This window comes from Ursus americanus, chromosome 23, assembly GCF_024610735.1.
Source record: "Ursus americanus isolate L20-20 chromosome 23, mUrsAme1.1.p, whole genome shotgun sequence".
In the NCBI taxonomy this organism is placed as follows: domain Eukaryota; kingdom Metazoa; phylum Chordata; class Mammalia; order Carnivora; family Ursidae; genus Ursus; species Ursus americanus.
In genome coordinates this window covers 43,596,433-43,860,137 of record NC_142149.1, presented here as the reverse complement: position 1 = coordinate 43,860,137, position 263,705 = coordinate 43,596,433, and the positions used below count along the sequence as shown (strand labels likewise).

The following is a 263,705-nucleotide window of genomic DNA, read 5'->3' as shown; positions in this document are numbered from 1 at the left end:
AAGTATCGTGTTGCGTGGGAATGTCCAAGTAGCTTGCCAAACTGGATTCCTGGGTCCAGCAACTGGCTCAATAGGTCAGGAATTGGATGCAGGAATCTAAGTTTTAACATGATTCTGATGCAAATGGTCCATAGAATCTGTGTGGGGTGGGAGCAATGACCCCTAAGATTCTCTGTTGTTCCTGGAGGATGTGATGGGAGAGGACATCTCACTTGTTGGGAACCAGCGAACCACATGATCGCTTTCCTTCTAGCTTGGACATTTTCTGATTCTTGAAGCAGGAGGCTGGGGAGAGAGCAGAATTCTCACCCAGATCATTGAGCACTTCTGCTCCACCTAATACTGTTCTGCTCGACCCCTTATCCTTCTAACTTTAAGCCCTGGCTTAAAATCGGTAATTTTATCTTGTTCTTTCTGCTTTAATCCTCACAGTAATTCCAAGTAGCAAGGGCTGTGGTAGCAATTGTCATCATTTTCACCTCTTGGGACCTTGCTTAAGAGGACAGCCTCTGATGGCCATGAGGGTGTGTGAGCTCCGAACTCTGGAAGGCAGACCCACTGCATTCCATTATGAACTGCTCATTTCCAGAGAAGCCAGGAATCTTTCTGCATGTGAAATTCCTAAGATTTTAAGTCGTGTAAATCCAATATTTTCCAAAGTCCTATGGGCCAAATTCAACAGGTCTGTAGGAGTAATTCAGCCCATTTCTGAGTCCCCTCCTTTTGCAAAAGAAGGGATCCCTTTAAAACACCACGTGCAAGCAGAAGCAAACTATAGCAAGGGGGAACTATCCTCCCATCCCCACTTTCTGCTGTAAAGGTCCTAAAAGGTCTGTTGGGGGGAGGGTGTATAACTCCAGTTTTTTGTTTCATTTTTTTTTTTTTCCTTAGACAACTACTATCTGTAGTGAAGAATTCAGGATTTGGGGTAATTTAAGGGATATTAGTCTGATTGCCTCAGGATGGGCTGGAGTATCTGTGCTATATCCCCTAACCCAATTCCTACTCAATTCCTAAACTCCCTTGGGGCAACCTTGCTTGAGGGCTAGATCAGGACCTCCTGTGGTTTCCAGAAAAGGACCAAGGTGGCGATCCTGCAGAGGCACGGCTGAAATCAAGAGAGCAGGATGGGCCACAGGTGGGGGCACCAGAAGTAGGGCAAATAGCTAAAGTGGGCAGTCTTTAGAGTGCCTAGGAACAAATGCACTCTAAAACTGGAGGGGCTACTTAGGCCTTGGCTGGATCACTACAGAGTAGCATTAACCCCAGAAACTCTGTAGGTCAGGGCAGGTTTGTGAAAGGGTTTCTTCCGTGTGGTCTTGGGCCTCTACCCAAGGTCTAGCACCATTCCACCCTTCAAGTTTGTGGTTCAGAGGGGCCAAAGCAGTTCTGGAGGAGAAAGCAGAGAACCCAAGAAGCCAGAGTTCGACAGAAGCCCGCACACAACCCTCAGGGATCAGGACGGAGGAAGCCTAACTCAGTGGAGCCCAGGCAGCACCTTGCCAGGTGATCTCTTCCCAGAACTTCTTAGCTGTAAATCCTTCCAACTCCACCACCAAGGCCTCCTTTCCTTCTGCTTGGGACTTGAGACTTCTACAAAACATGTGCACACATGAGCTTGTCCTGGGAGCTCATAACTGGAAACACTTCCCTCTCTGGAGCTGCTGTGGAGGCTGTGTGGATGGCCAGGTATCCAGACTTCTGTTACAAAATGGGTTTTTCTGGGGCGCCTGGGTGGCACAGCGGTTAATCGTCTGCCTTCGGCTCAGGGCGTGATCCCGGCGTTACGGGATCGAGTCCCACATCAGGCTCTTCCGCTATGAGCCTGCTTCTTCCTCTCCCACTCCCCCTGCTTGTGTTCCCTCTCTCGCTGGCTGTCTCTCTCTGTCGAATAAATAAATAAAATCTTAAAAAAAAACAAAAAAAACAAAATGGGTTTTTCTGTGTGTATGAGGAAAAAGATGCTCAAATTCACAATCACCATTTTATTATGTGGCAGTCACAGCAGCGTCAGCCCTTGTTTTCCCATGTCACCCTCCACTCATCCAGGGGTCCACTGGCCTCTTTCATGTTTGAGTATCAGATGCCAAGGTCCATTAAGGTCTCCTGATCCCTTTTTTCTAAAGTGTAGAGCTGGGCTTATAATAATTTGAGTCTTAAGAATTGATATTCGTCTCTTAATTGGTGATGGTGAAGAACACTAACAGCAGTTGAGCTCCCAGAAGAGGGCGAAGAGTGGGAGGACAGATTACAGAGGCTGCCCCGAGGTCATATGGGTGTGGGGGATGTAGGGGCAGAGCCATTTGTTCATTTTTCACCCTGCAAACTGGTCCAAAAACTTGAGGTAGGCCTGGCGCTGGGCCGCAGCCGCTGGAATGAAGTGGCCACCACAGTGGGTGAGGGTGATGGCTCCAATGAATCGGCTAGCCAGTTGCATACTTTCCTGAAAGGGGATGACGCAGTCAGTGTTCCCGAAAACATGAAGTGAAGGCAGTGACAAGGGGCTCTGCAGGATGGGTTCCTTGAGTCCAAGGCCCCGGGGACAGAAACCAGATATCAGGATGATAAACCTTGGCAAGGGGAAGCGGGGATCGCCAGCTTGTCCAAGGGCACACACAAGGGCTGCTAGCGCGGCCCCCTGGCTGAAACCAAGGAGCCCATCAAAAGGCCCCAGTTTCTTCAGTGCCTGTGCCACGGATTCCAAGGCTTCCTCCAGACCTCTGCAAGCTGTGGGCTGGCTCAGGGCGTCGAAAACGTCTGCCTCCTCTTCTGAAAACCACCAGCCTCGGGGCTGCTCCTCAGGAAGGCAGGGCTCTACAGCGATATAGGGGAAAGGATCGGGTTAGGGACAGCCTATCTAGCGGATGCGAAATGAAAAAGGGAAGGACGGAGGGTTTGGAAATGACAAAGAGCAAAGAGGCCGTCGAAGGAAGAGAAGAAAATCTAGGGGAAATGAGGTGGAGAGCACAGTGTCCTGACAAGACGGGGAAGACTGATCAAGGCGGAAGCCTGGGAGGCTGGGACGGAAGCAATGAGGAGTTTGGGCAGGGGGAAGGAACGAGGCGAGGATACAGCGTTGAGGGTATGCTGAAGGGTGTTACGGAAACGAGGCCAGATAAAAGACTCGGAATGCATTTCCCAGGCAGGGCCCGTCTCACCGGAGTCCGGCCCGGCGTCCTCGGGGCCCGCGGCATCCGCGACCAGGTGCGGGCCGCTAAGGCACACGAGCTCGGCGCGGCCCCGCAGCGCCTTCCTCAGCGCTCCGCTCTTCTCACGGAAGCCCCGCTCGCTCTGCCGGAAGCCGGCCAGGGCTAACACCCGCAGAGGATGCTGCGCCGCCATCTTGCCGGGCAACGCGGCAGGGAACGGAAGCAGCCTTTCCCCGAGCGGAAATCGAATATCCGAGGGGCGGAACCAAATGCCGGCACCACCCCGAAGGCGGGCCTCAGAGCCAGTGGATGTTCCCATAACAACGGGGAGGGGTAAGGCGCGGCCGGAGCAGGGGCGGATACCTGAGACCAAGGAGGGTCTCACCGAGCGAGCGGCGCTCCCTTTTCGTCTCTGCAGCTGCAACCGCCGCACGGCACGGCTGGAGAGGGGCGCGTGGACTCCTCCTGCATCAGAGGTGGCCGACTTTGCTCAGGGTCGTTCTAAGACGTCCTCCACCCTGCTCCCCTGCATTTTCCGTAGCGGCCGCACGGCGGCGGCCTCGGCTCGCGTCGCTAGGGCGGCCAGGGCCAGGCCGCGGCTGTGGTCTCTCCCTGCTTGCAGTCCCAGCCTACCTTCTCCAGCGGGGGCCGGCTCCGTCCGTGGTTCACAGTCCACGGCCCCAAGGAGCTGCCGGCGTAGAAGTCCATAGGGTAGGGCTGCTGCCAGGAAATGTCCCTCAGGGCCACCACTGCCTAGGGAAGGACAACTGGATGACATTTGCCAACTTTTTCTGAGCAGGATTAATTCATTCAATTTACACGATGGCCTATGGAGGTCCTATTATCCCCATACCACAGAAAGGAAATGTGAGGCTCAGACAGGTTAAGGGACTTGGCCAAGGCCACACATAGCTAGGAAATGAGTCAGCTGTAACTAAGTGCTGCCCACCCCTCTGTAGATCCCTCCCCTGACAGACCAGGTGCAAAGCCCACTCTCTCTCAGGTATTTTCCAAACTTGGTGTTACCTCATAGGGTGTCAGCAGCGGCTTGGGGAAGGCTGTGCCCCAGTCAATGGAAAGGCGCGGACATGCTACCTGCACCCACCTGAGAAGGGAAGTCAGGTCAGACCCAAGGGTGGGGGGGAGGGTCCTCCCCTTCTGGGCAGCATGCTGAAAAACATGACTGTGTCCCCAACACCCCCAATGAATGTTTACTATTAATTCTAAAGTAAAGACAATCACCTACTCCTGTTTAGAATAACACCATAGCACTGTTTGTTTTCTCTTGTTTCCTCCATGAGGGCTCTCTGTGAGCTCTCTGAGGGCAGGGCTTAGGCAGCTCATCTGTGATCATATCCCCAGAATCAAATTTAGTTTAGTTCTGGTACACCGCAGGTGCCAACCACCCCTTAAACTCATCTCACACAGAATGACTATGATGTTGCAGGCACCTGTGAGCCCCCAAAACGAAATGGGTGTGACCCATAGCCAAGGGTAGCCCCTGCTGAATGAGTGCTCTGTAAACATTAAAATTTCATGGAAGTTGGGGCGCCTGGGTGGCTCAGTTGTTAAGCGTCTGCCTTCCACTCAGGGCGTGATCCCGGCGTTCTGGGATCAAGCCCCGCATCGGGCTCCTCCGCTGGGAGCCTGCTTCTTCCTCTCCCACTCCCCTTGCTTGTGTTCCCTCTCTCGCTGGCTGTCTCTCTGTCAAATAAATAAAATCTTTAAAAAATAAAAAAATAAAAAAAATTTCATGGAAGCAATTCCCATCGACTCCAGCCTTCAATATGTGCTGGGCAGGACTCAGATATAAACTTCCTTAGCCAGAGTCATCGCTAGAGAGGTACAGTGAGAAAACTTACACATCCACTTCAGGAAGCAGGCTAAGCTTGCTGGGGAAGATTTCAGATAGCAGCAGCCTCAAGAAGGGAAGTCCCAAGGCTTGGAGTCGAGATTCCAGGTGCTGTTGGAAGAGGGAGGCCAAGCTCAGGTCACCATGATCAAGCAGCCAAGTCTAAGTCCCTTGGTCTACTGATTTTCCCAGTTGGGTTTCTAGTCAGTCCCCTCCTCCAGAGGCCATCCCAAGCCCTCTGACCTCCAGAATCTTGGGGCTGCCCTGGCGGCCCAAAGTGCCCAGGATAAGGCCCCAGGATCTAGCTGAACGGGCTGTGGCTATGGCTTCTTGGCGGTTGGCCTGCATGCGCTGGTGATCATAGCACTCTCTGGACAGGACTTTGCTGTATGGGTCATATCTGGAAAAGAAGCTATCAGGGTTACGGCGACAGCCATGCACAGTACCTGTCGTACACACGGCTCCCTGACCCAGCCCCTTGGGCTCCTAAATCTTTAGGCTCCATGCAGGTAATCGGGAACAGAGGCGAGAGCCGAGATCGTTGTTGGGAAGCTCAGTTCCACAGATGGAGCAGGCAAAGTAGGAGGGGGTTTAGAGCTCAGTGTGAATCCCAGGGTCAGGTGGGTACTGTGCAGCAGCCCTGGGTCTGACACCCGGATTCAGGACACAAGTACCTCAGATCCTTAGAGCTGTTGGCTGTCAAGGGGCCAGGGAATGAGGAAGTTTCAGCCAACTGAGGACTTCAGTGGCAGGAAACTCCACCCCCCCCCCCGACCCAAGCTGGTCAGCCCAGCTCAGCCCATACCGGTAAGCGGGGACACCAGGGTTGGCGATCATGACAGCCTCCAAATGGAAACGGCCATCTCCCAGATATCTGCAGTGGGCAGAGGGGGGATGGTAAGTATGGGGTGGCGTGAGGCAGCAGAAAAGGCAGGCACTGGCTTGGAGGTCCGGACTGAATTCCTGGCTGCCTGTGCTGGGGTGTGTGTGTGTGCGTGTGTGTGTGTGCACGCGTGCGTACTGGCCTAAGTCACCATTCTACCTCCCAAGGCCCTGGTTTCCTCACATGCAAAATAAGGAGTGTGAACTGGATGCGCGTAGGGCCTCTCTAGTTATGTAATGCGGCATCTGAGAACTGCTCCTCACCCCAGCCTTCAGAGGGAAGGGTAAAAAGGGCAGCCAGGGCCATGGGAAGGCCGCTCAGGGCTCTAAAGACCCTAAGCTGGAGGTGGGGGACAGGTTCTCCCTCACCTAGCTCAACACAGACATGGCAAGTAGGGTTTAAGGTGTCCTCAAAGTTGTAAATGAAGTTTCGGGGTATCACCGGCTCACTCTCCCAAACTGGCTCTCAGGTCCTGTTACTGAGTTAACAACTGCTGTTTACCAGGTTTGCGTCTTCTGTGCACCAAGGCCTGGACTAAGCACGTGTCATGTGGGATTTCACTCAGTCCTATCACACAGCCCTCCAAGGTACCTAGAGTATCCCCATTTTACAATAGATACAACTGCTATTCAGGGATGTTAAGAAACTTGCCCCAAGTCACACAGCTATTAAGCAGTGTATCTGGGACTTGACTCTAGGCTAGTCAAGCCTGTCCCTAAAAGTAGCTTCCAGGCCATGGAGAAGGCAGAGCACAGAGGACAGTCTGCCATGGCAGCTCCTTCTTTCTTGGAGACCACACTGAATTGTGATGAATGGCCAACACTCAGGGTGTCTCTCCCTCCAACACACACCTTGAAATTCCCAACGGTAGACACCGATGGGTTCAGAATTATGCGGCCACAGGCACAGGGAGAATGCCCTTTGGGGAGCAGGGCTGCCAGGTCTGGGCTGGGGAAGGCCCTGATCTGGGCCTGTCTTGGAGCAGGGGTGTCCTACGTGGGAGCAGCAAGCCCTGTGGGACCAGCATCTACAGCCCCAGAGGTGGGGCTGAGTCAGGGGAGTGCCCCTCCCTCTTTCCCTGCCATTAGCTAGGAATGGGGCTCCCCTCCCTAGTCCCAGCCGGGGGAGCTGTCGGCTCTGAGGCTGGCTGCATTCACACAACATTAAGCATTTCCATTACCTAAAATAATTAGGCGGCAGGAGACATGCTGCTCCTGCTTGTTAGCTGTCCGGATGCTAAATTAATGGGGCTGCAGCCTGGGCGTGCTCGTCCATCTTCTCCAATTATATTCCCACCATTCCTAGCCCACCCTCATCTCCACCCCCCTCTGCCCACCCATGAGGCCCTCTTATTCCTGCCCCACCCTGGGCATAGCCTCCTACATGGTGGACAGAGCACCTGAGAGGGAGACAGGAAACCTGAAACCTTATTTTGTCCCCATTTTACAGGGTGACCTTGAGCAAACAGTTAAAGAGCTTGAGACTCAGCTTCCTTTCCTATACAAGGAAACTCCAGCTCCCTTCTAGGGTAACTTCTTATGTCTCTACAACTGGCCCCCCATTTTTCACTTACACAACAGCCTCCACCTCTTTGGGCAGATGGGGAGCCGTGCAGCCCAGAATCTCCCCAGGAGACAAAGGCTTGCACTGGGGGACACTCACACAGTACTCAGCTTTCAGCTCCTGGGCAGCTGCCTGTAGGGATGAGGGAAGGGAAGCAAGTGACTAAGGAGGGAAGAGCCAGGGCCAGAGGACCAGCCTGGAGCACCTAACAGGGGCCCCAGGAACAGCCTGGAGGCTGGCTGCTATCTCTCCACTTACCTGCAAGGTTGACACAAACTGAATGGTGCTGACCAGGGCAAGGGAAGTGGCTGGGGAAAAGGTGAGGCGGATAGAATCCAGGAGGTGGGTAGTATCTATCCGGATGTCCACAAAGACGTACAGTACCCGGAAGTCTTGGGCCGAGGTGTCCATGGGAACTGGGAGGAGGCAAGAGTTCAGGAGACTGTTTTGGAAGGCCAGAGGGGCAGGGGGTCTGCCTGGGCCAAGGTGTCTGAGCAGCCAGGACCAGTGGCTTCAGCCTAGCGATACAAGGAGTGGGTAGGAGGCGGGGGGCAGTCATAGGTCCCTCAGAAGCTCCTTTTCCGTCACTCGGCCGGGGGCCCAGCCTGTTCTACCACCAACAGCCTTTCAAACACCCACATCTGGGATAGCAACATTGTTTCCAAGGCAACCAAATCCAAAGGAAAGATCCACCTGAGAGCAGGAAGGCCAAGGCCATCCCAGAAACTGGGAGGGACCCCCTGCCCGCAAGAAGGACAAAAAGGCACCGTGATAGGGGGTTAGCAGGCAGCCCCGCCTCTCTGCCTCCAGGATCCTGGCCCGCCATACCCAGGCAGCTGTGGCCATAGTGCACCAGGAAGTCAGCTCCCAGGGCCCTTGCAGTAAAATCATCCACACAGCAAGCCCCATACGTCACATCGCCCATCACCATCACTTCGGCCTCCGTGAACCTGTGGGGGTGGGAGGAGACAATGAGACAGTGGCACAAGGGTGAGGTAGGAGAAAGACCTACCCCTGGGGGGGTATCTCAGGGCCCAGCTCCTCTCTCCCTACCCCCCACAATCACTTGGGCTGGCAGCTGCCACTTCTGCCCACAAAGAGTAGGAGGGGCCCAGCTGCCGCATCCCCCAGCCCTGGCACAGCTCCTGGAGATGGAGCTGTAGGGGATGGTCTCTGCAACACCCTACTTCCTCTATCCAAGCTCAGACCGCAAGAAGGACCCCCAGCCCTCAGCCTGGCATACAGAGGGTCAAATACAGACCTCTGATGCCCTGACTCCTCCCACCCAGAGCAATGAGCACATACACACATGCGGAGGCACCCACTCCCAGGCCCTGACACCGTGGTGTGCGTGGGTATGCACGTATGGATACACACGGCCTCCCAGTCACCCAGACCCCCTGCTACCTCCCCACCCTTAGTTAGGGCCCTCTGTGCCCAGGGTGGGGGGACCCATGAACAGCTCCCCCACAGCACATGGCACCACCCACATACCTCATGCGTCAGAAAGAGTGGGCTCTGGCCAACACATTGCCATAGGGTCTGCTGCCAGGCCTGAATCACTGGGGGACGGGGGTGGGTGGGGAAGACCCCGCGCTCCCCAAATTCATGTCGGGAATGGAGTTAGAGGACCAGCTCTTCCTTGAGAGACTCGCCCCTGGGGCATGGGGCCTGGCTTGGTGCCTGGGGTCTCCCCATTTCTCTCCCGGGGGTACTACGGTGAGGAAAGCTGAGCTGCTGTCAGTCAGCAACCCCCTCCTCCCCCTTCCCCAAATCAGCCTGTGCACAGAAGCAGATTATTCAACTCCTTAAAATGCAGCCCAGGCGTCTGAGTCAGCCAGAGCACTTAATTTTTTATAGATTAAAATGTATGCAAATTGGCCTGAGCCCCAGAGAGCATCCCCAAGGGGCAAGAGGGTGGGAGCTGGGAAGTGAGTCTGTGGCAGTGGATGAGAAGCAGAGTGGGGGAGGGCACCAGCAGGGAAGTGGGAGGTTCCCATCACGAGATGACCTCCCCTTTCCCCATTCCCCCTCCCTGTTCCTGTGCTGGCTCCAGATGGCTGAGCACTCCCCACCCCCATCCCCCAGGATGGCTCATTGTGAAGAAGAAACTTAGAGAGGGGAGAGGACTGAATACCATCTCCTAGACAGTTCTCCCCCACCAAGCCCCTCCTTGCCCTACTCCCCCAAATGTGTCAGAGAAAAAGGTTTCCCTTGGCTAGACCTGATGCTGACAATTCAGCTCATTCTAGGTCAGCCCTGGGGATTAAGTTCCTCCTCAGGCCCCCCCACCTGCACCTGCTCTAGGCCCAGCTTTGAAGATCCTAGAACTGATTCATTCCATCCCCCTCACCCCCCACCCCCCGTCCCCCGTTAATATTTTAGGGAAAGAGATTTATACAGACAATCCAAGCCGCATAGGCTGGGATCTCAGCAGGCTGGGAGTTTAGTTTTGGCTTTTTCCCTTTGTGTGTGTACGGTTGTGGGAAGGGACAGAGTAAGACCAAGGTCCAGAAGGAGAAAATTCAACAGGCAGAGCTATAATGGGCATGGGGAAGGTCTTGGCTTAGCTCCTTCTCCAGTGCTCCTCACCTTTCCAAGATATCCACAATAGTGCAGGCAAAGAGGAGAAGGCCCTCAGGCATTTGCAAGGCCACTGAAAAACAGAGCAGAGACATGAAAGCAGAGGGCTGGGAAAATGCTGGAATGGGGATACTGTCCCTGACTGAGCCAGGCAACCTCTCCGCCCCTACCCCATCTCAAAGCTTGGGGGCTCACCCTTCTTGGCCCCGGCCTGTTGAATCCTCCAGACGGTCTTGGGAATCTCAAAGTTATAGTTGGAAGGCAGGACTTGAATGGCTGCCTGCAGCTGGGGGTTGTTCAGGATCTCAGGGGGGATCTGATTGGCCAAGCGGCCCCTAGGGGCTCGACCTAGGACAATGCAAGGCTTGAGTTGGCACCTGGCCTAAAACAGAACAAGACCCAGTTAAGCCATTAACACCACCCAAGTTTCAGGCCCAGATCCCAGATGCCAAGGGGGTTGGCCCAGCCTTCTTCCTCACTGATTTCATTCTGAAGCTGGAAAGACAACCCTGAGCCAGGAAGAAATCTGCATAATTAGTTTCCATATTGGAGATTACTGGGAATCAAAGACTTGCGCCCATGAGTGGGATATAGTTAACCCTTTACCTTTGGGAGAACAGAGGTGATACCAGGAGACTGAACTGAGGGGCAAACAGAAAAAAGTCCAAATGGCTCCTTGAAAAAGAACAACTCTGAGGAAAACCCAAAACCTAGCAGTCTGGGAAGATGTCCTCCCCCCATCCCCGCCCCCAGGCCTTGAGAATATCTTGAAGTTCTGAGGTCCTAGATACAGGATCTATTAGCAAACTGTTGTTAAGTACTAATTTAAAAGCCTGCTCTCTTTACTCAAGTCCCACTGACTCTGTCTACACTGGTGAATCTCTACACTCTTCCCTCTCCTCATTTAAAAGGGAAATAAACATCAAATATTTAACTGACTTAAAAGGTTCCTTAGTCCCACTGTTCCACTCCAGGGAAAATGAAAGAACACACTCTAGTTAGGACTGTGGGCAAACAGGTAAGGATAGAGAAGTGACCTCTCCCTTTAGGAGCTAGTAGTCTAGCAGGGGCAAATGTAGGTATACAAATTACAACCTGATTAAAGGAGAAAACACTGTAGCCCATTAGCAAAGCTGCAGCCCTTAATTTGCATCCTATTTCCCACAATTCAGCTTAGCTCAACCCCTATTATCTCTTTAGGAACCAGAGTTCGGGAATATGATACGGAAACAAGAAATTAATTTATTGAACAAATATTTATTGAATGTACTTTGTGCCAGAACTTCTGCTAGGGCCCTTTACTACTATGGGGGGGATCCTCCCAGACATGACCTTTCACCCTCTGCCTGTGGGTGGGCTGACGGTAGTGACGATGGTACAGTCGAGAATTCGCATTGGCAGGCTGGGATCCTGAGACGATATTTGAATGTTACCACTGCCATCGTTTTTGTTCAGTTGTTTCAGAGGCCTTTGAACAACCAGCCCATAACCCTGGACCCCTCAGAGAAGCTCCTTAGATAGGGCAAGTCCCTTGTGGTCGTTGGGGTCCCCAGGACTAGTAGGCGCCTCCTCCTTTATCACGTGTTTGTGATCTGTTTACACCAGTATTCTCAGGTAGACGGAGATCCCTGAGGACAAGACTGTCGTGTAGTCCCTGCATCCAGCAGAGGCCTGGCAGTCGGTGAGCGCTCAGTAAGTGCGCCTGGTGAATGCAACCATGTGCCTCTTTCCTGAAGGCATTCCCCGAGGGCCCACTTGTGGAACGGCCGCTGCAACGCGCCTGGCTCATTTCTTCCTCAAGGGGTCCGCCTCATCCGTGAGTCCTCCTGTGCCAGCCAAGGCGGGGGCGGGGCAGCGTTTCCGGGTTGAGGACTGCAAGCTCCCAGGAAGGGCTGCTCCCGATCGCGCCCTAAGACTGCAAAAGGAAGACCGGTCCCTCGGGCTCCAGCGAAAGCCGCCGGAGCGAGTGACGGAGAGGCCTTCCGGTTCTGGCGGAGAAAGACTGCCGCCATTAGAGCGGGGCGGTTCTGCCCTGGCCTTGGGAACCTAACTCACGATGCGAGGTCCGGAGGCCTCAGCGTAGTAGCACCCACCTCTACCAGTGCCGTTTCGGCTGCCCGGCTCCGCCGCCACGGACTCCGCAAGCGCCGCCATCACTGGCCTGTCCACGTGGAGACCAAAAAGGCAGCGCTAGAAGAACACGGAGAACTCAGACATTGCGATCGATCGCCGGTCGCTAGCTAGGGGCGGGGATTTGCTGGGCGGAGACCAGGAAGGAGACGATAGGGGCGGGGCTATCGCGGGTCCCCCTCAGCCCCGAAGGACCGGGCTCCCCCCGCCCCTAGCAGTCCAGTACCATCGCAGTTGCTCTCCCCCGACGACCCAGTCTTCATCTCCGCTCCCGGTTTGCCAGACCTGGCACTCCCGGACCAGTGCTCCCCTGTTTGCTGACTCCCTGCCCGAAATCTGTGGGCCAAGTCTTGTGAATGGGACCCGCCCAGGTATCCCTTTTGCTCCGCTCCCAGTCTCCCCTCCTAGTAAGCAGGGGAGGGCGTGTAAGTAGGGCCACATTCCGTACCTCAAAGGTCCCCACTGCGCAAACAAGACAGAACTCAGCTCCCATCAGCCCAGCTCCAAGAGTCCTGGGGTTGATTTCCAGAGCACCAGAGTGCCCTTACCTTTAGAACCAACAGTGCGACCGCAGAAGGTTCCCATGTGAAAAACTGCTACCAAGGGAAGGCCCCAAGGCTGAGGGTGCTTTCCGGGGCGGGGTGGGGGGGGGAGTGGGGGACGCAGTCCAGGGAATCCAATCGCCTAAACCAATCCACAGTTTCCCCTGCCTTGGCTGCCCCTCAGGCCAAGTTAGCCTTTCTCTTGATCAGGCCTGGGCTCCTGGGATCCAGAGAGAAGGCAGAGCAGCCAGTGAGACGGCCTTGACCTTTGGTAGAGCTGAGTACTTGCAGGACTGGCCCTTAGCAAGGTCTGCCCCATACAGCAATAGTCCCCCAGGGCTGTTTGCCCATCCAGCCCTCTGGCACCATCTTTCTCTCTCTGAGGTGGTGATGTGAGCACAGCTGGCCCTTTAAGGTAGCTCTGTGGCCTGGGGCTCCCCTGGAGGCCCTCCTTGCTTGGAAACTCCTAATTAAGGTACATGGAGAAGTGAAAAACAAGCAGCCAGGGACAGGCCTGCCTGGGCGGCTGCCCAGAGAGGAAAGATGTATGGGCTGGCTGAGAGTGAGCAGCCAAGGGGAAGACTAGAAGGGGTCAGTGCTCTGGCTCTCAGGCCACCGACCGATACTCTTAGGATGGTCATAGCTTTGGGTGGGACTGTGGCCATCATGGGTCCCTGGAACACCCTTCTTGCCTTGATAAGAGCCCAGCCTGGACTTCCCATCTCTCCCAGGTTCTTTGGACTCTCAGGGTGCAAGATCTCAATTCCAGGGATACCCTGAGTGCAGCCCCTCCCCCTTCAGGACACTAAGGCCCAGCTGTGGACAGCTTTCACTCTGGTTGCAGCTGTGAGTTCCCAGGGGGGGAAGACTGACTCCAGAGTAGTGGCTTTTCCCTAGCAGGCGCCCCATCCTTTAAGGGCCTTTCCCTAGGCAGAAGTGGGGCCTGCTGATGATTGAAGGCCCTCATCTCTTACAATATTGCCCCACAGCCTTTTGTGCTGAATGAGCTGATCTAGCACCCATTAGGAAACCAGGTGATGTCTAGGGGAACTAGACATCCAGGACAGATGTGAGCATGTCCCCTAAGATACTTTAGTGAAGGACATTGGGGCTGTCCTTCAACTTGGGCCGAGAACACCTCCATCTGTTTGTGGGGGGTCTCCCTGCCTGAGTTACTCAGCAGGCTGAGTAATTACTGCCTGACAAGAAGGCGGGCAGAGTGCACCCCCACATTATACCACAACACCCGCCTATAGTCACCCCCACCCCCTGGCTGGACTCCAAAGCAGCACCCAGCCCTCCTGAGGTCCAAAATAACTCTGCTTCTCACACTCACGCCCAGCCCCAGCCAACATCGTCTGAGATGCTGGAGTTTGTGGGGCAGGGGGGTCATGGGGAGGCAGCTCAGGGAGTTGGAAGGGGGATTAGCATACCCCGATTCAGGCCTTCACTTTGTCACTGATCTGTTTTGTGACATGGAGCAAGTTGTTCAGCCTCCCTGGGCCTCAGTTCACTCATGGAGAGCTTCTGCAGCGCCCAGTGCCTTCCAGACCAGCTTTAATGTCTGGCAGGGTGTGGGCCCAAGTCCAGCCCTGCAGCTGGTCAAGGCTAAGAGAAAGAATACCTCAACTTCAGTTCCAACCCAAGATGGACCAATCTTCTTTTTTTTTTTTTTTTTTAAAGATTTTATTTATTTATTCGACAGAGAGAGAGAGACAGCCAGCGAGAGAGGGAACACAAGCAGGGGGAGTGGGAGAGGAAGAAGCAGGCTCACAGCAGAAGAGCCTGATGTGGGGCTCGATCCCATAACGCCGGGATCACGCCCTGAGCCGAAGGCAGACGCTTAACCGCTGTGCCACCCAGGCGCCCCTGGACCAATCTTCTTAATCTTCAGAACAGGGTTACTTTTTCACCTTCAAGCATTTGCACCTTGTCTCCTGCCTGGAATGCCCTTTTTCCTTCTCAAACTGATGAACTCAGCCCTCAAGGCCCAACCTAAATGGCATCTCTTTGATGAAGCCTTCCTTGATCATCCTTCACCCCCTCACAGAGCTAGCAGAGCCCCCTCCAACACTTTGTGTCTCCTCCTGTCACATTCTAAGATGGCTTGTGGGTCTTTCTTCCCCAACTACGCCCTAAGCTTTTGTAGTTACATGGCTATGTAGTTAGCTGAAACCCAGAGCCTCAGTGCCATCGAATGCTCGTGTGAGTGAATGAATGATACTGGCCTTCTTTTGAAACTTCCTATCACACCAAGTGTTTCTCCAAGGGATTGCAACTCATTGTCTCACTTCAGTTAGCTCTCTTAGATGTCACCTGCTCAAAGCAGTGCTCCCTGACCCCTCATACCAGCCCTGTACTATACCCTGTTTGCTCTTCTTCCACGCATTGTCTCATCTGGACTTTTCTCATTTGGTGCCTATTAACTGTAAACTCCACAAAGGCAGGGACCTTGTCTTTTTCGTTGGCTGAATCCCTAGGAATAGTAATGCCCCACACGATTGACCGTCAATAAATGCGTGTTGAATGAGTGACTTAGCCCACTCTTTTTCCTTTCCCGGACCCCTCTTAACCCAGGCCAGTAGGGGGTGCCGCCTCCACCCAGGATCTCGCCTGACCTGAACCTTCTCTGCTAAGCCCAACTGGCCCCCTGCGGGACCTGCTTTCTAGGCGGCGCCTCCTCCATTTTCCAGGAAGCCCCGGGCGGGGTCTGTGCAGACTGAAGGAGATCAGGGACCCCCCGCTAGGCGGGGATAGCCCACCCGAGCCCCACATCGGTCCTTCCCTTTCTCTAAGATTTGCAACTGGGCCTCCCTGAATGCTTGCTGCATGGACTAGACCAGCCTGGGGGCGCGCCACACCTACCCCGCAAAAGAATAGTATCCTGGGACGCGGGATGTGAGGCGGCTGGGTTTCCCGGAGCTGTCCTGGGCAGGGCGGAGCCGTCGAGTCTCCGAGAAGGAAGCGGAGCCGGCTAGAGAGGATATGGGTAGGGGTGCAGACTTGTGATCCGGGTTTCTGGGCGGGAGTCCTCCCGTCCCAGCCGGTGGGCAGAGCGCACGCTTCCAGCCGCCTCTCTCAGTGACCTCCAGCCGCGAAGGGCGAGCGGGCGGGGGTTGGGCTGCGGGTGCGAGCTCCGGGAAGCCTGCGGGGCCCGGGAGGGGCTTTCGAGTGGCCCGACGGCCGCCGAAGGGCTGGGGCAAGTACTTGGACCGACGCGGGCCGAGGATCGTCCCGGGGGGCGGGCGCAGCGAAAACACCTTGGGAGGCGGCGCCGCGCGGCTGAGCGCCGCTGCCCTGGGAATAGGACGGCGCTCAGCACCGCGAGCTGAGAGCACTTTCATAAATTTTGTATGGGAGGCGCTCTGTGAGCGGGGGCGGGGAGCTGAGCTAGAGGGAGGGATCTAGCGAGTGAGGGAGGGAGGGAGGAGAAAAGGTGGGGGAAACCGGGGGGTGGGGGGAGGAAGGGAGGCGCCCCGCTCCGCCGATCGCTGGGTCCTGCAAACGCGCGCCGGGCGCTTTCCCTGGAGCTCGGCGGTGCGTGCGAGCGCCCTTTTGCAGCAGCCGCGGCGGCTGCCGCCCGAGGGGGCGGAGAGGAGGGGGCCGCGGCCCGGCGGCCGGGCGGCCGGGGGGCGGTGTCCCCACTCAAAACCTCCTGCAAAGAGCTTGGGGCTGCAGAAGCAGGCCGCCAGCTCCGCGGAGCAAGCTGCTTGTCCTGGGGCTGAGCGAGCGCGCCGGGCTGTTCAGGCAGCGCCGCGGTTGCTAGTGGGCGCCGGTGCCCTCGGCGCGGGGCTCGGGCTCACCATGCCCCTGAGGGGCCGGGCTGCCGGGCACAAACGGATCCCCGGCTTGCCCCCGCCTGGACGCGCTCGGATTAGCTGCAGCAGGCGCCCAAGGGTTTGAATCCGGACTCCGGGAGGAAGCGCGCCTAGGCCGACCTCGGAGTGGCGGCCCCGCGGCCAACATGCTTCGCAAAGGTGAGTTGGAGCCGAAGGGGCAAGTTGGAGTTGAGTGCGCACGCGGCAGAGCCTCGAGCCCGGGCGCCACCCGAGAGCTCCCCGGCGCCGGAGCTCTTGGCTCGGGAGGCAGCAGCTGGCGGTCTAGAGGGCTGGTGGGGTTTGCGGGGACGCACCTGCGGAGGGTTTGCTGCTGGAGCTCAGCGCCTGTCGGTGGCCGGTTGCGAGACAGGGGATTTGCACCATGGATCAAGCGGCCAGGCCTAGGGATCTGGCTCGGCGAGGTCATTTCGAGACAACTGTGAGCTACCCATGATGGAAGGGGAGCCGGCCTTCTGGGACCTTTGCTTTGCCATTATAAAGTTTTGCAATTGCAGGCTCCATCCCCCGCGTGGGCACATGCTGCCAGTTCTGCCGCCTTGGCGGGGCCGGGTGCAGCCCGCGCTCCAGGGCGGCCAGCGGTCAGTCACCGCGCGGCCCTGGCGCTCACTGCGAGCCCTCGCTTCTCAGGCGGGGCCGGGACGCGGGCACCTTCCCTGCAGTCCTGCTTTGGTCCTCAGGGACGGGCTCTGGGCACCCAGCAGCCCAGGGGAGGTGGCTAACGCCTGATGTCCGGTTCTTCAAACTTTCCTTACGCCTGGAGGAGAGATATGGGAAGGTGGGGGCCGTACCGGCTGCGTGCGCGGCAGGTGCCAGGCTCAACTTGAGGAGAGCTGGCTCCGCGACCACCTAATCACAACTCCCCTCCCCCCTGCAGCGCGGCTCATTGCAGAGCGTTGCAAAGTTGGCGCGGGTGCTGGGGAAGTCCCGCCGCGCCCCCACGTGGCTGCCGCGCGGGGAGCTGTCCCCGGGGCCCAGGGAGGGCAGGTGACCACGCCGAGAGCCCGCAAGCCTGGTCTCCCGCTGCCCCGGCCTCTGCGTCTGCCTCCCTCCCCTCCCAGGTCGGGGCGAGCTGCGACGCTCCGTCGGGACCCTATCGTTCTGGGCTGGGCCGGGTGGCCGGCGAGCCTCGGCGGCTGCGTTTGGCTGCCCGGGCCCTGCGGGAGCCTGCTGAGGCGGGAGCTCAGGTAGCTGAGGGGCCTGATCCCTGCGCTCTGCGCTCCTGCCTTAATCCGCCCCTGTTTCCATGGCAACAGACCGAGGTGTCGTAAGCACAGGATTCTGACCTCACAGTAGGATGGGGAAGGAGAAAACGGGCAGGGGGAGGTGGCGGAGGAATGGGAAGCGAAGCCCCAAGATGGGCGGAGAGAAGCAGATGTGGGGGTCATGGAAGAGACCCCACAAGCAGGTGGGACATGTGGGTGAAGAAACCACGCTTTCACTGGAAGCAGTAAAGGCTGGGTGGTGGTCCTGGCTTGCTCAGGCCTACCGGGAGCCTCGGTTGCCCCATCGTGTCAATAGTCACAAACTTGTGTGTGACTTGTGTCTTCCACGTGGATTGGGGCAGTGTGGGGGAAACGCTGACTGCCTTTTACTATAGTGTGGGAAAAGTCTCTGCGGCTGGTTGGAGAAGCCTCTTCACTGATACACCCAGGTTCCTTTTCCCTGCACAAAGGGACTAAAAGTCTTTTCAGCAGCTAGTGGTGCTGGTCAGAGTGTCTACACACAGAGGGTGACTTTGACAGAACTGAGCAGAAGCCCAGGTCTGAGAAGCGTGGGCCTGGGGTGTGCACACTTGCCCTGGTGGGTAAGTCTTCCCTGGCAGTTTTAGGAGGCTACCATGTCTGGGTTGCTGGGTCTGTGTTGGAGATAATTGAGGGGAACCGACATCTCATTTTCCTTTTGGTCTTTTGTCTTTTGGCAGTTTATAGTTAAAAATGAGCCACAAAGCAGCCCGTGTACATTATTTACATGGCTTAGGTGCCCAGGGAGGCTTGAGCAGCCCTCAGGAGCCTTTCTCTCCCGTCCTTGCTAGCAAGAGACCCAACCCGGGATGAGCCCCGTGCATTCTGGGGGCTTCTCCCCATAGAGGAGGCTGACTTACCCTGTTCAAGAGGTGGGCACTGGAGGCTTGGAAGTCATACGGGTTCACCACTTGGGCTATTTCTCCCTTCCTGCGTGGCTTGGTTGGTGAGAGAGGTTCTACCAACAAAGAGGTTTCCACCTGGATTGGCCAGAGGAAAACAGAGCAGAAAAGCCCTTTGCTGGGCTAGGCTCAGCTCCACTGGCCTGCAGCCTGCTGCTGGGACATTGTGTGGGCAAAGGACTTTCATTTTGGTCCTTTGCTGGACAATCTTCTCTCTCAGCCCCTGGTCCTGATCCGTAGGACTTGTTTCTTTTACACACATATACAGAACACTTAGATACTCTGTGTGGCTTCTGGGTGTGTGCTCAAAGCCAAAGGTATGCCTGAGGCTAATGCCAAGGGAGGTGGCCATAGCAAAAATGTTATAGGTTGGCTTCAGACAGGGGTGCCTGGGTGGCTCAGTTGTTTGGGTATCTGCCTTCGGCTCAGGTCATGATCTCAGGGTCCTGGGATTGATACCCGCATCAGGCTCCTTGCTCAGCGGGGAGCCTGCTTCTCCCCCTCCCTCTGCTCCTCCCCCTGCTTGTGCTCTCTCTCTCTCTCTGTCAAATAAATATATAAAATCTTTCAAAAAGGGGGGGATGGGTTCAGACAGTTGTTGCAGTGTCCCTGCCTGTCAGCTGCAGAGCCCTGCATGGAGTCCTGGACCTGAGGGGGTTTCATAGTCTCGATTTGGAAAAGGATTTGAAAAAAGAGAGAGCAGCCATCCCTAGATCCTGGGGGTAGTGTGGAAGAGAAAAACCCTCTTACACTCCTGTACAGGGTTGGGCTCATGGTCTTGACGATGGAGTGCTTTGTGGAGTTAGGAGGCTCAGTGGTCTGAAGAAGGCAGTGTAGGCATTGGATCGTGAGGGTCATTGCTCTGATTTCCGGTTGTCCTATTACAGCAAGCTGGGTGCTGTCCCCTGGCAGGACATTTTAGGATTTGGGAGGGTGCTGCCTTGTGTCTCTTAATGAAAGGGCTCTACTGGCCATAGCCGCACCTCTGTGAACCAGAACAGCCTGGGTTGTCAGTGGATCCTGCCGCTGACGGTGCTGGTAGCTGAAGGCTTCAGCAGCTGCCTGCCCTCTTTTCCGTCTCCTGGCCTACCCTGGCAGAACCAGGGATATAAAAAGCAAGCCTCTGGTCAGAGATGAGAGGCAGGCAGGGCAAGCCAGGCCCGGAGCCACCCAGCACCATCCAGGAAGAAAGGGCAGCCTGTTGGGGGTTTTGCTTTGCCAGAAGTGGCCTGCTTAAGGTCAGGATCTATGGTTTTCATTTTTAGAGCTATAAAAACAGAATGCAAATCAACAGCCTCTGGGCTAATACTGAACCTATCCGTAAAGTTTTTGTCTTGTTAAGCAAGGAGATAGAGTGCCAAATAGGCTTTGTTAAGTGGCAGCCTAATTAATAATTTAAAATCTTGTAGCTGTCTTTCATTAGAATTTATCTGTACATCAACCACAAAATCAGTCAAACACACCCATTTATAAGTTAATGCCATCCTTGAATAATTCAGCAAGAGCTAGATTAAGGCCTGCAATCCAGTAAGAAGCGTTTTGTTCTTTTGGTTTCCATAGCCAGATGGGCTGGCCTGGTGGCTGGATTGGGTCTCCTTTGTGTAAAGAAGGGGAGGCCATGGGAGGAAGGGACCGTGGGGTCATCAGTGCTTGGTGGGTTTGGATCCAGAGGTTCCCCAGGGGACCTGAGAGTCTTGAGGTGGCCAGGTGTCAGCAGGCTTCACCTCTTGGAGCTGTCCGTATCATGGTCCTCTTTAGCTCCAGTAGAGAAGAGAAGGGAGGAGTATTTCATGGACAGCCAAGACATTCTTCTTTCTGCTGCAGAAGAAGTGTATAGAGGGGAAATACAAGAGCCCTGTTCAGGAGGGTTGAGATGTGAGGCTTTTTTATCCCCAGATCCTGGTGCAGACGAAATTTCAGTCTTCCCCGCCTAATTGTGTCCCACCCAGGGAATGCAGCCTGGTGGGACCAGTGTCACCAAAACAGCTTCTTTAATTGGGAGCCTCTGGGCTACTTCTTTCCTCAACGCTTCTGGTCCTTATGCAGAAAAGAGAAGCCAAGAGGAGGAATTTTAGGGCAGCACCAGGACACACCAATAGAAGGAGAGAAGCAGAGGGAGTTGTTCAGTGAAGTCCCTGCACGCGTTTTCTTACCAGCCAGAAGAAAAGCACGGCGAACAGCACTCATTGTTTCCCTTGTGAGCTCAGACCATGTAGCAAAGTGTTTTGGTTCAATTCCTGTCATGCCAATATGTGGCCAAGTCCTCGCTGCACTGCTCAGGCCCATTTTCTACAGAGAAACCGTTCAGGGCCCAGTGTGGGCACTGCCTGCCGCACGGCAGGAAGGTAGCCTGGAGTTTCTGGTCTCTGTCTCAGGCCACTGGTCCCAAGCCCTCTGGAGGCTTCAAGGGCACTATTTGTGAACACCAGGTAGATAACTGGAGTAGATGGTGGACCTGATGCTAGGAGAAGGTTCTTGGCCAAGTTTGAAAAGGGGAAGTGTCATTAGGAAGAGGAAAAGGCAGGGGAGAGGGTGGGTGTCTGTCCCTTGACCTGTGGCTGAGTTGATAGCAGATGGGACCGAGGAGGGAGGCTTGTGGGGTGAATCCAGCTCCAAGTTTTGGAGTCATAGCCTGAAAAAGGACAGAGCAGAAGTTCATTTGCTGGAGAGGAGAAGGAGGGGGTAGGCATCATGAAGGATGTCAAGAACGGATCTGTTTGGTACCATCTGCAGCAAAGTAGTGGTTAAGGTTAAAGCAGAGAGGAGATGACAGGGAGGGAACAGATGGCCAAGGAAGCAAAATAGCTGGCGAAACGGGAACAGAGCCTCCAGGGACAGCAGAAGGCAGGACCTCCGTGCAGAATGCCGGAAGCAGCCCTTTCTCGGGGTGCGCTGGCCAGGCCACCCTGACTAGAAGTGAGTCAGAAAGAGGAGTGGGGCAGGGACCTCAGGGTGAGAGCTTCCTTAAGGCCTGGGACAACACCTAGGGAGACATCAGCCCCAAGGTTAGGGGGCCCAGAACAGGGACTTCCTTGGATGCCTTTGAACTGGGGAGAGGAGGCACCCTGACTTGGTGTCCATCACTAGGGCAAAGCCAAGCCACGTCAGGTCTTAGAGCATGCCTGGTTGAGCCCTCTGTGAGGGGGTATGGATGCTAGCTGGAGACAGGGGCAGCAAGGGCCCACTCGTGCCCGTTCCTATCCGTGCACTGCCAATACCTGCTTATAGTTGATTACTGATGGGCCAAGCTAAGTGTACTCCATACCTTATGTCATGTCATCTCCACAGTCACCCTTTGAGGTCAGTCTGTACTTGTCCCTGCTCTACAGATATGGAAACTGAGGCACAGACACATGAAGTCCCTTGCCCTGGGTCACTTGGCTGGCACATTGTTGAGTCAGAACGCAATCCCAGATCCGTCTGCCACCACGCTCTTTCGCTTGCTTGCTCTCTTAACCCCTAAGCTCCACTGTCTCGCATACCCAGCTGCCTTGAATTTATGTGACATTTGTTTTGCGGGGTGCTGACTCATTTGTATCTTGTTACAGAGCTCCCTGGTAGTTCCCATGCGCTCCCCTTCTGCTGTACCTCCAGGGGCATCTCTGGCTGGGACCTGGGGCTCTAGGACCCCGAGCCGGGCTCTCACCTGCCCTCTTCTTCCCACCCTTCTCTGTGTCTGGGCAGACATACCCTCACCTGCTGCGTCCTGTGTCCCGCTGTGGGTTCTTCATTACGGAGAAGGGCGGGTGGGCCAGCACCATCCTGCCTGCTTTCATGCCCTTGAGAAAGGCTGGGACAGGGTTTATTTGGGGCCTGGGCTTTCCCCATGTGTTGCTTTTCCTGGCTAGCCCGGTGGACTTGTTCACACAGCCACACCCAGACTGGTGGGTGCTTGTGTGGGGAGCAGCGGCCCCAGGATCTGGCCCAGGCGGGTGGTAGCTGGCAGGCTGGATGAAGTGGGTCCCCCCACCTGTACCTGCCCCCCACCTCTGGAGTTCTCCCTCACTCCTGGGGTGGTGCTCCCATGGCTCAGCCCTAGTCTGTTAGCTGGACTGTAACCGCAGAGTTCAGCCCTGTCCTCCAGAAGGGACTTCTGCCCTCTTCCGGCCATGGTTGAATTCCAGAGGCCAGTTTTCCCTGTGGTTTGGAAAAGAAAGATGAGTTAAGGTCGAGAGTCTAGGTGGTCTTGAGAGGTAGAAGGGCAGACTCCCACCTCTCACCACGGTGAGGCAGGGGGTCTGATCTCACAGATAAGCTGCTCTTCTGAGCCTGTGATCATTGTCTAGTCAATCAGCGAAGTTGGGATCCAAAACAGCAAACGGCCTCTGCTATCTGATTCAGAAGAGTTGCTCTGGAGGCCTCCATGCTGGCATGGCAAGAGTGTCGGCACAATATGGGGTGCGTGCGCGCACGCGTGTGCACGCGTTTGCAGAAACACAGCTGGCGAGCATGCAGCAGGGTGCCGGGAGTGTGCGTGTCCGAAATGTGCTGCTGCAGAGTGGAGCACCCCTCGTGCATGTGCCCCGCCGACTGGTCCTGGAGCCTGTGTCGGCACCTGTACCTTGGGGCTGGTAGCACGGCGTTGGCGCCCCTAGCAGGCTGGCGAGCTCGTCGGTGGGGGGCCTCCAGGAGTGAGTGGGCCAACTCTCTGCACACCACGTGTCAGGAGCCAAGCCTGGGGAGCTGGTGTGTGGCTCCCCGGCAGGGGTGGGTTCTAGGGGACAGACCACAGGAGACCCTGGAGATGGGCCTCTTGGCAGTTTCCTGGGCTGATTCCAGAGGACTGTGGCAGCGGCGTCAGGGTGGGTCTACAGGAAATTGAGCAGAAGTCTTCCCCAAGTCAGGAGAAAAGCTGGGCTCCCAACTCACAGCCCACAGAGATGGTGTGAAAGTTTGCTTCTGTCTCTAAAATTGCCCTAGCAGACTTGCCATCTCTCTCTGGGCACCTGTGCCGACACAGTGAAGGAGGCCTTTACATATGGTTATATAGAGAGATTCATGAGGCCCTGGGGGGAACTTGGCATTCTTCTTCAATGATTTATTTATAGGGTTATAGGATGATGGGGATATGGAGGCTAAGGTACCTCCATTAGTGAGAAGCACACGAGGCAGAAAGCCTTGCTCTGTATTTGACATTTAGTGGGGCGACTCATACCAGGGAGCTGCTTTTTCTTTTAGAAGGTTTTGCCTTTCATGTTCTATTCATGGGCTTGCCTGAGCAGGCAGCGAGAAGGAGGGGGCATGCAGTGCGGTGGGCTAGCTGGCTGAGGCCGGGCAGCCTAGGGGGCAGGCAGGGCCCGGTGGGTCACTGTGTGGCTGGCGGGGGCACCAGGCAGCCCGAGGCTGGGGGACAGCGGCCGCGTCCCTGCGCTGCGGCCGCCGCCTTGCCGTGAGCTGCACGCAGCGTGCCCTTGCACGTCTCCTCTCCTGTCGGTCTCTGTTTTCACTGGCCGCCAGGCTCTGCCTGTAACCGTGGCTCTGTGTGACCCTAGCTTCGGCGTGGCCGTGGCCTCTCGTTCCTAGGGACGTGGGCTTGTAGGAAGAGTACCGCAGTCGTCCCAGGGCTGCCTTAGCTTCCGCCTCCGTGGCTGCGTCTCTGGGACCTGAGGGGCATTGCCTCCTCTCTGGGCCTCAATTTCTCCATCGATAACAAGACTAGACTGATGGCTTTTCAGATGTTTTTTTGGAAGTAGAACAGGTTTTTTTCCAATGATATCTACTGTCAGAGACCAAAATATAAAACAGAGAAGCCTAAGTGGGCCTGGTCAGAACTGGGGAGAGGGGCATCCAACTCTGGCCTCATGGACACCCTGACAGCCCCCCCAATTTGGAGACTGGCGAGTCTCCTGTGTCCCCTTTTGGCAAGACAGTGCCCACAGGAAGGCCACTGGGTGTGCCGTGTGTGGTGTGTTAACAAAGGACACAGCCCTGCCCACAGGGCTTGAGGTGCGAGCTCGCTGTCTGGCGGTGGGAGTGCGTTATTTCCTCCTCTCCTTTTGGACCCCTGGTGACCACTTAGCTCTCTGAGAGGAGCCGTCTACGCTTGGAGTCTCCTTGCCTTCCCCTCCCCTCTCACTCCTCAACCTAGACGTAAGGCTGTGTCCTCTGTCACTCGACTGTCACCGCTCTGGCCTGATACTGACCCTACCAAACGTTTTCTTCTCGTCTCACCTGACCTTCTGGTGGCATCTGAGTGTTGGCCGTGGTTTCCCTGTGGCTCTCCTGATGGCAGCTCCCCTGGTCTTTCTCCTACTTCGCTCGCCCACAGAGCCGGCTGCTCCTTCTCAGTCTTCTTTGCCAACTCCAGCACTTCTCGCCATCCTCAAACATGGCACCTCCCCAGGCATCGCCCTGGGCGCTGTCTCAGCCCTCGCTCTCCTCTGGGGGGCTTCAGCACGCCCCCAGCTCCCACACACCCTTCTCCATGGAGGTGTTGCCTCTGACGTCCAGGGCCGTTGGTCCCGCTGCCCCCCTCCCCGCCCCCACTGCCTCTGCTGGCGGCCCCACAGCTCCCTTCAACTCAGCGTGTTCGAAACTGTGCTCCTTCTACCTGAGCTCGCAGCAGACCCGCTCCTTCACCATTTCCCCCCATCTTGGTGTCTGGCACCATCAACTTCCCAGGCCCCCTCAGCTCAAGCCCTGGATCCACGATGAGCCCCTCCCCCATCCCTCCCCATTAGTCCATCTCCAAGTGCCATCCTTTCCCCTCAGTAGCCTTCACACCTCCTTCGCCGCTGCCTGACCCAGCCCAGGCTGCCTTCTTCTCCCTGACCTTATGGGCGGCTAGCTCCCTGCCACCTCTCTTGCCTTCACCCAGTCCAGGTTTTACACTGTGGCTACGTTCTACAATGCCACCTCCCTTGCTTAAAACACCTGCAGGGATTTCTTTTTCTTCAGGGGATGGTCCAGACTTCCCAGCTGGACGGCCCATAATATTCTGTGCTTCCTGGTCATTGTATCCAACCTATTTCATTGCAATTACCTTTTTATTATCTGCCCTCCTCACTGGAAGGTAGGTTTCATGAGGAGACCGGTTAGTCTCCCCACTCCCCCACCCCTCCAGATCTGCTCTCTGTCCCAGGAGGTTGGCCTGTCCAACGTCAACAATGAGCTCCCACACCCTCTTGCTTTCAGTTGGCTTCAACCAATGGTGAGTCACCATGAGTTCTCCTGCCCCTCCGTCATCCCCCAAAGATTCTTCCAGAAGTGCAGCCTGAGATAAGGATTCAAGTGTAAGTTGTATATTTGGGATGCATCCTAGAAAATGCCAGTAGGTGAGCCGGGAAGTGAGACAGAGAAGGGAAGAAGCCAATAAGGGGCCCATGGTTGAGCAAATGAACACAGTGGGCAACCAGAACTTAATCCCACCAGGGAACTTGGGGATATAGTTCAGAACATGCACCTCCAAGTTATCTCACTGAAGGGAGGGAGCAGGGGTATTTATACACAGCTCCTATCCATCATTGGCTGAGTGTTGTTCCTGGTGTAGAGATTAATCCCCCCTCACTTTTGGCCTGCTCTGTGGGTGAGCAACTGCCAGCTCCACTGCTAGAAAAAGCCCTCAGGCAAAGAAATGCAGGTTCTGCCAGTTGGAAGTCAGGCTGGCGTGTGCTAAAATGGTGAGAGCAAGGGATAGGCAGGCCTCCACAGCGTCTGCTACACAGCTCCTGCCAGGGAGCTCCAGGTTCGAAGGAGCTCCCTCCCCTCAGCCCCACGGTGGGGTGGAGGTGGGGGCAAATGGCATTCTCTCTTCCCATTTCCCTACCCAGATTCTCTGAGTACTATGTACTTATCAAATTAACTACCAGGACCCGATTAAAACAGCATCCCGCACAAAAGAAATATAGCAGAGTGATGGGGTAGCGTTGAATCAGTAACTAATGTCATGCCTTCGTGAATTGATTAGAAATGTTGATTCAGTGATTATACACAATCACAATCACTGGTTTTGGAACCCCAAAAACGTAGTGCCAAAACCTCATTTTGAAATTGTTCTGTGGGGCTCCTGGGTGGCTTAGTCGGTTAAAGTTTGACTCTTGATTTCAACTCAGGTCATGATCTCTGGGTCCTGGGATCAAGCCCCAAGTCAGGCTCTGCGCTCAGCACGGAGTCCGCTTAGGATTCTCTCCCTCTCCCCCAGCCCGTCTCCCTCATTTTTTTAAATTAAATTGTTTTGTAACTATAAGAAAAATCAAACCATGATAACCTAGGGCTTAAAAAAAAAAAGGAAAGGGGCGCCTGGGTGGCTCAGTCGTTAAGCGTCTGCCTTTGGCTCAGGGTGTGATCCCAGTGGTCTGGGATCGAGTCCCACATCAGGCTCCTCCGCTGGGAGCCTGCTTCTTCCTCTCCCACTCCCCCTGCTCGTGTTCCCTCTCTCGCTGGCTGTCTCTCTCTCTGTCAAATAAATAAATAAAATCTTTAAAAAGGAAAAAAAGAAGAACAGAGGCTAAGTAAAATATAAGAGGGCTCTCTGTAGCTATCCAGCTGCTTCTACTTGGGAAGAGCTCTCCAAGCCCAGGGAACAGCAAGTGCAAAGGCCCTGAGGCAGGGGTATTCTTGGTACAATACCTGGTTACCTCTGGGGCCAGGGCTTCAGTACCAGGAACCAAGAGAACACACTTTTTTTTTTTTTTAGATCTTACAGCTTTCCTGTGCAGTGCTTCATTAAAAGCAGAAAAGGCAGGTCTTATTGGCCCCAAGTTACAGATGAGGACACTGAGGCTCAGAGAGGCTACATGGCTCATCCAGGGCCCGGGGCTGCTGCCACCTCACCCCAGCCCAGCTCTGCTCCTCTGCAGACCCAGGAAGCTAGGAGGCATAGAACGACGGGCCAGCTGGACCACAGAGGCCGTCTAGCGGGACGGGAGCTGTGTTGGGAGAAGAAACAGCACTCTTACTATGAAAAGTTTAAGGTGTACTTGGCAGATTTTTATGGAACAAAATTTGCACTATTGATTCCGTGGCAAATAGAAATCTCTTGTGGACGCTCTGGGCTTCCAAGATCTGAAATGTTTGACTGAGACTGGCCCGAACATGAGATCAGCCAAGCTCGGGTGGTGCCTGGGGTGAAGAGACTGCCTGTTTTGTCTTCTCTGTGAAACATGGCTTGTTACTTTGAACTGCTTCCTCTCCTCCCAAGGAGGGAGGGCTCCTGGGTTGTTGCCCAGGCCCCAAGCCTGCAGCTGAAACAAAGTCTCTGAGCAGAGGGAGAGAGGCCAGGGTGGTTCACAGGACCACACTCAGGAGAATGCACCAGCCGAGGGGGACATTGTGCCACCAAACCGTGTGATGGCAGTTGGCGCTGGGGCTGCCTGGAGGCAGACGTGGCTCTCATCTTCCTGTAATTGACCCACCACCCCTGGTGGGCTGCTATTTCTGCCTTCAGTGGGCAAATCTGATTGCAGGGATTCAAGGTAGCTCATTGGAAATGGGGGATTACTGAGAGGAGGTGAGTGACTGGGGCTCCAGAAGCCTCCAGGAAAGAGAGTAGCTCTAGGAAGTAGCAGCCTTCCTGTGATGCCTCTCCTTCCATGCAACCCAGCTGCCCCTGCTTCTGCCCCACCGTCAGTACCCATGACTTGTCACCTTGTACCAGGCCCAGGATGGTCACCCAGGGCTACTTGCTCTTCAGGATGGCCTTTCACCTCCTCCACTGCTAATTGCCTCACATTCTTTGTATCCCAGCCTTAGTTCCCAGAAGGAAGACCTCAGTTGAGGCAGCCATGTTTTCTATGTTATAGATCACAGGCACCTATGAGTTGTCTATCCGTGGGTAAGGTGGCTGCTTTTTATTCTGTCAGCCAAGAGGAGTATGGGAGGTGTGTCTCCATGTGACAAACATTTAACAACTCTTGAGTGCCTGCCTACTGCTGCTTGGGCCTAAGGATGAAGCAATGAGTAAAAACTAAGTCCCCTGTTCTTATGCAGCTTGCATTCTAGTGGGGGGAGATAGACCATGAATGACGCACTATATTCTGTCAGGTAGGAATAGGTGCTTAGAAGAAAAGCCTGTTAGAGGGTGAATGAAGGAACGGTGGGTGACCAGAGAGGTGTTATTTTATTTTACTTTTTATTTATTATTATTATTTTTTTCAAAGATTTTATTTATTTGAGAGAGAGAGAGAGAGAGCACAAGCAGGGAGAGTGGGAGAGGGAGAAGCAGGCTTCCCGCCGAGCAGGGAGCCCGATGCAGAGCTTGATCCCACCTGGCATCATGACCTGAGCCGAAGGCAGACGCTTAACCAACTGAGGCACCCAGGTGCCCCTAGAGAGGTGTTATTTTAGAAAAACTGGGAAGACTTTCTGGTAAGGTGACATTTAAATAGAGGCCTAAGGGAGGGAGGGCTCTCTGCAGCTATCTGAGCTGCTCCTGCTTGGAAAGAGCTCTCCAGGCAGAGGGAATAGCAAGTGCAAAGGCCCTGAGGTGGGAGTGTTCTTGACATAGTACCTGGCTGCCAAAGGCTGCAGGCAGGGCTGGCATTCTGAGGTATAGCCCATGAATTAGTATCAGGTTCCATTGGAGAGGACTAGAGCTTGGTGTCAGTTCCAAGTTCATCAGCCACTTGGCTAGGGGGAGGAGCCAAATTACAAACCAAAGCAACATCATGGCGGGAGGAGGAGTGGTGGGTCTAGGGATCCACCTTCCCATTGGGGTCAGATGCTTCTCCTCGGTTAATGTGGCTCAGTCTGCAGCCTGAATACAAGGTCGCAGATCACTGCCCATAAGCCTTTCCCTTTAACTTTGAGCGTGAAACACAGAACTTAGTTCAGTGGATGGTCTTGTCTTTTTCATTTATACATCAGCCTTTTGTCCCCAATTAGACCATCATCTCTGACCAGGCCTGAGCCCCTGTGTTCCCTTGTTGTTACTTGCTAAATAACCAAACTCTCACTCTGGACCAGGTACCATGGGGAGTGAGCGATAGGCGGAACATCCGTCCCATTCGGGACACTTACCACCTGGTGGGAGAGAGAAGCCACAAGCCCAGGGTAGGGTGGTAAGGAAGGTGTTTTCAAGCCAGTGGGGCAGGTGGCAGGAGGGGAGGTTCCTGCTCAAAGGCTTTGTGGGTGGAGGAGAGCCTGGAAGGAACGGGCAGGGTGGAAAAGTTGGAGAGCAAGGGGACGACTATACATAGGCCATGATGGCTGTATGGGGTAGTGGCGGATCGGCTGTAGGGCAGATTGAGGGGAGCCCAGTTGTTTCAGAGCCCTAAGGACCAAGGAGGAGGAGGGTTGGTTGACTCATCAGCCACTGAGTAAAATTTTTGAACTTCCCAAATAATGCATACACATGACAGAAAACATTGGATTGGCAAAAGGAAGAAAATCACAAAACCCAAAGAGTGAAGTGCGGGGAAGCTAATCCCTCCGAGGGCATTTGGTATATCCCTCTGCGCGGCCTCCTGCATTCATGCGAACGTACCCTCTCTTGTTGGGTCTCAGACGCTAGGTTGAGTAGTTTCTAGGTGGGTAATTCTTCTTCTTTTTTTTTTTTTTTAAGTTTTATTTATTTAAATAATCTCTACACCCAACGTGGGGCTCGAACTCCCAACCCGAAAATCAAGAGTCACATGCTCTCCTGACTGAACCAGCCAGGTGCCTCTCTAGGTTGGTAATTCTAAACCTACCTTAATGGCTGCGGAATGTTCCATCGCATGACTACCTGTTCCCTCAGGTTGCGCATAGAGGCTGTTTCCAGCTCTTTGGTCTTAGACGTGTTAGCCAACACCTGTGCCACACGCCCATGTGCTGTCTGCACTTCTGAGCAGGAGAAGGAAAAAAGTGTGAGATGTCAAGGTCTTCACAGGGAGCCAGGTGTGTGGAGGCCATCGTGGGATGTCAGTGACACCCCTTAGGTGGGTGGGCTGGAAGCTGCCTCAAGTAGCAGCCAGCCAGACCTGAAGCCTTCTGGGGATTTAGAGAGGAGGCAGGGCCGAGCGCGCGCATGCGTTGTGGCCGCGAACATGGTCTAAGTCTCCAGTGAAGCAGGCTGTGGACGAACCAAAGAGAAAGATGTCCAGAGGCAGTAGTTTTCCTTGGGTTTGGGTGGTACCAAAAACTCCTGAGGATGGAGCATGAGGAAGAGCATGCCCCTTGCTGTGTAGTTTGGACCAGGGGATTTGTGTGATTTTGACAGTTTTGTGGCTCTTTTAAAAAAATTTTTATTTTTAAAGATTTTATTTATTTATTTGAGAGAGAGAGAGAGTGAGTGAGTGAGAGCACAGAGAGAGATGGAGAAGCAGAGTCCCCACTGAGCAGGGAGCCCGATGCGGGACTCAATCCCAGGACCCTGAGATCACGACCTGAGCCGAAGGCAGACGCTTAACCCACTGAACCACCCGGGCACCCCAGCTCTTTCATATTTGGTGCTAGAAGGGACCTTGTAGCTCAGCTGAGAAAACCAAAGCACAGACAACTGCTGTGGCTTGCCCAACATCACAGAGCATTAAGAGTCCTCTAGAACGTCCAAGGCATGCTGCATGCTGGCTGGTAACATTGGTAACTGCCCTTATCTGTCCAGGACCCCATCCCCAGACTCTTCTTGTGCCTCTAACCCAGCAGAGCACACAGTGTTAGTGGCTGTCCGTGCTCAGTGGAGGCTGGTAGGGAGGGCTCATTCCAGGGGTCAGTGGACAAGCCCTTCATCTCCAAGTGGGTTGCTTAAACACACAGGATCTGGCCAGACCCAGGTTCAACTCCTGGGAATGACCTGATTTCCCTGAACTTAAGTTTTTCCATCTGTAAAATGGGGCTACTGATGAGAATACCTGACTTGTAAGATTGTGAAGATTAAACAAGACAATCCTGGGGCGCCTGTGTAGCACAGCGGTTAATCGTCTGCCTTCGGCTCAGGGCGTGATCCCGGCGTTACGGGATCAAGTCCCACATCAGGCTCTTCCGTTATGAGCCTGCTTCTTCCTCTCCCACTCCCCCTGCTTGTGTTCCCTCTCTCGCTGGCTGTCTCTATCTCTGTCAAATAAATAAATAAAATCTTTAAAAAAAAAAAAAAAGACAATCCTGATAAAGTTCTTGGTGCTTGACTGTGCCAGGAGCTCTGAGAATGCTGCCCTCAATGTTAGCAGTAACAGTGAGAACGTCCTTGCATCTTCCTTCCCGCAGGCCGGGCCTGACTATCCTGAGAAGTTTTGCCTCTTTGTGACCAGGGCTGAGTCTGAGTGAGTGGCCAGGCTGACACGGGCCAGCCCTAGCCAGGAAAAGGAGTCTTAGGACTAGTAAGGATGGGTCAGATCACCTTGGGCAGAGGGGGCCACCCTGTCTGGGGAAGACTGACCCTGTCCTGAGCTCCCTGCGCCCTCTGCCCAGGGTCAGGGAGATGTCCCCTAAGACGATGCAGGAGGAGCAATGGGGAAGCATTCTCAAGTGGTTTTCACTGGCTTAGAAAGGTGAGATGAGGTTGGAGGCTTCCCCAGAAAGCCGGTCCGTCATCAGCAACTTCCTGCTTAGGCCCTGACCTCTACTCAGCTACCTCGGCCCTCTCTTCAAAACAAGGTCTTGATCTCTTGATCTGTGAAATAGTCACTTGTTTTTGCCTGGTTCCTCTCAAACTTATTTCTGGTCTTCTCAGGTTTTCTCTCTGTATCTGCAGTGGAGCGGGTGAGAGTAAGGGCGGTGGAGTAGGACAGGCAGGAACCAGGGCTCCGCTCCACCACTTACCAGCTGCTTGACCTTGGGCAAACACTTTTAATTCTCTGGGCCTCAGTTTCGTCTTCTGAATTATGGGGCTAATGCCACCTGCCTCTTGGGGTTCTGAGACTTCTTTTTTTTTAAGGGATTCTGAGAATTCTTGACCAAATGGATATAAAGTGACTTCCTGGCATGTAGCAAGGCCTCAGTGAGTCACTGCTGCTGCTCTGTCTTCATCACACAAGCCCGTTACTCAAGGGCCATGTGTCAAGGCCTACTGTGTGCCAGGCTCTGTGGGGACTCTGAGAATCAAAATGAAGCCATAATCCTCTCCTCAGTGGCCTTGCCTCCCCTGCCTTTTTCCACATGGTAGATCCCTCTTGTCTTTGTTCTAGGCCCCACCTTGCCCTCTTGTAGGAGAGACTGGGGGTGTTAACCTCTTACGTCAGGCCTCAGGGGGCCTCGGTGTCTTTGCACTAAGCTGACCACCTGCCCCCTTTTCAACAGGCTGACCCATCATAGGAGGAGAAGGGTGAGTCTGGGGAGCTGGCCCTGGGTGCAGTGCTCAGAAGCTCTGGGGCGAGCTGTGTCACCTCCCCTAGGGAGGAATCCAGAATGGATTTCTCTCTCTGGCCACTTCCTTGAAAAGTAGGAGCCCTGAGAGAGCAGCAGAGGGAGAGAGAGCTGAGGATGTCTGCCTGCTGGGGGTACAGACTGTGTAGTCCCAAATGGGACCCAGACCCCTCCCCCCCACCCCCTGGGCTCTTCCCTCTACCTGCCACAGGCCGCCCTGCTCACCTGTCCAGTACCCCAGCCTTCCTCCACCTGCTGGAAACTGGCCAGGGCGGTTTTCCTAACAGGCTAGCCACAATACAATCTCAAGAGAATTAACCAAAAAAAAAAAGAGAGAGAGAGAAAGGAAAAGAAAACAGTCCTTGCGCAAAAGCTGCTGCATGTCTGCCAGGACCTAAGATCTGGTACTATCTATTTTTTAATAATTGAGGGTAATAAATATGTATTTCTTTCTCCTCACCACCCCCCATCCTCCGCAGCTTGTCAGCTCCCTGCGTCTCTCCTCTGATCAGACCAAGTCTTCCCCCAGCAAAAAAAAAAAAATCCTTTAAGCAAAAAGGATTAAAGCCTTGAAAGTAGGTCTGCCTGAGCTCTCCCCCCCTACCTTCCCCTTCCCTGGGGTTGGTGGAGAAGGGCCCCTGGGGGAGCTAGAGATGGGGGAGGGGGAGCTGTGGGCGGTGGCCGCGAGTCTTGAGTCCTGATGGGGGGCTCTGGGATCGAGGGCCACACCACGCTCCCTCTCTGCAGCCCATCCAGTTCCAGTCCCAGGCTAGCCTGGGGGAAGCAGCCCAACCCAGCCCTCCTCTGGCTCCTGAGGATGGGTTTGCCTGAGGACCAGGGTCCCCCAGGCCGCCAGAGTACAGGACATAGGAAAGAGGGTTTTGGTTTCAGACAGCCCCAGCTGAGCTTCGCAGGCTGGCTTTGTGCTTCAGCGGCCTGTGTGACCTTGGAGCAGGCAACTGAACCTCAGTGGCTCAATCTATAAAATGGAAATATAAACTATCTCACAGAGAATCAAGTAAGGCAGCCCAGTGCCTAGTGAGTGGTAAATACAAAATAAACTAAATAAATTATTATAGTTATCTTGATCCAAGCCTTCTCAGACCCAGAGAGCAGTCTGTAAGCTCCCCCACCGCATGGTGCTCCACAGTTCCCTAGGGCCTGCCAGGCATACCTGTTTTTCATGCAGCCTTGCCAACACCATGTGGGGCGGGGGTGGAACCCAAGGCTGGGTGGTGTGGTTAGGAGCCTTGCTCAAGGCTCAGTAGGTGACAGCACTGGAACTTCAAGTGGGACTTGTACCCCCTCCTCCAATTCCTGCCCTGATCCCTGTTCTCCTCTACCCTCTGAGGCTTCCTGACCTGGCACCCAGTATCCCCAACCCAGGGAAGGCCTGGCCTGGCTGGGAAGACAGCGCCCAGGGCAGGCGTGGCTGATGCTTGGCAGGCCCACCTTCCTTTCCCTGCGGCTCCGAGCCTTTGCTGCCCTGCTGAGGCAGCAGGCCTGGCCCAAGTGGGCCTCCCTCCCTCTGAGCTAGGCACATGCTCACAGGGCTGGCTGCAGATGGGGGCCCCAGAGTCCCTGGCCTGCTTTGGTGGTCGGTGCCTGGCCACGTGGCCTCTGGGGCTCCCTTGCCAGACCTGGGGGACAGCCTTGCCCTGGCTGCTGTGGGCCTGAGCTGAGAGAGGAGAGGCCGGGCTTTGAGGCCGGAGGGCAAGAAAAGCTGGGAGGGAGGTGGCTATTTATAGTCGGCTTTGCTTTTGTTCCTTTTCCAGCAATGCTTCTCTTTAAATAGGAGCAGGGCTGAAGGCTGCAGCTCTTCCCCAGCCGCTTGTAGTCAGCGCGCATGCGTGTGTGCCTGTGTGTGTGTGTGTGTGTGTGTGTGTGTCTAGGGGTGTCACACGAGTATAGGGATGGAGTGGGGGTGGACACTTTGGCACATTTGTGTGTGAGTGTGTGCAGGGATGGGCTGAGGGGATAGTCCGCGCTCTGTGCATGTGTATGCAAACATGTACGAAGGTAAAGATGGGTGTTCCTTGTGTGTAAATGTGTGTGTGCCAGCTTATACACACCCATGTATAGGGATGGGACAGCTCTTTGTATGTATGTGTGTGTGCATGTTTATGTTAGCGGGCACACAGGTGACCGGGCGGTGTGCATGTATGTGGGCGTATGTACAAACACATATGTATAGATGGGGCAGTGTGGACACGCGTGTGTCTCCGTGTGTAGAGTGTGATGTGAGAAGCTCTTTAGGGTGAGTGTACATGCATGTGATAGGACTGTTGGAGAGTGGTCATGCCTGCGTGTGTGCATGTGAGCATGTGTCATAGCGCACACGGGAGCAGAGGGACTGGAAGGGGGTGGCCGCTCTCACTGTGTGTCCACCCACCTGCTCTCGGTGGGGCAGAGGCTCTGTTCTCCACCCCCCGTGGGGCCTCTTCCGTGTGTGGAATAGTAAATGCCTGACTAGGAGGTGTGCGTGTGCCCATGTACAGGGACTCCGGGGTCCTAGCTAGCTGCCCCCAGCACCCAGTTTCAGAGCACTCCCAGAACCGCCCATCCGGTCCCTGCGAGGCGAGACCGCTGGCTGTCTCTCTCTCTGCTCCCAAGCCCACCAGGCCGGTGGGCAGAGGGCGGAGTGAGCCAGGCGAGGAAGCCACCAGGCTTTGGGGCTCCTCACCCATCCTTCTCTGCCTCGATTTCACATCTGTAAAATGGGAGCGTGGAGCCCGCGCAGGGCTGCTGGTGGACCAGAAGACACGGCACCAGTGGTGCGGTTTAGCATAGCCTGGGCGCTGGGTCGCGTGCGGCCGAGTCCGGGTTCCGGGGTCTGCGGGCAGGACCGTGGGCGGGAGGCGGCGGGGTTAGCAGAGCGCGGGGCGTCGTTCGCAGCCCCCCGCCCGGCCTTGGCGCCCGAGAGGTGGGAATTGTTTCCAGCGCTGGCGGCGGCTCCCCGCGCGGTAACCCAGATCTGTCAGCGCGGCGGGTCGGCTCGGCAGGGAGAGATCCTCGCCCCGGGGAGGGGTCGGGCCCGGGGGCGCGCTCGGCCCGGGCCACCGCGGGGAGGCTCGGGGGGGCCCGGGGCCTGGGCGCCGCCCTCGCCGCCTGCCCGGCCGGGACTCGCCGGCAGCTCGGGATCGATGCGACCGCCCTCCCCGCCCCTCCCGCAAAGGCCAAACAAAACATAGTAAATATTTAATCCGGGCCAGGGAGCCAAGGAGGCCTCCCCACCCCCTCCGCAGCCGTCTGGCTCCTCCGCCAGCCCCGGCAGCTCTCCTCGGTAATGAGGCCGGGAGTGGCAGGGATCGATCCGATCGCGTCCCGGGCGGTGGGGGTGGGGAGGCCTGTGCCCTCGGGTGGCGTCGCTGTCCACCCCGGGCCGGGCTCCAGACCCGGGAGGCCGAAGCAGACCACAGTGCCCGCGCTTTTCCAAGAAGGCCTTAGGACGGCGTAGGGATCCAGCTTCCCCACCGCCTCGCCCCTGCCCACCCGATCTTAGAGTACTTGTTTGAGCTCCTCGTCTTGGGGCCCTGGGGGACAGCCCGAGGGAAGGGAGCAGTCAAAGTGCGTTGACATCCTAGTTCCTAAGCCAAACCTGGCCTCCAAGGCCTGGAAGCCCAAAGCCTGCAGGGGCCTTGGGTAAGGCCGCAGTGGGGCAGCCAGGGAGGCCAAATAGAGAGGCTGGCGAGATACTTCGATGGTGGTGTGCCCCAGGTCTCCTGGGTGTTGCCCTGGAGGATACCTAGAGAGGTCACCACATCTTTGCTGTTCATCGGGCAGCAGGTAATTATGGAGCACCTACTATATGCCAGTCATCAGCTTCACCCAAGGAGACGTACAAGTCTGGGTGTGCAGAGAGTTTTACATTCTGAAGGAGAAACAGTAAGTGAACACATAAGGTGATTTCAGCTAGTGGCTGAACTTAGAGTAGACAGTCAACTGTAATGTGAGAATGCGTTTGGCTAGGGAATGGAGCCGCACTAGCCAGGGCGGTCAGGGAGCTGAACCCTGGCAATGCGCTGAGGCAAAAGCATCCCAGGGCATTCTCGGGGAGTACAAAGGCCCAGGGCAGAAAAGAGACCGGTGTTCTGGGACTGGGCAGAAGGCTGGGGAGGCTGGAGCCTCGTGAGTGGGGTAGTAGGCAGTGGCATATCCCGGAGGATTTTGTAGGCCAGGGGAGGAGTTCGGATTTTCTTCTAAGTGCAGTGAGAAGGCATTAGAGGTTTTAAGCAAAGGAATGGCATGATCTGATTTACATTTTTAAAAGCTTCCGCTGGCTGGGTATGGAGAATAGAAGGTAGGGAGTTAAGGGTAGATAGAGGCAGAGGGGCCAGGTTTGGGGTGGGGGGGAGCAGTGGTGTATGAGAAGGGAGAGTGGTGCCCTGCCCGGCCGGCCGTGGCAGTGACTATTAAGTGGCCCTATAGGCTTCTACAGATGAGAGGGCCCCCCAGCAGCGACAGCAGCCAGCTGCTGAGATCCTGGGCTCCTGCCTTGGAAAGTCCCACAGGACCTGAGCAGAGGCCGAGACCCAGCTTGCCCCCATCCTATCTCCCTGACCCAGACTCCACAGTGGGCAGCCCACGAAGTTTTTTTTAGGAGCATTAGAAAATGTTGACATGTTTTTTGAAACAATTTCAGATCTGATATCTCCGCCAGATTGAGTTTGTAACCAGCTTTATTGTTTAAGCCTGCTGGGATTTCATCAAAGGCGGCTGCTGTTTACCCAGAACCATTTCATTGGAGAAAACAGCAAACAGACCTGCATTTCTATCTGATTTCACTTTTTCCCTTTTCTCATGAATTTAAGTGCTTGTGAAAAGCAAGGCTGATGAGGCAAAGCGGTGTGAATCAAACCCCAAGGAGGGGCTCAGAGGAGCTCAGCTGAGGTTTATTAATAGAGCAGAAAGTTAGGGGTGGCTGGTTGCCCCTTGGGGGGCTGAGAGGCACTCCTGGCCAGCAGCTGGCCCTCCACAGGGCAGCACTGAGGAGTGAGGGCAGGCGGGAGGGCCACAGTCCACCCCCCCCCCCCCCCCGGCCAAAGCTTCTAGGCCATCTCCTGGTGGCTTTTGTCTTTACCAGTTTCCAGACCATTTCAGACACTGGCAACACAGAAAGCTGAGCAGCAGCTCCCACCTGGAAAGCAGCAATGACCCAGCCTCAGAGATGGCTTCAGTGAGACAGAGCGGAGCTTTGGGGGGGGGGGGGAAGGGAGGACGAAGGAGGAAACAGATTAAAAGCCACATTATGAGAGTGCCAGGAATGCTGCCTCCCTGCGCCTCCTGTGCCAGCACTTGGGATGCGGTCCCTTTCCCTGCCAGGAGGCCTGAAGCGGGGCCGGGCCAGGTCTAGGGACTCCTGTCACAGGCTGGGGGCTCCCTCTGCCTCCCCGAGGCATCTACACTAGTATTACCACCCGCCTAATAGGATTTGATGCCTTTACGCAGGCCTGTTGGCCCAGCAAATGTTTTAGCCCGATAGGGGAAACGCCGTTGCTGCGGCCTATCAGGAGGTGTTCTGAGAAATTTGGGTTAATGTGCCTTGTGTAGTTGCTTGAGTGACAGCTAGTTAAGTGCACGGGTTGTTCGGCGTACAGGCCATCTTTTACCAGTTGTACATTAGACCCACTTATAAGGTCAATCGATTTGAACCAATTAGCAGGAGGGTAAGGACTTGTTTATCTTTAACCAACTATAGATCTTGCAGCGATGCATCTAAGAGGGAGGATACGGGTCCAGAGGTGTGTTTTCAGTGCTGAGTTCCAGGCAAAAGGAAAAACCATGCCAGGCAGCTTCCACCCACGGCCAGAGTCGGCCCCCTCATCTCTGGGATGAGCCTACGAGGAGGTGAGCTGGGGGAAGGCCAGAGGTCTTGTCCTCAAGAGCCAGTTCTACGCCCTCCTTCTTGTGGAGGCTCCCCTCCCCGGCCTCCTTTCCCAGAGCCGGGTGGGCCACTGGGGCCTCAGTGGCTCGTTTTGTCCCTGTCAGCTCAGGACAGGATCCCAGGCTTCCTGTGAGAGCAGAGAAGTCACACTTTCCAGGCACAGGGACCGAGCCCCACCCCATCTGTGCAGGGCCTGCATGGCCTCATTTAATCTTTATAGGCCCCCTTCCTGACTACCACCCCACAGCCCACGTATGTATTATTCCTTTTCCTAGACAAGAAAACTGACGCTTGGAGGTGGAGGCAGCAGGGGCTCTTTGTGCCATCTGAGCGGTTTGCATGTGGACCTGGCTGCTCTGGAGTCAGGTGTCTTTTCACTTGGCTAGACGGTCTGCAGCCTTCTTATAGGTCCACTAGGAGCAGGGGCTTTTTCCACCTTGTGGATTGGGGAGGAGCAAGTCCACAACGAGCTGGCAATGAGAGGATGCAGGGGGCCCTTTGGCATTTTCTGGCCTGAGACCCTCTGGGGACAAGGCTGAGGAAATTCAGAACACGGGCAATGTTTGCCCTGCTTTTGCCCCAGGAGGGGCCAAGTGGGTCTCCGGCTGGGAGAGTTGATGGGTGCATTGTAACAAAGTGGGTGTGGGCACAAGGGAGATGCTGTTCTCTGTTCCCTGAAGCACCCTATCTCTGATGCAGTCCCTGGCTCCTTTGTCAGTATCCCCTCAAACTCTTGCCATCACTCTCCTCTCAATGCCTTTATCCTGACACCCAGTGTCTCACGCTGCCACCTGAGCACACACTTCACAGAGGCAGCAACCTCTGCTTTTACCCCAGAGACAGGGGCATGTGAACCACACAGTGGGACCAGGGAGCAGTGAGCTGCATTTTCCTGCAAAGAGGTTTTGGTTGTAAGTGTCCCAAGGAATGGGCCCGTTCAAAGTAGTCGGGGGGTGGGGGGCTGGGAGGAGGGGAGTGCTGGGGTGGTGGCTTTGCTCTTATCCCAGGTCTGCTGCACCAGCTCAAAACAGTAGATGAGTCCTTCCTGGGAAATTGCTTCAGATCTCACAGCATTTTCCTCTTAATAGCCTCGGAGGCGGCGAATCCTTGACCTTTGAGGGTCGGTTTGATTTTTTGGAAAAGGCCAAAAGTAATTTGAAGCTGTGTGTTGTGAATAAAGGGAGTGAGCAATTTGCAGAATGTGGTTTGTTTTGTTGTTGGGATTTTTTTTTTTTTTTAAGGTTAAAACCAAGATGGGACTCAAGAATTTAGCCAGTTTTCTTACAAGGAAGTTCCAGGAGTGTTTCAAGCAATGGCAGCACCCTGAAATAGGGGGGCCTGGATCCAAAGGTGACCACTTGGCTAGAAGCTTAGGGGAAGGGACTGATGCCTTTTTGAGCTTCTGCTATGTGCCAGACACTTTACATACATTATCTCAACTGCCTGAAATCATTTTTGGAATAAGGCCAGTCTATAAAAAAATTCATAAATAATCCATTACCTTGCTTACTCTTCAGAGTAATCTATTAGAACAAGCCCTGGGCCCATTTCACAGGAAAGGAAATTAAGGCTCAAGGAAGTTAAACAGCTTCCCAAGGTCACAGAGCTCATAAGTGCCAGAGCTGGAATTTGAACCAGATCTGATTGGCCACAAACAAGGCTGATTCTTTTTTGGGTGTGTAGGTGCTGGCGTATTGACCCCACTCATGCTTGCCCTCGATAACACGCAAATTTAGTTTCATGATGTCACGGCATCATTCGGGCTGCATCCGCCACTTAAAAAAGAAAGCAGGTCATAAAGGAGCCAAGTGCCAAGGCGAAATGCTGACTGTGTGCGGCCGCAGACGTCAGCAGGCGTCAGGGGATGCGTGGGTGACAATGGCAAGGCATGAAGTGTGGTGTTTATTAGGTACTGGCAAAGGCCCGGGAATTCCAGATGCCACGCAGTGATGAGTGGGAACGGCCTGTCTCAGCTCCCACCCAGCCCAGATCCTGAGCAGGTCCCAGTTTGGGGCCTTCGAATCAACTGGACTGTTGAAAGGACTGACTCTGGGAGCTTTCCGGGCCATGACCAGAGAGGGATCCCTCGATGATGATGTTGATGATGATGATGATGATAATTGTACCAGTGAGAGCTCATGCTGATGGAGCTTTGTGTTAAATGCCTTAGCGTGAAGCTTTGATCCATTGATACACTTTTAGCCCCTGACTGGAGGGGATCTGTACTCTCTTAGCTCCCACGGGATCCCCAGCCACATAGTTGGTTCTCTCTGAACCCAGAGAGGGGCTCTTTCCCTGCACGCCATGGCCACATGTCAGTGAGGGAACTGGGGGCTTGTGCGGGCTAGAAGGATGGTGGTTTGAGACACTACATGCTGTCTCCTCTCCTGGAGACATAGCTCCAACAGGACTTCTCAGCCACAGTCCCAGTCCCAGTTGTCTACACTTAGCAAGTCCACTTCAGGAATTAATTTTACTGCTATCCTTGCGTCTGTGGGCAGAAACGTACATACAGAAGCGTGCGTGTTGTCTTTGCTTGTAATAACAGAAAGTGGCAACAACCTAAATGCCCATCAGTGGGGGAGCGATTGGGTAGATTACAACACTCCCATACGATGGGATTCTGTGCTCTGAGGAATGGATGCCTTGTACGCACTGATATGGGATGGATGCCAACTTGTATTGCTAAGTGAAAAAGCAGTGGTAATATACTGCACTACAATTTGGTTTTAAAAGAAAGATATACTCGTACGTGATAGAAATTTTCTGGAAAGACACAAAAGAAACTGTTAACAGTGGGATGCCTCTGAAGAAAGATACTGGGGACTGGAGGTCTGGGAGAGGAAAGGAGACTTATTTTTCATTGTATACCCTTTTGTGTTCGTTGAAAAAAAATTTTTTTACTATGTGCATGCATTATCTTTTCGATTAAAAAGGTAGTGGGGGGAGGTTTAGAAAAAACAAATCCCCAGGCTTTATCCGCTTCCCTGTCTGCAGCCAGGTCCTGCCACCCTGACTTAGTGGCCATTTCTCAGCTCTTTTCCCTTGGCCCCAGCCCATGCCCCCGCTCCCCAAGGCATCCATTACCACCTCTTATAGGTACTTAAAACCTACCCTTTTGCCTTGAAATACAAATAACTCTAATCTGGAGAGAAGGCTGAGCTTCATTGCACTTACAGAACAGACAGAAATCAGTTGGCGCTGAGATGTTCGATAAATGTTTGCCGAGTTGAATTGAATCTGTGACTCGGTTGGTTACACCGAGTAAGGTGCTAATTGGCCAAGGTCAGATGTCCAAATCCCACATAGCTTGGCTCTTTTTGAATCCTTGCTCCCACAGGCACAGTCATGGGGCAGCAGGGGCCCCCATGTACAAGGATGGAGGGTGAGTGCTGGGCAGGGTGGGGACACCCTCTCATCTCCTGGAGACACAACTCAGAGCCACCTTAGGAGGCAGGACAAATATGGTGTGATAGGCAGGAAGGCCCCACTGTGGAAAGATGCTGACTCAGGAGAGCATCTGTAGTGGGGTCCAAAAGCTCCATGATGACTTGTTTTCCTTCATATCAGCCAGTTTGATAATTAGCCAGTTTATTTGAAGAACTTTCTCATAGAGGTATAAAAGACGGCCGTCTCTAAGCACGGTAGTGAATTGTCTGCAGCTGTGTGCGCTCCACCACGGCTGGGAGACAGCCAGCTAGCAGGCATGTTGTAGGAATGAGAGCATGAGGGAGTTGGTTATTTCAATGAATTATAAGGTACCTTTTTTATTATTTACTGTGTTATATATAACACAAAATTTACCATTTAAGCCATTTTTAAGTGTTCAGTTCTGTGGCATTAAGTACAGTCACATTGCTGTGCAACCCGCGATGATGGTTTATAACAGCACCACTAGCACAGTTGTTAAAAGGTGGGGAAAGCCTGAGAAACGCCTCTCCGTGGCCTTTGATTTCTGCCTAAGGAGGGTACCCTTGCTCAGACTGGGCCCAAGTTCCACTTACATCTTCCATACCCTGGCTTCTGCAGCCTCCACCTCGATGGACTCCTTCTCTGGTCTCGGAAGTCATGCCCGGCATTGGCAATCCAGTAGAACGTGGGTAGTGGTCACGGAAGCCTCTAGAAGCAGAGATCCAGCTAGTACAGTGTGGTGACATTTTTCCTCCAATTGCTTTTTTCTTGTCTCAAAAATGCACGAGCTTGGAGGAAGGAGAGTGTATCTCTTGCCCAGGAATGAAAACATTCCCAAAATGAAATTCTCTCAGCAGTTCTCCAGCCTGAGCCATTGTGTGATGCCCTGGCATAGGTCTCCAGGCTGTGATCCAGCAGCCGGCCTCGGGCCCCGGGACTCATCCAGCCCGCTCGCAGTAGAGACTTCCTGTCCCTGTAAGGGTGATTATGATGAGAAAGCGTTTGTCCGCAGGCAGCGAGTCAGAAAGTTTGATGTGCCTTCCAAAAACAACAACAACAACAACAAAAATCCCCAAAAAGCATCTATAATCTTTGGCCATATTAATAGAAGTGTCCAAATCTAGGATGGCGACAGACCTGCTTCGCTTTGTGAGCACTCACTGAGTCATCCTCTCTCGTCATCTTCCCCGGATCCAGTCCATCAGCAGCATGCTGCTTAAATTCATCCCCGTCTCTCCATCTCCCCTGCCGCTACGGCCTTAAACCAGGCTGCACGTCTCTTGCTTAGACCATCGCAGTAGCCTCCTGATGGTGCGCGAGCTTCTTGTCTTCGGGCTCCGTGCTGCAGACGGGTGATGTTAGGGAGCACAATCTGATCATATCCCTCTGATCGCTTAAAATCCTTCAGGCTTCTCACAGCTCTGGGAATAGAGGCCCCTTTTTTCTCTTTTTTCCTTTTCTTTTTTTTAAAGTAATCTCTATACCCAACGTGGGGCTTGAACTCACAACCCTGAGATCAAGCGTCACGTGGTCTTCTGACTGAGCCAGCCAGGCGCCCCTAGAGGCCTGATTTTTAACAGGACTTTCTTTCAAGGCCTCACGTAAGCTGGCCCCTGCCTCGCCCTTTGCCATCCCCTCACACAGCTTGTTCTCATGGAGTTCACAGTCCTGCAGCGGGTCGGGGTGTGGGGAGGGGGGCTCGTGGATAAGAAGGCCATGGCAGGACTGATGAGGACTGGGGAGGTAAGGGCACAGAAAGCGAGGGGCGGGAGTCTGGGATAAGGTGCTCAAGGAAGCCTTGTGAGATGACAGGGAGCAGGGGCCTGGAGAGGCGAAGGAAGGAGCCCGTGGGTGCTGGGCCAAGAGAGGGGCCGGGCTCAGGAAGTAACCAGTACAAAGCCCCTGCGAGTGAGGGGCTGTGTGCTCGGGGCATTCCAGCAGCAGGGGTGGGGCTCCGGGCCAGGGCTGGGGGCGGTGGCAGGTGGGCAGTGTGTCAGTGTATGCTCAGTGTGACGGGGAACCATAGGAAGGGCTGGTGTACATGGTCAAGGGCTTCCTATTTTTGGTAATCCACCCTGACTGCCAAGTGGGAAAGAGACTCGGGGGAAGGAGAAGGGAAGAGACCAGAGAAGTTAGGAGACACCGCAGTGCCCCTGAGGACAGTGGTCACTTGGACTAGCTGCCACTTGGTGGTACAGAAGGGCTGAATGGTTGTCAATCACTGAGCGCCCTACTGAGTCACGCGCACCTCTGGACTGGGAGCTCTGTGAGGACGGGCTTGTGTTGCTCATTTGCTCCATATCCCTAGCTCTCACCTGTGCCTGGCACGTATCAAGTGCTCAGTAAATACCCGTTGAATGAAATAGTGAAGATACTAAAAACTGGGTTATGTTAGGAACTCCCGAAGGGGCCACGTGAGGGCTTGTCCTGAAGAAGAGATACGGGGGGCCTCTGTCTTCAGAGGAATAAAGGAGCTAGACTCAGGGGCACCTGGCTGGCTCAGTCAGTAGATCATGTGACTCTTGATCTCACGGTTGTGAGTTCAAGCCCCATGTTGGGTGTAGAGCTTACTTAAAAAACAAAACAGGGGCGCCTGGGTGGCACAGCGGTGAAGCATCTGCCTTTGGCTCAGGGCGTGATCCCGGCGTGATGGGATCGAGCCCCACATCAGGCTCTTCTGCTGTGAGCCTGCTTCTTCCTCTCCCACTCCCCCTGATTGTGTTCCCTCTCTCGCTGGCTGTCTCTATCTCAGTCGAATAATTAAATAAAATCTTTAAAACACACACACACACACAAAACAAAGCAAAAAAACAAAACACAAAAAACTTCAATAAACTTAAATACAAAAAAAAGGGAGCTAGACTCAGAGGCTCCAGGGTGTTACCTGGAAGAGTCCAGGAAGGATTTGGGGAGGCTTGGTCTGGACCCCAGTAGACCCGTGGCCTCCTAAGGGAGCTACCGAGCAGTGCAGGCTTCACGAGCTCCCGTCAGAGATGTTGGGAGGATCCCGTGTGGAAAGGCCCCTTGCGCATGTGTGCCTGTGAGCTCACACACGTATGCATTGCCCACCACGCGCTGTGGGTTTTCTGGCCCCGAAATCACACTGCTTCACAGGCAGAAAGACCCTTGGAAGTGGGCATGACTGGTAGCCTGAGGTTTGGTGGTCTCTGGTTACAAATGACAGAAACCCAAACTCTTGGGACAAAAACAGGGATCTTACAAGCTCATGAAACTGACAAGATTCGTCTTCAGGTACAGCCTGGTCACAGTGTCACGACGACTTGGTTTCTTCTTCTCAGCTTCTTGGCACGGCTTCCCCTGACTTGGCGTCACACACAGAAGGTTCCAGCAGCTCTAGGCTCACATTTCTCCTCCCGTCAGAAAGACAGAGCTTCTCTTCCCGAACACTTTGGACAGATTGTGGGCCTGTTGTCATCGGCCCGGATTCCAGCTCACACCAGTCACTGAGGCCGGGCAGCAGGTGCTGACTGGGTACGTGCCCGCCCTGAAGGTGGCGGCTGGGGTCAGCTCATGGCTAGAGAGTCAAGGAGGACCAGTTTTCCCAAAGTAAAATCGGGGTGCTGTGTCCGGAAGGAGGGGAACATATTGCGGGTGAATAGATACCCACAGAAATTGTAGGCTACAGGTGGTTTGCTAAGTGTTTCTTCCTTTTTGTACCCGTCTTCCTCGGAACTCCATTTGCCCTGTTGCTGTGGCAGCCCCTGAGGCGCCCCGCTTATGTCATCCAGGCCGTCATTCTGTGGATGAGTAGACTGAGGTCCCACAGCTCCATCGCAGTGGCTCCTAGGCCGGCACCCAGACCTGGGGGCCTGGCAGCGTCGCTTGCTGGGCCGAGCCCGAGTCTGCCTCAGCCTGCCAGATCTGAATCGGGCTTTGCCATTTCTTAGCTGTGGGACTGTGTTCATTTCCTACGGCTGCCATAACAAACTGCTACAAATTTAGGGGCTTACAACAGCAGAAATTTATATCCTCACAGTTCCGGAGGCCAGAAATCCGAAGTCCAGGTGCTGGCGAGCTCCCTTCGAAGGCTCTGCTCCTTGCTGTTCCCAGCTTCTGTGGTGGTTGGCACTTCCTGTGGCCACATCACTCACCTCTCTGCCTCTGTCTTCTCTTTCTCTCAAAAGGACATTTGTCATTAAAGTTAGGGCTCATCTCCATAATCCAGGATGATCTCATCTCAAGATCCTTAGCTTAATTGCATTTGCAAAGACCCTTTTCCCAAATAAGCTAGCATTCACGGGTTCCAGGAGCCATGTTTTAGGAGGCCACCATTCAATACATTCCAGGGACCTTAGGCAGGTCACTTAGCCTCTTTGAAACTCAGTTTGTCACCTGTAACGGGATGATAACAGTGCCTATTTCATAAGGTTGTCATGTGAGATAATCCTTGCCGAGCCGTTCACTGAGGGCCGGGCACTAAGGAAGTGCTCAGGAAATGTTAGCTAGTGTTAGCGTCCAGACACCACAGCCAGCCTGCTCTTCCTTCTCTGAGGTGGCTTTCATCAAAGGTAGGCTGAGCTCCCCTCAGCTAGCAGTGGTGGAGACGAAGACGGGGAGTTGACATCTTGGTGAAGACAGAGCTGTCAAGGTTAGGCCGGTGTCCTCCCAAATGCTCCTCAGTTGGGGCCTACGGTCTGGGCAGGCCCTGATGGGGCCGGGAGGCGGGGCAGCCTGAGGAGGCCTCCTGCCAATCACCCTCTCACCCTGGCTCTGGGAAGCCAGCGGTGGGGCGGGGGTGGGGGATACCCCTAGGATTTAGAGTGATGAAATGTAAATTGCAGAGATCCCATGCTTCTGTGGCTTCTGTGGGGCTGAGATCGCATGAGCATCTCACTGCCCGTACCTGGGGTTCCTCCAGGTCTCATTTGGCAGACTGTGTCGGCAGAACACCTCCTTGGCCACCACAACGGCTCACTACGTACATCTATCACACCTGCACTGTGACAATGTAATTTTTATCTCTGGTTGTTTATTTCTTAGATGGAACTACTTGTAAATTCCAAGAAGAAAATATATCCCTGTGTGTGACAGAACCAGCCCGGGGCGATTAATCTGGGCTTTTAAGCTGCGGCTGCAGACCTGGTTGACGCTGCTCCGTGCCCAAGCGTCCAGTACTCAGCCACAGCCGGTGATTGTGCCCCAGCGAAGCAGTGGCCCTGGAGGGGTCAGGCTCAGTAGAATCTGATCCAGCTGGATGGGAACGGGGTCCTCATTTCCCATCTGTCAGGGAGCTAGCAGGCCCTGGGGACAGAGAGCGGGAGGCAGGTGGCTCGAGGCCAAGAAGTGCAAGAGGTGGAGGGAAAGCCCCATATTCCAAGGCAGAGTTGAGAGTGGTGTGAGAGGCAAGGGGCCAAGGGTGTTGGCTGTGGCCGTGGGTAAAGGCACAGGCTTGTGCCATGCCACGGACACAGGTGCACAACCGAGCCCCACCACGCACTACGCACCTCCGGGGAGTTCCTTTACCCCTCTTCCTGACAGAGGGATTTCTTGATCTGCAAAATGGAGCAAAGAATATTTGTTCCACAGGGTAACAGAGGATTAAATGAGCAATGCGTGAAAAATGCTTGTTGCATGTATCACAGAAATCGGAATTCTAGAATTGGAAGGAATTTAGGGAACACTTAATGCAAAGCCCTGAGGAGGGCTGGGGAAGTGAAGAGACTTAGAAACCGGAATGGAACCCAGTTCCCCAGCTGTCACCCGTGGTTCATTGTTTCATCGTGCTGCCTCCATAGCAGCTGCCTGGCCTGGGCTGCTCCAAGTCCGACGGGGCCGACCAAGGGGCCTCGGGCATCCATAACCCCCTAAAATGCTAAGTACTGCTCCTTGTGTGGGCACAGTTTACAGCATCCAGGCCTTTCATTCTCAGGAAGGCTCCCCCACTCAAAATGATTAAGACCCTTTTGGACTCTGTGATAATGTGACTAAATGGAGGTAAAGGAGGGGTCCCACCTACCCCTCTCACCTGTATTTGGTGTACACAAGGCCTCAATTATGATCAAGATCGGATTGTCACTGGGGTACCCCTGGCCTCAGGGCCCCCACCGACGCTTGTCAGTGCGGCCTGGTTCCCACCTTTCTTCCCCGGGAAGACCGAGTGCCAGCCCGTTGCAGGGTGTGGGCCCGTTACAGGCAGAGGGAGTTTCCAGGTTTGGGCATTCTGAGCCAGATCCAGATTTCATGGAGCCTGGAGCTTATACAAGTTGGGGACCCCTTCTGTGAAAAAGCATAACAAGTCATGAATGCAGAATTAGGTGCAGGGCCTTGGGAGGGGCTGGGGATGTTTCGTTAGCATCGCTGTGAATCGGCCCTCACTGATGCCCTTTCATTTCCTGGACAAGTGTCCTCAGGAGAATGTGAGGTGTCAGCGTAGCTCACCCACCAATGGCCCCCTGTAACCCCCGAGAGACATTTGCCCAGTTTTTTGGTGGCTGCCCTATTGTTACTTGGGATGGAATTGTGAGCCGACCAGCCCTGCCCTCCAGAAGTTCCTAGTAAAGGCCGATGCAGTTCAGCAGTAAACAATGACTTGTCTGCCATCGTCCCTCCCCTGCTTTCACTTTGCTGCCTGCTGAGCCTCCGTCTTCCTTATTCCCCCAGCTCAGCAAGTTGCCTGGCCCCCCTCACGCTCCTCTCAGCAGCCTGGCGATTTAGGGGAGCCCTGGCAATCTACCTCTGCTCAGGAAGAGGTGAGGGCCCCCTGCGGGACATCCAAGGAAGGGTCTCAGTGTTTGCGATGAGCCCCTTCCCTTTGTTTCTGTTGGGATGTGCAGAGCACGCCTCTTTGTCCAAGCCCCGGCTTTGGGCAGGTCCACAGGAAGACGGAAGGTTGGGGTCTGGAAGGGGGCTACCTCCATCCCTGCCTTATTCAGTCTACTAGCATCTGTTGGGTCCCTGCTGTGTGCCAGGCACTGCACTGAGGATTGATGGTGAGAAAGATGCTGCCATGAGCAAGAGGGTGACCACAGGGGAGCTGGCTCTGGCTCTGGCTCTGCCACTTTCTACGCGTGGGTATTATGGCAGCCTCTGAGTCTCCCTGAGCTTCGAGTTTGTCATCTAGAAAACAAATAATCACACCCACCTTGCTGAGGTGTTGAAGAAGAAAAGGATTTCACACATGTAGGGCTGAGTCCAGTGCCTGTCCTACAGTAACTATTCAGGAAGAGCCAATCCTGCCCCGTGGAGTTGACACCCTTTTCTCTCTAGCATCCTGGTAAGTCTCCTTTCCTGTTGGGTCCGGAGCTTCCTGGGAGGAGAGTGGGCCAGGCTGAAAGCTCCTGGGGCAGGGCCTCGGGCAGCATTAGCCCCATCAGGCTGGAGGCAGGCTGAGCTGGTAGGGAGCAGAGACATATATGGGGTGGCTCAGGACAGGCAGGTGAGGCAGCTTCAGGGGGGAGAAAGGGTTACCCCCAGCTGCAGCCCATCTCACTAACGTCCCTGGAGGGACAGAGCCGGGCAAAAGGAAATAGCAGGCTGGAGTCAGCTTCATTTCTAGGCCTCTTAAGAGGGCAGTTTGTGGCTGGTGCCCTGGGCAGGTGACTCCCAGGAGACTGTTGGCCTCTTGCTGCCCACTGTGACCACAGCCATTCCCTGTTAGGGTCAGACGGGGTCATCTGGAGCACTCTGTCCCGTCAGGGCTTCCCCACCCTTCCTGCCCCGTGTGGTTCCGGGACGCATCCCAGAGCCAGGAACAGGGACCTGTTCTGGCCCCCTGGAAAAACCTGCTACATTTCTGATAAGGATTTAAACAGGTTGCTCAGCAGGCCCAGTAATAAATCTTTTGTTTTTGTTTATTTATTTTTACTAGAAAAGTAAAACATGCCATCTGGGGAAATTTTGAGAAGTACAGAAAACTATAAAGAGGCAGGGAGGAAAATCCCACACACCAAAGCAGAGTCAAGCACAACTGTTAACATGTTAATATGTTGGCTTTCCACTGAAAAGCAGAAGCTTTTAAAAACCCCATGTAAACGGCAATGTCAAAGGCTGCCTGGGATTCCATGGATTGATTTTTTTAAGAAAACACCATCTGGGGGCACCTGGGTGGCGCAGTTGTTAAGCGTCTGCCTTCGGCTCAGGGCATGATCCCAGTGTTCTGGGATCAAGCCCCACATCAGGCTCCTCTGCTAGGAGCCTGCTTCTTCCTCTCCCACTCCCCCTGCTTGTGTTCCCTCTCTCACTGGCTGTCTCTCTCTGTCAAATAAATAAATAAAATCTTAAAAAAAAAAACAAAACACCATCTGAGGGGCACGTGGGTGGCTTAGTCGGTTAAATGAATGCCTTCTGTTCAGGTCATGATCCCAGGGTCCTAGGATCAAGCCCCATCTCTTAGGGCTCCCTGCTCAGGGGGCAGTCTGCTTTTTCCTCTGCCCCTTACCCCACTCATGCTGTCTCTCAAATAAATAATCTTAAAAAAAAAAAAAAAGAAAGAAAGAAAACACATCTGAGCCAAGCGGATTTGGAGTGCAGGGATTTGGAAGCACCCCTAGGCAGGGCAGTGTGGGACAAAGCCTGGGGCTTCAGCCCCAAGGGGTCCAGCAAGACTTCCCAGGAGCCTCCTAGAAGGTTGGATGAGGCTGGCCTCAGTCACTGCTTGCTTTCTCCACACACTTCCTGGCTTTCACGTGGCCTGCCTGCTTCCATGCCTGTCAGCAAGTGGAAGGCTGGAAAGGGTAGAAGCCGGAAGAACAAAGTGCGGGAGGTGCTCTCCAAAGAGAGAATCGCCCCACCTGGCAAAGGATGGTTGCGGGCCAGCTTGTGTCCCTTTTTCTTTCCTGAAGGGGTGTGTATGTGTGTGTGTATGTGTTGGGGGGAAGTGGCCAGTGCTGAATTGCATGTGAGCAGCCTCTGCGGTGGGAAGGGAAATCATTAGTGCAGGCCGATGAGGACCCCATGGAGAATGCCACTGTAGAGGGAGAGAGACAAAGCAGGGCCAGGAGAGGGTGGAGTGAGTCCAGCAGAAATCTTGCGGGCCCACACCAGCTGCCCCTTCATTTAGCATTTCTTTAGGGTGATTATAAATATTGCCAGGAGGCAGCAAATGCAGGGGCCCTGCCTTCTGCGGCCTGGGCTCAGCCCCCACATGGGGAGCAGAGTAACCCACTCTCCTTCACTGGGCCCCACCTCTGAGGAGCCACCTGCACAGGTTACCGGAAGTGGGGGCTGGAACGCCCTGTCCTCTGGGTGGAAGTCTGCCCAGCAACTCCATGACTTGTTCCTGATGGCGGTGGCTTCCAGGCCCTAATGGAACAATTGGTCTTTCTGCAACTGAGGACTAAGAGTTTGCCCAGTACCGTGCGAAATGTTCTGTGTGTATTACTTAATCTGCACAGCAGCCCAATACAGTGGGTCTGTTTTTTCCCTCATTTGACAGGTGAGCAAACTGAGAGGTTACATGACTTGCTTAAGGTTCCACAGCCAGTCGGTGCCCAGGTGGAATCCAAATGCAGGCCTTGAAATCAAGCCAGCCCTGTTGGCCACTATTTCTAGCTGTTGGTGCTGGGAAGCCGGCTGCAGAACCACCTGGATGCTTCTAGTAGGATGACTGTTGTGGGAGTCCACCAGATCCCTCCACTGAAGGTTTCTGCTCCATTGGCACTTTCTCTGGGGATGGAAGGAAGTGTATCTACGTGCCAACGGAGAGCCCAGATCCCAGAGAGGAAGGTGTTGCCCGTCCCCATTCTTGGGTTTCTCTGAAATGCGTGGTTTGGGCTGGAGCTTGTGCGGGGGGCGGGGGGTTGGGGTAATGGGGGGGTGGGTAGGAGCCCGACCAGGTCAGGGCTCTCTTGGCTTTTGATTCCAGTGACCCAACACCGGCTACAGGCAGCAGCGGAGGCAAGAGCACGGGTGCGTGCGCCTGGCAGACGCCCAAAGCTCGACCCCCAGAGGCGATGGCGGTTCTTCCCCTAGGAGGGGGCAGGAGGCGGGGGGGGGGGGGGCAGCAGCAGGGTGGCGGGAGTCTGAGGCTGCGGCTGCGGCTGCGGGCCCCGCCCCCCCGCAGCCCCCACCTGGGCGGGCGCGGCCGGCGCTGGTTGGCTCCCGGGGACCGCCGCTCGCCCTATCACACACCTGCGCGGTTGCCAGGCAACTGGGACTGAGTTGTAACACCTCGGTGGCGAGAGCCAGGATGGTGTTTTATTTCCTAGCTGCTCCTCTCCTTAGAAGTTGTAGAACGATGGCATTTGGTTCCCCTCCTCAGAGGGACCACACCCCACTCACTCCCCTTGTCCCCAGTCCCCAGCCCAGCGGCCTCTGCTCCGTGATTAACTCCCGGGGCTCGGGGCCCTCCGCGAGGCAGGCAGGCAAGGGGCCTCTGCCAGCTCTTCACGGTGCCCTCATTTTGGGAAAGTCATCCTCAGGGAAGCTGGGGACTTCGCCAGGGAAGATGGTGGACCCAAGGGAAGACCTTGAAGGTGAGGCAGGACGGGCTTCAGGGTCCCTGGCCTCTGGACAACCGGGCACGGGGCCCGGCTTGGGCCCGGCTTCTGGCTTTACACGTAGGTTCTTGGTGTTTCCCAGACTTCGGTCTCTGCCTCACACCTTCCCAGTGGCTCACCCATCTGTGCACCATCCGCACTGTTTGTTCATTCTCTTCCTTCTGTATATTGACCCAGATTAGCTTAAATAAATGCATTTAAAAAGGAAACGATAACACTTCTCTAAATGGAAACTCTATCACTTGCCATAAATAGAAAGTAACTACAGAAATAAATACTGAGAAACAATGTTATTAAATTTTAGCACATGGAGTCTGATCTGGGAGGGCCATAATGATAACAAAAGAGCTGCTTATTAAGCGTTAATGCTGTGCCAGGCACTAGCTAAGCACTTTCCATGGATTAGCTCATTTGATCTGGTATTATGTGTTAACATTCCCATTTCAGAGATGGGGAAACAGTGTCAGAGAAGCTAAGGGCTTTGGCCAAGGGGCACATAGACACTAAATGATGAGCTGAGATTCAAAGCTGAGTCCCATCCAAAAGCTGGGCTTTCAGCCACAGCCTGTGCTATTATTTCTCTGCATATTGGCACCTTTGGCTCTCTGTCCTGGTAACTGGGTGGTGGTCCTTTCCAGGACTGGGACAACGATTTGAGCCCCAGCTGCACTGGTGTTTTCCTGTCCTCAGGGAATATAGCCCATTAGGTGCTCTTACAGATAAATCACACTTTCTCCCAACAGCCCTGTCAAGTATCTCATTCTGTGGCTTCGGTGACCAAGGCTCAGCCCCAAATCACTGTTGCTGAGTGGCAAGTCTGGGATGTATGTCCTGTCTCCTTCTGCAGCACTGACTGTGTTTTGTACCTCTTTCTAGCTAATTCAGCCTCCTGTGGAAAGAGGAGTCTTTTATTCTGAGCAAATCTTATAGCAGAACGAGACTTCTCCTCACAGGGGATCAGATCTCCACCTGGGGAAGGAAGGTGGACATTCGTTGGACCCAGCTTTGGCTGGGTAATAGACACCTCCTCGTGAGCCAGGTCTGCCCTCTGGCGCTGTGGCCTTCTACGGGTAGGTGAAGATCCCTGGAGCCAGCCCCCAGGCCCTGGGTCTCCCGCACCCAGCAAGACTCCTGCACCAGTGGGCAGGGATGCTTGTTTGGCTTTCTTATCTGCCTTCTTGGGAACATAGTCCATCATCCCCTATCAAAACAAGCGACTGCAGTTCTCACTCCAGAGCTGGCTCGTTCTTACCTGGAAGAGAAAGAACAAGGGAGCCTTTGGAGAGGGAAGAAAATCATATGTTATTTTTAAAAGGCATTTTGAGTGAGTGCTGAATAGAGTTCAAGAAAATTGCCTTAAAGACCTGCTCTCCACAGGGATGGTGTTTCTCTTGGCTCCCAAGTATTTGGAAACTTAATTGCACATTTGCACGGGCTACTGTTTTTATTTCTTTCTGGTCTCAGAGGTGGGCTTTGAAGACTGTGCTCTCTCTCTGTAATGGTTTTCTTTATCTCAAATCAATGTTGCACACCTGCAAGGCGGAAGTGCTTGAAAGAAACTGTCAGAATCGGCTCTCGATTTAATAAATCTGCAAATGGAGTGGGGTTCGGTGAGATGATGTGACGTTAGCTCACCCTGAGCTCCCTGTCGCAGGGTATGCAGCCTAACCCTGCCCCCAGAGGGGCTGGGCTACGTGCTGATTCTCTGAACTGCAGGGCGTCAGCCCACACCTTTGCCGAAACCCTTTCTCTACCCCAAGCTGGAAGCCGGTCGGCATGGGGGAGACCCATTGCTGTGTGGGTGTTTGGGCCCTTTTAGGCCAAGATGCTAATAAAAGGCTTTTAGGTTAATGGTAGAAGCTCAGCTCCCCTCTGCGGGGGACTTCCTCAAACCTCCCACACCATATCTTTTCAAAGAACTACAAAGTCCATTTTGGGGTCAGAACTGCATAGTAAGCAAGATAGGGGTTAGGCCATAATGCTTGGGGTTGACAGGGGTGCCAAAACCCAGGGCAGTGAGGCACCTCAGACTTGTCTTCACCCCCCTTGGGCCTCTCCGGCTTTCACCCCAGGGAAATACAGTAGTGGAAGGGCAGGCAAGTCTGAGTGGCCACCCCGGCCATTCTCCAGGGGGTGAAGGTGCTAGAGGGTTCCACTTGCCCCTTCCCTGTGGCCAGAGGCTGCCCTGTATATGAACACCTGTGGGCTCTTGCCCTCCGACTCCAGGTTCGGGGGGCGCCGGCGGGTGAGCAGAGGGAGGAAGGAGAGGAGTTGCTAGCTCTTTATCCCCCTTCCTGCAGGCTGGTCTCCGTCTTGTCAAAGGGTGTGCTCTCCACACGGCTTCTCTCTTCTGGATTCTGATCTCCAGTCCCTTCCCTCCCCACTCCAGGCCAAGAGGCGGTGACACTGGTGGTTCCTTGCCTGTTACGTGCTATCGCTGTGGATTCCCTAGGCCCTACCTACACCTTTGTCAATTGTCTCTATTAAACTGTCCTCAAAAGACCTAATGACACCTAAAACAGCAGTCCTGGGCAAGTCCTGGAGATTTGTCTCCCTCACCTATAAAATGAATTTTACTGTTAAACAGTTTGCTGTTGTGGTTGCAGTGAGTCCAAAGAGGAGGACAGTAACCTTACCCCTCAGGCTGGTCACGAAGGGCAGGGCCAGCCGGCAAGGACAGAAGAGGTGTGTATAGGTGCAGAAATAGTGTGTGGGGGAGTGACAGTTGCCTCTGGCCTTGGGCCTGTGGTAGTCTTCCATCCTGCTGTCTGCTTTCCACCTGTGAGCCAGGCACTGCTGACCGTCCGGTGGAGAGCACTACAAGGACAGAATCTCACGGGATTCAGGAAATTGGTATTTCTTTTGTCTTGTGATCTCCCATAGAAGCCGTCTATCGAACCAATATATGTACACATTCTTTCCCGTCTTCATTCATTGTTATCGGGAAACAAAGCAGCTACAGATTTCATGCAACACGGTGTCCCCTGAGAATACAAAAGAAAGAAACAGGTGCCACCAGATATCCCTGCTGGAGTGACCGAGTGGGGTGGGACCCTGGCTTGGCTCTGAATCTGCATTTCAGCTGTTGCTTCCCTGCCTAAGGAGACACGTCCAGTTCCAGCCAGCCCCCCTCTGGCCTGGTCCACTCTGGAGTCTCATGCAGTTTATGGGTTGGAGGGTCCAGAAACCAAAAAGAGCAGAGGGAATAGGCCTGGGAGGAGTCTGTGAACAGTTTGTGTTTACAGGAGTGTCTGTCTAGGAAGGCGAGGAAGACTGGAGGATGGGTCTCTGATCTCAAGGGGATCGCAGCTAAGTTGGGAAGTCAGCACTTACTCAGGAAATGATGAGAGCCCCAAGCAGATGGGGGAATAAGTCTGGGGCAGACAATCAGGGAAAGCTCCAGAAGAAGAGAGCCTTGACTTTTGGGTGAAGACCAAGTGTAGAGAGAGCATTTCAAGGGAGAGACCATGTCAGGACAACGGTCAGGGGGCCAGGTGAAGGCAGCAATAGGTATGGTCTCAGACTAACGGGATCTCCAGTGGGGAGCACAGGGTGGGTTTGGCTAACTTAGGCCTTGAAGCCGGTGAGGGTACTTAAATCGGGAAGTGAGACTTTGGGAGCCCTTTGAGAGGAATTCTTAATTCTTCTTCAGAGCCAGACTTCAGAGCACCCTGGAGCCTCCCTCAGCAGTGTGGTGCGGTGGCTGGGAGTGCATGGGCGTCGCGGTCAGAGCTGCCTGCTCTGAGTCCCACTGCCAGTTGCTAGTTATTGCTTAATCTTTAATCTTTTTGAGCCTCAGCTCTCTCATCTCTAAAGTGGAACTAAAGGGTGGTCTGTAGCTTGCAAAGGTGCTTGGGCGGTAAGCACCGCTGGCTGGCCGTGCTGTGCTGCACAGCGTCCCGGGCATGCGGGAGAGAGCTCGGGAACGGGCGGCCGTCATTAGTGTGCCACAGAACCGTGAGCGATTATACAGAGGCGCTCTTCTCTAGGGAGAGGGTCTCCTGCAGCTTTCATGAGATTCCCTAAGGGGTCCTGATGCAAAAAATGTTAAGCACCACTCACTGCTTGAGAGGTTTAAAAATAGAGGAGTGTTAAGCAGCAGAGAGCAGTGTTTATGAGAACGGAACATGGTGGTGTGGGCATGAGGGCAGGGAAGCCAGTGTGGAGCCTTTCTGTCCATCTGTTGGGCCCACCGTCCTTCCATCCACTCACTGGATCATTAAGCCTTGCTGAGCACGGACTCAGCCTGGCCCCCTGCTGGATGCTGAGGGCCCAGAGACCAAGTGTCAGTGGGAAGGAAGATGTGCCGCAGCCAGTCCCCAGAGATGGCCCCCGACAAGCTCCTGCGATCGTGTCCTTGTGAGGGTCCCTCGCCACAAGGAACTGGGCTGGCCTGCTATTTGACTCAGCCAGTGGGGTGTAGGGAAAGTGTCCAGTCCCAAGCCTGAAGCAAGCCAGCAACCTCATTTTTGTGGTTTTGGGAGATTGAGCCGCCCTGTAGGAAGTGGGGCTACTCTGCTAGAGAGGTCATGTGGAGCACAGTGAGAGAAACCTCGGGACCACACGGAGAGAGGGAGAGGTGTTCCAGCATCTTACTTCACGCAACCATATGAGAAACCCCAAGTGAGAACCTTAGAAGAACCAACCCTTGGAATCCACTTGGCCCACAGAGCCATGAGGTCATGAAGTGGTTGTGTTTTAAGCCCTCAAATCTAGAACGGTTTGTTACACATATAGAAATAAATGGACACCAACCAAATGAGAACAGGTAGCAGCTGTTTACTGAGAGCGTGCTATTCCGAAGGGGTCAGCCGCTGTCACACACACTTTGGCAGAGGCCCAAGTCAGGCAGAGGAGTGGAAGAGTTTTGGTCAAGAAAAGAAAAGTCTGCAGGTGTGCCCTGGTTGGAGACTGCCGTGATGGGGAAACTGGGCCCAGGCTTGCAAGGAGTGGGGCATCCTCTGGGACTGGAGAGGGGAGCACGTTTGGTTTTCTCTGCTTGGTCCTAAGTTGGAAGTGGGAACAAGAATTAGGGAAGCTCCTCAAGTCCTGTCCATTTGGGGTTGGTTGTCACAGGAGTGACTGTGGTCCAGTTAGAGATGCGGTCCGATGTCCTCCAAGTCTGACTTCCTACAAGAAGCAGGCTGGCTTCTTGGGCTGGTTATAACAGATAACAGTATGGTTTCTGGGGCTTGTTACTGTAGACTGGGGGTCAGAGTTCTGCTTATATATGTGGTCTGGCACTGCCGTTTTTATATTCAGTCTTTCACACAACAGTATACCTACATGCACACTGACAATTATGAGGCCCTGGTGAATGAACACAGTGATCTAGGGAAGCACAAAGTGGGGATAATCCCCCCTGGCCTGTGCCAAGTTTGAAGAACAGGTGAGAATTAGCAGGCCAGAGAAGGAAGGAGGGACATCCCAGGCAGAGGGACCCAAGCATGACCCAAGGCCTACAGATGGAAGAGGACATTGCGTGTGCAAGGCACTGCAGCAGGGGCGCCTGGGTGGCTCAGTCGGTTCAGCGTCCGACTCTGATTTTGGCTCAGGTCATGATCTCAGGATCATGAGATCGAGCCCCCCGTCAGGCTCCCCTTAAGATTCTCTGTCTTTCTCTGCCCCTCCCTGCCATCTCTCTCCCTCTCTAAAAAAAAAGAGAGAGAGAGAGAGACTGCAGCAGGCTGACATGGCTGGGCTCATGATGGAGGGGCACGTGGGCTTAGGACCCAGGGCATGAGGCGATGAGTTAGTTAGACATCTTCCTGAAAGAAGGGTCACAAACATTCAGAGTGTAGAGTCAGAGCCAAGTTTAAGAAAAACTCTTCAGATGGAGAAGACAGAGCAGGGCAAGGGTGAAGACAGATTAGCCAGAGGCAGCGGTACCATCAGGAGAGAGTGGCGGAGGCAGACGGAGGCCATAAGACCTGGTGAATGGGACCCAAGGGAGAAGGAGCATGCAGAGTCCGGGTGATCTGCAAACTGAGAAGGTAGTGATCCCCAAGAAGGTGACCCAGGAGGAGGGGAGGAGGCTTGGAGGGTGATGTTTGTTTCATGAATGCTAAGTTGGAAGAGTCTGGGAGATCTGGGGAACGTGTCCAGGGAAGCGTGGGAGATTCAGAGTTGGAGCCCAGAGAGAGCCAAGCGCAGATTTAAGTTGCCGGGGTCATAGTGGCCCCTGGGACAGTGGGTCAAATGAGAAAGGGATGAGGTGCCCATGACAGGGGCTGAGAAGGAATGTCCACAGTAGACCCAAGCTGGGGTGCACCCAGGAGAGAGCTGTGCCGAGGAAATCCGGTGGGAGGAGATTTGAAGGGCTGCTCTGTGCCCAGGGTCAGTAGAGGCAAGCCGGGGATGGAAACTGTTGGATTTGGGCACACAGTGGGAGCTGGACTGTGAGAAGGGGTGGAATCCCAGGTGTGGGGGCTTGAAGAGAGAGACAAGAGAGGAAGGGGGCCCACTGCACTGAGGCAGACCTTTCAAGGCTCTTGCCTGGGATGAAGGAGGCGGTAGCTGCAGGAGATTGTGGTTGGGCAAGTGTTTGTTGTTTCAGTGGGAGAGAGCTGAGCGGTGTGTAGGCAGAGAGGGAGCAGTAGGGGTGGGGACTGAAGATTCCGGGATTGGGGGCACACCACCCAGGGAGGCAGCTGTCAGAAAGCCTGTCTGAGATCAGGCTGCAGGAATTGTGTTGGCCCACACAGTGTTTTCTCTTTGTTTGTTTTGTTTTGTTTTGTTTGCTGCCAATCAGTGCATGCAAAAATCCTGATTCCCAGCCTCTGGCAAAATCAGAAGTCCTGATAACCCAGGGCCTCCCTTCTCCGGGGGCAACAGTGGCTAGAGCCTGGGGCCCTCTGGGTGGGCCTGGCTTCTAGGTTGCCACCTGCCCATCTCTGCCCTTTTCTGTTTCCTGCTTGGCCCCTGTGGGCATTTGAATTGAAACCTTGGCATGGAGAAAGGTAAGAGGGCCGGGCCAGAGCCAGGCTCAGGCAGAAGGCCCGAGGCCTTTAGCTCTGAGGCTGGATGTGTGAGGGTGCTGTGAAGGTGAGGCGTCAGGCCCAGAGGCCAAGGGTAGGGATTCAAGGAGCGAGGGGAAGGTTTGGAATGGCCATGTTGGGGATCAGGACAGGAAGCTGTGAAGGCCACGTGCATGATGCTGAGGTGGCCACAGAGCTGAGACCAGCTAAGATTGTGAGCCGGGGACCTGCAGAGGCTCCGACTCACATCCTGAGTGGTGGAACAGGGGCTGGGAGCCTGCTCGGTCCTTCAGGAGCTTCCATACCCAATTCAGTGTCCCATGCCTCTGGGAGTGGGTGTGGACAGTCCCTGAAGCTCAGGGCCACACATGACCCCAGAAGACAGCCTGTCCTCCCCCATCTTGGGGACTCTCCCAGGCTGGGAACATGCTGAGAGGCTCTACTTGGCATGGGGAAGGAATCAATCCAAGGGAGCCTTGCATTAAGTTGGAATGCTCCTGAGATTCCTTATCAGAACCACATTCCATCCCTTTTGCAGGCTCTCAGGAAACACACATCCTTCCCCCAAGCTGTCCTCCCTTTGAAGTCTCTCCTCCCTGGCCCTCTGTGGCCTCAGGGCTAGCTCTATCAGTCACCCAGTCCTGGGCATGCTCTTGACCCAGAGGAGGGTGTCATTCTGGGGCCTTCCCCGGTAAGGGCTCTCAGTGCACACTTCAGGATTAAAACATCCCCGTTCACACCCTCCGCCGGAACACTCCTCTCCCAGTCTTATTGGGAATTGTGTGTGTGCCTGGGACACATGTCACTGTATCACGTAGAGCTGGAATGTAATTAGGCAATGTTGGGGAAAATTCTGCCTGTCTCCTGGGAATACTGGAATAATGAGCCATCACAGAGGGCCAGGGAGGCTGGTGGGGGACTGCTGACCTGAGCCGAAGGCTCAGATCATTCATTAGCTCTGGAGGTGCTCCTGATTTGTTCCTCCTCCTGGCTGTGGAAACCGAGCCTGCTCTGTTCTGGAGCAGGAAGCGGGAGCTTTAGTGGAGAGCCTAAAAGGGTACTGTGGGCTTTGAAGCCGGAAAGCAAGCAAGTCATCCCTTTCTGGGGTCGGGGGAAGAGAGAAGCCACCGTCCTCCACAGTGGCACGTGTGAATGAGGCCCGGGCTAGGGGCACAGAGAGGCCAGGGGTCTTCGCCAGGAGAGGCCCCAGGCCAGCCCTGCCCTGAGTCCCTGGGAGGGTCAGCTAGAACTCCTCTGAAGTGCTCCCAACCTGCCTCCCTCCTCCATGGTGAACACAGCGGTAGCCCGTCAGAGGGCCCCTGGAGGGCATGGAGGAGAGACCACCCTGAGACCAGTTTCTCCAGCCCAGCCTGCCCAGCAGTCCCATCACAGCCCCTCCTTCTCCATCAAGCCCCCGGCTTGTCCCCACGTGGTGCCACCCACAGCTCCCAGTTTTAGCGAGAACGTGTTACCCTGGGCGGCCTCCTACCCCCCCCCCCCTTCCCCGTTCCCATGCAGAAACCTCCAGTCAGCTTCTTCGGCCCTGTTCTGGGCATCCTTTCACCACCACTCACACCTTCCCGCGCAGCCTCATCGGTTCTTGGCACTGGAGCCTCACCCTCCAGGGGCACCAGGCTGTCTCTCTCGGTTCTCCTTTATTCCCTCTTCCTTTATTTTTTCTTCCTCTTCTCTCTTTCTCCCTCCTCTTTCCCTTCTCAGGCCTGTGGCATTCCAGCTTGGAGATCGGCAGTGCCAAACTTCCCAGAGAGTTCTGTTTGCTCTCTGCTCAGAGCCACCTCCTGGGGCACCCCTGCTGCTGCCTCTCCTCCTGGGGGGCACAGGGACCTGCTGTGGGCCTGCTGCCCCGGGACAGCGTGAGCCACCCCAAGGTAGCCTCTGGGTCTGTCCTGTCCACAGCTGCGTTGAGCAGTGGCCCCAGCTAGGTGCTCAAGCTGTGCTGTGATAGAGGGACGGTGAATGCCCGCAAAGGCCGCCCCTGCTTTCTGCCCCAGGCCACGCCCCTTCCTGGGGCTTCCCTCCGGGACCTCTCCAGCCAGCCTTCGCTGGGGCACCAGCTGTGCTCGCTTAGGGGAGCCCTTTGAGTGGGTATCAGGACTGGTTTCCTCCAAGCAGCACCACCCTTTGGAGGATCCTGCTCTGGCCCTGTTCCTGTTTCTCCCCTCCCCTAAGGGCAAGGAGTTTGGGGAGCCAAGGAGATGTGCCCACCCAGAGCCCGTGCCCACCACTTGAGAGCAGTTCTGTCCAGTAGAAATGGGAGTGACAGGTACTTTAAATTTTCTAGTAGCTACATGAAAAAAGTAAAAAGCAACAAGTGAAATTCATTTAAAATATTTTTATTTATTTAAGCCAATATAGTCAAAGTATTATCATTTCAACATGTAATCAATATAGCAAGCACCCTTTCTTGTACTAGGCCTTTGAGATAGCCACATTTCAAGCGTTCGGAAGCCACACGTGGGTAGCAGCCAGTGCGCGGGACAGCACAGCTCTCTATCACAGACTAGGCATAGGGATTCGAGACCTCAACGTGCTCTGCTCAGATGGCCCCGCCTGCTTCCAGGGCCTCTTCCCCATTTAGGACTTTTCAGGGCAGATTGCACCCGGAAGTTCGAGGGATTGGAAGGGCCCAGAGCCTGGCTTGCCTCTGAGGAGGGCGAATTCCGCATGGACTCGCTTTCCTTCTCAGCTCAAAATCCACTCTGACCCTAGAGGCGGGAGCGATGAGAACTCTGGGGCACTGAAGGACAGAGGAGGCTGGAACAGCCCAGGGGCAGCAGGGGGCCCTTGGGATGGTGGGAGGCTGGAATCTGGCAGAGGGGGAGGGGGTGGGGCACCGAAGTCCACAGACAGGTTAATGGCTCCTGCCTTGCACACGATTGAATTTGCCTTCCTGAGCCTCCTGGCTTTGGGGAGGGACCTCTCCTGGGAGCTCAGCTGGACTCCCAGAGCCACGGGGCCTGGGTCAGCCAGGCCTGATTCGATCAGGAGAAATAAAAGACACAGGGCTTACAGACAGCCCAGGAGCCAGAGGGGCCGGTGGCTTGGTCCCGGAAGGTGAGGCCAGTGAAGAGGGCCCGGGTGGGGGCTGCAGGTCCATCCGAGCTCCTCCTCCCTCCTGGGAGGCCCCCTGCCCTCAAAGCACAGCTGACAGTTGTCTGTACTCTATCTACCTCATTATGCTGTCCCGCCTTCCCATCTCTCGCTCTCTCTTTTAAAAAGAATATTTATTTTTAAGGAATCTCTACACTCAGAGCGTGGCTCAGACTCACAACCCCAAGATTAAGCGTCACATGCTCTCCTGACTGAGCCAGCCGGGGGCCCCTTTGCATCTCTTAATGATGACCCCAAAATCAGAAAACTTGGAACGAGCCTGTTTCTCTTTGTGTCCGTAGGGGTGTGCAACACATGCTGGAACCAGGGTGGGAGAAACCAATGAAAAAGACTCTGTCCTTTCTCTCCTGCCAGTCCCTTGCATTGTGTATGAGAACCGGTGCCCAGCCCCACGCTCTGTCCTCTCTGTGGGAGGCTGGGGAACAATCGGGACACATCGCAAACTAGAGGAGACACCACACTGGACACGCTCTCCTGTGCCTCCAGGCCTTTGACCGTGCAGTTCCTCCCACCAGAATGTCTGCCCCTTCCCCCTTGAATGCCCTTGGAGGCTGCGTCCCGCCGGGACTCCACTCCAGGCAGCGCGCCTTGCTTTCTTCCTCCTCCGTGTTTCCATAGTATCGTGGACACGCCATCCCAGCGCTGGGAGCACGCGTGTTCACTCAGTCCACCAGTCATCGCCCGGCGAGCCAGTGCCTCCTGGGTGCCGGGCACCGTCCTGGAGGCTGTGGACATCCTAGGGAATAAGCAGACAAGGGGGAAGAAAATAAACATGTAAACAAATAATTAAACAAGATACTGTTAGTGCTAAGTGCTAAGAGGGAACTAGAGCAGGGTACTTATGTAATCAAGAGCGACTAGGGCTGGTTGGGGCAGCTGCTTTAGACAGAGAGGCGATGCTTGAGCTGAGGCCTGAATGCTAAGAAGGAGGTGGTCCTGCAAGGGCTGGGGGCAGAGTGTTCAGTCAGTGCGAAAACTCCCAGACAGACACATTGTATCACTCCGTCCCTATGGACTATCCAGCATGGGTAAATCCACAGGGACAGGGCCGGGGGGAGGAAGAATGGGGAATGACTGCTAATGGGTATGGGATTTCTCTTTGGGATGATGCAAATGTTCTAGAACTCAAAAGTGGTGATGTTTGCACAACATTGTGAATGTACTAAATGCCACAGAATTGTACCCTTTAAAATGGTGAAGACGGTACATTTTAGGGTGCGTGTATTTTACCATAAAACAACAGAACAAAAGACTGAGCTTGCCGGGGTCTAGGAACAGGAAGGCTAGTGCAGCCAGGGATGGGGGGAATTGTGCGGGGTGGGGTTGGAGAAGTGGCGGGGGCCGGTCAGGAGGAACACTGTGGGTTGGTAGGGAGTTTGCATTCTGTTTGGTGCAATGGAAAGCCACTGGGAGATTTCAAGCAGGAAAGTAACCTGATAGCTCTTTCTGTTTTAGAAGATCCTCGTGGCTGTGGTGTGGGCCGTGGGTGGTGACAGAGCTGAAGCAAAAGCAGGGAGACCAGTTAGCGAAACCACTGCAGCGGTCCCGGGGGGGGCGGGGAGCACGGCGGCTTGGGACGGGGTGCCTGCAGTGGGGGCAGAGTGATGTGGACAGATCTGGGATCTATTTAAAGGGTAGAGCCCACAGGACTTGATGGATTAAAGGGAAAGAGAACAGGGGAAAAGGAGGAATATGGAATGCTGTCTACATCTTCCCCTTGAGCAACGGAAAGGATGGAGTTGTCAGTTACTAAGATGGGGAAGCCTTTGCTTGAGAAACGCCTTTAGGGCACGTCGAGTGGGGCTGCTGGTCAGATAGCCACGTGGCAGTGTCGGGTGGGCTGGTCTGGAGTTCAGGAATGAGACACATATCTGGTCCTCTGCCCCATGGAGATTGTACTGAAAACCTGAGCATCCCTGATAGATGCTAGGGACAGGTGTGGCTGTGGAAGATGGATGGTCCAAGTGCTGAGCCCTGGGGCATCGGGATATGCAGAGATCAGGCAGAGGAGGAACGGCCAGCAGAGCCACCCAAGGAGAGCAGCCAGGCAGGTAGAAGAAAAGGCAGAGTGCTGTCTCTGAAGAGAAGGAAGTGTTTCCTGAAGGGAGGGCCAACTGTGTCCAGTGCTGCTAAGAGGGTGAATGCATGAGGGAGTGACAACGAAGTCGCCGTTGGATTCAGCGATATGAATGCAGAACGGCCGCCCCGGTACACCTGTACTCCCAGCACATAGCTGGCGCTCCTTAAAGGTTGGAGGACTTGAGACGATGATGTTGTGCATTGGGCAGCATAGACCGCCCAGAGCCGAGGACTTTGAGCAAGAAACAAGGTTCCACAGGGAAGTGGCTGAGCGGCTGGGACCACCCAGCACCCATTACTGAGGGAAGGCTGGGGGAGCCCGAAGCAGCACCGGATTGCAGTCCCCCCTCCCCCCCGGCACATTTTCAAAGGGCCTTCCCTCTGCTGCTTTTCCCTTTTTCCTCTCAGGAGAGGTGATTCATATTTCAATACATTCCAGCTGAAAAAGGATCAGATTTTGAGCAGGTGGTAAGTCAGTACATGGAAATCTGATATATTTTGACTAATGCGGTTTGAAATTTGGAAACTGCAGACAGTTTTATTCAAGATCCATTTTTATACCAACTCATTATTGGGGGGAAAAGGCAAGATTTCAGGTTTCCGGGGGAGGACGTGTGAACCCAAGCCTGTCACCACCAAGCCCTGTTAAGCAGGCTTGACCTGGCCGGCTGGCCAGCATGCTGCCCGCCGCTCGCATTCCTGCCGGAAAGGCTTTCTTTAGCAACCTCTTTCAAGTATCCCCCTGGGGTTACTAGTCCAATTTAATCTGACCTTCAGCCCCACCTCTGTCGCACCAACTCCAGCAAATCCCTGGGGCTGGCACTTAAGACAAGTTTTGTGATACAGACGATGGTATTACACAGAATTTCCACTTCCTTCCCCAGCTGCCTTGTCCATTTCCCCAGCCTCATGGGTGTGAGGCACCAGGAGAGAAAATAAATAAGGAAGACAGAGGCAGGAATGAAGTTATTGGCAAGGGAGCAAGGACACAGTTCGTGGGAGGTAGGGGAGATGCCTGTTGGGGGGCCTGTGGAGGAAAGGCTTGGGGAGGGCCTGTGAGAGAGCTGTGGCCTCAAAAGAGAGGTCTAGGGGCGTCTGGGTGGCTCAGTCGGTTAAGCGCCTGACTCTTGATTTTGGCTCAGGTCATGATCTCAGGTGGGATACAGCCTCACACTGGGCTCCGTGCTCAGTAGGGAGTCTGCTTCTCCCTCTCCCTCTGTCCCTCCCCCTGCTCATGCCCCCCCCCAAATAAATAAATAAATAGATAAATAAATCAATCTTTTTTAAAAAAGAGAGAGAGAGGTCTTGGTTTGAATCCTGGCTCCCCCATCTTGGGTGAATCTCCACCTTTTATTGAGCCTTATTTTTCTCAACCGTAAAATGGGGATAGTAATACTTTCGTAATACTTTTTTTTTGGAACATTCAATGAGTGTTATATGATACCCCCGGTTATGGATGGGTCTGACACATGGGAGGGATTCAACACACATTCATCGCCTTTGCTTCCCCGCTGCAGAGATCTCTCCATATGACACACACAGCTCTTGGCTCTTTTGAGTAGCTCAGTCTAGTTGGGAAGGCAGACGGGGAAGAGTGGGGTCTCTGGAAGGTCCCTATGGCTGGTGATCTTCTGGGTATTGAACTTAAGGCTCTGTGAGCTAAACTTTCTGGAAGATGTTCATTCCAACATTGTTTGGTTTAGCCGACTCTTTTTTTTTTTTTTTGGAAAATTTTATTTATTTATTTATTTATTTGAGAGAGAGAGACACAGATAACTCTGCTCCTGCTGAGCAGGGAGCCCGACATGGGGCTCGATTCCAGGACCCTGGGATCATGACCTGAGCCCAAGACAGACGCTTAACTGACTGAGCCACTCAGGTGCCCCGCTGACTCTTGAAAGAATCAATAAGAACATTTACGTGGCAATAAACCACACGTATGATGTCAGGTATGCAGTGACGTTCCCCTCTCCCTAGTCCCTGAGCTTCTCATAGTCCTCCTGGGGGGCAACTAATATTACCCATTTTGCCGTGATAATCTATAACAGTGAAAAATGAGAAACAATCAAAATATTCCAGAGATAAATAAATTATGGTCTGTCCGTACAGAAGGACACTCTGCAATCTCTACACAATCTCTGTTACTTCACTGCATGTTTCCTCTGGCCCAGGCCCTCAGCACATGCTGTTCTCTCTGCCTGGAACCCCACCCCCCACCCTCCCAGTGGAGTTCTTCTCAGTCTTCAAACTCTGCCAGCCTTCCCACTCCCACTGCCAAGGGGAGCCCGCGCATTCCTCATAGCTACTCGGGTCTCTTTCTACGGGCTCCTCTTTTCAGGGTGTGATTATATCTGGATGTGACCATTTGATGAGTATGTGTTTCAGACTGCACTCTCCAGGGGGCGGGGTCACTGCCTGCCCAGCCGCCTTACTATAGGGCCTCACAGAGAAGGCACCTGGAGGGCTGCTGAATGGACAGATGGTCTAAGTTAAGCAGAAGACGCAGGATACCGAGCTCAGATACAGCACGATCCTAATTTTATTGCTTTAAATAAAATTTTTATTTAAATTTTATATATCCCTACATAAATGAAGGAAGTACAGAGAGAAAGCGCAGCAAGACACTGTCGGTGGTTGTCAAGGGTAATGGGATTGTGATGATTTTTCTTCCTTTTCCCTTCTCTACTTTCCATGTTTTCCACAATTGGCAATTATTATTTCAGAATTAAAATAAATGACGAAGAGTGACTTTAAAGAAAAACCTTACGGGGGAACATAGGGTTTGGGGACCACACGGGGAAAGCCCATGCCGCTCGTGCCAGGGTGAAAGCCCTCAGGCCTGGGGTCAGAGCTGGCATGTGTTGCTGGCTGGCCCCTGGGGAAAGTGCAGGGCTCAGGGCAGCAGGGAGCAGGAGGCAAGTCAAGGCCTGGGACCTGAGGTTCTTAGCTAGACTCTGCAAGGTGTCTTTTTCCCTCCATGACTCATTTCCCTTATGAAATATTAAATGCATGCATCAAAATATAGTATGTTTAAGGTATCAAGAATAATAAAACTAACATCCCCGAGTCCACTGCTCAGATTAAGACACAGAACACCACAAATACATTTGTTTTGTTTTTGTTTTTTTAGAAGTATTCTTTTTTTTTTTTTTAAGATTGTATTTATTTATTCGACACAGAGAGAGACAGCCAGCGAGAGAGGGAACACAAGCAGGGGGAGTGGGAGAGGAAGAAACAGGCTCATAGCGGAGGAGCCTGATGTGGGGCTCGATCCCAGAACGCTGGGATCACGCCCTGAGCCGAAGGCAGACGCCTAACCGCTGTGCCACCCAGGCGCCCCACCGCAAATACATTTGAAGCATTCCCTGTAGGGTCTTAAGTGGCCAGACTCTGCCGAGGGGCCAAAAGAGAAAGACCTGCGAGGCAAGGCCTAAAATACCTCGTAAACTCTTTATCCTCGTAGGCATGAGGTACCTGGCAGCCTTTGGCTGCTGAAACCTATTATATCTCCACATCTACCCACAACGAGGCCGACTCAGCTAAGGAAAGCACCTGGTTTCTTTGCTTTGGGCTCAAGTCACATCAGCGAAATCATCCGTTCACTGCTTCACTTTCCGGACAGGTATAGATGAGCTCTGCGCGCCAGCTGGGCGCCCCAGCAGTGCCCCAACTCTGGTGTTGGAGGCAGGTGACTTTAGGAGAGCCGTGAGTGCTTGGAGAGGAGGCAGGACTGAGGAGGGCGAGGGGGTCTAACCCAGAGGGAAGGGGTCTGGGGAGGCTTCCTGGGACAGGTCCTGTCTGAGGCAAGTCCTGCACGTACATAAATTAGACTTCTTTGGTTGTAAGCAAGAGAAATCTATTCTGACTGACTAAGCAAAAGAGGAACCCATTGGAAGGTGTGTTTGGGGCTGTAATTGAAAACCCGCTTCAGGGACGCCTGGGTGGCTCAGTTGCTTAAGCATCTGCCTCGGGCTCAGGTCATGATCCCAGAGTCCTGGGATCGAGTCCTATATCCGGCTCCCTGCTCATTGGGGAGCCTGCAGCTCCTCCTGTGTGTGTGTGCCCTCTCTCTCTCTCTCTCTCTTTCTGACAATAAATAAAAAAATATTTTAAAAAAACAAAACTTAAAATAAGCCCAAATAAAAAATGGCTATAACAAGAATTATTATGTCCTATAAGTAGTTTGGAGATCCCAGGATTGGTTGACCCCTTGGCTTAATAAGGCCATTATGATCCAGGTTCTCTCCATCTTTTCAGTCTTTGATAAAGTGGCTTTGGCCTTTAGGCCTTTAGGTCCCCTCAACACCAAATGGTAGTGTGTCGGCACCAGGCAGTTCATCCTCCCCCAGCCACACTCTAAGGCAGGAAAAGAGAACATCCTTTCTTTGTGTCCCTTTTCAAAAGAAGGAAGAAGAGCATTGCTCCACCCCCAAGTCCTTCAGGTGACTTTATTTGTGTCTCATTGGTCAGAATGGAGTCACATGCTCCTATCTAAACCGATCAGTGGCAATGGAGGAGGTTATTAATCTACTGGAGAGGCGCCTAGCTCTTCTAGGGCATATGGCTACCTGGTAGCTGAAAGAAATCTGGATCTTGATAGCCAAGAAGTGGGGTGTTAGGTGGGCCACTGCAGAAAGCAGATGAAACCCAAAGAAGAAGCTGAACAACCCAGGTGTGGGAAGAGCAAGAACCAGGGTGGCTCTGGGGGTGTGGGTGGAAAGAATTATTAGGCAGTGTCCTCAGGATGGCCCCACCATCGGCTCAAGCCGAGTCACTCGGCGTCAGGTTCAGGGTGAAATTCCTAGGAGACGGTCTAACTGGTTGCGCCTGGCCACTTGATTGATAGCCCTGCCTCCGGAATCACCTGCAATGGGGAAGGGGTGATCCTCCCCGGGGAACTTGGAGAACTGCTTCCCCAAGAAGACAGAGAGAGGGGAGCAGGAAGCCCCTGAGCTGAGATGAGGGGAAGAGCAGAAATGAGGGGCACAGAGCCAGACCACCGATGGGCTTGCAAGCTGTGCCCCGCTGGAGGGACCTCACGTCAGTGAGCTTTCTTATTTGCAAGCAACAGACACACCAGCCTTGACTGATTTAAATCAAAAGCAGATCTGCTTAAAGGTAACCCACATAATCTCCCAAAGGGTTGGGGGCTCCACAGACAGGAACGATGCCCCAAACGAAGACAAAGGCACTTCCAGCTTGCACCTCCAATGTTCCCGTCACAGCTTAATTGCCCCATTAAGTCCTAGTTCAAAGTCTGGGTTACCTGCCTTGCCTGGTCTTCAAGGAAGGATGGGAAAGTGAGGGCTTGACCTTTTCAGCTTCCACAGGGAGGGAAGGACTCATTTACATAAATTGGGAGATCTCTCAAATACAGGAAGAGGGTTTAGCAGCTAGGTGGCCAAGAGGAGTGACACATGTCCACAGCATACTATCCCGAAGGCATCTGGGGAAGACTGAGCTCGTGGAAGCCAGGAACTGGGTCTTTTGTCCCCAGAGCCCTCCTGGCACGGTGCCCGGCCCAGAGGAAGGGGTGGAGCGAATGTTTGCTGAGCTAATGCACGCTCTGTCAGCAGGGGAGTGATGCGAGCAGACTTCATCATAGGGGCCGGAGAGCCCCACAGTCCAGCGGGCAGTGAGGAGGACTTGGGCAGGGCCCGGGCAGTGGGCACTGGAAACCTGTGTTTGCAAACACCTACCTCCTTGTCCCCCACAAACCTCTCATGTGACTGGGGTAGTTTGATTTCCCACCAAATGGAATGCCAGCTTCATTCTGTCTTCTTTCTCTTCAAACTCCCGCCCTCCTCCCTACGTCTGCTCTCAGCTACTGACCCCCTTTTACTTCAGGGAGACAAGAAGACCCGGGAGGCTAAGTCCATCATCTTGTCATTAGCACAGACCTGAGTCCCTCCTGTTCCTTCAGAGCTCTGGGGTCCCTGTTCCTTTGGCCCTCCCACTCCTACTGCTTCAGTTTCTTTCCCTCTCCCTCCTCCCAAATCATGCCTACAAGCGTGCAAACAAGCTCTAGTTTCTTCCATCTTTAAAAAGCAAATAACCTCCCAGGACTCCACGCCCCTCCAGGGGCTGCCCTGTTTCTCTGCCTCCTTCACAGCAAAGTTCTGAATGAGCGGCCTCCGGGTGCTCACAGACACTGCTCCCTGATACCAGCACCCCACCCCGGATTCTTCCCTGTCTGGTCGAGGACAGGCTGGGCCATGGGACTGACTCTGACCAATGAAACACAAGGAGTGCTGTGTGCTGCTTGAAACAAAAGCCGGTATTGGCCATGGCCTCGGCCGTGAGACAGGTAGGGTTCTGGGTGGAGGATGTGTTCTCCGCCCAGATCCCTGAGCAAGAAACCAGCTCTGTCGTGAGCCACTGAGACCCTGGGGCCACTTGTTACGTTAGCATGCCCTAACGTGTCCTGACTGACCCAGTGCTGTCTCCCCATTCACTCTTCCTCCCCTTCTGGTATGCATTCTGCCACCACCTTTCTCCCAGAAATGAGCTTTCTGGCATCACCAGTTACCTCCATGCTGCCAAACAACAGCACTTCTCCATCCTCATGTGAACTCTCTCAGCCCTCATCATGCCCGAGTCCACCTTCCTTTTTGAAACACTCTTGGCTTTGGTCACACCACACCCATGGTTTTCCTTTGACATCACTGACCATTCCTTCTCCTTTACATTCCAGAACTTTGTTGCTGGAGGCCTCGATCCTGTATCCCTTCTCTTCACAGGTAACCTCACCGATTCCCACAGTTTTAAATACCATCTCTATGCCCACGACCCCCAAGTGTGCTTTTCATATCCAGCTTGGTACATCCAGCTGCCACTAGTCAAACATCTCTGTAAGGCTCCGCAGACTTCGTGTGTCCTAGATGGCGCTCCTGTCGGCCGCCATGCCTGCTTTCCCATGCTCCTCCAGTCTCACTGTACCTTCCTCTTCTGGAACCACCCCATGTCCCTCCCACCCCCATCCCTCACACTGGTCCACCTCTATATCCTGCCAATTCTACATGCTAAACAGTTCTCATTCTGTCCACTGCTATCTGACTCCATAGCCCTGCCCCTCCTTTAGCTTTCCCCCAATCTGTGCTCTAGTAGCAGCCCCCCAAATCCCTTCATATTGCTCCCACTTCAGGCTTTTCCATGGCTGCTCACCATACCCAGAATTAGATCCAAACTCTTCAACTGAGGCTTTCAAGTCCCTATAAAGCCTGCCTCCTGCCTTCCTGACTGCATCTCCTGCCCTTCCCTTCTTCCCTCATCTATACTAAGTTTGGTCCTGTCCCAGGGCCTTTGCACCTGCTATTCCTTCTGTTCTTTGGCTCCTTCCTTTCCTTTAGGTTTCAACTCAGGTGTCGCTGCTCAGGGAGGCCCTTCACGAGCACACAGACTAATGTCAGTCCCCTCCCCCCATTTGTCTCAGTCTTTTTTTTTTTTTTTAAGATTTTATTTATTTATTTGCTAGGGAGAGATAGCAAGAAAGAGCGTGAGTGGGGAGGAAAGAGAGAAGCAGGCTTCCTGTGAGCAGGGAGCCCAACATGGGGCCCGACTGAGCCCCCCAGGCGCTCCCATTTGTCCCAGTCTTAGCTCCCTCGTTGTATCCCCAGTGTCAACCACCCTTTGTCTGTTTGGTCTTGTCTGGTCCCTTTGCTTAATCATCTCCCTGCTGGAATGTGCAGGCTCCATGAGGGGCGGAGCTGGATCTTAGTGTGGCAGCAGCAAGCACAGAGCGAACTCTGGTGAATGAGGGAGGTGGGGGACAGATTCAGAACGGGGTGATCGACGCCCCGGGTGTGAGTTCTGGACGCCTTTCACTGACAAAAAGGAAAGGGCGGCTGTACCAGAACTAGGAACAAGGGCTCCTGGAAGAGAGTTGTGCACCTGTTTCTCACAGGCTGGGTCCCCTCTCCTGTTTTGTGTCCTCCAATGCCAGGGCCTTCGGGATTTGGTAGACCCCCACCCCTACTCTCTCTCCCTCACGTCCCCTCAGTGACCCCAGGCAGGCAATAGACACTTGCCCCTGGGGGCTGTCCCATGCCCACAGAGGTTCACCTGCCCCACCAAACGCACCCGAGATACCCCTCCAGCCTCAGCGACCCTGTCTGTGTACAGCTGGACCCACGGTTTGCTGTGGCTCTGAGGGAGGGGCCGTAGGCTCCAAGGTTTGGAGGGAGGAGGCAGGATGCAGAGCCTTCTCAAAACCTCCTGGGAAGGACCGGCTCCCAGAGGCCCTCGGCCCTCAGCCTGGGGCTGCCACAGCCCAGATTCTGGGGCCGCAAACCGGGGAGCAAATTTGAGTAACACGGGACACATTTTCTGAGCCCCAGAGAGGCTTCCCAAGGTGAAGGTAGAGCCCAAGTACCTGGGGCATTCTGCAGAGAGCTGGCAGCTCCGGAGGGAGGTGGATGGGCTGGGAGGAAGGGCGAAGCAGAGAGGTCAAGACCCCATCCCCACCTGCTGTGTCCTGGGGGCAGCCAAGGCCTGGTAGGGAAAGAACTTGAACCTGGGTCTGAGCCCCGCCTCAGTGTCTGACCTGTCAGGTCCCTGTGCCAGGCCTCTGGGGTCTGGGGGCACCAGAGTGGGTGGGGTGAAAGCCAGGGTACGGGGGTGGGTAGAGCCCCGGGGGGGGGGCGAGCAGCAGCTCCTTTGATAGCAGGACCAGTAACACCATCATCACCCTTGGGAATGCCTCTTCTTCAGCTTGCCCTGGGCTAGAGTTCGGGGGCACAGCCTCACCGAGTGCTTCCAACACCCAGTAAAGCAGGTGCTCTGCCTCCCAGTTCCTGGACTAAAAAACTGAGACCGTGGAGGTTTAGTGAGCTGCCCGGATTGCCCAGCTGAAATGTGCTCCCAATGGGGCTGGTCCCAAAGCTGGGCAGTCCAGGGGTACAGAGCTGCTCGCACCAGCCTCCAGCATCCCACCCCCCCAGAGGGCACCCCACAGTGAGGAGGTGGCAGACTCAGCTGGCAAAGCTGGGGAGCCTGCGGTTGCTCCAGTGAGGCCCCCCCTCCGAGAGCTCGGCAGCTCAGTCAGCACGGCATCAAGGCCAGGCCTGTGCAGGGGGCTCGCCACGGCAGATAAAAGCCAAGGGCTGTTCCGGTAAGAGGCCACCTGCTTCCCAGCTGAGAGTGACCCTGGAGTAGGTAGATAATTGAGCGTGTCGGGAGGAGAGCGGGAGCTAAAGGCAAAGCCAGAGTGAGTGCCCAGATAAGATGGGGATATCACAGACCCAGGCCCCCTCTCTGGGCTGGAGTTCAGGGATGCTGCAGGATGAAAGGGCCCAGGCTGCCAGCCCCCTTGGTGGCCTCCAGAGACAAACACAAGCTTGCATACATGGGCGTGCACTCAGAGACTGCATACACATGCCTGCGTGGCCACGTATACACACACGGCTAAACACACACACAGTAGCACGCGTGCACAGACATGTACGCAGATCCATGCACACGCACACGCACAGGCTCCGTGTAGGCCGGGCCTGCCTCCCGGGCTGCAGGCCGTAGACCCGCGGCATGGGTGTCTGGAGAACCCTCATGCTTCGTGCCTGCCTGTGTGTCCCCTCCCCTTCCTGGGCCCAGAGATTTTGGTTTTTGGAAGGGAGGCACAGTTTGGGTCTCAGACAGGGTGACTGACTGGTCCTGGTTTGTTTGGGACTTACCGGTTTAAGCTCTGAAAGTCCCAAGTCCTGGGAAAGCCCCAAGTCCCAGGCAAAGGTATGTTGGTCACCTGCCCCTTGGACAGGGCTCTGGTATATATCTTCCCTTGCAGAGCTCTCCCCACCATCTGTCACCTCTGGGATGTCCCAGGGGCCTCGGAGAGCCAAAGCCCAGCCTGATCTCCCAGAGGCCTCAGTACTAACAAGAGCCACTAGGTTTATTGAGCACCTACTATGTTCCAGGCACCATTCTAGGCCCCAGGGGCACAGCAGGAAACGCACCAGACAGAATCCCTGTCCTTGTGGAGCTGACACTCAGTGCGAGGGGACAGAAAAGAAACAAGATAAATAAATAAATGAAATAATTTATTTAGAAGAGGATGAGTGTTAAGGGGGAAAGTAAAAGAGGGAAGGAGCCCATTTAAAATAGGCTGCTGGAGAAGGCCTGACTGAGAAGGTGGCCCTGGGAGAGACCCGAATGCTGGGGCGAGGGCAGGGGCATGTATCCCCGGCAGTGCTCCCGGAGGAGGGGGCCTGCCAAAGGCTGGAGGCAGGACACACCCAGCATGTGAAGAAGAGGCGGAAGAGGCAGGGGGAGGGAGGGCAGGGAAGGGGGGAGGGTTTTACTGAGCACAATGGGGCCGAGGAGGGTTTGACCAGAGGCGTCACGTGCTCTGACTCAGACTTGCGCGGCTGTGTTAGTAGACATGTAGAGGCAAGGGGGGGCCTGGGGACCCCTCAGGAGACTATGGCAATTGCCAGGTGAGAGATGCTGGGGGCCCAGGCTGGGGTGGTGGCCGGGAGACATGGGGGGATTCTGGGGGCATTCTGAAGTTGAGCCCACAGGACTCCCAGCAGATTGGGTATGAGGTGAGAGAGAGGGGCTGGCGTGACTCTGAGGGTCTCACCTGAGCGTCCAGAATGAAGGTGCCGCCTTCACCTGAGACGGAAGATGCGAAGATGCGTGGGGAGGAGGCTTGGGGAATGGGGGAGCAGCAGCTCACCCTCGGACAGTCTGTGTGACAGGTGGACACCCAGAGGAGGCAGGTGGATCCCAGGCATCTGCAGTGGGGGCCGCAGAGGGAAGCCCAGCCTCTCCGGGCTGGGCCAGGCTGGGGTGGGGGGATGCTACAGGAAACGGCCTGCGCTTGGGTGTGGCATGGAGGGACGGTGCCAAGTGGCCTGGGGCGCCAGTAGCTCTGTGAGCGCAGCCGGCCTGGCCCAAGGCTGTTATCTGACCGGCAGAGCCATTTGGTTAGCATTGATTGGCTCAGAGAAGAGCCGCTGGCGAGGCTGGGGCAGGAGGGTGGGGGAGCCCGGCCCTGTGCAGAGGGAGGGTGGGCTGCAGAGCCAGAAGGACTGGCCACATGGCTGACGAGTCTCTGAGGCTCACAGAGCCCCACGGACCTGCCTGGGGGCCTTCAGGGGATTCCAGTCCCTGGGGCTGTCCCTGCGCAGGCGTGGGGAGAGGTGGTCAGGGGGAGGTCTGAGATCTTGGGGCCAGGGAGGGCTGAGCAGCCCTCCCTCCCATGAGGATGCCCTGCCTGCCCCAGGCAACTTGGAGCTCCTGGATTTGAAGTCAGGGGGTGAGGCCTGTTCCGTCAACCTCTTCACCAGTCGTGTGGCCTCACCAGCCTCTTCCCCGCCGTGTGCCTCAGTTCAGCTCTGCGATGGCTCGGTGGTGTGAGGATTCCATGTAAAGAACTCGGAGTGTTCTTTAGGACTGAGTCCTCCTCGGTTAGCTCCCTCCTGATTCCAAGGTGGGGAAGCTGCAGGACCCCTGCCGCTCTGTCTGGCCTGGGACTGGAGCAGAGGTCCTGTCAGTGCTGGTCCCACTGGTGGCCTCTCTGGCCTTCCCAGGCCTGGGTCTCCCCAGCCTCGCAGAGCTGGTGTTACAGCTTCTTTGGGAGCTCTAGCTACTCAGAGGCTGAGAGAAGAGGGGTCTGGGGTAAGGTGAGGGCACACTGCCTGTTTCCCCATCTCGGTGCCTTGCATATGTTGTCCCTTCTGCCTGTTATGCCCTTCCCACCCATCCGGCCAGGTCCAGCCCCACACAGCCATTCATAAGCACATCGGGGGGTGCTGAGTAGACGGGGTGAGGCACTGCCCATGCTCCAGCCACTCACCCCCTCTGCCACAGGTCCCTGCCCTGCAGGTGAAGGGTTTTGGGATTTGCAGAAAGGAGGACATGTAAACAACACAATCTCTGCCGTGTATTCTCTGTGCTAGCAGGGGAGCAGAAGGCTTCGTGGAGGAGGTGGCCCAGGGGCGGCAGGGACCTTCCCTGAGCTTCCCCTTACACACACACCCTTGGGTGCCTACTCTGGGCCCCAGCAGCTGACCAGACTGCCTGGGATTGGGGGCCCCCCTATCTGCTAATGTACCCGTGAGGGCTTGCCCAGTTCATCCCCGGGCTCCTCCCTACCTAGCACATTGGACACTGCAAGACTCAGGGCAAGAGCTGAATGGAGGGAGGAAGGAATGAATGAGGCTGGGGAGCCTCAGGTGAGCTCAGATGTGTGGGAAGCCAGGAGGTTTGGGAGTAGCCAAGCATCAGTCAGGTGCATGCCCCTGGAGGAGAGGAGGAGAGCCTGAGGACGGGGGGAGGAGGCCCAGCCTTGCTGTCTTCAGCCCCCTCAAGCAGAGCAAGCCCTGTCCCACCCAGAGAGGGCTGAGGAGGCAGATGGAGGGGGTGCAAGGCTCCTCCATGGAGCAGGGCTGCTAACTGGCGATCGTAAAGTGCACGGCAAAGACACCCGCTTCACCGTTAGTACGTTAATCAGGCAATCAGCGGGGTCGGGGTTCCCACTGGCACACAGAGGGGGCACAGGAGGAGCTGCAGCAACGAAGTGCCAGCCTCCCTGGGAAGAAACCCCGGCAGGGTGACGCACAGGACCAGAGCTCCCACTGGCTCGGGCAGGGGTGCCAGAGGCAGGTGAGTTTGGGTGGGAGGGCTGGTCCAGGGCCTTGGAGATGGGGCCAGCTTCCAGGGTGGAGAAGCAGATGCAGCCGAGACCCACTCCAGTGCCCAGTGGAAGGAGGCAGGGTTGGTGTAAGGGCAGCTTCCCTGGCCTGGATCCCCGGCATCTGGGCAGCACTGATGGATGGAGAGCAGCTCCAAGTGGTTGGCTGGGGTCCCTGCCTCCTTCTGGGCCCCTCTCATAGGAAGGACATGGGGGGCTCCTGCCCTAGGTCCTGCCTTTACCCCACACACCTGCCGAAGTGTGTTCACATGCTGGCTGCTCGGCCCCTGCTTAGATTGTTGGGCATTTGTTTTTTTCACCCAAGCTGGGGTCTCTGCCTGGTTTCCCTATGCCCCGACATTCCCTGGGGCACCTGTCTGAGGAAGATCAGGGCTCTCCTTGGGGCCCCCAGCTTCTCTGGGGACACTTTAGAGAAGCGCAGCCCGGGGCCTTAGGGAGACACAGCACAATAGCAGGTGGAAGGGTTGTGTGCCCCGATCCAGGTCAGGGGGCAGGAGAACCCCCTTCCACCACACAGTAATGCTGAGGATCAGAGGAGCGCAAGCGGAAGCGCTTTGTAAACTTCGTAAGCTGCACAAATGTCGAGTGGTATTAGTGCTGAGCCTGCCACAGCTTACCCCTGCCCCCACGGTCAGTGTCTCTCCGCTGCCAGACATTAAGGACAGGGAAAGCCTTGTTCTTTGCAGCACCCACCCCCCAGGGTCTGGTGTGGCACCGTGGGTCCCACAAGCACCAGTTCATGGCCATGGCCTGGTCCGCTTCAGCACGGTGAGCGCTGTGCATGCCCTTGAGCTGGGAGGGGCACCCTGGGCTCCCCCGAGATGGCAAGGGGAGGGCTGCTGCCCTGAGGCGAGCTTCCTGGGAGACGGCAGCCTGGGCAGGGGTGAGGAGTGCCAGCCGAGAGAGTTTCGGGAAAGGGGTATCAGTCTCTGTGGAAGCTACAGCCAGTGTGGGTTGGGCCCTCCTCCCACCCCTGGCTTTTGGAGGCTCAAGCCACCTGGCAGGCTCCCTGAGAGTCAGCTGGGGCTTGGGGGTCCAGGCTCCTAGCCCCTCACACTCTTGCTTCCCCCTGTACAGCTGGGACCCCCTGCCAGACTGAGGTGGGCAGTGGGGGCCTGGAGGTCAGACCCGAGCCTCCCCGTGGGGCACGCTGGCAAAGCGATCATCTCCTACCCACGTTATAGAAAGGGAAACGGAGGCTGAGGGGGCATCAGCCTTGGGCTTAGCCTGAGGGCTGTCCAGTGGTCGAGATGGCTCAAGACGCTGCAGGAACCACATGGAGCGTGGCCCGGCCCGGAAAGGGTCCTCACAGCTGCACCGTCACCACCACCGCCGCCGCCACCACCGAGGTCATAATTGCTCTGAAATCGCAACCGAACCCAATTATGCAAAAACGAAATTATATGCGATGATTTTTATGTTGGAAACGTTTGGTGGAAGCCGGGTGATTACAGGGGGACGGGAAGCAGCCGCCACTCTCTGGGAGCCCATAACTCCCAACAGCTGGGAACTGTCACTTATTTACGATGCCGTTTCTGCCAGGAATGAGGGGGTGGCAGTGGTGGCTAAGCCTGCCCGGGACTGGCCAGGAGGCTAGGCGGGCGGCAGGCCTGGGAGCAGGGCCTAGTGGCCCGGGTGAGGCTGGGAGCAGGCCGGTCTGAGAGTGGCCGGGAGTCTTGGTCCTTTCTACATGCTTTGGGCAGAGCTGACAGCAGGAATCAGCTGAGCTGCCCCAGGCCCCGGCTTCTCCCGAGAGGCCCGGCTGGCCAAGCTGGAAGGGACAGGCAAGAGGCCAATGCCGGGCAGGGACGATGGCTGCCCGGCCCCGTGGGGTGGGGGTCTACCGGCCTGGAGCCTGTCCTTGCACACCGGCGCCTGCCAGGCAGCCTGGGGCAGCTGCGACCCTGGAAAAAGGTAGGTAATGATGATCGCCTATAATGAGGCTGCTCCGATAATGAGCACGGGGCTATTATCCGACCACAGGCTGGACACATCCGAAAATAAATTATTTTAAGGATCCATTAACGAATGCCTAATTAATGCCCAATTAGAGGGAAGCTACAGAGGAAATGCTTCGGACAGTCGAGAGGCAAGGCCTGCTCTGCAACCATGGCCGGGGAGCACCCAGTCTGGGAGTGAGGTGCGGAGACCAGAGGGGCCAGAAGATGGACCCCATGGGGGGGGCTGCCAGCCTCACTCTGGCAGTGCCTCGGGGCCCCAAAGCCAGGCAGCCCTGGTGTCTCCCCCAGTCCTTCACACACATGGCCCCTTAGCACATCCTCACGGCTCCTCAGGGAAAAACTACTACTATTTAGAAATGAGGAAACTGAGGCACAGAGAGCTGTGACGTATTTGAGGACAGAAGGCACCGTAAATGAGACATCTTTTGAGATGAACTTTGGTGTCTTGCATGCATGCTTTGTTATTAAGAATACATAAAAGGACTCTTCAGGCCTCCATATATTTACTTTGTTAGGCCAGGAGTGTGAATCACTGCCTGTCCATGTGCTGTTATGGGAGGAAGTGACAGAGCTGAGACAGGAACCGGAGCCTGGGCACCGTATCCATGGGTTGTGACCCCCACCCCAGCACGGCCGGCCGAGCCTGGGGGCGGGGCTAGGGTTTAGGGGCGGGACTGAGCGTACGGAGCGTTTCCGGAGCGCGTCCCCGAGCTCTCCTCGCAGCCCGGGCCGGGGGATAGAACCCTCCCGCAGGGGTGGAGAGCCAGAGTGTTATCTCACGCCGGGTGGGGGCCCCGCTTGGGCCCGACCCCAGCCTTCCTCCCTGCAGGAGCCTCCCCCAGGGGGCTGCCATCCCAGACCGAGTTGGGCACAGCCCAGGACAGAGCCCGGGCGAGGCGGGTGGCGCGCCCACCAGCCCCGCAGCCCGTCAGTCCCCGCCTCCCCTGGCCGACGCTGACCTGGCTGTGCTCTCTCTCCCCCCGCCAGGGTGCTGTGTGCAACTGTTGCTGCTGCTGCTGGCCGGGGAGCTGCCCCTGGGCGGCGGCTGCCCGCGGGACTGCGTGTGCTACCCGGCACCCATGACGGTCAGCTGCCAGGCGCACAATTTCGCCGCCATCCCCGAGGGCATCCCGGAGGACAGCGAACGCATCTTCCTGCAGAACAACCGCATCACCCTCCTCCAGCAGGGCCACTTCAGCCCCGCTATGGTCACCCTGTGGATCTACTCCAACAACATCACCTTCATCGACCCCAACACCTTCGAGGGCTTCGTGCACCTGGAGGAGCTGGACCTCGGCGACAACCGGCAGCTGCGGACGCTGGCGCCAGAGACCTTCCAGGGCCTGGTGAGGCTCCACGCGCTCTACCTCTACAAGTGCGGGCTCAGCGCGCTGCCGGCGGGCATCTTCGGCGGACTGCACAGCCTGCAGTACCTCTACCTGCAGGACAATCGCATCGAGTACCTGCAGGACGACACCTTTGTGGATCTGGTCAACCTCAGCCACCTGTTTCTCCATGGCAACAAGCTCTGGAGCCTGGGCCAGGACACGTTCCGGGGGCTGGTGAACTTGGACCGGCTGCTGCTGCACGAGAACCAGCTGCAGTGGGTCCACCACAAGGCTTTCCACGACCTCCGCAGGCTGACCACCCTCTTTCTCTTCAACAACAGTCTCTCGGAGCTGCAGGGCGACTGCCTGGCACCCCTGGGAGCCCTGGAGTTCCTCCGCCTCAACGGGAATGCTTGGGACTGTGGCTGCCGGGCGCACTCCCTGTGGGAATGGCTGCGGAGATTCCGCGGCTCCAGCTCCGCCGTCCCCTGCGTGTCCCCCGAGGCGCGGCAAGGCCAGGACCTGAAGCTGCTGAGGGCCGAGGACTTCCGGAACTGCACGGGGCCAGCCTCCCCGCACCAGATCAAGTCACACACGCTCACCACCACCGACAGGGCCGCCCGCAAGGAGCACTACCCGCCCCGCGGCCCTGCCAGGGACAAGGGCCACCCGCATGGCCACCTGCCCGGCTCCCGCCCAGGCTACAGGAAGCCGGGCAAGAACTGCACCAGCCACAGGAATCGCAACCAGGTGTCCAAGGCAGGCACCGGGAAGCAGGCCCACGAGCTGCAGGACTACGCCCCTGACTACCAGCACAAGTTCAGCTTTGACATCATGCCCACGGCGCGGCCCAAGAGGAAGGGCAAGTGTGCCCGCAGGACCCCCATCCGCGCCCCCAGCGGGGTGCAGCAGGCCTCCTCGGGCAGTTCCCTGGGAGCCTCCCTCCTGGCCTGGATACTGGGGCTGGTGGTCACTCTCCGCTGAGAACCTGGGGAGCCTGCACCCAGCACTGCCACGTGTCCACCAAGGAACAGAATCTCTTTTCTTTTTTTTAACAAGTGGAGGATCTGCTGGGTTTCAGGCAGAGGCTGGTAAAGTCTTCGGCTGCTGTCTGGGCCCTGCCCGGTGGATTATAAACCCAAAGTGTACAGCCCCAAAGCGGGACGGGATTAGCGCGTCACACCCAGCTGTCCCAGCCAGGCCCTGCCGAGCGCCCGCGGACAGCATCCATCCAGCAAGGCGGTTAAAGCACGCAAAATGAATCCTTCATTGACCACATGGGACAGCGCGCCACAGGAGCTGGGCTCTGTGGAATCCCGGTCATTGGAGAGGTCTGAAGGGCCCCTGCCATACCTGGAGGAAGCAGGACTCAGAGGAGAACAGACGAGACTCACCCAGGAGGCTGGGTGGCCCAGCCATCTGGGAGCCCAGGAGCAGGTGGCATTTTGGCTCTTGCCTGAGGCCACAGAGTCAACCTGCCCTCACTCCAGTCCTCAGTCCCTCCCTCGGGGGTAACGCCTCTCATTCCTGATGTCTCAGGCAACCCTGGCAGACCCAGGCCCAGCTGCTGGGCTCCAAGAACCAGTTACCAAAGGAAAGATCATCAGAGGCTGACATTCAGAAATGCATCAAGTGCAGTGAGGTTCTGACACGAGGTGCAGTTTTATCACTCTGTCCACTTATATATATACACACCCTCTCCATATGTATACACACAGATGCACAGGCCCCGCCCCACTCCCCTACCAGACTGTAGGTCTTCTCATGTTTATAAACTATATGGAAAACTATATCTGTTGAACTAAGGATTGTATTGGTAATTTCTAGCAAGAAAAGAGTCATAGGGTTTTTGTCTAGAATCCCAACCTGGCAACAGTAGTCCTGGTTGTAACTGGGCTTGCCAGGGCCTACGGCAAAGGGTCAGTGGGAGGACGAGGGGGAAGAAGGGCAGGCGGCAAGAATCACTTCAGGGGACCAGGCTTCTTCAACGTTTAGTACATCACCTTCTTTTTATATGCAACACGAGTCCGGCTGCCGCCCCAGAGCACCCCGTCACCCCCACTGTCCTAGGTGTTGTCAGGGCAAGAAGCGGCTCATTGGACATCAGGGAGCCAGGCCCTGGGGACGGGCTTGATGGAGAAGAGGACGGAAGGGGCTCTGGGTCTTTTTTGCCGACGGGCAGGCAGCATCCACAGTGTTAGCCCAACAGGCTGGGCAGTGTCGTCAGCCTAGCGTTTTTGCCAGCAATGGTCTGGACAGGCCAGGGAGACTCCGGGCATGAGCCCAGGCCTCCAGCACGGCTCAGCTGCTGAATTTTTCCTTGAGGCTCTTTGATGGCCATCCCAGCAAGGGTCCTGTATAGGTGGCAGGAGGGAAAGCATCAGGTGGCCTTAGCAGAAGGGGAACAAAGAGGGCATTTCAAGAACCATCTCAGGCACTTCTGCATTATGGAGGCCCCCCTCCCTCCTGGCCCTTCTGAAGATGCCCAGGGACGGGCAGAGGTGGGGAAGGGGGCCAGACTCAGGGGTCAGGAGTGGGGACGTGCAGGGCATGGAACAGGCAAGCCCAGATAGGGGACAGTGGCTCCGGTCAAGGTTGGCCATGCTGTCGGCCAGGGCCTCGGCAGGCACAGTCTCCTCTGAGCTTTGCACCAACCTGAATTCCCCACCAGAGAGGATGTGTGTGAGGAGCAAGAAACAGCGAATTCAATTAAGAGAGAAAAATAATAATAATAAAAACATTTCTCTTAGACAAGAACCCTGTTTCTCATTTCCTAACCCTGCATTCCCAAAGTGGTGACAGATCGCGGGCTTTTGTGGGGTGGGCGAGCCTGGCTGGGCACAGCACGTTTGTTGGCGGGAGAAGCCATATGGGGCAGGGGCACACTGACTCACTGGGATGCATGTGTGCACACGTGTGCGAACACACACACGCACACTTGTTCTCTGTTCTGTGGTTCTTCCCTCACCCTCACAAAACATGACTCACTTCCCACACCCTGGCTGTGCGGGGTCGGCCTAATCTCCGCGGCTCTCCCTGGAGCAGGCTGGTCCTGGATCCTTCCTGGCCTGTTCCCAAGAGCCTTATCCGCAGCAGCCGAGCTGTTGATTCTTAGGGGCTCAGGAGTGACTGGAAGGAAGCTGCCGGTTCCTGGGGCCCAGAGGGGTTTCCAGGAGGCCAGGGACCCACCCAGAGGGCAGCAGAGAGGGTCTGGAGGCTACACCTGTCTCTCCTGCTTCAGAGAAATGAGGCAGTTCTCCAGCTAGAGGGGAGGGCTGGGTTTGCAGACGCAACTGAACAAGTCTTCCTCAGTACGAGGCTTGAAGCCCGCACTAACGGAGTTCAGGGATGGCAGAGCAAAGCGTGTGCTCTCCGGTGACCTGCCTGCTCTCGCCCAGGCTGGTGCCAGGGCCCAGCTGTCCCCGAGAACCCGAGGATGTTGTCCTGTTGTGGATTTCATTTCCAACGTTAGACAGCAAAGCCCTCAGTGGGAAAATCAAGAGTCCAAGCACTTTATTAAATTTTTTTAGAAGACTCAGTAAGTCCTGTAATATGGAAGTGAAATGTCAGTACGAGAAATGCTAATGTCTTATAAATGATGCGCTTCCGTCAAGTGCGGCACCGTCTCTGGAGCCGACTGTTATCAGAGGCGAGGCAGAGGGGCCCGGGATGGCAGGTGTATTTTTAGCAGCTTTTTCCTCTAAGAGGTAGAGGGGATGAAAACGGCTCCATTGTGGACGACGTCACTTGCCACTCAGCAGCTCCCATGCTACGCAGGAATGATGACAGCGTTGCCCAAAGCACCAGAGCAAGTTCACAAGCCAGCGGTTAGACATCTCTGGTCACCAGACACAGCATCCCTTCTGGGTGGGTCAGGGCCCGGACACGTGGGTTCTTGCCCCTGGGAATCCTGTCCCCCTCCCCAGTTCCTTTGTTCTGAACGGGGCCAGCCCCTCTGCCATCTTCGCTGGCTCTTCTCCTGCACCCTGGGAGAGAGCCATCTCCTCCTCTCCCTCTCTCCCCTCCTGCCACTCATTGGTCCACTCTGGGGGGCGGGGGTTGGCCTGTGGGAGGGATTGGGTGGCCACTGGTGGCTCTCCACAGAAGCTCTTCCCTTGGCCCCAGAGCTTAGTTGCCTCCTTACCCTTCGTTCAACAAGTGCTGATCAAAGGCCTACATGTGCCAGCCACTGGCACAGGCTCTGAGGACATAAAAGTGGAAAGATGTGACCCTCCTATAAGGAGTGCAAGGCCTAGATGCGGAAACAGGTATGAGATTGGTGCCCCTGTTAGTGCCCCCCTCATTATGAGAAAGTCAGCTGGGGTGAGGACAGTCCAGGAGGACTTCCAGCGGGAGGTGACACCCAATGGCTCTAACAAGATGAGGAGGTGGCCAAAAAAGAGTGTGGGGAGTATTCAAGGCAGAAGGCTGGAGGGTTACAGCAGCACCATGCTGGTTTGGGGTACCAGCAAAGAGCTGTGAGTTGAGGACTGGGAATCCTGTCGGGGGAGGCGTGAGAGGCGAGCCTGGCAAGGGGAAGGTTGAGGGGAATCCTCCTCAGGGACTGGGACTTGACTCTGCAGTGGAGGTATGGCCCCATCTGCGGTCCTCTTCCCCACCCCACACCCCAGCGTCTCTCTGAGCACGTGTCCCCCACTCGTGGTGTGCTTGCCAATGTTCCTCAACAGTGGGTTTCATCATCCTAACTTGTCTCTTCTGCTCAGCCAGATCCTTCCCTCGTGCCAGCATGCTGGAGCGCTCCCTGGAAATCTGCCTGGGCCACAGTCCCATTCCCAGACACCTGCTGCTTCCAAGCCCGGAAGGTATCCCATAGCCGTTTTGTCTCCTGTGCTTCCTCCTTTCCCATCCATGCAGGGCTCAGCCCTCAGCCCCTCCCCTGCTTCTGGGCATGGCCACCTCTACCTGTGCCCACTTCGGCTGACCATCAGCAATCCTTAGAACCCTCCAGATAGCATCTCCCCCTTTTCTCTCCTGCTAGGGGCTGTTCATTACCAGGGAGCCAAGAATCCCATTTAGCAAATGTTTACTTGTCACCTAACTAATCACCCAGCACTCTGCCACTGTGGCGAATGCAGTTCCAGAAGGCCTGTTGGCAAGTTTGAGAGAGCCGGGGGGTGGGGGGCAGGAAAGCTTCTTGGAAGACAAGAGGCAGGGCCCAGGGGTCAGAGAGACGAGTTAGCTGGGAGAGCTCCCTGGAGCGGGCAGCTAGTCTTCCCTCATAGTCCCACCAGTGCCCCAGGCTGCCCCTCCAGGCCCCAGCCAGGTCCCGTCCGGGGACCCAGCTCCTCAGGGCCCTACTCCACACCAACCCAGAGGATGCCAGCGTTTCTTCGTGCACGGCCTTCGATTGACCGAGGTGTGTGTACAGTTTGGTGGGGTCCGGGCCAACACATGTGGCTGAGCCTACTGACCTGGCCGTGGTGACAGCCTGGCTCGTCTCCCCCCAGTCTGGCTTTCTGATTCACCTTCCTCAAGTAGGAGTTTAGCACGTCAGCCGTTACTCCGCCCCGTGTCACCAATCCCCCACTATCAGCTTGTAATGGGCCAATTTTCTTATACCTTCTGTCTACTTGGAAAATATCTCAAGAACCCTTTGATTGTGCATTAAAATATCCTTTACAGCTCCATGCTTGATATCTCTTTCTGCTCCCCTAATTGTCCCTTTTAACTCACTGCGCTTTCGGAATAAATCTCTCGGTCTCCCCTTTGCAGGCTCTTCATAAATACAAGCTCTAAAAAATGTACATAAACATCTATTGTTGGCTAAATAACTCACCACACAATCAGAAAGGCAGGAAAAAAAGGGAGGCTCAGCGCAAGGCATGCCCACCTGTACCTTGTCCCTCAGACTGTCCTCGCCTGTCTCATTCAAAGGGCCGCTGGACTCAGGGAGGTTTCTGGCCCTAAACTATCCCCCAGGTGAAGGGACCGAGGATGCCCCAGGGGAAAGCCAAGCAAGTAGCTACGGTGCCATGTTGAGAGTAACGAGGGAGAGAGGAGGACAAAGGGGACCCCTGTGTAGGTAGCAGTGGCTAATTCAAGTGGCATTTCAGTGGGCTGGTCCACAAGGCCCCTTACCTCCGAAAGAAGTGGGTCAGCCTCCTCCAAGATACGGCTCCAGCCTGCACTGATATGGCCTGCCCCCCGTTTCTCTCCTTTCAGCTCTCATTTCTCATTAGAGCCGGGAGTTTCTAAGCACCGGCGGGGTGGGGAAGGCTGTGCCTTTTGTGTCACGGATTTCTGTGTGTGCACACGAAAGGCACGCCTGAATGGCAGAACTTGACACGACCGCTGCAAAATCCGCTTGGGTCACGGTGCTTTCCAAATTGGCTGAGCTCCGTGCTGCCCCTCCTCTTTCGCCCAGGGGTCTCAGGGGGGCCCTGCCAGCCACAGCTTCTGCCGCTCCCTCTCAGGGCCTCAGGAAAGAGAGGAATCGAGAGATGTACGCAACTCTTCCATCCCTGTGAGTACCATTTCCCCAGGAGGCAGGCTCTAAGAAAGAAGGAAAGGCAAGGGCCCGGGGCCTAACCAGGTGGGAGGCCTCCCGGGGAACCGGCTCCATAGCCCGAGTCCTCCACGGCCCGAGTTCAGCGACAGCCACTGGCAGGACGGTGATGCCCTCCGCATGGCTGCCGACAAATCGAGATGCGGCGCTCCAGCCAGAGAGAGATGCGAGGGATCATCTTCAAGTAAGACTTCCTCAGTGAGGAGGGGCCGGCAGGACAAACCCAGTAAGGGACTCCTGGCCGGGGCTGGGGTCATGGACTGGGTGGGCAAGGGAAGGTGAAGTCCGAGTGAGACCCCAAAAGGTGCGTGTGTGCAGTGTCTCTGGGAGACGGGAAGCACAACCCTGTGGGGCCGCCAGGTCACCGGAGAGTCAGAGGCAGGGAGAGATGCAGACGGACAGACAGGAGGGTGCGATAGGGAAAGAGACATTTTGCACTTGCAGGCACACACGGAGCCTTGGTCCACAGATGCCGTGCCTGTCCACGCTCAGGGGCACAGGGTCTCCAAGGCGCTTTTATGCTTTATCCTGGCATCCGAGCCTCAGAGGCCCCAGGTCCCTGACCTCTCGTCTCGCCTGCCACCTGGAGAGTCTCTCACTTTTTATCTGTGGCATTTAAAGTGCCACCGAGCGTCTGGCAGTTTCTGAGCCTAAGATACAGGCTTTTCTGAATTTCCACAGCAGCCTTCTTTCTAGAAGCCACTGCAGGCTTGCCTCCTCACCTGTGTCCCTGACGGCTGTGGCCTGAGTTCATGGGAAAGGGGCTCACACCCACCCGGGTGGGCCCCACTTGGCTCCCAGCTCCACACCCGCGGAGGGGAGATGGGTGGGGACTGGTGTCCCGCTGGGGTTGTCGTAGGCGCAGCTGCTGTGAACTGCGGGCCTCCCAGCCGCCCCCCAAGCCCAGATCGGTCCCTCTGGCCTTCCTGCTCTGCTCCAGCACCCCACAGAGCGGCCCTCCTGGCCTCACAGGTGATCATGCCGCCGGGTTACCGGCCCCTCTCCTCTCCTGCCGGCCCCACGCTGGGCCCAGCACTGGCGTCGGCCTTCCCGGGCTGGCTCAGGAGCCGCCTCCGCTGGCCCACACCCCCTCGGCCTCTCGCTCAGAGACGCTTTATCCGTCACGCAGCCTCTCTTCAGCTGCTGACGTGGCTCCCGCCGGGCCGCAGCCCCTCTTCTTGCAGAGGTTTCCTCCTCCTCCACTCCCTGTCCTAAGTCCAGGGAATTGGGTAGTAGTTCTGATTTTTTTTTTTTTAAGCCCCCCGGGAGACACAGCCACATAACTAATTGGGAAGTGTCACGTCTGAGATTTGACTGTAACCCCCATGTTACAGACGTAGAAATGGGCCTGTGCTTCTAAGTCCGGGGGGGGGCTCTTCCCCAACTCAGCCCTGTGCTGCCTTCTCCTGAGTGGAAGACCCCATCCCACATGACCCTTGGTGAAGAGTGGGATCAACCTTGGGGGGCCCATCACTTCCTTCCCACCCCCAGGAACTTCAGGCTCAGAAGAACTGATTTGCAAAAGACCCGGAGAGGAAGTCAGAACTTTTTCCTAGCAGTTCTCTGCTCTCCTGACCCCTTAAACTTTCTCAAAATAGGTCACTGGGATCACCAACCTGGTGAGTGAAGGAGCTGGCACAACCCCTGCTCTCTGCCTTCCCTTCCACCAAGAACAGGGGTGCAGTGGCAGGAAATTCCCATGATGGCCGGCATGGTTTCAGCAGTTTCCTTCCTTCCTTCCTTCCTTCCTTCCTTCCTTCCTTCCTTCCTTCCTTCCTTCCTTCCTTCCTTCTCTTTCTTATTTTACTTTTAAGTAATCTCTACACTCAACGTGGGGCTCGAACTCACAACCCCGAGATCAAGATTCACATGCTCCACTGACAGAGCCAGCCAGATGCCCTCAACAGTTTCTTGACAGCTCTAGCTGGGTCCCTGTCTCTGAAAGGACCCCACACGAAGTGAGAGCAGAGAAAGAAGACCCTGCCCCACAGTCCTTCTCCCTGCAGGTGCTATGGGGGGGTTTCTTCCCATCATGGGAAAGGAAGACAGTGGGCCTAGGGCTACTGAAGCTGATGATCTTCCCACGTGGGGGTTTCTATGTATAAACATAAAGCAGGTAACTTCCTGGCCGTCCCCCTCCAGTGGCTGCCTTTTTGACAACTCTTTGTGCTTTAAGCATCTTTGATCATTGATTTTCAGCCTCGATTCAGAGTTTTTTGTGAACCTTGAGTCTGCTGGGAATTTGTGTTTTCTTTTCATTGTTTTCGTTCATTTGGAAAATTAACTTAAAATCATCATAATAATTTTCAGTCAAATATGTCTGCTTTGCTTGTTTGGAATATTTTCATGAATTTTTAAACTTTGTATCCAATTTTAAATTGGCTAATATCAAATTGGCTTAAAAAATGAACAGGCAACCACTATTCATATATTAATTTATCCATAATAACTTTTTACAATTTATCTTAGTGAAACTCTTTTCCTTTTTTTTTTTTTTTTAGTAGGCTCCACGCCCAACGTAGGACTTGAACTCACAATGCTGAGATCAAGAGTGGCATGCTCTGTGGACTGAGCCAGCCAATCACCCTATCTCATTTCAATTTAAAAAAACTTTTTATTTGGAAATAATTCTAGGTTTATAAGAAGTTGTCCCCCCCACACACACAAAAAAAGTGCAGGGAGGTTCCATATATCGTCACCCAGGTTTCTGCAACGGTAACTTCTTGCATAACATCTTGTTATTTTGCCTTTTCCATTCTAAATTTATTCTTGGCTAATGATATTTACTTTATCTATTTAGCTAGCGTTTTCTTATATTTAAACAACATTGATGAGGAAAAAATAAAGCTTCTGACAGAAACGAAGATATGAATGGTCACATTTTTTGCCTGGATATTTCTGAGTGAAATATTACAATTTTAACTGTAAATGTATCATTGGACTGAGAAATGACAGATGAGAAATGTTTGCCCAGATTCAGGGCTCTTAACCAGGGTCCGTGCTGGGGTTGGGGGGATGAGGGAGGAGTGTGTCCATAAACCTCTTGGAATTTGTTGCAAGTCCTTCTGGGTGTGTGCTGGGTTCTAGAGAGAGCTTTCCATCAGACCCTGGGAAAGGTTACAGACTTGGGGTGGAGGCGCGCCCTAAGCAAACCTTCAAGTAACCCCAAGCATCGCTGCAGCTCTCCACCCTCTCCCACAGGTGGCGCTCTGCCATTGGGATGACGTCACTGGCTGCTAGGGCAACCCGGGCAGGAAAAGCCACAAAGGCGGGGCTGGAAATACACTTTTTTGACCAATTTGTCCTTTCAACCCATTTGGCTTTGACCAGACTGTCTACTTCTCCACTCTCTCACACAAGGGAAAGGGGGTGAAACAAGGACGGAGAAGAAGACAGCAGCAGCGTTTTAAAGCCAGGCTCTCTGCTTCTTCATTATTCCAGAAAGGGGCGGCCCTGGTCCGAAGCAAAGCTGGGAGGTTTGTAATCGCCAGGTCGAAGACCAGGGGAGTCTGTGATTGCGATTCTACAGATTTGCAATGAAATATTAATGTAGCGAGCTTTTCATTAAGCCAAATTTATTCAATCTAAGGATAATCCTTTATTCTAGAACTGTGTCCCTGATTCTGGTTGGGAGAAGGAGGGGGTAGCCTAAAAAGATCTTTTACCAACTAATGGTATTGGGTCAGTCTGTCGCTTCTCAAGGTCTCCAGCTGGCCAAATAAACATTGGCTACCCCAGGTAGGCCCTCCAGATTCTTTCTACACTTTCACTGCTCTGGGGAATCCTGAACTCAGGGAAGGGCGGTTCTGGGTTCTGGGGGCGTGGGGCGGTGCACCCTGGAGGCCCCCGCCTCACCCCACTCAGGCCCGGGGGCCTCCAGCCCCTTGGAACAGCCCCGTTTCTCTTTATTACCTGCCTCTCCATTATTTGCAGACAATTATCTGCAATAATTAACCAATTACCCTTAAAGACAGTTACACTTTTCCATCAGCAAACATTGATGTTCTTTTCTTGGGTCTTTTAATGAAGGCAATATTAAGGAGACACTTACTTACATAAAGCCAAATGGTCCCCTTTGAGGAGGGTTTGGGTCCAACCTTAAAGTTTTAAAATCTTGCGGCACCTGGGTGGTTCAGTTGGCTGAGTGTCTCACTTCGGCTCATGATCTCAGACCTGGGATTGAGCGGCATGTGGGGCTCCTCGCTGAGCTGGCAGTCTCCTTGTCCCCCTGCCCCTTCCCCTGCTCATGCTCTCTCTCTCAAATAAAGTAAATACAATCTTAAAAAAATAAAAGTAAAGTTTTAAAATCTTAACTGGGGGCTGGGAACTGGGGCTGATGGTCGGGAAAGGAGTTGACGGGCTTTTTCCCACTTGAAACAAGAGGTGCTGCTTTAAAAGGCAAGATGCCCAGGGGGCCTAGTACAGTGTGGCCTGCCCCCGCCCAAGCTAATGAGATCTAAAAGTGTCAATGTGACGAGCTCACCCTTGCAAGTGAAATCATTCAGAAGTGCGGGCCTCGCCTCTGTGTCTGCCTCTTACTGACCACAGCTTAACCCCCCTACCCTCCCCCAGCCACCTCTGGGGACCTCCAGAGCTAATCGCTTCAGGGAGATTGACTGAAATGTGCTCCTCACCCCCGGCTGCTCATAAAAGCTTTATCCCAGGCAAAGTCTGACCCAGAATGAATGGAGGCATCTCCTAAGTCAGGAGGCCAGAGGTGCTGGCCGAGGCAGGATCCGGGCTTACAGGGATAACTCCTTTATGGTTGTTGTATTAAAGGGTTTGGGGCGCAATTTTATCTCTTCACAAGTGCCCCTCTCTTTATGGTTCAGACCATACCTGGTGGCTATTTGCTCTTGACTCGTTGGTGGGCAAAACAATAGCAAGAAGCAGTTTCTTTCAAAGCCAGAAAAACAACAACCTTACAGCCTGCTCCTGCTGGGCTTATAAAGAGCTGTTTTCTTCCTGAGCTCTATGGCATGGTGGCTCTGATCTGAAATTTCTTTTTAATCATAGCAGGAGTCCCAATTAGCATGTTGGGTAATCTTTCAAGTAGAACTGGGAGTTCCATGACCAGAGAGAGCAGAGGAAATATTGTGTGTGAAGCCCCCGAGGAACAAGGCAGAGAAGGCAGAGCGGTCGGGCCCGTGCACATACGTGTGTGGAGACAAACGTGTGTATCTGCAGGCTGGCCTCCCACTCACGAGACCAGCTGTGTGTACCCGGGTCCCTTGAATCCCAACACTGAACGTGTGCAGCACTGCCCTCAGTTCGGGAATCCCACCCTTGCCCCGTCCGTGAGTCAGGGCGCTGACGCCCAGGACGCGTGTGCATGCCGACCCTTCCGCCCAAGAATACAGGGCGGGCCGACTCCATCCGCAAGGCAGCAGCGTGGTTTGGGGCGTCCCTCTCCTCTGCCCGTGAGACGGGCCGAACCCCTGACTCAGCTGACACCGGGGCGCAGCTCCGACCTGGAACGGCCAGTGACCTACTTTCCTTTGTTGTTGTTTTTGGAAGTGCTGGTGTCAATGCCGAATTCAGCAGAGAGGCTGAGTGAGAAAAAAAAAAGAGAGAAGATGGGGAGGAGAAGGGAGAGAACGAAGGGGAGGCGTGGAAAGGGGGGAGCAGCTGCCCATCAGATAGCTCTCACGGTGGCCAGGACCCGCACCGGTGCTAAACACGGATCCTTGCATCCCCACAGGGCCTGCCCGACATAGCTGGGCTGGCTCTCGGCGCTGCTGCTTTGGGCTGAGTGAACCGGGACACAGGGCTTGCTTCGGCTTCCTCTCCCCATTGTGGACTCACAAGGGCTGGAAGTGATGCCCGCTGGGCATGCCCGGATGTGTCTTCCTTCAGGTGCCTGGAGGCGCTGGTTGGCATCCATCTGCCGTGCAAGGGTGGAGACACCGGGCCACAGCCCCCCTGACGCGTGGGACTTGGTGCCGGCTCTGCACTCGTGCTGGTGCTGGAGGAAATTGGCCTTTGGGGACGTGGCAGGCAGTTTCCTCTGTTCAGCTGCTCCTTGGTAACGCGTATGATAGAGCTCTGCCAGCAACTCGGCTGCTCTCACCTCCCGTTCTCAGGCACCGGGGAGGGCTGCGGGGCTGGGGAGAGTCCTGGACAGCCCAGTGCAGGCCGCAGAACTGCGGAGACTTGTTCCAAGGCGCTGCCCCTCCTGTGTCTGAATCACCTCCCTTCCTTGCTTCCCTGGCTGTCCCAGCTTACGGGTTGAGCTCCAGGCCGGGGTGACAAAGACTCCTGCACTTCCCACCCATTTGCAAACCCCAGCTGCTGTCCCACTGCCTCAGCACGGCTGCGGAGCAGAACCCACTGCCGAAGCAACTGGCTACTTCTCCCAGGCACGGCCCTTCCTTGTGACACCTGGTCAACCTATTCCTAATGAGAAAATAATTTCGGGTCCACATTTTCATGAAACCTCGGGCCATAAGGCTCAGGATTCCACACATACAATGCATTTCCCCTTCCAGGTGTTCAACCACGTGCTGAATGGAATCCATTCAGGCGGGGCTGGGGGCTGGGGGCTGGGGGCAGGCTGGGTCAGATCCTCCTGCTCTCTCTCTCTCTCTTTCGCTTGAACCCCCGTTCCCCAGACAAACGTGGCGCGTGCTTACCATCATCCTTTCCTGCTCCATAAACTCATACATTTTTCAGGCAAAGAAATATACGGAGGAGACAAAGTTCTCGTATGCTGAAATTAGCCCTCGAAAAATAGGTTACCTGACAATTACTTGCTTCTAAGTGGAGCATGATCTAGTGGCAGAGACACGCAACGCGCTGCTGGGACCGCCGTCTTCCACTCCCAGCTCACCGCCTCTTAGCCTCGCTCAGCCCCGTGCTTTAGAGACGGGATAATAACTCTCCCACCTCCGCCCTCCGTGGGCGCTGGACGGCGTCATGAATCAACGTCTGAAGCGCTCTGAAGAGGCCAGGCTCGGGACGCTGTGTAAGTACACAGCACCGGCAGCCACCTCTCGAATCTACATGCGGCTGATTTATTTACTTCCCGTGAAAGAGACAACAATCATCATATTTACACTTCGTGCTGCAGCTCCTGCCTCTCCCTCCAGCGCCCCTCCCTCTGCCACCGCCGATGACTCCATTACAGGTGCCATCTTCCAGTGGAGGAGACCTCCTCTCCGCCAGCATCTCTCCTGCCCTGGGGATCACCACCCTCGCCCCCAAATCACAATCTGTTGCCATACAACGTGCCACCCCACCGTCTACGTGAGGCCATGCATGTGCACGGGAGGAGGGAGGAACGGGCTCCGTGGGCAAGAGAGGTTTCCTTGGAAGTCAAACGCTGCCCGTAATTAAGAAGCGAAACAGAGGGGCGTGCAAGGTGCGTGCCTGGAAGCAGTTGAAATGTTGCATCATCTGGGAAGTGCCGTGGTACCCGCGCTCCTCGCCGCTGCACAGGGCCGCAGACCGGCGTGCTCGGGCTGGCACAGGTTCTCCGTCCCACTGAGGAGTGGGGACGGGTCACGACGCGCCTTTCAGCTGTTGCCGCGGGGGTGACTTTGATTTTTCCCTTCCCTTCTGACTTTTGACAGCTCCCTTCATTTTTAGCAGCATTCAGTGCTGGGTGCTTTCACACAGACAGAAAAGAATATGAAAAGGAAGGAAAAAAAAAAAAAAAGAAGAGCAAAAGGTTTGAAAGGTTCATATTAGTCCCAAGAATTAGAAAGGCCGCTGCTCCTGAGACATCGGAGCCTGGCTGGGAGAATCCACGACGACCAGAATGTTTGACATTCTGTAGTGACAGGGTCCAATGCAAGAGCTCCTTGGGTACCACCTGCCAGGAGACAGGATAAATGTATCTTCTCTCCTCAGAGCACAGCCCAGGGACTGATTCCCCAATACTGATGTGTGAAGGAGATGTCAACAGAGGTCCCCTAAAGGATGATGTCTCTGTTTCCATGCTAATCCTGGGCTGCACATAGAAGAAACGTGTCTTCTGGAAAAGCGGGATGGGCCACCATAGCTCAGAGAAGCACACCCCGTGGTTCTGGGGTTCTCTCCGGGAGAAGGCAGGATCGAGGGTGGGGGCGGCTGTGGGTGGGCTGGAAGGGCCCAGCTTGCCCCCCGCTCCTGCGGGATCTGCCTCCAGACCCCTTTCGGGCAGATCTGCAGCTCCTGGAAAACGGCATTGGCTCATGCTTGCTTCCACAGGAGTGGCACCCCGGGCCTTCCAGCCTATCTCCCTAGTGCTTTCGAGATCAAAACCCCCAAACTCGTTAGCTAAAAACTTTGCTGAGGGAACAATGCCCACCGAGGTGCAGGACGCGGTGCCAACTCTCTCATTAAAGTGTCTTTCAACATGAAAACTCACTGCCAATGACAATGGGCACTTGGCCGCTGCCAGTTCAGAATAAGATGCTGAAGAAAAGAGGGGGAAACAGCTGTGTCCGGGTCAGAAAGGATTAAATTCATGGCTGGCGGACTGTGGCTGAGAGCTGTTTATGGCATGCTCGGTGCTACTTTTCTTTTTTTCAGGTGATTTTCAGAAATGTTCTTTCAGTTGGTGATGTGCCTTTTCTGCTTGGGGCCCAGGCCTCGTGCTAATGGCCCCGTGTTCCTTCCTGCTGCGGCTCAGACCTCATTAAGCGATAAAACCCTAGCCGTTAAGAATACAACAGCATTGCACCTGACGTGGAAGAAAGCAGATGCCAGGAGGCGGTTGGGGGTAGAGACGAGGGAGTACCGAGCTGAGGAGCCTCGCAGCACAGCCCCGGAACAAGGGATCACAGTTGGTCCCAGAATACAGTGGGAACGAGTGCCCCCCCAACTCCCCTCGCTGACCCAGCTGAAAGAGCGCAAGGGAATTCAAGATGGCAGAGCAATCACTCTCAGAGTTCCCTAGGGCTGCCCAACAAACGAGCAGGAACTGGCGGCTGAAAACAACAGCAGTTTGTTCTGTCCAGTCTGGAGGTCGGAAGTCTGAGATCGAGGTGTCAACAGGGTTGTTTCCTTCTGGAGGCTCTGAGGCCTCTCTCCTGGAGGGCATGGTGGCTGCCAGCAATCCTCGGTGTCCTTGGCTTGTAGGAGCTATCATAGCTCCAATCTCTGTCTTCACATCACCTCCTCTGCATGTCTTCTCTCCGTTTCTAAGGACACTTGTCACTGGAGTTCAGGACCACCCGCATTCAGGATAATCTCACCTGGAGACCCTTTTTCCAATCAGGCCCCATTCATAGTTTCCTTTAAACATATCTTTTGGGGAGCTGCCGTTCGGCCCACGATGACAGCCAAAGCCATCTGGAGAACTGTTCCCAGGACAGAACCTTCTTTCTAGGACTGGCCCACCTCCCCCTGGACCCTCTGCCTGCCCTTAGGATACCTGCGACCATGGCTCTCTAACAAAGCCACAGGGACACCAAGCCTTTCCTCAAACCAGGCCACTCTTTTCAAAATCCTTTCCGGGTCTCAGAGTGCCACTCAGCCCTGAAAGCCTTGTCTCCCAGGCAGCCTCTAAGATGGCAGGCCACAGCCGCACATCTTGCCCACAGGGCATCCCAGGGAACCAGTAGAGTGTAGCCGGGACGTACCTGCCCACTGACTAGCCTCACATGTAGCTCGGGTTGCAAGGGCCAAGCACAGGGCCCCTCTCCTATAGGGGCTTTAAAATGGTTATCAGCCTTTTCTTAATTGAAAAGGGATGGAAACTCATTATATCCTAAAGTGACCTATTATGTTATTGGTCGATTCTAATAATTAGAAAACACTTTCTTCAGTTGAGTCAAAACTGACCTACCTATAATGCCATCCACACCCACTGTCCCAGATTTGCCTTCGGGAACTCTAGAGATGAAGGTCACCACCGGGCTCTCAGAAGCGGTCTCATTCCAATCAGTTGAGGGGATGAAAATATCTCCCCAGAGGTCACAGGGCACTGGCAGGTGGGCCAGACCGACCGGAGGAGCTTCCGTGCTTCCACAAACACGGGTAGCAACCAGCACTGCAGCCTGTGAATTTAGACCACTATCTGCTACGTGCTTTAAGTGTATTATTTCTAATCCTCATGACAGGCCCGAAAGACATGCATTATTATCAACTGTGCTTTGTACGCGAGGGAATGAGTTGTGAGGTCAGCTAAGTAGGAGATGTGGGATCTGAACCCAGATCTGGCTGACCACAGAGCCCTCCCCACCACCTGCCTGCCGCTTGCCCTCAAGCGTGAAGGAACAGTCTGTTTGCTCTGCCTGGGGGCTGGAAGGTGGGGAAAGGATGAAAGTCCTCCAAGGAGGGTTAGGATGAAGCAGAATCTCCAGTCTCACGTCTAAACCAAGCAATAATGTTTTATTTCAATTTCCCTGAACACAGAGTTCAGTTACCCTTGGTTTAAAAAAAAAAAAAAAAAGCGCACTGGTGCTTGAGAAATGTCAGGTGTTACATTTCAGTGGCCGTGTGCGGAGCAGTCCACGTGTTGAACATCCCCAAACGGATGCGAAGCTTCCCCGAAGTATCTTGCAGAGGTGTGTCACTGAAGTTTGAAAAGAGCAGCTCATGTTGCCAGCCCAGCTGACTCTGGGTATCAGAGTATGAGCTCCACACCTCCAAAGGCTGGATCCCCCAGAGGAGAAAACAGAATAATAATTAATATTATACCATTATGGAATGTTTTATGCTTTCTCTTTCCCATAAATCTTTGCATTTGGTCATCCCTTCTGCCCTATGAGGCAGGGCTGGGGGTGGGGGTCAGTGTTTCCCTCACTGCAAAGGTGGGGACACCAGGAGTCTGCCCAACAGGGAATCCCAGGGGAAGGCTGGCTAGTCAGCAGGGCACCTCTTTCTCTACCGTCCTCTTTGCAGGTGCCCCACGGGCCCCTTGCAAGCTTCAGAGTCCCAGAAAAATGTGACAATTTGAGATCCAACCAAAGAGTTGGGGTGAGAAGAGATGGGAGAGAGAAAAGAAGGTCCAAGACAAGACCCAGGAAGAGGAGCAGTGGTCACTAAAGCTGGGCCGGGGTCAAGTCAGAAACCTGATTGCAGCTTCCATCAGGGACAGGGGAGATGAGCGCCAAGCCCCTTCAAGGAGATGGGACCGTAAGTCTTTTGAAATTAAGTGCTCTGCCCATTTGTAAGACCCTTTCCCTGGGATCATAGGCTTGCCCTCAATAATGACAATGCCTGCACCAGAGAGATCTTGAAGGCTGGCAGCAATTAGTTCCGTCTGGTGTGTCTGTGGCCAGAAGAGATCTTAGGTGCAGGTGCTTATCTGAGGTCATATTGTCTAATGAATTAAGGTTAACAGCTGAACAGCAAAGGAAAGGGCACTGAACTTTATTCTGCTACCACTTTGCTTCCAAGCAAACACTTTAGGGATTGCCTCACTTAGTCATCAAATGCCAGTACTTTCACTGAACAAGCTGACGGCAGCCGATGAGGCCTTCAGAATACATGAGCGGACCCATCCCTTCTTCAGACGGTCAGGCCGGTCTCTGCCTTGTGCAAAATCCCCAGGACACAGAAAAGGTGACTAGTCACACTAACAAAATTCTGTTGACTTAATAATTTCCACGAAGAAGGGCACTGGCTCCTGCAGCAATGGACCCCTAGCCCTTGGCCCCTTTCCCTGGTGGCCGGGGAGAGCCTCCCTGCAGAAGAATCCCCCGTAGCCCACACTTCTATTGTTTTGGGGGGGAGCACTCTGCTCCAGTACATGGAAAAAGGAAGGGTTGAGGTTTACATGGTCATTTTTGTTCCAGTAATGAAAGCCTTGAAATGATCACAAAAGGAAAATAGGAAAATATGCCTCCTAAAAAGAGCTGAGGCAAATTATTATAGCAACTGAATCCTAAAAGGAATTTTCAAGTAAAAATATGGCTCATGTGAAGTTGTTATGGCAACTGACATTTAAAAGTAACTGGATTTGGGCAAGTTTCTTCCTCCACCCTCTCTGCAAAGTCTTGCAGGAACTTCATGCTAAAATTATGCTTTAATTTTAATTAGCCAAATAGGTCATAAATATAGCTTATTCCCAAATCCTTACAATTTCTACCCTGCAAGCAGCTGATCTACTAATGAGAAAATATTTCTACAAAACCCCACTTACCATTAAAACATCCTATCCAATATTTTTCTAATACAATTTATCAATTTAAACACATTGCATAATGTGATATTCTGTAGCATTCCATTAAAATGATAAAGAGCAGTGTGTGTGTGTGGGGGGGGGGAACCAAGAGATTAAATATATTGCAAGCCGTGTAGTAACCATATTTAAATAACCTGGGCCATAGCAAGAAAAACACACTGCTCTCATCCTCAAACACAGTCTAAACTCAGCCGCAGACTCCTGGCTGTAAGGGTATTAATAGGACAGAAGAAGGGGGGCAATAAGAAATGACAGGCAACTTCAGAAGAAATAAAATTTCTATTAGGCTTTGTTATAAGATTACATCAAAGCAATTCATATGTTTTAATCTGGGGAGAGAAAAAGCAAGTACTTGGGGTTTGTGCCTGGGGGCTGCCGCTGTGTGTTGAACCAGTTTGCATAATGAACAATTTTCATTCAATCAGGATCTCAGCAGAGATAGCTCCCACTCGAAGGTCCTAGGCACTGGCTCATAGTTTCTATTCTCCCAGCTCCCCCTGCTGGAAAAACAACGCTTAACAGGGAGAAAAGGATGCAGGGCGGCGTTTCCAAGGAGCTTCCCTACATTAAGGCCCATGAAGTTAGCTGACTTTAAACGTCTCCTCGCAGAGCCCAAAGGGTCTCGAAGGAGCCTCTGTTTAGGATTCCGGAGGGCGCCCCCTTTAACAATTCCTGCGGGAGGAGGGAGGCTCCAGGGCTGCGGCATGAAAACCTTTGCCTTTGCTACTCTCTACTGATTTAGGGATTTTAGAAATTGCTGTTTACGTCGGGGGCCCAACGTCGGGGAGACTGGAGCTGCTGGAAAGCAGTTTGCCCGGGATGACTGGTGGACACGGTCGCCGGTTTAAAATACCACATGTGGGTCTTACCTGGCTAGTCATCTTTCAAGCCTCCCCGCTGCCCAGTCTTCATAAAATGAAGAAGGAAAAAAAAAAAAAAAAACTGACGAAACCCCGACCCAAATGGCATTGCCTTTTCATGCACAATGGAAAACTTAAAAGCTGAACAAATCGTTTTCAAAAACTGGCACAGACCACGCTGGCTTGGAGGAAGGAGAGTCCTGGGGAAGCTGGCTGAGCCAGGACCCGGGGCTGCGGCCTAATCCCCCTTTATCCGAGGGTTTAGCGCGCCCCCGCCGCCCCCGGCCCGCGCTGAAGCCGCAGAGCGCTCGGCTCCTCCTGGCTCCAGCGACCGAGTGCGGCCGCCCGGCTGCAGTCCCGGGGGCGGGGGCGGGGGAGCCACTCGAATTCGTGTGAAACTGTTTTCGAAAACCTGGGATGATCATTTAAATATTTAAAATATGCACATGGTAATTCAAAACTCATTACCCTGAGCACATCTGAAACATTTATGCTCTCATCTCTGGGTCCTGCGCACTGATTGTGCGCCGCGGCTCACGCCGGTGTTTCTATAAACTGCTCCAGCGATTTTAACTTCCAGGCTAAATCCGGCAGCCGCAGGCCCTGCCTCGCGCCCCTGGGGGGTGGAGAGACCCCCTTCCTGGACTGGCAGGAGAGGAGGCTGAGCCCCGTTCCCCGGGAGAGCCGTTTGTCAGGGTCTTGGAGTTCCGGCAGCCCAATCATTGCCCTCGTTGCTGTTCATAATTGTCATTCCATGATTTAATTTAGGTTAAAATGACCTCTTCCCGCCTATGCCTTTTCTCCCAGTCCCTCCCCATTTCCCCGCTCTCTGCCTCGTCGGCATGTGGCCTCCGCTTCCTAATTCGCACCAAAAAGTTGCCTTGACATTTACCTGGCTACTTCTCCATTTGGGGGTGAGTATGAGACGTTTTCAGGAAGGCAAACGGGTTGTAAGGTGGCCACACACCCCCCCCCCCCCCCGCCCCCAGCTCTTTCGAGCGCGGGACTGAGGTCGGCCAACGTATGGAACAGCCGTCATTGCTGAGCACGTCTTACTGGAGCCAAGGGCACACGCGTTCACATGCCACACGCACGTGCACACACACGTGCACACAAGCCTTGGACACGGAGCAAGCCCTGCTCACAGGCTGGACTAATTAGACCTGGGCAGGTCCTGAAGCAAATTCATTTCCCCATTTTCCAGAATAAAATGAGTTCTCTTCCATTGGGGGCATTAAACCAGCATGCCAGCAGCTAAGAGACTGCCAAGGGGGATGCTGTAGCCGAAATAACCTCGACTTCCCCAGTTTATCCAAGGAGGCTGACCTTGGGCTGGGGAGCTGGCATGGGAAGAGGCACAAGTCTAGAGTCAAGAAATGAGTGCTGGCTTATGTATGTGCTCCAGGAAACAGACGAGTGAGGGCCAGCTCCCTTTTAGCGCTTTGAAGACGCCAGTGGCAGGTTTTAGACATTTAGGAATGCGAATCTGGGTTAGATTCCCACAGCCGGGGGGAAGGTTGATGGAGTGATATTACCAGGTTTAACTAGAGCCATTAAGAGACTCTTCATTATCCCCACACCACCGCCACCAAAGTTATCACATGAGCCATAATGCAAGAGAGAATTTTCATTCCATCAACAAGAGAGGGAGCCAGTCTATCTTTGTCCAGAGAAAATGAGCAGCCCAGCATGAAGCTTGTGAGGAATCAAGTGCACAACACTCCGATAACAGCCCTGCAGGATTTCCTCAGCTCTTGGCTAAGCAGAGCAGGCCGAGCGGGAGCAATCCTCCCCCAGCCCTGGCTGGCCAGAGCCCCGCTCTAGGAGCCACTGAAAGGTCAATTAAAGACAAAGGACACTCACCGAGACCATCGAGACCAAGACCATCGTTCCGCAGGGCTTAAGCCTTAAGCTCCCAGAAAATCACAGCCTGGGCTGCACTCCTGATGTTCCGCAATCTCACAATCTCCTTTATTATTTCTCTACAAAAGGCTACCACTCAAACCAAACTCGTTTTCTTGGTATCACCTGCCCCTGGCCCACTTTCTCCTCCTCCCGCGCCCGTGCAGCGGGCTGGTCCTTCGCCTGGACACGTACCTCTCTCTTCTCCCTGCAGGTCCCTGCCCTCACCTTCACGGTGACCACTCGCCTCTGCCGGACTGTTTCCTCCTCTGTCCTCGGTCTGCTCTGGGTTACTTTGCTTGTTCATAACAAGTGTGCTTCCATTTTGTGGATTCCCATCATGGATTAAAATTGAGAGAGAGGGGACCGAGGCTTCTATTTCCTTTGCGTTTCTTGTGGCATCCCAAACGTAGGGTGTTCATGTTGGAGACACCGCGCTAGATACACTGACTGACCTATGGGGTTTCATGGCTGGAGTTAGATGGCCTGTAAGATGACCCAGCACACCCCCACACACCCGGCAAAAATCGCGCCCCTCATTCAGATGTTCTCAGCATCCTATAACTTGCCCAAAGCCAGATTTATTGCTCCCGCTGTAAAGTGTATCTTCTCTAAGCCTCACTTAAAAGCTACCACTTGGCAGAAGATCAAGTTAGAAGTGCAGGATAGCAGGTGATGGGGAGGGGAGGAGGAGGTGGGGGGAATAATTGAAGCTCTGAGAACTACCAGCTCAATATTTAACCTAACCGGTAATTTGCTGTGACAATGATGCCACGAACGGAACACAACTACTATGCAAGAGTGTCGCTCTCTAATTAAGAGGGCTCTGCTTTTCCTAGCCACCCGCGATTTAATCACACACGCGAGATGAGACTTGGCTCCAGGAGCTAAAGATTCTATTAGAAGGTAGGGAGGCACGGCCGTGAGCGGTGCGGCCCGGGGAAGCCTGCTAGCACCTTCGATTCTGCCGCAGACCGAGGCGGAGAACCGCTCAGGCCTCTCGCCACCGAGACCCAGCTGACTGACAGGCATCTTCCCCGAAAGCCCGCGCGTGCCGCCACCGCAAATCGACGCTTCCCCACAGCACCGCTCGCTCTCCGACCAGGAAGGCTCGGCCCGGGTTTGATCCTGCAAGAGTAACTTTAATAAGGATTTTCATAAAAATGAAAGTCCATGGAAACGGATCTTCCTCTTAAAGATGGAGAGCCAGAGAGGAACGGAGACACCCCCGCCCCCCAACCGTAGGCGGAAAGACAGAGGAATATTGTTAAAATCATAGCTGCAAAGAAGGATGTCGCCATCTTCTAAATTGACTGCTGGATTCATGGAACGTGGCTAAGCAAGACAAACCGTTTTCTGCTTAATTAGTGGCTCCTTTACGGAAGGTTTGCTGCCTGGAGAGAGCCCATTACAGGAGGAGAGCTCATTTACGGGGGTGCACCTTCTAAAGCTATTCGGATTTTAACTAACTAGTAGAGAAGGAAATCGTGGTGCCGGTGGGAGAAGGGGTGCTGTGGAGACGGAGAAGCTTCTACAAAAGACAGGCTTCGCATTTCGAGCCTGAGAGCTGGGGAGATCAGCTTTCCCAGGCAAACACATAAGCCTCTCAAATTTTAGGCCAATGGAAATGACCTCTGCACCACGGCTGACTGAAGATAGAAATAAACTTCAACACGAACAGCGGTGTCAACTGTGAGAGGAGAGATGAGAGCCCAACTGGGGCTTATTTTTAAAAAGTCCTGGTTGTTCTGACTCGGTTTCAGGGCAGGCATTCAGGAGCACAAAGCTGCCGCTCCCTGCCGTGAGCTCCCCTGCGCTCCCAGGCAGCGGCCCCGGTTACCTAAGGCCGGAAGGACGCCGCACGCACACGCACACGTTACGTACAGGCCGAGTTATCTGCATCTTACAAGCACCGAGCATGCTGTCTGAGGAAGCCGCCATTTTTAATGACAGCACAAACTTCCGATTACCAACTGGGTAATACACTGGGGAGCAGGGGCAGTTTTATAAGAATAGCTCACAATTATTAACAGTTTACATGATAACTTCTGAGTTGGATAACAGTACTTCTCACAAGGCAGGTGGGATTCAGTTTTTCACATGGTCTTTAGTCAAGGCTGGGAAAAGGAAGACTGTTTTCTTGAAAATTATACGTTTTTGAGACTTATCAACAGCTCCGAAGTAGGGGGTGCAAGGGGACAGCGATTAAGAGCCTGGCAAAGCTGAGAGGCTGTAAAGATGGCCAGGTTCAAGGCTCAAGCACACCCACAGGTTACTGGCCAATCATAAACTCTTAGGACAGGCCCAGTGCAAGAGCTGGGGATCTGGCAATAGAAGATGTAAGTCCGCTTCCCGCACCGTGGTCCGACATTATTCGCAGAGGGAACTCCGTTCCCTTTGGTGCCGTCTACGAACGGCTGTCACAGCTGTTGCAAGTGTCCTTCCCTATAGATCAGACGGCCCCTGATTGAAATGAAGGCTACAGTTTGTGAGTCTCAAATCACTCAATTCTTCGTGAAATCTTTCCTGAAAACTCCAGTTTTCAGGGATCTCTCCATTTACTGGTATCTATCTATCTATCTATCTATCTATCTATCTATCTATCTATATCAGTAATATATACATTTATTTTATTTCCTTAAGTTAAATACCCCCGCCAACATGGTGCTCGAACCCACAGCCCCGAGGTCAAGAGTCACATGCTCCTCTGACTGACGGAGCCAGCCGGGCGCCCGTTTACTGAATTTTAGTTTGACGTGTGATATTACTACTTACCCCCAAGCCTTGCTCCAGATAGACCACAGTTCTTGGGGACAAGGTATCTTACTTCGAATCACTTACAAGGAGGGCAGCACAGGCAATCAAAGGACACAAGTGCTCCATACTCCTCTCGACAACAAAGCCGCCATCACAGATATAAAGCTTTAAACATTCACTAATAGCTTTGGATGAAGAATCATTGGCATATACTGATTTATAAAGCAAGTCAAATGTGTTCTCAAGAGGCCATTGCTGCCACACAAGCAGAGAACTGGATCTCGGCCTCTTCAGAGCCACGGCCCCATCGGTATGGCAGGTAGGATGGAGCCATCTATGGCTTCGGAGCCTTCCTTTCCCCTCTCCTCCCTACATTCATCCACCTGCTTTTGCTCCAGAGGATTCCAGGACCTGCTCACATCACCTGCCGGCCTTTGATGGCACACGGGGTTAGAGGAGTCACCACTGGACTAGGGCACGGAGAAAGCCCGCAGAAAAGCTAACACAGCAGGTCAAGAAGGCAGACATTTTCACAGTGCCACAAAGGGTACGTGTTCCTGCCCATCACATACTGGGTTTATGATAACAATTAGGAAGTATGTTTAGCTCTAAAACGAACACCGTGTTATATGCCAATTATATCTTAACAAAAATAAAATTTAAAAATAATTGGAGAGTATAAACATCCAGCAAGTGAATTGGCTCAATGTATACATCCATATAGCCAAATACTAATTAAAATTATGCAGATCTATTTTTACTGAAGAAGAAAAGATGTCCATCCTAGAGTGCTACGAGGAAAGCGTTACAGAATAATGTGCATAGTATAATCCTATTTCAGTGAAAACTGCATTTATATGCGTGCACGCACAGGAAGTCGGCTCTACAAGTGGTTCTTGCTGATTTGTGGGATTATGGGTAATTTTGTTTTTTCCTATCTGTAGGCTATTTTTCTACAACAAACACGGATTACTTATGTAAGAGATAATCAATGGGCCGAAGAGACCCTATTCCTTTCCTTTTCAACAGACATTAACAATACTTACCAGCTTAATAACAAATACACTTAGTTGAGGTTTTTTTCAACAAATGAAAATAAAATATCTAAATTCTATCCTTTTTGAGAAAAGCTGGTTATTTCCAAAAGTGTTTATAAAAGCCAGAACTCTACCAAGAGTGGATTGTAAGACTAAGAGCTAACAAACCACATTTTATGGGGGTGGGGATGGGGGGGTAGAAATCCTCTGAGATAAGGAAACAATCAGTTTACTAGGGGAGCAGTGAGTGGCCTTCTAACAAGTGAAAAGGAAAGGCGCCTGGACAACCTGTTTCACTTTCTATAAATAAAACCTTAGAAGGCATACTGCCAAAGAAACACAAGTCAATATAAACCTTTATACACTGGGCTGCCAAACTTCACTTTTAGACAGTATATTAATTATGTAGTCAATAACCACGGGTTTCATTAGTGTATTAAATACCATGATCAATATTATTTATACTTTTCCAAGACAGGCCACTCAGGAAAAAAAAAGTGGGGGAGGGGCAAATTTTTGACCCTGCAGTTCAAAAAAGAACAGCACACCAGAGATTAGTAAGGCTTTTATGGAAAACATAAAACACTGAAAATATGGACAGAAATCAGATTATTGCCCTTTTATTTTTTTTTCTTGCCTCTTTCACAATGAGACTGGAGGAACTCCAAGAACCACTTAAAATGAAGGCAAAATGATTAGATTTTTTTCCTAATTGCTTAACGCTGATGTCATGGTGTATGCAAAATAAACATTGATCTCAAAGTGAAAGATGAGAAATAGAACAACATGAACAGCCTTTCAAGGTAAACCATATCCAAGAGAATTCCAAGAACTGTGGGCCAGAATCTATTTAGGCAATCCTCGGGGACCTAAATCTCTTAAAAGCCTAACAGTGGAGCCAATTTCTGATGCTTCTGTACTGGTGATCTGATTTTTAGGAGGGAGATCTGCTAAACATCCTCCCTCCAGGGAGCCGCCCTCCCCCAGAACAGCCCCATGGATTTGCTGGTTTCATCACCGGGTCACTGAAAACGCACAGCACCCGGTCCAGCGGTCCCGCGATGTGTCAGGGCAACACGCTCTGCACGAGGTAGAGCCGTCGTGAATGCGAACAGAGAGAATGCTGGGAGTAGGAGACGTGAGACTGGTTACTGGGCTGAAAGCTAGATTACCACTTCCAACCTTCAATTTGTCAATCCAGAATTGTGCTGAAGACTGTAATTTTCTAGTCAGTGCTTGATAAGCAAGGTCAGACAGAAAAGAGCTTCCATAAAAATGGTTGAGGCCTCAGTCCAAGAGGCAAGTGCAGCCTGATGACCATCTTCCGAGACTCGAATGTGTCCAAACAATCAGCCGGCCTGAGAAAGACCCTTTCTGTCGGTTGTGAGGAACGGGAGTCATCCGGCCTAGAGCTGGCTGCTTCCCTCCTGACAGAGGACAGGTAAGAAGGAAACAGCCAGGCCACCATTGCTTTCCAGCTCCACCAGGGCCGCCATATGCCACACCTGCACAGACTAAAACCCGCTCCTCCCGCTGCAGGCTGACTGCAACTCTGCCTGGATGTTCGGGGAGAGATGTGCAGCAAATGCCAAGTGGTGGGTCGCGGCAACCGGATAGATAATTAATATGATTAGGAACACACAGAGCAAGCACGCTCTTGCTGACTGAAAAGCCCAGTAGCATAATTACTGTTTTCTTACTAGCTCACTGTCTGTACACATTTCAAAGCCTGGTTGGTGTTAGACTGCTGTGTAAACATCAATAAAATCCCAAAGTGCCAGATCATCAGCATTCTTGAGCACAACGGCTTTTTGTTTTTAGTGTTTTCATTCTTCTAAAAGATGCATTTTAGGGTTAAAAACATTAGGATGAATGATCTCTATGCCTTGGACTAATCTTTGAGTCTGTAATGAGTTAACATCTCCCCCAAGTGAACATTTATTATGAAGGCTAATTAATTGCTTTCCAGTTACAAGAACCCTTTGCATTCAAAGAAAGTAGGATTCACACGCAGAGAATATTCTGTTTATTAAAACAAAGCAGGGGAAACAAAGGGCTTCTTCCTTCAAAATCCCTTCTATTTAACATAGCTTTAATCAAGAAATGAAACATACAAGTGCAAGAAATATGTACAGGTAGAAAAGTGTGCATTCACCAGCCACAACGCAACACTGATTGAAGTGAAAACTAAAGCAATGCTTTGTAGTTGCCTGGATGTCCCTGGGGGACAGCAAGTCCATGCTTATCAGCCTTCCTCAGAAGAGACAATTTTGATTAATATCAGACCATCTGACTCAGTCTATTAAACCCTGAAGGAGGGATATTCTTCAGATATAAAAGATATGTCTTTGATTAATAATTCTACCCCATTGCCATTCCAAGCATTAACAACTACATGGCACCTCTAGAAAGAGAGAGCCTTTGAATTCCAGAAAGACACACTCACTAGAGTACAGGTTCCGCACGAACACCTTTCAGCTCCCCCTCCTGAGAGGGAACCCCAGTCGAAAAGGTGCCACCACAGGAGAGGCGGAAACCCTAGTTACATAATTTATTTCACATCTGCAAAGTTAGGGTCAATTACTACTTGTGACATAATTCCTGCTTGAAGACAATGAAATCTTAATAAAACTGACAAAAGCCTTAAGACAGAGGGAGTGACTGGCACTACACTACCCGCCAGCTGACCCGCTAGGACGGACACGGTTTACACCACAGCCGTCGGAGCGCATTTCCCTTTGCCTATCAGCGGGTACCGATGGGCTCCAAGATGCGCCTAAGGGAGGAAAGCGCTTCATCCACCGCAGAGAGGCCCTCGGCCCACAGGAGCTAATGTGGAAATGTCACACGGGGCGGGGCGGGGGAGGGGGGGAAGGAATCGGTTTCATCTCAGCTCTGCTTTTGCAAACTGCCCAATCAGCGCTGCAGCCCTGCTCTTCTCACATCAGCGCGTTTCTCCTGATGTTCATGATCAGCCTTCTGCCATATTCTCTGTAGTCCACGGGCTTCACGTCCATCACAGTGGCCTTAATTCGAGACTCGTCCTTTGAGAAAAGCAGTCTGTGAGTGGAGGAAAGCCTGCGGCATGGAGCGGTGGTGATAACCCCCTTTGCTTCAGAGGTTTCAATGATCTCAGCGGGAGAAAACACAAAGGCATGCTGGCCTTAGTGTTCAGTCATTCCAATACAGAAAAAATCACCCGTGAGAGCCATGTTCGGAACTTCTGGAGCTGGGAGGGTGGACAGAAGCCCCCTTCATCCTTCCCTTGTGCTCCCAAGCTCTCTGAAACCTAGATTCCAAATGGGATGGACCTTAGCGGGCTGATGTAGGTCAATTTATTTTCTCTGCAGAGGAGAGCCCAGAGAAGGGACTTGCCTGAAGCCACATAGCTGGTTCTGAGAGCCGTGTGAGAGCAAAAGCGCCCTTGGCAGAGGAGGAAGAGCTGGTCTGGGGCTACCTAAGCTCTGCGACTCACCTTCCCTGTCTGCACCATGAGAGCACCACGTGACCCTTCCAATCGTCCCTGGGCCCACCTCACTGTCACCCTATCACAGACATTTGACTCCCCACATCATTCAGGGCTTACAGAAACAAACACCCCTACTTGCAGCGGCTAGGGTGAGGGTGTGATAATAAAACAGAGTGAGGAACCCCTGAAACAAGAGAGAGAACTCTCCCTCCTCGCTCGTTCATCAGGACTCAACAGTGACTGTAGAGGCAGGATGATGTGATGCCCAGAAAGGGCACACGGTCTGGTTCAGGGACTCACGCACTTGTGTGTGCATGCGCTCCGTAATGACGACATCGTCCTCTTTATAAGAATGATGAAGAGCAAAGCTCTGAAGCTGGGGGCCGGAATCTCAGGTTCTGCCATTCACTGGCATGCGACCTATGCAAATGACTTATTCGCTGCATGCCTCCACTTTTTCAGTGGTAAAATGAGGTAACAGTAGTTCCTACATCTGGGTTACTGCCAGGATCAAGTGAGATACTAGATGGAAAGTAAAGGGTGTAGCAGAGTAACTGGCAGACAGTAAGTGCTAATCACTGCTGTTACAGTAGGACTATCCAATTATACAATGTTACAGGCAACTTAAAGGAGTTTTCAAGGTAATGTTCACTATGTGCAGCCTTGGTTTCATTCGCCAACCGTAGGGCCTAAACCTCACGGAACTGAGTCCACTGAACACCCTGCCACGTTCTTTGTCAGCACACCAACAGAACACCGCAGGCTGTAACTGAAGAGACCGCACAGCATTTCCCCCTAGGTGCTCAGCACTAGACAGAACACTCAAGCGCTCTAAGCTCCCTTCCTCGGCGCTGGGAAGATTCAATGAGTAATAAGTGCAGGGTGCTTAGCCCTGGGTCTGTCACACAGTATGCAATTAAGTGACAGCTGCCACTGTACTGTTGCTGTGGGTGACAGACAGCAGCTTCCCACTGCCAACCCTTCTGCACCCCAGGTGACCCCACTTACATTGTAGGTCTCTAGTTTCACCCTGATCCTGAATGTGAAAGATCGGAAGTTGGCATTCTGGAAAATTTCCTCAAATGCTTGCTCATTCTGCAAAAACAAATGTAAAACTTTAGGCATGGAAGCTACCAGACCATTTGAAAATATCCATTAAGATTTCTGGAGGGGCTCCTGGCTGGCTCAGTCAGAAGAGCATGTGACTCTGGATCTTGGGGTTATAGGTTTGAGCCCCACATTGGGTGTAGGGATTACTTAAAAATAAAAATCTTTATTTATTATTATTTATTATTATTATTATTTTGTTGACAGAGAGAGAGAGTGAGAGAGGGAACACAAGCAGGGAGAGCAGCAGAGGCAGAGGGAGAAGCAGGCTTCCCACTGAACAGGGAGCCCGATGTAGGGCTTGATCCCAGGACCCTGGGATCATGACCTGAGCTGAAGTCAGACGCTTAACCGACTGAGCCACCCAGGCGCACCCAAAATAAAATCTTTAGAAAAAAGATTTTTGAAGACTTTTGATAAAAACCTCTCTCAAAAATATATTACCCCCAGTGGTTTAAATTACTTAGGAATAACTAATCTACAGGTGACACTTCATTACATAAAACTGTTTAGGTAGAATTTTGTTAAAAAACTAAAATACTCTACCTACAGTAGTCAAATTCAGGGAGACAGAAAGTAAAATGTTTGCCAGAGGCCAGAGGAAGGGGAAATGGAGAATTAGTATTTAATGAGTGTACTGAACTTAAACTTAAAAATGGTTAAAATGGTAAATTTTATGTTATGCATATTTCCCAATAATAATAATAAATTAAACCACTCTTAGAAAACACATTTCTTTCTTTTTTTTTTTTTTTAAAGATTTTATTTATTTGTCAGAGAGAGACAGCCAGCGAGAGAGGGAACACAAGCAGGGGGAGTGGGAGAGGAAGAAGCAGGCTCCCAGCGGAGGAGCCTGATGTGGGGCTCGATCCCAGGACCCTGGGATCACGCCCTGAGCCGAAGGCAGACGCTTAACAACTGCGCCACCCAGGCGCCCCAGAAAACACATTTCTAAACTTCAAAAGTTTGTGATGGAACCTCAGGGTTGTGAGTTCGAGTTCCACGTTGGATGCAGAGATTTACTTAAAAATAAAATCTTAAAGGGACGCCTGGGTGGCTCAGTTGGTTAAGCGTCTGCCTTCAGCTCAAGTCATGATCTCAGGGTCCTGGGATCGAGCCCTGCATCAAGCTCCTTGCTCAGCAGGGACCTGCTTCTCCCTCTGCCTGCCAATGCCCCTGCTTGTGCTCTCACTCTCTCTCTGACAAATAAATAAAATCTTTAAAGAAAAAACAAAAAAAAAAAACCTTAAAAAAATAAAAATAAAATCTTAAAAAAAAAAAGAATTGAGGGAAAAAACCACAGAAAAAAGTTCAAGTTGTCATACTGTTTTAGTCTCTGCATTTATAGTGATTTGTGAGCAAGTGAAGAAGACAGGTGAAGTGGGTGAAGATTAGGGAAAGTTTGAAAAACACAGTTCTCTCCCTCTTTCTCTTGTCCCTCAAACACTACGTAAGCTTTTTTTACCTTTTTAAAAAAAAGTAATCTCTACACCCAATGTGGGGCTCGAATACATGACCCTGATATCAAGAGTCACATGTTCAACCGACTGAGCCAGCCAGGTGCCCCACTAATTAAGCTTTTTTATAAAAAAAAAAAAAAAGTATGGTAAACAGAAAGGAATCAGAGAAAGCATTTTATATAAATATGCGTAAAATAAATTTGCGGTAACTTTATATAAAATTAACAGTTCATATCAGTCAATATTATCTTTTCAAGCCACATAGAGCATGAAAATGGCTTTGCTACACAGAACTCCTGTGTAAAAGTTACTTCACATATACACACAAAGTCCTCTGGGCTTTCAGATACGTAAATAAAACAATGTGTTAAACCTTAAGAAAATTATACCAATTGCCATTATTCTTCAAGATTAGAGAAAGCATGAGAAAGCATGGAGCGTGCACTCCAAGAATATTTCATGGTTCCTGAGGGAAGAGTTTCTATATGTCCTTATTCACCGGCAGTAAAAACAGTCAAATGTAATAAGCTCATAAAAAACCCTGAAAAGCTGCCTCGAGCCTTAAAATCTGATATGAAAATAAAGAACCAGGCAAAACAGATGAAAGATACCATCATACTTTAAAGTCAATTCCAGTTATTTCTACAAAAGGGCTTGTTGGCATTATTTTCAGAGATCTCACAAACAATTTTTAAAAGATGTGTGTCAGGGGCGCCTGGGTGGCACAGCAGTTAAGCGTCTGCCTTCAGCTCAGGGCGTGATCCTGGCGTTATGGGATCGAGCCCCACATCAGGCTCTTCCACTATGAGCCTGCTTCTTCCTCTCCCACTCCCCCTGCTTGTGTTCCCTCTCTCGCTGGCTGTCTCTATCTCTGTCGAATAAATAAATAAAATCTTAAAAAAAAAAAAAAATGTGTGTCAGGGGAGGCAGGGGAGTTGAATGGACATACTGAAGACAGGAAAGAATAAGAAAAACACACCAAACAAACGACAAATCTTTTTTTCTTTTAAAGATTTTTTATTTATTTATTTTTATTTTTTTTGAAGAGTTAGAGACAGCCAGCGAGAGAGGGAACACAAGCAGGGAGAGTGGGAGAGGAAGAAGCAGGCTCCCAGCAGAGGAGCCCGATGTGGGGCTTGATCCCATAACGCCGGGATCACGACCTGAGCCGAAGGCAGACGCTTAATGACTGCGCCACCCAGGCGCCCCCAAATCTTTTTTTCTTAGTGGTGTGTGTGTGTGTGTGTTTTTTTCCCGTAGTGGTTTATTTATAAGTTTTCTAACCAATTTGGAGGAAAAATCTTAGATAGATGCTAATTTGTGTGGCCCAGAAAACACAGCTTTCATTGGTCATCTTTATACATTTTTTTTTTTTAAGATTTTATTTATTCATTTGACAGAGAGAGAGAGACAGCCAGCGAGAGAGGGAACACAAGCAGGGGGAGTGGGAGAGGAAGAAGAAGGCTCATAGCGGAGGAGCCTGATGTGGGGCTCGATCCCAGAACGCCGGGATCACACCGTGAGCCGAAGGCAGACGCTTAACGACTGAGCCACCCAGGTGCCCCCATCTTTACACATTTTTAACAATTTTTTAAATTTATCTGAGAGACAGAGCATAAGTGGGGAGAGGGGCAGAGAGAGAGGGAGAAGCAGACTCTCCACTGATCAGGGAGCCCGATGCAGGACTTGATCCCAGGACCCTGCGACCATGACCTGAGCCAAAGGCAGACGCTTAACCAACTGAGCCACCCAGGCGTCCCCATCTTTACACATTTTATCTGAGATTCTTTCCTACATTTAGCATAATTAGTTATCTATTCCCTACATTAAATAAACCTAATATATAAAAATACATATTTATAAAGATGAAATGGATAAAGTTCTCTTACGAAAGAAAGCTACTTCGTACGAACTGCATGACCTAGAGTAGCAAGTACCTTATATGTGAATTTAAAGCAGGATTTGACTCAACTTTTCAGGAACGTGTTTATTATGTTAAAAGAGCACACCTGTACTTCAGATTACTTGAGAAGATACCTTCCAGATCTCAAGTGATTATAGGCACACAACTTTAGTGTGCTAACAGGAATAGGAGAAATAAGTGGTTTATACTTCTAAAGTGCTGTTTTTAGGGGCGCCTGGGTGGCTCAGTTGTTAAGCGTCTGCCTTTGGCTCAGGTCATGATCCCAGGATGCTGGAATCGAGCCCCACATCAGGCTCCCTGCTCAGTGGGAAGCCTGCTTCTCCCTCTCCCACTCGCTCTGCTTCTGTTCCCTCTCTTGCTCTGTGTCAAATAAATAAATAAAATCTTAAAAAAAAATTAAGTGCTGTTTTTAAAGCACTTTTTTTTTTTTTTAAAGTAGTCTCCACACCCGACGTGGAGCTTAAACTCAACCCTGAGATCAAGCATTGCGTGCTCTACCGATAGAGCCAGCCAGGAGCCCATAAAGCACTTCTTTATACATTACTTGATTACTCATTGTTAGCATACCCAAGGTGGACAAAATTCAACAGAATCAGATGAGCTCTTAAATAATCATCAGACTGAGAAACTATACACAACATCCAAAAGAAATTAAAAAAAAAAAAATTGAAGGGCAAAAAAAGGGTGTTATTGACAAGTGTTACAGTAATAATAAAAGATGAGGCCAACCTTCTCTTTTAACTCCCCAAGATAAGAAGTGCTTTGTCCAACGATGGCCTCTGCAGACTCTTGGAAACAAGTGACCCACTGATTCTCTTGAAAATCAGCAATATTTACCTAAAAAACATATATTATTTAGCCAAGAAATAATAAAAGAAAGACACACTCAGGAGACTGGAGGATTAACTTTTTTCCACTCATTAAAATAATTAAAATACTACTACTATATATGCTATATTTTTTCAGAAGAATGTGAAAACTATGGGAGAAAGAAGTTTAAAATATAAGTCTGGATCACAGCAGGAACACAATATGCTGTGGATATGTGATTTCAGATTTCAGTGGAGATAACAACCCAACTAAACTCTCCTTTAAACACAGAACCCATGTACACCAGACTGGGTGCAAAGCCCTTTGGACTCAAGGTTTTGAATGAGCCTCCAAAGAGTAAGGGCAGGTTCTCTGCATTTTAAATTGTACGTCCTTCAGTCACTAGTTCTGTAAGATTAGTTCCGGACACTGCTGAACCTCCCGGACTATGTAGAAGCCTGAGCTTAACACCCTTCATCCAGCCGCCACTAGCAACAGAAATGCCTCCAATTAGACCACGGTAAAATTAAACAGGGGAGAGTCAGGGAAGAAAGTGGATCACATGGAATCCAGTTGCTATAAGTCTTAGTACAAACAAGAAAGCGAAGGTTTTTTTTTAAGGTGTCAAGTTGACGATTCTACATATTCGCTTAGATTATACATGGAGGTTTAATATCAAAAGTTATGATGAAAAAATAGCGGACCAGAAAAGTTAAAAACACTCACATATATGAGAAAATATGTCATACACCAGGGTTCACACCTACAGTTTGTTTACCTCATGCTATTCCTAGAGGCAAAGAGCACCGCTCAACAGGGCTGAGGAGGGTGACAATGGAGACACCATCTCGTGAAACCAGTGTGCTGGGATTCCTACTTACGAGTTTCCCAGAAAGGCTGATAAACCATCTAAAACAATTTTCTCCATCCTGCTTCGATTAAGTTAGGTTCATGTTTATTTTCTGTAAAAATACCAAGCTTAAATGTAGAACTTTCCTGCTGAACTAACATTTTATGGAGCAATTAGAATATAGAAAGGATAAGTAAAATCATTTCTTTTTTAATCTAAAAAGATTTAAAAAAAAATTTCCTATTACAAGAAAAAAAAAAAAAAAAAAAAAAAAGGAAAATGCAGAAGAAACTAGAAATCAACCAGAAATAACCTCAATCAACACTCTGGTATTTGTCCTCTCAGTCTGTTTTCTATGTGTACATACTTCAAGACTATATCGAACATACCATTAAAATTTGCCATTTTAATTAATAAACCTGAACATATGTCATTTTCAAGTATTTTAACTGTAGAAAACTGTCAAATAATTGGCAAATTCTGATGCCTTCATGGTATTCCACAGGACCTGGCACTACAGATATATAATAAAGGAATTAACCAATATAATATTTTTTAATTATATTTTTTTATTATATTATGTTAGTCACCATACAGTACATCCCTAGTTTTTGATGTAAAGTTCCATGATTCATTACTTACGTATAACCAATATAATATTAAGGAAGTTTAAGTTGCATCGAAGTTTTCAAAATAACACAGTAACAAATAATTTTACACAGCTGTAACATCTCTGATGATTTCTTAGAAGAAATTCCCTCCAAGTGTTTAATGTGCCAGAAAATATAAACATTTTTAAGGCTCCTGATATATTATTGCCAAATCACCTTCTAGAAAAATGCAACCTATTTTCTTATACCTTTATTATCATTTAGTATTATGATTTTTTTTAAAGGACACCCTTCACTTTAAAGGTTTTTAAAACAGAAACAATTCTTACAATGCAAAAAAGCCACACTCCCACATCAGCATGCAGTCACATTCCTGAGAAGTCAGCCCTACGAAGGCTAAGAGGAACAGATTATCTACAAGAAAAATAACTAAATATAGGCATTGGCGGTATAAGTACAATTACTGCTCTCCAGAAATGCCATTTCAAATTAATTTATCTTCCTAACAGTTAGCAGGAGAGTGTCACCAATGCTGCAACTGTACTACACACAGCAACCGAAATCAGCTGGGTATCTAAACGCAACTTTCTGGTATGAAAACAAACTTTTAGTACGAGAACAGACCCTATAGCACTCACGCATCTGCAGGCTTCCTACCACAAGCAATCTTACTTTTGCTGTTGTCTCTACAGGACCTTGGCATTTGGTAGGGACTCGAGGACCACAGCACTTCCCATCTACCCATTCTACTTACTGACAGGATCATGCGGTACTTGAAGTTGGGAAATTCACTGTCGCACTTCTCACAGCGGTATAATCCATTCTGTTGGTCAATCACTTTCTTATTGCAGTCCTGAGTTGGGCAGGCCTGATACATACAGTTCTCTTTGCGAAGATAGACTACTGTCGCCACAGAGCTAAAATAGTCGGCCTTCGGGAGGAAAGAGTGACATGAGACCTAGAACACATTCGTTCCTCCCGTTCCTCTGACTCTCCAAAGGTAACAGATGGAGGAAATACAGGGGAATGCGGGCGAACCTAGTGTCGCTATGTCCAACCATCCTCCCGCAGGAAAAACAACAGCAGTGACTTCCGGGGCCTACATTCACCTTCATCCTTCTCTAGGCCACGGTGGCAAACTTTGTAGAAAGCCAGACTGGACGTATTTTAGGCTTTGGAGCCATCCAGTCACCGGCTCTGTCGCAGCTGCTCTCTCTGCGGCTGCGGTGCGGGAGCAGCCCCACACGACGTGCGCACGCACACACGCAGCTGTGTGCCAACTCTGGTCTGAGGCGACTCGGGGAGATCACGGAGAAGTCAATGTAGCAAGGACTAAGTCATGTGCTCTGGCTTTCCATTGTCCCTATTTGTTTTGCTTTTTAACTCTCACAGAGAGGATACAGAGTGAATAATTTTGGGGGGTGAACAGCTCCCTCTGCGTGTACTCCAAAGTTAGAGCCAGGTCAGCAACCTCTGGGGCTTCCCAATGTCTCAGACCAAAAAAGGCTCTAAGAAAGTAAGGCTCAGGGCGCCTGGCCGGCTCAGTCAGAAGAGCATGCGACTCTTGATCTTGGGGCTGTGTGTCTGAGCCCCACAGTGTGTGTAGAGATTACACCCTAGGAGAAAGTCTCCTAGGAGAATGCCTATTGAGTTTTTCTGTATTTCCAGGTAAGATCCAGACTCAATGCATGACCTTAAAGTTTGGGTGCAAATAGGTGCTCTCCAGGCCTGCTTTCTTTTCTTTTTTAAACATTTATTTACTTATTTTTAAGTAATCTCTACATCCAATGAGGGGCTCGAAATCACAACCCTGAGATCCAAGAATCACACACTCTTCCAGCTGAGCCAGCCAGGTGCCCCCAGGCCTGATTTCTCTTTCTTTTCTTTTTCTCTTTTCTTTTCTTTCCTTCCTTCCTTCTTTCAGATTTTATTTATTTATTTGACAGAGAAACAGCACAGCAGAGAGAGCAGCAGAGGGAGAGGGAGAAGCAAGCTCCCCACCGAGCAGGGAGCCCAATGCTGGGCTTGATTCCAGGACTCCGCGATCATGACCTGAGCCGAAGGCAGACGCTTAACCGACTGAGCCGCCCTAGCGCCTCGCAGGCCTGATTTCTTAGATCTAAGAAGGAAAGTGGGTGTCAAGAGAACCTGAAGACTAGCTGCTCCCCTGCCAGGACAACATGGATCCGTCTACTGTTAAGTCTCAAGGTGCTGTATGACAGCATCACAAGGTGCCGCCGATGACAACGCTGCATAAGGGAGTGGGGTGAAATGAGACAGTGGGGAGTAAAAACTGTATTATATAATACGGAAATAAGAAAAGTAGGAATTATGTTTTGGGGAGCATAAGGGAGAAATAAATGACTTAAATACTGAACTGCTGGCAGGACACAGGTTTAGGTCAAGACAGCAAGAGCGTCACTACATACAAACATTGAAAGGAAGCCGTTAACTAAAGTCAAATACGAGAGCCAACTCCCGCCAGAGAATAGGGGCAAACACTCGGCCCGTGAGAGGTTAGAGTCGTGCAGCCAGCGAAGGCCCGTGTGAACCGCCTGATGTCTGACATGGAGCCTCACTAATGCTCAGTGTTGGCTCTAAACTCAAAACGCATCTTCTTGGTATGTGGGCATTTCGATTTGCAGGAACAATTACCAAAAATAAATACGGACCCGAAATCATTACCGCTTCATTGAGATCCCTCTAAGAATTAAACAACTCTCTAAGTCAGAACTCTTAACATTTTTTTGGCCTCAAGATATGTGAGAGATACAACATGCAGGCACGGCCCCCTCACTCCGGCAGTGCTTCTCAACCGTCACGCCATGCTCTGGTCAGAGCTCCAGTTAAGAACCATAGGTCTGAATGGATGTCTGATAGCTAGGACCAGAAATCAGGTTTGAAAACTCATCCTTTTGCACACTTTATGTGCTTTTGTGAAGAAAGTTAGGAATGTGGGATACCTTGTCACCATGGCCCAGGTTCTCGGATTTAACCTCATATAAAGTTTTCCAGTTGGTGTTGCTCCCTCCTGTTCCTCCACTCTTTAGATCAGAGATGGAAACACCATCTAAGGCTTGTCCTTCCGAGTCAAACCTGAAAAAAAACCCAAAGAACAACAGGCACTTTATATAATTATTGAATATGCTACTTGTTTCTAGATGCCAGATACAGGCTATCCACACCCCCAACGCCCTACTCGTCCAACTTTCATAGGTCATGGTCATGTGGCCTGAAATGAGTATCTTCCTCCTTGTACCTGAAGCCAACTGCAGGAAGGGAATGACCTCTTTTCATCTCAATTGCTTTGATGCCCCCCAGTGGTCAAGAAAGACAGTGCCAAAATACAACCACCTTTTCTTAAATTAGCATCTGGTACATAGTACTTTAGGCTACTGATGCTCATTCTCAATCAACAGCTGCATTTTTATCATTACTGAAATATACCAGCATAGAAAGTGACAGTCCCCACATTACAACATGGTGGCAAAAAAATGTTCCCAGGGTAAAAGATCTTATAAGCCTGGGGCGCCTGGGTGGCTCAGTTGGTTTAAGTGTCTGACTTCTAAGCGTCTGACTTCGGCTCAGGTCATAACCTCAGGGTCCTGGCACTGAGCCCTGCCTTGGGCTCCACGTTCAGCAGGGAGTCTGCTTGTCCCTTTCCCTTTGCCCCTCTCCCAGCTTGTGCTCTCTCTCAAATAAATAGAATCATAAAAAGAAAAGATTTTATAAGCCTGATATAGAGTTTAAAGGATTATATAACCCAAAGTAATTTAACAGAAGATATTATCTATTTTCTCGTAGATTATTTTCTTAGTGAGATTTTAACTATGCCAATATCAAAATTAACATTAATTTATGCTACATTATTATTAAAACTGATTATACTTCTTGATCACGTATCAGCTGGTATGAAGGAAAGTGGCTCAGAAACATACTTGTGGCAGGGAAGAGTCAGTATGAGATTAAAAACATGCCAGTCAGTATGAGATTAAAAGGAGGATAACTAAAAGCTAACCACGTACAGAACAGGCTTTTTAAAAAGAGACCATCTAACAGAACGGACGCCCTAAGCTGCAGACAATCGCCTTCACATTCTGTCAGGTAAGTGGCTAAATCCGTCACAGAAGCACAGCAAGGTCCATAAATCTGTTTCACCACTACTAGCTACACCAATTTATGGTTTCAAAAACTCCAAGGAGACATTTGCCACCAAAGACAGCTCATCAAGAATCAACGGAGGAAGGACAGAGGTAGCCCTTCTTACAAAAAAAAAAAAAAATCCCACGTTGTTATAACCAAGATCTAACATCTCCCACCCTTGCCTAGGTGGGGTGTGCATGGGACTTCTTTTTGATCAATGCCAAGTTATTCTACTCTGGAGACAGCCATGTCTTTTACTGTTGACCAGGATCACTGTTATTGACAAGTAAAATATGAAGACCTTAATGTGGGCATGCAATTAACCTGGGGTTGAGCTCTAGAGCCCGAAAGAAAATCAAGCATAAGGACAAACCAAAGCTGTGGCTATTTCTGGTCAGACTACAAAGAGGCCCTAACTAATGCAATGCCAGCTACCAGGACTGTTACACAGAGATGCGTGTGGACACTCAGGAGGCTGGCTTGAGTGACAAGAACACTCTCGTAGCTGTTTCATGAAATTACTCAACTACTAGTGCTACTAGTGGTTCACATTACACTCAAAATAAAAGTGAGAAGTATGTCATAGGAGCTAATTCTTTAAGTACTAAAACCCTAGGACATAGGTGGAAACTGACACAACTCCCCCGGGACTACAGCTACAGAAATTATTAAAGCTTGAGCTGGTTAAAGTGTTTTCCCAGACCACATCAATTCTTGCATACCGTGTTTCAGTTTGAAGTGCTCCTTAAAGGCAGAGTTTTAACACCCTACAAAGCTATATATAGTGAGGAGATTTTAATAGGCTCTCCTCAGCCCCTGAGTGCTTGGGGAATAACAACAGAATGCCAACAAAAGCCCACTGTTCCCAGCACACTTTATCAGAGTCCAGTGAACGCACACTACAAGATGTGATCAGCACCTACAACTGGACAGAACAAGGACGCACACTCTTCCCCCACCCCACAGAAGCCCACAGCTTTAAACCTAGGAAACAAAGTTGCCTCCGGCTCACAGTCCTTCAGCACACAGTCGTGAGAGCCTGGGCTCCCCTTATTTTGGCAGGATCGAGGTCAGCAGCAGCGCTTCCATTCTGCCTGCCTCCTCTGGAATCTCTGGGTTTGTCATGGGATTACAGGTTTGTCAGTTTAAGGGCTTTAAAGCCATCTTCTCAGAAGGCATAATGCTTCCAAGAAATATAGGAACTGCTCCATTCAGTAACAAAGCCCTCTGCTCTGCAGACAGCTCACATACTGATCATAAGAGCCAAAAGAGCTCGCTCTCCTCACTCAAAGGCCAGGCTCAAACAACCCCTTTGTTTAGCCCCATAAAACCTACCATCCACGAAGCTTATAGGCCTCTGGGATGTCAGGATTCACAATGACCGTGCTTGAAGACAGTACAGAGAGGCTCCGTCCACCAAAATCAGAAACTCTGGCTCCTTTGATAGCCATCACGGGTTGTCTAGAACCATCAAATCTATCAGCCTGAGTAACAACAAAAACACCAAACAAATACAGTGAACAGGTGTCACTAGCAGCAAGAACACACAGAACATTTTTATAGAAAACAAGGAAAAGAGTCAATTGCAGAGTAAATGCAATAAATGGTACATGGAATCTATCCAACATAACCTCACACACCAGAATCTGTTCAAAGATACAGCAAATCTAATCTAGAGTTAAAGGGAAGATCATTTCACCGTGTAAAACTAAGATCACAGCATATTTCACCAAAGTAAATCAAATAAAGGACTTCAGATATTCCCTGGCCAGCTCAATCCTTCTTTAGGAAGGGCCTACACGGCCAACGCTCCACAACTCTAAGAAAAGACAGCCGCCCAGCTCTCTAGTCTCTGCCTCCCGCACACGCTCTGACTGCTCAAGGCAAATACTTACATCTTCTCCCCACAGAGTAGCAGTCACCACTTTCCCTGACATGTCCATCAAATAGATATTTCTCTTAGAAACTTCTCTGTTGTTAGACTTCACTGTGATTTTGGTGGCATCTTCGTAGCTCTTGCAGATCCCAATTATGTCTAAAATACAGGCACAATGTGTTAGCAAAAATGGTCAAGGCACCCATTACAGCATGATCAAAGGTTGAATGGCAAGCGCTTAAGTCTTACACTTCCCTTATTATGTTGCAAACAAAACTAGTTATCACAACTCTCTTTAGTCTCATACACAGACTTACCTATAAGTGAGTCTTTAGGCTTGCTCTCCAGGTCACCAATCCCTGTGAAATCAAACTGAACTGTAGGTAAATGATGACCATCTTCACAGGGCATGACAGAAGTCTCATTATTGAAGGTCATCTCATAGTCATTTTTAACAGCTGTGAACTGTTTGTTAGCAATCTTCAGGATGCCTTTAGAGATATAATAGACCTGCAAAAGAGGCAAGCCACGGACTGTGGGTAGTCTATCAGATTAAACAAGCAACTCCTTACCACCACGCAGCTCTTCAGTGGACGAGAGTCCCCTCACTCCTCCTGGTACCACTCAACGGTTTCGGTTCTCAACGAAACACTACCCTACCTTGTTCATGTCGATAAGGGGAAAGAACTTGTCCACTTGCTCATTGAAAGCAGTAGCTCTGATTTCACCCTGCAGAAGCATGCAACAGCAGGTTAGAATTGTGTTTATCAAGTTTTACCCCTGAAAAAGAGGACACTTTAGTGTCAAAATGACATCTTTAAGGCAGTAACACAAGCACAAACAGGATGTGTGAGAGAGCTACAGACACCCCCAGAAACACACATTTTATAGTCACGAACTCATTATTCACCACAACGGAACAAGCTAGGTTTAACTGGCTGATCCAGCTACGGTGCTTTAACTTCAAGTTAGAGACCTAAAAAAAAAAGCAAAATAAAAAAAAAACCACAAGAAACCTAGTGATTTGAATATTCTGACAACAAAAATAAAAATAAATTGTGAACACTGAGTGACACAAATGAAGCCCACAAGGAAGTCTGATGAGCCAAATGATTCACCAGCTGCCCTCACGCACGTACCAAGCAAGGAATTACATCATATTTCAGAGTCATTGCCAAAATGTTACAATACACCATGTTTTCAAGTTGCCTGTGATTTGATTTTCACTTTCACTTTTCCATCAGTCAAAATACTATAGATGGGGGCGCCTGGCTGGCTCGGTCAGGGGAGCATGCGGCTCTTGATCTCAGGGTTGTAAGTTCAAGCCCCCCGTTGGGTGCAGAGATTACTTAAAACAAACAAGAAAAACTACAGATGGATAAGAAACTTAAAGAAAGGGCTAAATTTTAGCCACCTGACAGATTAGACTGATAATCTGGTAAAAAATTGGGTTCTGATATTGATTCTACCATCATACAGTCAATACATTTGGGGTGTTAGTCCATCTTCCAAAAACAAACAACAAAAACAAACCACCTATTTTTTTTTTTGCCTTCTCAGAAGTTTGAACCAATAGGAAATATGCAGCAGATTGAAAACAATGTGTCAAGTACACATTAGGAATTATACACAAAACTAACAGAGAAACAGCTAACAAGACTGTCAAGATTCCACAACTTGGATTTTTTGTTTCTTCATCATGGTTTTGTTTTGTTTAAGTAAAGCATAGAGTCTACACAAGCAGAATCCATCTCCCACAAAACTGTTCACTTTTCAAGGTGGCTGGTGCATGCTTTCTGCTGTGGCCCAAAGCAACACTTTGCTCATAAGCAGACATCACTTCTCTGGGCTTCAGTTTACCCTGCAAACAGGCCAGACAGTGTGTCTCTGGTTTCTCTTGCTCATGAGGCTGTTCAAACATTAGAAAACTAATTTCTATTGCTACAAATGCTTTCATTTAAAATCAAGGATTTCAGGCGGCGCCTGGGTGGCACAGCGGTTGAGCGTCTGCCTTTGGCTCAGGGCGTGATCCCGGCGTTATGGGATCGAGCCCCACATCAGGCTCCTCCGCTGTGAGCCTGCTTCTTCCTCTCCCACTCCCCCTGCTTGTGTTCCCTCTCTCGCTGGCTGTCTCTATCTCTGTCGAATAAATAAATAAAATCTTTAAAAAAAAAAAAAATCAAGGATTTCAGGGGCGCCTAACTGGCTCAGTTGATAGAGTATGAGACTCTTTTTTTTGTTGTTGTTAAAGATTTTGTTTGTTTTAAGTAAAGCCCACACCCAACAAGGGGCTCGAACTCACAACCCTGAGATCAAGAGTCCCAGGCTCTAGCGGTGCCTGGGTGACTCAGTTGAGTGTCTGATTCTTGGTTTCGACTCATGATCTCAGGATCATGATCTCAGGGCTGTGAGACCAAGCCCTGAGTCAGACTCTGCACTCAGTGGGGAGTCTGCTCGAAATTCTCTCCCTCTGCCCCTCCCCACCCACTCATGCACTCCTTCTCTCAAATAAATAGACAAATCTTAAAAAAAAAAAAAAAAAAAAAAAAAAGAGTCAAGAGAGTTGCACGCTCTACCTACTGGGCCAGCTAGGTGCCCTGAACACGTGACTGTTGATCTCAGGGTCCTCAGGCCAAGCCCCACGTTGGGCACAGAGCCTACTTAAAAAGAATAAATTAAAAAAAAATTTTTTTAAGTAAATAAAAATAAAACTAAAATAAAATAAAAGGATTTTTTAAAAGACTTTAAACCCTTTGGGGCACCTAGCAAGCTTAGCTGGTTAAGCGTCCGACTCTTGATTTTGGCTCAGGTCACAATCTGAGGGATGAGGGACTGAGCCCCGTGTCGGGCTCCAAGCTGGGCGTGGAGCCTGCTTAAGATTCTCTCTCCTCCTCCCCCAACACAATCCCCTCTAGAAAAAAAAAAAAAAGACCTTTAACCCTTTGCCCCAGACAGCATCAAAAGATTATAGAAGAGGAAAAACAACAATAACAATCACGTTTATTTTTGGCCTACTACTGTTTTTCATCACATAGGCTTGCACAGAGATGAGCCCTGTTTCTCAGACTACTCCTATTTCCCCACTTGACAAATACTCACACTTTCATCAACTAGTTCTATGGAGAAAAGCTTCCCTTCCCCTCGGGAATTGCTCCAGGTACGGATCTGACTTTTATTGGTAACTCGAGCACAGATAGTCCACCTAAAAGCCAAATAGATTATATTAGTGCTCAGAGTCTTACCTGGGAAAGATCTAAAAGGTTCCCTATCATCTTCCTATAGCCTTCCTTATCTTATGCATATTCCATTTTTCAATGTAAGCTGCATTTTAATCCAGCTAATTAAAACCCCAAGATAACATACAGGTTTGACAGTTTATAGAATAAGCAAGTAGTAAAACATACAAGATGATTTAACACTGACTCATTCTCCTGTCAAATTAGTAAATTTATAAACTCTCTCCCTTCTCCAAAAAGCATCACCAAGGCAACAGTATCCCCTTAATGAAAGGTTCTAAGCTAGAAGATGCAGTAATACCAGCAATTATATTTCGCCACTATTTTCAATTATGGGAACTGATAAAACTGGTGTCAAACTTCTGTCTCCATTCTAACACGCCCTGAATATAAATACAAAATTATGGAACATGGTGTTGGTAAGCCACCAAAAGAAAAACACACTAAAGCAGTATGACCTCAGACAGAGGCCACTAAAAAAAAGGAGGTACAAGATCCAAAACCCAGTCCTGGGGCCCATGCTGAACGCAAGTGTTGGGCACATTAGTTACCTTACTCATTTTCCCTGCACTGCAAAGAACTGAAGAGTATATAAAAACATATCTGAAATAATTCTGAAAAGAGAATTCCCTAATTTTTAACTGTTAAAATTAACTTTTAATGGAAAATATCTGTTCAGGGTGTATTAATGTGGCTATAGAAATAGTACAATTCTCTTAGTCAACTAAATCATAGTAACAATTTTTAGACTAAAAGGCACTTATTTATATCATGAGAAGATGAAATGCCTTCTGAATTACAACAAATATTTATTTTTACTCGTAAGACGATAAATGGATTCTTTAAGCATTGAGTATTTTTCAATTCAAATTCTTTCAAAACAAAACTCCATGGGCTATAGCAGATTGCTTTTCTTGCCATTCTTTTATGGTAAGAGAGTTAAAGTTTGCCACAATTTGTACCGTCCTCCCCCTTTGCAGGAAAAAAAAGAAACTTACTTTATGTATGGTGACTCTGAAGTTCACACAAATAACTCAAGAGCCCGTCATAACCTCTAACACCATATCGTGGGCACCTTCGGAACTTACTCTACGGAATAACTCACTTGGATTGGTAAGGGGTGAGGCTGGCAATGGGTACCACTTTGACCTGTGTTCCTCCAGCACTGTTCGCGAGGCTGGTACCTCCAGCTTTTCCAAATGTCTTTGAGGCACCATAAGTCTTAGATGTAGTGGAACCTTTAAAAACAAACACAAAGGAGGACCATCATTATTCTATGTAAATATCATATAAATTTTATACTAACTCTCAGTGACTGAGGTGTCGCTGGTGAAATTATACAAAATGAGAGGCAAAGTTCTTCCTTTTTAGTAATCAAGAGATGTCAAAACAGGAGGCTAGAAAAGCGACTGAGAATGAAAGCTGGGCAGACAAGTTTTCTACTATATTTGCTAACTGAAGCTCTGACTGAGGTCAAGGTAATAATTGTACTGAGTCCAGACACTGCTCTTTCTGAGGCCCATCCTTCTTAAACTGTCCTTTGAATTAATGCGCAAGATAATGCGTCAGAGAAAGAAAATCAACCAACCTTCTTGACTGTAAAACTGATAGCAAGTCACTAGTTGCATAAGAAAAAAAAGCAAAAGGGAAGGCCAGAAGATAAGGGACATAGTGAATGAACCATCTGAGGTGAAGGATACCTATCACAAATATTTCACCTCAAAACATCCTCAGAAAACTCACAGTGTTCAACAGGTCTACAGGACTGAAAAGTCTAGAATGAAGTCTATGGGACTGGGTTTAGTTGGGACCAAAGGACAAGAATCAGTTTTTGGTTCAAGACAACTAGGCGGCTGGGCACCGGGATCCCCTCTGCTTCTTTATCCAAGCCTGAGCAGCTACCATGTACTTGGAAAGAGAGGGTAACTAAAGCCTGTAAACACATGAGTTCCTTTATACGCAGTTTCTATAAAGTGTCAACCTCCAAATTCAGAAAATACAATTTCGTCCAATTACTTCATATCTTCTCTACCAAAGCATTTCTTTAGGATGGAATTTGGCTGGAAATGTAAATCTACCATTATTCAGCATTTCTTTATTGAGTTTCCACAGCCTGTAAGACACTATTCTAGGTATTTGTAGCACTTAGTAAAAACTATACATAGACTGTCCTGGATCTTAACATTTTCTATTCTAACTGGGGAGTCAAGAGAGAACTACATGCACAACAGTAATAATTGCCTCAAGATTATGCAAGGAAGCACATGACCTTAGAAGAACATATGCATGTGTAGACATACCTAATACTCTCTATAAGATACAGTTATATAACACACACACATGCTTCCCCTCGATACACAGCCAGTCTTTTTTTCTTTGGCCACCCAGTTGATGTGTGTTTGGACAACATTAGCTGAATAAATGTTAACTTAAGCCAAAGATAGGAAAATAGATTGGGAAAATAAATCTGTAGGAGGAGGGAGAAGAATAACACACTATTTGTAGTTCGACTTAAAGAAGTCACTATGAGATTATTTACCATCTTAGATACTAAATCTAGTCCATGACCTCCTTCAACAGTACATAATTTTCTAGTTGCATATAAACAGATCCACTTATGGGGCTTCTGGGTGGTTCAGTCAGTTAAGCGTCTGCCTTCAGCTCAGGTCATGATCCCAGGGTCCTGGGACTCAGCCTTGCATCAGACTCCCTGCTTCTCCCTCACCCTCTCCCCCTGCTCGTGTTCTCTCTCAATCTCGCTCTCTCTCTCTCAAATAAATAAAATCTTTTAAAAAATAAAATAAATAGATTCACTTACAAAGGGAGATAGAAAGCAGACTGACAGATATTGCAAGGTAGATAAAAATATCGAAGACCAATGGGGAAAAAGTCCCATGTCCTGATAGTTTCACAGCAACATCAGTGATGTCTTAACCTTGCTTTTCTTAAAATCTCAGCATTGCTAAATTGATAAATTAATGGTGGAGGGGAGGGGAGGGGAGGAGGTGGTGTATAAGAAGCTGTGCAGAAAAAAGAACCTCTAAAAATAAATCCAACCTCTAAAAATAAATCCAACCAAAATCATCATTTTCAATAGTAGTTCCTAAAGTGAAAGCCAGAAACTAAACAAAATGATTCCATTATAGCCTCTCAAGACCTACTGCAGAGAGAGCTAAAGGAAAAAACGATTCCCCATTCGTAAGACTATGACCACTATAAATGATACCATTTTCACGTTAAGATAAATACCCATGAGAACCCCAAATCGGAAACTTGGAGAGAGACAAGTGGATTCCAAATAGTTAAAAGGCGAGAATTTAAAAGGTATGTAAATTCGCAAAGTCAAGAGAGTGTAAAATGTAAGATGTGAGAAAGTACCAGATAAACTATTATCAACAGAGAACAGTATATCATCCCGATAAAAATAAGCATATTAAGTATCTTTAAGAGATCTTTAAAGATCTATCTTTAATGATTTGTTCAATCATACACTTTACAGTAAGAACTGGACTTCTCCTTTCCAAGAAGCAATGATCATGAACGACATTTTGAAAATTCTCTTTAGTCCCAGATTACATTTCAAAACATGATTCAGAAGCCTGATCTGTATAATTAGCACATGTCCTTCTGTGGCCGTTTACCCATTGCTGAGCTCCCATTCTGCTGCTGGGGCTTGCTGGCTGGCGCACTGGCCGCTGAGGCGGGGGAAGGAACTACCTGCTGCTGCCCATGTCCTGAGGATCAAAAGAAAGACAATTTTGTGCAAATAATGCAGGTTAAAAGACTTAAACTCAAGTAGAAGAAATACTCTGAGAAAGTGTAAATTTTTTATTTTGTCAAAGACTCTCGTGGGTCAGAATTCATGCTGGGGTATTCAACTGCACGCAGTCAATGAGCTAGGGGTTTGCTTCTGTTTTCATTATATAAAAGGTTGGCTCCATTTACCTTTCACCTGCTTATAATTGATAGCTTTCAGTTTTAATGAGGTTCTCCCCTAAAGCCTTGCCCATTTCTCCTGCATGAACCTGAAGTAAAGTCACTGGGCTGAATCTGTGACATTACCACTATTTCCATAGCAACAAATCGATGTCATCAACAGAACTGTGTTCACGGCAGGATCTATCAGAAGAAAAAGCTGGGTGGTAAGAAAAACCTAAAAGCAGTTCAATTGTCTCTGAAGTGCTCCTGCTTCAAAGGAAAAGGAGACATTCAGAAAGGATTCTACCCTTTCCCTCCCAAACAAAGCAACCTTATTTCGCAACTGACAGCTAGTGGAAAATAAGAGTTGAAAGAGCCTTAGGTACCGTGAAGTGCTAGTGAACTGTCACAGCAGGGAGAGATGAAATGGAGTTCAGAAGCAGGTGTGTCAAGGAAACAGGAAGATTAAAAGGAAAGGAGGGGAAAGGAACATGTCTCTCAAGCAGAAAATAAGAAATGCCATACCACGAGACTATGTATTTGCCCCTCACCCTTTCTACAAATGTTTGAGTTGGAAGAATGTTAAAATTGCAAAATACACCTAATTAAAAAAAAGAACAGATTTACTGAATTTGATTTTGCCTTTGTGAGGGGCACTAAAAGTCAACCTAATCTAGGCGGATCACCAAGAATGCCTGCAGCACACAAGTACAGCTCAAAAAGATTTCCTAGAAAGGCCTACAAACAAAAACGGTAAGCACCGCTGAAAAGGCTCTTTGCCTACCACCTTGTCTCTGCCTTCTCCAATCACGAGGCTTATTCCTGCTGGGCTTCCCAAAGCCCTCACTCAAATGGGCCTATTATACACCGACTTCATTTCCTTCTGCCAATATTTCTCTTAACTAATACAACAAAATGAGAATTAACCGTGCTATTAGAGTAAAATAAATTTAGCATAAAATTAAGAAGCTTAAAACAGAATTGCTTATTCTTTAGTTCTTCCTATGGGGAGAAAAATTAGGACCTTAATTTTATTTTCTTTAATCCCCAATTTCACCCATCCCCCTTCCCACCTCCCTTCTGGTCACCATCAGTTTGTTCTCTAGAGTTAAGAGTCTGTTTCTTGGCTTCTCTCTTTTTCCTTTGTTCATTTGTTTTCTTTCTTAAATTTCACATATGAATGAAGTCATATGGTATTTGTCTTTCTCTGATCATTTATTTCACTTAGCATAATACTCTCTAGTTCCATCCGTGTTGTTGCAAACGGCAAGATTTCAATTTTTCTTTATGGCTGAATAATACTACATTGCATATATGTACCATATCTTCCTTACCCACTCATCTATCAATGGACACTTGGACTGCTTCTATAATTTGCTTCTATAATTCTATTGTAAATAATGCTGCAATAAACATGGGGTACAATTCTTTTGAATTCAAGTTTTTGTATTTTTTGGTTTATTTTATTTTTTTTAGATTTTTTAAATTTATTTATTTGACAGAGATAGAGACAGCCAGCGAGAGAGGGAACACAAGCAGGGGGAGTGGGAGAGGAAGAAGCAGGCTCCCAGCGGAGGAGCCTGACATGGGGATCGATCCCGTAACGCCGGGATCACGCCCTGAGCCAAAGGCAGACGCTTAACCGCTGTGCCACCCAGGCGCCCCTGTATTTTTTGGTTTAAATACCCAGTAATGCTATTACTGGATCCTAAGGTTGTCCTATTTTTAACTTTTTGAGGAACCTCCATACTGTTTTCCACAGTGACTGCAGCAGTTGGCATTCCCACCTACAGGGTAACCTCACCAACACTTGTTATTTCATGTGTTGTTGGTTTTAGCCATTCTGAAAGGTGTGAGGTGATATCTCATTGTAGTTTTGAGTTGCATTTCCCTGATGATGAGCAATCTTTCATTGTGTCTTTTGGCCATTTGTATATCTTCTTTAGAGATACGTCTGTTCATATCTTCTGCCCATTTTTTAACTGGGTTGTTTTTTGGGTATTGAATTATATGTATTAGTTCTTTATATATTTTGGATGCTAAGCCTTTATTAGATATGTCAGTTGCAATATCTTCTCCCATTCTGTAGGCTGCCTTTATAGTTTTGTTGACTGTTTCCTCTACTGTGCATAAGCTTTTTATTTTCATGTAATCCCAGTAGTTTATTTTTGCTTTTCTTTCCCTTGCCTCAGGAGACATATCTAGAAAGATGTTGCTACGGCCAATGTCAAAGAAATTACTACCTATGCTCTCTTCTAGGATTTTTATGGTTTCAAGTCTCACATTTAGATTTTTAATCAATTTGGAGTTTACTTTTGTGTATGCTGTAAGAAAGTAGTCCAGTTTCATTCTGTTGCATGGAGCTGTCCAGCTTCCCCAACTCCATTTGCTGAAGAGACTTTTTCCCATTGTATATTCTTTCCTTCTTTGTTAAAGATTAATTGATCATATAACTGTGGGTTTATTCCTGGGTTTTCTACCTGTTCCATTGATCTATGTGTCTATTTTTGTACCAGTACCATACTTCTTTGATTACTATGATTTGTAATATAACTTGAAGTCTGGAATTGTGATACTTCCAGTTTTGTCTTTCTTTTCAAGACTGCTCTAGCTATTCAGGGTCTTTTGTAAACATTCCATACAAATTTTAGGATTATCTGTTCTAGCTCTATGAAAAATGCTGTTGGTTTTGTTTTTTTAAGATTTATTTATTTGAGAGAGAGAGAGCAAGGACACGCACGGGCAGGAGGGACAGAGGGAGAGGGAGAAGGAATCCCAAGCAGATTCCACACTAAGTGTAGAGCCCAGTGCGGGGCTCGGTCCCAGGACCCCAGGATCATGACCTGAGCTGAAGGCAGATGCTTAACGACTGAGCCACCCAGGCGCCCCAATGCTAATCTTCTGTTTTGTGCCACCTGCAAATGAAACCATTTCAGTAACATGAATCAAGATCATAATTCTTAGACTCTTTTGCTTTATGCTAGCTTCCTATTACTGTCTCTGAACCAGGGGGAAATAAGACATTTAAAAATGGACTCTAGGGGCACCTGGGTGGCTCAGTCAGTTGAGTGTATGACTCTTGGTTTCAGCTAGGGTCATGATCTCAGATTGATGAGATGGAGTCCTGCATCAGGGAGCCCAATGTGGGGCTTGATCTCAGGACCCTGAGATCATGACCCAAGCCAAAGGCAGCTGCTTAACCAACTGAGCCACCCAGGAGCCCCTACATACTTTAAAAAAAATTTTTTTAAGATTTTATTTATTTATTTGTCAGAGAGAGAGCGAGATCTAGACAGTACGAGCACAAGCAGGGGGAGTAGCAGGCAGAGGGAGAAGCAGGCTCCCCGCTGAGCAAGGAGCCCAATGCAGGACTCAACCCCAGGACCCTGGGATCATGACCCAAGCCAAAGGCAGACACTTAACTGCTTACTGACGGACCCACCCAGGTGTCCCTATATTTTTAATTTTTTTAAAAGTAATCTATACACCCCAATATGGGGATCGAGCTCACAACCCTGAGATCAAGAGTGGCATGCTCCACTGACTGAGCCGGACTCACTTACCATTATACTGATAGCAGAAATGATAGGTGTGAATGCAGGTGACTTGAGGAGCTGGAGTCTTTTTTTTTTTTTTAAGATTTATTTATTTATTTGAAAGAAAGAGCTCGATGGGAGGCAGGGGGAGGGGCAGAAGGAGAAGGGAAGCAGACTCCCCACTGAGGTTCTCCCTGCTTGTGCTCGCTTGCTTATGCGCATTCTCTCTCAAATAAATAAAATCTTAAAAAAAAACCACACACACACACACACACACACACACACACACACACACACACAAAATGGTAAGTGAGCCACCAGCTGAGAACAATTAGCTAACAGATACGGAGTATACAGAGTAACAAAAACTCAATTTCTACCAGCAAGTACTTCTTAATAAAAACTACAAAAACTACAAAAAAAAAAAAAATCAACCCAATAATTAAAAATTCCCATTGGCAGAAAATGATCAGAATCAGGCTGAAAAAAATTCCAACACCTTTCAATAATGAATAATACTTATAACTAAATATTGCATGAGAAATTTAAGTCTAAGTAAAATATTGTTGGAAATAGTGTAGGTACACAGCAATGATATATATACTGACAAAAATATATAGTGGTAGGGGCACCTGGGTGGCTCAGTCATTAAGCGTCTGCCTTTGGTTCAGGTCATGATCCCAGGGTCTTGGCTTTGAGTCCCTGCTCAGCAGGAAGCCTGCTTCTCCCTCTCCCCCTCTGCTTATGTTCCCTCTCTCACTGTCTTTCTCTGTCAAATAAATAAAATCTTAAAAAAAAAGTATATATATATATATATATATACATATACACACACACATACATACATAGTGGTAGATATGGGAGTTTAAAATCAACCAATCCAATATTATATGAAACATGAAATGTGTTTGAAGTTTTATTTCTCACATTTGGAAAATTCTGTAAGTATCTGTATTTAATGTCGTACTAGTGCTAAACAATTTCAGTGCACATTTTGGAATTCCTCTGCTTATTTCCCGGCTGGGTTTAGTCAATTAATTTTACCACTCACCTGATATGTCACAGGTTCTGGGTTAAGTGCTGGGAGGATACAAATCTAACTTTACTTCTCTCCTCACTAATAACAGTTTCCTTGCCTTCACGATAGACAATTAGAAACCATTTCTGTGAAATACACCGTAAGGTAATAGCCACTGTAACAAAGCTATTTCCATGATGGCCCAAGTAACAAAGTGTTATTGATCTGGTTACAATGAAATTCAATAGCAAATAATCCTGAACAGCAAAATCTTCTCTCATCCCTCTGCACTTTAACAGATCCTGAAGAAAGGGAAGAGCAAGTGGAATGGAGTATTGAGACAAAGGAGTTTTTTCCCTAGTGCTATAGTTCTGACCTCAAGGGATAATTACCTTTCAACCCTTTCAACTCCATCTTTATCTCAAATACTTTTGCACCTGAAACACAAAATGTCCAAAGCAACCACTCAATCAAATACAACATAAAAAACATCAGGATTGTGGCTAAAGGTGATAAAGTTGAGCACAATCATCTCTCCCTCAACCTTACTGCATCCAAAGATTTCAGAGATGCTAACCACTGCTTTGTCCTGAAAGCTTAACCAATGTGCCTCTTTTAACAAAAATTTACTACTGCAAAACAAATGTAATATTCCAATTTAAGATTTTAGAACTTTACCTAAATAGGCTCCAGCTTTTCCTGTCCAATTTAAGCACCAAATTACTATGTTTTGTGTAGGTAGACATTAAAATCTAAAAGGTTCCATTTCTGGAGGAAGAACGATGACCAAGTCTTCCCACTTCTAAAACTCATATAGAGCAATAATAATGAATATCCACTCTATACACAAACATCCCACATACAGACTACACCTTCAGTGAATTGAGGGGGGGCAAAGAAAACCCACAAATTCCAAATGAAGTGAAAAGTGAAGCTCAAAACATGACAAACCAAGAAACCAACTGTAAGACAGAAGTGACATAGGTGATCTAAATATAAAAACGAAACCATGTAAGTGCTAGAATAAAAATGGGTGAATGCCCTAATAACTTTAGAGCCTTCATAACTCGGGAGACGAAGGACTAATGTCCCTACTCCTTTTTTTTTTTTTTTTAAGATTTTATTTATTTGACAGAGAGAGAGACAGCCAGGGAGAGATGGAACACCAGCACGGGGTGTGGGAGAGGAAGAAGCAGGCTCCCAGCAGAGCAGGGAGCCCGAAGTAGGGCTTGATCCCAGAACCCCGGGATCACGCCCTGAGCTGAAGGCAGACGCTTAACGACTGAGCCACCCAGGCGCCCCTATCTCTAACATTCTGTGAGTGTGCTGACTACCATGTGAGAGTTCAGGTGTGACCTTCTCACACTTTCCTTTCCATTGACTCCACTGAGGTGATGACTAGAACTGAGTCCCAGATAGGAATACGAAGACAGGATGCAGTTTGCTTCTAGCACAAAAATTATTGGGACCAAATCTATTTATTCTTAGGCAAAAACCTAATAATTTTTTATTAATGATAAACTAAAGAATTATGTTTGGTAAATTTAAATTAAGATGGTGAATTAATATCCTTCAGTAGAAACCACCTAAGTGCTTTTATTAGGAGCAACAGAATTTAATTTTAACTGGAACCTTTATTTCTCTAAGTCAACAAAACCCAAAACCACCTATTTAATTTCCTACTGTGAAATCAACTGGGAAAGAAAGAGAGATACATAGTGGAAAACTTTAAGTGAGTGAAGTCATATACACAACTTTTGGCATCTTAATACTGAACAGCTGAAAAGTCATTTTTAATTTTTTAGATGTCATGTTTATAATTAAAATAGCTAACATAAGTTATTAATTTAATAAATTATATAGACTCTTAAATTATTCAATACATTTCCTTAAACATATGTATTTCTCATAAATTGTGTCAGAAATTATTTTCCAAATATCCATTGACTGACCATTATCTCTTCAGATTTAGTTAAAAAATTAACGGATAATGAAAAACAAATAATCCAATTAAAAAATGGGCAGAAGACATGAACAGACATTTTCCCAAAGACATACAGATGGCAAACAGACATGAAAGGATATTCAACATCACTCATCATTCAGGAAACGCAAATCATAACTACAACTATAATGAGATATCACCTCACACCTGTCAGAATGGCTAAAATCAAAAACACAAGAAACAACAAGTGTCGGCGAGAATGTGGAGAAAAAGGAACTCTCGTGCACCGTTGGTGGGAATGCAAACTGGTGCAGCCACTCTGGAAAACAGTATGGAGGTTCCTGAAGAAGTTAACTACCAGGACACACACAGGGGAAGGAGAGCTGGGAGGTGACCAAAGCCACATAATGTCAGTCGTTTGTTCATCTGCCCATGCCAAATGGATTGTGTGTGTGTGTGTGTGTGTGTGTGTGTGTGTGTGTGTGGAAGGTGACTGGAACAGCAAGGCAAAAAACAGCTAAAGTGAGAGTGACCAGGCTTATTTTGGATCCCTATTTACTAAAGTATTTTAATAAGTGAAAAGCCTACTTTGTTCATGATGGATACTCAAAGGGTGGAGAAGATATTTAAGAAATAATGGCCAAAAATCTTCAAAATTTGAGAAAACTATACACGCAGATTCAAGAAGCTCAATGAACATCAAGACAAAAGACACAAAATTACACCAACGTACATCACAATCAAATTGCTCAAAACTAATGACACAAAATTGTAAAGTGGTCAGAGAAAAAGTCATGTTAAGAACAAAGAACAAAAATAGGGATGATCACAGATTCTCTTGGGGTAACATACAAACAAGAGGACATCTTCAAAATATACAGAAAGAAAAAAACTATCTAGGAGCGCCTGGGAGGCTCAGTCGGTTAAGCGGCCAGTTAAGCACCAACTTTTGATTTCAACTCAGGTCATGATCTCAGGGTCCTGGGAATGAGCCCTGCATTGGGCTCCGCAGTCAGCGGGGAGTCTGCTTCAGGATTCTCTCTCCCTCTGCCCCTCCCCCTCTCTAAAATAAACAAACAAATCTTAAAACAAACAAAAAAGAAAGAAAGAAAGAGAAACTATCTACTTGGAATTCTATGGCTAGCAAAAATGTCTTTCAGAGTCAAAGGTAAAATATTTTTCAGACCTACAAAATCTGAAAGAAATCATCACTTGCAGATCTCCACTACAAGAAACACTAAATAACAGTGAAAAATATCAATCTAGACAAAGGAATAAAGAGCACCAGAAATGGCAACTACATAAGTAAATACGTAAGATATTATTAAGTAGATCTCTTTAAAAGATAATTATTTAAACAAAAATAATAACAATGTACCAAGAGGCTTATAACATAGGTAAGATGTGTGACAACCATAGTACAAAGCCTGGGAGGGGAGAAAAAGAAGTAAGATTCTTACACTTTAAGCGAAGTGGTGTAGCATCAAAGGCAGACCCTGATAAGTTAAAGTGCATACTGTAAACCTTAAACCAACTACTAGGAATAGCAAAATACAGGCAATAGTTACTAAGTCCACAAAGGAGATAAAAAGAATCACAAAAAATATTCAACCCAAAAGAAGGCAGAAAGGAAAAGTGGGGGGGGGGGAACCCCAGATGGGACAAATAAAAAACAAATAGTAAGATGACAGACTTAAACCTAACCATATCAATAACTATATTAAATGTAAATGGCCTAAATACCCCAGTTAAAAGGTAGAAATTATCAAAGTGGATAAAAGAGCAAGACCCATCTATATACTCCTTACGAGAAATACACAGTTAATATAAAGATGTAAATAGGTGAAAAATAAATGATGAAAAAAGATATACCAAGCTAAACTAATTAAAATGAAGTGGTTATATATATATTTTTTCAAACTTGATTCTCTAGGATTTTTATTATCAAAAACGAAGTGGTTACATTAATAGCAGACAAAGATTTCAAAGCATAGAATTTTGTCAATGATAAAGTCATTTCATAATGATAAAGAAGTCAGTTCATAAAGAGAACATACCAATACTAAATGTTTAATGCACTTACTAACACAGCTTCAGAATACATGAAGCAAAACCTAATACAACCTCAAGGAAAAATAGAGAAATCCACAATTACAGTCAGAGATTTCAAAACCCTTCTCAATAACTGATAGAACAAGTCAACAGAAAATCAGTACTTGAACAACTACTATCAACCAACTTGACCTAACTGACATTTATTTATTTTATAGGACACTGTACCCAACAACAGAAAACACATTCTTCTCAAGTACATACAAAATCTACCACGAGAGATCACAACTTGGGACAATAAAATAATAGGATTCAGGTCACATAACATATGGAATTTATCCACATTCGAACTAAATTATATATCAATAACAGAAATATCTCTGGAAAATGTCTAAATATTTGAAACCAAATTACACGTCAAAGTAATATAATGTCAAAGAAGAAATTAAAACAGACTAAAACTTGCAACACCAGAACTTGCTCGATGCTGTTAAAGCAGTGCTTAGGAGTAAATTTTTAACACTAAACACCTCTAATTTTAGAAAAGAAGAAAGGTCTCAAGTCAATGAACCCAGCATTCACCTAAAGAAATGGAGAGAATGAACATAGTAAGCTCAAGGTAAAGAGAGGAAAGGAAACATTACAGATCAAGGGATAAATCAGTATAGAAAATATAAAAAAAGGGAAAAAAATCAATGAAACCAAAAGCTGGTTCTCTGAAAAGATCAGTAAGACTGATAAACTATCTAGCTAGACTGATCAAGGAAAAAAAAAAAAAGAACACAAATTATCAGTATCAGGTAAGAGAGTGACATCACCACAGATTCTACAGACACTAAAAGGCTAATAAGGGACTACTGCATTTATATTATTCAATATGATAATTTCTGCCACTTAATTGGGGTTTTACTTTTATTTATTTACTTTTTAAAGATTTTATTTTTAAGTAATCTCTACACCCAATGCAGGGCTTGAATTTACAAACCTGAGATCAAGAGTCACACATTCTACCAACTGAGCCAGCCAGGCACCTCTAGACTGTTTACTTTTATGCAGGCCAATAAATCCAACAACTTAAGTGACATGGTCAAATTCCTTAAAACACAATCTACTACAGCTCATTCAAAAACAAATAGATTATCTGGATAACCCTATATATATCTGTTAAAGAAACTGCATTTGTAGTTTAAAACCTTTCTTAAAAAAATATATCAGCCCCAGATAGCTTCACTGGTAAACTCTACTAAACATTTTAAGTAAGAAGTAATAATTACTTCTTTCTAAAGAAGTAATTTAAATAATTAGTAATAATTCTAGGGACTGGGCGGCTTTGGTTAAGAGTCTGCCTTCGGCTCAGGTCATAATCCCAGGGTCCCGGGGTTGCGCCCCACATCGGGCTCCCTGCTCAGCAGAGAATCTGCTTCTTCTTCTCCCTCTGCCGCTCCCCCTGCCTGTGCTCTCTCTCTGACAAATAAATAAAATCTTAAAAAAAAAAAAAAAAAAAGAAGTAATAATTCTACATAAACTATTTTAGAAAATTTAAGAGGGAACACTTTCTAACTCATTCTATGAGGACAGGATTACTATGACACCAAATTAGACGAAAGTATGATAAGAAAATTAGAGACCGGGGGTGCCCAGGTGGCTCAGTCAGTTAAGCGTCTGCCTTCGGCTCAGGTCACGATCCCATCATGACCAGGGTCCTGGGATCGAGCCTAGCATAGGGCTCCCTGCTCCACAGGAAGCCTGCTTCTCCCTCTCCCTCTCCCTCTGCCTGCTGCTCCCCCTGCTTGTGCTCTCTCCTTCTGCCTGTCAAATAAAAAAATAAAATCTTAAAAAAAAAAAAAAGAAGAAAATTAGAGACCTATATCCCTCATAATATAGATGTAAAAATTTTAAACAAAATCAAATCAAATTTGTTTGTTAAATCAAGAGAATTCGGCAAATGAACTCCAACAATATATAAAAAGTAATAAATAGATCATGATGATATAACTTACCCCAGAAGCCACAAATTGGTTCAGCATTCAAAAACCACTGAATGTAACTCACCATATTAACCAATAAAAAAAGAAAACCCGTATGATCATCAAGAGACACAAAAAAAACATTTGACAAAATTCACCATCTATTCCTGATAAAAACCCTCAGCAAACTAGGAACTGAAAATAAACTTCTTCATATTGATAAGAAGAATCTATGAAAAACCCACAGCTAACAAACTACTTAATGGAAAAAGACAATGTTATCTTCCTAAAACCAGGAACAAAACAAAAATGACCAATAAAGCTAAATATTTCTTGTTATGTATTGGCCATTTGTCTTTTCCACAGTGAACACTCTCTTCTCATCTAATGCCTGATGCCTGCTTTCCTACTGAAGTATTTTTCCTTGGAAAAAATAATTTCAACAGCAATAATAAAAAGTACAAAAAATAATTTTCTCTTATAAAAAAATTCAGTAAATATTAAAGATACTAATCTTTTGTCAGTCCCATCTTTTTTTTTTTTTTTTAAGTAAATTCTACCCCCAGTGTGGGGCTCAAACTCACCACCCTGAGGATCCAGTCAGATGCTCTACTGACTGAGCCAACCAGGAGCCCCTGTCAGTCCTATCTTTTGTACTATTTTATCCTAGTTTAAGCTCACATACCTTTTACCCCAATCCATATGTAGCCCCATTCTCTTTATTTCTGATGGTTTCTTTCGTTCTCTCTCTCCCTCCCTCCCTCTCTCTCTTTCTTTCTTTCTTCATTCATTCATTCATTCATTCATTCATTCATTCATTTGAGAGACAGCACAAGCAGGCGGAGGGGCAGGGGGAGAGGGACAAGCAAACTCCCTGCTGAGTGGGGAGCCCGATGTATGGCTCGATCCCAGGAACCTGAGATCATGACCTGAATCGAAGTCAGATGCTTAACCGACTGAGCCACTCAGGCGCCGCCTCATTTTCTAACTTTAAAAAAAAATCTGGAAATTATTTTGAACAGTGAGGCTCTAATTTTTTTAATTTTTTTTTTTTTAAAGTAGGCTCTACACCTAACCATGGGGCTCGAACTCAAGACCACAAGATCAAGAGTCTCTATTAGAGTCTCTACTCAATGCTCTACTGAGAGCCAGCCAGGTACCCCTTTTAATTTTTATTTATTTATTTTTTAATTTTATTTTTATTAGACTTGGTGGGGGGCAGATAAGCCATCTCCTTTAATAGGGTCAATGATTTGATGATTCTTTGCCTTTTTCTAGAACTATAATTGTCTCTCATTTAAAGTAACTAAACCGTTCTCGTTTCACTGTGCTTTTCTGTATATTTTCACAAGAAAATAAAACTCATTATCAACAATCACTGTTGAGATGGCGGGGTAGGAAGTACCAGGAATGTATCTCTTAACCTAGACTATAATTGCACTGGCAGCACCTGTCTGATGTAACTATTTTGGAATTTGGGAGTCTACTGAAGTCTCTCAACTTCCAGGAGAAGACCTGGATGGTAAACTGTGGTCAATTTCAGCTCTTAGCACAGTAGCAACTACCCACCCCTGGACTGTCAGCTAGGTGGCAGGCTGCAGTGCACCTGTTCCTAGAGCAGCCTGCACACTGGGGAAATGAGGTGGGCAAAAAGGACCCTGTCCTCCAAATACTGGGGATCTGTGCTCCGAAAGCTGCTTTTGATCACAGAGGTGCAAAAGAAGAGGCAGGTGGCCACTGTTGTTGCACTTTATTTAACAAAAATATAAAATAAATAAAAATAAAAGTTAGGCACCAGGGACATAACAAAAAATAAACGAATACAGTATCCACCTTCATGGAGATTACTCAGGGCCTGGCAATAAACACAGAAACTATTCTTAAGACTATTGGTGTGTTGAGTGCTATCAAAAGAGTACATATCATATGCTTTACATTTTTTATTTTATTAGTTTTTAAAGATTTTATTTTTAAGTAATCTCTACACCCAATGTGGGGCTCAAACTCATAACCTCGAGACCAAGAGCTGCGTGTTCTACTGACTGAGCCAGCCAGGTGCTCCTTGCTTTACATTTTTAAAAAACAAAAATAAATAAATAAACACATACATACATACAAAAATGTGCATTTAAGAAAGCATATTAATCATTCATATTACTTCTATATATTTGCTTTCTTTCAAGTTTTATTTAAGTAATCTCTACACCCAATGTGGGACTCAAACTCACGACCCCAAGATCAAAAGTCACACACTCTTACGTCTGAGCCAGACAGATGCCCCTATGTATTTATTTTTAATCTATTGTAAGTGGGATATTTTTCTATTACATTCTCCGATTTTTCCTCCTTTCCTAATGCGAGCCTGTGATATTGTGATACCGTAAGTATTTTTTTGCCTTCATCCGTGGTTCCTGGAACAGAGCTCTTAAAACCCTTATAATTTCCTAAGTGATAAGAGGAATAAGGGCAACTTATTTATAGGAAGCCCACTTCAACCACATCTGAGTGTCAGTGAGGTGACTACTGGAAAGCCCCTAAGGATGGTGATGGTTGTCAGGGGAACCAACCATGTGATTAGAATTGGAACTTTTAGCACCCACCCCCATACCTCTGAGGAGAGAAGAGGGATTGGAGGCTGAACCAATCACCAAAGACCAATGATTATTAAATCAAACCTAATTAAGGAGGCCTCTATAAAACCCCAAAAGGATGGGGTTTGGGAGCTTCTGTTGGTGAAGATATGGAAGTGCTGGGAGGACAGTGCATGCCAAGAGAGTACAGAAAGTCTGCACCCCTTCCCACACACCTTGCCCAGTGCACCTCTTCCACCTGGCTGTTCCCTCAGTTCTGTGAGCCACTGTACCTCATTAATCTAATCGAACCTGGGGACGGGGTTGTGGGAACCTCCAATTCACAGCCAGTTGGTCAGAAGTGCAAGTAACTACCTAGGACTTTTTTTTTTTTAAGATTTATTTTTTTATTTTTTTATTTGACAGAGAGAGAGACAGCCAGAGAGAGAGGGAACACAAGCAGGGGGAGTAGGAGAGGAAGAAGCAGGCTCCCAGCGGAGGAGCCTGATGTGGAGCTCGATCCCATAACGCCAGGATCACGCCCTGAGCCGAAGGCAGACGCCCAACGACTGAGCCACCCAGGCGTCCCTTCTACCTAGGACTTTTGACTGGCATCTGAACTGGGGTTTGGAGGTGGCAGAGGGGTACGGAGGCAGGCTTGTGGGACCCAGTCTTTACCTGAGGATAGACAGTATCAGAACTAAACTGAATCATAGGACAACCAGCCGGTGTCCATGAAGAATTAGAGAATTGCTCAGTGTAGGACAAACCCCACACTTCTGGTGACAGACAAGCCAAAAGTATGAAAGAAGTTGTATGCAGAGAAAAACAGAGGAGAGGGTTTTCCTTTGGAGTCCTACCATCATTTCTTTAGGGCTGAAAACCCTGAAAGATTAACCTGGTTCCTAAACCCCCAAATCACTAGTTTTAGTAAGACCAACAAATCAAGCTGAACCCAAACAGCAGAATTCTGGATCTATAAAGAGGTATTCAATTGAGAGCTACAACCTATAAAAAAGCATTTTACCTTCATTATAGGGCACGGGATTGCCAATCTTTAATCCAACTGCTTCAGCTGATCTCAAAATGTCTAGCTCCATCAAAATAACTACTCTCCTATGAAGGCAAAGGAATAGAAACAAGTTAGAAAAATCAATTCAGAAGCCCTTCAAATGACAAGCTACTTAAAAAGCTTTCCCCCAATAATCATTTTGATAAAACTATTTCTGTTTGTCAACGGGTTTTCATTACTGAGTAACTTGAGAAAGATATGATATCAATTCCTATGTAAATATTTCCCTTAATCTTTCATTGCATCATTATCAAGGCTTTTTATGATCGCAGGGTTTTTATTTTCCATCTAGTCCTTTAATTAAAATGCAGTGTCCTTACCACAAACCATATCTTCAAGGAGCAAATGACACGATCAGAATTTAGATTACTGGACACAATAATATGTGGCACAACAAAAGATCTGTTTTCAGAAACATATACTTACCTAAACAATTACCTTTTCCCAGTGAAAAACATTACGCCTGTAGCTACTTTTTAATATAACTATTATCTAAGAATGTACAGTTCTTTCACCTACCTTTAACTCTGATTAAAACCTTTCAATAACTTCCCGAGAACCTTAGGCCAAAAATAAAACCTTTCACACATGGCCTACAGGCTCTGTGTGATCTGGCCTTGCCAATCTCTCTCCAGCTCATCTCATACCACTTCCCTGAGGTGCTCTGCTCTCCAGCCATTCTGTCTGCTTTCAGCTCCTGGTGTATCTCCTGCCACAAAGCCTTTGTACATGCCGCCCACTGACTGGGATGGCCTTCTCTCATTCTGCCCTTGGCTAGTACTCGTTTTTTGCTCTCATCTCAAACACCACTTCTTCAAGAGACAACTTGCTTCATCTTTAGTTTAGATTGGGTTTCTGCTATTCTTTTCCCTACGGCCGTGACTTCTTTCCTTCACATCACTTCTCTCAGGTTTAATTAATATACATTAATACAGAATTATGAACATAGACTTTAACTGTGTTCATCATTTAACTACTCTTTTATATATATTTTATATACTCATCATTTCATTATTATTGATCTCTCCTACCAGAAAGCACTTTCAACAAAAGTAGGTAGCCTCCAGGTATCCACAGCTGTTGCTCAATATATACTTGAACGAGAACGTCATGATCATGTGTGTATTTGAAAAAGAACTGAAACATGAAGAAGGAATTTGAGGGGAACACACTAGAGCAGGGAGACCAAAAGATGGTGGCCTCTATTAGGGTCACGGCAACGGTGATAAAAAGAGGTAGATGGTTTAAGATTTTATTTATTTCTTTGAGAGAGAGAGAGAGAGAGAGAGAGTGAGCAAGCATGTACATAAGAGGGGAGAGGGGCAGGAGAGGGAAAGAGAGAATCTCAAGCAGATTCTGCACCAAGCACGGAGCCCGGTACGGGGCCTGATCCCACAACTCCAAGACCATGATTGAAGCCAAAACCAAAAGTCAGACATCAACCAACTGAGCGACCCAGGTGGCCCGTAGAGCAATATTTAAGCAATAACAAAGACAACTTCATCATGCTGTATTCTTCAAATGGTCTGATTGCTATATTTTGGATTTTATATTCAATTGATGAGTTTGTGCTACATTTATCAGGCTTTCATATCAAAGTTATATTACTTCAGTAAAATAAGTTTGAAACTATCTATTCCTGACAATTAGATACAGATTCCTTATAAAAATTATCTGATAGAAATTTAGTGGTAGATATTTAACTACCTTCCAAAATTATCCAAATTACTCCAGGCTTATCAATCATTTAGCATTGGCTAAATACCAAAACCTAAGAGAAAATATGCTCAAAAAAATTAACTGTAATATATATATATATATATATATATTTCCTACATAAAAAATTGGTGAGATGAATTCAAGAGTACATCAAAGGAACATACCAATATCTACTTAGAGAAAACACAGATGACACAGGGACACATTACAACTTTACAGACATACAATCAGCAAAATCCAGGCTGTGGGAAACTGCATGAGGCTAAAGGGCAAATGACCTGGCTTCTTTTTTTGATTTAATTTTTTAAAATATTTTATTTATTTATTTGACAGAGACAGAGAGAGAGCACAAGCAGGGAGAGAGGCAGGCAGAGGGAAAGGGAGAACCAGGCTTCCCGCTGAGCAGGGAGTCTGACGCGGAGCTCGATTCCAGGACCCTGGGATCATGACCTGAGCCAAAGGCAGACGCTTAACCCACTGAGCTACCCAGGCGCTCCAACCTGGTTTCTTTAACAAATAAACAGTAAGGTGTTAACTAACCGGAATTTAAATAAAAACCTGAAACTACAAAAACAAACAAATAGTAAGGGAGAAAAAAGATATAGTGGAGGAACCTATAGATACAAAGAGACTTAAAAGAAATATCAACCTACTACAGTGTGAACTTTACTTTGGATCCTGATTCAGATAAAATTATTCATACACACACACCAGTAGCTGGAAACAGAACGCTGACAGGATATTTATATTTCAGGTGTAAAATGGTACTTTTTAAGAAGAGTTATCTTTTGGGTATCTGGCTGGCTTAGTCGGTAAAGCATATGACTCTTAATCTCAGGGCTGTGAGTCCAAGCATGAAGACCACTTTAGAAAAATGAATAAAATAAATAAATACATAAATGTTATCTTTTAAAGATATATACTAAGATATTTATGGATGAAATAGTACGATGTCTGAGATTTGCTTCAAAAATATAGAAGAGGATAGATGTGGAAGGGATACAGAACAGGATCGGTATCAGGTGATAATTTGAAGCTGGATGATGGGATATATGGAGTCAGTCACATACCATATTCTTTTTTTATTTTTGAAATTTTTAATTTAAATTCAATTTAATTAACCTATACCATATTATTAATTTCAGGGGTAGAATTTAGTGATTCATTAGTTGCATATAACACCAAGTGTTCATTACATCCAGTCCCTCCTTAATGCCCATCACCCATTTGGCCCATCCCCCACCCATCTCCCTTCCAGCAACCCTCAGTTTCCATACCATACTCTTTTTTTTTTTTGTTAAAGATTTTATTTATTCATTTCACAGAGAGATCGAGAGCACAAGCAAGGGGAGCAGCAGGCAGAGGGAGAGGGAGAAGCAGGCTCCCCTCTGAGCAGGGTGCCTGATGTGGGGCTTGATCCCAGAACCCTGGGATGATGACCTGAGCCAAAGGCAGACACTTAACCCACTGAGACACCTAGGTGCCCCTCCATACCATACTCTTTAGTGAAAAGACTTAGTATCAAATACTATATAAATTTAATGCAATTCTTTGCATTCCAGTGAGACTTTTGTTTTCTTCAACTTGACTATACATCTCTGGAATTCATATGGAAGAATAAAGAGAAGAGCTGCCACGAAAATTTTGGGGGGAAAAAAGTAAAAGATAACCTCACCTGTAAGTTACTAAACTATTCTACTGATGATACTTTAACTGAAAACCCTAGGGCAGATTTAATTACCTATGTTGGTGAGAACATGAAGAAACTGGAACTCTCATACATTGCTAGTGGGACTATAAATTGGTAGCCACTTTGGAAAATAGGCTGGTACTTCTTCAAAAATTTAATCATAAAGTTACCATATGACCCACAATTCCACTCCTAGATACACATATATAAAATGGAAAATGTCCACACAAAAACTTACACCCAAATGTCCATAGCGTTATTCTTAATAGCAAAAAGGTAGAAACCCAAATGTCCAAACAAATGGATAAACAAAATGTGACATATTCATACAACAGAATATTATTTGGCCATACAACGGAATGAAGTACTGCTACATGCCACAACACGGATAAACCTTGGAAACATTATGCTACATTAAAGGGGCCAGTCATGAGGGACCACATATTTTATGATTTCATTTACATGAAATGTCTAGAATAAGCAATTCGGAGAGACAGAATCATTTATATGAAATGTCTAGAATAAGCAATCTAGAGAGACAGAAGACATATTAGTGGTTGCCTAGGGCTAGAAAGAATGGGGAGTTTGGGAGTGATAGCTGAAGGGTACAGGGTTTATTTTGGGGGTGATGAAATACTCTAAAATTAATTGTGGTAATGACTGTACAACTCTGTCAATATATTAAAAACCATTTTACACTTTAAAAGGATGAATTGTAGCTATATATGAATTACATCTCAATAAAGCTGTTACCAAAAAATAAATAAATAAATAAATAAATAAACACATAAATAAATAAATAACAAAAACTATGGCACTTACCATTATCAACAACAGCCAAACTATGGAAAGAGCCCAAATGTCCATCGACTGATGAACGGATAAAGAAGATATGGTACATGTACACAATGAAATACCACTCAGCCATCAAAAAGAATGAAATCTTGCCATTTGCAAAGATGTAGATGGAGGTAGAGTGTATTATGCTGAATGAAATAAGTCAGTCAGAGAAAGAAAATACTGTATGACCTCACTCATACGTGGAATTTAAGAAACAAAACAGACGAACATATGGAAAAGAAAAAAAAAAGAGAGGGAAGCAAACCATTAAGAGACTCTTAAGTAGAGTGAACAAACTGAGGGTAGAAGGAGGGAGGTGGGTGGGTAGTGGGCATTAAGGAGGACACTCCTTATGATGAGCACTGGGTATTACATAAAAGTGATGAATCACTAAATTCTACTCCTGAAACCAGTATTACACTATATGTTAACTAGAGTGAATTTATTTATTTATTTGAGAGTGAGAGCGAGAGAGAGAGCGCGAGAGCGCGCGATCAAGAGGGAGGGACAAAGAGAGAGGGAGAAGCAGGCTCCCCGATGAGCGGGGACCCCCACACAGGGCTTGATCCCAGGACCCTGGGATCATGACCTAAGCTGAAGGCCAGCACTTAAGTGACTGAGGCACCCGGAATTTAAATAAAAACTTGAAACAAAAACAGAAATACTAAATGAATTTTGCAAGGTTGCTAAAACAATGTGAATATATACAGGGGCGCCTGGGTGGCTCAGTTGGTTAAGTGTCCAACTCTTGATTTCGGCTCAGGTCATGATCTCAGGGTCCTGGGATGGAGCCCCATATCGGGCTCTGCACTCAGCGGGGAGTCTGCTTCTCCCTCTCACTCTCCCTCTGTGTTCTTTCACTCCCTCTCAAATAAATCAATAAAATCTTAAAAAAAAAAAAAAGAACTAAGAGTCAAGGAATATATGAAAAGACACTTCACCTCACTAGGGAAATATAAATTAAAATAATGATGACTAACGATTATTCATAAAAATTAGCAGTATCCAGAATGTTGACAAGGTTAAGGAGAAACAGGTTTTTGTTGCTGTTGTTGTTAAGTATCAGCTTTCTGAGATTATCACTCATGTACCATTCTACTTCCCCACGCCTAGGGAACCACTAATCTGTTTCTTTGGATTTGCTTATTTAGAAACAAGCACTCTTACACAAAGTTAATGAGTATGTTAACTGGTATATTTTCTGCAAGACATGTCCTTTGACCCCACAATACTAATTCGAGCAATCTGCTCTTCAGAAATAACAGCACGAGCACATAAAAATAAATGTACAAGAATGAATGCTGAAGCCCTATTCGGAATAAGCCTAAATGACCATCAAAAAAGTAAAGGGTAAATAAACTTGGATGTACACACACAGGTTCTCAAAAGAAGTAAGAAAGAATACAAGACATGCCACCATTCAAAGCCCATGGGAGTGAAATTCTATCCCTGATTCGAGAATGAAGCCTAAGTTTTTGTACTCAACCTGAGCAAAACTCTCCACCCTCTCCCATAACCATACCTTAGAGGACAGGAAAATGGAGAGAAAGCACCGCTCAAGCACTCAAAGGAAGCCTGGAGTGGAAGATAACAGGTCCCATGTGGGAAGGCTGGCAAGGAGATGTACCCATCCTAAACTATGTCAGAGCCAAATATGTCTGACAGAACTACCCACATCAAGCGTGAACAAGATAAAAAGAAATGACACAGCAACAATGCAACATATAAAGTGTATAAAATAAAAGGAACAAAGAAGGCAGAGACAATTAAAGAATCCAATCTAGAAGAAAGCATAAGCCAAGAAAGGGAATAATACTTTCCAAGATGGTTTGAGAAATAAGACTAAGAATTTAATAAAATGAAACTCAGAAGATGAGATAAAACAAGAGACTGAGAAGAAAAAATGAGCTTGAGAAGTTAAGACAAAAATAGAACAAAAGTAATACCATTATACATCTAACACTTAAACATTATAAACACCAAAAAACAGCAAGGAGAGGGGCGCCTGGGTGGCACAGCGGTTAAGCGTCTGCCTTCGGCTCAGGGCGTGATCCCGGCGTTATGGGATCGAGCCCCACATCAGGCTCTTCCCCTATGAGCCTGCTTCTTCCTCTCCCACTCCCCCTGCTTGTGTTCTCTCTCTCACTGGCTGTCTCTATCTCTGTCGAATAAATAAATAAAATCTTAAAAAAAAAAAAAAAAACCAGCAAGGAGAAAGGTAAAAACTGAACTACAATAATGTTGGAAAATCTTGACTTAACCCAATATATGCATTAGAAAAAAAGACTAAAGCAAACTGAAGACACAAAGGGAGGACAATTATCCACAATATAAGTAAAAATTAAAGCTCAAATGAAATAGGAAACAGCATTAAGGAAAAGAATCTGCAGATGGAAAGGCATACCATATACCAGGAAAAAAAAAAATGGTAAGAACAACTGACGTTAAGACATAGCCTGGTTAAGTCACTGAACTTGAAACATAACCAAACAATTTTTCCATTTAATCCATAGAACCTAATCAAGTTCTATCAACTATCTAAATGATGTCCTTACTAGCAAAAGGATCCAGTCCAGGATCACTTGTTATATTTAATTATCAAATCTCTTAAGACTCCTTCAATCTGGAACAGTCTCTCAGTGTACACAACTTTTTTCCTTTCATGCTTGAGATTTGAAAATCAGAGGTCACTGGTACGCCTGGGTGGCTCAGTCAGTTAAGTGTCCGACTCCTGGTTTCAGCTCAGGTCATGTCTCAGGGTTCTGGGATCGCGTTGGGCTCCCTGCTCAGTGGGGAGCCTGCTTTTCCCTCTCCTGCTCCCCCTGTTTGTGTGCTCTGCCAAATAAATAAAATCTTTAAAAACAACAACAAACCACCAAGTTTGTGTTAATTTTTTTAGAGCAGCCACAGCACCCACTGACATTTCCTGCATAAACTGGTTACCAAAGGGTGATCTTCTAATTCCGTCATTCCTTCTACATTTGTTAGATGGCACTCTATTTTAAGAAAAACATTTCTCTTCCCCCATGTATCCATTTATTCAGTATGGACTTATGAACTCCTACTGTTTTTAACTGGTGATAATCTGTTCCCATTTTGATTGTGGTTTATAAATTTGCCTTAGATTTGGCAAGTGTAAGATTCTGCAAGCCAGTTTCTCTGTCCTTTTGACAGGGTCCCATTTCCCTTTGAGCACTTCTTTACCATCTGACACATTAAGATAGTCCAAGCCTGTAACAAGCCATCCTCCAAGAAGCCCTAGTTCCTTTTAATGTGAAATGGTATTCAGAAACCAGGATCTGGTGCTAACTGGGCTCATAGCTATTGGGGTGTTGCTCATCCAAAGCCCTCTCAGTAGGCAGATCTAGGGAATACACACATACGCACACACACACCACACAATATATGTATATGCATACGCCAACCAGATCTGAACACATTTTTCCAAAGAAGATATACAGCTAGCCAACAGGTGGATGAAAAGATACTCTAGATCACGACTCAGGGAAATGCAAATCAAAACCACAATGAGATACCACTTCAAATCTGTTAGAATGGCTATTATTCAAAAGACTAGAAATAACACATGTTAGCAAGGATATGGAGAAAAAGGAACGCCAGTGCACTGCTGGTGAAAATGTAAATTGGTGTAGCCACTGTGGAAAACAGTATGGAGATTCCTCAAAAAATTAAAAATCAAACCACCGTAAGATCCAGCAATTCCACTTCTGGGTATTTATCCAAAGAAAATAAAAGTACTAACTCAAAAAGATATATGCACCCCCATGTTCACTGCAGCACTATTTACAAGAGTCAACACATGGAAACAACCTAAGTGTCCACCAATAGATAAATGGATAAACAAATTGTGACACAGGGCACCTGGGTGGCTCAGTTGGTTGAGCGTCTGCCTTCAGCTCAGGTCATGATCCTGGGTCCTGGTATTGAGCCCAGAGTGGGACTCCCTGCTCAGCTGGGAGTCAGCTTCTCCCTCTCCCTCAGCCCCTCCCCCCCACTCATGGCACGCTCTCTCTCTAATAAATAAAATCTTTAAAAAAAGAAATTCTCTCTCTCTCTCTCTCTCTCTCTCTCTCTCACACACACACACACACACACACACACACACACACACACACACACAGAATATTATTCAGCCATAAAAAAGAATGGAGTCTTGCCATTTGTGAAAACATGGATGGACTTCCAGGGCATTACGCTAAGTCAGACAGAGAAGGGCAATTACCCTATGATCTCTCTTATATGTGGAAATAAATAACAACCTCACAGGTACAGAGAATAAACACACTGGTGGTTGTTAAAGGCAAGGAGTAGGAGGTGGGAGAAATGGGAGAACTATTTTTGTATTTAGTTTAAATAAATTGAGTTAAAATAAGATATAATAAAAAAGAGAACTATTTATTTAGCTCCACACCCAGCATGGAGCCCAACTGAGGGCCCAAACTCACAACCCTGAGATCAACACCTGAGCTGAGATCAAGAGTTAGACACTCAACTGGCTGAGCCACCCAGGGACCCCAATAAAAAATATTTTTAAAACCTCAAACTAAATGTTTACATCTAAATCTATCTGTCTATCAAAAACCTTGAATTCACTCTGAATCCTTCAAGTCTAATCCAGAATCACAGATTTCTCCCTTGGCCAGCTCCCATAGCCTTCAACATATTTATTATCAGATCAATTCCCCTCATAGGTAACCAACCTCCTGTCACCACCTGCAACTGCTACACACACGGACATTCTCCTCCAAATGCTCTAATTCCAAACGTAGTTCTAAGACCACAACCACCCTATTACAAACAAGCACCCTCGTCTCCTCCAACAACCTGCTGCTGTCTTGGATCCCCACACCCCCAGATGCCTTCCTCCTTTGCTCAGGATCCAACAACCACACAGATTCCTGCCTTACCCTACTCAGGCTCTGACAACCCGTTCTGGGCTACAGCCAACCTCTCCCCATGTGTGCTCTCCTTACCTGCTCTCCCAACCCCCTGTCCAGCCCACAAAGATACCTTCCACACTTTGGACTAACACCTGGTTCCAAGCCATCACCATGGCCACCACCATCTGTCCCTTGTAAACATCTACCTTGCTTGGCCCCACCTAATGGCTGTTGACTAAATTATTCAGGAAGGAAGAGAGAGAGTAACAATACATATACTGTCATTCCACTATCAAAAGTATTTCTATCTACCCACCAATTATTGATAAATACACACTGTGAGATATCTGGAATGGTGCTCACTAAATCATAATATGTTTATTTCTGGGTTGTATGAATTTTAGACAATTTTTTCCTTCTTTGTACCTTTCACTGCATTGCTTGACTCAATGACTCTGTGTGTCATTTTACTAAAATATTCATATTCTCTAAAAATTTGAATATACAAAGAGCTACAAATATATTCTAAGAAGCACTGGTGAAAAATTTTAAATAGTGAAGTGCTATTAATGTTAACTAAATTATGGTAAATCTATACAATGACATACTAAGTAATATATGACATAGAGGGGATGCCTGGGTGGCTCAGTTGGTTAAGCATCTGCCTTTGGCTCGGGTCATGATCCCAGGGTCATGGGATCAAGTCCTGCATCGGGATCCCTGCTCCTTCCTCTGCCTACTCTGCCTGCTTCAACCGCCCCCTGCCCCCAGCTTGTGCTGACAAATAAATAAAATCTTTAAAAAAAAAAAGAAAAAAAAATATATATATAGAGAGAGGTTTATCTAGGGACATGTAAAAATGACCACTATAAAAAAAAATATTATAAAACCATATTATGGGGGCGCCTAGGTGGCTCAGTTGGTTAGGTGACTGCCTTTGGCTCAGATCATGATCCTGGAGTCCCAGGACCGAGTCCCACATCGGGCTCCCTGCTTGGCAGGGAGTCTGCTTCTCTCTCTGACCCTTCCCCCCTCATGCTCTCTTTCTCAAATAAATAAATAAGAGGCACCTGGGGTGCTCAGTCATTAAGTGTCTGCCTTCGGCTCAGGTCATGATCCCAGGGTTCTCAGATCGAGCCCTGCATGGGGCTCCCTGCTCAGCGGGAAGCCTGCTTCTTCCTCTCCCACTCCCCCGCTGGTGTTCCCTCTCTCGCTGTGTCTCTCTCTGTCCAATAAATAAATAAAATCTTTAAAACAAAACATATTATGAATTTTTTAAGGAAAATACAAATTTATAAGTACTTACATTTATAGAAAAATTCTGGAAGGATAAAAACAAAATTTTTAAGAATAGTTATTTGTAGGCAGTGGAATTACAGTTATTTTTGTGTATGTGAGGTTTTTTTTTAATTTTAATTTTTTAAGATTTCATTTATTTATTTGCCAGACACAGAATGAGAGCGAGTGAGCACAAGCAGGGGGAGGGGCAGGCAGAGGGAGAAAAAGGAAGAGGGAGAAGCAGGCTCCCCGCTGAGCAAGGAGCCCACTGTGGGACTTGATCCCAGGCATCCCTTCTTTTTGTTTAAGTAGGCTCCACACCCAATGTGGGGCTAGAACTCACAATCCCAAGATGAAGAGTTGCATACTCTACCGACTGAGCCAACCCCCATTTGAGTTTTATAATTTATGTATATATTACTTGTATAATAAAAGTTGTTTTACAAAACACAATGACAAGAACACAAAATTCTATCAGGGTGAAGATCCTACTATATGATATAGAGAACTAAGTAGCTGCCAACCTAGAATTCTACACCTAATTAAACTCATTTAACTGAGAATGAAACACACATTTTTAGATGACAGATTTTTATCATTCAAACTTTCCCTGTAAAAGCTGCTAAAAGATATTCTTCAGGAAAATGAGAACTGAACTAAAAAAGAAGGAGTGTAATGAAGGAGACAAAAGGAAACTAACAAAGTATGGGTAAGTCTAAGTAATGGCTGTCTATATAGAGACCATACTAATTCAAGGAAATAAAAACAAAGCTGACTTAAAACACTAAACACAGACATTTTGAGACCTTTGCATTATTTGAGAGGATGGTAAAAATACAAACCTATTTTAGAATATCTGTTAATTCACATACGGATTTTTTAAAATGTGAGAATATCCGCAAAACAAAACAAAAACAAATAAACACAGCAAAAATAAAATATATTTCAAACTGTAGAGGAAAAAAAAATTAAGGAAAAACTCAATCAATCCAAGGCAAGAAAAAATAAAGCAAAAACATGGTAAAAATACAAAAATTAGAAAAAAAATCAATAATAAATTAAGCAGAATAAACTCACCAACTAAATCTCAAGTTGATTTCTAAAATCATATGCTGTTTATAAAAGACAATCAAGGTTAAGAATACAGAAGCCGAAAGTTAAAAGGACAACGATACAGCAAACAAATACAAAGCAAACCATACAGATAATGCTGTAACATACATCAACATACCCGTATGAAGATGAGAACGCTTGCTGTATTTGTTTCCCATGTGTTCTGTGACTGGAAATAAAAAACTTAAAAGCCTCTCCCCAACAAAGTCCTATTTTAGCAACAGTTACCCAGGAGTAATACTGCTGCTCACCACTACACCTCTAGCGTGTAGCATCTGTCAGGACTCAGCATACTCTATATTGGCTGAATAAAGTATTTACCATGAAAGATTCAAGATTGGAAAAAAGGGCCAGCATTACATAATTAATTACATCATTTTTGCTCTTATAAGTTACCCCTTTTCATTAACAGATACTTCAAAAGAGAATCCTAAAATCAGTGCTTCTGAAGAGATTAGAAAGAAAAGTTCTCCATTCTGCTTTAATCTCCTGCTTTGAAATTTCCAATTTGCTTCCATATTTCCCTTCCTTTGGTGCCACGTTTTAGTCACCCGAGTTCAAATCTCAATAGCTGCGAACTCTTAGCTGAAAGCTCATTGTTTTTGATTCCTAAATGAATTTTGGCATCCAACAGATTTCTCTGTGGAAAAATTAGTCCCCACTCTACAACACAATAAAACCAAAGAAAACCCCCCAAAACAAAGAAAAACACCACATACCGTCCATCTTTCAGAGTGTTAACAATGAATCGGTTAATCTGGCAAATACAGTTGCTAGACAATTGTTCTTCCTCAACGAGAGGGTTCAACTGTGTTGCCAACATGAAAGCTGAAAAGCACAGAGATTACTTTAGTCCCCACATTTCAGTCATGACAACCTGAAAGCTGATCACACCTGGACTAGCAAAGGAAAACAATGCCTTGAATATGTTCCTGAAATTAAAACCACTCAGATTCTGCACAGTGAAAAACAATATAATTTACTGTGCATTAAACATCTGATGGTACTTTGAAACGTATTTCTTAAAGTGCCCAAAATAATTTTTTCCATCATTCAGGTTTCATGACAAAGACTTAAAAAGTCTTTTCTATGTTCTTCACCTTGTGACTAGAGACAGCAAGCAATATTCTGCAAATTCTCTTTCTCCCTTGTAAAGTTTCCGACATAGAAATAAATCCCCAAAAAGGCAAGTATAGGACAGCTAACCCATTATATTCACTAAATGTCAATACCATCCTGAGGGAAATTAATCAAAGAAAACAGAGCACCAGTTAGAGAAAATTAATTAAGCCAAAGTGGCAGCTTTCCACTGGATCCAGTCTATTGTTAGAATGCTCCCTGCCAGCCGTAATTCTGTCTGAATGAAGTGCACAGCCAAGCAAATGTACACTTCTGAAATGCCCCAAATTATTGCCATCAAAGTGCTGGGTGTTCTTTTATTATTTAAATACAAATCCTAGATTTATACATCATACTTACAGGATAGAGTGTTCAATCCATCACTCATAAGCAGTCGATAACGGGGCGGACTATTCCCTGTGATAATGGGACGGATGTTCTAGGATAGAAAATTTGACTTGTTAGCCAGGTTGTCTTCCCAGTCCCCAGGGATAAGTAAGCTTAAGTAGCAGAAGAGTGGGTTTGCCATTAGTTCAACAAACACTGAACTGCTTGCCCATTCTCTTGACTCCCAAATCTAAGCAAAAGAAAATTGGATTTCATGATTTTCCCACCAACCTCTCCCTATTAACATTATTAAACACAACACAGATGAGAATAAAATGAGTTTCAATACTCTTCTTTCTCTCTCAACTCAAATTTGATTGAAAATTGATTTTTAAAAAGATATGACAGGGGCGCCTGGGTGGCACAGCGGTTAAGCGTCTGCCTTCAGCTCAGGGCGTGATCCCAGCGTTCTGGGATCGAGTTCCACATCAGGCTCCTCCGTTATGAGCCTGCTTCTTCCTCTCCCACTCCCCCTGCTTGTGTTCCCTCTCTCACTGGCTGTCTCTATCTCTGTCAAATAAATAAATAAAATCTTTAAAAAAAATAAAAAAAATAAAAAGATATGACAAGGCACCTAACATATGCAAGGCGCTACACAGAAAACATGCTAAAAATACAAAATGGAAAAAAAAAAAAAAAAAAACAAAAAACCCTTGCCCTGAAGGGGCTTACAAATGAGGTGGAGACAGAGGCAAAGAGACATAGGAGAGTTATGCACATGACACGGGGCCACAGCGAAGACATTTATCACAACTTGAAGGAAATCAGAAGCAGCTCTCCAAAAAAAGTGAAATACATATACAGAGCTTTAAGATGAGTGGCAGCGAGTCTGGGAGTAACAGGGAGATCATTAGGCCTACTGACTCAGAATCTGCAGATATGATCCAGGGTGCTGCTTCTATGCATTTTTTAAATTCCCACTAAAATTTGAGATCCCTTAAATGAATGACAGGGTTAATGAAGAATTTTAAGCACATACATTCATTGCAGGCTCATGTAAGGCAGATTTGAGCAAGACAAACCTCAGGGCAGGAAGAATAGTAAGGAGGCAGTAGAAACAGTCAGTAACACTACAGTATCCATCAATTGTGGAAAGAACGGAAAGGCAAAGCCTCAAATCTGAACCCCCAAAGTTAACTCTGGCTAGCATAATATTTAAAAAAAATAAAAAAGGTCTGGTTTCTCTCTTAGGGTTACAAGAAGACTGGCCTATTTTTTGGGGGGTGGGATGAAGGTGAGAATTTCCTAAAGTGGACGAATCTGTGTGTGCTTCATCAAATGTGATTTGTAATTACATAAATGTTTTTAAAATGTTTGACATAAAACAGTCATAGGTACTCACAATGACTTGGAGAATGGGTTTTATGGATGTATCTCCCTGTTGCATTATGGCCTGAAAAAGTAAAAACAGAATGAGATATACATTCAAATCATGACCAAAATCTGACATATTTTTACAGTTTGGTATTTGGAATAAACGACACATAACATTATTAAAGAGCCTTTTTGGAGCTTATCATTTGAAAATCCAGTTTAAGTTTTATCACTATGGACAAACCATAAAATCATAAAAGCGGGATACATGCTTACCAACAAAGATACACTTACTACATCCAAAATACAGGCATCGCATACGTACTCATTATTCAGAACAGCGCATCAATTTGACTACAGTGCTCCTTATTAGAGAATTAGTGAAGTATTATGCAGCCTTAAAAAGATGTTTATATAATACTGGTTGCCTCTTGTGGGAGAACTGATGAGTGGAGGCCACATGTGGGAGGCAGACCTCACACTGAATCCTTTTTACACCTTTTGAATTTTAAATCTCATGACTCTATTAGGAATTATGAAAATAATATCTAAAAAAGGGGCACCTGGGTGGCTCAGTCAGTTAAGCATCTGACTCTTGATTTTGGCTCAGGTCATGATCTCAGGGTTGTGAGTTGGAGCCCTGCGTCAGGCTCCACATTAAGGTTCTCTTCCTTTGCCTCTCCCTCTGCTCACCCCCCAAATATCTAAAAAACGCACACCAGATTATCAATCAGGCTTTTAGTTAATGTTTGAAAAGCCATCATTTAAAGGTAACCATCAGGGGGTGCCTGGATAGCACAGTCTGTTAAGCATCTGGCTCTTGGTTTCTGCTCGGGGCTCGGGTCATGATCTTGGGGTCTTGGGATCAGGTCCTGCATTGGGCTTCTTGCTCAGCACAGAGTCTGCTTAGGTTTCCCTCTCTCTCTGATCCTCCTCCCCACTTTTGTGCATTCTCTCTCTCTCTCAAATAAATAATAAATCTTAAAAAAAAATAAAGGTAACCATCAGAAAAACTAACAGCAGTGAAGACTGATTCTCTGGCCTCTGCTTTTGCCCATGCTGAAATAAATGGTACCAGCTCTTCCAACCACCAACTAAAAAAATTGGACAAAAATATATAAACTGTTTTCAAATACAGGACAACAGGTACAGCAAGACTGTGATCATTGAAATGAGCGGAACCCTATGCTCATCCTGGCTTTCTGCAGAGGCACTTTTAGACCACAGCATGGACAAGGGAACCCAAGAAGAACGTAGTAGCACTACTGAGCACAGATCAGAGTTCAGGGAGGTGAGTTAGCTGGATATGATGGATGCAGAGTACCAGAGATGAAGGAGCTACACAGAGAAAAGAGCTTCAGTAAGCTACACAGGGGTTCCCTTGAGTCTCTGGCTGAATTCTAAGTTGGGCATACACAGAAGGAGATTCTACAAGTTCAGGCAAAGAGTAAGTATTAGAGAGCTATAAACTGAAAAATCAGTGGAGCTCACACAGGCTAGAATACAGATGAGTTCTCTGTAGCCAGAGGACAGAAAACTCAATAAACATCTGCTGCATTCAGTAGAGACCCCAGAAAGGGCATGCTTTAGAAAGAGAATTAAACTAGACCAACGTAAAAGCTATTTTAGACCCATTCCAGTCTCTGAGGGATCGGGGGATTTGCAAGTAAATTAACAGTCTGCCAAAACAACTCAATATTCTTTTTTAAGATTTATTTATTTATTTGAGAGAGAGGGAGAGCGTGGGCAGGCATGCATGCACAAGTGGGAGGGGGAGAGGGAGAATGTTGTCAAGCAGATTCCAAGCTGAGTGAGGAGCACAAAGCAGGGCTTGATCTCATGACCCTGAGATCAGGACCTGAGCCAAAACCAAGAGTCAGACGCTTAACCAACTGCACCACCCATGTGCCCTACAACTCAATATTCTTTAAAGAAATTTTAAAATACTCTGTGAAACAGTATGGGAAGTAGGCAAAAAGTACTTTTGCTGCACACTGGAGTAATGGCTGTCACCCCGAGGAAAAGCACTTGTACAGTTGAGTTGTGAGTTGAAACAACTGTTTTTTCACAGAACACCATTTTGACTTGCAAGGCCAAATGACAAACTAGTTACTCAAACTTCAGAATTTGGTAAATATTTTCTCAAAAATAAGGTGAACCTGGGGCGCCTGGGTGGCACAGCGGTTAAGCATCTGCCTTCGGCTCAGGGCGTGATCTCGGCATTATGGGATCGAGCCCCACATCAGGCTCTTCCGCTATGAGCCTGCTTCTTCCTCTCCCACTCCCCCTGCTTGTGTTCCCTCTCTCGCTGGCTGTCTCTGTCTGTTGAATAAATAAATAAAATCTTAAAAGAAAAAAAATAAGGTGAACCTGTTTTCAAGGAAAATGACAGTTACTGCCAATTATACAAGGGTTTTTTAGTGAAAATCAGAACTTTTGAAAACTTATTCACCCAACGATGAGCTTTACAGCTTCTCAAACTTTTCTGATTAAATTAGTGAGATTAATAAGTATGAATTTTTGTTATATAATGAAACATCAATATTTCGAAGATCTGCATAATGCAATGAGCCAGCATCTTCCAAATGACCAATGCATGACATCATAAATAATGCATAGGCAAAAAAGAGCCATTCAAAATGCAAGACAGACCAATCCTTTTTTTTTTTTTTTAATTAATCTGAGAGACAGCGAGGGAGAGATAGCGAGCACGAGGAAGGGGAGGGGCAGAGGGAGAGAGAGAAGGAGACTCCCTGCTGATCAGAGAGCCCACCACAGGGCTAGATCCCTGGGATCATGACCTGAGCTGAAGGCAGAACTTAACGAACTGAGCCACTCAGGTGCCCCAAGACAGACTGATCTCACATTCCAACTAACCTTTAAAAAACGACAATTTGTTGAGTTTTGACAGAGTATTAGAGAAAAACTTTGTCTATTCACAACCATTTCTGACACCATATGTGTGGGTTTTCCACATGAAACAATTCTCGGCAGATACCAAGTGGGTGTCCTACAAGTCATTTCAAGTCCTACAAGTCAATTCTGACACTACCTGGAGTTAGTGTAGACCCCATAGGTTAGACTCAGTCCCACAAGACCATCCCTTGCTTACTTCAGATACCAACCTAAGGCAGTGGGTCCTCAGGATGCCCACACTTCTGCTTTACTTGCCTACAAATGGGAGGTTCCTATGACCCCCTCCTCAGGCTCAAAGAACTCAGGGAAACATTTTCCCGGTTTATTATAAAAGATATTATAAAGGATACAAATGAACTACCAGATGAAGAGGTACATAGGGCAAGGTCTAGAAGGGTACTGAGCATAGGAATTTCTGTCCCTGTGTGGAGTTTGGAGTACATGACCCTCGTGGCATGTAGATGCGTTCACCAACTGGGAAGCTCTCGGATCCCCGCTGTTTAGGGGTTTTCCGAAGGTCCCATTACATAGGCATGATTGATTAAATCACTGGCCATTGGTGACTAGATCAATCTCCTGACTCTCTGGGGGACAGTGGCAGGGCAGGAGGGAGTTTAGGGTTGAAAGTTCCAACCTTTGTTTTTTTTTGAAGATTATTTATTTGAGAGAGAGAGAGTGAGCGAGTGAGCATGAGCATGAGTGGGAGGGGGAGAGGGAGAGAGAATCTCAAGCAGACTCTGCACTGAGTGCAGAGCTGGACATGGGCTCGATCCCAGGACCCTAAGATTATGACCTGAGCTGAAACCAAGAGTCAGATGCTTAACAAACTATGCCACCCAGACACCCCAAGACTAAATATAAGTCCCTAATTATATTACAATACCACAAGGATAAAAAAAGAAGCCTGAAATATTAAAATACTCCCTCTTTTTCCAACTACATACCTGAGGCCAGATTTCCTTCTTACAGATCACCCCCCCAAAAATATCAATATACCAAATGTAGAAGCTGATACAAAAATCTAGCTTCATCTAAAGCCAGATGCTAAAGCAATGTGCAAAAATGTAAAACAATATCAATTTTCTATTTGTTTTGAAATATATAGCTATTTTTCACAAAACATGTTATTCATTGTTAGCAGAAGTTACTATTATCTTAAATGTATAAATATTTTTAAAATATCTCAGTTATAATTTCAAATATGGTAAGGTAGATATCTCACAAAAAAAGTTCTTAGGGGTAAAGGGGTAATGATTTTTTTTTTTTTAAGATTTTATTTATTTATTGGACAGAGAGAAACACAGCAAGAGAAGGAACACCATCAGGGGGAGTGGGAGAGGGAGAAGCAGGCTCCCCTCTGATCAGGGAGCCCGATGTGGGGCTTGATCCCAGGACCCTAGGATCATGACCTGAGCCAAAGGCAGACGTTTATCAACTGAGCTATCCAGGTGCCCAGGGGTAATGATTTTTAAGAGTGCTCTAAGATCAGGGTGTCTGGGTGGCTCAATCTGTCAAGCTCTTGATTTTTGGCTCAAGTCATGAGATCAGGCCCGTGTCAGGCTTGGGGACACAGGGCACTGGGCACGGAGTCTGCCTGGGACTCTCTCCCTTCATCCCTCGCCCTGCTCTAGCGTGCACTTGCTCTCTCTCTGTCTCTCTCTAAAATAAATAAATAAATAAATAAACTTACTTTTAAATAAAAAAAAGAATATTCTAAGATCAAAATGTTTGATGTTGAGTATAGCATAACATACAGAGTTGTCCAATCGCTGTGTTGTACACCTGAAACTAAGATAATGTTGTGTATCCACCATACTTAATAAAAAAAAAAAAGAGAGAACCACTGTGTTTTAGACTAAATATTTGTGTCTCCCCTCCCCCAATTCATACGTTGAAGCCCTAACCCCCAGTGTGATGGGAGCCTTTGGACGTACTTAGTTTTAAAGACATCATGAGGGTGAAGACCCCATGTCAGAATTATTGCCCTTCGAAGAGGAGGAGACACCAGAGCTCTCTCTTCCCACAGACAAAGACGAGGTCATGTGAGGACATAGTGAGACGGAAGCTGCAAGCCAGGAACACAGCCCTCACCCAGAACTGAATCTGCTGGCACCTCAATCTCAGATTTCCCAGCCTCTATGAAAACTAAATCTGTTGTTTGCACTACCCAGTCTATTTTGTAATAGTAGTCCAAACTAAGATGAAGTGCTCTACAGCAATCCTTGAAAAAGTAAAGCAAAGAGTACAGCTAATAAATATATAGTGGAAATAAATTCAAATCATAAAAAATACTCAAATAATCCAGAAGTCAGGAAAAGCTAAACAACAACAAACAGATGGGACAAGTAGCGAAACGAAAAACTTAAACCCAAACATGTAACTATATTAAGTGTAAATGGTTCAAGTACTCCAATTAAAAGGCAGAAATTGTCTTAAGATCCAACTATTTGCTGTCTACAATAAATGCACTTCAAATATAAAGAGACAGGTTAAAAATGAAACATTGGAAAAAGACGTAGCATTACTGGCAGGCAAAGAAGGCTTCAGGACAAGGAATATTACCAGTGGTAAAAAAGGACATTTCACAATAATGGGGTTGATTCCTGAAGAAGACACGATGATAAATGTATGCACCTAATAACGAAGTTTCAAAATACATGAAGCAAAATCCTACAGAATTAAAAGGAGAAATAGACAAGTCCACTATTATAATTGGTGGTTTCAATACTCTTCTTTCAGTAATGATAGGGCAAATAGACAAAAGAATACGTAGAAGAATATGAAAGATAAAACTATCAACCAACTTGACCCAATTAGATCATCTAACAATTGCAGAATACACAGTCTTTTAAGTGCACCTAGAACATTTTCATCAAGATTCCATATGCTGGGAAATAAAATGAGTCTCAATAAATGTTAAAAGACTGAATTCAGGGGGCGCCTGGGTGGCACAGCGGTTGGGCGTCTGCCTTCGGCTCAGGGCGTGATCCCAGCGTTATGGGATCGAGCCCCACATCGGGCTCTCCGCTATGAGCCTGCTTCTTCCTCTCCCACTCCCCCTGCTTGTGTTCCCTCTCTCGCTGGCTGTCTCTATCTCTGTCGAATAAATAAATAAAATTAAAAAAAAAAAAAAAAAGACTGAATTCAGAGACTATGTTATTTGACCACGCTGGAATTAAACTAAAAATCCTAACAATAGGATATCTAGAAAACTTCCAAATACTTGGAAATTAAACAGTAAACTTTTTTTTTCCTTCAGTAATCTCTATACCTAGCTTGGGGCTTGAACCTAGAGATCAAGAGTTGCGTGCTCTACCTATCAAGCCAGGCGCCCTGTAAACAATAAACTTCTAAATAACCCATCTGTTGAAAAAGAAATCACAAAAGAAATTAGAAAGTATTATTAACAGAATGAAAATGAAAATACAATCTATCTAAATGTATGGGATTCATTAGAGCAATGCTTAGAGGGAAAATTAAAGCTTTAAATGCTTAGAGAAGAAAACAGGCCCCAAATCAAGTATGTAAGTTTCCATCATAAGAAGCCAGAAAAAGAATAATAAACTCAAGCATGTAGAAGGAAGGAACGATAAAAAGAGCAAAAATCAATAAAATAGAAAATGGATAAACAACAGGAAAAAACTGAACCAAAAGCTGGATCTTTGAAAAGATTTAAAAAATTGATAAACCTCTAGTTAATCTGATCAAGAAAAAGAAAACAAACATTCTCAATATCAGAAATGAAAAATGCAGGGGCGCCTGTGTGGCACAGCGGTTAAGCGTCTGCCTTCGGCTCAGGGTGTGATCCTGGCGTTATGGGATTGAGCCCCACATCAGGCTCCTCCACTATGAGCCTGCTTCTTCTTCTCCCACTCCCCCTGCTTGTGCTCCCTCTCTCGCTGGCTGTCTCTATCTCTGTCGAATAAATAAATAAAATCTTTAAAAAACGAAAAAAAATGAAAAATGCAAAAAAAATGAAAAATGCATCACAATAAATGACATATATATTAATTTATACATACACGAGATAATAAGGGAGTATTAGGAACAACCTTATGAAACAACTTAAATTAAATGGGTAAGTCCCTTGAAAAACACAAATTATCAAAACTGACATACAAAATGTAGAGAATCTAGATAGCACTATATCCATGTATTTATAACTTTTATAACTATAGTTACAAAGTCTCTTTCTGTTTTGTTTTATAGATTCAACATGAAATCATATGTTATTTGTCTTCTCTGTCAGGCTTATTTCATTTAGCATAATACTGTCTAGGTCCATCTATGTTGTCACAAGTGTCAAGATTTCATTCTTTTTTGTGGTTGAGTAATACTCCTCTCTGTGTGTATATGCTTATAACTCTATATAGTTAAATAGTAATATAGATATTACAGTTATATATAGTTATAACTATATATAGTTGTAACTTTGTAACTATTTATAACTTTGTAACTATTATGCTGAATTTATAATTTAAAATATTCCAACAGAGATAACACTAAGTCCAGATGGCTTTACTGGTAAATTTTATCTAACACGTAAAGACAAAAAAAATATCAATCTTCCATAAACTATGTCAGGAAATAGAAGAGAACACTTTCCAACTCCTTTTAGGATATTAGGTTTACCTCATAGAAAAAACAAAGTCATTCTAAGAAAGAAAAACTACAGACTTATATACCACTCATGAATGTAGATGAAAATACCACTACACATTCACTAGTATAGTTAAAAAGACAGACAAAACTGAGTGTTGGCAAGGATATGGAGCAACTAGAATTCTCACACTTTGGAAAACAGTTTAGCAATTTATTTATTTATTTATTTGTCAGAGAGAGAGAGAGAGCACAAGCAGGGGCGGCAGCAGACAGAGGGAGAAGCAGGCCCCCCATTGAGCAAGGAGCCCGATGTGGGACTTGATCCCAGGACCTTAGGATCATGACCTGAGGTGAAGGCAGCCACTTAACTGGCTGAGCCACCCAGGCAGGCCAAACTGAACACATCTTGATGAGTTTTTATTATATACGTTATAGTTTTTATTACATGTAAATCACACTGAATTTCAATAAAGGTGATTTTTTTTTTTTTAAGTTTCTAGGGAACAGAACTGGGGTAGGATGGGGCAAAAAGTCAGTAACTTCATAAAACACCTTTCTGTTCGATTTTAAAACCACATGCATGTATTAATTTATTATTCTTTTTAATTTGTGTCATCATAAAGTGATTATAAAATTAAATCTTCTGGGACATACAACATGATATGTACACTTAAGACAAAATTGCCTTAAATTTTCCTAATTAACATTGCCTATAAAAACACAAAGTAAACCCAATTAAAAAAATGGGCAAAAGACTTTAGAACAGACATTTCTCCAAAGAAGATCTACAGATGGCCAACAGACACACAGGATCCTCAACATCACTAATCATCATGGAAATGCAAATCAAAACCACATTCAAATTGGCTATTATCAAAAAGACAAAAAGTATGAAGTGTTGGCAAAGACGTGGATGAAAGGGAACCCTTGTACAATTTGGTTAGGAAGATAAATTGGTGCAGCCACAATGGAAAACAGTATGGAGGCTCCTCAAAAAATTAAAAATCAGGGGCGCCTGGGTGGTGCAGTCTTTAAGCGTCTGCCTTCCGCTCAGGGCGTGATCCCAGCGTTCTGGGATCGAGCCCCACATCAGGCTCCTCGCTAGGAGCCTGCTTCTTCCTCTCCCACTCCCCATGCTTGTGTTCCCTCTCTCGCTGGCTGTCTCTGTCAAATAAATAAATAAAATCTTTTAAAAAAAATTAAAAATCAAACTACCATATGATCCAGCAATTCCACTTCTGGGTACGTACATGAAGAAACAAAAGCACCTATTCAAAGAGATATATGCACCCATACGTTCACTGCAGCATTATTTATACTAGCCAAGATAAAGAAGCAACCTAAGTGTCCATAAAGAGATGAATGGATAAAGACACACACACACACACACATACACACACACAGAAGAGTATTACCAGCCACAAGAATGAAATCTTGACACTTGTGACAACATACATGGATCCAGACAGTATTATGCTAAATGAAATAAGCCTGACAGAGAAGACAAATAACATATGATTTCATGTTGAATTCACAAAGCAAAACAAAACAGAAACAGACTCATATATAGAGGAAACAAATTACTGGTTACAAGACTGGGGAGTGACTGGGGGTTCAGGTGAAATGTGTGAAGAGGATTAAGAGATTCAGGCTTGGGACACCTGGGTGTCTCAGCTGGTTAAGCGTCTGCCTTCAGCTCAGGTTGAGATCTCAGGCAGGGTCCTGGGATTGAGCCCCACATCGGGCTCCCTGCTCAGCGGGAAGTCTACTTCTCCCTCTCCCTCTGCCTTCCACTTCCCCTGCTCTTACTCTCTGTCAAATAAATAAGTAAAATCTTAAAAAAAAAAAAAAAAAGGTTTCAGGCTTCCAGATATAAAATAAATGGGTCATAGGGATGTAATACACAACACAGGGATTTAGTAACAATGTAATAACTGTGTGTGGTAACAGACAGCAACCAGATTTATCATGGGGATCATTTCCTAATGTATAAAAATACCAAATCACTATGATGAACACCTGAAACTAATAGAATACTGTATGTCAATTATACTTCAATTAAAAAATACAAAGCAACAGAAAGTAATAGGGCACATGCATTCAAATCTTCACCCCACTGACAAATTATTTAACTTCTCTGCACTTTAATTTCTTCGTCTGTGAGATGTAGATAATTATAAAAATCTACCTTACAGGGTTACTGTAAGTACTGACTATTATAGATCATTGGAAAAGGCAAAAATATTAGTTCCCCTCCCCTTTCTTTATATTACCCAATAAATTAAGATACAAATACTATTTATTTTATTTACCACAATACCTCCATGCATAATCTCTTCTTTTATGATGTTAGCTCTTGCCCCAAATGCCTCTACTATTTATGTTAGTTGCTTACCCTTTGGGCCTGTGTCTTTTGAACTAAAATGATACTACTTGCTTTAGCTGATGATAATCACAGTTGGCAAAGGTTCTCCACACTGTCACCACAAACACAAAAATTGTCTTTGTCATTTATGAATAAAATTTAAGTAATACTTGATCTAACACTGGAAATATTTCCAAAATTTTGCATACAGCAAAAACTAAGCAATCAAATTATTAACACCATAATCATTCTTTCTAAAAGTGAAGAACAATTCCTAATTTGTCTTGAAGGCACCGGGGCGGGGGGGGGGGTGGGGAGGCACCTGGGTGGCTCAGTAGGTTAAGTGACTGACTCTTGATATCAGCTCAGGTTGTGATCTCAGGGTCCTGGGACCAAGCCCTGCATCATCAGGCTCCCAGCTCAGCGGGGAGTCTGCTTGTCTCTTTCTCCTTCTGCCCGTCCCCCTGCTCACCCATGCACTCTCTCTCTCTCATAAATAAATAACATCTTTTCTTAAAAAAGAGAGAGAGAGAGCACAAGCGGGGGGAGCAGCAGGCAGAGGGAGAAGCAGGCTCCTCGCTCAGCAAGGAGCCTGATGTGGGACTTGATCCCTGGACCAGGTATTTAGGAGACTATTCTGAGCAAAAAAAGATGTAATTTCAGGCCTCGAGAATTTACAATCCACTGGGGAATACAGAAAGTAACTAATATTAATCAAATAAAAAGCAAATAAGTATAAAATTACACCCGCAATTACTAATAAGAGATAACATATACTGAGCATTTACTGTGTACCAGGCATGGACTAAGCACTTTAAATGTAATAGCTCATCTAATTCTCCCACTAACCTTACGCATTTTTCAGAAGAGAAAAGGCAAAGTTTAGTATCTTGCCCAAAGTCACACAGCTAATAAGTGAACAAGCAGGAATTAGGGTCTCAAAATAAAGGGAGTCAAGGAAGGCTTCTCTGAAGAACTAACTGAGCTGAGATTTGAAGACTGTTAGCCAGGGAGGGGAGAGTGAAGAACCATACAGGCAGATGGAAAAGAACGTGCGAGAGTATGGAATATACCAGGAATTTAAATTAAAAAAAAAAAAAAGGAAGAAAAAAGAAAGACACAAAGAAATTGGAAAGACATTCCATGTTCGTGGGTTAGAGGAATAAATATTAAAATGTCTACACTACCCAAAACAATCTACACATTTAATGCAATCCCTATCAAAATGCCAGTAACATTTTTCGCAGAACTAGAATAATCCTAAAATTTCTAAGGAACCACAAAAGACCTCAAGTAGCCAAAGCAATCCTGAAAAAGAAAAACAAAACCATTGGCATCACAATTCCAGTCTTCAAGCTGTATTACAAAGCCACAGTCATCAAAACAGTATGGTACTGGCACAAAAACAGACACACAGATCAATGGAACAAAACAGAAAACCCAGATATAAACCCACAATTATATGGTCAATTAATCTTCGATGAAAGAGGAAAAGAATATACAATGGAAAAAGTCTCTTCAACAAATGGTTTTGGAAAAACTGGACAGCAACATGCAAAAGAACGAAACTGGGCCACTTCCTTACAGCATACACAAACACAAACTCAAAATGGATTAAAGATCTAAATGTGAGACCTGAACCATAAAAATCCTAGAAGACAGCAGAGGCAGTAATTTCTCTGACATCAGCCATAGACACATCTTTCTAGAATTGTCTGCCTCCTGAGGCAAGGGAAATAAAAGCAAAAATAAACTACTGGGACTACATCAAAATAAAAATCTTCTGCACAGCAAAGTAAACAGTCAACATGGGAGAAGATATTTGCAAACGACAGATCTGGTAAGGCCTTAGTATCCAAAATATATAAAGAACTACTACAACTCAACACCCAAAACACAAATAACTCAATTAAAAAATGGGCAGAAGACATGAACAGACATTTCTCCAAAGACACACAGATGGCCAACACACATGAAAAAATGCTCAGCATGACTCATCATCACGGAAATGCAAATTAAAACTACAATGAGATATCACTTTACACCTGCCAGAATGGCTAAAACCAACGACACAAAAAACAAGTGTTGGCAAAGATGACATGAAAAAGGAACCCTTGTGCACTGCTGGTGGGAATGCAAACTGGTACAAAATGAGTATGGAGGTTTCTCAAAAAGTTAAATTGCACTGTTAGGTAGTTACCCCAAAAATATGAAAACACTAATTCAAAAAGGATACATGTTTATTGCAGCATTATTTATAATAGCCAAATTATGAAGCAGCCCAAGTGTCCACTGATAGATGAGTGGATAAAGAAGATTTGGTACATATATACAATGGAATATTATTCAGCCATAACAAAGAATGAAATCTTGCCATTTGTAACAACATGGATAGAGCTAGAGAGTATAATGCTAAGCGAAATAAGTCAGTCAGAGAGAGACAAATCCCATATGATTTCATTCATACGTGGAATTTAAGAAACAAAACAAATGAGCAAAGGAAAAAAAGGAAGAGAGAGGCAAACCAAGAAACAGACTCTTAACTACAGAGAACAAACTGATGGTTACCAGAGGGGCGGTGGGTGGGGGGATGGGGGAAATAGGTGAAGGGGATTAAAGAATACACTTTTCATGAGCATTGAGTAATGTAGAGAATTGTTGAATCACTATATTGTACACCCAAAACTAACAGAACACTGTATGTTAACTCTACTGGAATTAAAATTTTAAAAATTAAAAAAAAAAAAACGAGGCTGGAAAGGAAGAGAGAACAAGTGGGAATATGCAATGATGGGAATGGTGTGTGGGGTGGGGGGGAGGTTATGCTGGGTGGAAGTCAGTGGTCCAGGCAAGAAACAATAGCGCCAGAGTGGAAGAAGAGAAGTAGATGGATTTAAGAGATATGTGTGGAGGTAAAACACCGGATTTGGTGATGGACTGAACATCTAAGGTGACGGAAGTCTGTAGGAAGAATGATTCCACAATTTCTGGCTAGCATAGCTTAAAGGAAAATGGTGCTATTCATCGAGATAGGGAACACCAAGAGGCCCAAATTTAGCAAAATAACGGATTTGCTTTGGGACATGTTGAATTTAAAATGCCTTTGAGCTATCAGGTAGGCAGACATATTACAGAGGTTTATCTTTCAGAGTTAAAGGTGGCTCCGGACAAAGAAATGTGTGAGCAACTGACATAGTTGGTAATGGGACTGTCTTAGTGGAAGCGGTAGAACACAACCTTGAGTAAACAAAAACTTACAATGAGGGACCGGCAAATAAAACGAGGAAAGACCAGCCAAGCCAAGCCACAGAAGTCAAAAGAGAGTGTTATCAGAAAGAAGTAATGCTCAAAACTGCTCGAAAGAAGTAACTCCTAAACACTGCTGAGAACTCTGGTAAGTTAAAACTGAAAAGTGTCTGTTAGATTTAACGACCTGGAAGCACCGCTAACTTCTGCCAGGGTTCTTTCTGTAGTGATCGAGGAAACAACGGATTGGAATCTGTTAACGGGAGGTGAGCTGAAAACAGACAACTCTAGAGAAGTTTGGCTGTGGATACGGGACGGGGAGGAGACAGAGAGTGGCCGCAGGAGGGTGATGGGGGACGATCGAGTTAATTTTGTTCCGTTTTCTTAAGTAGAAAAAACATGAACATGTTTAAAAGACGACAGTAAAAATTCTTCGAGGAGAGGGTGAGAATTCTAGGGAGTCACCCGACGGTACCCGCCCCCATCTTCTCCCGCGTTCTCTCCCCACCGCCTACAGCTCCTCTCTCCCTTCTCCACCCCCACAACCCCAGGGCCCACCGCCACTCCAGCCCGCCTGCCCGCAGGCGTCTCCTCACCGCAATGGCCCCCTCGCTCAGGCGGCCCACCATGACTGCGCCGCGCCAACTCCCGCGCTCCGACGCCTACGCAACCCCTGCTTCACTCCCGGGGCCCCGCGCGCTCCAAAGCTATTGGGCCAAGTAGCTGCAGGCATCACCCCCGCCTTCTGACATGCGCAAGGCACAGGGGCGGGCTTAGGGACGGAGCAGCCACTGCATTGGCCTAGGCGCTGCGAGCAGCCCACGTGACCTTCCGGAGCCCGGGTTCAGGACCTAGTCACCTGACGACTGCGCCTGAGGGCGGGGCCCGAGCTGTGGGGCGCGCCAGGGATGACGCGATCTCTTTCTCTCAGCTCGAGGTCCAGTGCCTGAAGGTTTTCGAGACGGTTCTCGGAAAAAAACCTGGCTGGGCCTTTGGCTTGCAGACTGACTGATAGCCCAGAAGAGAATTAGAGCTGTTCCCTGATAAATCTGCTGCTAACCGTAGGCAAAGCAGTAACGATTCCTCAGCAACGCAGAGCCGAGCTCCCGCCGTTGCTAGATCCTGAGCTTGGCACAGTGGGAATCTCCGAAGGTAAATAGGATCCGGTCCCTGCCTTCAAAGGAGAGCATAGTCTGTCGAGGGAGTTACCGCAGTGAGTAGCCCTAACTCCAGGTAGACATGATCTGGGCCTCAGGAGAAACACAAAGTGTGCTGCACTCACAGATGGACAATCAGGGAAGGCTTCCTGGAGAGGGTGCCATTTGAACTTGGTCTTGAAGGGTGTGTCAGATTTGCGAGGTGTACTCTAAGTGAGAGTAAGGATGCTCCCGGATGGCCTATGCAAAAACTAGAGAGGTGAATAGCCTGGCAAGCTGGAGATAGCTTTAAGGAGCTCAGGATAGTAGGGTACAAAGGAAGAGGTGAGACTTGGGCATTAGAAAATGAGCCCAGGGGTCACATTTGTATTCCCAAAATGCTTGGAGGAGCATTGATTAAGGCAGAGGGCCAACATCTGTCTCAATGTGGAGGATGAATTGAATTTAGGGGGTAGGGTAGGGAACTGAGGCCTTGGAGACTAGCCACGATACCGGAAAGAGATGGTGAGGCTTGAACTAAAGAAATGAGATGGGGATTGAAAGAAAAAACTGAACTCTGTAAGAGATGGAAACATTTGTTAATGTACTAGTAGCTGGGGGGAGAAAGAGAAAAATCTGGAATGTTTCAGGTTTCTGACTTGAGGAGCTTGGGAAGATGGAGGTCTAAGAGGCAAGCGTGGTGTGTGGAACGAAGTAGGCCTTCAGTAAATATTTCTGAATAAAAGGATGTTCAGTGAACAGGTGTGAGAGAAAATGGATCCTCAGCATGTAAACTACAGAAAAAGACTGCAAGAATTGATTTTGTTGCTTCACGTTTGCTTGAGTGAAATCTTAATTTTTTTGTAGAATTGGGCATTTGTAGAAATCTGAATTCCTTATTTTCTTATTCATTTTATAGACCTAAAGTAGAATGGATCTGCCTGTGGATGCGTGGAAATCATATGTATTTCAGAAATGGTCTTTGCTTCCGAAGTCCATTCAGGATGCAATTTCTACAGCAGATACTTTAAGGGATCTCTTTCTTCACTCCTCTTCACTTCTTCAGTAAGTGTGTGAAAGCTTTAACCTGGGAAGTTTTGATTTAGAAAATGTTCTCTTTTTTTGTCATTTGCTCTCAAGTTCTATCTCATTTTCATGGAAGGATTAAGTTCAGATTTTTATATTTTGGGGCATTCATTAGTTCTTGCTATTTCCAGTTTTTCCTAACCTACTATTATAGAACAGGCAGGAATGCTAATGGCTTTTTTGGTGTCATTGTTATGTTTCAGTAATCAATGTCTTCCTACAGAAACTAGGCTGTGAACTTTGCCATCTCCCAAAAGATATAGTGGGCATTTACTAGCTACACATAGAAATTTATTTATTTATTTATTTTTAAAGATTTTATTTATTTATTGGACAGAGATAGAGACTGCCAGCAAGAGAGGGAACACAAGCAGGGGGAGTGGGAGAGGAAGAAGCAGGCTCCCAGCGGAGGAGCCTGATGTGGGGCTCGATCCCAGAACTCCAGGATCATGCCCTGAGCCGAAGGCAGACACTTAACGACTGAGCCACCCAGGCACATGTGTAGGGCGCATAGAAATTTATAAGTGCTCAAATTGAGAAAGGACTTTAGTGGTCATATCATCTAACCCCAGTATTTTTCTAACTCTCTTGACTACCCTCCTCAGTAAGAAATACTATTTTATATCACAACCTAGTATATATATGTATATAAAATTGAAATTGAAACATTCAGTGAATTTTTTGTTGGTCACCTGTTTTATGCCAGCTACTGTGCTAGATGCTTAGAGAACAAAAAATACATCAGTGAGGGGCGCCTGGCTGGCTCAGTCGGTAGAGCATGACTCTTGATCTTAGAGTCGTGAGTTCAAGCCCCACATTGGGCAGTAGAGCTTATTTCAAAAAAAAGAAAGAAAAATACATTTAGTAAACAAAAAATAGACACAGATCCTTACCCTTGAGGAAATTAATTCTGGCAAGGAGGGACAGACAGTAAACATAAATAAGCAAAGTATATAATATGTTAAAGGTGCTAAGTATAATAGGAAAAAAAACTAAAGTAGAACAGGGTAAGGGAAATAGGCAGTGCCAGGAGTGAGAGTGCAGATTGTAGTATTAAATAGTGTGATGATATATGGTCTCACTGAAAAGATGAAAGTTGAGGGGCACCTGGGTGGCTCAGTCGGTTAAGTGTCCGACTTTTGATTTCAGCTCAGGTCATGATCTCAGGGTTGTGTGATCAAGTCCCACATCAGTCTCCATGCTGAGCGTGGAGCCTGCTTAAGATTGTCTTCTTCTTCTGGCCCTCCACACTTGGGCGTTCTCTCTCTGTCTCTCTCTCTTTAAAAAAAAAAAAAAAAAGGTGGAAGTTGAGCAAAGTCTTGGAGATACAGGAGTTAACAAATCAGATATCTGAGAGAAGAGTACTCCAGACAGAGATCCCAGGTTGGGAGTGTGTCTGGCATGTTCAAGCAATAGCAAGAAAGCTAGTATGAGTGAACAGAATAAGCCAGAGGGAGAAGAGCAGGAAATAACATCAGAGAGGTATGGGACATTCATGGGGATTGGGGGATAGCGGGTGGCACAAATCATGTTGGCCCTCCTAAGCGTCTTGTCTTTTTCATCAGAGTAGGAAATTATTGCAGGGTGTGGTAGGCAGACTTCTAAAACTGACGCCCCCCACCAGCACTTCCAAGTCAGTAGACCTTGAGATAAAATTATCTGAGTGGGCCTAGTCTAATCAGGTGACATCTTTAAAAGCAGAGCACTTTTTCCAGCTGGTAGCACAAAGGAATTTCAAAGAGATTCAGATCATGAGATGTGAATGTGCTTGTGCTGACTTTGAAGATGGAGGGGGACCACATGATAAGGAATGCAGGCAGCCCCTACAGGCTAAGAGTAGTTCCTGGCTAATAGCCAGCAAGGCAATGAGGATGTCAGACCTACAACTGTAAGGAACTGTCTTCTGCCAAAAACCTGAATGACCGTAGAAGCAGATTCTTTCCCAGGTCTTCCATATAAGACGTCACCTTGATTTCAGCCTTGTGCGACCCTACTCAAGAGAACTCAGCCAAGCTCCCCTGCACTTCTGATCTGTAGACTATGAGGATAAGAAATGGGTGTTAAGCTGCTGAAGTTGTAATTGGTTATACAACGTAAGAAAACTAATTCACAAGGTTTTGAGAGAATGATGTGATCTGATAATATTTTAAAGCAGAGGTTAGGAAACTACAACTGCAGTGTAAATCAATCCCACTGCCTGTTTTTATATGGCCATCAGCTAAGAATGGTTTTTACAGATAAGCATTTACAGTTGATGTGATGATAGGGAACACTGGGTTTGAACCCTTAAAAATCCATTAAAATTTTAAAAAAGAGGGGTGCCTGGGTGACTCAGTTGATTAAGTGTTTGACTCTTGGTTTCAGCCCAGGTTGTGATCTCAGGGTCCTGGGATCGAGCCCCAGGTGGAGCTCCATGCTTAGCGGGGAGTCTGCTTGAAGTTTTTTTCCTCTCCCTCTGTCCGCCCCCCAAATAAATAAATAAATCTTTAAAAAAAAAAATTTAAAAAAAAAGAATTCCATTCTCATTAATTCCATTCTCATTCTGTATAACATGGGGCACCTGGCCTGCTCAGCCGGAGGAACATGTGACTCTTAATCTCAGGGTCATGAGTTCGAGCCCCAAGGTACGGGTAGAAATTGCTTTGAAAAAAAATTTTTTTTTAAATAGACCTGTGGGGCACCTGGGTGGCTCAGTCAGTTGGGTGTCTGCCTTTGGCTCAGGTCATGATCCCAGAGTCCTGGGACCAAGCCCCATATCCTGCTCCCCAGGGAGTCTGCTTCTCCCTAAATATTTACTCTGACTTTACACAGAAAAAGTTTGCTGACTCCTAGTTCAAGGGATCAATAGACTATAGGAGAAGAAAGGGTAGAATTAGAGAAACCTGTTGGGAGGCTCTTGCATTAATCCAGGTGAGAGATGCGGTGATGATAATTTGGACCAGGGTGGTAGTGGTAAGGATGATGAGAAATGGCTGGATTCTGAAGGTAGACTTAGTAGCATTCCCTGAAAGATGAGATGTGCTGTGTTAGAGAATGAGAGAAGTAAAAAGGGGCTCTGGGGATATAGGCCTAAGAAATCCGAAATTACCGTCACCTGGGTGGGCTTCAGATGGAGCTGTTTTGGGAAGGAAGATCAGGGGTTCATCGTTTAGTTTGAGATGTCTAGTAGACATCCAAGTGGAGCTTTCTAAGTGGAGCATTGCATTTAGGAGAGAGACTGGGCTAGAGATAGAAATTTGGGAGTCATTCATGGGATTTCAAGTCACAGACTGGGTAAGTTCACCATGGAAGAGAGTGTAGATGCTTACTGCATATGATGTACTTTGATATTTTCCTCTATTTATCTCATTTTAAAAATACTAATTAGGGGTGCTTGGATGCCTCAGTTGGTTAAGCGTCCAACTCTTTTTTTTTTTTTTAAAGATTTTATTTATTTATTCGACAGAGATAGAGACAGCCAGCGAGAGAGGGAACACAGGCAGGGGGAGTGGGAGAGGAAGAAGCAGGCTCATAGCAGAAGAGCCTGATGTGGGGCTCGGTCCCAGATCGCCGGGATCACGCCCTGAGCTGAAGGCAGACGCTTAACCGCTGTGCCACCCAGGCGCCCCAAGCGTCCAACTCTTGATTTTGGCTCAGGTGGTGATCTCAGGGTCCTGGGATCCAGCCCTTTGTGGGGCTCTGTGCTTGGTGGCGAGTCTGCTTGGCAGTCTCTCTCCCTCTCCCTCTGCCCCACCCTGTGCATGCTCTCTCCCCTCTCTCTCTCTCTCTCTCTTTAAAATAAATAAATCTTTAAAAAATACAAATAGGGGCGCCTGGGTGGCTCAGTTGGTTAAGTGGCTGCCTTTGGCTCAGGTCATGATCTCAGGGTCCTGAGATCAAGCCCCACATTTGGCTCCCTGCTCAGTGGGGAGTCTGCTTCTCCCTCTCCCTCTGCTGTTCCCCCTGCTTGTGCTCTCTTGCTCATGGTCTTCCTCAGGTAAATAAGTAAAATATTTTTTAAAAGGATTAAAAAAATTTTTTTAATTAAAAATACAAATAAAAAAAATACTAATCAAGGGGTGCCTGGGTGGCACAGTCACTTAAACGACCAACTCTTGGTTTTGGCTCAAGTCATGATCTCAGGGTTGTGGGATCAAGCCCCATGTCGGGCTCTGCACTCAGCAGAGAGTCTGCTTAAGACTCTCTCTCCCTCTCCCCTACCCCAAAATAAATAAAATCTTTAAAAAATAATAGTAATCAGGACCCACTAAATTGATTTTGTGACCCACTCAGTTGTGACCTACAATTTGAGAAATAATGTCTAAATCTCTTCAGGATTTGTGGATTCCCTTTACAGAATTTCCAAAGATGATAGACACCTGTTGATGAAAATAGTAATAGAGTTATCCCAAGGTAATTTGATATGGTTTACTAACAGCAAGATGTTGTAATCCACAAGAATCATTTGAACTTTTAGTACACTGAAAGGAATATAAATCAAGAGAATTTGCCTGGTCATTTAATATTGAAGTTCCTCCAGACTCCAGCTTAGGCTCTCTTTCCTTTCCACTCTGTATTCTCAACTGATATAGTCTCGTTCACACCCATGACATCAGTCACGTCCTATATGCTGATTACCCTGAAAATTCTATGTCCAGCCCTCACCTCTCTTCTGGGACTTAAATCTCTAAATCCAGCTGACTACTTAAAGTCTCAAAGATACTTAAAATTCAGGGGTTCCTGGGTGGCTCAGTCAGCTAAGTGTCTGCCTTTGGCTCAGGTCATGATCCCAGGGTCCTGGGATTGAGCCCCACGTTGGGCTCCCTGCTCAGCAGGAAGCCTGCTTCTCCCTCTCTCTCTGCCTGCCGCTCCCCCTGCTTCTGCTGTCTCTGTCAAATAAACAAGTAAAATCTTAAAAAAAAAAAATCCTTAAAATTCAACATATCCAAAATCATCGTCCCTTCCAGTGGTCCCTATCTTAGTGAATTGCACTGCCTTATTTCAATTCCTAAAGCTAGAAACCTGTGAACCATTCTATATTTAAAAATTACTTATGAAGGGGTTGCCTGGCTGGCTTAGTGAAGCATGCAACTCTTGATCATGACAACTCTCCTACCATAACTTAAAAAAAGAGAGAGATGGTAATAATCATATTTTTAAAGACACCAGAGAGCAACAAGAACTAGGTGGACTAAAATTCCAGAGAAGACAGACTCCTTACTAACTGATCACTAGTGATTTTCTTTCCTGAGAATAAAACCTGAGGATCCAGTGGGCCCTAAGCAGAGGTACTCTCCTGGGGGACACTGAACCCAGCAGACATTTTGGCAATTGTTTGTTTTTAAAGATTTTATTTATTTATTTATTTATTTATTTATTTGACAGCAAGATAGAAAGCACAAGCAGGGGGAGTGGCAGGCAGAGGGAAAGGGAGAAGCAGACTCCCCGCCGAGCAGGGAGCCTGATGCAGGGCTCCATCCCAGGACCCTGGGATCATGACCTGAGCAGAAGGCAGATGCTTCACGGACTGAGCCACCCAGGCGCCCCGGCAGTTGTTTGAGGCTGATGTGACGGGTTAGAAACTAGAGGAGCCCTAGGGGGCGCCTGGGTAGCGCAGTCGTTAAAGCGTCTGCCTTCGGCTCAGGGCGTGATCCTGGCGATCGGGGATCGAGTCCCACATCAGACTCTTCCGCTATGAGCCTGCTTCTTCCTCTCCCACTCCCCCTGCTGTGTTCCCTCTCTCGCTGGCTGTCTCTCTGTCACATAAATAAATAAAATCTTTAAAAAAAAAAAAAAAAAGAAAGAAACTAGAGGAGCCCCAAACGCAAGGCCCAAAAGGTAGGTTTACCTTCTAGAACATCAGTAGAGCGTGCAACTCTTAATCTCAGAGTTGTAAGTTTGAAGCCCATTTTGGGTGTAGAGATTACTTAAAAAAAAAAAATCTTAAAAAAAATAAGAGAAACAAAAAAATAGTAGCCCAACCCTGATTCAACTCAATTTTCAATTACGTGAAGGTTGGCCAGTCCCTCATCCCATCTGCCTTAACATAGGAGAGGGGAGACTTTGACAATGGAAGATGTCTTCTTGTCTTCTGTGCACAGTCAGGAATACACCAAATGATTACTAGACATGTGGGGCACCTGGCTGGCTCAGTTGGAAGAGTTTGTGACTCTTAATCTCAGGGTTTGACCCCCATGTTGGGGGTAGAGATTACATTAAAAAATTTTTTAATAAAAATTAAAAATAAAAGGTAATAAAATACCTTTCAAAAATGAATGCAAAATGAAGGTATTTTCAGGCCAAAAAAAAAATTCTGAGAGACCATCTTCTGCAGATCAGAGCCTCAAGAAATAACTGAAGGAATCTCCTCAGGTTAAACAAAAATCATCCCAGCTCTTCTTCCCCGGCTCCCTTCCCCCGGCTCCCCCCTCCTCCCTCCTCTCTTTCTCTCTCTCTCTCTCTCTCATACACCCCCGCTTGGGCCTCCTCTCTCTCCGGCTCCGTTTTCTCCGCCGCGGGGGGCCGGGGTCTCCTGTGGGGGGCCCAGCCCGTACCCCCGGTCTCCCTTCTGTGCCCCGGTGAACCTCCGGGGGAGCCAGGAGGGGGGGAAAGGGGGGGTTGGGGGGGAGGGAGCAGCGGCCCCACCCAGTTTTGGGGGGGTAGCCAGGCGGGGGGAGGGGCGGAGCAGGGAGGGGGCCTCGGGAGCCCCCCAACTATGGACGAGCGGCTGCTGGGGCCGCCTCCTCCAGGTGGGGGCGGGGGGAGGGCTGGGATTGGTGGGTGGGGAACCTGGGGCCCTGGCGAGCCTCCCGGTGGCGGAGACCCCGGTGGGGGAGGCGGGGGGGGGGGGATCCCAGGTCCCAGGTCCCAGGTCCCAGGAGGCCAAGGGAAGCAAGACATCGGGGACATTATGCAGCAGATAATGACCATCACCGACCAGAGCCTGGACGAGGCCCAGGCCGAGAAACACGCCCTTAACAACCACCGCATGAAGCCTGCTCTCTTTAGTGTCCTGTGTGAAATCAAGGAGAAAACCGGCCTCAGCCTTCGAAGCTCGCAAGAGGAGCCGGTGGACCCACAGCTGATGCGCCTGACAACATGCTTCCGAGAGAGGGTGTGGCTGGGCCTGAGGAGGGGGGCGGGGCGCAGCCGCAGCCAGTGCAGCCGCTGCAGCCTCCGGGGGCGGCGTGTCCCCTGACAACATCGAACAGTCCGACTATCGCAGCCGACTTGCCCAGATCGGCCGCATCTACCACTCGGAGCTGGAGAAGTATGAGCGGGCGTGTAACGAGCGCACGGCGCGAACCCGCTGCGGGAGCAGAGCCGCACTCGGCCCCCGTGGCCCCCAAGGAGAGGGAGCGCATGGTGGGCATCATCCGTCGGGAGTTCAGCGCCATCCAGATGCAGCTCAAGCAGAGCACCTGTGAGCCGTCATGATCCTGCGCTCCCGCTTCTTGGATGCCAGACGAAAACGCCGCAGCTTGAGCAAACAGGCCACTGAGGTCCTCAACGAGTATTTCTGCTCCCACCTGAGTAAGGCCTATCTTAGTGAGGAGGCTAAGGAGGGGCTTGCCAAGAAGCGCGGCAGCACTGTCTCTCCGGTCTCCAACTGGTTTGGCAACAAGCGCATTCACTATAAGAAAAATATTGGAAAGTTCCAAGAGGAGGCAAACATCTATGCCGTCAAAACGGCCGTGTCAGTCACCCAGGGGGGCCACAGCCGCACCAGCTCCCCGACACCCCCTTCCTCTGCAGGCTCTGGCGGCTCTTTCAAACTCTCAGGATCCGGAGACATGTGTCTAGGGATGCCCGGGCTCAGCGGAGATTCCCACTCTGCTTCCCAGGTGGAATCGCTCCGACACTCAGTGGGGCCAGGGGGCTAGGGGGACAACCTTGAGGGAGGCCAGATGTACAGCCCTCGGGAAATGAGGGCAAATGGTGGCTGGCAGGAGGCTGTAACCCCCTCCTCAGTGACATCTCCGACAGATGGACCAGAGCGTTCACTCTGACACTTCCACCTGATCTTGCCCCTCAGGGCCACAGGGATGGGGGCGCACAAGGCGACTCGTGAAGAGGACACAGGCATCCAGAGGACAAACCCCAAACACAGGAGAAGCACAAGACAGAGAAGGGCAAATGGGGTCATCCCTTCCCCAACGAGACTCTCTCAGTGCTGTGGGTGCTGACTACATGGCAGGGAGAATGGGGTCTCTCTCTCCCCCTTTTCTCCTTTTTTTCCAGTCTTTTTTCTCTCCCTTTCTCTCACACACAAACCATACACCCAGAATCCTGTTGTTCAGATCGCTTTCCCTTTGCTCTACCTGCCATACTGTATTCTGTTTCTGTCTCTTTCTCTGGGCTCCCCCACTGTCCCTCCCCCACCCCACTTGTCTGCTCTGGGATCTGTGGAGAAGCCAGCCCTGCCTGACCAGAGATGCCAAAACTGGGGACACAACTCTGGACAGAGGACATGGGCCATGAACTCTGCGCCTTCCCACCCCTGCCCCTCCAGATGGCTTTATTACCTCATACGCAGCTCATCTTAAACCAATAGAATCGCTCTGTGGGAAAACACACACACACAAATCATCCCACATAGAAGCATGCAGTTGCAGAAATAATGCAAGGTACTAGAAAAGATAAATATGTGACTAAATATTTTTAAAATCATTATTTAAAATAATGATAGTAATAATGTTTTATTATTACTTAGATGTTAATAAAACAATAGTTTTATTATTACTTAGTTTTATTATTATTATTATGGGACTTAGAACATTTAGAAGTGAGGCATGATAATAGACAAATAGGAAAATGGGCAAAAGGAGGTAAATTGTTTTAAGGTTCTTCTGTATAGCCTGGGAAATGGCAAAAGTACTAACTGAAGATGGTAAATAAATCAGGGATTCATTTTGTAATCCCAGGATAACCATGAAACATATATTTAAAATTTTGAGTTTTATAATAAAATCAAGTTAATTCTCCCCCTTTTCTGTGTGGTAGGTATACATTCCAATGTTCTCTGCATCCTAATCCCTACAACTTACAAATGTGTTAGGTTACGTGGCAGAGAGAAATTAAGTTTGCAGATGGAATTAAGGTTGCCAATGAGCCAAGTTTGAGATAGGCAGAGTAGCCTGGGTTATCCCTGTGAGCCCAATATAATCGCAAGAACCCTTAGAAGTGGAGAAAGGAGGCAGAAGTGTTAGAGGGAGACAGAACTAGTGGAAGAATTGTCAGAGAGACGCAGCATTGCCGGTTTTGAAGGTAGAGAAAGGGAGCCACAAGCCAGAGAATATAGTCAGCCTCTGGAGACTGGAAATGGTGAGAAAACAGATTCTCCCCTGAAGCCTCTGGAAAGCAGCACATCTTTACCAACACCTTGATTTTAGCCCGTTGAGCCCCGTGACAGAACTGACACATTTTTGCTTGTTGTAAGCCACTAATTTTGTGGAAATTTGTTACAGCCCCGTGACAGAACTGACACATTTTTGCTTGTTGTAAGCCACTAATTTTGTGGAAATTTGTTACAGCAGTGACAAAAAACCAATGCGCTCCCTTGACCTCCCTAATCCACACTACTATCAGTAGTTAGACCATGACTATTTGGTTTCCCAGAGGCACACTTGCCTCCCACCAAACTATTCCTACACCCCAACAGGAATCATTTTTCAAAACAGAAATCAGATTCTATTGCTCTCACTTAAAATCTTTCAGGAGTCTTTTTTTGTTCTTATAAGAAAGACTAAATTTCTCAACTTAATACAGCCAGCAAGACATTGCAGTCAGCCCACTGCCTGTCTCCTTTGTCTCCTCTTTTCACCCCACTCCTGTTCTCAGCACATGGGCCTTCTTTCAGTTCTTGATGTGCACTCTGCTTCTTGCCACGTGGCCTTGCTCCCTGTATTCTGCCTGAAATGCTTTTCCTGGCTTCTCTCTCCTCCTGCACACGCGAATTAAATTCTGCTCATCCTTCAGGGTCAGCCAGATCTTTCCTCAGGAAGGCCTTCCCTAAGTCCCAGCTGGCTCACCTTTGTTTTTTATACGTTTACAACACTACGTAGCTTTCCTTTCTATATTTGTGTAATCATTTGCTTTCTGTCTCTTCACTACTAAACTATAAACCTCACGAAGGCAAAGATCTTGTCTGTGTCTGTCTTTCTGTAGACAAGAGCAGTGCTGTGTCCAAAACAAAACAAAAACCTGGGTATTTAATAAATACTGATCAAATGACAGTTTGGAAATAGGTATAAAGCTCTTTACCAACTGGCACATATTAATGCTCAATATGACACATAAATGAGAGCTTCATATATATACAGATATATAAACGCATACCTTTCAAGTTCAACGTTAACATCTTTACCTTTGTGCGGGCAGCTGTCAATAGTGTCTCACACGTAGCGAGGGGCTCGTGTTTTTGTTGAAACATAGTGAGCACAGCGTTGAGCCTTGGCAGTTCGGGTACTGACTAGGTACAGTTAGGGTAATAGTTGGGTTTGGGGTTTGGTTTTTTGTGGGTTTTTTGGTCTGCTTATTAGTTTTCTTTTTCACAAATGTTCACAGGATAGAAATACATTCTCATTGGATTTGAAATGATATTTAATGAAGTTTAACAGGAAAGAGTCTCCTTTATTCTTCTCATTCAGTTCCACAGACATAACCACCGTTTATTGGAGTTTTCTAGTTCTTTTTATGTATTCTCATACAATTGTAAATAAATATGCTCGTATCTGTTTCTTTATCCTGTTAGACTATATTATGTGCTTTGTTCCAGGATGTGTTCTCCAATGTCACGCCTTGATCTTTCTGGCAACCCTGTGATATACGTGTAGAGTTATGCCATAATGTAGTTATTCTTTCCCTGTTGAGGGGCAATTATATTACTTCCGGTTGTATTCTTACTGTTAGAAACAATGTGGCAGTGAATGATTTTTTTTTTTTTAAGATTTTATTCATTTGTCAGAGAGAGAGAACGAGCACAAGCGGGGGGAGGGGGGCGGCAGGCAGAGGGAGAAGCAAAGAGCCCAACATAGGACTCAATCCCAGAACCCTGGGATCATGACCTGAGCCGAAGGTAGATGCTTAACTGATTGAGCCACCCAGGCATCCCTGGAGTTTATTTTTGTATATGATATGAGAGAGTGTTCTAACTTTTTTTCAGATAATTTTTCTTCAGCATTTATTGAATAGTCCATTCTTTCCTTAGTGCTTCAAAATACTGTATTTATTAAAAATTAAATTCACACTTAACTCATAAATTTGCATCTAGACTCTATTTCTATGCCAAAACCAAAGGGTTTTTACTGTGACTTTATAGTATCAGAATTCTGTCAGTTTCAAGTGAAAGAAACCTAGCTCAAATTAGGAAATTTATGCACTATGAAACTAGGATATCCAAAGGCAGATCTGTTTTCAAGCACTGTTGAATCCAGGGCCTCAGATGGCATCAGATTCTGTATCTCCTCGTCTCTCAGACAAACTCTACACTTGATGGGTGTGATAAACATTGGTAGCCTAGGGCACATCCTGAACCACAAGAAACCACAAGAAAAGAGGCCATCATTCCTGAGAGTTTTGGCAGAAAAGGTCTGGATTGGACTCCAATCAACCTGATTTTGACTGCCTGGTGAATCCCTTCAACCAAAAGTTTGGGGCTTTTCTGATTGGCCGGGCCTATAGCACGTGCTCAGCCCTTTTGTGGCTTTGGGGTCTTCCCTACTTCAACCACAAGAAATGGTTTTCTCCCTGAGATTCTGTTACCAGAAGTAGAAGGAAGGAGCATTTGAAAGCATGGAAGTCTAGTATAGGTGTCGCTTTGCTGCCTGTTAGGCCAAGTTCCCACACATACACTCATTCTTTTTCAGAATGTCTTGGCTATTCTCTGTACATTTTCCCTTTGTAACTTTTGTTGGCTTGTCAAGTTCCATAAAAGTGTTGGGTTTTTGATGGGGATTCTGTTGAATTTATAGATTCATTTAGGCAGACTCGACATCTTGACAATATTAAATTTCCTCATCCAAGTAAAGGGTCTGTCATTTGCCATTTGTTTAGAACTTCTTTTATATCCTTAAGTAAAGTTTTATTGTTTTCCTTGTATAAGTCTTGCACATTCCCTCTTAGGTTTATTCTTACTTATTGTAAGTTTTTGTTATTATTATGAATAAGACTTTTTCTCCCCCAATTATATTCTAGAACTGATGATTGGTGGTATAAATAAAATACAGGAATGTTTTTCTCATCTTACAATTGGCCACCTAACCGTATTTTCACATTATTTTATTGTTCTTTTGCCAGTTCACTTGGAATTTTTAGGTAAATAGCTATATCTGCAAATAGTAATCTTCTTTTCTAATATTTTTACCCCTTACTTTATCTTGTGATTATCATAGCATTAGTTAGATCTCCAGTGCAATATTGAATAGTAACGGCCATTTAGGACATTTACCATAGGTTTATAGTACATATCCTTTTTCGGTTTAAGGAAAGTTGCCTACATTCTATCATAAATAAGTATTGAATTTTATCAGATACTTTTTCTTTTATATATTTCGGTATAACAGTCATTTTCTTTTTCTCCTTTAACCTGTTACTATAGGATTTACATTTGTAGATTTACTGAAGTTGAACTGTTTTGAAGATAAACTCTATTATCCATCATTCTTTTAATACATGGCTTGATTCAATTTTCTTTCTTTTTTTTTTTTTTAAGATTTTATTTATTTATTCAACAGAGATAGAGACAGCCAGTGAGAGAGGGAACACAAGCAGGGGGAGTGGGAGAGGAAGAAGCAGGCTCCCAGCGGAGGAGCCCGATGCGGGGCTCGATCCCATAACGCCGGGATCACGCCCTGAGCCGAAGGCAGACGCTTAACCGCTGTGCCACCCAGGCGCCCCTTGATTCAATTTTCTAATATTATTTTTTAATTTTATATCTGTGTTCATTAATTATATTAGTTTACATGTTCTTTTGTGTGTGTGTGTGTTTTTGCTCTGTCAACTCTTAGTATTTGGGTTATGGTGGCTTTGTAGCATGAATTGAAGAGCTTCCCATTTTTTCTATGCTCTGAAATAGTTCTTATAATGTAGGGATCATTTGATTCTTAAAGGCTAGTGGAAAAATCCTGTAAAAATATGTAGACTAGGTGCCTTATTAAATGGAAATATTTTTGGGACGCCTGGATGGCTCAGTTGGTTAAGTGGCTGCCTTCGGGTCAGATCATGATCTCACGGTCCTGGGATCGAGTCCCGCCTAGGGCTCCCTGCTCAGTGGGGAGCCTGCGTCTCCCTCTGCCTGCCACTCCTCCCCCTGCTTGTGCTTGCTCACCTTCTTGCTCTGACAAATAAATAAAATCTTTTTTAAAAAAATTAAATAAATGGAAATATTTTCCATTTTTAGTTGAATTTTTTATCAGAATAATATACACATAGTGCAAGAAGTCAAATAGTACTTCAGCTCTTATAAAGAAAAACAGCCACCCTTTGTCTCATTCTTCCCCGTTCCTATTCCCCAGAGGATGCTGCTTTAACTGTCTTCTGGTATTTAATTTCATATTACTAAACAGTATGCTAATACTGCTATTCTTTGAATTTTTAGCTTTAGATGTCAAATTTTGCTCTCTTAACTCCAAATTATGTGTATATACTTTGTTTTTGCCTCATCCTCATAACTATATTATAGTTTATAATGTAATATAATCAGTAGAATATACTGGTTAAACAAATAGCCATGTAAGTACTACTCCTATGAACCACGAAGTAGACTTCGAATTACATTTCACTTCTTGTACAACTCTTGTTTTCCCTGAAGTTAATAATTACCTCCATTTTAATTTTTTCCTTATATCTCTCACTGCTTCGTCCCCAGACTGCTTTACTTAGAACAAGTTAGCTCTGTAGACTTGTTTGTAAAACTATTCAGTCATAATCTAGTGACCAAAACATTTAAACTTCTAATCTCTATATGCATGCCCATTAAGTAAAAGTGTGAATTGGGCCTTTAAAGTTTAAAGCCAGGCATATCCTTTTCTTTCTTGCTGATTTACAGTCTTTGAGGAATGTTTTCCCAAAATAGGTAGCTTTTATCAGTATCGAAGTTCTTTTGAGGCAGGTGACCCTCCCCCACAATTAATAATATCTCACAGTGTCCTGGGAAATCCTAAACAGACTCATTCTCCACACTGTTTGTTTTGATTTTGTACTGATTCAACTGGCATACCTTGTGGTACCAGAAAGCAAGGAAGCACTCAAAAGTTTAATGGATTTATATAAAAAAAGAACATAAGAGCCAAACTGAAGAGGTTCCGTTCCCACTGGCCAAATTTAGGACAAATGGAGCATCAAAATGTATTATAATAATAGTTTCTAACATTGAATTATTTTACTCAAAGACATAAATAAGCAAAAGAAAGGAGGAAGCATTTGTCTTTACAGAAGAATGCCAATTAATAAATTTAGAAATAATGATAGAACTAGAAAATCACCATTTTTTTTTAAAGATTTTATTTATTTATTTGACAGAGATAGAGACAGCCAGCAAGAGAGGGAACACAGGCAGGGGGAGTGGGAGAGGAAGAAGCAGGCTCATAGCGGAGGAGCCTGATGTGGGGCTCGATCCCACAACGCCGGGATCACGCCCTGAGCCGAAGGCAGACGCTTAACCGCTGTGCCACCCAGGCGCCCCAGAAAATCACCATTTTTTAACCCAGGATAATAACTGATTGTGGCAATGGGCATCAATGGATGTTCAAACCATTAGAAGAAACACTGTTGGAACAAGTTATTTACATGGTCTCAAAGTACAGCCCGTAAATTACTTATTAAGTGCAAGGGGAAAGGTATCTTTGCATTGGAGAGATCCACAGTCACCACTTCAACCAAGCGACCAAACTTAGCCTCCAGTGGGGACTACTTGACATTATAATGTCTCCTGACTTGAAGCAATACAAGTATACAGATTTAACTATGTACTAATTTCCTTGACAAGAATTGTTTAATCTGATCCTAATCATGAGGAAGCAATGAGACAAAACCAGAGTGTGGAATATTTCCTGGCCTTGAGTCTTCAAAAAAGTCAGTCATGAAAAACAAATTATCAGACTATCTCAAGAGACTGAAGAGAAATAACAACTAAATGTAGTACATTAAAACTTTGATCCTTGGGGCGCCTGGGTGGCTCAGTCATTTCAACAACACACGGACTCTTGATTTCAGCTCAGGTCACGATCTCAGGGTCCTAGTGTCACAGGATTACAGGGTTCTTGTCTCACAGACTCAAAGAATGAATCTCATGGACACAAAAGGTTGAAGTGAAGTGAAAGTTTGTTTGTTTTAGGATTTTATTTATTTATTTGACAGAGACAGCCAGCGAGAGAGGGAGCACAAGCAGGGGGAGTGGGAGAGGAAGAAGCAGGCTTCCAGTGGAGGAGCCTGATGTGGGGCTCGATCCCAGGACACCGGGATCACGCCCTGAGTCGAAGGCAGACACTTAACAACTGAGCCACCCAGGCGCCCCGAAGTGAAAGTTTATTAAGCGAAGGTGAGAGCCGAAAGGAAAGAAGAGGCTCTCTAGAGTTGAGAGGGGTCCCGGATGGGCTGCCACTGAGGGCTTTTAGCGGCAGCCTTTTATTGAGAACTGACTGGGAAGCTTGTGCCTTGAGATTCTTGTGCCGGTCTTGGTTTGAGCAAGGACTATTGGTAATACCCTCAGTGACTTAATTCTTGGAGGTTTGGCGATTTTCTATGATTGCACAGTAGCCACCAACATCGGAGGCCAGGTGATGTGTTTCTTGATCTCTCGTTTAGGCTGGCTTAGCGCTTCTGCCTGCCAGGAATAGTTTCAGAGCCCAGCCAGGGGCCCCCTACCCCTCCCTGCCTATAACTTAACCCCTTCCTTATTCACTAGGATTGAGCCCCACCTCGGGCTCTGCGCTCAGCACAGAGTCTGCTTGTCCCTCTCCCTCTGCTCTTCCCCCCACTTGCTCTATCTCTAAAATAAATAAATAAAATAAAAACAAAACAAAACAAAACTTTGATCCTGGATCAGGGCGGGGCAAAAGGAAGAACATAAAAGATATCTTAGGAATAATTGGGAAGTTTTAAATTTAAATATTTGAATTAGTGTTAATTTTTTTAGGTGTGATAATGATAGTGTGTGATATGAAGGTATAAAACGTTCTTATTCTTAGCAGAGGCCTACTGAAATGCTTAGAGGTGAACTTTCATGATGATTGTACTTACATTCAAATGGTTCAGGAAAAAGCATGTATATATGGTTGTATGGGAGTTAATAAGCTATTGTTTCTCAGCTCCAGTCTCAATCCTCTGTACTCTCTGCTGAGGCTGGAACTTGATGCTTTGCCAGTTTACTCCATGAGAGGTTTTCCCTCTGTAGGAGTCTAGAGAGAAAAGGCAAGACTGGAAGAAGAAGAAGAAACTTGGTTCTTTCTGTCTGCTCCCTAATTAGAATGCACATGAAAAGAATGAATTGGACCTTTACCTTATTCCACATACAAAAGCTAATTCAGAATAGCCCAAGGACCTAAACTTCAGCGCTAAAACTATAAAACTTTTAGAAGAAAACCTAAGGCAAAAGCTTATGACATCGGCTGGCAATATTTTCTTGGATATAACACCAAAGACACTGGCAACAAAAGAAATAATAGACAAATCGGGCTTCGTGAAAATTAGAACACTTTGTGCATAAAAAGATAATATCAGCAGAGTAAAAAGGCAGCCTACAGAGGGGCACCTGACTGGCTTAGTCGGTGGAGCATGTGACTCTTGATGTCAGGGTTGTAAGTTCAAGCCCCACAGTAGGCAGAGAGATTACTAAAAAATAAATAAATAAATAAAAAAGATTTTTAAAAAAGGCAACCCACAGAATGGGAGAAAATATTGGCAAATCACATATCTGATAAGGGATTAATATTTAGAATATATAGAGAATAACAGCAAGAGAACAAACAACCTGATTTAAAAATGGGCAAAAGGGGTACCTGGGTGGCTCAGTCTGCCTCTAGCTCAGGTCATGATCCCGGGGTCCTGGGATCAAGCCTCATATCGGGCCCCCTGCTCAGCATGGAGTCTGCTTCTCCCTCTCCCTCTGACCCTCCGCACTGCTTGTGCTCTCACTCACTCTCTCTCTCAAATGAATAAATTTAAAAAACCTTTTAAAAAATGGGCAAAGGACTTGAATAGACATTTCTCCAAAAAGGATATATAAATGGCCAAAAAGCACATGAGAAGGTGCTCTTAACATCACCAATCACTAGGGAAATGCAAATCAAAACTACAATGAGATGGCACCTCACATTCATTAGGATGGCTACTAGGGGAAAAAAAACAGAAAAAGCACGTGTCAGTGAGGATGTGGAGAAACTGGAGTCTTTGTGCATTGCTGGTGAGAATGTAAAAGGTACAGCCACTATGGGGAACAGTATAATTCCTCAAAAAATTAGAGCTAGAGGAGCGCCTGGGTGGCTCAGTTGGTTAATCGTCTGCCTTCAGCTTGGGTCATGATCCCAGGGTCCTGGGATTGAGCCCCACATTGGGCCCCTGCTCAGTGGGGTGTCTGTTTCTCCCTCTCCCTCTCGCCCAGCTGGTTCTCTCTCTCTCTCTCTAATAAGTAAATAAAATCTTTAAAAAAATTTAAATCTAGAATTACTATATGATCCAGCAACACCCTTTTGCATTTATACCCCAAAGAATTGAAAACAGAACTTTAACAGATATTTGCACACCGATGTTCATGGCAGTATTTTTCCCAATAGCCAAAAATGGAAGCAACCCAAATGTCCATCCACAGATGAATGGATAAACAAAATTTGGCATATACATAAAATAGATTATAATGCATCCATAAAAGGAGATGAAGTTCTGGTACATGCTACAATATGGATGAGTCTGGGGAATAGTATGCTAAGTGAAATAAGCCAGGCATAAAAGGATAAATATTATATGATTCCGCTTACCTGACGTATCTAGAATAGACAAATTCATAGAGACCGAACATAGAATAGAGGTTACCAGGGGCTAGGAAGGCGGAGGAATGGGGAGTTATCTTTTAATGAGTAAGAGTTTCAGTTTGGGATGGCGACAAAGTTCTGGAAATGGATGGTGGTGGTGATTGTACAATGTTGTGAATGTACTTAATGCCACTGAACTGTGCACCTAAAAATGGCTGAAATGTAAATTTTGCCATGTGTATTTTACTACCATAAAAATTAATTAGAAAAATTGTTTTATCTCACTTCCTCAAATTTTTTATCATACTGTTCCAGAAGAAAATTTGAAATATTAAAAAAAAAAAAGATAGAACATCCATTTGCTTTTCAAAACTTTGAATCAATTACTGAGTTAACTTGGTGCCTAAAGAAAAGAATGAATTATTGCTGCTCAGTTCTTAATTGCCCTAAAGAACAATTACACAACATTGAATTTATCATCATTTTGAATTAAGATAAAGAATATCCATTGTTAGGCAAGAAGAGCTTTGCTGTTATTATTATTCACCACAATCTTTTTGTTTGAACTAGGATCTTTCAGGGTTAACCTAATTAAAAAAAAAAAAAAAAAGAACAGGCTCTTTGGTGCACCAGACATGCATGGGGTATGGTCCTCATCATGTTTTGGACTGGAATAAATTTAGAACAGGCAAGCACACCTTTTGAAGATTTTATTTATTTATTTTAAAGAGAGAGTGCCAGTGGCAGGGGGCGGGGGGGCAGAAGGAGAGAGACAAGCAGACTCTGTGCTGATCCCAGAACCCAACGCAGGGCTTGATCCCAGGGCCCTGAGGTCGTGACCCGAGCTGAAATCAAGAGTTGGGACTCTTAACCAACTGAGCCACCCAGGTGCCCCAAGCACACCTCTTAAATTGAATAAAATCTTTTCTAATTTTCCTTTTTATGTTATTTGAGACTTTTCTATATTGTATTTAAGTATTAATAAAATGTTTGATATTAACTCATACGTAGTAATGTTTTGTGAAATTTCAATATTTACATACACAGATGCATCGTACTGAATCATAGGTTAAAAGATATTTCTTATTATGGGTCTTTGTAAACACAAATTTGAAAAACACTTTTCTAAACATTCTTCAGTTTTGATTTTGATTTCTTTGACCCAAGGGTTGCTTACGAGAATTCTTAGTTTTCACATCATGAATATTTTACTTTATTGCTTTACAGTCAAAGAGAATCTAGGGTATTCTATACTGTTTCTCCTTGTTGGAAGAAAGGTAGAGCCTCCGTTGCCAGCCTGTGTGTATATTTGTGTGTGTATTAGATCGACCTTGTTAATTTTATTATAATATAGAACATTTGTATACTTGCTTTTTTAGCTTTTCAGATTAATAATTTCAGAATTACTTACAAAATAGTACCAAGAATTACTGTGTGATATCCTTTGTTAAATAACAAAAAGTCAACCAAGTAAATTTTTAAAATCAAATTGGCTTGGTTAATTGATTCATAAATTGAGCAGCATCCTGGGGCGCCTGGGTGGCTCAGTTGGTTAAGCATCTGCCTTCGGCTCAGGTCGTGATCCCAGGGTCCCGGGTGGAGCCCCATATCCGGCTCCTTGCTCAGCGGGGAGCCTGCTTCTCCCTCTGCCTCTACTCATGCTTTCTGTCTGTCTCTCAAATAAATAAATCTTTTTTTAAAATGTTGAGCAGCATCCCATGTAGCAAGTAGAGGGGAGCTCCAAAGGGCTACAGAAAAGGGAAGGTTTCTAAAGGTAGAGAGAGAGTGGAAAAAGGAAATTATTAGCAGAGAATCCATATTTTAGGCAAGGTCACCCTCCCCCGTTCACATAACATGACACAGACAACCTCATGTGTCCCAGTGTTTTGCAGGTACTCACTCCCATTTCAAGTTCAGTGGTTAGGAGCTTCACTTGAAATAACAAATTTGTGCTCTTTTTTGTTTGTTTCTTCATGAAGACCTGAGGATGAGATGTTTTTGAAAAGTCTCTCTGGAGGTTACCTTGTGGGAAAGGACCCCAGCGCTCCCCCGTTCTACAGAGAAGAGGGAAACAAAAAATTTCAGAAGAAGGATTATACGGGAGCCACAGTGCTGTACTCTAAGGTAAGGTACCCCCAGCTCAGCAGGAGGGGCTGTGTTAGCAATTTCACAGGGCTTATTTCTTCAGAAGATAGAACCATCTTGCTGAATTGTGTAGCCAGTGGTTGCTTTGTTTATAACTTGTGAATTGAACTTGATAAAACTGGCAGAATTCTGGTGCTGGTTATACGGCGAAACAGCAGGTAGTTTGTATTATATGTCCTGGATTCCGTTCAGAAACTTATATTCTCAAATTCCCTCAGATACCTTGTAGTGCTGTAGGCTTATTGGACCCCTGGCCCTGCCTTGCCCGTGTCTGTCAGCTGTCACTGAACTGCGTGCCATTTTTATCTGATGACTGATGGGGCTGTTGGCTTCATAGTCCCAATCGAGCACCTCGATTTTTGGTTAGCCACAGTGTTAGTTTACAACCAGTATGACTTAGATTAAGTCTGAAAGGAAAATAAGCTCAATTGCCACAGCCTGTTTGAACTGCATTTTAGAGGTTGTCAACAGATACAGAAATACCTAGGAGATATTGTGGGTGTGGTTCCAGACTACTGCAGTAAAGCGTGTCAAGTGAATTTTTTGGTTTCCCAGTGTGTATAAGAATTGTTTACATCATACCATTGTCTGTTAAATGTGCAATAGCATGATGTCTAAAAAAATGTATACCTACCTTAATTTAAAAATACTTTATTGCTAAAAACAATACCACAATCTGAGCTTTCAGCAAGTCATCATCACTCATCCCAGCTCACCATAACAAATATAATAATGATGACAGTTTGAAATATTGCAGGAATTAACGAAATGTGACACAGAGATGCAGTGTAAGCAAATGCTGTTACACGGTGTCGATAGACTTGCTCCGTGCAGGATTGCCACAAACCTTTAGTTTGTAAACAAAACAAAACAAAACATACCTGCGAAGCACATTAAAACGAGGTGTGCCTGTATTTAAAATTAAACATCATGAACTAGATTTTGATGAGAAAAAGTGGCTTTTACCACTCTGCTGCTCTTATTGTCCTGCTTCCATGGTAGAAACTGAAACAAGACCCCAGAGAGACTTCCTTCCATAACATTTAAGAGATAAATATGGGCCTAAAGCAAGAATGAACCAATCCCTTGCACCAGGTCTGTGATCTTGTATATTAAAAGAATGAGTGTGAATTTGAAGAGCGTATCCCTACTCTGCATCTTTAACAGGGCTAAGCATAATGTTTGGAATTAGTTTTCCAACAACTGTCGGACTTAGAACAGCCTCTGTACGGGTGTCTGGGTGGCTCAGTCGTTAAGCATCTGCCTTCAGCTCAGGTCATGATCCCCGGATCCTGGAATTGAGCCCCACATCGGGCTCCCTGCTTGGTGGGAAGCCTGCTTCTCTCTCTCCCCCTCCCCTTGCTTGTGTTCCCTCTCTTGCTGTCTCTGTCTGTCAAATAAATAAAATCTTAAAAAAAAAAAAAAAGAACAGCCTCTGTAAGGGATAAAAGCCCTGCTTTGTAATGTTATAACGTATTTAGTGGAATACTCTGAGCATTAGTGAATGCTGAAGACTTAAGATTCACTAGATGTAATGATATACTAATAAATGACTTAATAGCTCTTTTTCAGAGCTAATCTCTTCAACCTTATGCATGTATATCAGAAATGTGATCCCATTGGAAGCTGTTCAAGGAAAACAAGTAAAAAGTGAAATCAGACAAAAAATTAAGGTTTGCTCTGGATGTGGAGGGAGATGAGCCTTCCTATTTCATGAAGCTAGTATTTGGTGATTATGGTACTTTGCAATTTTCTACAAAGCAGCTGTTTTCTTTCTTTTTTAAAATAATATTTGTTGTTTTTATCTGATTATAAAAGTACTATATTTTGTAATTTACTTGGAAAATAGAGAGAAGCATAAGTAGTAAAAAAATCACATAATCAATGATAGGCACTGTTAACATTTTTGCTTATATCCATCCAGACACTTTTTCCTCCGAAAATATGTTTTTCTTTTACAAAATTGGGATAATGCTGCACTTACTGTTTTGTAATCTGCTTTTTTCCCTCAACAATTTATTGTGACCATTTTCTCGTGTTATTAAATTTTCCACTAGCACATGATTTTTTACAGCTAGCTTAGTGTTCATTACAGAGAACTATACTTGATTAACATCGCCTAATGTTGGCAAATTGCTTGGTATTGTAAAGCTACAAAGGAGCGTCTTTCTATGTAAATATTTCTACATATCTGATTGTTTTCTTAGGATAAATTCCTAGAAGAGCAATTGCTTGGTCATTTGAATGTATTTCTTCAAGGCCTTTGGTACTTGATGCTGAGTTGTTGTCTAAGAAAGAACTAGTTAACAACCCTCCTAGTAAAGTATGGGAACGTCCATTTCTCTATATCCTTAGCAATACTAGTTATTAAGATTTTGTTATTACTTTATCTATTTATTTATGTTTAAAGATTTTATTTATTTGGGAGAGAGAGTGAGTGCACAAGCAGTGGGCGAAGGCAGAGGGAAAGGGAGAAGCTGACTTCCCGCTGAGCAGGGAGCCCGATGCAGGGCTCAATCCCAGGACCCTGGGATCACAGCCTGAGCTGAAGGCAGACGTTTAACTGACTGAGCCACCCAGGTGCCCCTCTATTTATTTTTGAATAGGAAATATGTTTACATTGTTTGAATTCAAAAGGTACAAGAGTATATATACAATATAGTCTATTTCTTCTGTCCCCTCGCCACCTCTTTACCCAACACCAGAAGCTAGCACTGTTGAATGTATCTTTCCAAGGGCACCTGGGTGGCTCAGTCATTTAAGCCTCTGACTCTCGATTTCAGCTCAGGTCATGATCTCAGGGTCCTGATGTTTCAGGGTCTTAAGATCAAGCCCCACCTCGGGCTCCTTTCTCAGTGCTAAGCAAGGAGTCTGCTGCAGTCTCTCCCTCTGCACCTCCTCCGGCTCACATGCTCCCTCTCTAAAGTAAATAAGTAAATTTTTTTTTTTTTTTGTATCTTCCCAGAGATACTTTCGCATATATAAATGAATACAAATACTCTCGTTCCTGCACACCCAACACTTTTTATGTAAATAACATTCTATATATACTGTTCAGCTCCTTGCTTTTTTCACTTAATAGTATCTTGAAGATCATCCTACGTCAGTACATTAAGAGCTTCCTTATTCTTTTCTTATAGCTACATGATATTCCATAAAACGGACGTATAGTTTATGTAATCAGTGTCTTATAGATCTATGTGTAATTGATCTAAGTTGTTTCCTATCTTTTGCTGTTCCAGACAACCCTGTGTTGAGAAACTTTGCATATGTTATTTTGCACATATCTTTAGGGTAAAGGCTTCTATCGGTAGGATAAATTCTAGAAGAATTGCTGATGTGATGGAGAGATAAATGATATGGATATATACGAAATACACATACATATTGCTAACTTGCCCTTCATAATCATGAAGCCAACTTACACTCCCACTAGCAACATATGAGAATGCCCGTTTTCCCACTCCTTGGCAACTCAGTGTGCTATCAGTTTTATTTATCTTTGCCAGTCTGATAGGTAAAAAATAGTATCTCAGTAGACTTGGGATTTTTTTTTTTCAATTTATCAGATAAAAACTTTTTTTATTGTGATAAAATATACACTACATAAAATGTTCCATTTTAACCATTTTTAAGTATATAGTGCAGTGGCATTAAGTACATTCTCAGTGTTGTGCAACCATCATCATTTTATATTTCCAGAACATTCTCATCAACCCAAACTCTATGCCCATTAAACAAACAGTAACTCTCCACAGCCCCTCCCCCCTCACCTCAGACAACCTCTGTTCTACTTTCTGTCTCTAGGGTACTGCCAATTTCAGGTGCCTCGTGCAAGTGAAATCGTACGATATTTGTTCTTTTGTTTCTGGCTTATTTCCCTCAGCATAATGTTTTCAAGATCCAGTAGAGTTTTCATTTGCATTTTGCTGATTACAAATGAAGTTGAGCATTTTTTCATATGTTTACGAGCCATTTGTATTTCCCGTTAGAACTATCTGTTCCTGTTATTTGCTTATTTTCCTATTGAACTATTGGTCATCTTATTGAGCCGTAGGAACTAATCATAAAGTAAAGAAATGAGCCCTTTGCCTGTGATATGAGTCGCAGATATTTTTTCCAGTTCAAGTTTGCCTTTTGATACTGCTTTTATTGGTTTTTGCTGTAAAGAAATGTTTTATATAGTCAAATTTATTTACCTCTTATGACTTCTGGGTTTTGTGTCATAGTTAGAAAGGGATTCCTCACTCCAACATTACTTTAGATTATTCCTATAGATTCTTCTAGTGCTCTGAGAGTTTCATTTTTTATATTAAGATTTTGATCCATTTGGAATTTATCATAATGAAAGGTTTATCATAAATAGAGAGCCAACTTTATCTTCAGTGGCTACCTACTTGTCACAATACTTTTATTGAATAATCCCTATCTTTTCTTCAGTGATTTGAGATGCTGCCTTTATGATAATTATTCATCCCTGCCAATTTGGTGGTAGAAAAAAAGGAAACTTTGTGTACTTTCGTTTTCATATATTTTGCAATCCACAAATGAATTAGCTATTTGTTTTCTAAGAAATAAGTATCATTAGCGTTTCTTCTGTGAATATCCATTTGTGCCACTCACCCTTTGTTATGTGCAGGATTGTGCTTGCAAAGTTTCCTCCGTTTTCATTTACCTTCAGTATTGTTTGTGGCTGAAGCTGTGTCTGATGCTGCTGTCTTCAGAGTGCTTGGACTATTTATCTCCTCACTTAATCTTCCCAGCTTTGCTCTAAGGTGGTTAAAAGTGAAGCTGAAGCACAAAGAGATCCACTACCGTTACCAATTTCAGGCCATCTTTCGTAGTATAGCCCTTATTATCTGAAAAAAAAGTGTACTTTTTTAAAAGATTTTATTTATTTATTTGTCAGAGAGAGAGAGCGCGTGCTCACGCGCGCACACACACACTTTGCACAAGCCAGGGAGCGGCAGGCAGAGGGAGAAGCAGACTCCCTGCTGAGCAGGATGCGGGGCTCCATCCCAGAACCCTGGGATCATGACCTGAGCTTAAGCAGACTCTTAACATGAGCCTCAAGATGGAGCCACCCAGGCGTCCCCCACAAAAGAGCTTTAAAAACGCTAGTTTTCAGTGCACCGGGCTGGCTCAGTAGGTGGAGCATGTGACTCTTGATCTTGGGTCATGAGTTCCAGCCCCATGTTGGGGGTAGAAATTATTTTTTAAAATGCCAGTTTTCATTTATGTTTTTAACTGGTTGATTGTTTTGCAGGGAATATCGCATGCAAGGCCTCACACTGCAGACATTTCACTGTGTTATGCCAATCGGTCTGCGGCCCTCTTCTACCTGGATGAGTATGAAGTGAGTATCGGGGTGCCTGGTGTGATGGGAGAGGATCTGTAGGGGGTTCACTGGAAGACTAGACCTTCAGCTCCGCGCCTACCTTAGAGCACTAAAACTGGGCCCTGCTTCAGCTGGTTGAGTTGGAAGAAAATTGGTATCCTCCCAAATTTGTTCTTTCCGCTGCTTCATTTTACCTATCACAGGTGATCATGTGGGTCATATTGGTTGACAGGAGTCATGGCACACGGCACGGGGCCATGGACTATATCCAGTGGGTCAGCAGTTCTCAGTGTCAAGATCAGCTATGAGATATGTTGCTAATAATACTTTAGGTTCCAAGTGTTTGCAAACTATTTACTTGTTTGTTTGTTTCTTAATAAGTGGAGCATGTTCAAGATTATCCCTGCAGTAATATGACTCACCTTCAATGCGAATTTTGAATGGGCAAGTAAAAGTTGCACGGAAGTGCCTGTGTATGTCTGTGAGGGAGTGGGCTTGATATGAGTGGCTTTGTTCTCATTCTCCGATTGAGGGCTAAAGCCCAGCTCTCAAATGTCATTTTGGTACATCCATTTTGGAATTCCACAGAAATTTTAAAATATGCCCTAGAATTAAGAACTAGTTGAATAATCACAGGTTCACACTTATTGCCCTTGGAACTGAAAGAGACGAACAAGGGGGGCGCCTGGGTGGCTCAGTCGGTTGAGCGTCTGACTCTTGATTTCAGCTCAGATCATGATCTCAGGATCCTGAGATTGAGCCCCACATTGGGCTCTGCGCTGGGGCGTGGAGCCTGCTTAAGATTCTCTCTCTCCCACTTCCTTTGCCCCTCCCCCCTGCCCTCCCCCTCTCTCTCTCTCTAAAAATAAAATAAAAGAGGCAAGCAAGAATTTAACTCTAGGCCCTAAGCAAGAAAGTCCTAGACAATTGAGGACAACAATTGGAAGAACTTGTGAAATATTTAACCCTTTATAACCTCCCTGTATTGGTTATTTCTATTTCCCTTCTTGTAGCAGCGATTATCATACATTAAACACATACACTCTTTTCAGCACTTTAGGTATATTACGTTATTTCATCCTTAAAACAACCCTGTGAGGTATCCGTGTTTTTCAGATGAGAGCACTAAGACGCTGAGAAATTAAGTTGCTTGCAGAAGGTCATACAGCTAGTAAGAAGCAATCAGAAGTGGAATGTAGATCTGTCTGGCTTCTCAGCCTACCCCTTTAATCAGTATAGTTCTTCTCTGTAAGACTTTTTTTTCTCAAAACAGGAATATTTAATAAGACAATTAAATTCAATATCCTCGACAAGTATTACTTAATCACTTAAGTATTACTTAATCTTTACGTGTTCTGCACAGTAGAATATGATTTAAAGAAATAAGCACGTGGTTATAGTTGCTCCATTTTTAATCATCTTTAACTTTCCTGTAGATTTTTGTTAAGATTTTCAGTAGACATTGAAGAGTCAGAACCAAGGGTCATTTGGGGATTTCCTTTCTGTTTTCAGATGTGTCTTAAAGACATCACGAGAGCACAGATGCATGGGTATCCGGAAAGTTTGCAACCCAAGGTGACGTTGCGTAAGGTCGAATGTCTGGTGACCCTGGGGAGACTACAGGAGGCAGGCCAGACCATCAGGCATCTTGAAAGTAGCTTTGCTGCCAAACCAACCCTAGCAGCTGCCCAGTTTCAAATTCTGCAGAGAAACCTCTGTCGTCTGAAAATGAAGGTAAAAGAAAGGGAGAATCTCACAGCAACCTTCCCAGAAGTTGTAACGAAAGTCTTTGAGGATATGGACCTAAGGGAAGAGAATGAACAGATTGCCAGTGCGTCATCTTCTGTCGGCCTACGCGTGGACCCTTTAAGAGGCCGCTATCTGATTGCCACAAAAGATATTCTCCCAGGAGAGCTCTTGGTGAAGGAGGATGCTTTTGTGAGTGTCCTTAACCCGGGAGAAAGGCCACCACTACATCATGGCCTAGAGAGCAAGTGGGATACCAGAGTTACCAATGGGGACCTCTACTGTCACCGATGTTTGAAGCACACTTTGGCCATGGTTCCCTGTGATGGATGCAGCTATGCCAAGTACTGCAGCCATGAGTGTATGCAGCAGGCCTGGGATCTCTACCATAATATAGAGTGTCCTCTAGGGGGGCTGCTGCTCGCACTGGGTGTCTTTTGCCACATCGCCCTGAGGTCAACTCTTTTAGCTAGATTTGAGGATGCAGGCAAAGTCCTGAAGAAGCTTTGTGGTGAGATTAGTAACAAGGACGTGTGTTCACCTGAAAGTGAGAATCTGATACAAGCGCTCAGTTCTGACGTAGGAGGGGAGAGTGAGAAAAATGGCACAGGAGTTAAGACCCCAGTTCCAGGATGTGATATTAATGGCAAATATGAAAATAACTATAATGCTGTCTTCCACCTCTTGCCCCACACTGAAAACCATAGCCCAGAATACAAATTCCTCTGTGCTGTCAGTGTGTCTGCGCTGTGCAAGCAGCTTGAAGCAGCCGATTCCTCTAAGCCGGAAGCAGCAGTGCCTCCTGTCTTGTGTTCCGAGTTGAATATCTGGGGAGTGGCCATGTTGAAGCAGATGTTACAGTTGCAGTGTAACGCTCAGGCAATAACTACCATTCAGCAAACAGGTAAGAGGGAAGCTTTGCTCGCCTTACCGTGCTGTTCTGGCTGTAGCTGATATCTGGGGAGAAAGAACTGTGAGCGAAAACAGTAGTGGTGGTCTAATGGGAAAACACAGCTAGCTATCTTGTGTTACCATGATTATGCTATTGAGAAGCTCTGTGACCTGAACAAATTCTTTGATCCCACTCTCCCTCCATTTTCTCGTCTCAACAATGAGTAGTTTAATCCTAACTTCACTGAGTTGTGATGATGATGTGTGTGTTTGTAAATTTACTTTAAAATTAAAAACCCTATTACTGAGGGATTTTTATTGTGAAGAAGAACTGAAACAATAATCAAGACTGCAGAAAGAAGGGTCTACGGGGGTGCCTGAATGGCTTAGTCCATTAACCATCTGCCTTCAGCTCAGGTCATGATGCCAGGGTCCTGGGATCAAGCCCTGCGTGGGGCTCTCTGCTCAGTGGGGAGTCTGCTTCTCCCTCTCCCTCTGCTGCTCCCCCTGCTTGTGCTTTCTGGTCCTCTCTTGCTCTCTCTCTCTCTCAAATAAATGAATAAATAAAATATATATTTTTTTAAATCTAAAAAAAAAAGGGTCTGCAGTTGAGTTAAGGTATCAAAATCTTCTTCATGTGACTCAACTACTCTGTCTCTTCTCTTTCTAACTGACAGATTTCCCCCATTCTTCTGTTTTAAATTTCCAAGAGAGCAATCTGGCCGAGCACAGCTCTTCACACAGTACTACCGTGAACTATTGGCCAGCCTGCTTGGGCTGTCCTTTGGTCAGGGACCGACAATCTAGGGACCACCTCTAGACACAGACCAGCACAGACCAGCCTAGCCCTGCTTGCCTGAACTGGGCCTGCAGATAAGGCTGTTTAAGGTAGATGGAGAGGGTGGATGTGCCCAGCATCATGAGTGACGCTGTACTGACAACAGATACTATTAGAAAAGAAGCAGTGTCTCTAGTATTTCTATTGTATGATCTCCATTTTAGCAGATAATGTCTTTCAATTCAATTAAGTCATTATACTTTTCTCAATTTTTTAATTAACTCTATTGAGGGGAAAAATTAGATATTACCTAAACCTCAGATTTATAGACAGACTGATGTAAATGTGGCTTTAGTAAGCTGTACATGCTTAGGTGGCTCTTTTCGTCTTCTCACGTTAGGTAATCTAGAATTTTGTCAACCTTTTATATATATGTTTTTATCTTTAATTTTAGTGCAGCTGCTGAATTATACAATGTGTAGGCGTTTCACTAGAGGTGTTTTGGAGGAAGACTGTCTTCCCCATCCTGAAGCGCATGGAACACCCAAAAATAGCCCTGGCTTCATCCTATAATGCTAGGAAATCCCATTGCAAGTTAGTCTCCATTTTCTTCTCTGCTTTCATTTGCTTCTTTGAGCCACTGCTTCCTTCTAAAATACATCTGTTGAGTGTTTTTCCAGAATCATGTTTTCCCTTGGGTACATTCACTGGCATTTTAAAAAATATTATTTTCATTTAGTTTTGTTTTTGTGAATATAAAAAATAGTATATGGAGCTTCTGGATTATAATGGCAGAAAGTTACCGACTCCTGATTTTATTGTGTCTTGCCTCTAAAGTACTTAACAAAACATACAAAAAAGATACAAATGTCAAGGGGCGCCTGGGTGGCTCAGTCGTTAAGCGTCTGCCTTTGGCTCAGGGCGTGATCCCAGAGTTCTGGGATCGAGCCCCACGTCGGGCTCCTCCGCTGGGAGCCTGCTTCTTCCTCTCCCACTCCCCCTGCTTGTGTTCCCTCTCTCGCTGGCTGTCTCTCTCTCTTCAAATAAATAAATAAAATCTTTAAAAAAAAAAAAAAAGATACAAATGTCGAGAGCTCAGAAAACTATAGAAAGTACTGTCCAGGTAAACAATAGCAGGCTGAATCCTTGAGGCAGAATGGCCAAGTCACAGGGACCAAAGTAGTCTTCCATCCACTTTCCTCCAGTGGCCTACCCCTAACTGTCAAAGAATCTTAGCCTAAATGTTTTTGGTCCACGTGCGTGACATTTCATTATAGTCAGGTTTTTATTTGCATGGCAAGTTTCAGGTAAATTTTTTCACAAGTTGTTCAGAATAAACTTTTGGATAGTAAATGTGTGTATAGCCAGGAATACCTGTACTTTCTGTGACTAATAAGGATTAGAGAAATAGATACATAGCATGATACTGGCTATGTGGAGTGATGGAAAGAGGACTGGAGATTTTGGCTTTACCTGTCAGGCTTTATATTTTATGCATAATTTATTCTTTATATGATGTTTTAAAAAGGGGCGCCTGGGCAACTCAGTTGGTTAAGCATCCAACTTGATTTCAGCTCAGGTCATGATCTCAGGGTTGTGAGATCGAGCCCTGAGTTGGGGGCTCTCACATGCTCAGCCCAAGTCTGATTGAAATTCTCTCTCTCCCTCTCCCTCCACCCCTCCCCCTCCCACTAGTGCACATGTGTGTTCTCGCTCTCTCTCTCAAAATAAATAAATACATCTTTAAAATAAATAACTAAATAAAAATATATACATAGAAAAAAACGACGAAAAGCAAAAATACCATAATCTTAACAGTAATCATTTCTGAAGGTGGAAGTCAGGGCGATTCCTACCTCCTTCTTTGAACTTTTACTACACTTTAAAAATTAAAAACACTGATTCACACAGTAACATTATTCTAGTAAATTTAAAATGGATTGGAGGCACCTGAGTGGCTCAGTTGGTTGAGTGTCCAACTCCTGGTTTCAGCTCAGGTCGTGATCTCGGGGTTGTGGGATCGCGCCCGTCGTTGGGCTCAGAGTTCTGCTTGAGATTCTCCTCTCCCTCTGCCCCTCCCTCTGCTCTCTCTCTTGCTCATGACATGCTCTCTCTCTAAAAGTAAATAAATCTTAAAAATGGATTGTATACCTTTTCTGTTAGTCTAGGGAAGAAAATTTTCTTTTAAAAACCAGTTCTGTGAGGGGCACCTGGGTGGCTCCATCAGTTAAGCGACTGCCTTCAGCTCAGGTCATGATCCCGGGGTCCTGGGATCGAGCCCGGGTCGGGCACCCTGCTCAGCAGGGAGCCTGCTTCTCCCTCTCCCTCTGCCTGCCGCTGCCCCTGCCTGTACTCTCTCTCTGTCAAATAAATAAAATCTTTAAAAAAAAATTTTTTTAAATAAAAACCAGTTCACTGAGCAACAAGGTGATAAAATGAATCTGTATGTAATTATAAATGGGCTAAACTCTAAACGAATCTTTCAGAATGGGTAAAAAAAAAATTAAATCCAACTATACTCTGTTTGCAAAAGTAACACATATAACAAAGTAACACAAATGTTTGGGTAAGACATGTCAGGAATCACAAGCAAATCAGGGTACTGGAATTAATATGAAATATAGAACCCAAGGTATCCAGTAAAAAGAATTCTGTATTTACATAGGACACTTTCCACGCTGAAATATGTCATCAACCTTGGCTCTCAGAAACATAGAGATTGTGACTATAAAACAAAAATCATGAAGTATACCAGGAGAAATCGGCAAAAACTCCACAGTTGTGAGAAACTTTAATATACCACTCTGATTTTGATCAAATATATTAAAAATAAGGGTCTTGAAGCCAAGATAACTAATATACAGGGGGATTCAGTACATATATCTATCAGAACTTGTGTGCGTTAGACCAGGGTGATATGATGTGGGCCAGGAGCAAACGGTCAAGAAAGAATTCCTGAGACGTTTTCAGTGCAAAAGTTGCTTTTATTAAGGCATGAAACAGGACCCATGGGCAGAAAGAGCTGCACTGGGGTTGTGGGGAGTGATCGATTAGATAAAGGAAGTTTCCAAAAGGATTTTCATATGTTAAGGAAAACTAGAATAATGGGAAAAATATATAATCCATTTTAAGATTTTGGTATTTTTGCTTTTAGTCTGTTTTTTTCCCCCTATGTATATATTTTTATTTAGTTATTTATTTGTTTTAAAGATTTCATTTAGGGGCGCCTGGGTGGCTCAGTCGGTTAGGCGTCTGCCTTCAGCTCGGGTCATGATCTTGAGGTCCGGGGATCGAGTCCAGTGTCAGGCTCCCTGCTCAGCGGGGAGTCTGCTTCTCCCTCTGCCTGCTTGTGCTCTCTCTCTCTCTTCCTATCAAATAAATAAATAAAATCTTTTTTTTTTATTAAGATTTCATTTATTTATTCATTGAGAGAGAGTGAGCTCATACCCACATTCACACTGGGGGGGTGGGGGGATGGTGGCAGAGGGAGAGAGAATCGTGGTCTGGCTGTTGTCAAGCTAAGGTTGCTTTTTGCCTCTAAGAAAGCATTGACATTAAGGCAGTTGTGAGCTCCTTGAGGAATGTCATACTCTTGCCTGTCTTAAGTATTTGTCAATGGGCTGCCAGTTGTAAGGAAATTTGATTTTACCTACTTTTCTTTTGCCTTTGTTCTTCTCCTTACAGCGTTCAGCAAACTTTTTCTGTAAAGGGCTAGACAGTAAATATTTTAGGCTTTGCAGGCCATGATGTCTCTTTGACTCAGCTCTGCCATTGTAGCACAAAAGCCACCATTTGCACTGGGTGTTATACGCAACTAATGAATCATCGAACTTTACATTGGAAACCGGGGATGTACTGTATGGTGACTAATATAATATAATAAAAAATCATTAAAAAAAAAAAAAAGCCACCATTGACAATGCACAAATGAATGAGTATGGCTGGGTTCCAATAACACTTCATGATGGACTCTGAAATTTGATTTCTTATAATTTTTCACATCGTGAGCATTATTCTTATTTTTGTGTGTGTGTGTGTGTGTGTGTGAGCATTATTTTCATTTTTTTCCAACCACTTAAAAATGTGAAAACAGTTCTTAGACCACACTCTACAAAAACAGGCAGCAGGCAGGATTTGACCAACAGGGTACAGTATACAGACTCCTGATAGAGACAAAGATTTCACAAATCTAATTAAGATATCTATTTAGAAAAAAGAAAAAAAGCCCATAAAATTAGGAACAATGAAGGGGATATAGCCAATAAAATATCTTTTAAATTTTAAGCAATACAATTTTAGACTATTAAATTTGAAAACATTAAGGAGAAAACTTTGTAGAAAACATAAATTTCTTACATTTTCTCAGGAGGAGAACACTTCAGAAATCCAGTGATTATGGAAGAAATTGAAAAAGATTATCAAAATATTTCCAGGGACACCTCTGTGTCCCTCTTTTCCCTCTGTGGCTCCCCCTGCTTGTGCTCTGTCTCTCTGTCTCTCTCTGACAAATAAATAAAATCTTAAAAAATATATATATATATATATATATTCCTCCCCCCATAAAAATAAGCCAGACCCACTCTTTTCCATGTAAGTTCTTTAACACTTTTAAGGACCATATTTAGCCACATTTTTAAAAAGGATTTTATGTATTCATTTGAGAGAGAGAGAGACAGAGGGAGAGGGAGAAGCAGACTCCGCACTGAGCTGGGAGCCCAGCACAGGGCTCAATCCCAGGATCCTGAGATCACAACCGGAGCCGAAGGCAGATGCTTAACCACCTGACCCATCCAGGCGTCCCTAGCCACATTTCTTTTAATAAAGCAAAGAGAAAATATCTTTCAAGAAACAGATCATTTTTATACAGTATGAAGTGTTCCAGGGCATGGGGGAGCCTGGAGTCCTTTCCCACTCATTTTGCAAAGCCAAGGATAAAAACTGTAGTCTCACTTGTGAATATCACTGTAGGAATCCTGAAAAAATCACTGCCATATCACATCCAGCAGTTTATTGAAGGAGTGCTAAGAGATGACCAAGAAGGGTTTCATCCAGACATGCAAGCATATGTTAACTTGGAAGGATACACAGGTTTGGGTAAGTGCAGAGACAGGCCATATTCTGAGATGGAAAACCTGAAAACTAAAAACGGCGGTTCCCCTGCATTCCCCAACCAGTGCAGTGCAGTTCCACACAAAATCACAATTGGGTATTTCTTGAAATTGGACACTGATTTTAAAGTTCATCTTGTGAAAGAGTACTGAATCCTTTTCCTCTGAAGCCAAGGCTGGCGCCAGCCCACACCCACCTTCTCAGAGCACACCCTGCACGACCGGGTGGCGCTCACCGAGGCTAAGATCCGTGCCTTCCTGAAAATCCCGTGTAAATGTCCACCCCTTCCCACCCCGCTTGTTTGCAAAGGCCCTGACCTGTGTCAACGCGGGGAATCTGCTCTCCAGCGGAGGTGCTGGTGGAGCCATCCCAGCAGCTGCGGCCACCACTGCTGCCCGGTGAGAAGGAGGTGGAAGCAAAGAAGGACGAATCAGAGGAGCCTGATGGTGACGCTCGGTTTGGTCTTTGACTCGTTTTTGACTACATCTCTTCTGTAACCGGTTCAATAAAAAGCCGAACTGTTAATAATCAAGTATTTTTTAAAGATTTTATTTAGTGAGAGAGCGAGAGAGAGTGCAAGTGGTGGGGGAGGAGCGGAGGGAGAGAATCTCAAGCGGACTCGCTCCTAGCGCTGGAGCCGGAGGCAGGACCAGATCTCAGGACCCTGAGATCAGGACTTGAGCCAAAAATCAGGAGTCGGTGGCTTAACTGACTGAGCCACCCAGGCGCTGCAGTAATAATAATATGAAGGGGCTTAGTACCGTCAGATTTCATATCAGCATTAAGCTACAGTAATTAAAGACAGGATGGTACTGACATGATAGCTCCCTAAAAGTATTAAATTTTCCAAATCATTAAAAAGTTAAACAGTGAAACATTAAACCATAAAATATATAGGAAAAGATAAGTGAACACTTACATGGTCTTAGGGTGAGAGAAGCTTTTAAAGCGTAGAATATCCAATTTAGGTAATTAAAAGATAGCTAGATTCAACCTAAAGACCAAATATCAAAAGCACTGTAATCAGTAAAGAAGATAGAGAATGTGGATGAGAGAGATCCTTGAAGGAATGAAAATACAGGACTGGAAGGGAGCAGACCTGGATTTCTCCTCCACTGATTCTAATTGCCAACTGTCTGTATGAACTCAGATTACTTAAGCTGTCTGTGTGTCTCACTTGGTATACTTTTTAAAAAAATTCCAGTGTAGTGGGGCGCCTGGGTGGTGCAGTCGTTAAGTGGCTGCCTTCGGCTCAGGGCGTGATCCCGGCGTTCTGGGATCAAGCCCTGCATCGGGCTTCCTGCTCAGTGAGTCTGCTTCTTCCTCTCCCACTCCCCCTGCTTGTGTTCCCTCTCTCGCTGGCTGTCTCTCTCTCAAATAAAATCTTTAAAAAATAAATTCCAGTGTAGTTAACAATGTTATATTAGTTTCAGGTGTGCAATATAATTCAACAATTATATACATGACTCAGTGCTCATCACCGCAAGTGTATTCTTAATCCCCATCACCTGTTTCCCGCACCCCCACCCCCCCACCCCCCCTCTGGTAACCATCAGTTTGTTCTCCATAGTTAAGAGTCTGTTTCTTGGCTGTCTCTCTCTTTTTTTTCTTTGATCATTTCTCTCTCTCTCTCTTTTTTTAAAGATTTTTATTTGAGAGAGAGAGCACAAGCAGGGAAAGGGGCAGAGGGAGAAGCAGGCTCCCCACAGAGCAGGGAGCCCAACGCGGGGCTTAATCCCTGGACTCCGGGATCACGCCCTGAGCCGAAGGCAGACACTTAACGACTGGCCACCCAGGCGCCCCTGTGTCATTTTCTTGAAATGATGGTGTATAGCCATATGAACAAGCCTACGTTAGCCGCCCTTTTTTTTTTTTTTTTTTTAAATAAGTCTAGCCTTCCTGAGGGTAAAAGACCCTAGATGAATGCCATTATATGAATAGTCCCAGCTGGGGCGCCTGGGTGGTGTAGTCGTTAAGCGTCTGCCTTCGGCCCATGGCGTGATCCCAGGGTCCTGGGATTGAGCCCCACATGGGCTCTCTGTACCGCTAGGAGCCTGCTTCTTCCTCTCCGACTCCCCCTGCTTGTGTTCCCTCTCTCGCTGGCTGTCTCTCTGTCAAATAAATAAATAAAAATCTTTAAAAAAAAAAATATGAATAGTCCCGGGTAAGACCAGCAGAAAACGTGTAGTTGAACTCTGAGCAAAGTGGCTGGCACAGAGCATTGGCAAATAAAATAGTTTCTTTTTTTGTTTGTTTGTTTCTAATATTTATTCACCCTAGAGAGAGCGAGGGCATGCATGCGAGTGGAGGGAGGGGGCAGAGGGGAAGAATCACAAGCAGACTCCCCAGTACTCAGGGCTCAATCTCACAGCCGGAGATCATGACCTGAGCCAAAATCAAGAGTTGGACACTTAACCAACTAAGCCACCCAGGCACCCGAAATAGTTGTTATTTTAAAAGCAAACCACCCCCAGGGGAAAAAAAACCCATAAACTAAAATGTAAATGACAAAATGAGAGATCATTTCTAGCAAATCTGCAACTCTTAAAGTCAGTCTTTAAGCATATGCATAGTGTGGCAAATGTGAAACTAGATTGTGATAATGGTTACACAACTTATATGAATTTCCTAAAGAAAATCATTGTTAGTACACTTAATATAGGTGAATTTTATGGTAGATAAATTATATCTTTAAATAGCTATTTAAAAAGGTACATAAGCAAGCCCTGTATCAAAGCAGTAGTAAACATGGTCATGTTTAACCGCTGTTGTAATTGAAACAAGATACCATTCGTTCCCTATCAGATGGACAGGGTTGCTTTGTTGGCTTTTTTCTTTAATATGCATTTTAGGTTAGAGTATAAAGAAATGGCCATGATATATTAAGTGAAAGAAATAACTTACAAATCGCTCTGTGCATCACATGAGAATTTCATATATAAGGCTAGAAAGAGGCTGCAAGAAAATGCCCCAAACTGTTGTACCTGGCTGATAGGCTTACAGATGACTTATTTTCTCTATAATTTTCACTTTATGACTTTTTTCTGACTACCATGTATTCCTTTTATAATTTTATAATTTTTTTTATAATTTTAATTAGTTTTCTAAATAATAAAAATAATTCAAATGATAGGAACTTTTGTTTATATGAACATTTTAAATTTTTCAAAAGATGTATTTATTTATTTATTTGAGAGAGAGAGAGAGGACGAGCTGGGGGAGGGGCAGATGGAGAGAAACTCAAGCAGCCTCTGTTGCTGGGCCAAGGCAGGGCTTGATCCCATGACCCCAAATCATGACCTGAGCTGAAATCTAGAGTTAGAAGCCCAACTAACTGAGCTACCCAGGAGCCCCTATAAGCACGTTTTCAAGGCACTTGATACATAGCGCAAAATCGCCCTCCAGGAAAGTTGCACCAGTTACACGCCCACCAGCAATGTTCACTTTCAGTTTAGAATCCAATTAGATTTTGTTTTAGTCTGCTCATATTTCTTTTTTTTTTTTTTTAAAGATTTTTTTTTTTATTTATTTATTCGACAGAGATAGAGACAGCCAGCGAGAGAGGGAACACAAGCAGGGGGAGTGGGAGAGGAAGAAGCAGGCTCCCAGCGGAGGAGCCTGATGTGGGGCTCGATCCCAGAACGCCGGGATCACGCCCTGAGCCGAAGGCAGACGCTTAACCGCTGTGCCACCCAGGCGCCCCATATTTCTAATCTTGTTATATCCCTTTTATTTCTTTGAGGTTCCAACACTTCCCAGTTAGTGTTCTTATGGAATCTCATTAGCAGGTCTTTCATTAGCAGCAGAGAAGGATTCAAGCATTAACTAGGATAGTCTTTGACCGAAACCTGTAAAAATGTATGTTATTATCTTTGCGTAGATCCTATTTAATCAAAGTTCCTCAGAAACCTCTCTTTGGTACTAATCTTAAGGCACAGAACTGGCCACTGATGATATTCTAGACCTCGGTCAGTGCGGTTCTATCTCAGAGGGAACGGCAGATTTGAGATGTATCTGGATTCCTTACAAGGCTTAGTGAGGTTCCACGTAGGTTCAGATTAATTCACTGCCCTTGGCTTTCACTCTTCAGCAACCAAGGAATCCACCTTCAGTTTGTGTCCTTGATTGTTCGTGTGGCATACACATGAATTTCTTGTTATAAAATATCTACCAGAATAGGTATATTCTGGAAGTATTGCAAATGAATCTTTTTTTCTGCACTTGAATCCCATTTTATTTTTTTAAAAGATTTATTTATGTATTTGAGAAAGAGAGAGCACATGAGGGGAAAGGCAGAGGGAGAGAGAGAGCAGATTCCACTGAGCGCAGAGCCCAACACAGGGCCCGATCTCACAACCCCGAGATCATGACCTGAGCCGAAATCAAGAGTTGGACACTCAACAGATGGGGACCCCTTGGTGCCCCGTTGAATCCATTTTAAATGCACTAGGGATATTACCAAGGTACGCTTTTAGTAAAATAAAGAGTCACTCCCTCTTTGTTTCTGTTTTATACACAAAATGTCACATGTTAAATTTGGTTGATAAGGTACATATATGTTCTCACTTTCCATTATCTCTGCTAACAGATGATTAATCCAAAATATTGGATAATTTTTTTAAGTCAATACTTAATTTTTAGAAATAATTAGAGACTCAACTCTGACATAAATATTCACTCCACTCAGTTCCTGGGCCTACTTATGTTAGAGAATAATCTATAAATAATTCACGGAGCTGACATTACTCACTGCATTGTGATCATTTTTTGTGGGAAAATTGTAGCAACTGTTCTAATTTAGCTTGCCCGTTATCGGTAGTTGGGAATGCAGGTCCACTCGTAATTATGCAGAGGCTGATAGTTCAGACTACAAACCGTTCGTGCCCTGTACTGCTCCTTCCTGCTGCCTGCCTTTTAGCATTTTCACTGCTCATTAGCACGTGCAGGGAAGGTAGGCATTGGACAGGGGGAAAGAGGGGAAACGAAAACCTGCTCAATACTTAAGAGAAGCCCTGTTGAAAGATTGCAGTACAGTTTATAGGGCTGTTGACTAAAACTGAGTCACTTGGATTCCCCGTGCATTTTATTTACTTGTTCTAGTCTTGTCCTCCATAGCAACAGATAACAGAATTGTCTGCAGAGAGACAACGTTATTCCTATATCTAAATGTCTTCCCTTCTAGAACATTTCCACGTGGTGGTTCATGATATTTCCTTTATTCATTACATTTGTCCCTAGACTGCTTCATTTCTTCAGTGATTGGTGTGTTGAGATTCCTGGCGTACGCAGTGATAGCACAATTAGCTGATGGTTTTTCAGTTACCCAGAAAACGGAAAGTTTCCCTCTGAAGTATGAGTATCTTTCATATTTCAACCAGTTTGGTTGCAAATACGATTTCCTCATGCTTCCACCAACGCTGCTGAACACAATCTAAGCCTTTCTGGATGCCCAAGGTTATCTGTCTTGTGCATGCGTCTTTCTGAGATATGTATGGCTATTACAGAACCCATGTAGATATGCCATCGGTCTAGGAACCTCTGGTTAAGGGAGATGTGACGGTGTAAAGCTTGAGTGGTACTAGGGTTTTTGTTTGCCCTAAGGCTGTTATTCTTATAGAAGTTTTCTGCCTCCCTCTCCTGTCTGTCACCCTGTGTCTTTTGCCATTGTTAGAAAACCTGCCTCTTATTAATTCTCTGTTTCTCAACTACTGTGGGCTGAGAAACTGAATAACCAAGCCAGTTATAACTGTGGCTAAAATAAGAGCAAATAGGACTGCATGAGAGGATAAAGAACTCATCTATGAATGTAAGTGTGGGAGCTTTGGTGCAGAAATAGCCTCACTGCTTAGAGGCCTTTTCCTTCCTTCCTCATTTTCAGTCATGTGGTTAAATCGCTCGTTAATTGTGTTTCAAAGAAGAGATTGTTTGGGACATGAGACTGTCTGGAATAGAGCTTTTCCAGAGAGGTTTTTTTTTTCCCCCAAAGATTTTATTTATTTATTTTGAGGGAGAGAGACAGCGCAAACGGGGCGGGGGGCAGAGAGAGAGGGAGAAGCAGGCTCCCCACTGAGCAGGGAGCCCGATGCGGGGCTCGATCCCAGGACCCTGAGATCATGACCTGAGTTGAAGGCAGACGCTTAACCAACTGAGCCACCCAGGCGCCACCAGAGGTTTTTTTTCAATGACAACTACTGCTGGCTGATTTCCCACAAAGTTGGGACAGACAGCAGAATGAACAGGTAAGCCTAAGGAATATGATTTTTAATAATATATTAAAATATATTTCTATATAATATATATAATATATTTTATTATTATATATATTTATATAACATATTTTATTATTTTCTCTTATATATAAATATATATAATATAATATATTTTAATATATTTCTCTCAAAAGTAATTAGGTTACTTGTTCTATTAACTACCCAAAGACCAGTTACACAAAAGCAGCTTCAACCATAGACGCCTGTGGGAAATAACCTCAGCGGGTGCTCTGGTTTCTGTGTCCTGGTGAACATTATGAAACTGTCTATCTAGAAGGCTCCCGACTGGTAGTTCTTTTTTCATTTTTATTTTTTTTTATAAATTCTGATCTTTGGTTTTTTCCTGGTAGCGAGACACAGTGGTTAGGTGCCAGAATCCCAGCGGACTTTTCATGTGTTCATTTGCTTTGCGTCCTGGGGACGAGAGTTTGCTGTGAGTCATGTCCCGTCTGATGTGTACTGGATCCGGCTGTGGGGCTATGACTCACGCGGGCTTCAGGCCCAGTTGCCCAGCTCATCTTCTGAGGAATGGATGGTGAGGCCAAGACTAATGTCCTGACACATTTTTTCCTTTTTCCTCTAGCACTTTCAGGATCTAAAGAGAACAACGTTACCGACAGCAGGCTGGTCCGCCTTGCCACGGGCATCTTCCCTGTCGTCAGCCTCCTGAACCATTCCTGCAGCCCCAACACCAGCATGTCCTTCATGAGCACCGTCGCCACCATCCGGGCCTCGGAGAAGATTGGGAAAGGGCAGGAGATCCTCCACTGCTACGGTGAGCCCCCTCCTCATCACCGGCCACGTTTCTCTGGCAGGAAAGGACGGGGCAAATGAGAACAAGCAAACCCTCGGACAGGTGAAGGCAGTGCGTACTTAGGCCAAAAAAAAAAAAAAAAAAAAGCCTCCTGGCCTCCTTCCTTGGCCCTGTTGTGTCTAAACTATCATGTATCTCCCTGCTTAATCCCATAAACTTCCTATTCCAAAAAATGGACTAAGAATAACTTTGGGGTGTTTTCATTGCGGCTTGGAAGCTTACTTCTATATCTGGTGCCTAGAATGTTTGCTGAAGGGCATTTGTCGCATGATGAAGAATGGCCTCTGCTAAGCTGAAGTTTCGTAAGTTCGCTAGACTCTCTCTTGCCTTAAACATTGGCGAAGTGTGGTCTCTCTGCAGGGCCTCACCACAGCAGGATGGGTGTTGCCGACAGGCAGCAGAAGCTGAGGTCCCAGTATTTCTTTGACTGCGGCTGCCCGGCTTGTCAGAAGGAGAAGCACAGAGCTGCTGTCGGGCCCCGATGGGAGGCATTCTGTTGTAACCGTTGCGGAGCAGTCCTGCAGGTGAATCTCTCTTCCCCACTTTTGCTGGAGGTCAGTCATCCAGCCCAAAAGCCATAAATCTTCAGGACAGACTGAGAGCCACAGTCTCCTCCCCTTCAGCCCATCTTGCCGGCACATTGGTTACCCCTCCGCGGGAACCAGAGGAAAGGCTGGATCTAGTCATCTGTCTCCTGCAAATAACAGAAAATCCCCCCCTAAATTGGTTTGGGGGGGGGGACTGAGAATTTATTTGCTCAAGTAAATCCCTGAAAGGTCCCAGGAAGTGGGTATTTCAGCTAACGACTTGATCCAGGGGCTCAGATAATGTCACCAAGACCCAATTTCTCTCTACCTCCCTCAGCTCTGCTTTCTCGGTTAGCCCAGTACTCAGACAGACTTCCCTCTGGTGGTGGCGAGATAGCTGTGTGCAGCTCCAGCCTCACAGCCTCTGGTCAGGAAGGATAAAGACATGCACTCCTCTAACAGCAGTCTGGGCAAAAATTTTACGGCGTTTCATTGGCCTGATACCCATGGCTGGTGGCAAATCAGACTACCATAGTTTTCCTCCAGCCATTTGGCCCAGGGGAACGGGTCGGATGCGAGCCCCAGGCCCACCCTCTCGGCCACAGGCACTGACGATGGGAGGGTAGGAGAGGATCCTCGGGAGAAATCACATTGCCGTTGCCAATGAGGGTCTAGACAGTGGCATTTAAAAGACAGCAAATGGAGCGCCTGGGTGGCTGTCAGTTAAGGGTCTGACTCTTGATTTCGGCTCGGGTCATGATCTCAGGGTCGTGAGATCGAGCCCCGCATTGGGTTCCGTGCTGGGCATGAAGTCTGCTTAAGATTCTCTCTCTCCGGGGCGCCTGGGTGGCACAGCGGTTAAGCGTCTGCCTTCGGCTCAGGGCGTGATCCTGGAGTTCTGGGATCGAGCCCCACATAAGGCTCTTCCGCTATGAGCCTGCTTCTTCCTCTCCCACTCCCCCTGCTTGTGTTCCCTCTCTCGCTGGCTGTCTCTATCTCTGTCGGATAAATAAATAAAATCTTTAAAAAAAAAAAAAAAAGATTCTCTCTCTCCCTCTCCCTTTGCCCCTCCCCCCTAAAAAATTAAAAATAAAAAAAAAGGAATAAAAATAAAAAACTGCCAAAGTCCACCTCAAGATTTTCTCTTCTGCCAGAGGTTACAGTATTCTTTGGGGAACCATAAGTGTAATGCAGAGCTGTTGTGTTGCAAAGCCGAAGTTATAAATCCGAGGTCATGTGTGGGGAGGCCTCACCTGGTATTGATTTTCTTATGGCTTTGCTTTTTTTTTTTTTAAGATTAATTTTTTTAAATTATTTTAAGATTTTATTTATTTGTCAGAGAGAGAGCACACAAGCAGGGGGAGCGGCAGACAGAGGGAGAAGCAGGCTCCCTGCTGAGCAAGGAGCCTGATGTGGGGCTCATCTCAGGACCCTGGGATCATGGCCTGAGCCGAAGGCGGATGCTTAACTGACTGAGCCACCCAGGTGCCCCTGCTTATTTTAGAGAGAGAGAGAGCACAAGTGGGAGGGGCAGGGGAGAGAGAATCTCCAGCAAACTCTGCACTGAACATGGAGCCCGATGCAGGGCTCGATCCCATGACTCGACGATCAGGACCTGAGCTGAAACTGAGAGTTGGATGCTTAACTGACTGTGCCACCCAGGCGCCCCTGGCTTTTGCTTTTTTTTTAATGGAAGTATGGTTGACACGCAATGTCACATTAATTTCAGGTGCATAACAGAGTGATTCAACAACTCTGTACTCGTGGCTTCTTCATAAGCACTAGAAATATGTCTGTCATCTGAAGTTCTGGATCCAGAGAGACACAGGAGAAGGGTAAAAGAGACAGAGAGACAGAAAGAAACTGTGACCTGTACTAGTTTAATTTTGGTTGTGAAGATTAAATCTCAGGGAGGCATCGCCTACTGCTTTCATTAGAGTTGCTGTTGCCAAACCCAGTCGAGTCAGGCTTTGGTCATGGTGTATTATTAAGGGCATCTCTTTGCCCCATAGGGTCGGAAGCTGTAGAGCGACCCTATAATGTAAAACACATGCGGTGCCGCTAACCGACCGCGGTACAAGAATAAAGACAAAACTGACTTTCACAGGGAGGGGATGTTCTGAGCTGTGGCAGCACGTCCTGTACGGAATCAGTCAGCAGGGAGCACCTCATCTCCCGGTTACAGGACCTTCAGCAGCGGGTTGGGAGCGCCCGGAATCTTCTCAGCAATGGTCAACTAGGTGAGACTGGCTCCCTACTTTGGTCCTCCAGCCCCTCCCTTTTTATTTATTCTGGAATCACCTTGGACTCAAGGCAACGTGGTGATGATTGAAGAATTACATTTAATTATCCCCATGCCAGCCACAAGATGGCTATGCAGGCCAATGAGACCAAGCCCTAACCGGCTGAGCTTGTGTGGTAGCCTTGAAAAGGGCCCGATGATTTAAGCTGTTGTTCTCTGGGGCACCAGAGAGCTAAGTTAAAGTACCCTGTGATGACTGAAGGGTTATCTCTGACACCCATGATCTTTGTGCAGATCCAGAAGTTCGGTGTCATTTATTTTAATTCCAGGGCCTTAATGACCTAATTTCCTAGAGAGATTGCTCTGCTCTCCTCAGAGCCTCATCTCTTCTAGAGAGCCATGGAGCATGTGCCCAGTGGATAGAAGTATCCTGCTGTTTTCAGAGAGACTTGTGGAACTCCACATTATCCTTGCAAACTCTGCCTTAGAACTTGATGTCATAGGAATTTATTTACCCAACTTTGTGAAAGTTGACCTTTAACTTAGATTTCTGAGTCGAGAGAAATGATGATCATAAGTGGAATCTAGGCCACTTGAAGTTGGAAACCCAGCGTCAACACGGGGAGGCCTCAGCTTGCACCTCTTCTGCTGAAAGAGAAACTGTGAGAGAACAACAGCTTTATCGGAACAAACATTGTGGGTCGGTCACAACAAGGAGACAAAGTGGGGTTTCCACATTCAGCCCAGCCAGTATGGAACTTAAGAGCTGGGTTCTCATTTCTAGGACTGGGTTTGTGTAGTGATGAGGCCACCTTCCTTTGCATTGACAGAGCAAGCCATTCAGCTGTTGTTGGCGTACCGACACGATGCTGAGAACTTCCTGTCAGCAGAACACAGCATGGTGGGAGAAATGGAGGATGCCCTGGCCCAGGCCTACGCTGCCTTAGGTATGGCATGTGTCTTCATTTTCTGCTCTGAGGACCACATTTGTCTTTTGCCTTTGGTCATGAGCCCAGACGCATCTGGTTGGTCACCTCTCAGTCTTTCAGCTGAAGCTGTTCTCCCCTTCCACTGAGCTTTCCTCACTCTGAAAACAGTCATCCACAGACTGTGGTTCTTTGTGGAACCAGATTTTCTCTTTCATTGCAGGGGACTGGCAGAAGTCAGCTACGCACCTGCAGAAGAGCCTCCGAGTGGTCGAGGTTCAGCATGGGCCAGCCAGTGTTGAGATGGGCCATGAGCTCTTCAAACTGGCCCAACTCTTTTTCAATGGGTAAGTCTTTCTCTGGCTTCCTAATGCCCTTGAGGCCACACACTGTCTTTTATTAGGCTCTTCTGGGCGTTACTTTTCTCCTATGGTGCTTTTAAGCATGTGGAAACTTCTTTATTTCCCTGTTAGCAGAGATCCTTTCCTTCTGTTTTGCTGACAAACTCAAAGCTTTAGAATTTCCTCCTGAGAGATATGGGGAAAGCTCTTAGCACTGAAGGGACATTCCTAGGGAGAAGTTGCCACGCGACCCCACACCCGCATCCTGGGCAGCTCTCCTCAGCCCTCTGCTTCCTCGCACTTGCCTCACCACCCTCATTCTCAGCACCTTCAACTCCAGGGGCCCTTCCTTCCCCCATCCTGTTCCTTTTAAAGCAGTTGTTTTCAACGAGGAGTAATTTTACCCCCAGGGGATATTTGGCAATGTCTGGAGACATTGTTGGTTGTCATGATTCAGGGTGGAGGCCGGAGATACTATTAAACATCCTGCACTGCACAGGACAGCCCCCCACCGCTAAGAATTATCCAGTCCAAAATATCAATAGCGTCAAGGCAGAGAAACCCTGCTTTGAAGGTTTAAAGGAAAGAACGATAGGGTTGATGTCATCCATTTTTGCAGCTGTGATCATTGGGAGACCCTGTTTCTAGATGGAATACTTCCTTCCAGCCTTGATAAAGCTGCCATTGGTGCAGTTTGGGGCAAGACAATGTTTGAAGCTCGATCCTAAGATTATGAATGATTTGTGGACCTGATATGTAGGACACAGATGTCTCCCATTTGGTCAGAGAGAGAGATCGGGGCTGCAGAGTCAGGTCTGGGGTGGACTTGGTTACCTGAAAGTGAAGACTCCTGAGTAAACCATGGGATAAATCCCAGATTGAACATTTTGAGATTTTCCTGTTTCTCAGACCTTAGAATCTTTATGCTTTTTCTCATAACTCTGCTTTCAAACTCTGCATTACCGTGTGTTTGTGAAAGTCTCTCCCCTACCCTTCTAGACTGTGAGATCCTTGAGGACAAACTGATCTTCGATAACTTTGTATTCTCCACAAGGTGGAAGTAGGCCCTTGACTAATGTCTGCTTGACTGAATGAGTGGCTTCACTGCTTTTACCTCCTTCGGTTCAGGTTTGCAATGGCAGAAGCACTGCACACAGTCCAGAGGGCAGAAAAGGTTCTGATGGTGCACTATGGCCCTTGCAGTGACGAGATCCAGGAGCTACAGAAGATGAAATCTTGTTTAATGGACTCGCCACCCTTCTCACTGGGGCCTTCAGTGTAGGATCCCAAGGTTTTCTTCAGATAGTTACCTACCCTCCTGTAAAAACTCCCAGTTCCCAGAAAAGACTTAAAACTAGTGTCTGGAGAGCCAAAGCCCTTTAAAAGGATTTTAGCTGATCTACAGGCATCTGGATGTTAGCCTGGGGTTTTGGCTAGACTGCCTCTCACTAAATGATGATAGTCTCTTTCCCTAGAACATTCCTGTGGTTTCTAGTAGTAATGAAATGTTATGTACCACCCTAGTGGGAACTTACGCTCTTAGTAGTTGTATTGTAGTTGAAAAATAGTTATAAAGCAAGAAATCACTGAGGCTCCTTACCTCTAGAGACACCATTTCAAATATGGTATATAGCCTTCTCGAATCCTTTGTTAAAACTGGTACAGTGTAAATTGTGACTAGAGAAAATAAGTATGGGGCCACTTTATTGTTGGGCAATCTCTTCCAGGGATGGCAACTCTAAATTTGTCTCTTGCCAGTTTTCCAGTCCTTATTATCTGCCTCTCCTTCTGTACTCTTGGCAGACCTGCTGACCAAACACTAATAGAATCAAGCTTATAGTAATGACATGCGGGTCTCCTTCCTCCTGAAAAGAGACTCCCTTCTGCCAGACCTTCCCAGGCTGGCAAATGAAATACAAACTGTGTAAGTCCTGAGCCATATGAGGGGGACTTCAGAAGATGCGAGAGAACGTAGACAGTGCTGCTTGTGGTTTCAAACTCGAGCAGCAGAAGGGAGGGGTGATAGCTCTTTTCTGCCTGGATGTGTAGAACGATAGTCTAGATTTCCTTCCTGGCCAGAAGGCTGGCAGACTCTGTTCTGTACCCTGGTTGCCGTATCGCCGTCCGTGACCGAGTGGTTCCAATGAGTTAGCGGAAAGGAACGTCAGGCCCACGCTGCTTCTAGAGCTCGCCCTCCCCGGGCAGTCCCCGCTGCTGGCCTCAGCACAGTAATCAGGAAATGAATAGCCTGAAGATGTCTGGCAGTAGCTTTTCAGGAAACCGAGTGTTTAGAACACAGGTTACATTCAAACGTGTGAATGAAGGTCAGGCAGGATCTCATTGATTCCTCTTACTACTAATTCACTGTGGCAAGGCAGTGGCCAGTGAGATTTTTGTTTTCATAGAGAGAAATTTTTCTTCTTGAAAGTGTAGTCCTAAGGACAGTTCTGCATTCTGTTCCAAATACTTGTCATGTTTCGTGTTCCTAAAAAATGGTCCTGTTATACGCTGTAAAATAGGCATGCCCCCTTAAAAAGAATGTGTTTAGAATTTTCACACGTCAGGTCCCATTTTAGGTGCACTTGGGAGCTTTCCTTAAATGCTTTACAAAACATTTCCTTAAGTTACAAATTACCTCTCTTATCTGTCCGTGTGTTATCCTGTGTTGTGACATGATATTAGCTTGACTGGGGGATATCTGTGCTTGCATGAAAAGCTAAAGTTTTGGGGTGCTTGGGTGGCTCTGCCGGTTGGGCGTCTGCCTTCGGCTTAGGTCACGATCCCAGGGTCCTGGGATCAAGCCCCATGTCTGGCTCCCTTCTCGGCTCCCTACTCTGGCTCCCTACTCCCTACTCGGCTTCTCCCTCTCCTTCTGCCTGCCACTCCCCCTGCTTGTGCTCTCTGTCAAATGAATAAGTGAAATCTTAAAATAAATAAATAAATAAGCTAAAATTTGGGGGCACCTGGGTGGTGCAGTCGGTTGAGCAGCCGACTCTTGGTTTCGGCTCAGGACGTGGTCTCAGGATCGTGAGATCAGGCCCCGCGTCAGGCTCCTCACTCAGCATGGAGTCTGCTTGAGATTCTCTCTCCCTCTCCCTCTGCCCCTCACTTGTGCTCTGTCTCTCTCAAATAAAATAAATAAATCTTAAAAAAAAAAAATCAACCTAAGTTTTGATTTATTTAAGAGCATACCCCACCAATTGTGAGGGCAGGAGATACCCTCTTGGGAGCATTAGCAGCCCTAGGACATAAACACTCCCAGAGCAGAGACTCCATGCCTGCATATTACAGTGAAGATAACTAAAAGTTCTTATAAGTGGTGACTTTCTGCAGAGTTTAGAGAGACCCAGGCTATAGCTTAGGACCAGCAAATCACAAAAGGGCTATTTATCTTCATATTAAACTTAACATAGCTCAAAACAGGAGGAGGAACAGGACAACAAAAGTTAAGGATAAAGCACTTTTATTGCAAAGTATACACTGAAACATTGTAGGGCAGCCTTCCTGTAATATGTAATCTGCCATCCCTCAAGGGTTTTGTTCTTCCAGGCTATTTAAACATTAAACTGGAGCGTTAAATGCTCCTGGGGTCCAGAATTTTGCCTATGAAGAGTAGGGCCCCTGTGTCTGTGTCTCTCAGTACAAAGATGAAAGGTTGGTTAAGGTGATAGTCCAGGGGAAAGGTGAGGTGGGCAGGCTGGAGCCCTGGGCTGGGGGTGGTGCCTGCCCCATCCTCGTTCCACTCGAAGCCAGATCGATGTTCCACTTGGGTAAGTTTAATAGGTTTGCCTGTGATCTTGCTAAAGTCTGGCGAATCAAACAAGGATTGCAGTTCTGCAGAAATTGAGAGATTTCCGTTAAAACCCTGCCTTACCCAACACCCCGCAGAAGAATAGAGTCCTGGTTCTTAAATCCTGATTCTCAAGGAGGCAGGCAGGCTGGGAGCAGAACACCCCTTTGGACCCTCGGTGAGGTCTGTAGACCTCTGGGCTCGGTAGGGTTTAAGTGACTTGCCCAAGAGCACACAAGCAAGTGAGGTTAAGATTCGAAACCAGCTCAACAGACCTGTCTTGAGAGGCAGTGTTCTGTTACGAGATGCATGCTTCTGGGACTGAGGAATGTGATAAGAAAGGCAGTTCAGGCTTCCCCTCCAGCACTACTAGAATTAAGGAATCATCCATGATCTCCCCACAAAGCCATAGAGCCCTTGAGTGCTGCTTAGCAAGGCGAAAAGCTCAGAGGCTCACCCCCGCCCACCCCAAGAGCAAAGTGGTCTTGCAGACATACTCATCTCCTGCAGGGACTTAGTGACTTCGCCTTCGTAACTCAGCTTCAGCTTGGGGATGGTCAGGACCGCCTGAATAGTCTTCAGTTCTCGGTCTATGTCGTGAATGAACTCAGAGGTGAGGCTCTCTTCTATCACGGTCAAGTTCTGGGTTACTTTCAGCGGCAGGAAAAAGATGATACTCATGCTGCCGGCCAGGGGCAGCTGGGCAATCTGAAACAACAGGGAGGAAGCACGTGGGCTAGTCCTCTGGAGCCCAAGAGCTGGGGGCTAGACACACGCACGCCAAGCTGCCTTCTCTCTGACGGTGGGTCCCTGGCCGTGCTTTCCCCAGCCCCTAATCTGTTTAAAACTGTCCCTCTTGGCCATTGCCTTCTGGCAGCAAGATGTTTACTGAGGTTCCCTCAAAAAAGTAGGCTGTTGTCTTTTCTTATCTCGGCCTAATGCCAACTGAAGTTAGGTGCTGAAAGAATTTTCTCCTGTGGTTCGGAGGAGCTAGAATTGAATTCCAGGTATTTTCTCCCAAAGATTGTCTGCCAATAGTGACTGATCATGTTATATACAGGGCCCTGGACTAGAAGTGGGGGTGCTGAGCACAGCAACACAGAAGCAGTAATAAGATGGGTCTTTTGGAGCGCCTGGGTGGTTCAGTCGGTTAAGCGTCTGCCTTCGGCTCAGGTCATGATCCCGGGGTCCTAGGATCAAGTCCCGCATCAGGCTCCTTGCTCAGCAGGGAGTCTGCTTCTCCCTCTGCCTGCAGCTTCCCCTGCTCGTACTCTGTCTCACTCATTCTCTCTCTGACAAATAAAATCTTATGAAGAAAAAAACATAAAATGGGTCTTTTGAGCAGAGGTTCTTAACCTTAGGTCCATGAGACAAACAGCCCCAGGAGTCCTAACGGCTCCATATATGGAAATGTTTGCATGTGCATACATGGCATTTCTCTCAACTGTTTTAGGCGTTTTGTCAGAGTTCCAAAGAAAAAGGTTTAAGAACTACTAACTTAGAATTAAAAGAAGTCAGGTATACATGAAAGACTTAGAATGCCAGCAATTTGGAGTGTATGACCTTTTTTTTTAAGTTTGGCTTTGAATTCTAGAAATAAAAGTTCCCCCCAAAGAAAGAAAAGGAGAGGCAGAGGAAGAAGGGGGGAAAAGACAAGAAAACACCAACATGTGAGTTGCCCAGTTTGGGCCCATTTCACATTATCTGTTAATCTTTACAACAAACCCTAAGAGGGTAAGTTTCGACACCCATCCTTCTTCATTTTAAGAACAAAGTCTAATAGAAGCTATTGACTTGCTGAAAGCCACACAGCAGGCAGAATTTAGACAGCTGTCCCATCTCAGAGGTCATCCTATTTCCGCTATGCCATCCTGCCTGTCTCTTGTCCTCCCACCCACCACTCACCCAGCCCCTACAGACCTTGCAGTTGAGATCAGAGTCCAAGCCATAGCGTAAGATAGCCTTAGGGTCTGACATCATGGGGACTCTCACGGTCCTCTCCTCATCCAAGTGGAAATCCTGAAGGGAAGTCTTTCTGGAGTCAAACTTTGTTACCCACTGCCCTGGAATGAAACAAATGGAGTGCCCTGAGCCTTGGGACTGTGTCTTGTGGAAAGCTCCCTGGCTAAAGGAATCGTAGAGGCCCCGACACATCAGGGAACAGCTGTGTCTCAGAATGTGCGGGCTGGACCACCGTATGTCTAGGGCCTGAATACCCTCCAAAAAGAGACTCGGGAGGAAATACTCAGGAGGAATTATTGATCTGACCATCTAGACCATACAAGTTCTGTGATGGCCTCGGAGAAAAGTCAACTGTTGTCTCCTTCTGCAGTGAGGTGTCTGGGGGACAGGTTCAGAGGAGGTCAGAGCTGCAAGGGACCCCAACATCACCCCTCTCACATCTGGTCAAGCCCAGAGGGGCGGAGGCACTGGCTTGTGCTCACACAGTGAGGTGATAACCAAGCTCCCTTCGTTCAAGGTGACCTTTAATGTGCTGGCCTGAGACGGCTTCTCTCACTTTCCAGAGATCAGTGCTTCAAGTAGGGCCTCTCTCAAGGTAAGGGGTCACTGCAGCTACTGCCTGAGAGAAGGTTATGAAGCATTTTAAGGAGAGGTTGCCCCAAATCCCACCCAAGTCTTATGTGAATGGGGCCAGCGTCACACGGCCCGTGCTGTAGTCTTGGGCACGTCACCACAGCAGGACGCTGTTCGAGAACTCACGACCGTTTGTTGAATACTTGTGCCCTGGGCACAGTGCTCCGGTTGTTGTGAAGACAAGGACCATGTAGACAGGCAGCCTCTGAAGTAAGTGTCATCGCATGTTAGAGGTGAGGGAGCGGGCCGAGGACGGCCAGGAAAGGCCCAGCTGGGCTTTGACCCTCATCTGACTCCAGCCCGAATCTCACGGTGCCCACCCCCAAACAGGCACACGAGTGCTAGCACTTTCTTCTCTCTGCTAGGCTCTGTGCTCGGCCTCTTACGCTTTGTGGACACGCACCCCGTGTTTTCCTGGGACTAGATGACAAGCACAGAGCCCTCAGGCAAGCGCCTTTCCCAGGTCATCCTCTGGATTCGCATCTCGGTTCCTGCTGAGCTCCGTCTCTGACGTGCCCCCTTCCCCAGCCCCTCTGCCACCCACCATCCACCCTTGGCCAAAAGAGAAGTGAAGCCCTCACCCCTGAAGTAAGCCACCCCGAGGAGGAGAATGCTGACTTCACTGGGTATTTCCTGGGTGGACCGAGCGATCTTCCCTTTCATCTGGGCCTGCACCCAGTTGTTAGCCTCCTGAAGGTCCAGGCGAGCGTTGCCGGTCAGGATTCTGGGCCGGGTGCCATAGGACTTCTCCAGTGGTGCGACAAAGCTGGATTTTATCCGCAGCTCTGGGAAGAGATGGAGCGGAGGTGAGTGCGCTGCGAGCGCTAACCGCATCCGCTCTCGGGGAGCCGCCAGGCCGAGGTTCTGGTTTACCACTCAGCAGGCCCTGACTTCCCGCCTAGTGACTTCCCGTGACTGCGAGACTCCGTGCCAGCTTCCCCGGGCACTGGGCAGGGAACAACGAATCTCACTCATTGCTGTTTCTCCCCCGGCCCTCCCGCTGTCTCCCTCAGGCTCCTTCCTCTTTCTGATCCTCTCTGAGCTCACGGGGCCCCTTCCTGCCCACCAGCGCCAGGCCCGGCCTGGGCAGACGTGATCTCGTGTTTAGAAAGGAACCCCACACCCCGCCGTGCAGGCATCCTGGGCTAGCAAGGGGACCCACTCTTCTCAAAGATGATCCGGGAGGCACTCTTGAAGTTCTTCTCGGGGGCAGTGACGGAGGCAAGGAGCTCCTTATAGGTGCCGTGGATGTCTGGGTTGGTGATCAGGTCGTAGTAGAGAGCCCGGTGAATGGTGGATTCTGTCCGCTGTTCCGCGCCTGCCAGAGAAACCAGGGCGGGAGCCTTAGTAACCGGCCACCAGGGCCCAGGTCAGGCCAGCTCCTGGGACAGCGCAGGGACACCACGCTCTTAGTCTTCTACTGTTCATACCGGAGACGTTCTAGGTGGGCAAGAAATTCGAAGGCAATGGAAGAAAAACAAGATCTTCCTCAAGGAGGTGAAGGCCATCAGGCCTAGAGAGAGCGACAAGGGCTGGTGGGAGGGTTCAAGCCCCTGTGCTTCTCCTGTCACAGCTCTTACCAGAACGTTTTGGGGCCACCTGTTCATTAGTCTCCCCGGGGACCTCAGCTGCTTGCGGACATTGCACCCCCAGAGCCTAGCCGAGTGGCTGGCACGCAGCAGCTTGTGCGAGCAATGAGTGTTGGAGTCCTCCCGTCAGTAAGTGGTCATGACGTCGTCCCTGAGTCGCAGCGCTCTGCGCCCCACCCCCACACGGAGCCAGGGAGGTGTTGTAGATGCCCGCTCGGGGACCCCGGTGGGGCCGCTCTCTCAGCACCTCTCTGCCTCTCCCTGCGGGGAAGCGTGTCTGCAGAGGCCACAGGCCGCATCCGAGAACTCACCCAGCGACAGCGCGGAGAGAGCGGTGGCCACGCTGAGTGGGGACAGCAACACGTTGGCAGCAGGGCTGAGGCCGGACCTCACGCGGTACAGATCATAGCCAAAGTTGGAGATGGCCGCTGCCAGCTTATTCACAGGGACCTTGAAGAAGGGGTCCTCCTCCTCCACGGGCACGCCTGTGGTGTCGGGAGCTGGGGAGTCCTGGATTTGAGTACAAGCGCCATCAGAGATGAGCTGTGCCTGGAACCCTCGTTGCTTTGAGTGGGATTGTCCTTCTGGCCCCTTAGAGACGTCCTGCCTGAGTACCCTACGTGTAGCCTAATGTTGGAAGGAGGGCGTGCTCCCAGATCATGCCAGAGTTCTCGGCTGGGAACATGCAGCCCCACATGGAAATTAAACACTAGTGACCTGCGAGGCTCAGGCCTGTGAGGTACTTTAAAAGGAGAGGGAGGGAGGGACGCCTGGGTGACTCTGTCAGTTAAATATCTGCCTTTGGCTCAGGTCATGCTCTCAGGGTCCTTGGATCGAGTCCCGCATCGGGCTCCCTGCTCAGCTGGGAGTCTGCTTCTCCCTCTCCCCCTCTCCCTGCTTATGCGCTCTCTCTGACAAATAAATAAATATGATTTTTAAAAAAGAGATAGAAAGAGAAGAGCCCCCTCCCTTCCAAGGAACCCTGCTTTCAGGCCAGAGCAAGCTGCCCATCTGTTCCCCTTGCTTGCTGCTCCCAGGTTTCTACCTGGACCTTCCTATGATCCCCCCACCTAGACCCTGTCTTTTTTTTTTTTTTTTTAGATTTTATTTATTTATTTGACAGAGATAGAGACAGCCAGCAAGAGAGGGAACACAAGCAGGGGGAGTGGGAGAGGAAAAGCAGGCTCCTAGCGGAGGAGCCTGATGTGGGGCTCGATCCCAGAACGCCGGAATCACGCCCTGAGCTGAAGGCAGACGCTTAACCGCTGTGCCACCCAGGCGCCCCTAGACCCTGTCTTTTATGGCCCTGATCACCTAGCGTCTCCTCCACAACTTTCCCTAATCACCCCAATCTGAAGGTAACTTTTGGTTTTCTGAACTTTTTATGGGGTCAGCTACCACTTACTTACTATCCACCACCATGTGCCAGGCTCTCTGCTAGTTATTTTCACTGGAGTTACTTCATTTCTGCTTGTCGATGTATTTGATAGCTCACAGACTGTTCCTTGCAGGCAAGAGCTGAGTCTTTTATATTTCCACCCATCCCCAGTCCCTGCAGAGCAGGTATTCAGTAGGTAAAAAGTAAGTGGCCACAATGGCCCTGCAAGGGTAGTTTTGGGTTTTCTTTAAAGATTTATTTATTTATTTGAGAGAGAGAGAGACAGAGAGAGAAGGCGAGCGCACATGCACACTCGAGCAGGGGAGGAGGCAGAGGGAAAGAACGTTCCAGCAGACTCCCTGCTGAGCAAAGAGCCCAGCCCAGGGCTTGATCTCAGGACCCCAAGATCATGACCTGAGCTGAAGTCAGACGTTTAACCAACTGAGCCCCCCAGGCATCCCAGGATAAGTATTTTTGATCCCATTTTATAGATAAGAAAGAGACTCAGGTCAAAGTGACTTGTCTACGGTCACAAAGCTAGGTGAGAGGTAGAGCCAGAACTCTCGACAAAGTCCGGGGCTCCAGCCAGTGTGCCCGGGCTGTCCTGGCCCCTCACCGTCCCTTAGCGTAAGCGTCTCAGCATCTGCCTTTGCAGTCTGACCGTGCTTCCTCTGGACAGGAAAGAGGCCTTTCCACGCGCTTACATCACCGCTGCCCCCTGGTCTGTATCGGAACAAATATCCGATACCGACCACCACCCAGTCAGCGAGACCCACGAGTAATGCATAGGAATGAGAAAAGGTCTTCGCTGAAAGGGATCACCCTGGGCTTGCTAGACTGCCTTCACTTTTCACCTTCTGGGATCTTCTTTTTGGCTCCTATGTTCTCTGAAAGGCAAGGCAAGGTGTTTTCTGTTTTGCTGAAGGAGAAATCAAGGCCCTATGTACACATAAAGGCCAGAGCCTGGCCCGGAACCTGGGCGTCTGTCCTGTCTCCCATGCTGCCCGCTCCGGAGGGGCTGGGGTTGCCGACGCCCCCCCCGCACTGACCTCCTGTGGGCTGCCGGAGCTGTCCTGGCAGCTGCTGTGCCCGAGGAGGGCTCCGGTCCAGAGCAGCAGTACGAGGGCCTGCATCCTGTGCCTGCAAGAAAGTCAGAGGCCACAAGCTGTGTCCCTCACCCACCACCCCGCTCCGCCAGCTGCCCTGGGCGGGGAGCAAGCGCCTTGCAGGACTAGGCATCTGGCCTCCAACCTCCCCAGGCTGGAAGTGGACCCTCAACCTGACAGTCCCTCCCTCTGAGCACGTCGCCACCCCTCCACCTGCCCCATGGCCTACAGCCCCAGCACGAGCTTGTGCTTTCGTCCCCCTGTGTGTGTCAGGAGACCTTGGGACCTCAAGCTCCAGGGCCAGGGAGAGCCAGCAGTGGGCTCTTCCCTGGAGGCACCCGACCAGCTCATGACATAGGATGTGGGATAATGTCAGAACAAGACAGAATCTAGCTCCCATATGCAGAATTACAGAATACAGAGAACGGAGGCGTCTGGTCCAGTCCTTGCTATCCCCAGCAAGTTGTCAGACTCTGTCCTTGAATTACTCTGGCCTGGAACCTGTGGCTTCATAAGGGACTCGTTCCCTTTGCAGAAAGTTCTCTGTGGAGAGTTCTTACTCTCCTGGTAAGGAGCGCGAGGTCCAGGGTCAGACAGCCTGGGTTCAAATCTCAATTCTAACTCACAGCGCCTTCTCTTGCTAAATGGAAATCAAATAGCTCTTACCTATTGTGGTGAGGATTAACTTAGATGATGTCTCCAAAGAACTGAACCATGCAGAGGCAGATAAGCTTTCCAGCGACCCCAGAGCTAAAAATTCCCTACACCTGGAACCCCAGGGTCCCCCTTCTCTCCTGGGGAGCCAGGTCCTCTTCTCCCCACCAGCTCAAAAATAGCTTTTACACCCTCAGAGCTCTCTCTCTCAGGTTAAACAACGCCAGGTCCCTTCACATCCCAGCAGTGGCCTCCTCCGACCAGCTCTCTCTGGCCCCTGGACCGCAAGGGAAAAGGGAAATCTGGGTCCAGGGCTCTAGGGACGCCACCATCCCTCAGCCTCCTGCACTCGCAGCACCCATGAACTCACCCCTTGGAGTCAGGGTGTGGGGTGGGAGGGGATGAAGGCAGCTGGGGGGGTGGTTTGCAGATAGGATCTTCCAAGGGGCCTTCTGTTTAAAAAGTGGGATAAGGTCTCAGTAACTAGGACCTTTGGTTGGTCCGTGTCCTCCCTCCCATCCATATGACCAGGTCAACAATTTATAATATCTGTCTTGCTGCCCCTCGCCTCCCTCCGCACACACACGCACACAGGCCAAGGATCTCCAGTGTATCCCGCCTCATCCTTTTATATGCCCATAAATACCCTCCCACACATGCCGCACACATACTTTCCTGGCTTCTCAGAACAAGTAGGAAAGTTGGGAGTGCAGTGTGTGATTTTTGGCCAAAGTCCTTAGAATCAAGCCAGATAATCCACCGGACAACACTGTAGAGATGAAAGGCAACAGAAGAGACCACCTCCAGAGTCTGCTCAGTTTACGGCTGGACTGCCCTTGGGAACTGGCCCAGCTTTCTTCCCAAACCCTGATCTGGAGCTTGGTCCCAGAGTGAGCCCCACAGACCCCGAGTGCTCAGCCAGCTGCGCTCCCGCACCGCTGCCCGTGGCGCTCAGGGAGAATCTTCTACTGAGGCACCAGGACAAGCTTTCTGCGGTACCAGATAGAGACCTTGACCACCACACGGACTCAGAGCTGCTCTCTCGCCCTCCGGCCCCACCCCGGAGCTAGCAGGAGTCGTCTTGCCCCAGCCTCAGCAGACGGGTTTATCAGAGACTCAAAATCCCATGAGATTTCTAGGCGGCAAGGCTATAGGCAGAGCCTTTAGCTCTAGCCCCTCTGGCCAAGGTAGGGAGCTGAGAGAGGAGGGACACGAGGGTCAGCCTGGCATCGTGTTTAAGAAAACTAAGTTCACAGTTCAAACGCACCTGAGGGTCAAACCTTCTCCGTAGGGGTCCCTACAGAGTCAGCCCAAGCCCCGGGTTGTGGGATCACCGTCCCCATGTGGCTGGGCTGAGGACTGAAGATAAGGTGAGGGACCCTGGCCACGAAAGCACATGGGTCCCCAGCCTGGCCGGAGCCAGTTGCTGGGACATGTGGTATTCATGGCACCTCTGGAATCCTCCACTTCCCCACCCTGCAGATGAAGGAAGAGGAGAGAGTATGGAGGCCCCCTAAAAGGGCACTGGGAGGGCCGAGAGTCAGAGTCTGCATGGGGTGGGGGGTTCCTCTAAGCCCACTCGATGCTCTGTCCAAGGTGATTGCTCCGAGGCCTGAGGGCAGGCAGCCACAGCCTGGTCAGGGGCACAGGGACACTGATGCCATCCGTCCAAAGGGCAGTATCCAAGCCAGACTCCTGTCCTACCAGGAAGGGGAGGGCACGGGGAGGACGTAGATATTCTCCCTGTTGGGCCAAGGTCAGGCCTTCCTTTCTGCCACATTTACCAAAATCAAGAGACACGAGGAACTGGGATTTTGTGATCTTGCCTTCCAGCTGGGAGGATAAATTTGAGCCAATACATGTGTTTCAGATTAAATCCAGCTGTGAGACAAACACCATCCCTCCTCCGCCTCCTCCTCCCAGCACCACGCAGCCCAAAGCCACATGGCGGCGGACCTCCTGGGCAGTGCAGGGAAGGGCACCGCCCTCTCTCCTGGCTTTGCAAGGGAGCTTCCAAGGGGTCCCCTCCAGGCCCACTCCACCCGCGGTGACCCTGCCAGTCCCCAGGCAGCGTTCCTTCTCAAGTCTTGGAACCTGAGTGAGTCAGGCCGGAGCACCCATGAGTTTCAGCTCCGCACACCCCGGGAGGACCGGCCCTAGAAGTAGAACCCCTCCCTCCCTCAGCCTGGGGGCTGAACTCCTGGTGGACAGGCATGGTCCAGACAGTGATGGGGTTTCTGGGAAGCCGGCGGCTTTTCCTGGGCCCAGACCCTCTTCCTTGCTGTGGCTTAGCCCTGGGAGCAGGAAGGATGCGGGCAGCCGTCCTCTCCAGCATGGGCTGCAGGCCCCCAAACCCCATACACTGGCTGGACTAAATAGTGGTCATCGTTTGCGAGAGGCCAAAGCCCCATGGGTCTCCCAGCATTCACTGGCAACTAATTTGGCCAAAGAGAAGGAAGGGGTGGGTGCTGGATCGAAGGACCCAGCTGTCCTCCCTCCCAGTCTTCTTCAGGCTCAACAGGCTGGTGGCTTGGCTTGGAAAGCAGCACCAATTGCTTTTGAAAAACCAGCAGGCAGCTGAGCCCAAGCCAAGGCTGGACTGCAGGCTGCTGCCTCCTGATTGCCCCAGGGAAGCCCAGCTAGGGGACAGCCTCCTGCCCTCAGGCGGCCGGGGCTGCAGAGCCACTTCGAGGTGCTGTTCAGACGTGGCCCAGCAGCTGCGCCCGCTGCTCCTTCCCACCACCGCCCTCCTTATGGCTACCCACCCACTTCATTCAAAAGTCTTCCCAGCCCCTTCTTCTAGTGGTGCAGTGGGGTTTGGGTATAACCAGGCCCTGGCCTTCTGAGCCCCAACTCCCTCTGCCCTCTCTCATCCTCTCACCCCGGTGCCCAAGCAGCAGGAGCCACTGTTCCCCCACCTCCTCTCCCTTGTACCCTCTCTGCTGCTCCCTGGAGTGCGGCTGCCTCTCCCCAGCGCCCCCAGCCCAAGGGAGGCAGCAGACAGGTTGCTGCTTTACCTGTAGGGGTGCCCCAGCTTCGGCCAGCCTAGGTCTGCACACTGAGGGGCTCCTGCAAGCACCAGAGCTTTTGCCTGCCTCCCAGCCCAGAGCCCAACAAGCTTCGGATTACAGCTGCTCCTTTCTTAAAGCGACCTGCACTCAATTCGGATTCTGTGATTGCATCATGGCCTGATGTTAACTTTAACCCACTGCTGCCCTTCCACCCCCAGTACACACGTCCACACAGCCGGCTCCCCCACCAGACCTCCGTTCTGGGCCCTGGCCTTCGTCCTGCCAGCAGTCCCACCCCCAGAGGGCACGCTGGCCCACATGGGTGGGAGACAGGGCTGAGGAAGAGTCTTCTGGAGGAAGCCTGGAAGGCAGGCCAGACCAGAGCAAACCCCGCTCCAGTGCTGGGACTCTAGATTTTTCCCGGTCCTTGGCTCTGGCACTAACTGGGATTTGGGGAAGACAACTCTCCCAGGTTTCCTTGGCTGAAAAATGAAGAGATGGAACTGGGATGTCTATTTGCTTTATCAGCCCTGAAATTCTGTGATTTCTGAAGATCAGAGAGGGCAGTGGAAAAAATATCTGACCAGAGGAAGAACTGAGCTGTGCTGTAACCATTGGTCCTGAGGGGAGGCCGAGTGTGTGCCTGGCACCGCCTAGGCACAGTAGAGGTCACCTAGACAGGACAACACCTAGGCCCTGCTCACCTGGACTGCTTAGGACCTTGCAGTGTGGTTGTGAATCTGAAATACTGACGCGGGAGGGGCGCCTAGGTAGCTGAGTTGGAGCGAAGGGTCTGCCTTCGGCTCAGGTAACATCTCAGGGTCCTGGGATGGCTCCCTGCTCAGTGGGGAGTCTGCTTCTCTTCCTACCTCTCCTTTCCCCCTGCTCATGTGCGTGCTCTTGCTCTCGCGCGCTCTCTCTCTAATAAATAAATAAATAATCTTATAAAAAATAAAATACTGACGTGGGAAATAAGTAGACAATGGAACAAAATGCCTCTAGGCATGTATGAGTGCTGGCCGAAAGCCCAGTGGTCATTTAGAGGAGAGCTCAGAGAAGGGATGGAGAGTGCTCTGGGATATTTAGCTGAAGGAAGAGAAAATTTAGGGAAACATCACCTCATGTGAGTCTCCAGGGAGAAGAGCTAGAGCCCCTGGGTAGAACTTTCCAGTGGGCAAGGTTCAGCTTTGAGTAAGAAAAAATGTATCAACAGTCAGAGTTCAATCCTTTCTCCAAAAAATGGAGCACCTCTCTGGAAGGCACTGGCTAGGTATGTGGAGGAGGAGGAAGATAGAGATGAATAAGACTCCGTGCCACACTCCAGAAATGAACTGGCTCATAACAGAGGCTGCTGTGAGAACAGATCGTTCCGCTATAAAGAGACAATCTATGCTAGCAGTCTCTACAGCCAATACAATACAATAGCCACTAGCCATGTGGCCACAGAGCCCTTGCAACGTGGCTAGTCTGAGCTGCTGTAAGTGTAAAATACACACCAGACTTTGGATATTTAGTATGAAAAAAATAATGTAAAGTATCTCAATGATTTTAATGCTGATTATATTGGGTTAAATGAAATCGATTATTAAAATTGATTTCACCTATTTCTTTTTTAATGTGACTACTAGAAGATCTAAAATCACATATGTAGTTTGCATTGGATTTCTATTTGGACAGCGTCGTTCTGTAGGGTATTGTGGCAATGTGGTCGGAATATATGAACCTAAGCTCTATCTTGAAGGATGAATAAGAATGGGCTAAGCATAGAAAGGCAGGAAGGGCATAACTATCCATGTGGACAAGTTAAAATTGGATCCCTATCTCACACCATACACAAAAAGTAGCTCTAGCTACGTTAGGGATTAAACATGAACAGCAATTTCTGTTTTTGCAGAACTGTTCTTTTTTTTTTTTAATGTTTTATTTATTTATTTGTTTGTTTATTTGAGAGAGAGAGAGAGAGAGCACGAGCAGGGTGAGAGGCACAGGGAGAAGCAGGCTCCCTGCCGAGCTGGGAGCCTGACGCGGGCCTCAATCCCAGGACCCTGGGATCATGACCTGAGCTGAAGGCAGGTGCTTAACCGACTGAGCCACCCAGGTGCCTTGCAGAAGCTTTCTTAATGACTTTCTATTCAAGCTGTTTAAGAATAGACATTTTGATTAAAAAAAAAAGAATAGGCATTTTGTTCACGTGGTTCGAAACTCAAAAGCAACAAGAGGTAAACAGTGAAAAACCTTCTTTTTGCTGTTTCTGTGATCTCCAGTCACCTGATTGCACTCTCCGGAGACCTCCGATGTTAATCTCTTTGCTATGTATTCTTTCAGAAATATTTTTAATGCTTTAAAAAGCAAATACAAACACACATACACAACAGGAAAAACTATAAATGTTTTAGAAAAAAGTATAGATGGATCCCTTTGTGATCTCTAGGTAGAAAGAATTTTTTTTCTTAGGGGATCCTGGGTGGCTCAGTCTGTTGAGCGTCCAACTCTTTTTTTTTTTTTTAAGATTTTATTTATTGGGGCGCCTGGGTGGCACAGCGGTTAAGCGTTTGCCTTCAGCTCAGGGCGTGATCCTGGCGTTCTGGGATCGGGCCCCACATCAGGCTCCTCCACTGTGAGCCTGCTTCTTCCTCTCCCACTCCCCTGCTTGTGTTCCTTCTCTCGCTGGCTATCTCTAACTCTGTCAAATAAATAAATAAAATCTTTAAAAAAAAAAAAAGATTTTATTTATTAATTTGACACAGAGAGACAGCCAGCGAGAGAGGGAACACAAGCAGGGGGAGTGTGAGAAGAAGAAGCAGGCTCATAGCGGAGGAGCCTGATGTGGGGCTCGATCCCAGAATGCTGGGATCACGCCCTGAGCCGAAGGCAGACGCTTAACGACTGTGCCACCCAGGCGCCCCGAGCGTCCAACTCTTGATCTCAGCTCAGATCTTCACTTGTTCCTAGCCAAAAGGCCGAGAAGCGATTCAGCTCAGATCTTGATCTCAGGGTCATAAGTTCAAGCCCCACGTCAGCCTCACGTCAAGCCCCACGTCAAGCCTTACATCAAGCCCCAGGTCAAGCCCCACGTTGGGCTCCACAATGGGGGTGGAGCCTTCTTTAAAGAAAAAGATTGTTTTTATTTTTTTATTTTATTTATTTATTTGACAGAGATAGAGACAGCCAGCGAGAGAGGGAACACAGCAGGGGGAGTGGGAGAGGAAGAAGCAGGCTCATAGCGGAGGAGCCTGATGTGGGGCTCGATCCCATAACGCTGGGATCACGGCCTGAGCGGAAGGCAGACGCTTAACGACTGAGCCACCCAGGCGCCCCAAAGAAAAAGATTGTTTTTAGACAAGACACCAAAAGAAGCACAAAAGATTGATAAAATTTTTTAAAGATTTTATTTATTTATTTATTTGAGAGGGAGAAAGAGAGAGAGAGCACAAGAGCAGGGAGAGGGAGAAGCAGACTCCCCGCTGAGCAGGGAGCCTGCCCGGGGGCTCAATCCTGGAACTCTGAGATCACGACCTGAGCCAAAGGCAGACGCTCAACCAACTGAGCCACCCAAAAGATCGATGAATTTGACACTAAAGTTAAAAATTTATTTTCAGGAAGAGATACCATAAAACGAAATGAAAACAAAAGCCTCCCACTGGGAGAAAATAGTTGTTACACACGTAACTGACAAAAATGATTATGAACGGTAACATAGAAAGAACTATGAATTAACACAAAAAGTAACAATTCAACAGAAACGTAGACCCAGGTGATACACAGGAGAAGAATCCTAAGTGGCCAATAAACTTCTGAAAAAGGTGTTTCATCCTCTCCAGCAATCAGGGGAATGCAAATCAAAACCATAATTTGACGAGCGTATTTCACACTCATCAGATATGCAAAATTTACACATCTGACACGACCAAGTGTTGGTGAGGATGTGGACAACCAGGACCTCTTCCGCCCCGCTGGTGAGAATGGGAGAATGTAAACTGACAAAACCACTTTGAAGAAGAATCTGGCAGCAAATGGCAAAGGTGTGCATAAGCATATATGGCAGCCCTTACGGTTAAAGATGGGTAAATCGAAACCCACAACTCAGCACTTCCACTCCTAAGCATGTGCGCTGGAAAAACTCCGCATATGTGCACAGAGTCTGCATGTACAGGAAGGTTATCGCAGCACTGTTTGTGGTGGCAACAAAAAAAATGGAAGCTGCTTGCATGTCCATCAATAGCTGAGTGGATGGAGGTGGAGAAGTCTTGCAGCCCTGAGAAATCATGAAGGGAAGATCTGGCCGCTGAGCAACGGCGTTTTGCAATTCATTACACCTTTTCGTGTGCCCCAATTATTTCATGGGAACTTACAAAGAAAGAGTCATCTTTCCTCCTCCGATTGCCGTGAAAGATGTCCCGCTCCTGCCAAAGGAGGGGGCCTCCACTGTGTTTTCCATGGGCTCTGCTCCTGCAGGTAGCCCTCTCCTGCCTAATCCACGTATCTCTGAGGGTCATCCCACAGCCTTCAAGCATTCTCTGTCACTCCCCTCTTCAGTGACGTTTCCTCTATGCCACATCCCCTACGGCTCCTGCCCATCCCTCCCTTCTCCCTCACAGCCACGAGGGAAAGAGCTCTTTATTCTTGTGTCTGTACTGTCTTAGCGCCAGTCCCTCCTCAGCTTCACTGCTACTGCTGTGCCCATCTCACCTTCAAAACAGCTGTCGCCAAGTTCGTGGGTGACCTTCTTCTTGACCATCGAAAGGACATTTCTTCTCTGGACAGCAGGCAGGAGAGCAGACTGTTCCTCCTTCTCGAAACTCTGGCTCTCCACGCACTTCTATTCCCCGCTCCCCCACCCCACCTCCCATGCCATGTCTTTTCTGTCTCCTTTGCTCACTTGATCCTGGGACCGCTTTTCCCCTCCATCTACATCTCCTCTTAGGTTACTTCCACCAGGGACACCTGGGTGGCTCAGTCGATTAAGCATCTGCCTTCCACTCAGGTCATGATCCTGGGGTCGAGCCCCAAATTGGGCTCCTTGCTCAACGGGGAGCCTGCTTTTCCCTCTGCCTGCCACTACCCCTGCTTGTGCTCTCTCACTCTCTCTCTCCGACAAAAAAAAAAAAAAAAAAAAAAAAAGTTACTTCCACTAGTTCCATGGCTTTAAATGCATCTGTATGCTCCCACATACACACTTCCAGGCCTGACCAAGATATCCAATAGCCTATTTGACAAATCCATATGGATGCCCTGTAGGTGAGATGAACATATAATTTATCGTCCAAACACTCCTCAGAGCAGAAGTAGAACCACAGACATAACTTGAACTGTCCCAGGTAGGCTACATTAGTCCTCATTAGTGTGGCATTTCAATCATGACGTGTTCCAAATAGAAATCTCCAAGCAGTGCCCAGATCTGTCCCTCACTCTGATTCCCATCTCAGTGAAACCCATTTTCACAAAATAAAAATCCAGGAATCTAAACCATGAACCCCACCATCCTTGAGGCTTTCCTTTCCCTCACATCCCGTGCAATCTAAGCACAAATTCTATAGCGCTACCTGCAAAAGATTTCTGCATGCTGACCCCTTTGCTCCATTTCCACAGCTGACACCCTGGGCCATGCCACCTGTCTCTTGCCTGTTAGCCCACGTCAGCCTCTCTGCATTCTGTTCTCCACACAGCAGCCAAGTGAGCCTTCTAGGGCTTACATCAGACCATGGCAGCCCTCAATTAAAAGCTTTCCACAGTGAATGGATTATTGCCATCCGCAACCCAGATGAGTGTCACAAACATGAGTTTGAACAAAAGAAGCCAGACCCAAGAGCAGACTGTATGATTCCTTTACGTGGAGTTCAGAACCAGGAAAGAGTAATCTGGTATTAGAAGTCGGGAGAGTGAGGGTGGCTGGGTGGCTCAGTCGTTGAGCATCTGCCTTCGGCTCAGGGCGTGATCCCGGCGTTATGGAATCGAGCCCCACATCAGGCTCCTCCGCTGGGAGCGTGCTTCTTCCTCTCCCACTCCCCCTGCTTGTGTTTCCTCTCTCGCTGGCTGTCTCTATCTCTGTCAAATAAATAAATAAAATCTTAAAAAAAAAAAAAAGAAGTCAGGAGAGTGAGGGTGGCTGGGTGGCTCAGTTGGTTAAGCATCTGCCTTCGGCTCAGGTCATAATCCCGGCGTCCTGGGATTGAGTCCCACATCGGGCTCCCTGCTCAGTGGGGAGCCTGCTTCTCCCTCTCCCTCTGCCCCTCCCCCTGCTTGTGCTCTCTCTCTCTCTCTCAAAAAAATAAATAAATAAAGTCTTTAAAAAAAAACAGAAGTCAGGAGAGTGAGTACTGTTTCCTGATGTGGGTGCTAGTTGTAGAGGGGTATTTGGTTCATGAGAAAATTCATGAAGCTTATGTACAATTCTGACTTGTGTACTTTGCCTACTACATTTCAGTAGGAAACACTAACTTGTTTCTTGTCTAGACCACTCTATAGCTAGATTTAGGTCGGGGGTTAGGGGAGGGATCTCGTCTGCTTGCTCACTGCCGCATCCCCAGAGCCTGACACACTGCAGGACACATGGACTCTGATAAGGCCTTGCAGGGAAATGCAGGGAAGATAGCCCGACCGGCAGCAGGGAGAACCTAGGAGGCAAGGGCAGTGACCCTTGGGCGTGACAACTAGATCCATGGCTTACATCCAGAATGGAGAGGAGGAGAGAGCTGAGAAAGATTTTGCAGGTAAAATTAAGTTGGTGGCTTGCTGATTTAACTTTCCAATTACTTCTTCCTCCTAAGATAAAAGCAACAGTCTTCACAGTGGCCCTAAAGCCCCACATGCTCCCCTCTGACTCCTTCCTACCCCTCCACTCCAGCCCCGCGGATCTCCCGCTCATCTGGAACCTTCCGAGCATGCTCCCGCCCAGGAACTCTGCCCTTGCTACTCCGCTGCCCCGGAAGCTCTTCCCCAAGATGGTCCACGGCGCCTGGCCTCACCCGCTTCAAGTCTCTGCTCCCACACCCCGTTCTCAGGGAGGCCCTCCTGCCTCACTTCGCACCACGGCGCTTCCCGCCCTCTGCCTTAGCGTCGGCTTCCCGGTGCTGTGTGCTCCCTGTGGCCCCGCACTGCCGTTCTAGGAAGCGAGAGTCCCCCGGCCCTGGCTCTGGACCGCTGCCCTGCAGGACCTCGGGGGCTGCAGCCAAGGGCCCACCCACACGAACACCGGGCCGCCCCCAGCCCGGGCTGAGGTGCGCCCACCCCCTCCCCAGTGCTCAGGTGCTGACAGCCTCCGGCTGGAGCCGCTGCTCCCGGCGGCCTGTCCCCGGCGGGCGGGCGCCTGCCCCTGGCAGAAGGACCGGCATGTAATTAGAAACTCCACAAGCTCCCTAATTGCCAGGTTTCTCCCAATCTGGGAGGCCAGCGCTATTCTGAGCCGCCCTTGTTGCTGGCTGCCTGAGGCCTCCAGAGAGGAGCCGACGGAGAGCAGAGCCAGGCTGGCGTGGAGGTGGCCCTGGAGAGGGCTGGCGAGGTCAGAGGGGACTGTGCCGAGACGGGCTGGCGAGTGGCCGAGAACAGACGTGGCAGAGACTGGCTGCCTGCTCTCTGGGCCCAGCGTGCTGCTCTGCAGCCTGTGGGCTCCTCCCGCCTTCCTTAGGGGGGCCCTGCCCCCCCCCCCGCCCAGAACAGTGACATCAAAGCAGCCAGGGCCATTCATTCTTTATTCGGGTGCCATAAAAATCACTACAAAAACTTTACAAAAGATCCTGAGGGAATTCTTGCCCTCCCCTCCCGCCTGGGCCCCTGAGACACCTGGGCAGGGGAAGAGGCGAGAGGAGGGAGAGACAGTCCTGGCAATGCTGGTATCTCCGGGGAGCAGGGGGGCCCTGAGGTGACAGAGCATCAGGGCAGGCGGAGGCTGGAGGGCCCGGGGCAGCTTAGGGCAGAAGCAGTTACGTGGAAGGCCAGGCCCCCGTCCACAGGGCCGGACAAGGCCCCGCGCCCCTGCCGGTCTCTCCTGTCCCCAGCCAAGGCATCCAGTCCCTCCTGTCCCCTGCTCTGGTAAACAAACATGGAAGTGCCACAGCCAGCTTCGGGAAGACCTACCGACCTGACAAAGTGCATCTACAGCCGCCCCTCCGCCCCAGACAAGGAAGCCTCTGAGCCACTTTGGAAGAAAGGATGTAGGATCGAGGCCCGTGACTCCCTGAGGCCTGCCCTCCCTGAGGCCCCCCACCCCAAACTCCCCGGGAGAGGAGCGGGGAGAGAACGGCTCCCTCTCCGCTCCCAGACTGCCCACCCAGGCCCCTGCCCCAATCCCACAAAGGCGTCTGGAAAGAGTCCCAGGAGTGGAGAGGTTGTTTCAGGCAGGGACTCAGGATGCTGGCAGCTGGCCTCTCACTTGGGGCTATTAAGTTGGGGGTAATCCTCCTCTGAGGGCGGCGCGAGTTTCAAGTCAGGGCCGAAGGGCTTGTCTCCTCGGGGGAGGGTTTTCTGGTTCTGGAAGTAGTCCCTGTCATCCGGGGAATCCTGCTGCTCTTTGCGCTCCCAGTGCGCACTAGGGTTGGGGTTCCTCACGCTGCCCACGAAGAGGGGCAGGCTTGTCGTGTCCTCGAGGATGAAGAAGAGAAAGGGGCGGTTCACGCTGAAGGAGGAGAGAGACATGCGGGACATGGCCGTGCCGGTAGCGGCGGCCGCCTCCACACCGGCCTCGCTGAGCTCCAGCGTGGACTGATGCTGCACGCTGGATACCACCAGGCTGTGGTCAGAGATCCCACGCAGGTCAGGGGCCTGGAACAGTTCCTGCAAGCCTGCCCAGGGCAGGAGACGGCGGGTCAGAGCTGCCTTCGGCCCCACGGGCTGCCCGGACTTGCCTGGGAAGCTGTCTGGCATTCTGGCCCAGGACCACCTTCGACCCACAGATGCCTGCTTAACTCTTATTTAACCTCCAAATACCAGCTTCAAAGTCACTTCCTCCAGGAAGCCTTTCCCGATCCCCTGCCCCAAAGTCCGGACAGGGACCTTTTCTCTGGTGAACCGGAGAGATGTCCTCTGTCTTATCACCTATGCTGAATCGTAAATACCTGATTCCTTGTCCGCCCACTCCATTTGACTGAGTCTTTGAACGTGGTGGGCGCAGTGCCCCTTGTGGGACAGCCAGCAAGGCCCACAGGCCACCCAGGCTCCCCGTGGAGATTGTTTGCAACACTCGGTCTTGGATGGAACAGGTCCTCTCCCTGGGCCGCCCCACCCCACCTCAGGACAGGGGGTCCAGGGGGTCCCATGAAGCCCTTTTACCTCCCGAAGCCCCAGGAAAGGCTGCTCTGACTTGGACCTACTGGCCGCGGCGGGGGGGGGGGTGGTTTCCTCCCACCGCTCTGCCTGTGCCCAGCCTCCTTACCCAGGCGGCTGAGGGTGGCCACCAGGTCCAGCTGGTAGTTGAGATGCAGCTTGGGCAGCCGGACCTTGGTGGGCTTCTCGCGCAGTAAGGGCTGGTGCAGGATGTCCCAGCTCAGGTTGGCCAGCACCTGGGACACGTTCCACTCAAAGTGGGTGGGCATGATGACCACAAAGCTCATGTTGTTCTTAAACGGGAAATGAGCCACCTACAGAGGTGGAAAGAGACGACATGAGGGCCAGAAAGTGCCCAGACCGGCGAGGGTCGGGACCAGCATACGCTTCTGAGACAAATGGACCAGGGGTTCCAGGCCGTTCTTCTCAGGTGTGTGTTCCGCCTCCCTGAGCCTCCCCTTCCTCACCCGCGACCTGGAGTAACACTACCTGCCCACAGTGCCAGCTGACACGTGACCGAGAGGGGGGGCCCTTTTAAAGCTTCCAGGGGAGTATCGGCACACAGGCGGTGCTCAAAAACGGTGACTTTGTGTCTCTTCATCTGCTACCAGCTGGCCCGTGACTTGGGCTGAGAAATCCCGTGTCTGTCTCTCAGTGGCTCTGTGTGTACAATGGACTGGGCCGTTCGTGTAAGCCAGCCTAGGTTCTGCAGAGGACACGCTGCAAAGGGTGTCTCTCTCCGCAGCCCCCCTTCAACAGTGACTCTGCCCAGCTGCGTACAGTACCGCGCTCTGAGGTAAGATTCCACGTGAATGGGGTTCCTGCAGCTTCCTGAGTATGGGAAGCGCTGGGCTGATGCAGCCAGGCAGCAGGAGCCCTGCGGGGGGCGGAGGGGGGAGCCCCCCCGTCTGGCTGCCTGGGTCTCTCTATAGAGTGTGTGAGCAAGAGGAGGACGGAGGCCAGGACAGGAGACAGGGGTGAAGAAAGTGTGGCCGGGACACAGCCTGGAGGGCAGGAGCAGCATAAAGAGAACGGCCTTTCAGGGTGAAAGGGAGAGAAGCCAGACGCTGCTCCAAGGGCCTGCCCCACCCACAGCCCCTCTCAGGAGAGCCACAGAGGGGGCCGAGGTCTGTGGCATGCTGCCTTGGGAAACTAACCGACATCGCCATCTCTGCCACAGCTGACTGGCCCGGGGAGCCATGCCCAAGCCAAGAGGACCACGCTGAGGCCAGAAGCAAAGGAGGCCTCACCTGAGACAAGCGTGGCATAGCACTCTATCCAATCAGGATGTTCCAGCAGGATCCTGACACATCTATCACAAGCAGATCTTAGGAGGGAGGCCTTCTAAGGAGCACCGTGACAGTCGGGTCACATCTCCCAGGCCTGAGTGGCCCTGCAGCCCAACAAACCCATAGGCCCTGGTAATAAACCCCTATAACCAAAGATCACCTCGTTCTCCACCTGAGGCCCCTCCTCGAAGAAAACTCCCTGACGGCTCTCAAACACCTTCCCCGGCCACTCACTGATCACTCGCTTTTTTCCCTTCACAGCACGGACTCTATCTGACATGACCCTGTGACTTAGGTTTGTTGGTGTACTGTGTGTCCTTCCCGCTGAGGGCAGGGGCCTGGCCTCCCTTGTGCTAGTGTGTTCCAGTGCACGCAGCAAACGCCCAATACAGTTGTGTCACATTCATGAACTTCCGAGAGCCTGGAACCTCAGTCCCCCCCCTGGGTCGGAGTATAGCGAGATCCTCCAGAGCCACCTGTCTCGGGGACGTGACTGCAAGGAAGGCGGAGCACACCCCCCTCCACCCCTCGGCCGGCCCCTTCCCTGCGGCCAGGCCCAGCCTGGGCAATCGAGAGTGACCTGTATCTCAGGCTGCTCCAGCAGGGACCAGCGCAGGGGGTACGTGTGGGCGTGCATCATGTCCACTGGCACCGTGAACTGCTCGTTCAGGTGGAAACTGTCTCGCCGGGTGAGGCTCGGATCAAACTTGCTCCTCCAGAAACCTATATCCAGCAGAAGGCAGGGGCCACGGGGACCCGGACAGGGAGAGGTTCTGTATTAGTCTCTTCCCCATCCCACCCAGAACCCATTCAAGGGACACAAGGTAGAGGTCAAAACCCCAAGGGGCACTGTGCCAGGTGATACTCTGTTGATCACAGGTTTCTTCCCTGCAGCATTTTTGAAATCTGGGCTTGTGTTCTTCCCGAGCCCTGCCATGCTCCCAGGAGCGCCGCCCCCCACCCCCGCCCATCCTGGCAGACTCGGTTTCCTCCTAGGATTCTCTCTTCACGACGGCCTCATCCAGTTCCTGGGGCCCCTCCTTGGCACACCGTTACCTGTCTCCTACCCTCCCCCAAGCCACAGGGCAGGGGTAGGGGCTACGGGGTGGGGGACCCGAGGAGAGGAGGAACGCACCCTGGAAGTGGATGGCATTGAGCAGAAGCAACACTGTGTCATCTGGCAGCTCAGAGAGGAAATCCTCAATCTTCCCTTCTGTGGCCTCCTTCACCCATTGGTTGATGTTCAGCAGATCATCCCCTTTCCTTCCCGTCAGGCTCATGGGCTTTGCACCAAAGAGCTGTTCTGATTGTTCCAGGAAGTCCTCTTTGATGGGAAATCCTACACGGAAGGGGCCACGAGCTGCTCCTAGGGGCTGGAGCTCCAGAGCCACCAATGCTCTGACTAGCTGCCCGAGGCCAAGCCCAGCTCCACCAGCCCTGTCCACCCCAGGGCACCACCTAGGGAGCTCTAAGCCACCAGCACCTACCTTTCTGCAGGTACATTCTGGCAGCCAATCGGAATGCACCAGGGCCCAGGTCCTTGCAAAGGCGGCTCAGCAGGTGAGGGAGGCAGGGCCCCGAGTCTGCGTGTAGCACCTGCTCTAACCTCCGCAGCGTCTGGTTCTGAGCACCTGGAAGGGAGAGCATCCGCTGTGGCCCAGGCGGCAGATCTTCCCCTGCCCTGCTGCCCACTCCAGTCCCTGTTAAACGCCCGCGGTGCTCATGCCCATGACATCACACATTCTCCTCCCGTATCCACTGAACTGGTCTGACCGACAGCACTCCCCAAGTTCCACTTTCATCTCTGCTGCTGGCCATCTGGGTGACCTCATCCCATCCAAGCTGTTTTCCCTCTCTGGACCTCGGTTTCCCACAATGAGAGCCTCCAGTCCCGTGAAGACATTGCCGCTATCAAACTCTTGCAGGAAAATCACTAGAAGCATCTCCTTAGGCCCCATCCCTGGGAATCTGATTCGCAGAGACTGGATGGGTGCCCAGGAATCTGCGTTTTTACCAAACAGCCAAGTGATCCCGATGGAGGAAGCACCCCCTAGCAAACTCTGGAGTAGTGAGTTCCTACTGGCCTCCCAGCTCTGCTGGCCTGGACAGGTGGTGCCACGGTACCTAGTGCCAGGTGAGACAGTGCCAGGGCCACACTCAGAGGAGACAGGATGAGGTTGGGGCTGGTGGACCTTTGGGCCACCAGGGAGAACAGGTCTGTGGTGAAGGCCATCATGTCCTGGGCCAACCTGTGGGTCTGCTCCGGGGTTGGGGCCCTCTTGCAATCTCTTGGGGCCTTCCTCAGGGCAGTATGGCTGTGGGCCTCCTACAGGGACAGATCAAGGGTCAAGAGGGGCAAGCAGTCAGCTTTGTGTTGAAGATCCCTTTCAGAGTCCCCTGTGCCTGGGAATAGCAGGGCCTTGTCCCAGTCCTGACGAGAGGGGGACAATGACACAGACAATGGCATTACAGGGACCCCATCCTTTCTTCTGGTCCCTCCCACCCTCTGTCTTCTGGCCTCAGCCTCACGGCCTGGCCCAGTCCCCTGGCGCCTGCTGACTGGCCCTCCTCCCTTGGACCCTGCCCACTCTGCCCCCAGCCCCACCTGGTTGTACCTGGTTGCCCAGCTTGAGGAGGGTAAGCGGGGGCAGCTTCTCCTGGGTCTGCCCGCTCATTAGCTGAAGAACGGAGGAAGCAAATGGAGCATGACCCTTCCCACAGGTTCCCCCACCCTGCACGAGCCACAGGTGAGGCCCCTCGGGGCCTTCGTCCCCCTCATGCCTCTCCTTCCCCAGTACCTGCTGGCCCAAGGGCTCCATGGCGCTGGCAGGAGAGAACTGTTGAGAAAAGGATGAGGAGAGGAGAGGGAACCCCCTCAGAGCCAAACCCTCCCCTGACTCAAGCCCCCCTTCCTGTCCAGACCCCGGTGCGTCCCCACCGGCCTTCCGGCACCGCCCAGACCCAGGCCCAGGCTCACCACCAAGCCGGGACCCTGCAGGCAGGACAAGCTGAGCACAAGGAGCCCCTGGAGCAGCGCCATGTTCCTGTGCGGGATGGGAAGCCTCTGTCCCCACCTGGCCTGCACTCCGTCCTGGAGCCACCCCCATCCCCGCCCCACCACCCCCCCACCCCCGCACTGCCGGCCTGGCAGATCTTGCGCCTCTCCCACCCAGGGACACCCAGCTACCGCCGGCACACCCCAACACAAGCAGCGGTTCTCATTCTGGCGTGGGATGTCCCCCTGAACTGTTCTTAATCCCTTTGTATTTTCCAGTTTTTCACATTTCGTACACTGAAAATGTTTTTTTCATAGGGAAAATATCAAAACAAAAGAAGTTCTCATTCTTCAAGGCTTGGCCTTGGGAGTCAGCCATGGGTTGGAATCCAGACTCTGCCTCTTCCCAGAGGACCTTAGATACCTCCCTTAGCCCCTCTGGGTCTTGCCTTTTCTTGTAAAATGGTAGCAAACGTCCCTACCTCCTCCCACGGTATATTGTGAGGACCAAAATAAGACAGTCTTTGCGAGCCCTGATTACAATGCCTGGCACTCCGTAATATGGCTGTTCTCAGCCTAGCCCAAGGTCCCTCTTCTGGGAAGCCTGCCCTGAAGCCTCCTGTATACAGGGGCTCCTTTCCCAGAGCTCCTATGCAACCTGCTGTCCATGGGCCCACCTTTTCTGGCTGGTCTGGTCTTGACCACAAGGGTGGATAGCCCTGTGAGTCCCTGAAGTCTCAGCAGGGTTGGTGGGGTGGGCTGGAGAGCCGCGTTGTTGACCCAGCCACAGAACCCAATGAATGGCTTTGGACGGAGCCACCTTTGGACTTATGGGAAGCACAGGCCTTGCCCCCCACTCTGTCCAGGTTTGCTCCGGGAAGCCAGGCTGGCAGGTGGGGATGGGCAGGTCTTGGTCTGGCCTCAGAGCAGGTCCCTCACACTCCAACCCTGCCCCCATCTCAGGGCCAGTCCTTCCAGGGGATCCTTCTATCACCCCTGGTCCCACCCCCATCACACACAAGGACCCTTGACCAGGGCCCCTGATGTCCGACCTGGGCTTTTGAATCTTCCTGACAAGAAAAGACCTACAGTTTTTCAAGTCCCAGAGAGAGTCCTGCCAGAACCCCCACCTTGGCTCCTCATCACCCCAGAAGGCTGGGAAATGAGAGGCCTTCTGAATGAATTCACCCCAGACCCCCTCAGCCAGGTGGGCAGCCCTTACACCTCCTCTCCCGCCCAGATAGCAGGCCAAGCCACCCCTCCCCTTGTACCTCTGCAGGCTCCTCGCTGCTGCACACAGTGTCCCTCTGGCCCCACTTGGGAACTCCCCACACTTTGCTTAGGCTCCAGCCAGCCCAGCTGAGCCCTCCCCTCCCACCAGGACCTTTGCTCTCAGCCAACCCCTGTTCAGATTGCTTTCTCTTCTGGTAAATATTGACCTGCACATCCGGTTAAACATTGATATTGGGGCCGGAAGCCCCATTCCCACCAGGGCATCTAATCCTGAGACAGCCACCTGGAGCCCCTATGCATTTGGGTTCCCCCCTGCAAGCCTGGAGAAAGGAGGTTCAGGAAAGTTGAGAATGTCCTCATCTGTAGGGCAGATCCAGGAAGGACAGGGGCCTCCCAGCAACCCCATGAGGTGGGGGTTTATCCCCACTTTAGTGGGGTCAGAGAGGCTATGTAACATGCCCAAGGACAGAGCTAGGCTCAGGGTCACATCCAGCTTCCCACTTCCAATGTCCTTTCCTCTCCCCCATCCTGAGGGAAAGGACGGGGAAGCCGCAGGAGCCTATGTGGGGAACCCAAGATAAGATGTCCATCCCCAAGGCTTACAAGCCCAGGATCCTAATTGGCTGCCTTTAGCCTGGATCTGGAAGGGGTGGGAGAGGAGAGGGCCACGGCACCAGCCAGCATCCTCCCTTACCCTCCCCCAAGGCTGAGGGGTCAGGAAACTGCATGCACCAGAAGCCCCGTACCCTGTGGTGCCCAAGAACAATGATCAGGCTGTCTCCCACCCTCCTCGCCCTCTCCTCACTGCCCTGGAAGCTGCTGCGTCCCGATTCTTCCCGACCCTGACGCCGCTGTCAAGAAAAGCGTCACTCAGTTCCACGGCTCTTCCAAAGGATTTATTGGTCCTATTTACATCTATTGCAAATAATGAGGAGGCAGTAGGGGCGCAGGCTCAGACCTCATCTCTGCTCCAGAATGTGAGGGTTCCGGGATGCCTGGGCCTTCCCGGCCCCTGGGAGAGACCTGAGATGCAGAGATCATTCTCGCCCCCTCTCTCAGGGTGTTGGACCACAAGGGTTCGGGGCCCAGGGCCTGCCTCCTCAGGTCAAGGCACAAACACTGTGGTGAGGGGTGGGCAGGCAAGGCATGGGGTCACTCCTGGCAGGCACCAGCTGGCCCAGTCCCTCTTCCCTCCCCTGGTCTTGCCCTCTTTCTTCCCCTACTGGGCCCACACTGGACAGGGCCTGGCTGGGTGGACAGTTAAACCCCGGCCCAAGGCCCTGAACTCCTGGACCACGGACAGCCATCATTAGAGGCTGGAGTCCAAGCACCATCAGTGTCCTGGACTGCAGCAGCCGTCCTGTCCTTGTGAGACAGGGGTACAGAGAGCTCAGCAAGGTGTGGGGCATCCTTGGCCGGAGACCGGCTGGACAGGGCCAGTCTCCCTTCGTCTTCTCAGAGCTTCCCTATCCCCATGTGGACCCAGAGGGCAGAGCTAGGGAGAAGAGAGGGCGAGGCTTTCCCAAGCTCTCTCTCTTGCTTCCCGCCGACTAGGGGCAGCGTCTCCCCCGAGCCGTGAAGGAGGTCCTTTCTGGCAGCACTGGTGGCTCTGGCAGTTCGGAAACCTGGCCCCTGCCTCACCGTAGCTGGCAGGCCACGGGGGCCCTCGGGGTGTGGGGCCTGAAGCTTGCCCGGAGGGAGCTGCTGGGCAAACACGGGTGAGAGATGGACTCCTGGGGGATGTCACTGGCCAGCCCCACCTCAGCCTATGCCAGGAGGCGGACGACCCCATTGTCCGAGCCCAGCAAGAGGTGGCGTTTGGTGGGCAGCAAGGCCAGGCTAGTGAGCGTGCCTCGGAAGTTCTCAGAGCTGAGCTTGGTGGTGGCCTGGGACGGTGGCTCAAGGAGGGAACAGACGCCGATCTTGTTGGCCACCGTGCCGGTGACCACCTCGCTGCCGTACAGGTCGAAGGTGTGGATGGGGTCAGACGCTGACTTGTAGTGGTGTGTGGGCTTCTGTTCCAGTTCCTTCCACACGGTCAAGGAGTGGTCAGAGGAGGAGCTGACCAGGATACTGCCCTCCACGGCCTGCTCAGGGCGAAGAGAGCCTCAGCAGGGCCTGGGCCCGCCCACGTGCCCGCCGAGCTCCAGGGTCTCCCAGGAAGATAAGGAATCCCGGGCGGGGGACCAGCTGCCCCCTCCCACCACATTACGTGAGTGTTGGTTAATATGACTGTGTTGAAGTGTCTTTAACCATCACCGTAACCTGAGCACTTAACTACTATATCGAGGCATCATGTGAGGCATGCCATATTACCAATTCAATTTTCATGACAACTCGATGAACGTAAATGCTGTCCCCATTTTACAGAGAAGAAAACTCAAGGCTCAGAAAAGTTAAGGAATCCTACCAGGGTCAGAGAGCCAGTAAGTGGCACTGCCAGGATTAACAGCCAGGCCGACACCAAAGCCCTCCTAACACTTCCCTGGAAGGTCTGAACTGAAAGCTACCTGGCCCCCTGGGCTCCCTGGGGTCCTAAATAGAGTTGGGGGCAATCTGCCCTTAGCAGTGGCAGTGCAGGTCCCCTGGCTACAGTCAGGATAGGGAGGGAGTGCTAGTTGCCTGGAAATACCCTCCCACAAAGAGCCCTGTTCCTCCCCTCCTGTCCCTCCCTGGGCAGTTCCCTGAGGTCTGTGACTGAGAATGGGCGGGGGTAGGCGCAGGATCCCCAAGCCGGGATGTCCCTGCCCCCACAAGGGCAGCCCAGCATGGGGCATGGACTCTGCTCCCTGCTCTGGGGGCAGTAAACAGCCTCCCAGCTGAGCTTTATTTAACCTGAACTGGGTCACGGACAGGGCCTGACCCCCGATCCTCCAAGCAAGGCAAATATGGACAAGGGTTACTCATTAGAACATCCCCAGGGACCAGCAGGGTCAGCTCACCCCCTGCTTTCCGCCCCCGTGGCCTGCCTGCCGCCAGGGCCCCTGCAGTGCAGCTGGCTCCTAACCCTCTCTGCCCATCAGCCCTGGGGCAGGCACGAGGGACATCATCTCAGCTGGAGCTCTTCCGGGGTGGGCCCTAAGAGGACCCGGGGCAGGGGTGGGGCTGGGCAGTGAGGACGGGAAGGGGACCCGGTCAGTCACCTTGATCTGCAGGATGTCCCCCTCATGGGCCGGCCAGCCACGCAGAACCAGGCCAGTACGGGTGTCCAGGAGCACCATGAAGCCCGAGGAGAAGCCAGCCACCACGCTACGGCCACTGGGGCTGACGGCCAGGGAGCGGACAAGCCCAGGGTTCAGCCCGCCGCCGAGGCGGAACTCATGCTGCAGACGGAGGGAGATGAGCTAAAGTGCCGCCACCCACTCCAACCCATTTCTCCCTGAGGTCCTGTTCACCCCCCAGCCCACACAGCTGAAAGCCCTGATCCTCTATCCAGCCCCCCATTAAGCAGAGGGTTCCCCTTCATCTCACATCAGAGTCCCACCCCCCAAGGTTTGCTGCTGCTATGGGTGATTGGCCTAAACTACACCCTGGCCAGCTCTCTTCGGGGTCTCTCCTCCCTGCTGGGCATCCAGGCCGGGGCTCGGGGAACGGGACTCCCCTGACCTGCAGGCCAGGCTTCCTGCAGTCCACAAAGCGCAGGGTCGAGTCAGAGCTGGCCATGGTGATGCTGGTATGGGGGGCGGGCATGACGGCCACAGCAGTCAGGGGCACCCGGCTGTCCCATGGCTCCATCACGCGAAGGGTCTTCCCTGGGAAGGAGAGGCACAGTGGATCTGGGGTCCCAGTGGCTGATGGAAGCACCCCAACTCTTCCTATCTCCCTGATATACCCTGGATCTGCTTCTCATATCCCAGAGGACCTAAGAAAATGCTAAAGATGTTTTTTGACTCTCCCACCTTTTTGCTTCCGTGGCCAGGCCAGACTCTGGTCCCCAAAGCAACCTCTTCTCTTCCCATGGTGCCCCCTGATCAAATGCTACCGCTCCTCGGTCTACCTCAATGCTACTCTATCCCCTCCCCCTTTAAAAAACCTTATTAACCGTACTTCTCGCCCCATGATGCCAAAAAATAATCGAGCAATCATTGGCCAAACCTGTACGGCATGCTACTTGTTAAGCCAGACCCCTACGTGCATTATCTTCCAAGCCAGTTCTGATTCCCATTTTACAGATGGGAAAACTAATGCTTCCAGCAGCAAAGTGACTTGCACAAGGTCACTCAGCAAATAAGTTGGCAGAACCAATTCAAACTCAGGGCATGGATTCCAACTCAGGTCTAACCGCTCCTCTGTGCAGCCTCACTGGGTCTCCCCCACACTGTATGCCATTACACCCCAACCGCCCAACCCCAGGTCCCCATACCCAGAGGCCCGGCAGGGCCCAGGATGGCAGCAACAGAACAGGCCTCACCTGGGCCCGCTCACCTGTGAAGGGGTCCCAGACGTGCACAGCCCCGTCACAGCTCACCACGTACTGGGGGGCCTCGAGCTGGCCCACAAAGAAGACGCTCTTGCGGTGCTGGGCATAGACAAGGCGTGGGGCCGTCTCACCGGTGCCATCCCCAGAGTTGTAGAGGGGCCAGAGGCGCACCGTGCGGTCCTTGCTGCCACTCAGGAAGAAGTCCTCACTGCTCAGGGGCGCCACGCACTTGACGGCCCCCGAGTGGCCCGGGAAGCTCTGCAGGCGGATCTGATGGAAGTGAAAGTGGGCATCCTGCTGGCTCACGCCAATCTCGTACTGCCAGTACGCCAGCCAGTTCCCGCTCAGCCCGTGGGCACTGCGGGGCAGCTCCCGCTTCAGTGCGTTGTCCTCCTCGCTGCTGAGGCCCCCGCTGCCCACCCCCGGGATGGGGCCCAGCAAGCCGGGGCTCTCAGGCTGAGAGTCGTCAGGAATCTGGATGCGGTTCCCGACCAGGACGCTCCCAAAGGTCCCCGAGTGGCCGTCGTCCGGGGGGCAGCCCCCACTCTGGGGGTCCCACTCGGGGCCGGTGCTGGGCACGGTGGGCTCCACGCTGGCAGGGCTGCGACTGCTTGGACTGACGCTCTCCAAATACAGCCCCGCCAGCTCCCCGACCAGCTCGTGGTTGGGGATGATTTTCCGGATGATGTCACCTGGATGGGAGTGGGAGTGGTCCTAAGATTAGGGAAGATGGCAGGCAGCTGCCACCACCCATCCAAGGCCTGGGAACCACAGAAGACAGGGCTGGTACTGGCTGTGCAACTCTGGGCAAGTAATTCTTCATCTCTGAGCCTGGTTCTTCCCTAGAAACACGTGGATTCATTCACATGAGCGTCCTCTCTAAGTACTGGGCGCCATGCGGCACATCGGAACCAGAATGGCGAGACAGACAGCCGGTGCTCTCCCTCCCAGGCCCCAGATTTCAGTGGAGGAACGATACCATATCTGACCACAGGGCTGCTCATCCCATTCAGCGAGACAACGCATGTAACCACTCAGCAGTGCCGGGCCCGCACGGGAGGCTACACGGACGGCGGGCTGCTTATTCCTCTCAGAAGCTGCTGGAGATGTCAGTACAGCAGCCTGATGCCCCCGCCTTCCCCAGGGATACTCTAGACCAGCGCCCGTGCCTCCTTGCTGGCTAATGCTCTGTCCACGTTCACACGTTACTCCTTGGGACTCTGAGGTCTGAGGCCAAATCCCTTTGCTCTGACGCAGAGCACCGTGCCGAATATCCACTATGGACTCTGGGGGCAAGGGGAGCGCGGGGCCCTCCTGGGGGGCAGAGACAGAGCCACAAGGCTTTGCAAGGGAATGTGATCGGGCAGTACCCAACAGGCAGGAGAAGGGCACGTAGATTGTGTACGCCATCTCCAAGGTGAACACCTTCTGCAGCTCGTCCAGCAGGGTGGGGTCCACCGGCCGCTGCTGCCCATCGGAGAAGGCCACCTCTGGCAGCTGGCCCTCGCTGCGGCCCGCGGGGTCCAGCTTCAGATCCTGTGGGCAGAGCAGCCCGGGAGTTAGCCAAGTTCACGGCCCCTGCCCAGCCCATGCCAGCCAGGGAAGGGAAGACGGTCTGCCTACCTGGTGCCGAAGCTCGTGCAGCTGAGAGAAGACTTGAAAGAAGGTGGCCACGGGCTCACTCAGGTGCTGCTGGACCATCTCCTGTCCGATGCGCAGGCATATGAGGGCGATGAGGCTGATGGTTTTCACGCACAGGACAGTCCGGGCCTGGGCCCCGCTTGGGAACCTGGAAAGAGAGTCCATGAGCTCTAGCGCCCCCTCCCCCCACTCTGGGGACTTGCCCAGAATCTATCAAAAGCTTTCAAAGAAAAGAGCTATAAGACCAGTTGGTCCAAACCAGATAAGGAAACAGGCACAGAAAGAAGGTGTGGCTTGCTCCGGGTCGCACAGCTGGATCAGAACCGGGACTCCCGACACCCGGTCCAGCCTCGCTCCCAAACTTCCCAGACCCTCCTGGGTGGCCCCCTCAGCTCAACGACTCCCTGCACGGGGGTGGGGCAGCAGCCTACCCAGTGACGAGGGAAGTGAGGAAGCTGAGCACAGGCAGCAGGACCTCGTGGCTGATGCGGGGCAGGATGTCCATGAGCGTGGTGTCCGACAGGCGCACGATGATCTTCTGGGTCAGGGTCACCGCCGCCAGCAGCCCCGCCTCCTTACGGCTGTTCAGTCGACTGGGGCCTGAGGTGCTACCCGGGGCCACCTAGGGCCACAGAGGAGATGAGGGCCGGGCTGCCCACGGACCCCCGGGACCCCCAGCTTGCCCGTCTGCCCTCCAGCTCCTTGGCCTCCGAGGCGGCCACACCAGTGACTGACCAGGTAGCTGATGTACGGCAGGTACTGGTAGGTGAGGACGGGCTCCCCGTACAGATGAGCGATGTGCAGGAGACAGCTGAGCACGGGCCCCGACACTATATCCCCCAGCACCGGTCTCTTCTGGTAGATGCTGCCGGCACTCAGCGGGGGGCTCTCACCGCTGCTCACGGTGAACTGCTGCCGAGTGGGCCCTGCCGAGGAGAAACCGGCAGCCTTGAGCAGCCTGCGGCAGGCAGGAGGGAGGTCAGTCTTTCAGGACTATGGTGGCCACTCTGGCTCAGTCTAGCCTGGGGCCCACCCCATTGCCCTACCCAAGGCAGGAAATAGCTCACAGACCGGCACCCAGGAGCTGGCAGGGACGTGCAAGTGGGACGGAGCCCCTAGAGGGGGCTGAAGATGGACAGAGGCTCTGAGGTGAAGCCCCACCTCCAGCACCGACCACAGGCCTTACCAACATAACAAGACGTCAGCAAGCGGAGCAGGTTCCGGGCCACATAGCGAGAGGCCACCGTGGGGCCAAGCTTGGCAGACAGCCAGCGGACCATCTTGCAGGCTGTATCTGCAAGGCGGGAGCGGGCCCTGAGCTCATCAGATAATGGTGGCTTGCCACTCCTCCCACCCCACCCCATGGCACCCCTCCTAGCCAATCCTGGCCGCAAACCTGCCAAAGAGCCTAGCTGAAGCTGGGTGCCCCACACCACCACCCTCTATTTCACAGTGGCAGAGGTGGCCTATGGCTTCGGGGCTGCTCCAGGATCCTCTCCTGGGGCACAACTTGCAGGAAGGTTATCCTTTCACTGAATTTTCTTAAGCTGCTAAATGAGCCCCAGCTCCCTCCCTCTTTGCCTGTGCTCCCTCTTCTTCCCTCCACTCTCCCTGTCTAACCATGCTAGCCTTTCACTGATTCTTTAATGGAACCATGACAGTCATAGAGCCTCACATATACTGTTCCCTCTGCCTGGTGTGCTCTTCCCATTGCAGACCCTACCATTTTTGCCTTGCTACCTCCTATTCATTGGACCTCAACTGTCTCTACGTTTTTTTCCTCCTAAAGACTTTATTTATTTGAGAGAGAGAGAGAGAACAAGCACGAGTTGGGGGAGGGCAGAGGGAGAGGGAGAAGCAGACTCCCTGCTGAGCAGGGAGCCCAACGCGGGGCTCAATCCCAGGACCCCGAGATCATGACCTGAGCAGAAGGCAGATGCTTAACTGACTGAGCCACCCAGGTTCCCCTGGCTCTACCTTCAGGAAAGCCTTCTCCAAACCCTGAAAACTAGATCTAAGCCCTATTTATATTCCCTTGCAGCACCTAGCCCTGTTCTTTACAGCACTACTTTATGTAAGACTGTCTACAATGCGGCACCTCCTCTGCTAGAGGTGAGCCCGGGAGGCAGGCCCACATCTGTGCTGCTTGGGAATTTATTCGAGCCACTCCCTGGCACACACTACGTACTCAGAAATGTTCAATGAAAGCCAGAGTGAAGAAAAGTTAATACCTATTTTTCTCAAACTATTCTAAGAAATAGAAGAGGAAGGAAACTTTCCAGATTCATTCTATGAAGCAGTATTATCCTGATACCAAAACTAGGTAAAGACACTAAAAGAACTTCAGTCCATTATCTCTGATGAATATAGATCTAGCAAAACTCCTCAACAAAATACTAGCAAACCGAATCCAACAACACATTAAGAAAATCATTCACCACCATGAAGTGGGATTTATTCCTGGGACGCAAGGATGGTTCAATATTTGCAAATCAATCAATGTGATACATCGCATCAACAAGTGAGAGGATGAAAGCATATGACAGGGCACCCGAGTGGCTCGTAGTTAAGCGGCTGCCTTAGGCTCAGGTTATGATCCCAAGCTCCTGGGATCGAGTCCTGCATCTGGCTCCCTGCTTGTCAGGAAGTCCACTTCTCCCTCTGCCTGCTGCTCCCCCTACCTGTGCAGGCGCGTGCTCTCTCTCTCTCTCTCTCTCACTGTCAAATAAACAAATAAAATCTTTAAAAAAGAAAGAAAGAAAAAAAGAAAACCATACAATCATTTCAACAAATGCAGAAAAAGCATTTGACAAAATACAAGAACCGTTCATGATAAAAACCCTCGACAAAGTGGGTTTAGAGGGAACATACCTCAACATAATAAACGCCTTATGTGAAAAACCCACAGCAAACATCATCCTTGATGGGGAAAAACTAGGAGCTTTTCCCCTAAGGTCAGGAATGAGACAAAGATGTCCAGTCTCACCACTGGAAATCCTAGCCAAGCAATTAGACAACAAAAAGAAATAAAAGGCATCCAAATTTTAGGAAGAAGTAAAAGAAGAAGTAAAACTTTCACTATTTGTAGATGACATGATACTATATATAGAAAACCATAAAGACTCCACCAAAAAACTACTAGCACTAATAAATAAATTCGGTAAAGTCGCAGGATGCAAAATCAATGTACAGAAATCTGCTGCACTTCTATACGCTAATAATGAAGCAACAGAAAGTGAAATTAAGAAAACAATCCCATTTATAATTGCACCAAAAATAATAAAATGCCTAGGATTAAATTTAACCAGAGGTAAAAGACCTATACTTTGAAAAATATCAAACACTGATGAAAGAAATTGAAGACAACACAAAGAAATGGAAAAGCATTCCATGTTCATGGATTGGAAGAACGGATATTGTTAAAATGTCTAAACTACCCAAAGCAGTCTACAAATTTAATGCAATCCCTACCAAAATACCAACAGCATTTTTCATGGAACTAGAACAAATAGTCCTAATTATTATGGAATCATAAAGGACCCCGAATAACCAAAACAATCTTGAAAAAGCAAAGCAAAGCTGGAGGCATTACAATTCCAGACTTCAAGTTATATTACAAAGCTACAGCAATCATAACAGTATTGTACTGGCACAAAACAGACACGCAAATCAATGGAACAAAACAGAAAAACCAGAAATAAACCCACAATTATGTGGTCAACTAATCTTTGACAAAGGAGGACAAGAAAGACTATACAATGGGAAAAAGACAGTCTCTTCAACAAATGGCGAAAAACTGGACAGCTACACAAAAAAGAATCAAACTGGGGGTGCTTGGGTGGCTCAGTCAATTAAGCATCCTACTCTTGATTTCAGCTGAGGTCTTGATCTCAGGGTCTTGAGTTCAAGCCCCACGTTGGGGTCCACACCGCGTAGAGCCTACTTAAAAAGAAAAAAAAAAAAGAATCAATCTGGCCCACTTTCTTACAGCATACACAAAAGTAAACTCAAAATGGATTAAAGACCTAAAAATGAGACCTGAAACCATAAAAATCGTAGACGAGAGCACAGGCAGTAATTTCTCTGACATCGGCTGTAGCAACATCTTTCTAGATATGTCTCCTGAGGCAAGGGAAATAAAAGCAAAAATAAACTACTGGGACTACATCAAAATAAAAAGCTTTTGCACAGCTAAGGAAACAATCCACAAAACTAAAAGCAACCTAAAGAATGGAAGAACACATCTGCAAATGACGTATCTGATAAAGGCTTAGTGTCCAAAATAGATAAAGAACTGCTACAACTCAACACCCAAAACACAGTAACCCAATTAAAAAATGGGCAGAAGACATGAACAGACACTTCTCCAAAGACACACAGATGGCCAACACACATGAAAAGATGCTCAACATCACTCATTATCAAGGAAATGCAAATTAAAACTGCAATATCATCTCACACCTGTCAGAATGGCTAAAATCAACAACACAAGAAACAAGTGTTGGCGAGGATGTAGAGAAAAAGGAACTCTCGTGCACTGCGGGTGGGAATGCAAACTGCCGCAGTCGCTATATTAGACAGTTGGGAGGTTCTGCAAAAATTAAAAATAGGAGCGCCTGGGTGGCTCAGTCAGTTAGCCATCTGCCTTTGGCTCAGGTCATGATCTCGGGGTCCTGGGATCAAGCCCTGCATCAGGCTCCTTGTTCAGTGGGTAGTCTGCTTCTCCCTCTCCTCCTTCCCTCCCCCGGCTCATTCTCTCTCTCTCTAATAAATAAATAAAATCTTTTTTTAAAAAGTTAAAAACAGAACTACCCTATGATCCAATAATTGCACTACTGGTATTTACCCCAAAAATACAAAAACACTAATTCAAAGGGATACATGCACCCCTATTTTTTGTAGCACTATGTACAACAGCCAAACTACGGAAGCAGCCCATGTCCGCTGACAGATGAATGAATGAAGAAGAAGATCTAGTATATACACAATGGAATATTATTCAGCCATTAAGAGGATCCTATCTTGCCATTTGCAACAATATGAATGGACCTAGAGTATAATGCTAAGCGAAATAAGTCAGAGAGAGACAAATCCCATATGATTTCATGCACATGTGGAATTTAAGAAACAAAACAAAAGAGCATGGGGCACCTAAGTGGCACAGTCGGCTGAGTGTCCGACTCTTGGTTTCGGCTCAGGACATGATCTCAGGGTCATGAGATCGAGCCCCACATTGGTCTGAGCTCAGTGCAGACCCTCTGCTGAAGACTCTCTCTCCCTCTCCCTCTGACCCTTCCCCACCACACATTCATGCTTGCACGTGCTCTCTCTCTCTCTCTCAAATAAATAAATCTTTTTTTTTAAGAGAGCAATCTTTTTTAAAAAGAGAGCAAAGAAAAAAGAGAGAGAGAGACAAACCAAAAAACAGACTTTTAACTATGGAGAACAAACTGATGGTTACCAGAGGGGAAGAGGGTGGGGGATGGGAGAAATGGGTGATGGGGATTAAGAACAGACTTGTCATCATGAGCACTGAGTAATGTATATAATTGTCGAATCACTATATATGTGAAACTAATAAAACACTGCATGTTAAATATACTGGAATTAAAACACCAAACCAAACCAAACCACAGGGCGCCTGGCTGGCTCGGTCAGAAGAACACGGGACTCTTGATCTCAGGGTCATGAGTTTGAGCCCCACGTTGGGTGTAAAAATGACTTAAATAAATAACCAACCAGAGGACCGTTTGACCCACACCCTAAGGCCTGAGGACTCACCAAGGAGGATCTTCTGTTCTTTACCCTCCGACTGCTCAGTTAGCGGCTCCGCGTCCTCCTCCCCACCTGTCTCGCCGCCGCGGGCCACGACCGTATCCATGGACAGCACAGTGTCGGAGAGAGTGAGCTCGGATGCCGTGGTGATCTCGTCTTGCTCCCCGTCTCCCTCCTCCTCCTCCAACACCACACAGCCCTCCTCCTCCTCCTCCTCTTCCTCCTCTGAGCCCTCGCTTTGCTTCAAGTCCTGGCTGCTGTCTCCTGACCTGAGACTGCTCTTGTCCACGGGAGCGCCGCCCTCCTCCGCAGCCCGCTCCTCGCCCAGGGAGGTCTCGCTGGTGCTGCTCTTGTCACTCAACCGACCCAGGCTCACAGCCTCAGCCTCCTGGGGCTGCGGGGACTCGGCCACATACAGCCCCGCTTGGAAGTCCTCGGTCTCAGGGAGGTAGGCCTGGTCATGGAAGCTGACGCCAGACGTGTAGTCTGGGAGCCCCAGGCCCGAGGAGGCTGCAGGCTCACCATCCATTGGAATCTCCTCCCTGAAAGCACAGGAGCTGGGCCTGGCCCCTACGAGCTCACCGTCCTCATCCTCGGCGGCCCCCACCAGGCCCTTGCTTTCTTCCTGGGAGGCCTCCACGCCAGCCAGCACCTGCAGGACGTGGGGCAGCAGGTGGCTGAGAAAGGCCTGCAGGCCCAGGCGCACCATCAGCTGGGCCACGAAGCAGTCCGTGTACAGGTAGAAACGGCCGTGCAGGCGGCACGGGCTCTCGTAAGCGCCGATGAGAGGCTTCAGGAGGTACTTATTAGCATTTTTGGGGCCTAGTGCCTTGGCAACAGGTTCAAACAGGTACCAGGCTGTGTACACAGCCGTGTGCTCCTCAGACATGAGTGACAGCACGAAGGGCAGCAGGATCTCCAGGCCCTCCGGGGTGATGTCACTCAGCACTGCACCCAGTTGCTGCCACAGAGCGAACACGAGCTCCCGCCCCTGGGCCTCGTCCTCCACACGTCTTGCCTGATACAGGAGGATGAACTTGTGTAGCGCCGGGAAGTACGGGGGGAAGGGAACCACAGAGCTGAAGGGGCTGAGGAGCTGGGCCGGGCAGGGAGGGGGCAATCCCTGGCAGACGGGCCTGTACTCGAACAGTGGGGCCAGCTTGCCCCTCCCTGCTACCACAGGGCCCTCAGGTCCACTTAGCTGCAGAAGTATGTCCAGCACGGGCTGCAGAGACACAGGGACCTCCTTGGGGTGGCGTAGGCAGAGCCCCCGAACAGCCTCGAAGCGTACCCACAAAGGCGCATCAGGCTGCAGTGTTCGGACCCTGGTGGCGAACACCATCTCGGCCAACAGAACCCCCAGGGCCTGCATGTCCCGATGGAAGAGTTCCTGCAGCTGCACGGGTGGCTGGATTTGGGGCTGCTCAAGCACCTCCAACTGGCTCCCTAGGCCTTTGGTCAGGAAGTTGCCGAGTTTCTCTAGCCCTTCCAGAGCCTGCACAGGATTGAAGCCCTCGGGAAGAAGAATCTTTCCCTCCTCACCTTCCCCAGGGTCTGCCCCGGCAGGTTTGCTCCGGCGGCCTGGTCGAGAGGCCGAGGCCACTGAGAAAGACAGGAGGCCTGGGGGGGCTTGACTGGAGGCAGAGGAGGAGGAGCCTAGCTGGTCACCTGCTTTTCCCACGAGGGAGATGGAATCCAGAGCTTCTGTGGCCTGTTCCAAGTCATCTTCCCCTGCCACCGGCCTGTCTCTGGCCCAGCCAGCCTCACAGGCGGTGGCCTCCAAAACCGACCTGCCCACCCCATTTGTAAGCTGTCCAGGTAAGTCCTCCCGGCCTATGCTCTCCTGGATGGTCTGGAACAACACTCTGGGGATGAGTGGGGGCTCGGGGGCAAGGGCAGGAGCCCCAGCCAGGCGTTGGGGGTGCGGCTGATCGAAAAGCTGCACCACGCCATAGCTGGTCAGGTGCGTGTGGCCATCCACCAGGTGCAGACACACATTCTTCTCTTTCACAGCCTCCTTGCCCTGGAGTTTGTAGCCGAATGTGAGGTCAATCCAATGGTGCAGGTCCTGGGACACTTCTCGGCTCTCCAACAATGCCCGGTGGGCGGACACGAACTCCTGGCTAGAGCCACACCAGGCTGGCACATCCAGGTCAGGCATGTCGGGGTGGATGGAGGAGAAGATAGAGGGATCGGTGTAGAACTCAGGAATGCACTCGTCAGGGGTCCAGTTCTGCATACGCTCCATGCTGGCGGGATACTCATGGGGCTCCCATTGTGCCCGCACATGTCCACAGAGCACTGAGCGGGGTGTCCGCCGAGCCTTGTACACATAATACGTGATGTCGGAGAGCACATCGGAGATGTGGTGAGGAACATGAGGTGGCTCCCCACCACCCACACCACCTGCTACAAACGCCTGCCGTGTCATCTCGTATGTGAAGTCCAGCTGCTTATCCCCCTTATTGAGCCGGAACTTGGACTTGCGTAGGTCTCGAAAGCGCCCATGGGGTGTGGTGAAGTCCACGACCCAGGGAAGCACCGGGTGGTAGTTGGGATCGCCCTGCCGCCGACCTGCCAACCGATTTAGCTGCATGAGGTAGTGGAAGTTGCTGATGCGGCCATGGACCCAGTCTAGCACAAGGCCCCGAAGTTCCTCCTGGCAGGTGGGACACCCAGGTCGCCTTCCTCCCTCCTCTCCAGGTCCAATGCCTGCCCCATTCCTTGCTACAGGGATCTCCTCATTCTCATCCTCCTGGGGCCTCTCGTAAGCACTCAGGTCCAGCCGGAGCTCACTGCAAAGCTTCTCGTCTACAGCGATGTGGTGCAAAGTTAGGGCCCCGCAGGCCAGTCCCTGGCGGTGACAGGCATCCATAGCCCTCAGCACACGGAAGAGAATGAAGAGCACCTTGGCTTGGCTATTGGTCAGCTTGGCAGGGCTGAAGGTGACCACATCATGCAGGGAGAACTGCACGTCCGGGTGCACCACGTACAGCATCTCTGGAGACTCCAGCAGGGCTTCAGCTCGCAAAAGACTGGGACAGGACAGGCTGCCCCGAGGGGGACAGGGACCATCTCTTGTGGATGATGGGCATTGGGTAAATTCACCCACCAAAAGGAAGGAACAACCATAGACCCTCTGCAGAGCCTGTCGCACTAAGTCCAGCGCAGGGACAGCTGAAGGGGCAGGGCTATGACTATAGGGCTGCCCATAAGTACGATAAGCATGGCGCCACAGGTTGCGATAATTCTGGGCAGCCACATCCTGCATGAAGCGAGTGAGGGTCTCGGGGCTGCTGGACCCTTCCTCAGAGGGCAAGCCGCCGCCCAGGGGGTAGGAGAGCCTCCGTTTCCGCAGCCCGTGCACCTCCACGCGCGTCCAGCCGGGGGGCAGCTTCTGCACGGAGCGTTGCAGAAGAGTTCTCACTTCCGCCTCGCTCAGGCCCTCTGCCCTGGGGCAGGGTCCAGCGGGCAGCCGGCGCTCGCGGAGGCTGCCCAGCCAGCGCGCGGGCACTAGGGCCACCACGTGGGTGCCCCCCGGGGCCGGCGCCAGCTGCCGGGCATCGATGTTCAGGTCCCTCTCCACGCTCTGGAGCAGCTCCTCCATGTCGGGGCTTGGGGGCGGGGACCAGCCGTCGGCCCCGTGGGTAAGAGCGACTTCCCGCCCCTTGCTCCCCAGGGCCATCCCCTCCCGGCCGCCTGGGGGCAGCGCGGGGCTGAGCCCCGCCACGGCCCTGCCCGCGACGGCTTCCGGGCTGCCAGGCCGGGAGGGTAGGGATGGGCGAAGGATCGGGGCTGAGGCCGAGGCGGTGTGGGTGGGTCGGGGACAGAGAAGGGGAGGCCGGGGACGCTCTTACCCCTCTGCAGGGTCCTGCGCTCCGGGCACAGCCGGGCAGGTGCTGCCAGGCGCCAGAGTCGGGCTCTGCCGTGACCGGTCAGCTGACGCGGCTCACGTGATCGCCCCGGCACGGAAACAACCGCACGTGGCTCAAATGGGCCGGCCGGACCGCGCCTCCCGCCGGCGCCACCGCCTGGCAGGCCTCGGTGCCCTCCTTCCCCGTGCTCTGCTCCGGTCAGGTGGCGGCTTCGTTCCCTCCGGGTGCTGGGGAGAGAAATGCTGAACTGCCCATGAGATTTTTCCCTCCCTTCCCTGTTTCCTCCTGCACGCACCAGAACGCGGATTTAAGGAGGATTTTCCCAGAGATTCCAGCCTTAGCGGGCTGATCCCACCTGCCCCTCTGGTTTTACAGATAAGAAACCGCAGGCAGAGCTGGGGCTTTTGACATTAAGTCCCTTCAGCGCCTCCATGCTGCCTACCAAGTGAAGGAGCTTTTAGTTTTCCAACACATTTCATCAGTAACATTCCATCTGATCTTTACAACCCCTGAAGTAGAAAAGACAATTAATATTGTTTATATTTTACAAAGCGATAACCAAGAGCCACCAAAGAGACTTGTCCGAGTGGCAGAATGGAAACTTAGAAGCTGGTGCACAAACTTTCTGCCCTGGAGTCCTTCCTCCACGCCTCTCCCTCCCCCCCAGTCCTCTTGGGGCTTTCTCTCTCTTTCTTTCAAATTCTGGGCGATCTGAGAGGGAGAGAAGTGTCCCAGGCCCAGATGTTTGTGGCTCTTGGGAGGAAATGTCCCCC

The 263,705-nt window shown here is 48.8% G+C and overlaps 8 protein-coding genes and 1 pseudogene across 18 annotated transcripts; 3 read left to right on the top strand and 6 right to left on the bottom strand.

Annotated features, from left to right (window-relative positions):
- Nucleotides 1-973: 973 nt before the first annotated feature.
- On the bottom strand, nucleotides 974-3,506 carry OVCA2 (OVCA2 serine hydrolase domain containing). The gene is made up of 2 exons (XM_087854679.1): nucleotides 3,159-3,506; nucleotides 974-2,814 (listed from the first exon to the last, which is right to left on the bottom strand). Exons 1-2 carry the CDS (start codon nucleotides 3,466-3,468, stop codon nucleotides 2,315-2,317), a joined length of 810 nt encoding a protein of 269 aa, XP_087710805.1. The 5' UTR covers nucleotides 3,469-3,506; the 3' UTR covers nucleotides 974-2,314.
- On the bottom strand, nucleotides 2,676-12,251 carry DPH1 (diphthamide biosynthesis 1). Of its 2 annotated transcripts, none has more exons than XM_045773459.2 (13): nucleotides 12,124-12,251; nucleotides 10,226-10,378; nucleotides 10,040-10,103; nucleotides 8,276-8,397; nucleotides 7,706-7,863; nucleotides 7,458-7,579; nucleotides 5,807-5,875; nucleotides 5,245-5,401; nucleotides 5,012-5,112; nucleotides 4,176-4,254; nucleotides 3,783-3,902; nucleotides 3,513-3,614; nucleotides 2,676-2,814 (listed from the first exon to the last, which is right to left on the bottom strand). In XM_045773459.2, the coding sequence occupies exons 1-12, from the start codon at nucleotides 12,182-12,184 to the stop codon at nucleotides 3,531-3,533; spliced, it is 1,290 nt and encodes a 429-aa protein (XP_045629415.2). In that variant the 5' UTR covers nucleotides 12,185-12,251; the 3' UTR covers nucleotides 2,676-2,814; nucleotides 3,513-3,530. The 2 variants fall into 2 exon arrangements, with proteins under 2 accessions (XP_045629415.2, XP_087710804.1); XM_087854678.1 differs by having other exon boundaries at nucleotides 10,226-10,412; nucleotides 12,124-12,197.
- A 3,938-nt stretch (nucleotides 12,252-16,189) lies between these two features.
- Nucleotides 16,190-83,536, top strand: RTN4RL1 (reticulon 4 receptor like 1). Its single transcript, XM_045773550.2, has 2 exons — nucleotides 16,190-16,679; nucleotides 80,439-83,536. Exons 1-2 carry the CDS (start codon nucleotides 16,667-16,669, stop codon nucleotides 81,761-81,763), a joined length of 1,338 nt encoding a protein of 445 aa, XP_045629506.2. The 5' UTR covers nucleotides 16,190-16,666; the 3' UTR covers nucleotides 81,764-83,536.
- A 24,451-nt stretch (nucleotides 83,537-107,987) lies between these two features.
- On the bottom strand, nucleotides 107,988-171,786 carry RPA1 (replication protein A1). 5 transcript variants are annotated; one of them, XM_045773259.2, is made up of 18 exons: nucleotides 171,627-171,786; nucleotides 157,930-157,980; nucleotides 156,561-156,639; nucleotides 155,801-155,909; nucleotides 155,200-155,250; nucleotides 143,496-143,584; nucleotides 129,104-129,196; nucleotides 126,568-126,700; nucleotides 125,326-125,428; nucleotides 122,887-122,955; nucleotides 122,544-122,736; nucleotides 122,246-122,385; nucleotides 121,686-121,834; nucleotides 119,171-119,303; nucleotides 116,962-117,138; nucleotides 114,666-114,773; nucleotides 110,454-110,540; nucleotides 107,988-109,020 (listed from the first exon to the last, which is right to left on the bottom strand). In XM_045773259.2, exons 1-18 carry the CDS (start codon nucleotides 171,657-171,659, stop codon nucleotides 108,916-108,918), a joined length of 1,902 nt encoding a protein of 633 aa, XP_045629215.2. In that variant the 5' UTR covers nucleotides 171,660-171,786; the 3' UTR covers nucleotides 107,988-108,915. The 5 variants fall into 5 exon arrangements, with proteins under 5 accessions (XP_045629215.2, XP_087710803.1, XP_045629217.2 ...); XM_087854677.1 differs by having other exon boundaries at nucleotides 155,200-155,244; XM_045773261.2 differs by lacking the exon at nucleotides 129,104-129,196 and having other exon boundaries at nucleotides 171,627-171,785.
- A 118-nt stretch (nucleotides 171,787-171,904) lies between these two features.
- On the top strand, nucleotides 171,905-220,389 carry SMYD4 (SET and MYND domain containing 4). The gene is made up of 11 exons (XM_045773270.2): nucleotides 171,905-172,182; nucleotides 173,086-173,231; nucleotides 193,177-193,321; nucleotides 198,609-198,698; nucleotides 200,193-201,330; nucleotides 214,057-214,248; nucleotides 214,648-214,811; nucleotides 216,922-217,054; nucleotides 217,887-218,003; nucleotides 218,206-218,329; nucleotides 219,452-220,389. The coding sequence occupies exons 2-11, from the start codon at nucleotides 173,098-173,100 to the stop codon at nucleotides 219,603-219,605; spliced, it is 2,391 nt and encodes a 796-aa protein (XP_045629226.2). The 5' UTR covers nucleotides 171,905-172,182; nucleotides 173,086-173,097; the 3' UTR covers nucleotides 219,606-220,389.
- On the top strand, nucleotides 179,947-185,492 carry LOC148108002 (pre-B-cell leukemia transcription factor 2 pseudogene; annotated as a pseudogene).
- A 1,380-nt stretch (nucleotides 220,390-221,769) lies between the features above and the next one.
- SERPINF1 (serpin family F member 1) lies at nucleotides 221,770-232,601 on the bottom strand. 2 transcript variants are annotated; one of them, XM_045773504.2, is made up of 8 exons: nucleotides 232,453-232,601; nucleotides 228,725-228,815; nucleotides 226,609-226,807; nucleotides 225,871-226,026; nucleotides 225,290-225,493; nucleotides 224,034-224,176; nucleotides 222,611-222,821; nucleotides 221,770-222,157 (listed from the first exon to the last, which is right to left on the bottom strand). In XM_045773504.2, exons 2-8 carry the CDS (start codon nucleotides 228,806-228,808, stop codon nucleotides 221,898-221,900), a joined length of 1,257 nt encoding a protein of 418 aa, XP_045629460.2. In that variant the 5' UTR covers nucleotides 228,809-228,815; nucleotides 232,453-232,601; the 3' UTR covers nucleotides 221,770-221,897. The 2 variants fall into 2 exon arrangements, with proteins under 2 accessions (XP_045629460.2, XP_087710802.1); XM_087854676.1 differs by lacking the exon at nucleotides 232,453-232,601 and adding an exon at nucleotides 230,107-230,126.
- Nucleotides 232,602-240,117: 7,516 nt separating this feature from the next.
- Nucleotides 240,118-247,367, bottom strand: SERPINF2 (serpin family F member 2). 2 transcript variants are annotated; one of them, XM_045773453.2, is made up of 10 exons: nucleotides 247,260-247,367; nucleotides 245,971-246,037; nucleotides 245,792-245,830; nucleotides 245,609-245,671; nucleotides 245,118-245,319; nucleotides 244,481-244,624; nucleotides 244,129-244,332; nucleotides 243,574-243,716; nucleotides 241,814-242,018; nucleotides 240,118-241,223 (listed from the first exon to the last, which is right to left on the bottom strand). In XM_045773453.2, exons 2-10 carry the CDS (start codon nucleotides 246,031-246,033, stop codon nucleotides 240,811-240,813), a joined length of 1,476 nt encoding a protein of 491 aa, XP_045629409.1. In that variant the 5' UTR covers nucleotides 246,034-246,037; nucleotides 247,260-247,367; the 3' UTR covers nucleotides 240,118-240,810. The 2 variants fall into 2 exon arrangements, with proteins under 2 accessions (XP_045629409.1, XP_045629411.1); XM_045773455.2 differs by lacking the exon at nucleotides 245,609-245,671.
- Nucleotides 247,368-248,095: 728 nt separating this feature from the next.
- Nucleotides 248,096-263,021, bottom strand: WDR81 (WD repeat domain 81). Of its 4 annotated transcripts, none has more exons than XM_045773322.2 (10): nucleotides 259,064-263,016; nucleotides 254,469-254,576; nucleotides 254,018-254,208; nucleotides 253,714-253,904; nucleotides 253,265-253,430; nucleotides 253,012-253,177; nucleotides 251,647-252,333; nucleotides 250,828-250,973; nucleotides 250,365-250,544; nucleotides 248,096-249,308 (listed from the first exon to the last, which is right to left on the bottom strand). In XM_045773322.2, the coding sequence occupies exons 1-10, from the start codon at nucleotides 262,740-262,742 to the stop codon at nucleotides 248,988-248,990; spliced, it is 5,835 nt and encodes a 1,944-aa protein (XP_045629278.2). In that variant the 5' UTR covers nucleotides 262,743-263,016; the 3' UTR covers nucleotides 248,096-248,987. The 4 variants fall into 4 exon arrangements, 3 of the variants coding, with proteins under 3 accessions (XP_045629278.2, XP_045629280.1, XP_045629279.2); XM_045773324.2 differs by having other exon boundaries at nucleotides 262,915-262,996; XR_015721373.1 differs by lacking the exon at nucleotides 248,096-249,308 and having other exon boundaries at nucleotides 250,411-250,544; nucleotides 251,633-252,333; nucleotides 259,064-263,020.
- Nucleotides 263,022-263,705: the final 684 nt, after the last annotated feature.

What these genes read in the sequence shown, in the direction of transcription:
- SERPINF1 (XM_045773504.2), bottom strand. Translation starts at nt 228,808, where the DNA reads ATGCAGGCCCTCGTACTGCTGCTCTGGACCGGAGCCCTCCTCGGGCAC. An exon ending in CCGGATCATCTTTGAGAAGA is followed by an intron (nt 225,494 to 225,870) that starts GTGGGTCCCCTT and finishes ATCTCTTCCCAG; the next exon opens with AGCTGCGGATAAAATCCAGC. An exon ending in TAAGTCCCTGCAGGAGATGA is followed by an intron (nt 222,158 to 222,610) that starts GTATGTCTGCAA and finishes CAATTTCTGCAG; the next exon opens with AACTGCAATCCTTGTTTGAT.
- SERPINF2 (XM_045773453.2), bottom strand. Translation starts at nt 246,033, where the DNA reads ATGGCGCTGCTCCAGGGGCTCCTTGTGCTCAGCTTGTCCTGCCTGCAG. An exon ending in TGCAGGGTCCCGGCTTGGTG is followed by an intron (nt 245,831 to 245,970) that starts GTGAGCCTGGGC and finishes TTTTCTCAACAG; the next exon opens with TTCTCTCCTGCCAGCGCCAT. An exon ending in CAATGCCATCCACTTCCAGG is followed by an intron (nt 243,717 to 244,128) that starts GTGCGTTCCTCC and finishes TGCTGGATATAG; the next exon opens with GTTTCTGGAGGAGCAAGTTT.
- SMYD4 (XM_045773270.2), top strand. Translation starts at nt 173,098, where the DNA reads ATGGATCTGCCTGTGGATGCGTGGAAATCATATGTATTTCAGAAATGG. An exon ending in CACTCCTCTTCACTTCTTCA is followed by an intron (nt 173,232 to 193,176) that starts GTAAGTGTGTGA and finishes TTCTTCATGAAG; the next exon opens with ACCTGAGGATGAGATGTTTT. An exon ending in CCACAGTGCTGTACTCTAAG is followed by an intron (nt 193,322 to 198,608) that starts GTAAGGTACCCC and finishes ATTGTTTTGCAG; the next exon opens with GGAATATCGCATGCAAGGCC.
- DPH1 (XM_045773459.2), bottom strand. Translation starts at nt 12,184, where the DNA reads ATGGCGGCGCTTGCGGAGTCCGTGGCGGCGGAGCCGGGCAGCCGAAAC. An exon ending in ACAGGCCGGGGCCAAGAAGG is followed by an intron (nt 10,104 to 10,225) that starts GTGAGCCCCCAA and finishes TCTGTTTTTCAG; the next exon opens with TGGCCTTGCAAATGCCTGAG. An exon ending in GCAGCCCCAAGATTCTGGAG is followed by an intron (nt 5,113 to 5,244) that starts GTCAGAGGGCTT and finishes CTCTTCCAACAG; the next exon opens with CACCTGGAATCTCGACTCCA.
- RPA1 (XM_045773259.2), bottom strand. Translation starts at nt 171,659, where the DNA reads ATGGTGGGCCGCCTGAGCGAGGGGGCCATTGCG. An exon ending in CTCACCCCTTACCAATCCAA is followed by an intron (nt 125,429 to 126,567) that starts GTGAGTTATTCC and finishes TTTGGCTTTTAG; the next exon opens with GTGGACTATCTGTGCTCGAG. An exon ending in CCCTTATCGACATGAACAAG is followed by an intron (nt 122,737 to 122,886) that starts GTAGGGTAGTGT and finishes CCTCTTTTGCAG; the next exon opens with GTCTATTATATCTCTAAAGG.
- WDR81 (XM_045773322.2), bottom strand. Translation starts at nt 262,742, where the DNA reads ATGGCCCTGGGGAGCAAGGGGCGGGAAGTCGCTCTTACCCACGGGGCC. An exon ending in AGAACAGAAGATCCTCCTTG is followed by an intron (nt 254,577 to 259,063) that starts GTGAGTCCTCAG and finishes CCCGCCTTGCAG; the next exon opens with ATACAGCCTGCAAGATGGTC. An exon ending in GCAGGAAGCCTGGCCTGCAG is followed by an intron (nt 250,545 to 250,827) that starts GTCAGGGGAGTC and finishes CTCCGTCTGCAG; the next exon opens with CATGAGTTCCGCCTCGGCGG.
- OVCA2 (XM_087854679.1), bottom strand. Translation starts at nt 3,468, where the DNA reads ATGGGAACATCCACTGGCTCTGAGGCCCGCCTTCGGGGTGGTGCCGGC. An exon ending in GGACGCCGGGCCGGACTCCG is followed by an intron (nt 2,815 to 3,158) that starts GTGAGACGGGCC and finishes ATATCGCTGTAG; the next exon opens with AGCCCTGCCTTCCTGAGGAG.